The sequence below is a fragment of the Gigantopelta aegis genome, chromosome 6 (genome assembly GCF_016097555.1).
Source record: "Gigantopelta aegis isolate Gae_Host chromosome 6, Gae_host_genome, whole genome shotgun sequence".
Classification (NCBI taxonomy): domain Eukaryota; kingdom Metazoa; phylum Mollusca; class Gastropoda; order Neomphalida; family Peltospiridae; genus Gigantopelta; species Gigantopelta aegis.
Genome location: NC_054704.1, coordinates 75,686,994 through 75,975,351, shown reverse-complemented (window position 1 = coordinate 75,975,351; position 288,358 = coordinate 75,686,994). Strand labels below are relative to the sequence as shown.

At 37.8% G+C, this 288,358-nt stretch overlaps 6 protein-coding genes and 1 long non-coding RNA gene across 10 annotated transcripts; 3 read left to right on the top strand and 4 right to left on the bottom strand.

Moving 5' to 3' along the window:
- Positions 1-69,113: 69,113 nt before the first annotated feature.
- On the bottom strand, positions 69,114-98,166 carry LOC121376014. The gene is made up of 5 exons (XM_041503774.1): positions 98,055-98,166; positions 97,132-97,176; positions 94,810-95,613; positions 76,653-76,756; positions 69,114-73,331 (listed from the first exon to the last, which is right to left on the bottom strand). Exons 3-5 carry the CDS (start codon positions 95,039-95,041, stop codon positions 72,699-72,701), a joined length of 969 nt encoding a protein of 322 aa, XP_041359708.1. The 5' UTR covers positions 95,042-95,613; positions 97,132-97,176; positions 98,055-98,166; the 3' UTR covers positions 69,114-72,698.
- A 24-nt stretch (positions 98,167-98,190) lies between these two features.
- Positions 98,191-216,128, top strand: LOC121376012 (calcium uptake protein 3, mitochondrial-like). Of its 4 annotated transcripts, XM_041503771.1 has the most exons (13): positions 98,191-98,429; positions 110,172-110,316; positions 125,476-125,586; positions 141,010-141,057; positions 183,703-183,785; positions 195,370-195,450; positions 203,244-203,288; positions 207,686-207,777; positions 208,825-209,002; positions 214,208-214,316; positions 214,469-214,626; positions 215,741-215,831; positions 215,875-216,128. In XM_041503771.1, exons 1-12 carry the CDS (start codon positions 98,211-98,213, stop codon positions 215,813-215,815), a joined length of 1,344 nt encoding a protein of 447 aa, XP_041359705.1. In that variant the 5' UTR covers positions 98,191-98,210; the 3' UTR covers positions 215,816-215,831; positions 215,875-216,128. The 4 variants fall into 4 exon arrangements, with proteins under 4 accessions (XP_041359705.1, XP_041359704.1, XP_041359707.1 ...); XM_041503770.1 differs by having other exon boundaries at positions 215,741-215,890; XM_041503773.1 differs by lacking the exon at positions 195,370-195,450 and having other exon boundaries at positions 215,741-215,890.
- LOC121376013 lies at positions 190,788-195,363 on the bottom strand. Its single transcript, XR_005958384.1, has 2 exons — positions 194,196-195,363; positions 190,788-193,671 (listed from the first exon to the last, which is right to left on the bottom strand). It is a non-coding gene; the product is annotated as an uncharacterized LOC121376013 (long non-coding RNA).
- A 2,030-nt stretch (positions 216,129-218,158) lies between the features above and the next one.
- LOC121374728 (trypsin-3-like) lies at positions 218,159-232,233 on the bottom strand. Its single transcript, XM_041501836.1, has 7 exons — positions 232,056-232,233; positions 229,413-229,599; positions 227,979-228,069; positions 227,054-227,234; positions 225,927-226,066; positions 220,169-220,309; positions 218,159-218,236 (listed from the first exon to the last, which is right to left on the bottom strand). The coding sequence occupies exons 1-7, from the start codon at positions 232,231-232,233 to the stop codon at positions 218,159-218,161; spliced, it is 996 nt and encodes a 331-aa protein (XP_041357770.1).
- A 1,550-nt stretch (positions 232,234-233,783) lies between these two features.
- On the top strand, positions 233,784-238,268 carry LOC121375637. Its single transcript, XM_041503186.1, has 3 exons — positions 233,784-234,022; positions 236,146-236,274; positions 237,969-238,268. Exons 1-3 carry the CDS (start codon positions 233,965-233,967, stop codon positions 238,163-238,165), a joined length of 384 nt encoding a protein of 127 aa, XP_041359120.1. The 5' UTR covers positions 233,784-233,964; the 3' UTR covers positions 238,166-238,268.
- Positions 238,269-245,730: 7,462 nt separating this feature from the next.
- On the bottom strand, positions 245,731-275,089 carry LOC121374927 (nuclear factor related to kappa-B-binding protein-like). Its single transcript, XM_041502068.1, has 25 exons — positions 274,951-275,089; positions 272,426-272,536; positions 271,713-271,917; positions 271,391-271,468; positions 270,674-270,729; positions 269,052-269,119; positions 267,976-268,103; positions 267,121-267,236; positions 266,441-266,511; positions 265,961-266,089; positions 265,099-265,211; positions 264,060-264,150; positions 262,974-263,193; positions 261,609-261,693; positions 260,350-260,476; positions 259,678-259,864; positions 258,935-258,995; positions 258,283-258,457; positions 257,552-257,658; positions 256,603-256,726; positions 254,627-254,706; positions 252,408-253,257; positions 250,661-250,861; positions 249,245-249,373; positions 245,731-248,247 (listed from the first exon to the last, which is right to left on the bottom strand). The coding sequence occupies exons 3-25, from the start codon at positions 271,824-271,826 to the stop codon at positions 247,772-247,774; spliced, it is 3,786 nt and encodes a 1,261-aa protein (XP_041358002.1). The 5' UTR covers positions 271,827-271,917; positions 272,426-272,536; positions 274,951-275,089; the 3' UTR covers positions 245,731-247,771.
- Positions 275,090-278,279: 3,190 nt separating this feature from the next.
- LOC121374923 (eukaryotic translation initiation factor 3 subunit F-like) lies at positions 278,280-287,049 on the top strand. The gene is made up of 8 exons (XM_041502064.1): positions 278,280-278,431; positions 280,616-280,686; positions 282,296-282,375; positions 282,985-283,122; positions 284,043-284,134; positions 284,648-284,784; positions 285,534-285,647; positions 286,431-287,049. Exons 1-8 carry the CDS (start codon positions 278,323-278,325, stop codon positions 286,512-286,514), a joined length of 825 nt encoding a protein of 274 aa, XP_041357998.1. The 5' UTR covers positions 278,280-278,322; the 3' UTR covers positions 286,515-287,049.
- The last annotated feature ends 1,309 nt before the right edge of the window (positions 287,050-288,358 follow it).

Here is a 288,358-nt window from a genome sequence, read left to right as displayed (position 1 = left end):
CATATCTGTTGGTTTATCAGAGAAAACACCTGATAGCACCACTGGCTATGGTCGAGGATTTCTCGTTTTGATTTTCTGATAATTTTTTCAGGATTGCTTCCACCTCGTTAACTTATCTCGCACATGGCAAATTCGTGTTCATTACTGGTCCCTTCGAAATGTAACTTGTCCTACACACCTTTTTTTCTTCGTTCTGTTTTTGATACACCAAAGTACTTAAGCATACGTCTTTATCTGTGGTTCTTCAAGCATAGATTGTGGCCGCAAATAGCTGTGTACCCTGCGTTTTATACGGGACAGTCTGAGAGTGCAAAGAGATAGATAAATCTCTCAGTAGTGGGCGATATGTGAAAACGCTTCCCGGCAGTTACCACCAACTAGCAGAAATATTTATGATACTGTACATGTTTTTTCTATCCTATTTTCCAGTCGTTAGCCCGATTATCAGCCTTAAGCTGCTGACTTTCCCCGCTATCTGACCTGCTTGCTTTACGTCTACGCCGAAGAACCTCTAATCACCGTTTACGATAATCTAATAGCTACGGAAATACGTACTGATACGTCTCTCACCACACTCGTACCTCCTGACTGCCGCTAACGTGATCCAAACTTAGAAACACGCCAGGTGTGGATAAAACTCTTTTCATTCACTACGCGTATGATGGAGTACATTTTTAACTTCCAAGGACGCTGAGGGTCTATCTTGATCAAGAACATCTTAAACTACCAAAATCGCACTGAATCCTATATCCATCTAGAACATTTTGAACTCTCAAGAACACAAATAATCAGTTTTAATTAATCAAGGACATCTTAAACTGACAGGAACATATAAAATAAATCTTGACAAAATCTGTTTTAAAATATATTTATGATGATGTATTACACTACTAAAATATATAGGTCGAATAATTTACGAAGTCTGTTTTTTTCTTAAACGCAGGTGTATACATAGTGTAAATGCATGTAGTGTCATGCATGTAAGTAAAAAAAGAAACCCAGGCTTTGTAAATTCGTCTTATAACTTCTATTTTGACTGAGAGCCTGGTAAATTGTCTTGAATCTGCATCTACCTCCATCAAGAACATCTTTGATATTTGTTTTAACGTCTGATATCGTCGTTGTTTTCTAGACTGGCCTTTGGGTGTATTTTGTATAGAGATACAATTGTCTTTTAGATGTAAACGAAGTTTAGACAAATCAAATCATGGAATGCCATGTGTTCAGGAGTCTTTCTTCATGTATGCGTCATCACATTAATTATAGCAAACATATTGCAACTAAGAAAATGTGCAATTCAAAGAGGGCAGCGGTTACGTGACCTCAAAGCATCTTGAGTAATACTATGGCGCCCAGTATCAATACGAATCTTTCTCTTTTTTTCCTATTTATATGCGCCCCACCACTTCGTTCAAATTATCTTTTCATTTTCCATTTTAAAAAATGAACTACATGTACCTTAAAATTAAACGGTGCCGACATTATAACAACTCTTATATTTAAAAGTCTGGATGTCTTAAAAATTAACTTTTCAATTTTCATTTTTAACACAACAGTCTGACTACATATCAATAGCTGCACTTTCCTCAATGAACCTCGCGGCACTATCTGAACACGCTTCTTGCGTTAATATTTCAACCTATCTGCGGCGTTTTAAGAATGGAACGACCCGGTGCCGTGTCTGTGCGTGCCGACTCTCTGCGTCCTATCGACGTTACAGCCGTGGTGCACCTGTTCCATGTCGTCATCCACTGAACACGGCAGACAGGCTTTCTGGGCCAATCGTCTCGACGAGGCCAGTGAAACGCGCTTTCCTTATCTTTCCGTATAATACACGACAACCCTGTTATCTTCAAGATGTCTGCCCATGTCGGGGTTGGGTTTTTTTTAATCCCTAGACCACTCAACGGAACAACTACACCAAAACCAATCTGAATTTATTTATTTCTATTTGTCACTGATAATCGCCAGAATTACAGGAAAATGATGCTTGTTTAGATGGATAAAGATAGTTGGTGTTCAAGTTGAGGAATAAATGTAGGCGCGTATTGCAGTGTATGTGTGTGTGTGGGGGGGGGGGGGGGGGAGCATGTGTATGTATATACACGTGTATGAATGTATGTGCTATTAGGCAGGTTACGGTTTCCAACGAGTATGAACATGAATACCGTATTTCCTCTAATAACCGCCCGGGTGCTTATTCATTTCAAAACGGTCGCAGACCCGGCGCTTATTGGAGACCAGGCTCCGTATTCATAAACGTACTTAAGTCAATGTATGATACTTATTTATGTGCTTTAGGTATGTATTTAGGTATCATACATTGACTTAAGTACGTTTATGAATACGGAGCCTGCCCTTTATTTTGTCAAACAATTTTTTTAATTTAAAGCTAAAACCTACAAACTTACAATTTTATTTATTTTTAAACTTTTAATTTCGAACTGTAACTAAATTTTAAACATTAACAAAACAATAAATAAATTAATGTTATTTGTCTACGTAAAGTGCCTAAAATGATGCCAGGGAATAATCAGTTTTCGACTGTCTTACCAGGTGTCCCATTTTCAAATTCCTCCCGTATTAAAGTTACTCCCCGGTAATTTGAACCTAGTTTCAGATTACCGGGGGCTGTTTGAACCTAGTTTCAGATTACCGGGGGTTGTTTGAACCTAGGTTCAGATTACCCCACGGGGTAGTTTGAACCTAGTTTCAAGCTACCCCCCCCCCCCTTAGATTCAAACGACCCCCGGGGGTAGCCTGAAACTGGGGGGTAACTTGCTCATATATGGTAGTTTAAAATTACCCCAAGTTTCGGATTAACCCATTTAATATCTCAAACTAGACGGCGATTCACGAACGTGTTGTGAATTAGACTAATTTTACATAGTGATATTTCCTGGAGAGAAAAATGGTGAGTGACTGAATCATTGTTTAACGTCCGTGTATATACACAGACGACGTGATGTCGACGCAGGAAGGGGCTATACGTAAAATATAATAGGACAGACATATTATGTGTTCTATTATTTACGTATTGACTATTAACAGTTTATATCTGAACTTAGGTGGTAGTAGTATACAAGAAATAGAGATTATTACACGATCTGGTGTGTCATACTGATTTTACGAAACGAGTGACAGATTTCTTTGTATGAAATCTGTCATGAGTTTCGTAAAATCAGTATGACACACCCGTTCGTGTAATAATTTCTTTATTATCCATATAAAAATATACCCTATTTGTGAAAATTTACTGGTTGTTGGGTGGGGGTAATTTGAAACTACGGGGGTACTTTGAACCTAGGTTTAAATTACCCGGGGGGTAACCTGAACCGGGGGGTAATTTGAACCTATTACACCAGCGCTTATTGGATTCCGGCGCTTATTGGAGGAAATACAGTATATAGAAACAATAATTTTAGCACTCTATACACGTAAAGATTACAAGTTGGTCCAAACGTGTAAAACGTAATTTACAAACTGTATATAACTGTATAATAACTTTAGTTGGTGTTTACATGGTAAATGTAATATGGAAAGTGTACGTTTTTGTCTGATGTTTGTCTTAGAATATTTCAAGAATGGCGTAATTCGAACTGAGCGAGAAATCAACTTGTTTTTGTAATTAGATTCTGTTCCGAGTCAGGCCCCCGATCATATCGGAGGTCGAACTCGGGACAGGCGTGTTCGAAACCCCAGTGGTATATGAGCACGTAAAACTAGTTACCTACCTACTTACCTACCTTGTAATTATAATTAAACTCGTAATAATTTTAATTACGCAAAACATTAAAATATAGTACTCTACACCAATCACACATTTTCGACTTGTATCACAGCCAAGTTCATTACAATTCGTGCACGTGTACGTATCGCTATACAAGTACACGTACATGTACACGTACACGTACACGTACACGTACACGTAAAAAGTATGAATTGCAATTTCGCTGATATTATTAGTAACTTGTAGCTTACGTCAGGTAGACAGTATTTTGACATGTTTAAACAATAATATACTCAACAACCGATACCGCGGATAAACTTCGGTGCCCGCTATTACGTTATCAATGGGACCATCCCGGTAACGTATTTACCGCCAGTTTGGTAGTGACAGCCGTATCTACTGCTTATCTACTGCGCTGTCGGAATCGTCCGCCTGTCTCCACGCCGACATGCCCACCCGTGACGGCGCGTTACGGCTGACGTAACGTCGTCCTTGTACCATCGCTGTCATGTGATAACTACAGCACTCCCACGTCAGCTGACGTCATAAGTGTTTTCTCCAGCAGGCACGTCCAGAAACAAGGTGAAATGTAGCCAGGGCCCCGTTCCCATGAAGCGATTTCGTCGTAAATACCTAATATCGCGACCGTAACGTTTTCCTGTGATCGCCAATCCTGTGGTTCATATATGAATATTTAATGTTTGAAAGTTATTGTTATTGTTCTCAGAACAAGTATATTTATTTAACTGTACATAGTGTTTTGTTTTAGTTCGCATGCAACGCATAATGTGAGTCATATTTTATGGTAATGTAATTCGATCTTTACAATATAAAACAAAAAATAATTTAAAAAAAAAAGGTCATGCCCTTTAATATAAGAACCATCATAAATGTATTGTAGATAAAGTCTTATTAATTTTAATGTAGCAAAATAGTATTTCGTTATATTGAAATGTTATTTAATTATACTGAAATGGTTTAACGTTATATTATTTCCTCATATCGAAGTGTTATTTCCTTATGTCGAAATAATATTCCGTTATATCGAAATATCCCAAATATTATCGAAATATTATTCTGTCGAAATTGTATTTCATTATATCAAAATATTATTTAGTTATATCGAACTAAAGTAATGATTTTGTTATAACGAAATAATATTAGGTTGTCATTAATAACTTAGTAACTGAATAGAATCGATTTTGCTTCAAGCGGAAGCTCTTTGTTGAGTTACATAACTGCTAATATGTGTTTAACGACAACACTATTGGATATTAGATATCAAACATCTGATATTATGATATATTGTTTTCAGAGGAAACCCATCACACACACACACACACACACACACACACACACACACACACACACACACACACACACACACACACCCCGCTGAAGCAAATGGTCCGCTTTCAGAACTAAAACATACGGTTTATACATATGAAGTTTCTGGTGTTGCAAAAACAAAATAGAAAAAGGTCCACTTGCTTCATATTCGAACCCCTTTCCCCCCCCCCCCCCCCCCCCCCCCCCCAGGTCCAGATCACGCTGCGCCCCTGAATGTTGTTGTTTTTTCTCATTAGCGGTGAGGAATCGTTTACATATGCAGTTTTCCACAGACAGGACAGCATATACTACGACCTTTAACATAAATCAATCAAGGGGCACTGGCTGAAATTGCGGGAATACTAGCGAGAGGCTTCGATCCCATAACTCAAGCACCTCAGCTCTTGTTCTATTTCCTCTAGTGTTATTATGCTCTCGCAATTTTCAAATACTTCCATTGGTGTGAATTTAAAACTTTAAGATATGTTTTATTATACAAGTGGCCGCCGATCTGCTGTAGGCTCAAACGGGTTGTAGTATTTCCAGCGTGTAACGACAACGCTAGGTGCATCGGCCTTGGTGGCGTTGTGGTTGAGCCATCGGACTACAGGCTGACAGGTACAGGGTTCGCAGCCCAGTACCGGCTCCAACCCAGAGCGAGTTCTTAAGGGCTCAGTAGGTAGGTGTAAGACCACTACACCCTCTTCTCTCTCATTAACCAACTAACAACTAACCCACTGTCCTAGACAGACAGCCCAGATAGCTGAGGTGTGTGCCGAGGACAGTGTGCTTGAACCTTAATTGGATATAAGCACGAAAATAAGTTGAAATGAAATAAATGAAAACGCTAGGTGCTGATGTGTGATTGATCTAGGATCGATCCCCGTCGGTGGGTCCACTGGGTTATTTCTCGTTCCAGTCAGTGCTCCAGAACTGGTGTAACAAGGAAGGAAATCTTTTCTTTTACGACGCACTCAGCACATTTTATTTACGATTATAATATGGCGTCGGACATATGGTTAAGAACCACACAGATATTGAGAGAGGAAGCCCGCTGTCGCCACTTCATTGGCTACTCTTTTCGATTAGAAGCAAGAGATATTGTATATGCACCATCCCACAGAGAGGACAGCACATATCATGGCCTTTGATATACCAGTCGTGGTGCACAGGCTGGAAGAAAAAAATAGCCCAACGGGCCCAACGACGGGAATCGATTCAAGATCGTTCGCGCATTACGCGAGTGCTGTACCACTGAGATACATCCCGCCCCTATGGTGTAACAAAGACCGTGCTATGTATTTATCATGTCTGTGTGATTCAACATATAAAAGATCCCTTGCTGCTAATCGGAAAGAGTAGCTCTTTGTGTGGCGGCAGCGGGTTTCCTAGATCTTATTATATGTGTGGGCGGGACGTAGTCCGGTGGTAAAGCGCTCGCATGATGCGTCGCTCAATAAAACATTTTCCCCCCTTCCTCTAGTGTCTGTGTGTGGTCTACAGACATAATGCTTCGTATCACACAAACAAAGTAATCTTAGGTAGCAGACAAAAAGGTGCTGTATCGAAATAAGTCTATAAGAACGAAAACTCAAGGAAAAACAATGGTTCCCATTACACGTGACCTCCAGAAAGAAGTCTGATTGGCCGCCGGGGAAAGGTAACGTTCGTTGATCTATTCCAGCATTTCAACTCTTAGAATACCACACCGGTATGCCACACAAGTATAATGAGATTTTCTGCGGGTGAGTCAAGGATGGATATCGGGAGGGGGTGGTGGTAATTATTCTAAATGAGTGTAAATAATTTAACACAAACTTTTCCATAAACACTGGATACTGGTGGAGTGCAATCATCTGGAGCCGACTAGAAAATATCTATTTCGTGACAGAAGTGTGGTGGAATCTTTTAAAATCCACACAGAATTAATTTTTAAGTTATTAAAATATACTTACCTTGATTTCTGTATTGTACTGTAGTTTTCCCCCACAACTCTTTAAACTGTGGTTTTAATATAATTATATAATTTGTGTTTATAATGTAAATAATCATATTCATATACATGTACTTGCCTTTTTTACACATACTAGCCAATGCGATGGGAGGAGTGGGGGGGGGGGGGGGGGGGGGGGGGGGGGTATTAGGGTGTCGTTAAACATTCATTCATTCATTATTGCTCCTGATTTTGTATATAAAATATTAGTTATAAATCTGAACGGAATTAATATAGCGTATTTGTAAACATAGCACTTTTATATATGTAATTTTAAAGACATCATTATATTCAGTAATAGATGAACTTTACAATACTACTTACTACATGCATATTGATCACTTTTTAATAATAAATATTAAACGTTTATGCAAGTTGGTAAAAACAAATCCAAAAGAAATATTTTATTTAAGGACACACTCAATATATTTATAATTACGGTTACATGGTGTCGAACATAATATGATTAAGGACCACAAAGATAATTATAATTACAGAGGAAACCCATTGAACACATGTCCTCATATGCCGTAGAATACGGCCTGAGTGTAATAAATTCTTGTCTTGTCTTGTCTTGTCTTGTCGCAACTCCATCGGCTCCTCTTTTCAATTAGCAGCAAGTTATAATTTATATGCACCATCTCACAGTGCAGAACTGACTGGAACGATCATAGTGGTAAAATAGTGAAATGAGAAAAGGTAAAGGAAACTAACATTAGGAATTACAAAGTGACTGATCTTCAAATACGAAATCAGATTTTTGCTGTCCAGGTAAAAAATTTAAAAGTAATAAGTTACATATTGGCTTGAGTCATGCTTAATGTCATTGGTCAGTGGTCATTGGTCAGAAGTGTTAGGTAAAATTTAATAATCATATTCATATACTTGCCTCTGTTTCACACCTGATAGCCGATGTGTTTGTTGTTGTTTTTTGTGCTGGGGTATCGTTAAACTTTCGTTCATTCATTCATTCATAAGGATATGTTATTAATCAACAATATGTACATGTACGGACATGTTTGCTGATGAGGTAAAGCGCTCGCTTGATGCGCGGTCGGTTTGGGATCGATCCCCGTCGGTGGGCCCATTGGGCTATTTTTCGTTCCAGCCAGTTCACCACGACTGGTATATCAAAGGCCGTGGTATGTGCTTTCCTGTCTGTGGGATTGTGCATATAACTTTTCCATTGCTACTACTGGAAAAATGTAGACGGTTTCCTCTCTATGAATATATACTGAACAAAAAAAGAAACTTCCAATTTGTACATATAGTATTTGTTGTGTTAAAGAATTCATTGTGTAATGAAATTATATAGGTAGTATTAGCCTTGAGCTGTATTATCAGGATTCATGAATTTTATCAATTATTTTTGCACTGTTAATCGTCGACAACGTGAAATTCAATTTGTACATGCATGCATGGTTCGACATGTCCCGTGTAGTATTCGGTCAATTTATTTGACTTGTCTTACTGACATTGTTGTCAAGTGAACGAAAACGCTTCAAAATTTGTAAAAAAAATAACGTTTTTTACACTGTAGCATTTTTAGTATGCCAAGAATACCCAATAATTTACGCGAACGGGCGATTGGCATGCTTGATGCTGGCATGTCGACAGAAGACGTTGCAAGGCATGTTGGGAGTTCTACTCGAGCGATACGAAATCTTCGGGTAAGATTTCGAACGACAGGAAGCTCCAACGACTTGCCACCTCGTGGACGTCCGCGTGTTACAACACGTGGTCAAGACCGCTATATCATGAACACGCATTTGCGCAATCGATTCCAAACTGCCACTGCTACTGCTGCTAACACACCTGGGCTTCACAATAACCGAATCAGTGGGCAAACTGTTCGTAATCGTCTGCGGGAGAACGGTTTACATGCACGACGTCCTTACGTCGGATGCGTTTTAACGCAACGTCATCGTCTAAATCGTCTTAATTGGGCACGTGTACACACTCGTTGGATACGGCGACGCTGGAATACCATTCTTTTTTTGGATGAATCCCGATTTTCTTTACAACGTGGTGATGGCAGGGTGCGCGTCTACCGTTGGAGAAATGAACGCTATGCTGACTGTTGTGTTCTTGAACGAGATCGTTTCGGGGGTGGGGGTTCTGTCATGGTCTGGGTAGCCATTGCCCATGGTTATCGTTCACCACTAGTGGTCATTAATGGCAATTTAAATGCTTAACGTTACCGCGATGACATTCTCGCTCATCACGTCATTCCTCTGTTCCATAACAACGCCAACATCTCGATTTTTCAGCATGATAATGCCACCTCTCATACAGCTAGAGACACTGTAAATTTTCTTAGGACAAATAACATTGATTTCATTGATGACTGGCCCACTAAAAGTCCTGATCTCAACCCCATCGAGCATGCCTGGGATAGTCTGGACAGACGATTGAGGCGTCGTCCCAACCCACCTGCTAACGTCAGCGAACTTCGTCAAGCGCTCATTCAGGAATGGAACAATATTCCACAGGCAGAAATCAACACTTTAGTCAATTCTATGCGCCTGCGATGCACTGCAGTGGACAATTCAAGAGGTGGTCATACCAGTTATTAAGTGGGTATTTGTATTTTTAACCCCTACCACACTTGGTCAAAATTTCTCCCAGTTTCTCTTAACCTATGGCCATGATTTTTACACCAAACGATGCATCATGGAACACTCTTTAAACCCATATATAACAATTATTCCCCCGGTTTGTTTTCATCAAGTTATGTTCAAGCACAGTTAGCGGAAGTTTCTTATTTTGTTCAGTATATGTCAAAATTATCAAATGTTTGACAACCAATAGCCAGTGATTAAAAATCAATATGTTCTAGTGGTGCCATTAAACAAAAAAAAACCTCTTTGTTCGCTGATGATGTCATTTGACGAAATTAACTAATTATGTTTTAACACATTCGGTATGCATAAAAAACGTTTGTGACATATTCACTGGTGATGTCAGTGAAGAAATAAACACTTATGTTTTAATACATTCGGTATGAATAAGTTTGTAACGACATGTTTGCTGGTGATGTCAGTAACGAAATAAACACTTATGTTTTAATACATTCGGAATGCATAAGTTTGTGACGACAGGTTTGCTGGCGATGTCAGTGACGAAATAAACTCTCATATTTTAATACATTCGGTATGTATAGATAAGTTTGTGACGACATGTCTGCTGATGATGTCAGTGACGAAATAAACACTCATGTTTTAATACATTCGGTATGTATAGATACGTTTGTGACGACATGTCTGCTGATGATGTCAGTGACGAAATAAACACTCATGTTTTAATACATTCGGTATGCATAGATAAGTTTGTGACGACATGTCTGCTGGTGATGTCAGTGACAAAATAAACACTCATGTTATAATACATTCGGTATGCATAGATAAGTGATGTCAGTGAAGAAATAAACACTTATGTTTTAATACATTCGGTATGAATAAGTTTGTGACGACAGGTTTGCTGGCGATGTCAGTGACGAAATAAACTCTCATATTTTAATACATTCGGTATGTATAGATAAGTTTGTGACGACATGTCTGCTGGTGATGTCAGTGACAAAATAAACACTCATGTTATAATACATTCGGTATGCATAGATAAGTTTGTGACGACATGTCTGCTGGTGATGTCAGTGACAAAATAAACACTCATGTTATAATACATTCGGTATGCATAGATAAGTGATGTCAGTGAAGAAATAAACACTTATGTTTTAATACATTCGGTATGAATAAGTTTGTGACGACAGGTTTGCTGGCGATGTCAGTGACGAAATAAACTCTCATATTTTAATACATTCGGTATGTATAGATAAGTTTGTGACGACATGTCTGCTGGTGATGTCAGTGACAAAATAAACACTCATGTTATAATACATTCGGTATGCATAGATAAGTTTGTGACGACATGTCTGCTGATGATGTCAGTGACGAAATAAACACTCATGTTTTAATACACGTTAAGCAGACCCCGCCTCCAGATATGGCGCCTGAATGACATGTTTCTAACCTGTGTCTAGTTGTTCAAAGATCGCTCAAGACGGTGCGAACAAGGTGGTCTCGTGATGAGAAGAAGATGTAGTCTGAGTTACCCCCCCCCCCCCACACACACACACACACGTGGCGATCACCAGGTGCGAACCATCACCACAGCCCATCGTGTACGCAAAGTGCACGTAGTGAAAGTAAAACTCTAAATGTTAGTGAGTGAGGACAAAAACAACAGTATAGACGTATATATATATTTTTTGTTTTGTTTTTGTTTTTGTTATTTCTTTGTCATTGTAGGGGGGATTTATTTATTTACTTTTTTCCTCTTTTTTTGGCTTTGTTTGTGTTTTATCTTTTCCTTTCAGATTATATTTTTAGCAATGGCTGCCTGTTTCTCTGAAGTTATAAATAAAGGTAACATTTATAATGATTTTTTTTTTTTTTTTTTTTTTTTTTTTGAGGCGAATCCCGTGTCTTTATAAGACTCGAGATGATATTTTTCTTCGTCTCTTGACAAAAATAGTGAAGTCCTGCTGGCTGGGCACATCGTTAACATAAAAATGCTTTCAGAACAAATCCACGTGTTTGCCTTTTATAGACTCCCGCTAGCTGCTGTGTAAATGCCACGAGACTGCCGTCACGGGAATACGTGGTCGACGATGACGTTGACGTCAGAGGGTACGATTAGCATCGATTATGAGCCACGCGGCACGTCTATAGCCCTCCCCATCAGGGAACGTCATTCTCTTACTATGGTATTTACTACAAGTTATTTTTTTTTTTTTTTGTTTAAACATTTTAATTTTCTTTTTACGTTAAATCAAACTGAAATTATTTACTTAAAAACAAACAATGTACATGGAGGCCGGGAAGGTCTATAGTCGCTCAAGGGTTGTGACGTCATCGATCTATGCTGACTCTCCTGTTTGGAATGAATAATGATGCAATCCATGAGGGTTGGTGTACAAATACCTTTAATGTAGCTAGCCAGTTATGTTGATGGGGTTGGGCTGTTTTTCGCGCGTGTTGCGGTCGTTTGATTGTGTACTATTTTCATAGCACCAGCACGCGCGCGACAGACGAGAATCAGAAGAGAGCTCTTCTGAATGGGGAAGATCACAAACAACTGACGCAAGAGTGCAGTAAAGGGAGACCACCCTGGTTTGATGGTTTCCTTCCATGGTAGAACATCACTAACATTTACACCCCCACCATCAACCCTTCACTTCTAACGCGTACAAAAACAGACAAACGCACACATACAGATAAATAACACGGCGTTCCTGTTCAGTTCAACCAAATGAACTGGCGACAAATGACTCGTCCGTGATATCAGCGAACGTATTTAATATTCAGGTAATTCGTCTTCCCTGAGAATCACTCGCTAAAACAGAACGTACAAATCGGACATAAGGAAGGTGTGTAAGTATTCGGCATGGACTGCAGAACAGAGGGCCGCGTGGTCCACAACCCCTACACACACAAACGTTATCTGTAATTCTGCGTACGAAACAGGCGGCGGGGGGGGGGGGGGGGGAGAGCAACATCCCCCACCCTAGTCCTGGAGATAAATTTCAAATTCGAGCAAAAATGATACAGATATTCGGGCAAAATGTGCTAATTTGAGACCTTTTTACCATGTATTTTCATCATTCTACACTCACAATTAGTTGTGTTCCATGTAATCTTATATTGTTGTTTGGTAGTAATTGTAATATGAATAAATGTTGTTACGCAGATTCGGACATTTTGGTTTAATTGGAGGAAAAGACAGCCTGCCCCTACTAAATTGGGAGCCCGTACGCCTATGGCTCAAAATGCTGGAAATACCGTATTTGAATACCTAAAATTCTTCTTTCTTTTTTTCTTTTTTTTTCTTTTCTTTTCTATATTTATTTCTCTTCTTTCTTTTTTTTCTTTTTTTTTTCTTTTTTTGGGGGGAGGGACTTGTTTACCTAACTAAACACACTTGAGTGTATGAGGTGGTTGTTGTTTATTTTCATTCTAACAAGAACTACAAACCAATGTCATTAGTCTATAGCCAGCATACCAATACCACTGTGCTAATTATCGTTAAAAACAAACCGTCAAACTCTGTACGTGTATTCCTCGACACACCAAACACTCTTTTGTTGAATGGCGACGTGATTCGATCGCTTTGAAAGCCGTTAATTAACTTTACGTGGTCGTTTACACAATTTATTCCGCTTTGATTACACTCGGCGTTAACCGTTCATAACACACAGTCGGTGTTTTATTCCTAACGTGTTTCTGTCTCGTTCGAGTGCCTTGTTCAAGTCTATGGTCTGGTGAGTCTGTCGCGTGAATCGAATCCACGTCTTTGTTCTCTCATCCAGAAATTCTGAACGCCCCGGAGAGCCAATCGAACGCAACTCTACATAACTAACGTCCTCCCACTTAACGGCTCTTACAAAATCACATTCCAGACATTAATGTATACAATGCTAAATATTTAAAGGTGGTATTTAATTTGTGTAATTGTTGATTTCCTTCCTCCTCCCTCCCCTCCCCCTCCCTTCCCATTTTTAACAGGAATCATTAGTACTATATTTGCGGGTTGGGATTCCAGAATGTTGGCAGTGATTTGATACTGTGGCCACGCACAAAGTCGTTTCAGTTCATAATTCAAGTAGTTTGCAAGATGATGACTTCAAGAGTATTAAAATAGCGTCTGTCAGACACCTAATACAACCGAGGGGCTAGGCGTAGCCCAGTGGTAAAGTCCTCGCTTGATGCGCGGTCGGTTTGGGATCGATCCCTGTCAGTGGGCCCATTGCGCTATTTCTCACTCCAGCTAGTTCACCACGACTGGTACATCAAAGGCCGTTATATTTGCTATCCTGTCTATGGGATGGTGCATATAAAAGATCCCTTGCTGCTAATCGAAAAGAGTAGCCAAAGAAGTGGCGACAGCGAGTTTCCTCCCTCCATATCTGTGTGGTCCTTAACCATAATTATGTCCGACGCCATATAACCGTAAATAAAATGTGTTGAGTGCGTCGTTAAATAAAAAAGTTCCTTCTTTTTTGTTCAAGGATAAACGTTATGGCCTTCACAACTACAACATGACACGAACACAAAGGGTTTCCGAATTAAATACAAACGAATATTAATTTTTAAAAACAACACAACCATACACTAGGGATTCACCAATTTGTTTTGATAAAAATAACACAAACGTATACGATAGGGTTTCTCCAATTAGTTAAAAGGTAATACAACATATACATTATTAAAAATATAGCATATATGTACACACCAGTGGCTCCTAAGTTAAAAACAATACACAAAGATACATAATAATTACTATTATTAGAGGTTAAATGCATGTACATGACACACACATAACGCAATAGGGGTTCACCGGCCTCAGTGGCGTCGTGGTTGAGGCTGGTAGGTACAGGGTTCGCAGCCCGGTACCGGCTCCCATCTAGATACGATAACGTAGCGCTGACATCGACACAGTCTTCTGTTCACTGGGCTATTTCTCGTTCCAGCCAGTGCACCACGACTGGTATATCAAAGGCCGTGGTATATGCTATCTTGTCTGTGGGATGGTGCATATAAAAGACCCCTTGCTACTAATGGAAAAATCTCTAAAATTATATGTCAAAATTACCAAATGTTTGACATATAGCCGATGATTAATAAATCAATGTGTTCTAGTGGTGTCGTTAAACAAAACAAACTTTCGTTCTCGTCACACTACCAGGCGAGGTGGTGTGCGATTTGAGAAATGGAACACGTTCACGATCACGTACGGTTATTGCCTGTTCGAAACATGTCCTCTGCACCAGAACACAGTTTCGAATACACGCTTAGGATTCTTGGGGGAAGTCGGTGCATTTCCCGAATAAATTAGGCTCTTTCGGCAATGTTATTTACAGTCGTTTCGGAGTTACATATATTATCCTACCTCGGATTATGATGCGGAGTAATATGCCGTGAATCGTGACATTTCTGCACCTAACGGTGTCAATACACGCTGAGAATGAAACGCAACCAGCCGTGTTCCTCAAAAGCAGACCGACCTCTTGCCATGTAAATCTAGAATGAATAATGCTAAAACAGTATATAAAGCATATTATATTAAGGTTTAAATCAACACCAATGACAGCATTTAGAAAGTGTGAGAACAAGATGTAGACCAGTGGTAGAACGCTTGACTGAGGTGCGATACGTTGTATTGAGTTTGTGCTTTTTTCACCTTCCTACGACTGGTACGTCATAGGCCGTGGTTTGGGACTGTCTGTCTGTGTGTCTATCCTGTCTGTCTGTCTCCGTCTCTACCTGCCTGTTTCTCTGTCTGTCTGTTTGTGAGACTCTCTGTCTGTCATGGTTTCTCTGTTTCTGCCTGACTTTATTTGTTACACCATTCTATCCACACCTCAGTTATCATCTCTGTCTGTTTCTCTGTATGTCTGTCTCTCTGTCTCTGTCTCTCTCTGTGTCTCTCTCTCATTCCATCTATATCTCAATCATCATATCTGTCTGAATATATATGTGTTTGTCTGCCTCTCTGTCTGCTCTCTCTCTCTCTCTCTCTCTCTCTCTCTCTCTCTCTCTCTCTCTCTCTCTCTCTCTCTCTCTCTCTCTCTCTCTCTCTCTCTCTCTCTCTCTTATTCTATCTTAAAGACACCAAATAGCATTACTTCAAAGATAAACCGAGATGTTACACAAATATTGTTTGGCAATTGTTTATTTTATGCCATGTCGTAACATACGTATTTATTTGGAAGAATTCGATAAATTATAACAGGGATTCATTGCAATTTAAAGAAAGAAATACGTTTGAAGGGATGAAAGAGAGCTTTATTCTAAACTAAAACCTATTAGCTCCAACTACAAAAAGCGCGCCCATAAACAACATAATGTTACAGCATCATACCATGATAAAGATACTGATTACCAGCGCATCAATTATTATTGGTTGCTGTATCAACCGCGCACAAAACATACATAATATTATTGCATAATGTTATACGTGGTTCTTTGTTAACAATTATTTAACCTTAAATAATCCCTATCAATGTCATTTTGTCTTCGACCTTACGAGAGGGCAAAAAGTCTGTTTGTCCCTCTATCAATAAACCATCCCACTGTGATGCCAAGCCCCTTACTAGATGCCATATCATTAGAAGCCTTGGGTGAGGAAGCAGATGCATCATGCCACCAACTGTTACTGAAGTACATAAATGCTGCCTTTAAATGACGTAACGAAACTATCGCTAAACTATTTTCGCGATTTTTTTTTTTTAATGTGACCGAGTGAGAATCAGTGAATCGTAAGCCGATTCTTTCGAAAAAACGTCTGAACCGATGTGTGGTCGCGACGAGCGATCGCAGTTACGGTCGGCCGCTAGACTACTTTTTGTGCCTAAATGAATGGAACATGATAGAAGATGATGGTACCAGTCAAATTGTTCCCGATAGCTCGTCCTCCCTAACACGGCACATTAATGTGTGATTCGTAGAACTGACGAAGAGTTCCGAATGTGGGCGGGATGATGCACCTTCTCGGTACACTTCAGGCAGCCGAGGTGTTTGACATCTAAACCGATCTGTCCGCGAGAGATCCCGTAATTATCTTTTCGTGTGGGGATTTTCTGCATCCACGCGCAGATTATGCTCCGTAGCAAATTACACACCTACAGACTGTTGCAGATTTAGCTGGTGCCGCTGTAATTACACGTGGATTTCATGCAATAGCGTGAGCGGTTTTGGGCCACATGCAATTACAAAGACGCATCTGGCCATCATGTTGTGAGACAGTAATCACTTGTGGGGGTTATGTGCAAAATCTGCATGTCACAGACTGACCAATGCCGTGTCTTGTTACAGTTATACTACGCGACCACCTGGCAGGGGGTGTCCACCACGACCCCCCTTCACCTCTCCATGGGACGAGAGTCCGGCGACACGCGTCCGTCTCTCCAACCTGTATTATTTGGCGACACAGGTTAAGCTAGAAAGTAGGCTCGTTGGAGGAAAAACCTTTCTCTCTTTGTGAGGACCTTTAATCCTTCGTTGGCTTTGATCTTTCACATGCTCATTGAGCTGGGCTGCGAAATGAAGCAGGTATTAATGAACAGTAATTTATCACAATTCGTCCAGTATCTCTATTTTATCGCCTCTTTCTGCGCGTGCCCGTTTTATATTGTTTGGCCGTTTCCCTCCGTGTCGCCTCGGTGTCGCCTCTTTTAAACACAAACCCTGTCGGCCCATTATTCCTCTCATTGTGTGGAGGCGGGTCGACAAATGAAGACAGAGCGCGGGTAGCTGAAATGAAAATAATGTCTAATTTACCATTATATGTTCTTTCTACTTCCGAGATTAAACACACATGGCGGGTTTTCAGTTGCTAATTTGGAAAAGGGACACTTAAATGATTTTAACTGTCGAGTCCAAATGTACACGTACCTTACACAAACAACCTACTGGATGATAGAACAATGGACAGCCTTTAATCTGCAGTGTGTCCTGCTGGTAATTTTAACGACCGCCATCTGTGGCCCGTACTTTTGAAAATTCTTAAAGTCTTTTACTCAAGGTTTACAAGAGGCGGGAAGTAGCTCAGTCAGTGGAGCGCTCGGCAGAGGTGCTTGGATCGAACCGCCTTAGTAGACCCATTCTCTTATCGCGGTTTTTCTCTCGTCTCAACCAGTGCTTCACGACTGGTATATCAAAGGTCGTGCTATGTGTTGTCTTGTCTGTGGGAAATGAATGTAATTATCTAATGGTGCTAATGGTGAAACGTAGTGAGTTTCCTTTAACACAAAGGAAAAGAAGGAAGGAAATGTTTTATTTAACGGTGCATTCAACACATTTTATTTACGGTTATATGGCGTCGGACATATGGTTAAGGGCCACACAGATATTGAGAGAGGAAACCCGTTGTCGCCACTTCATGGGCTACTCTTTTCGATTAGCTGATGCTGATAATGCTGATATATGTTGGATTCGCATTCCAGTACTGACTCTAACCCAGAGTGAGTTTTAAAAGAACTCTCCTGAGTTTTAAAGAGACTGTTCTGAGTTTTAAAGGGACTCTCCTGATATTTAAAGGGACACTCCCGAGTTTTAAAGGGACTCTCCTGAGTTTTAAAGGGACTCTCTTGAATTCGCTGCTATTATTACAAGATGTTTGCGACTACCAGAGCCTTTTCAAAGATCAAAGTTGCATATTAGGTTTAATGATATAACATGTTCTTGTTTAGATTATCAGTGCATGTATAGCCTACATGGTGTTTCTAATCATTCTAATATGTGTAGTAGTTTCAAACCAAATCCAAATCCAAACAATTTTGTTTGTTTGTTTGTTATGTTTAACGACACCACTAGAGATTTATTAATCATCGGTTATTGGATGTCAAACATACGGTCATTTTTGACACAGTCATAGAGAGGAAACCCGCTACATTTTTCATTAGTAGCAAGGGATCTTTTATATGCACCATCCTACAAACATGATAGCACATACCACGGCCTTTGATATGCCAGTCATGGTGCACTGGATGGAACGAGAAATAGTCCAATGGGCCCACCGACGAGGATCGATCCTAGACAGGACCGCGCAGCAAGTGTGCGCTTTACCACTGGGCTATGTCCCGCCCTCAATTTTGATATACCTATATCCAATCGAGATTGAGGAATGCGCCACCCCCCCCCCCCCCCAACTCACTCGGACATGTCCTGCAAAACGTGTTAATGCATGCAAATATCTTATACGATTATTTTGCTGATTGAATGTGCTACATATTTTCTATGATTTAAAAAATAATTCATATTTATAGCTGTTCAACAAATTAAAAACTGTGTATATATATATATATATATATATATATATATATATATATATATATATATATATATAAAGGATCATATAGATTGGATGCGGCGCGTGCTTGCGGTCCGACTTTTGCATCTGTTGCGTTTGCGGCTTGCGGTTTGGGCATATAAACCATATACGGTTATTTCATTGCGGTTGACCGCATATGTTTTGCATCGCTATTTCGATTTTTTTTTTTGATTTTTTTTTTTTAAGCCTGACCGCACACACACGCTCCGCATCCTGTCAATATGAGTTTTAAATGTGATGAATTCTGCCATGGACCCATTTCAAAGTTCTCATTATTTTTAATAAAGAAAAGTTAAAATTTAAAATGTGTTTTGTTTTACGACACTACTAGAACGCATTGATTTATTAAGCATCGGCTATTGGATGTCAAACATTTGGTAATTTTGGCATATACTCTTAGAGAGGAAACCCGCTACATTTTAATAAAGAATATTTCTCTTAGTTTTAACTACCACCAGTCTTCCAAATGTCTTCCATACCATTTTTTTTTTTTATCTCAGATCTGCTGCTAATTAGGAATATTTCGGTTATTGCCAGTATGCTATTATTAACCACACTCACCCACTCCCCTGTGGGTCCACCCTGGCAGACCGTTCTGCTTCTCACCTTTTCTTATCTCTTCTCTTTAAAATTATTTTTGTGCTTATATCCAATTAAGGTTCAAGCACGCTATCCTGGGCACACACCTCAGCTATCTGGTCTGTCTGTTCAGGACACTGGGTTAGTTGTTAGTTGTTAGTTGTTAGTGAGAGAGAAGAGGGTGTGGTGGTCTTACACCTACCCATTGATTCGTTAAAACTCGCTCTGGGTGGGAGCCGGTGCCGGGCTGCGAACCCTGTACCTACCAACCTTATGTCCGATGGCCTAACCACGACACCACCGAGGCCGGTACTGCTTCTCACCTGCTGTGTTGGAATGTGATGTTATTATTTGTTCTTCCGACTGTGTACTAATTGCCGGGAGGGATGGGGGAAACAGGCCTCTCCCCGATATTTGTAAAGCCGCACTGGGCGATAAATCGCACACCCCGCTCCGTTTAACACACTTACCGAGACTTTTCTAATTATCACCGCCAAAATGATATGTAGTTGATAATTACAGAACTGATACAGAGAAAACACTCGAACGCAGACGAGAATATGTTGGCGGATAAAACACTGAAATGAAAATTTGTGAATCAAACAAAGGACACACGACAGGGGCAGGGGTCATCCCCGGGGTCATTTGTTCCCAACAGACGGACACAATGGACAAGGGACTGACCAATAGGTGTTTGTGGTATTTGTATAAATGTTTGAACGAATCGCGCGCCCAGAGGAAACAGTAGCGAGAGTTTCGTATTCAGTAAAATAAATACCTGTTACTAGTGTTAGCATTTAGTATATTTAGTAATTTGAGCATTTAATATATTATATTTTAATATTAACATTTATTATATTTATAAATATCAACATTATTAACATTTAGTATCCTCAAGATATAATTATAATAATTTTAATCTCAACATTTAGTATATTATAAAATTAAAATATTGTGCATTATATATTTATAAATCTCAGTATGTGTTTTCATTTTATTTTTTTATAAATCTCAATATGTGTTCATTTTTTTATATATTTTAAGTATATTTTATTAATATCAACATTTTGTATATTTATTAATCTCAAAATTTAGTATGCTTCTCAATCTCAACATTAGGTATATTTATTAATCTCAAAATTCAGTTAACATTTTAATATTATCATTTACAAATGATGGAATTATTATACATGTATATGACTATTTACTTATCAGTTTAGTAGAGTATTGAAATCCACTGCAAACAAAATACATCTGTTTATGTCCAAAAAAAAAATCCTTTATGGAATGTATACACATAAACGTATGCTATGATTAATTTCGACAAGTGTGTATTTAATATAAACATGTTAATTTTTACATCCATAACATTTTGTATGTAGCCAACTTTGGACCTGCCGTTCATAATTATAAAAGTTTCGAAATCAGTCATTAAATAACGGTTTGTAAATCAATTTATTACATTCGTGAAGGTAAATAAAACGACTTTCTAATTAAATATAGCCTACAACAAAAAGAAAAACAGCAAAATTTAATGTCTTTTCCTTTAATTTATGTTAAATTATTCAGCTCAAATTTCATTAGCTTTTGTGTCTATTAAACCAATTATTATTAATGTCTTAGGCCTATTTTGACAGTGTAATTTGCACAGTACTTTTAATAGTTTGATCACGAAAAACAAAAATAAATATAAATGTTGGCGTACCTTTTGTTATTCGATATAATAATTGAAATACATAGAACAAAGTTACCCACTTCAAACTATGCCATAGGCATTCAGTATTCATTGGGGGCTGATCGTAGCCCAGTGGTAAAGCGCTCTCTTGGTGCGCGTTCGGTTTGGGGGTAATTCCCGTCGGTGGGCCCATTTGGCTATTTTTCGTTCCAGCCTGTGCGCCACGACTGGTATGTCATAGGCTGTGGGATGGTGTATATAAAAGATCCTTTGCTACTACTAAAAAAAAAATCCCCTCTCCCACCCACCTCTACCCTTTTCCTATCCAGAACAGGCGTGCGCTACAACAGCTTGTTCTGACCTAATGAAAACATGAAGCGTGTTTCCTCTCTGAGACTATATGTCACAATTACCAAATGTTTGACATCCAACAGCCGATGATTAAAGGTTAAATCAATGGTTTCTAATGGTGTCGTTAAACAAAACATCTAATTTTTAGTTCTTCCAGAATGTCTGTCCAAAACTAGGTTTAATGGTTAGTAAGAGAGAAGTAGGCACTGGCGTAGGAAGTTGGCGGGGGGGGGGGGGGGGGGGGGCAGTTTTCAGATTTTTTGCTTTATATTTGCTTTATAATAGTGTAAAAGTGTGTAAATGTAAAAGTGTGCCCCCGATGGACTTGATATAAATATGCTGGGGCTTGTGCCTGTTTGTATGTGAACATCAAGGAAATAGATATTCATTAGGTATTAAGGAAGGAAGGAAATGTTTTATTTAACGACGCACTCAACACATTTTATTTACGGTTATATAGCGTCAGACATATGATTAAGGACCACACAGATATTGAGAGAGAAAACCCGCTGTCGCCACTTCAGGGGCTACTCTTTTCGATTAGCAGCAAGGGATCTTTTATATGCACCATCCTACAGACAAGGTAGTACATACCACAGCTTTTGATATACCAGTTGTGGTTGGAACGAGAAATAGCCCAATGGGTCCACCGACGGGGATCGATCCCATACCGACCGCGCATCAAGCGAACACTTTACCACTGGGCTACGTCCCGCCCCCTAGACGCATGGTGTTAATGATTCAAATCCTTCTTAAGTTCATGTTACGATTCTAACCGATTGTATAATCGAAAGCTGATCGGTTGGTGGACACCGATTATAACCGATAATCGATTATGACATTCCAACTGATTCCCAACACCATTTGAGATGGAGCCAGTACCGGAATTCGAACGATTCCAATCGACACCATATAATCAATTGAGGTTCCCCTGCGTGTGCTGTAACCTCACCGTGGTGCAGGGGTGTAACATTCTCTTTGAGAATGGCCAATACAGCACAAAATTGAAGTTTTGAGTAATATTCAGTATCCGTAAAATTCTGTGATATTTGTGTTTTTGCACAGTTCTTTACACTGTTTTTGAATTTTTATATTGATGTTGATCATCACTTTATTTATTTGCATTACCATAGTTTGACACCCAATAGCCGATGTATTTTTCGTGCTGGGGTGTCGTTAAACATTCATTCATTCATTCATTCATTCATTCAATTGAGGTTCAAACACGTCCAGCCTGGACACAACCTCTGACCTGGCTAGTGACTACAAGGGAAGGGAACTCTATTTACGTGCCCATATCCCGAAGGTTCAGGCACGCCCACCGCGGACTTAGCCTGTGGCATTGCCAGTGACCAATTCCGGGGCAGGAGGGCGAGCCTAATACATTCCAATCTTATGGGTATGGGAACTCTTATTACGTGCCCCATATCTAAAAATAGGTTCAGGCACGCCCATCTCGGATCCGATCTCTGACATCGCCAGGGACCGGCTCCGGGACAGGAGGGGTGGGGAAAAGGGTAAAGGTATTTAAGTGGTGAATTTAGAATAAGCAGTAAGTGCTTTAATTAAATAAGCCAAAACCATAAAATAATAGTGTGTTAAATTTATAATATAAATAGCGCCATTTAGCGTAAGGTTATTATATTATTTACTTCTTTACTTGGCGCACAGAAACATTTTGAGCGGGCTTTTCTAAATATTTATTTTAATATAAATATATATATACTATTATAACTAATCTAACTTTAAGCTTATGCCCGTGGCTTAAAATGACAACACTACATGGAGGTGGGTGTTTACTCGTAATGCGTAAATACCCGTTTGTAAGAAAAGTGCCAGACATAACGCGCGCCTGTGTCGCCAATTAATGCAGGGACCACCAGCCGAAACACGGCGAAAATTAACACTTCAGGCAGACACTAATAAAAGAGAACAAGACTTGTATATCACCTAAATATTGACACTGCTTCGCGATTCAATTTCTTACCTGAAGCCGTCAGCCAGGTCAATAAGTGACGGAGCGAATCTCCCACAAGTGCAGGTAATTAATGAGTTACCTGGTTATAGATACACATCAAAGGCGCCGTGCTATTCAGTCGGGGGAAATACCGCCGTGATTTCAATTGCGTGTTTTGTCGCCGCCGACACAAACAAGGAAACACGCCCGTTTGACGTTCCGCTGGAACCGCCGCACATAATGTTTACATATATATCCTGATAAATTGTACATTAGCGCCGACAGGGTAAACATTGCTTTTAATACTGCAAAGAGCCGGGATTAAACGACATCGCTCTGTTTTCTCTTCTTATTTAGATATTAGTTTGGGAGGTGATTGTAGTAAGGCACCTGTTGTATGTGTGTGTGTGTGTGGTATGTCTAGCTTTGGGTGTAAATAATGGGGCGGGACGTAGCCCAGAGGTAAAGCGCTCTCCTGATTCGCGGTCGGTGTAGGACCAATTCCCATCAGTGGGACCTTTGTGCTATTTCTCGTTCCAAAACAGTGCACCACAACTGGTATATTATGGTCTGTGCGGTGTCCTCCCATTTTGCCTACAACCCAGTTTGCCTACACTCCGTATGAAAAGATGATATCCCCAGTTAAAAGTGGAACATTCCATGTATGGTCCCTATGTATAAAAATAACATGATAAAATAATATGACAAACACATATTTTATATAATAAAAAAGATTAACATTACACAACAAAAACGATTAAACAATTAAAATGACCTCACAAATATAATAATCCTTACGTTTATATAAACATTTAACTTTAATCCTGTATCAAAGGATCATGGACGCCATTTAACTTTGATCACATATTAAAGTATGGGATCATAGGACTAATACTAATCACCACAAAGAGCATGAAATCACCTTTGCACAACTAAGCCCCAATTACATTACTTATGTTCATTGTAATCTTAATTGTTTATATAATACAATGTTTTTATATTGGTTTGAGACACAAAATAATAGGGATTGTCCCATTATTAACTGGGGATGTCACTTTTTCATACTGTAGGCAAACTGAGTGTAGACATACTGGGTTGGAGACAAAATGGGTGTAGGCAAAGTGGGTTGTAGGCAGATTGGGAGGGAACCGTGTGTGCTATCCTGTCTGTGGGATGGTGCATATAAAAGATCCCTTGCGACTACTGAAAACAAAATGTGTAGCGAGTTTCTTCTCTAAGACTATATGTTAAAATTAAAATGTTTGACATCTCCAATAGCCGATGGTTAACAAGTCAATGTGCTCTAGTGGGGTCGTTACACAAAACAAACTTTTTAGGGGTGTAACAAAATGCCTCGTGTATAATCACACAATTTTCGTGGATGTGGGTGAGGGTTAGGTATGTTCCTATGATCGATCATAATCGAAATTGATCGGCTTGGCTTTACCAATGTGTTGATCGATTATAATAATCTATAATCGATAGTTGTTTTTTGTTGGCTTTTATTTGTTTGGGAGGATTGGGGGGGAGGGGGCTTTCAGTAGTTTTAAAACATGGGTGTATTAGTTGAAGTGGGTTGTAGGAAAGGTTTAGTCATGCACGGATGTATTATCCTGTGAATGTTAGAATGGTTGATGCCGCGAGACTCTGCCGAGCGACATTCATCATTCGCTCTGAGACAGTCAGGTCAGTTCAGATCAGAGTGTTTAAAGGAGAGGACAATTAAGGCATTTGGCCTGGTATGCATATTCAACGATATATAATGCACATTATTGCTTAATATCAACACGTATAATCGTATAGTTAATTAATAAAACGGTTAAATGTGACGGCTATTATATATAACGGGTGCAGCCATTTTGTACTAAGACACCACAGCATCGTAGAGGTCTAAAATTAACGAGCTACTCTCGATTCACTAATATCAAAACCTATATTAGCTCGGCCATTTACCTTTCGACCGACTGTTCATAATTGCGCCAAATTCCCTCAATCAAAATTGCGCACCCTTTTCTCTTTGGCATTTAACTGCTCCATTCAAATTCCATAGCATCACCACCACCCCCACCCGCCTGCTATCGATTTGATCGGGCTGCTGGTGCTCCCTTGCACCTGCCAGTGCAGGCATTCCCTCCTCTCCCCCCCCCCCCCCCACCTTTCCTGTCATGGACGGAGGAGCCGGCCAAGGCCGGCTCTTGTGCCCACGACAGGCGTGCACTACAACAGCTTGTTCTGAATGTGCACGTAAAACCCTATGACATGACATGACATTTTGTACCATCTCAGTGAGTACGCCCTCTGGCGAGCTAATGGTTACGTAATACTTAACGCGTAACGTCAGGAATGAGCCTTAGAACTAGAGAAAGACCATCTAGCTGGTTTTTGCGGGATGATAAATAGTCATACATTGCAATGTTCTGTAATAATAGACATCCCAGTAAGCCAGCAATAAGTATATCCAGCACTACATTTATTATTTTTCAATACAAAATAAAATACCATTGTCAAAGTGGCTACACAACAAGTCGAAACAATTAACAATGTTTTGCCCATGCATTAACCTACGTACTGAAATGATACACGGAGTGTTTTCTTAGTTAATTGGTATATACTGTTAGTTGCTTCTACCTGTGATTCCTGATTGGCAGGTGTGTATTTGATTGGTAACCAGACGAGCCAATTAATTGACACGGTCTAGACACAAAAATACATACCGGTATTGTGGAATATTACCTGTCGCCCCTAAAATTGTAATGGACATGGTGTATCACTGTAAATAGTTTTGTAAAACTATTGATTAAGTAGACTTTTCCATCTAAAACCACAGAACTGACCAATTACGTAGTCCCAAAGATCTACGGGGAATCGGGCAGGTCCTGGTCATCACTTCGCGCCGGGATGGCTTGTACAGGCAAGGGATCCTCTACAAAGAGATGGACAATCACACCGTCCACAGGATCATCAAGATCATCGCCGGCGCCCACTACCTCCCACTGGCCCAACGCCTCTGGGCGCACGACTTCAGGAAGTTGGTGCCCCATTTCAACAACAGCTACACCATCTCCTCCCCGTAGACGCCAACCTTAACTAGGACAGGTAACCTCCTTTTTGGGCTTAGTTGGACTTTAAATACTTTTCGATCGAGCTTCAAAATTCTTATGTTTATTTTTTTATAAATAGTCTAACGCATTTTACTTTGGCGCCCGTTCAATTGCTCAAATCACCTTAAAACCTTTTCGGCCGAGCAGTCAAACTTATTTTTGGGTTTAAATTCTTAGTCCGGACATGATGTTAGGTGCAGTTATTTTCCGTAGACCTAGGTTTTTCTAGTTAGATCCGAAGGAATCGAAATTCAGCCAGTCAGAACACGGCCCATTTTCGGTGTCTACTAGTCGGTCCGCGCAGTCGCTGGACGCTACTAAATACTTATTCCAAATTCCGACCATTTCAAACTCAATCCCCCCCCCCCCCACCCCTTGTCCTGGACTTAGTCACTGGCAAAGGCCAGAGATTAAGCCCAGGACAGGCGTGCGTGAAACCTTCGTGGTATATATGCACGTTAAACCGTTTACCGTACCTTACCAAAGAAAACAAAATTATCACTTGGGTATCGTGGGTTGTCGTTTTTGTTCCAACGTAGCATATCAATAGGCCCAATAGTGTACATTTTTCCTTTGGATTATTAAACAGAGAAAAATACTATAACCCCATTTTGTTCCGTTAATGCAACTTGAAATATAATTAGTTAAATAGTTTATTATATATATATTATTACGTCATTTATGCTGTTTTACAAGTCAGGTTGATCAAAGAGAAGCGCCTTGTCGAAAATTACTGCTTTTGTTTACACTGTACATACAGGAGATGGTCAGGAGCTGACGTCACTTCGTCCCAAGCTATCCCACCGGACGTCACAAAAACGAAATAAAATGGCTGCCCCCAATTAGCAGGAATAATCATGTTTTTTTTATTAACTCTAAAATTACGCGTTTTTCATTTGCTAAAGTGTCAGTATGTGTTGGTGGTCCGGGTATGCATCTTTCCAACACATAAGGCTCTTGTTTGAGTTGACCCTACCTTTAACGTGCACATTCAGAACAAGCTGTTGTAGCGCACGCCTGTCTTGGGCACAGGACAGGAAAGGGTGGGATGGGGTGGAGAGGGGGACCGCCTGCACTGGCAGTTGCAAGGGAGCACCAGCAGCCCGACCGGGGTCAATAACAGGCGGAGGGTGGTATTGGGTGCTATGGATTAACGCCAAAATGAAAAGGGTGCGCAGTTTTTGTGTGAAGGAAATTAGACGCAATTTTGAACGGTCCGCCGAAAAATAAGGGAGGTATCTATATATGAGACAGTAACCAGCTATTTTATTTATCCTGCATTCTTACATAATACAAAAACAAATTAAAACTGAATGAATCGTTTTATTCCAAAAATGTACTGTTTTCCAGAGTGCTAAGTCCACACGTATTGAATGCCTTGTCGCCTACAATATCTATACACCAAAACATCATATCATTGCAATATATATACTCTTCAAAAACAGTAGGGGAATATTAATGTTGATATCAACTATTAGACCGAACATACGTTTTGACCAAAGACATCCTAGTAAAGAACGTCCAGGTCTGTTTATCAACACACCGAAACACATTCCATAGTTTGCACATGCATCACGCAGTTGCCCCGTACACGTGCGTGGGGTGTCATTCTCGATTTTGACAATTTCCAGGAAGGTCGATTAATCACTGTGGAACATTATTTCTGTCAATCTTTTTCATTCTGTTGATCATACAGATGTTATTGTTTTGTTTTTAATCATTTTTTTATTGTTTGAATTTGCGATTTACTGATTAAAAAACCCGTCAACTTTCAACTTTCACCTCTGACCCCAATCGTCCTTCAAGATCTTTGGTGGTCATAAAACCTACTGTAATACTGAACTACCGGTTGTAATGTTTGCCCAATTAATTCACTATTATCATATAACCATTCCCCACAACTAATATACCTTACAATTTTGGCAATTGTTAATTCTTATTAGAGTTCCTCTACTTTTTTTGAAGAGTAATATATAGTGTTTGTAGGATAAATGTGACAAACGGAGGACGTATGTGTGAATCATATTTCATTACCATATTGACATTGTCGTTTACGATAGGGAACATAAGCGTACGAGACGGGGGGCGGAGGGGGCCAGGGAGTAAAACCTCAAATTCGGACAAAAAGAATAGATTTTCGTGCAAAATGTGTTAACCTGAGACCTTTTTACCATTTATTTCGATAATTCTACCCGCAAAATTAGTTGTAGTCCATGTTAAAATGCGTAGTGGTTAATTTTCAACTTTATATAGTTGTTTGGAAGTAATACTAATATAAATTAATGTTGAATTTTCGTTTAATTCAGGCAAAAACCAACCTGCCCCCACCCCCTACAAAAATCAGAGCCTATGATAGGGAATAGATCAGTAACCTCTTTTTGTTTGACATAATGATAGGGAATAGGTCAGTACACCTATGATAGGGAATAGGTCAGTACACCTATGATGGGGAATAGGTCAGTACACATATGATAGGGAATATGTCAGTACACCTATAATAGGGAATAGGTCAGTAACCTCTTTTTGTTTGCCCCTGCGTGTGCTGTAATCTCACCGTGGTGCAGGGGTGTAACATTCTCTTTGAGAATGGCCAATACAGCACAAATGGAAGTTTAGAGTAAAATTCGGTGTCCGTAAAATTCTGTGATATTTGTATTTGTATTTTTGGCACAGTTCTTTACACTGTTTTTGTTTAAACATTGAATTTTTATATTGATGTTGATCATCACTTTATTTATTTGAATTATCATAGTTTGACACCCAATAGCCGATGTATTTTTCGTGCTGGGGTGTCATTAAACATTCATTCATTCTTTTTGTTTGACATAATGAAAGGGAATAGGTTAGTACACCAATGATAGGGAATAGGTCAGTACACCTATAATAGGGAATAGGTCAGTACACCTATGATAGGGAATAGGTCAGTACGCCTATAATAGGGAATAGGTCAGTACACCTATAATAGGGAATGTCAGTACACCTATAATAGGGAATAGGTCAGTACACCTATGATAGGGTATAGGTCAGTACACCTATGATAGGGAATAGGTCAGTACACCTATGATAGGGAATATGTCAGTACACCTATAATAGGGAATGTCAGTACACCTATAATAGGGAATAGGTCAGTACACCTATGATAGGGAATAGGTCAGTACACCTATAATAGGGAATGTCAGTACACCTATGATAGGGAATAGGTCAGTACGCCTATAATAGGGAATAGGTCGGTACACCTATAATAGGGAATATCGGTACACCTATAATAGGGAATGTCAGTACACCTATGATAGGGAATAGGCCAGTACACCTATGCTAGGGAATAAGGTCAGTAATCTCTTTTTGTTTGACATAAAAATAATTTTGAGCTACTACCCCACCGCTGCAATAAGCACAACGAATTTTCCAAACTATGTACAAAGTTTGTTTTGTTTAATGATACCACTAGAGCACATTGATTTATTAATCATCGGCTATGGAACGTGAAACATATGGTCATTTTGACAGTCATAGAGAGGAAACCCTCTACATTTTCCCATTAGTAGCGAGGGATATTTTATATGCACCATCCCACAGACACGATAACACATACCACGACCTTTGATATACCAGTATTGGTGCACTGGTTGGAACGAGATATAGCCCAATGTGGCCACTGACGGAGATCGATCCTAGACCGACCGTGCATCAGGCGTGCGCATTACCACTGGGCTACGTCCCCCCCCCCCCCCCCATGCATGTATAAGCAAAACGTTGTATGTAATGTGTAACTCAAAGACAAAAAGGCTGCAATAGTCGACCATATTTTATACACTGCCTAATAACTAGAATCTAACTGGTATAAGGTACATGTTTACTGAATAATTACAAATAATTCGGTAAACATATTGTTGAAATGGGCCAAAAATCTTCAAAAGTCTGTGATAACTTTAACATAAAAATTAACTGAATTTAAACTGTATACTTTTAAATAAATGTTTAAAAAACCTAATATTTGCGTTTCTTTTAATTTTTTGTATTTTTGTATTTTCTTATTTCTTGTTCGGTGTATGTAACATATTCGTTCTGTGTCATGAGACCTCCACTAAGCCGCCCAACCTTTACCGCCCACGTCATTTCAACCCACGATGACGGCGTTACGGCGTCACTGTCCCCCCCCCCCCCCCCCCCCACCCCACCCGCATACCTCCGCAAGTGTGAACACCGTCCAGTTCAACAGCATTGTGGTGGGCGTCAGACTAACTGGCAGCTAGCTGACTGGGGACAAAGGGACGGAGAAATGGTTTTATTTGGGGTGTTTCCGATCGCGGGGTATCGAGGGGAGTGATGCGGAGGTAGTCAAAAGTCAGACAATGGTAGATGATGGTCCATTGTGGTTCTTGACGGGCTTCACTGGACACTTTGGGTTTGAGAGGGGATTACACTTGAGCTGACAGACAGGACGGTGATGAGGTCCACTTGAGGCTGCATACCAACATTTACTTTTTAAAAGAAAGAGTTAAATTGTATACGAATGTATTATCTTTAAAATGGAGCCGTTTTTGATAATTGAAACCAGAGATTACTTAGATTTGATTGTTTAGGCGGTTTCGGCTGTAGGGAGAGTTAGGTATGTCCGGGGGGCTGCTTCCCACTCTCCTTGGCCGGCCACTAAGGTTACCAATACGAATGCTGCACCTCCCTTCAACCACTAAATAATTCCTGTGATGGGAACCCCAGCCTTTCCTACCAACCTCCCCTTCCTCCTCCAGTAGGGCTAATATTAAAATTATATTGTTTTAAGTTAGAATGCGCCTAAATTACTAAATAAGGAATAGATATAAAATATTATGTTAGGACCGCGCACTAAAATTGGTAAAGGCCCTATATATATTTTTGGCTGTAAAGTTCAAAATTGTCCTATATATTTCTGTCCCGGACCAGATAACTGGCTATCCAGAGATCGGGCCCGGAACAGACATGCTTGAAACCCTAGTGGTATATAAGCATGTAAATAAATATTTGAATGGAATGTTTAGATTATCTAGTTCTGTACATCCGGAATGTTTCTGGTCATCCTGGTGTTTCTGATATCACGAAATGTAGTTTTTATATTTTTCAAAACGTACCTTCAAAACGCAGAGAAGTAACGGTTATGGAGACGAACTTTCGTATATTTTTATGGATCACAGTGTCTTTATCCAAATGTGTTACTGATTTATAGAATAAACAAACTTAGTGTCCATTTTCACGGGTTGGATCTAGGGTATGTGACTTTAAACGTGTGGTCCAAGCCTTATTTTAATTATAGACTTCTACAGAAAAAATATCCCTGTTCGATGTGTTCAGATACTCGACCACAAATGGAAACAAATATTAAAACATTTTGACGTTAATAGACCCTAGACATTGATCAGAATTTCGGTGGTCAACATTTTATTTCATTACACAGGGTGCATAGCAAAGATGCATCATTGGTGTGAAGTTACAACACAGTGAGGCTCAAATGTGCGTAATATTCACAGAAGAAACTCTGGGTTCGGACTGGTACTGGGGTGCCGCTGCAAACCCAGCACGTACTAGATTTAAAACCAATGCCTTAACCAGTATGCTATAGTGAACTAGTATATCAAAAATCGTGATATGTACAGTCCTGTGGGAAAGTGCATATAAAAGATCCCTTGCTACTAATGGGGAAATGTAACGGGTTTCGGTTCTAAGACTATATGTCAAAATTACTGAATGTTTGACATCCAATAGCCGATGATTAATAAATCAATGTGCTCTAGTGGTGTTGTTAAACAAGAGAAACTAGAACTTGAAATACACAGCCGACAACCATTTGACAAATCACGAAAAATAGTCCAATATTTCATTCTGTACTAAGAGGCGAAACGCTTACGTCATATTAAATTTTGAGTTGAAGTATTGTTTCGCTACCCCTCTCTCTGAACTGAGATTATTAACCTCACAAATGATGAATTATTCACTAACTACTCGTGAACTCGACGCATAGCCAGCAGTTCCGGCGCCTGCTCAATAAAAGTCCGGATCAACGGGCTCTCGTACTCCCCTCGCGCGCGGAAACTTCTGGGTCCGGACAAGACTTCGATAACTAAACTAGCGATCGTCTTTCAACAGTATACGGTTTCGTGTACCTAACGCTGGGGTCACAATAGCTTCGTCCATTAAAAACAGAAAGCACCTCCCGTCTGGTTGTGATCCCGACTCGGCTAGTACGGTGGTTAAATAACCTGTATTAAGTAACACCCAGTCAGTTATTATATACAGGTCAGTTATTATATAGGTGGTCACTTTATTCAGGGGCGGGGTCTGGCTCATTCGGTGGGAGCGCTCGATGTGGTGCATGGGTCCTAGGGGTGAACCACCTCTGACTGATTCTGTTTTTCCCCGTTTCAGCGAATGTTATGTTAAAGGCTGTGATGTGTTCTGGCCTAGCCGTGGGAAGTACAACATTATGAGAGGAAAAAACACCCCTTGCTGCCAATGGAAAAAAGTAGCGGGTTTTGTCAAAGACTATGTTTAACATCCAGTAGCCGATAGTTAATTAATCAGTTGTGTTCTGTTGGTGTCGTTAAGCAAAACAAACTTTAACATAATAAGATATTCTGCTTTGTTTTAGTTGACAAAAAATAATTTCTATTTAGAATATGGTTCAATAACCATTTTGAAATAATGACTAAAAGACAAAACGGAATCGCTTCAAAGTTGTATGGTATTTATGAATGATACTCGACCAATATATGTATTTAGAGCATACCATTGATATAAGAACTTTTAATCACTCTAACTCTATTTTTCAAAACAGCTATTAAGTTTAATTTAAAATCTGAGTCACTTTAAAGGGACATACCCCAGTTTTTAAACACTAAGGCATATTTCTTTTACTATTATAGCCGTTTTTGATGACTGAAATCATACTTTACTTCAATTTTATGGTTTAGATTATCAGTTTCCGTACATTCGAAGTGTGTTTGGTCATCATGGTGTTTTTAATATCACAAAATTAATTTCTCATATTTTTAAAAACGCACTTGCGTCTGAGAAGTAACAGTTATGGAGTCGAGTTTTAGTCTATTTTTAGAGGGTATTTCACCATTTCAAAGTCACTGACTCATGTTTCACTCACTTGTAATTTTATCCAAATGTGTTACAGGTTTGTAGATGAACTAAACTTAGTGTTAATTTTCACGGATTGAAACTAGGGTCTGTCCAATTAAAAAAAAAATCACTATAAAATCGAAACATTGACTTAGTCCCTTCAGATTATATGGGGCCTAGAATACAAGAGATGAAATATATCCATCCTCTACGTTAACGTTTCCATCTAGGAGCCAGATGGCAGCTACTTGAATTGTTTATATAGATAGTATGAAATGTTTTAGTCGCCAAATGAAAAACAATGGTTGCATATGCGACTAAATCGGCCGCAATGTAGAGGGCTGATATCTATTATTTTCAGTTACAAAAAGGTGTCCCCATAATTTAACATGGTATAGGACATAAAATAATGATCTTAGAGAAATGTATCGTATGGAAGGAAGGAAGGAAATGTTTTATTTTACGACACACTCAACACATTTCATTTACGGTTATATGGCGTCAGACATATATTTAAGGACCACACAGATATTGAGAGAAAAAAGCCACTGTCGCCACTTTATGGGCTACTCTTTTCGATTAGCAGCAAGGGATCTTTTATATGCACCATCCCACAGACAGGATAGTACATACCACAGAATTTGATATACCAGTTGTGGTGCACTGGCTGAAACGAGAAATAGCCCAATGTGCCCACCGACGGGGATCGATCCCAAACCGACCGCGCATCGAGCGAGCGCTTTACCATTGGGCTACGTCTCGCCCTGTATCTTATGGAGTTTTGACTCTTGTATAGTGTGAAGAATTGTGTAGTCTCGTTAGTTGTGTGGTTCTGCTAGTTGTTTAACCACGGCGGTTAACTGTTGTGGTTCTGGCCACTTGTTTTCCGTGTTTGTGTAGTAATTTGAAGTTGACTTTCAACTATCGCCAAGTCCCGCCAAATTGCAACACATTTGGAGCTATTGACTTTCTCACATATCGGAGCATGTACGTTTGTAGTGTTGAGTGGTGTGAACAAATTGAACTTCGTGTTATAGCCTCGCTGTGATGCCGTTCCAGACATTGTTGTGGTGTACGGGACGGAGGGATTCGGTCATATTCATCACGTAGCTAGAACAACGTATTGGAGAATTTCTGTCACACAGTAACCAGTGATTTGGTAGAACAACACAAACCATGGGCGTTGCAAGGGAGGTGAGCGACAGTGCCACCCATCTCTGAAGCTTATGCATCTCCACATTTGAAAGGAGGCTTAATAATATAAAGACATTACTGGTTCCGCCAGTTGCCCTTTTTTGGACAGAACTTTCTAGCGAAGTCAGTTATCCAGGGCTTCTAGATTTTTTAAAATAAAATCCACTAGCCATGGGATCATTGATTTTGAATATTTACTAGCTACAATTAAAAAGTCACTTGCCCTACTTTACTAATACAATTTTACTAATAGTAATAATGTCGCCAATAGAGAGGGAGATAGAGCTTAAAACATTAAGATTTGGGGATGGGGTGGGGGCTGTATATTAATATTTACAAAATATACTTAAATGCAGCATTAGACAACTTGTTTTCACTAGCCGTCGGGCATGGCAATGGTAGTTATTTACTAGCCCAACATTAAATATCACTAGCCATGGGAGTAGGGTTACCATAATCTAGAAGCCCTCTTATCTGATGGAAGCATGCCGAGAATTACCCACAACCACACCCAAATCCACACACCGGTTGTTGGTGTCTTCCGACGTCCAGTGTTGTCCATTACCGTAATTAACCGTAATTAAAATGTGTTGAGTGTGTTGTTAAAAAAAACCCATGTCTTCCTTTCAGTCTTTATTCCGACGTCTATATAAAACTGTACTAAGCATGCTTGCAATTGTTGATGTAGATATGAACGTGTGCTTACAAACAAAATCCTCCAAACAAAAAACAAAAAACCTAAGCCGCGCTTGTCTTTTTGTTTTCGTATCCATAAAACAGCTGCGCACAAATCTGAATAAACAAAACTCCATTGAACTGATTGGGTTTTTTTCTCTCGTTAAAACCAGTGCACCACAACTGGTCAAAGGTCGTGGTATGTGCTGTCCTGTCTGTGGGAAAGTGCATATAAAAGATGCGTTACTGCTAATGGGAAAATGTAGCGGGTTTTCTCTCATAACTACGAGTCGGAATTATCAAATGTTTGACGTCCAATAGCCGATGATTAATTAATCAATGTGCTCTAGTGGTGGTGTTAAACAAAACAAACTTCTTCTTCTTCCATAAAACATCTGTGCATAAATCTGAACTACAAAACAGTTATGTCACTGAAAGTCATGTAACTTCACAACTCTGAGTTAAAAGGACGTGGCCATTTCGTTTAACGTGAGGCGCCTAAAACAGTCTAGCGGGCGTTTTTTTTTCTGCTCGGTCTGGCTGAACGCAGCCCAGATGATCGATTACTTATTGTGCCGTCTTTTGGTCTGGTCCAGCCTTGTTATTTTAACTTTGACATAGTAAGAAAAAAAAAAAAAACACAGAAACAAAGGGGGGAAAATCCCCAAACAAACAGCCTTGTTCAATTATGTGACTTTAGTTTTCGCATGATAAGCCTACTTAACTAAATGTACTAGTTTCAGGTAGTACCAAACTTTTGATAGAGCAGTTAACACCACAAGTCCTGTGATTGGTGATAAATGTGAGTGTGTTGTTTGTAAAACAAAAATTAGTTTCATCTGGTCAAAAAATGTATGTAATTTTATTTCATCTAGTACCACTGTGTCAAGTGGCCATATGCTTGAAACATGTATGATGTACCTGTAAAAAGAAGTACTCAAATTTTATGCGGAACTAGGATAATCATAGACGCTACCCATTATCTCAGAAATGAGTTGCTTCACCCACAAATGTTTCTGATCCACTTTAAGGGTGAGGGATGGTAGTATTTATATCTGTTGTGTATATGTCTATTGATACAATGCAGGTAGGTGTTTTAGCCGCATATGTTACTATTGTCGTCTATGGGATCTGAGGGGCGGGAAGCAGCCCAGTGGTAAAGCGCTTGCTTGATGCGCGGTCGGTTTAGTATCGATCCCTGCCGGTGGCCCCATTGGGCTATTTCTTGTTCCAGCCAGTACTCCACAACTGGTGTAACAAAGGCCATGGTATGTACTATCATGTCTGTGGGATGGTGCATATAAAATATCCATTGCTACTAATCGAAAAGAGTAGCCCATGAAGTGGCGACAGCGGGTTTCCTCTCTCAATATCTGTGTGGTCCTTAGCCATATGTCCGACGCCATATTATAACCGTAAATAAAATGTGTTGAGTGCGTCGATAAATAAAACATTTCCTATGGGATTTGATTTGGTAGTATGCACCCTTCAACGTGGTGCAACTTTATTCATTTCACTTTTGTTTTTAACCATGTTTGTTCATTTTTGCTTTAGTGTTATCATGGTGCAATCTGTAGTTTCGTGCTTATATTCAAGCACGTAGTCATGGGCACTCATGTCAGCTATATTGGCTGTTTGTCAGGACATGTGTCAAATCTTTAGTCAGAGTGTAATCAATGTGGACCGGTGGCCTTGCATCTCCATTTTGAGTCATGCACTTCCTTCGGGCTCGAGCCAGTACTGGACATTAGCTCATCGGTAAAGCGCTCACCTAATGCGTGGTCGGTCTGGGATCGATCCCCGTCGGTGGACCCACTGGGCTATGTCTCGTTTCACCCAATGCACCATGATTGGTATATTAAAGACCGTGGTATGTGCTATCATATCTGTGGAATGGTGTATATAAAAATCCAATGCTACTAACGAAGAAATGTAGCGGGTTTCCTCTCTAAGACTATATATAAAAATTACCAAATATTGGACATCCAATAACCGATGATTAATAAATCAATGTGGTGTCTATAAAATAACACAAACTGTAACTTTGGACAGGCATTCCAAATCGCTGAAGTGTGTGCCAAGAACAGCGTTGTTTGAACGTTATTTGGATACAACTACAAAAATAATTTCAAAATGAAAAAAAAATGCGCCGTCGTGATCGACGATGCAGTTTGTCGTATTCTGTGACTACGGGGTGACGGTGCCGCTGAACCCTTCCGCTGGTTTTCCCATGTCCAGCGCGGGAGACTAGGCGCGCCTAACAGAAACAAATATTGTCGTCTGCTTCTTAGCGTTTCATCTTGATGTTGTTACTGCCGATAGGCCGTGATTCTGAAACGAAACCAGCCCCACTTGATGGACGCAAAAAGTAGCCGTCAACATCAAGGTTTGTTTGTTAAATGTAGAAATCACCTTGACGTGTATTCAGAGTTAACCTCGTGTTTACCTGAAACATTTGTGACTACCTTCCCCAAATACTCGTGCACACAAACGCCGCTACTTCAAAGCGAAGCATGTTTCCTTGCAACCAAGTCTAACGGGTTGGGACAATGTTAGTTCGACTGAAGACAAAGTGATTCAATTGGGAGTGTGTAAACGGACAAACTTGGGAACTTAATGCAACCATTGAACTTGTAAACTGTTTTCAAATAAGACTTGGATATATTTTTAGTGTCTGCAAGTCGGTCACGTCTTGTGTACAGACGGCCGCAACATGTAGTCAGGAATGTGACCTACACATGGCGATGGGGTCTACACCACGAGATACTCAAGAGTAAATGTTTTGAAACACCCACAAAGCTTTAATCACATGATCTACCCTTTTTACTTGAGACCTCGGAGCAGTTAACAGGAAGTAGCAATGTGTCATGGCGCGTGTGACAGTATAAGCGTACGAGACAGGGGGACAGGGAGGACAACTGCCCCCTAGTGCTGGAGCAAAACCTCAAATACGGGCAAAAATTATACAATTATTCAGGGGGAAATGTGCTAACTTGAGATATTTTTGTCATGTATTCCCATCATTCTACCCTTAGAATTAGTTGTAATTCATGTAAAAATGCGTAGTTATTCGTTTGCAACCCTATATAGCTGTTTGGTAGTAATGGTAATATAAATAAATGTTGTTATCTAGATTTGGGCATTTTCATTTAATTCGGGCAAAAGTCAGCCCCCCCCCCCCCCCCCCCCCCCCCCCCCCCCCCCCCCCCTCCTACAAAAATGTGAGCCCGTACGCCTATGTGTGACAGTAGCAAATATTCTTCTTGGAGATTTTACTTTGTGTCGCCACAGTCTAGACCCCCATCCTTGCATAAATTTCTGCACATGCGCCTGATGACCTAGACACCACGATTGCCCTTAATTGTGTAATTGATAACATGTATAAAATAAGTTTTTGTGTTACCTTTTAATGATAAAATTACGGTTGTTTTATTTTTTTTCGTTTGTTAAATTTTCAGTATGTTTTGGTGGTCTGGGTATGCCTCTTTTCAACACATAAGACTCAAATTTGATCTGATAGTCCTTTCAATGACTATGATGAAACTTGTTATTAAAACATGTTTTATTGTCAAGTGTTTCTGGTCATCCTGGTGTTTCTAATACCACGAAATGCATTTTTCATATTTTAAAAAACGCATTTTACGTCTTAGAAGTAACGATTATGGAGATGCGCTCTAGTCTCAACGTTTTAACGTCACGGACTCTTGTTTAACTCTATTGTAACTGTATTCAAATGTATTACAAGGTCTGCGACTTTTAAAAACTTTCAAAAGTAGCCATTTTTGTTTTACTGCTGGTCGTTCGTTGACTGATCCTCCCTCGTTGACTGGTCGTCTCGTTCAAGCTAGTTTTGTTCTCTACAAATTAAAGTCTATTAGCGCCAATGAAAGACCATCCAATGACTGGCAATAACTCGACTGGCCCCGGGCGCTTTGTCGGCGTGCGAGCGGTACACTGTAGTTACCCCGTGTGTTGTCGTTACCCTACTCGTAAGTTAACACCTTGCTCGCTTAATTTAGCACATTTCAAAGAGATCTCGCTCTTTGTGTCGTTCCCCGTATTTGTGGCTTTTTCAATAGAAATCCCTTTAGATGCTTTGTTTGAGGGGGTAGCGCCGCCTGCCCCGCGCGTCGGGGGTGGTGGTGTGTGGGACACCGTCTCGTCCGCCACCGAGTCACGGCTTAATGATGGTGGATTTCCCGCACCCGTAGAGCCGCCCCATTATCGCTGTTTGTTAATGTCTCGCTAAGGGAGATAATTCGGTTAAAATACTGTTTTAATTGCCTCCTCTTGACTCTACTGTGGTTCTAGGGTACGGGGACCCACCAAGACGGTCAGCGGGAAGGGTACTCATTAACCCTGGCGGCGAGGAGCGGTTGTGTGAGTTTGTCGTGTGTGTGGCCGGGTACTCCTTGCCAGTGTTAAGACTACACTGTCACTGTGTACACACTAGTCGACTGTTGCTCATATTACATTCCAGTCTTAGAAAGAAAATGAAAAGAATGTTAAAGAAACACTTCAGCATATTTTAAACTAAGGCCATATCGAGAGAGAGAGAGGTAGAGAGAGAGAGAGAGAGAGAGAGAGAGAGAGAGAGAGAGAGAGAGAGAGAGAGAGAGAGAGAGAGAGAGAGAGAGAGACACATACACACACACACACACACACAGATACGGAGATGAGAGGAAAGGAGAGGAAACTCGATGCAGTAGGCTACTCACAAAGAAAAATTAGAAAGGGATGTTTTTTGGCATTTCCCCATATTCCAGAGAAGGCGATCGACCCTACAACCTGTCGCACCTTGGGCGAAAGCTCTTCTATTCCGCTACATGGTCTCATCCCTCCCAGTCCAACACTGTCTTCATGCACTTTCAAAATCATCTCCAGACGGAATGCAGTTTCCAGTTTTGAACGGCTATAAACAAACTGATTGACTGACTGACTGATTGGCCGACTAACTGACTAACCGACTTACTGGTTGATTAGGTGACTGACTGACTGGTTGACTGGCTAGCTGACCGACTAATTGACTGACTAGCTGACTGGTTGACTAGCTGACTGACTGACTGACTGACTGACTGGATGGTTATCTGACTGACCCACTAGCTGACTGGTTGACAGACTGACTGACTGGTTTACTATCTAGCTGACTGACTGACTGACTGACTAGCTGACTGGTTGGCTAGCTGACTGACTGGTTGGCTGACTGACTGACTGGCTGGTTATCTGACTGACCCACTAGCTGACTGGTTTACTAGCTAGCTGACTGACTGACTGACTGACTGACTAGCTGACTGGTTGACTAGCGGACTGACTGGGTGATTAGCTGACTGACTCACTGGCTGGCTGGCTGACTGACTAGCTGACTGATTTACCAGTTGGCTGACTGGCTGGTGGGCTGGTTATCTGACTTACTGACTGACTGACTTGCTCATTTATAAACTAGTTGTTTGGCATTCTGGCTGGCTGACTGGCTATTTTGCTTGCTGGTTAACTGGCTAGCATACTGGTTGGCTGGTTGGCTGGCTGACTGACTGATTGATTGGCTGGCTGGTTGGCTGACTGATTGATTGGCTGACTGACTGACTTACTGGCTATTTTGCTGACTGGGTAAATTATTGTTTCCCATTCTTTCGACGCACGTCATTTGTATGGGTGGTATGAAGTAGTAACAGAGTTTTAAGATTCCTCGGAATGTTTCTGAATACCCTGTCTAGCTTAAAGCGAGAGCCACAACAAACGTTTTAATCGGCAGGGACAGTTTGTGAAATGTTACATAGACGTGACATACACACTTGTATATCAGGTGTACATCAAAGTCACACTAGAGCCGTCTGCTTGGCCGTGTTTGAATTGGTCGTGTGATCTCGCTACATTCCGTGAGAACACGAGCTCCACCCGCCTCTCGCGCTTTCTCCAGAATGTAATAGAGTAACTGGGTGTCTTCTGGACAATAACGGAGTAACTAAGTGTCTTCTGGACTGTAACTGAGTAACTGGGTGTCTTCTGGACTGTAACTGAGTAACTAAGTGTCTTCTGGACTGTAACTGAGTAACTAAGTGTCTTCTGGACTGTAACTGAGTAACTGGGTGTCTTCTGGACTGTAACTGAGTAACTGGGTGTCTTCTAGACTATAACTGAGTAACTGTCTTCTAGACTGTAACTGAGTAACTAAGTGTCTTCTAGACTGTAACTGAGTAACTGTCTTCTAGACTGTAACTGAGTAACTGGGTGTCTTCTGGACTATAACTGAGTAACTAAGTGTCTTCTGGACTATAACTGAGTAACTGTCTTCTAGACTGTAACTGAGTAACTGGGTGTCTTCTGGACTATAACTGAGTAACTAAGTGTCTTCTGGACTATAACTGAGTAACTGTCTTCTAGACTGTAACTGAGTAACTGGGTGTCTTCTGGACTATAACTGAGTAACTGTCTTCTAGACTGTAACTGAGTAACTGGGTGTCTTCTGGACTATAACTGAGTAACTGTCTTCTAGACTGTAACTGAGTAACTGGGTGTCTTCTGGACTGTAACTGAGTAACTGGGTGTCTTCTGGACTATAACTGAGTAACTGTCTTCTAGACTGTAACTGAGTAACTAAGTGTCTTCTAGACTGTAACTGAGTAACTGGGTGTCTTCTGGACTGTAACTGAGTAACTAAGTGTCTTCTGGACTATAACTGAGTAACTGTCTTCTAGACTGTAACTGAGTAACTGGGTGTCTTCTAGACTATAACTGAGTAACTGTCTTCTAGACTGTAACTGAGTAACTAAGTGTCTTCTAGACTGTAACTGAGTAACTGGGTGTCTTCTGGACTATAACTGAGTAACTAAGTGTCTTCTGGACTGTAACTGGGTGTCTTCTAGACTATAACTGAGTAACTGTCTTCTAGACTGTAACTGAGTAACTAAGTGTCTTCTAGACTGTAACTGAGTAACTGGTGTCTTCTGGACTATAACTGAGTAACTAAGTGTCTTCTAGACTGTAACTGGGTGTCTTCTGGACTGAGTAACTAAGTGTCTTCTAGACTGTAACTGAGTAACTGGTGTCTTCTGGACTATAACTGAGTAACTAAGTGTCTTCTGGACTATAACTGAGTAACTGTCTTCTAGACTGTAACTGAGTAACTGGGTGTCTTCTGGACTATAACTGAGTAACTGTCTTCTAGACTGTAACTGAGTAACTGGGTGTCTTCTGGACTGTAACTGAGTAACTGGGTGTCTTCTGGACTATAACTGAGTAACTGTCTTCTAGACTGTAACTGAGTAACTGGGTGTCTTCTAGACTATAACTGAGTAACTGTCTTCTAGACTGTAACTGAGTAACTAAGTGTCTTCTAGACTGTAAATGAGTAACTGGGTGTCTTCTGGACTATAACTGAGTAACTAAGTGTCTTCTCTGGACTATAACTGAGTAACTAACTGTGTCTTCTGGACTAGTAACTGTCTTCTAGACTGTAACTGAGTATATACTATAACTGAGTAACTGTCTTCTAGACTAATACTATGTCTCTCTCTCTCTCTCTATAACTGAGTAACTAAGTGTCTTCTCTATAACTGAGTATATCTCTATGTCTCTCTCTCTCTCTCTCTCTCTCTCTCTCTCTCTCTCTCTCTCTCTCTCTCTCTCTCTCTCTCTCTCTCTCTCTCACATCTCACACACACACACACACACACACATATACACATACACAAACACACACACATACACAAACACACACATACATAAACACACACACACACATACACACACACACACACACACACACACACACACACACACACATATTCACACACAGACACACACACAGACACACACACACACACACAGACACACATATTCACACTCACACACACATACACACACACAGACACACACACATACACACACAGACAGACACACACACACAGACACACACACAGACACACACACACAAACACACACACACACACAAACACACAGACAAACATTCACACACACACATACAGACACACATATTCACACACACAGACACACATATTCACACACACACACACACACACATATTCATACACACACACAGACACACATATTCACACACACACATATTCACACATACACACACATACACACACACACATTCACACACATACACACACACACACAGACACACACACAGACACATTCACACACACACATACATACACACACACCCATACACAAACACACACACATACACACACATATTCACACACATACACACACACATACACACACATACACACACACACATACACACACATATTCACACACACACACACATACACACACATATTCACACACACACATACACACACACATACACACACATAGACACACACACACACACACATATTCACACACACACACACACACACACACACACACACACACACACATACAATACGGGCAAAACATACCTCAGTGGTAAAGCAATCGCCTGATGCGCGGTCAGTCTATGATCAATCACCATTGGTGGGCCCATTGGGCTATTTTTCGTTCCGGTAGTATATCAAAGCCCGTGGTATGTGCTATCCTGTTTATGGGAATGTGCATATAATTGAAAACTAGCGGCTTTCCTCTCTTGTCAAAATTACCAAATGTTTGACATGCAATACCCGGTGATTAATAAATCAATGTACTTTAATGGTGTCGTTAAACAAAACAAACTGTTCATGTAAAACTCGATGATATTTTCGTCCTTTCTGAAAATAGAATCGTAACACTGAGCGATATCACGTGACCTAATAGGTTACGGTGACTAGAGTACTTCTTATTTCGAGAGCTCACTGGCTAAAGATTAATTATTGATCTAATGCTAATAAGATGAGTAGTGCATTGTTTCTTCTTTCTTTTTCTTTTTTTAAATGAACGCGTAACGAATCACCACAAACGATTGTTTTGTATGTAGCAGATCAGCATGAAATATAATACTAAAAAAAAAAAAAAAAAAAAAAAAAAAAAAAAAAAAAAAAAAAAAAAAATCAAACTCTTAAATATATCACGTCGAGATAAAGATCTCCCCTTGTGCAATGATCCGCGTCGGAACTGTTTACACACAACAATAGGACCCAACGGAAAATAGCGGAGATTAATGCGCATCAAAAAGAATAAACCGAAACGCGTGTCTCGTCATGTTTACACACAACACCACTGTAGTACGAACAATAGTAACGGAGCGATAAACAAAACCGCTGTACTCTATGATAAACAATACCTCTGTACGATAAACAGTACTACTGTATGAAACTATAAACCGTGTGGAGATACCTGACTGTATTGCACCCATAGGCAGGCAACTGACACGAGAGCCGACAGACTGGGGTGGAGGTGGGGGGGGGGGGGGGGGGGGGAGGAGGTAGTGGGTCGACGAACGGGTTTTGAATATTGGAATAAATCTCGTCTGCCCCGTGTCAATGTGGCGTAATAAAACATGCGACAGTGTGGTGTCTATTCGCGTCGCATGTTTGTATGTCACGACAATAATAGCATCCGAGCAGACAATAAGATTTTCATTCAAATTACATTGTCCCCCAGTGGTAAAGCGCTCGCCTGATGCGCGGTCGGTTTAGGATCGATCCCCGTCAGTGGGCCAATTGGGCTATTTTTCGTTCCAAGGCGTGCACCACGGTTGGTATATCAAAGGCCGTGTTAGATGTTATCTTGTCTGTGGGATGGTACATATAAAAGATCCCTTGTTACTAATGGAAAAATCAAGCGGGTTTCCTCTTTAGGACTATATGTCAGAATTACCAAATGTTTGACATCCAGTAGCCGATGATTGATAAATCAATGTGCTCTTGTGGAGTCGTCCTCTTACAATATCGGGGTATGTGCTGCCCTGTATGTGGGAAAAGTACATATACTTCATGACAGCGCGGCAACTGAACATGCTCATTTTCGTCAAACAAAGTTACAAGTGATTTTCTAAATAATATATATTATAAGATTTTGAAAATTGATAGGCTTGGCTTTACTTATGCGATGATCTATTATAAAAATCCATAATCGATTGTCCTGGATGAAGGAGCCGGCGTAAGTCCATGACAGACGTGCGCTACAATAGCTTGCTCTGAATGTGCACGTTAAGTCCTATAACCTTACCTGACCTGTCGCTGAAAATGTGAAAATGTTGGTTGATTCTTTCATTGTGTACATAAGAAGAAAGATATTAAAGAGACATTCCTGAGTTTGCTGCATTGTAAGATGTTTCCGACTAATAAAATAGTTCTACGATTAAACTTACATATGATATATATTTTCTTGTTTAGAATATCAGTATCTGTATGTTCAAGGTGTTTCTGGTCGTCTTAATATTTGTAAGAAGCCCAAACTGGAGTTTGTCTTCAAATAATTTCGTACGTACGAAAAAAAAGCTTTTAGGAACTTAAATGAAAATTAACCTAGTACAAATATTAGAAAGATCAGAAACATGTTTAATACACAGCCACTAATATTTTATGCAGAAAAATATATTTGATATGTAATTACAATCGTTAAAAAGTCTCTTTTAGTCGATAACATCTCAAAAAGTGCAGCAAACTCAGGATTGTCCCTTTAAACAGTTATCAAAAGTTTAAACTATTGATTTGTAGCGTCTATCGTGATGAATACGACAAAAGGTGTATGGTTTTTATCTAATTAAAATCCTTCTTATGTCCATATAATTCTAACCGATTGTGTAATCAAAAGTTGATCGTTTGGTGCGAAACGATTACAACCAATGATCAATGTCCAAATTTCAACCGATTTTGAACACTATGAGATACATTTGGTAACTCTCGAAAGTGTTGAACTTATAGTATGGCGCACATAAAAAAAAAATGTTTAACGACACCACTAGATCACATTGATTTATTAATCATCGGCTATTGGATGTCAACAGTTGGTAATTGTGACATATAATCTTAGAGAGGAAACCCGTAAAAAAATTTCCATTAGTAGCAAGGGATCTGCCACCATCCCACAGACAGGATAGCACATACCACGGCTTTTGTTACACCAGTTGTGGAGCACTAGCTGAAACGAGAAATATCCCAGTGGGTCCACCGGCGGGGATCGATCAAAGACTAACCGCGCATCAAGCGAACGTTTTACCACTGTACCCGACGCGCGTCAAATGCTAACATAAAGAGACATACCTATCCTGGGCTCAGCCTCTGGCCTTGCCAGACACCCGGTCCTAAACAGGAATGTAGGCTAATATTCGCCATTGTTCAAAGTTTGTATTGTACTGATGAACAATGAACAAAGGATAAGTGAAAAACATATAATATACATTATTAGATTTTAGTAGTCATTCGCATGCTACGCCAAATATAATCCTACAATAAAAAATAAAAAAAGTTTGTATTCACCAGATTTAATGTTGCCTCTTTCATTGTATTTTGGACCTGTCATAATTATATCAGAATTAATCGAAAGATTTATACCGTCGGCACCTTTGATATACCCGCGTGACATAAACGGAACAAGTTCTATTTGACTTCTGCTTTCAAAGTCGCACGCGCCGCGCATTAATACAAGCGCGACAACACGAAAACAACGACAAAAGCTACAAGTGATTTTCTATCCCGTCAAGTCGTTTGGTACACTTCGAGGGTATTCATACTTATTCCTGCTTAATACTTAGACCTACGCCTCAATTGTAGTTATTTTAATATTAATGGTCGTGTGTCTTTTCACCCCAGTAGGTAATCCGTCTGTGTGCGTGCGCCTATTGTAACGGAGTGTGCACTACATTACAATCATTTAATTCTTTCTGATTGAGCGGCACGGGTTCAACTTGTTTGCGCCTGGTAAAAAAAAAAAAAATTCTTTTCGAATAGCTAAGTAAGACTTTTGGACTACAACGCACTCTTTGCGATCATACCTGCCGTGAGTCATAATGCAGATCAAAACTCCGCACCAGCCTACACTAAAAAAAACTAAAAATGTATTTTAATTAATTCACTTTTACTTCAGGTAAAACTGAAACGAAATAAAGAAAGAAAGAGGTTCAAACAGAAAGAATAGAAAAGAAAAAGTCTTTGGGGGGGGGGGGGGGGGGGGGGGGGAAAGTCTATGTTTATATGCAGTTTGTGAGAACATTTTATAAATAAAACTCCACCATAATTTAGAATATCGTCTGCTTATGAAGTTTGCAATAATATTTTTTTTGATTGGTCTGTCCTACATTTTCTTTGGTACGAATATATTACGTGGTAAAGCGCTCGCTTGATGCGCGGTCGGTTTGGGATCGATCCCTGTCGGGTGAGCCCATTGGACTATTTCTCATTCCAGCCAGTGCACCACGACTGGTATATCAAAGGCCGTGGTATATGCTATCCTGTCTGTGGGATGGTGCATATAAAAGATCCCTTGCTACTAATGAAAAAATGTAGCGGGTTTCCTCTCTAAGACTGTCAAAATTATCATATGTTCGACATCCAATAGCTGATGATTAATAAATCAATGTGCTCTAGTGGTGTGACCGTGTCGTTAAACAAAACAAACAATCAAACGAAATCAATACACTGATGCAAGTTTTAAGCGGTGTCGTATCCATACTAGCCTACATGGGTAGATTGGTAACTAGTCGGGTGGATGCGTGTAAGCTGGACTAAACTCATGAATAGTCTTGATATACTGGAATATTAAAATCAAGTGTCCGTAACATACATCTCTGCTTGTGTCTATCAGAACTACACGTTGGTTAGAATGATTCTGGATACAACGTCACTTCCGGCTTAAGGGAGAAAACTATGTAAACGTTTAGCTCAAAACTGTGCTAGTAGTAGTAGCATGACATGTTCCGACTGAATTGAATCACGTTGGAATGATGCACACCTATATAGAGAATATTACATGAGTGGCCGGTGGATACCATTTATCTTACAAAGAGTTGGGGGGGGGGGGGGGTAAATACGTATGTAACGAGCGAGTTGTAAGACAAAACGGACACGAATGTAGTATTATATTTATTATGCATCCTCAAAACCCATGTTTAAAATACATTTAAAAGTATTTTCAAAATAAAACCTTTCGGCACTTGCGGGCCAGTCAGTACTTTCGTACATGCGTAATTTTCAGGTTAACTTAGACGTCACAGAACAATCAATTTCGGTCGTCCTTATGTTATTGGATGGTTTGACTGTAGTGACCGGGTCACGACCTTGTTACAGCCAATCACAAGCCTCAGACGTTATTTATCTACATCAGGTCATCTCTTTCACCTGCGTGTAAGAATGTATACTCATATGCAACGTATTATATAGGATTTAATAATTGAGAAATATTAACAGAATCATTGTCAATTGTTTTGTTTAACAACACCATTAGAGCACATTGATTTATTAATAATCAGCTATTGGATGTCAAACAATTTGTAATTCAGACATAGTTTTTTGGATCATTACTAGGAAAGGATCTTTTATATGCATCATCACACAGACAGGCTAGCGCATATCACGACCTTTCATAAACCAGTCGTGGTGTACTGGCTGGAACTAGACATATAGCCCGACGGTGATTGATCCCAGGCCGATTGCGCATCATCAGGCGAGAGCTTTACCACTGGGCTAACTAACACGAGTTCGATTCAGTCGGGACATGTTCTAAGATGCACCCGTGTACCTACTTATGAGACGGCGTTGTCCTACCCACGTGTTTATTGTGCTAACTCTTCACACGAATCTCTTGAACCGAGACAGTTTTTCCACCTAGAAGATGACTGATTTCGGTAATTGTTCCTATCCAGAAAAGCCTTTACCGCGTAGAGCCGGACAATGGCCTCTTTGCCGTCACGTGGAGCGTGCGCGGCGTGATATCGAAGCGTGCCGCAACTTGCAGTGTATGCCTGGCAGCGTCTGCTCGCGCACACAAAGCGCAGACGGCAGTTGTTAACACGGTTCTCGGTAGAGGACCACCGTCGAATGTAAGAAAATCGTCTTTGCAACATAATATGTTTGTGACCGGTAATGATTAATTAATTTAATTTGCACGGCTCGTTGATTTGCCTCAATGTCGGAGTAAAAGTCCTATGATTAGCGATCCCTGCTCGAGAGGATTGTCTGTACAAAAGTTAAAACAGGGGGCGCTATTTAGTTCTGCACCCCGTCGCCACTCGCGAGACTGTCTTCTAAACAACCTGGTATTACCGATGTCGCTGTATCGAATTTCAAAGAAAACCTTCGTACGGCTGACTGTGAAGACTTCGGTATATGGCAACTTAATATCAAAAAAAAAGTAACATGGTCTATTTCACGGAAAATGTATAGATAAATTAATGGATGCATTAATCAATTAAAAAATGAATGACAAGTTTCAAATTTGTTTTGTTTAAAGTTAAAAAGTTTGTTTTGTTTAACGACACCACTAAAGCACATTAAAGGGACATGTCCTAGTTTTTAAACACTACATTATATTTTTGACTATTATAGCCGTTTTTGATAACCGAAATCATACTCTACTTACATTATATGGTTTAGATTATCAATTTCCGTACATTCGAAGTGTATTTGGTCATCCTGGTGTTTTTAATATCACAAAATGCATTTCTCATATTTTAATAAACGCACGTGCGTCTGAGAAGTAACAGTTATGTAGTCGAATTTTAGTCTGTTTTCAGAGGGTATTTCACCATTTTAAAGTCACAGGCTCATGTTCCACTCACTTGTGACTTTATCCAAATGTGTTTCTGGTTTATAGATTAACTAAACGTAGTGTTGAAACTAGGGTGTGTCCCTTTAATTTATTAATTATCGGCTATTGGATGTCAAACATTTGGTAATTCTGACACGTAGTCATTAGAGGAAACCCGCTACATTTTTTGTTTTTAATGCAGCAAGAAAACAGACCGGAAAACACATACCACGGCCTTTGACCAGTTGTGGTTCACTGGTTGGAACGGGAAAAACAAATTAGTTGAATGGATCCACAGAGGTGGTTCGATTCTGCGACGCAAGCACCTTAAGTGAGCGCTCAAACGACTGCTCTAAATCTCGCCCCAAATGAATGAATGAATGAATGAATGAATGAATGAATGAATGAATGAATGAATGAATGAATGAATGAATGAATGATAAATACACAAAACAAACAAATAAATAAATAAATAAATCTGTGAATAAATAAATAAATATTTCTATTCTCGCATTTTACTTTAAAGATGAATCGTCCACTGTTTTTTGTTCGGTTCCATCTCTTGTAATACGCTACCTTACCACGGAGTTTTACAATGATATCACAAGTGGCGTGTGACTGCGAGCCAGTCTAATCGCGTTATCAGTCTATTGAAGAAGATCGGCAGATTTCGGATTCCTCAGCATCATGCCGCAGACGTTTGAAGAGCTTGCGCTGACAAAACAAATCATTGCAAATAGCTTAGTTATGACGATGTAGCGTGAGACCCCAAAGTCACACGAGAAACATACAGAAAAAGAAAAAACTTTAATGATAACCGTTCAGAGTAAAGTAAAGTTTGTTTTATTTAACGACGCCACTAGAGCACATTCATTTTTTATCTTATCATCGGCTATTGGACGTCAAACATATGGTCATTCTGACACTGCTTTTTAGAGAAAACCCGCTGTCGCTACATAGGCTACTCTTTTACGACAGGCAACAAGGGATCTTTGGATCTTTTATTTGCGCTTCCCACAGGCAGGATAGCACAAACCATGGCCTTTGTTGAACCAGTTATGGACCACTGGTCGGTGCAAGTGGTTTACACCTACCTATTGAGCCTTGCGGAGCACTCACTCAGGGTTTAGAGTCGGTATCTGGATTAAAAATCCCATGCCTCGACTGGGATCCGAACCCAGTACCTACCAGCCTGTAGACCGATAGCCTAACGACGACGCCACCGAGGAGCGTCACGGGGTGTATATCTGTATATCTGTAGTAAGCAGCTCCCCTTCCTGTATGGATGGTGGGACATATTGTTCTTAATTGTTCCAAAAAGTGCCCCACGACTGTTATATCAAAGGCCGTGGTATATACTGTCCTGTCTATGGGGAAAGTGCATATTACAATCCTTAAATTTGCTTTCTTACATACCCGTTGGTGAGAACATCATGCGTTATTTTTTATTTTACACACAAACGTGTGTTAACAATTTCAAGACATACGACTGACTGCTCCTAGGTGATGACCAGGTCACCAATGCATACGTCCAATAAAAACAACCCAGCACGATGGAAATCGATTACACTTTGACGTATAGTTAACTTGGCAATCATGTGTCTGTGACGCCTAAGTCAGGTACAAGTGCAACGGCTGAAAATAACTTTTAGTCCGAAAAGATGTGAAATTTTTTCTTAAAACCTGGGATTTTTTTTAGCATATGTAAGAAATATACATTCATGTCCGTCAGACACCATTTCGCTTTCGCTCGTTAGATACATTTAAAAACAAGTCGTTGTGAGATAATTGGTATCTAACGGCCACTCATGTATTATTCTCTAATTATGTAATAAGAGCGATTATTCTCGATATGCCTAGCAGATTCCTCCTTAACCCCTCCATCCGTCCCAAGCAGTGTCCCGAACGGCGTATATCTATTTAAGGTTGCGGTAGTTCTATGTGCTGTCCAGTGTATGGAGAAATGCATATTAAAAAATCCATATGACTGCAGCGGGTTTCCTTCCTAACAGTACAGACCATATAGCCATAGTTCAAACTATCTGCAGTCGTTTGAGTGCTCGCTTGAGGTGTTTTCAATCGCATGGTCGAACTACCTTAATGAATCCATTAAACTATTCAACAAAGAAAATATCAACAACAACAATATACATACAGTGTGGTGATTATATCTATTCGTATGTATATATTTTGCCATTTATATGTATGTATATAAAACTGTATATACCATATGAAATTTAAAGATATTGTGAGACAGTGAGCTCAGGGTACCCCAACCCTAACACTGCCATTTTATATTCTGGGGACAATAATAATAAAATATATATATATATATATATATATATATATATATATATATATATATATATATATTGAGTTTTTTTCGTTCCAACCAATGCACTACAACTGGTCAAAGGCCGTGGTATGTGCTTTCCTGTCTGTGGGTAAGTGCATATAAAAGATTCCTTACCGCATTAGGAAAAATGTAGCGGATTTCCTATGATGACTGTGAGGCAGAATTACCAAATGTTTGACATGCAATAGCCGATGATTAATTAGTCAATGAGCTCTAGTGGTCTTTAACTATTTTAATATGCTGGTGGGTATTTTTTATGCTGGGGTGTCCTTAAACATTCATTCATTCATTTGTGGTCTTACTAAATTCAAACTCTTCGATCTGCATTATAGAGGCTTAATGCACGGATGAAATACATGTATATATTTGCTACAGTGACATGTAGATTTTTACAACTAAATCCTTGGCACGTCAAATACAGAGTATAATTAGTTTTATGCGGGTATTACACTCGTTTGTATGGAATGCCGTAGTATTTTCAAACACTTCGATCCAGTGTTACGACAAAGTTGTAAAGGAAGTAATTTAGGTCACACTCGCGCAATTACGGAAGTAGATTGAAGTGTTTAATAATGGAACATTTAATGGCAACATTTTAACACACGCATAAATCTGACGATACGACATCCTTGATGCACTAATCATTATTCTTGGCGGACAAAGGAGTCGGTAATTGTCCATCAAAATCTAAATTTAAATGTGTATATGGTTGGATGGATTAGGAACTAGATGTAACCCGAATCTCGAATGACAGACGGTTGAAATGAGTTAACGTAATCAAACAAAATTTCCAAACAACTATAGTCCTTCCCATGGGGAACGCTTTTTCATGCTGTGGAATTTATTTATTTATTTATTTATTTCTGAGCCGATTGTTTTCTTAATTGCACACAAAATTAGTAATTTATTATTATTATTTCCAAAACTCTTTTACTTTTCTTCTTACGTCAAACCAAACTGAAATTATATATGTTTGTCATGGACGTGTAGCTCGCTCGCTCTCTCTCTCTCTCTCTCTCTCTCTCTCTCTCTCTCTCTCTCTCTCTCTCTCTCTCTCTCTCTCTCTCTCTCTCTCTCTCTCTCTCTCTCTATATATATATATATATATATATATATATATATATATATTTATCTGTGTTTGTGTGTGTTTTGGGGTGGGGGTTCTTTGTTTAAAACGTTAATAATATTTTAAAGTGAAATACACTCAAAACGAACAGTAGTACTGGAAATAGCAATGACATAGTTATTATTTGTAACAGCTTTAAAACGTTTACACTCGCAATATTGGAATTAAAAATCCCCAGATGTAACTGAGAAAAAAAAAATCTCTATAAATTAAAACTATTATTTACAGCAATACAGGCAAAATAATTCAACACATACAAATATAAAAGCACATACGAAGTATGAAAATCTAGGCTTAAATATTTCTCTGATTGACTGGAAAAATTACATGTTCTTGTTCTACACAATACCCTTTATATATATAATTATTTCAGATTCTGGCATTTGCGGCCGTTGATTGATAAATGTAATTAAATTCATTTTGAAATAATCGGTGGATATATCACTCAGCCATTTGAAGATCAAAGGTATCGAGGTCCTTTGCCTGTGAAGTTGTTGAAAACTGACTTCATATTTAACAACAAAACAGCATTTTATTAATTAGCGAAGACACAGTATGTAATATGAACAATCGCGTCGAGCCAATCCGACATACTTGTTGACATATGAACTGACTTGTCAATTAATTATTCTTGGTTCTAAAGCAAAACGTGCTAAAATTCCATAATTATGGAATTAAAAAAAAAAAGATAAATTGTTTATTACTTACACATTGCTATTCATCGTTGACGTTTGAATACCCCAGTGTGAATCTTATGAGTAATTGATCATGAACTGTTTAATGTATGCGGGGTAATACATAATTATTTGTTTAATAGCCTGTACGTGGTATGTGATTGTTCTCTGTGAAGAATAACACGGACAGACGGACGGACAGATAGATAGTTTATTAAACTTTCCCCTCATTACAACATAATAACATTTAGTATATAAATTATAAAATTGTAATGAGTCACTCTATACTGAGTTATGAGAGACTGTGCGTACTTAGTCTCTGTGTTGTCTGTAGGGGGCGGGGCGTAACTCAGGGTACACCACTCGCCTAATGTGCGATCGATCTGCGATCGATTCCCGTCAGTGGGCCCATTTGGGCTATTTCTCGTTCCAGCCAGTGCACCACATCTGGTGTAACAAAAGTCGTGGTATTTACTATCCTGTCTGTGGGATGGTGCATATAAAAGATTCCTTGCTGCTAATCGAAAAGAGTAGCCCATGAAGTGGCGACAGCGGGTTTCCTCTCTCAATATCTGTGTGATTTTTAACCATATATCCGACGCCATATAACCGTAAATTAAATGTGTTGAGTGTGTCGTTAAATAAAACATTCCCTTCCTTCCTGTGTTGTCTGTAGTTGCCCTTTTGGAGTAAAGTGTAATTCGTGTGTATAGACTAGTGATCTGTAACTGGGGTTCTTTGTGCGGAGTAATACATCAGTTGTGTCTCTACAGTAGCAACTGTAGCAAATAACCAAGGCAATCGGCAATGCCGTGGAGATTGCCGCGGTGTTTTCATTTTTCTGTGGCATTTATTTTGCCGTGAAATTTTCAATTTTCTATGTTACTTTTCTTAATTAATTTATTTACTTTGTGTAATACATACGGAATAGGGCCTAAAATACGAATAGACTACACTATTTGTGAGGTAGGCCGATGACAGGACCTCGTGCACAAATATTGCATTCTCTGAGTAGTTTACTTCACATTAACCGCAAGGGAAAAATGCCGATGAAGCTGTTTCCACCAGTGACGTAGCGTGGGTGGGGCCACCGGGGCCGTTGCCTCGGGCGCAAAATTCTGGACTGGTGGAAGGGACTCGGGGAGTGCTAACGGTCCACTGGTTAGGGGGTGCAACCCAGGCTACACTACTGGTTTCCACGGCATATTTTTTGTCGTGGCCATTTTCTTAATTGCAGGGTTGCAGTTTACGTCATGTTTAGTTAGTCTGTTTGTGAAATAAACTACGTTGGTCTGTAGCTGTTTTTTGTTTCGTTTTGTTTTGTGTTTTATTTTTGTTTTTGTTTGTTTTGTTGTTGGGTTGTTTTTGTCTCTTTGTGTGCTTTACATGACATTCACTGGTTATCCGTGTCCCTGTCTTGGTCACATCCACCGGGTAATCGTGCCCAAGCCAGTCGTGCTTGAACCGTCAGTCAGTGGATGTAAGCACAAGTCAGATGGACGATTGATTGATTGGTTGACTGTTATCCGAGTAGTTTGTCCAGGGCAGGGGTTAATAGTTAGTGGTTAGTGTGAGAGAAATATTTTATTTAACGACGCACTCAACACATTGTATTTACGGTTATATGATGTCAGACATATGGTTAAGGACCACACAGATATTGAGAGAGGAAACCCGCTGTCGCCACATCATGGGCTACTCTTTTTCGATTAGCAGCAATGGATCTTTTATATGCACCACCCCACAGACAGAGTAGTACATACCACGGCCTTTGATATACCAGTCGTGGTGCACTGGCTGGAACGAGAAATAGCCCAATGGGCCCACCGACGGAGATCGATCCCACACCGACCGCGCATCGAGCGAACGCTGTACCACGGGGGTACGTCCTGCCCCAGTGTGAGAGAAGTCATTAAAACTCGAGGTATATCTTGTGCCCAACCCTTTGTATATGTATGTGTGTGTGTGTGTGCGTGTGTGCGTGCGTGCGTGCGTGCGTGTGTGTGTGGGTGTGTGCGTGCGTGTGTGTCACACATTTAATATTGTAAAAATAAAAACAACACCAACAAAAAAAATCAGCGATCACTGGTGTCGTAAAATAATCCTCCTATCACTGGTGTCGCAAAACGAGAAAGAAAAAAACCCCGAGCCCGGCAGTGAGCCCCACTTTACGGCAATGTCTGCGAAGGTTTCTTTTTATTCCAAGTTAATCTGTTTGAATTAGCGTCCCGTAGAATCTGTCGATCCACTACGAAGGTGATCGGCGTCGTTTGCACGTCAGCGCGCTCGCCTTTGAAATTAGAAGAACGTAAACTTTCCCACAATGAGGCTGTTTAACCTGCGGCCCCGTGTTTAGTGCTAAAACATCGAGTGGTGGCTCGAAACGGACCCTGCTAAAATAACTAAAGGCTTCTGTACACACGGCGCTCTGTTTGTTTCGTTAATGTTTTGATACATATACAGCGAACCGGGTTTCGTGGGGAAGCGACGACGTAATTTGGCGGTCTTGTTTTTTTCTTTCTTGTTAGTAGTGTTGGGAATAGTTGGAATTTCAGCATGTATCATAGGGTGTAATTGGTTTGCTGCCATCGATCAACTTTCGATTGTACAATCTGTTAGATTAAACTTTTTTATGTTCATTTACACATTTCGCTTATTTTACATCTCATACTTGTTCAATATGTGTTTTCTTGAAGAAACACACACACACCCACACACAAAAGCCCAACCCAGTGTTTCTGCCAGAAAGAAATTTTTGGGTATGGCGGCTATAAAATTGAATGCAATCTCAGTCAACAGGGAGCATGGCGGTGGGGAGGCTGTCCTAGAAAGAAAATGTGTTAAGTTTAGGGTTACAGTTAAGAAAATCATACAGTAATGATAAGAGTAATTATTTTTGTCAAAAGGCTGACTTGAACCACAATAACGGGTATGCCTGTCTTTTTTAATTGCAATTTTGTTATGATACTGTCTGTAACTGTATGGCAATGGAATTGGTCTGTTTCACACGAGGAAGACAAACAAAACCAAAAGAACAGAACGTTAGGGGGTCGCTTACAGATGCATTACGTTTTCATGGATTACACTATTTGTTGGATACTAGTTTTACACAGACTTTTTTATATGATAAATAAAAAAGGAAGGATATGTTTTATTTAACGACGCACTCAACACATTTTATTTACGGTTATATGGCGTCGGACATATGGTTAAGGACCACAGAGATATTGAAAATATTATAAATAAAACAGTTTTCAAATCTTCTTCCTGTTAAAAATTTCGCTCTCTCAAAGTTTAGAGAGAAATAACCTTGCCCTGTAATTTGGACCTCGTATGACCTGTATTCATCTACGTTCTGTCGACTCGGTTATTTTAAATTTACTTCGAAAATAGTATATTTCACAACTAGGTAAATCCCCACAAAATTAAACAAATTAAAAATAATACGGTGTGCAGAGTTAATATTTGAAACAAAAAACGACAATAATGTGATATTTTATGTGTTATGAAATTCCGTGACAGAGAAAACTAATCGGTAATTGGAATTGGTAAGTATAAGCAACGGGGTCCAATTATTTTTGTTATAATAACTAACGCAACGTCGTCTTGACGTAAACTTTGTCTAGACGCTAGATAGCACATTTCTGTTAATAATTAAGATTTAAAACCACACAGGTGGGATGTTAATTTATGGATGGTTGCAGAACACTTAAATAATTTTTTGGCATCGTAAGAAAAACCCCACTGCCTCAAAGTGGTCATTTTTTGGCATACAGCCCTTAAAGCCGTAACATCGCCTTTCCACGTTATAACATCATTTCCTAATGTAAAAAGCAAACGCGTGTTATTTTGTTATTAAAGAGGCGGGATTTAGCTCAGTGGGTAGAGCGCTCGTCTGTCGTATATATATATATATATATATATATATATATATATATATGTGTGTGTGTGTGTGTGTGTGTGTGTGTGTGTGTGTGTGTGTGTGTGTGTGTGTGTGTGTGTGTGTGTGTGTGTGTTCATATACCACCATATTTTATTTTATATGTATGTATATTATGCATGCTTAAAGGCCAGTAGGCCTATTGCAATAAACTATATATATATATATATATATATATATATATATATATATATATATATATATATATATATATACATAAAGATCTCTTTCTGATATTTTAGAGAAATATTTATACTGAGATACTACAAAACATTGATTATAGAAGGAAGGAAATGGTTTGTTTCATGACGCACTCAACACATTTATTTTACGGTTATATGGCGTCAGACATATGGTTAACTTAATAAGGACCACACAGATATTGAGAGAGGAAACCTGCTGTCGCTACTTCATGGGCTACTCTTTTCGATTAGCAGCAAGGGATCTTTTATATGCACCATCCCACAGACATTATAGCACATGCCATGGCCTTTGATATACCAGTCGTGGTGCACTGGCTGGAACGAGACATAGCCCAATGGACCCACCGACGAGGATCGATCCTAGACCGACCGCGCATCAGGCGAACGCTGGGCAACAAAATATTAATCTTTTCAGCTGAAAATTATATTTTCATTTCTTTTGCTGTTCAGTAAATAAGACTTTGTGTACTAGTAGATGAGTTTAGGGCCATTACCAAATAACATAATTTATAATGAATGAAGTAGGGGAAACCCCCATAACATGTGGCCTTCTGTATTAATATCAACTTGTCCCACCCGCAATATATGTGTTGTCCTTAACCATATGTCCGACGCCATATAACCGTAAAACAAATTGTTGAGTGTGTCGCTAAATAAACCATTTCCTTCATTTTTTCCATGTGACCGTCCGTCTGTCAGGTTTATATATATATATATACATGAAGCATTAAAATCAAATCTTGTTACGAGAATCAAGAGAAGAGCGAGGTAACGGGACGGGGTGCTGAAATATGTACTCATTTTAATTTTGAAGTACCCTTTTTCGTTTGTGCTCCGATTTTGTCCCCACTTTCTCCATTGTATTTTTAGGTTAGGGACTGCCCTGGTCTGGACTTCTGTTTGAATTTATTCTTTTTCTTCCGTGTTTTCAGACTTCCTTCCGCGTGACCAGGCCAGAGCGAGTGTTGATATGTTGCCTAAATCAACAGTAGCCGTAAGGTAGCCACACAGTTCTAGGCGAGAACAACATAAACAACTTTTAACCAAACTTGGCTCAGAGGACAGTGTCTGTCCAGGTAGCTGTATACCAGACAGCCTCTCACCGGGTCAATGTTCGAAGTGCGCCTAACCTTTAATAGCACAGTTAATGCTAGCAGTCCTGCCATTAGTGATAAGTGTAACAGTGTTTGTGGTCATAAAATTAGTGTTTCATAACCTGTCCAGTAAATTCCTGAAATTTAATTTGAACTAGTGGCAGTTTATCAGCTACTATAGTGCTTGAAACGTGCAGGATTCTATTTTGACCATTTTTAAGCGGAACTAGGGTAGTGAAAATTGCTTCTCATTATGTCTGAAACCAGCAGCTTAACTCTCTTTTTTCTGGGTGTAGGACGTAGCCCAGTAGTGAAGCGCACGCCAGGTGCGCAGTCGGTCTAGGATTGATCCTCGTCGGTGGGTCCAATGGCCCATTTCTCGTTCCAGCCAGTGCACCACTACTGGTATATCAAAGGCCGTGGTATGTGCTATCCTGTCTATGGGATAGTGCATATAAAAGATCCCTTGTTACTAATGGAAAAAAACAAAAAAATACTTTAAAGTCTTTTTTTCTGCTTTATCTTAAATTTTGCTGTTGTTTGTTTGTTTTTGTTTAACGACAGTACTAGAGCACATTGATATATCGGCGATTGGATGTCAAACATCTGTTTATTTTGACCAATAGTCTTAGAGAGAAAACCCGCTAGATTTTTTCATTACCAGTAAGGGATTTTTTTTTATAAGCACCATTCCATACACAGGATCACACATACCACGGCCTTGGATATACCAGTAGTGGTGCACTGGGAACGAGATAGCCCACTGGGAACGAGATAGCCCAAAGGGCCCACTGACGGGGGTCGATTCTAGACCGACCGCACATGAGGCGGACGCTTTACCACTGCGCAGGGTTGCAGTATTTATATTCCTGATATATATGTTGATTGAAACGCTTGTGTACCAGTTTTAGCTACATATGTTACTATTGTCCTCAGTGTGATTTGATTTGGTGGTATGAACCCTCCGGGAACTAATTCTCCTCGAGTTGTATCCACTAAAATTTCTTAAGTAGGAATTTAATACGCCCCGTTGTGTTGTTTACTTGGAATATAATCGTACTGCATATATATGCCGTGGAATACAGGCTGAGTATAAAGTGTAACTTAGGTTAAAGTTGTTAAGAAATAGCATAATGCTGTCAAAAAGTTACGCCCAGTTAAATATAAATATTTTAATAATAATGTAATAATAATAAAAGTCAGCGACTTCTATGATTTGTTTGTTTGTTTTGTTTATTTATGTGTTTGTTTGTTTTTTCAAATACGTCTGTTTATTTGTTTCTTTCGTTCTTTTGGGGTTGTTTTTTTTCAAATATGTCTATGTCGTTCATCCGAGAACTGTTCAAGATATGGCTACTAAGACTAGGCTTCTGTTATGTTGGAAAGGTTAGTATATATACTGAACAAAATAAGAAACTCCTGCTAACTTTGCTTGAACATAACTTGATGAAAACAAACCGGGGGAATAATTGTTATATATGCGTTTAAAGAGTGTTCCATGATGCATGGTTTGGTGTAAAAATCATGGCCATAAGTTAACAGAAACTGGGAGAAATTTTGACCATGTGTGGTAGGGGTTAAAACACCAAACACCCACTTAATAACGGGTATGACCACCTCTTGAATTGACCACTGCAGTGCACCGCAGGCGCATAGAATTGACTAAAGTGTTGATTTCTGCCTGTGGAATATTGTTCCATTCCTGAATGAGCGCTTGACGAAGTTCGTTGACGTTAGCGGGTGGGTTGGGACGACGCCTCAATCGTCTGTCCAGACTATCCCAGACATGCTCGATGGGGTTGAGATCAGGACTTTTAGCGGGCCAGTCATCAATGAAATCAATGTTATTTGTCCTAAGAAAATTTACAGTGTCTCTAGCTGTATGAGAGGTGGCATTATCATGCTGAAAAATCGAGATGTTGGCGTTGTTATGGAACTGAGGAATGACGTGATGAGCGAGAATGTCATCGCGGTAACGTTGAGCATTTAAATTGCCATCAATGACGACTAGTGGTGAACGATAACCATGGGCAATGGCTGCCCATACCATGACACAACCCCCACCCACGAAACGATCTCGTTCAAGAACACAACAGTCAGCATAGCGTTCATTTCTCCTACGGTAGACGCGCACCCTGCCATCACCACGTTGTAAAGAAAATCTGGATTCATCCGAAAAAAGAACGGTATTCCATCGTCGCCGTATCCAACGAGTGTGTACACGTGCCCAATTAAGACGATTTAGACGATGACGTTGCGTTAAAACGCATCCGACGTAAGGACGTTGTGCATGTAAATCGTTCTCCCGCAGACGATTACGAACAGTTTGCCCACTGATTCGGTTATTATGAAGCCCAGGTGTGTTAGCAGCAGTAGCAGTGGCAGTTTGGAATCTATTGCGCAAATGCGTGTTCATGATATTGCGGTCTTGACCACGCGTTGTAACACGCGGACGTCCACGACGTGACAAGTCGTTGGTGCTTCCTGTCGTTCGAAATATTACGCGAAGATTTCGTATCGCTCGACTAGAACTCCCAACATGCCTTGCAACGTCTTCTGTCGACATGCCAGCATCAAGCATGCCAATCGCCCGTTCGCGTAAATTATTGGGTATTCTAGGCATACTAAAAATGCCACAATGTAAAAAACGTTAATTTATTTTTTTACAAATTTTGAAACGTTTTTGTTCACTTGACAACAATGTCAGTAAGACAAGTAAAACAAATTGACCGAATACTACACGGGAAATGTCGAACCATGCATGCACGTGCAAATTTAATTTCACGTTGTCGACGATTAACAGTGCAAAAATAATCGATGAAATTCATGAATCCTGATAATACAGCTCAAGACTAATACTACCTATATAATTTCATTACACAATGAATTCTTTAACACAACAAATACTATATGTACAAATCGGAAGTTTCTTTTTTTGTTCAGTATATATATATTAATAATAGCAGCAATTTAGTATAATAATAATATAATAAATAATAAATACAGCAGTCTTGCACATTGATGTACACTGAAGGTCTTCAGATATTCTGTTAAACTGTTTTACAGGGTTTGTCCCGGGTCAAGTCCCTGGCTATCCAGAGGCCGGGCCCGGGATGGACACGCCTGAAAGTGTTGGCGCTATAATATCGTAAAATTATCGTTGTGACGTCATAGCTTACGACAATTTTTAAGATATCGTAGCGCTAAGATGCCTAGTTTCTATATCAAACGCGTATCAATTTGTTTTTAGATGTGTGTTTCACCTGAGTTATATTCAAAGCAGGAAGAAAAGTCATAAGGAAATTACATAAGGAATACCATCATGTTACAAACAAGAACTACATGTGTAATATTATATGTGTATACTAAGTCCTCCAACTTCCAAAAACAACATGCCACAGTTACCACGATGACCCACACCCCAACCCACCCCGGACGAAGACGTTGGGGAATAGAAATAAAGAAATGTTTTATTTAACGACGCACTCAACACATTTTATTTACGGTTATATGGCGTCAAACATATGGTTAAGGACCACACAGATATTGAAAGAGGAAACCCGCTATCGCCATTTCATGGGCTACTCTTTTTCGATTAGCAGCAAGGATCTTTTATATGCACCATCCCACAGACGGTGGTACATACCACGGCCTTCGATATACCAGTCGTGGTGCACTGGCTGGAACGAAAAACAGCCCAATGGACCCACCGACGGGGATCGATCTCAGACCGACCGCGCATCGAGCGAGCGCTTTACCACTGGGTTACGTCCCGCCCCTTGAGGAATAGCTATATTCAATTGCAAAAGTAGGGCGGGACATAGCCCAGTAGTAAAGCGCTCGGTCGATGCGCGGTCGGTCTGGGATCGATCCCCGTCGGTGTGTGGTCCTTAACCATATGTCTGACATCATATAACCGTAAATAAAATGTGTTGAGTGCGTCGTTAAATAAAACATTTCCTTCCTTCCTTCCAATAGCAGAAGTTGAAAGATCTCTCGATAGATTGGCAGAACGGAAGGTTATATGTCGTAATGTTTTGGTGGTATTGGCTGGAACATCAGACTCAATCAAATGTACTAAGACATTTTGACTATGAGTGTTGCTAAAGGCATCTGTAGAAGAAAATTGAACTGCTGTTCAAACTATGGCTCGAAATGTAATGCTATTGATGTATTATGTTGTTGGTTTACATATTTTATGTGGTTAATTCAATAAATACATTAATCATACTGATGTTTTTAGTTTATGATTCTTTCTTACCCAAATCTGTAACTTTCTTTCCATGATTGTTTTCCTATGACTTTCTTTCCTATTCAAATCTGTACTTTCTTCCCTAAGTTCCTTTCCAGGACCCCGCTAGTAATAGAAACCCAGACAATGATCGGGTATTTAGAGTATTTTTGAAAAAACAAATGAAACTTAATGCTTACGTTAAATAGTTACGTATTTGAATAGTTATACATTATTCATACTGATTTTTGAGTTTATGACTGTTTTCCCACGTCTTTCCTACCCAAGTAGATAACTTTTTTTCCTTCATTCCTATTCAAAACTCGATTACTAATAGCGACTCGGGCAATGCTCGAGTATTTACAGTATTCTTGAAAGAAAAAAAGTCTAACTTAATGCTTACGTCATATATTTACGTCAATCGTATATATACGTATACGCATAAGCATCATCTTCAGTCATAGATTCACGTTCACGTAGACTCATTTTTTCTCTCGACATTTTGGGCCTAAATTACTGATGATCATCAAGGCAAGGGTGGTAGGATTTAACTCAGTCGGTAGAGCGCACTGGTATATAAAAGGCGGTGAATACGTGTTGTCCTGTCTATGGGGAAGTGCATATAAGAGATCCTTTGCTACTAATGGAATATTTTTTGCTAAGACCACAATTTAAAAATGAACAAATATTTGACATCCAGTAGCTGATGATTAATAAATCAATGTGTTCTAGTTGTGTTGTTAAACAAACCAAACAAACAGAGTAATGGTTATCATCAAAAGTGTTCTTCCTTCCTGCAAATACGGAACTAAGCTGTGACCTATATACAAGACCAGATCACTGTTTGCAGTGACAAAAGAAAACAACCAAGGTCAACCGAAGAACTAATTCCAACTTGAAAGTTTCTATTTCGAGTGACGAGAAATGTCTGCCAAGTCGTATCAAGATTTGGCGGGCATTTCAAGGTCGTATTTGACATGACATTCCCGCAGACGATCTTCTCTCTAGTGTCTTTCTATTGAAGTGCCATACCACACGCCTATCAAAGACAGCGGTGTGCTCCACTCCATGATATAAACGACAACCTTTGATGATGCCCTTGTATGAAGACAAGCCTTTGAAGCCCTTGTATAAGAGAAGGCCAAATGGCAAGGGGGTTTCTCTCCCGCCTGTTACCGGCTACGGTCGGACTGCTGGTACTCCCTTACACCTGTCAGTGCAGTCGGTTCCTCCTTCACCAACCCCAACCCTTTCCTGTCCTGGACTGGACGGAAGAACCGGCTGAGGCCGGTACTTGTGCCCAGGACAGGCGTGCGCTACAACAGCTTGCATTGAATGTGCACGTTAAACAATTTTCCATTCCAAGGGGGTTTCATATCTAGTAGGGTTCACACTGAAACGTATTTAGATTTGACTAATTTTCAGATATGTAGAGTATGTCCTTGAACATTATTTTTTAAAAAGTGACTAATTTAAACAAAATTGAATTAGCCATATACTGTATGTTCTTTGTATCAACCAACAGCAGTTGGCTAATTTGGCTATGGACTAGATGTTCTTGTTTACATGTGCGCGAATTGCATGTTGTAGTATATTGCGAGGTTAAGAAACGTCTGTTATTTTTATTAAACAACTCTAATAAAGAAACGTTCAATGTATTTGATAACAAATTAAATTTATTCGGGGTCAATATTTCTTCATTTCATCACTGACCCACGCCATCTGTTGGCGCCCATCACGATTATTACCTGCGTAACCTTGGGTATGGTTTTGGTTTTGTAACTCTTTCACCGTGCAATGTGCTGATGTGTGACCTTTTTGCACTCAACACCGAGTATCGCCAAACAACAGGAGCATCGCATACAAAAAAAGGAGAAGTATAGGACACAACAGTGATGAGTTGGTAAATGGTTACCGAGTACTTGTATAGTACCCTAGTAAATTTGAATGACAAAATTATTAACACTTTCAAAATCGTATCTCTGTACAAAGCAAAGCCAAAATGAAGTTTAAACCCTATTGTGACTGCTCCCTATAATCCTAGAACTACCTTCAGTCAGCCGTTTTTCGCAAAACGTTTGCAAACTGTTTTGAATGGTTGTTGAAGATGTCATTCGGTTTAATGTGTTGAGTAAAAAACAGTCTATGTGTTTGTGAAAGGCGGACATATTTAGCCCCACCGGTGGCACCCGACACAGTATAGCCAATAGTAAAGTTATCGCTCGTTAGATACGTTTTGAAACAACTCGTTCTTAGATAGTATCTAGTGGCCACTCATGTAGTATAATTTGTCTCTAAACAGCATTGAAGTGAGTATCTTACAAAATGATCGGGGTGGGAGTGGGACCGGGAACGAGGGATGAACACGTGGCAGCTGGATTAATGGGACTTAACGTGAAACAATATCTTGATTATGAACACCTACCACATTCTCGTGACTGCGGGTCGTCATCAGGCTGACGTGCACAGGGGCGGCTACACGATGTTTCTAGGAGGTGTTGCAACGACAAAAAATGCACCAAAGTACACAAATATACATGATATAAAGGCAATGTTCTCTCAGAAACACACCCAGCCGACCAATATGTTACATCATTAAATTAAATTCATAAAGTTAAATTTTGTTTTATTTAACGACACCACTAGAGCACATTGGTTTATTAATCATCGGCTATTGGATGTCAAACATTTGGTAATTTTGACTCGTAGTCTACCGCGATACATTTCCCCCATTACCAGCAAGTAGATATACCAGTTGTGAGGCACTGGTTGGGACGGGAAAAACATAATCAGAGAATGGGGCCAACGAGGTTAGATCCTGCTACCAAAGCACCTCATGCAAGCGGGTCCCTGCGCGTGCTGTAACCTCACCGTGGTGCAGGGGTGTAACATTCTCTTTGAGAATGGCCAATACAGCACAAATCCCCTTGTTTTCCTCGGGATACAATTAAAATTTTGAATAAAAGTCCGTATCTATCTGTGATATTTGTATTTTTACACAGTTCTTTACACTGTGTTTTTATTTAAATCTTGAATTTTTATATTGATGGTAATATATTGATCATCACTTTATTTGTTTGCATTACCATAGTTTGACACCCAATAGCCGATGTATTTTTCGTGCTGGGGTGTCGTTAAACATTCATTCATTCATTCATTCTTTTACTCTTGCAAGCGCCCTTACCGACTGAATTAGAGCCCGCCTTCTCAATAAATTCATACTTCAGCCATTAGATTTTACGGAGCACTTTAACTTTAAATTCACTAAAATGGGGGTGGGCACCCCAGCACCCCATCTGGATCTGCGCCTGACCACCAATCCGTCGTCGATCTGCGCCGTGTCCGTCAACACTGGACGACGTGAGCATACCGGTACGTCAATCAGCTCTCCCCGCTGAACCGGGCCTCAAACTCGTCACGTTGCAGTCAGAACGGCCACAATAGGTGTAAAATTCATCACGTGCTGCCCCAGTTCCACGGCATTGATAACCGTGTAACGTCGGCGGTTAATTAGTTCATTACCTACTAACTAGTACTAGGGTTACGGTTATCGCACATCAAGTTATTACGTCATACGGGTTTGGCAGATCCAGAGTGTGATCACCCCTCTCGCTAGCTTGAATCACCTCTGAGCCCTCACCTACAACATATTAATAAGCGGAGGGCTAGTTAGTGACTTGAGCTACCTTTTCGCGGACTTTAAAGTGCCTAGCCTACAAATAACGCGTGTGTGTTTGTTGGGGGGTCAGTACCCCTCGCCCCCCCCCCCCCTCAAAAAAAAAAGAAGAAGAAAAAAGAAACCAACAACAAACAGAAGTGATCAGAACGACAAAACCGTTTTCCGCGATCAAGTCCGTATCTCTGTACAATGCAGTCCAATGAACTGTTGGCAAAATAATGGTTGATTTCACGAATCTCTATCTAGTGCCTCGTCTATAGGAGGACAGCCACTCCCGAGGAGATCCTTTACTGTACAATACATCCTTGCAGCGCCATAAAGAGGACTGCCACTCCCTGACTGGTGTACTAAATCAAAACTTGCACAGAATATAGCTAATTGGTATAAATATAGTTTTGATGACATGCACTCATGAATCATTGTCAAAATGAATACAATAATACATGATCTTCTTCAACAAGACAAAAAGGGAAATTAAATGGGAAACTTTTTCGTATTTTTTTTTTGAGAGGTTAAAAAAAAGAAGTAATTCATTAACCCTCGTAAAATTATTTGTATTTGTCATTCGCGACAAATGAAAGTATTTCATTCTGGACATAAACTTCATAAACGGTAATTCGTTTATTATTCTTTACACAAATCCTCTCTGTGTTTAGGGAAGATGACTGGTTTATTTTAAAGAGCTGATATCAAACTATCACCGATATCAGGTAAACCGAGATGTACACACAAACAACTGTCACTGGGTTACGTGCAACACGTTTGAAGTGGTATCAGTAATTTTACTAATCTAATTTTACGAGGAATTTATCTCATTTACTGACTGACAAAACGCAGAGACAGATGTTTAAATGCGCAATAAAGATTTAAAGTCATTTTTCGGAAATGGTAAATCTCACAGCATGTTGTAGTTTCGCATAGAGCACCTTGTTATTTATGTAACTGATTTATCGTAGACATCGTGTTTTAGATAAACACTGATGACACAAGTAATTTTATTGGCCAACAAATCACTGACGTCATGTTTTTAGATGAGCATTGATGACTCAAGTCATTCCATTGGCCAACAAATCACTGACGTCATGTTTTTAGATGAACATTGCTGACTCGTCATTCCATTGGCCTACAAATCATTGACGTCATGTTTTAAATGAACAATGACGACACAAGTCATTATATTGGTTGAAAAAGTGCCGACATTATGAGTTACTTGCATAATGAAAGTCCCAAGCAACAGTTGTTGTATTAATAATCGCGATATAACGTTTCAGACTCAGTGACATCAAATGACCCTACACACAAATGATAGATAATCAGTTTTAGATAAACAATGACGTCATGCACACCTTAGCATATATATCGGGACCGTACCTAGCTAAAATAAGGGAAGGGGCATTAAATAAAAATAATTTGGGCACATTAATATACTCACTTCTCCATATAGAAAGGAGAAAATTAAACTAAATGTGCACATTTTCAGGGTGGTGATGGTTGGTGGTGGGTTTTTTTTGGGGGGAACTACCCCCTTTTACCCACCCACTTCATGCTAGGTACTGTTTCGTATATCAGATTATATATGAAAAACAAAGAACAAGGGTGTACATTTGTTTACATTTATTTTCACACGTATCACAATTCCTTACTGACAGAAGACTAACGTAATTTTACGACTTCCTTCTGCGAGAAGCAACAATGCAGAATTAAAGGCACGTTTTCCACCCCTACTCCCACCCCACCCCCTACCATTACCGCCATGACGAAACCACAGCCGGACTTCTCTCTCGCCATTGCCAACGTGGCCATCTGTGAACTGTCCCACCCTATCTACAATATACCACCCTACCCACCTCGCCATATCCAACCCTACCTTCCTTATATAATATCCACCCCAATCACCCCAACATACCCTACACCATCTCCATAATTATAAATTTTACAACATGCTCCTCATTTCATTTTTGAGATATGTGGATAAAAAATACTCTCCTCCCCATCCTCGTTATCATACCTTTAAAGCTACGTTGAATGCACATTAACGCCAACTCTACAGTTGTCAAATGAATGCACTAATACATCCCTCTCTCCCCCCACCCCCACCCCGTTACAGGCCAGCCGTAACAAGATCCTGTATTACAGTCATGTGATTGGATTTTTCATATATTCATTGTTACTTCAAATGCAGTCTGCTTCTGGCTAAATGTAACAAATCCGGTTTCTGTATACACACACACAGAATGTTATGCATAAACATGATATACTGATGGAAAGAAATAAGGAAACAGAAAATCGTAGACAAATTTAAGTTATTGCTAGCGTAATAATGTCTGTATTTCACACAAAGTTATAAAGTGGGGATTGAATGTCAGTAATATCGAACTACCAGTAACACTGTCAACTCCTGACACCATGGATTGAGGGTTTTGGTTGTTTGCAGTCTTTTTTGTGTGTGTCTTTTTTTCTTCTTTTTTTTGTTCGTAATAATATTTGCGTGATCCCGTATTTCTTTCTATCAGTATATCAACCGGTCTAAAATATGAATCATGTTATGTGTGAACTGTTTTAGTGGGTATACAGCAAACACTTCTGGACATTTCTCCAAATTGTTTTTAATGATGACTTTATGTACATCAATCCGTTGCATTAATTGCACACAGCAGCTTTTATGAATGTAACATCGCTGAATCGCCTCTTAAGAGGATTCGAACCACGCACGTCCAGAGCTTTACTGATCGAGCTAATATATAGAACAAATCCCACTGCTGGTACCAAAAACTAAATTATTTCACACTGTTTTCTTTTCACTGTTTATGTAAGTATGTGCCAATTATGAACCATGAAATGACTACAAAACCTGAACGATTTACAATGTAGGCAAATGTTTTTTTTGCACAGTAATATCATGACTATGAGTATACGTGTGAACGCCAGTACAGCCGCTACCGCCGCTGTTGCTGCTGATGATGCTGATAATGATGTACCTAGATATCAAATACTGTTGTAGTTCATGTCCATCTGCCATTCTGTCACACACATTGCTTTCTTCACGCACCCTGCTTTCTTCAAACACATTCAGTCAAATGTGTAGTTCTTCATGCATTCATTCTCTTTTTATTTTACTTAATAATCCAGTTTAGGTCCAAGCTCGTTAACCTGGGCACATACCTCAGCCATCTGGGTTGTATATCCAAGCCAACTGTTAGTGCAATCAACCATTTGACACGTCCGTACATCATCTAAAGGTTGAAGCACATCTATCTTGGGTACATCCTTCGAATTTCTCAGCGAGTGTGTCCAAGACAGGACTGTTCATGCATTTTTTACTGTTTTATTTGCTCACCCACGTATATCCTTTCACTCATTCACGCACGCAGACATCTACGCAGGCTTGCAATTCGGTCACACTTTCACATCTTTCACGCGGGAATTTTACACGTCACATACATTTTTTCTGTCTTTTCATTCCATTCATCAATTTCTCCATCACATTCTTCCATTTCTCGATCACACTCCTTAGTCACTTTGCTCTTGTGACAAGGCTATCTATATTGTTTTTTTAAGTTAAATTATACATGTACACACATATATAAGTTACAATGAACGCATGACGGCTCGAAGTGCGCAAATGGACGTCTGCATCCTATTGCACGGTCCAACAAGGAGGAAAACAAACCAGAAGTGAGCGTCGTAGACAAGAAGTCATAGAAAGCAGGCGATATAAAGTGTTTTCTCGATCTTCAGTAAGAACTAAATGTATTTATAATAAGAGGGAAACGACAATACAGTTAGTTTTATGACTGTTGGACCTAAGTCCGATTTCTGAATGTTTAGTTCTTACCAGATTAAAACTGGCTGTTCTTTCAGAATGGCTTCGAAAAAGCAACATATTTCTCACTTCCCTTCAGCTCGCACTAGCCAAATTTTATTACAGATAGAAAGTGCTTTCTTATTTCAAATAGTAAAGAATTTATGTTTCAAATATAGATAATATATTAATGATACACTTAGAATTATCCTTTATGTAGTTACGTGGGACAAATCTCAAATACAAAGAATTAATCTTAATTTACTATTGACCATAAAGTTAGATACTTAAGAGTAAGTGATTAATAATAACAAGTTGTCAGAAACCAGATTTTAGAAGAGTTTTGAGAAGGAATTCAAATATTCTTTTTGTAATCAAACGTTTCTAAAATGGTTTCTTTTGGGACAAAATGTGCAATCCTTCATCTTAGCTCTGTCGTACTTAGCACACCACGTTAAAATAATTAGAACATGCAATTAAAATCATAAATCATAAATTAAATAGAAAACTAGCATTCACTTCCGGTTTGTTTAGTTCTCACTTGTCCCATTGTGATTTAGTGGAATCACAAACGTAACATTCCAGAAAATAATCCATAAATAAACGTAACAAACGTCTCAGTGTGTCCAATACAAAAATACTCTCGGTCAGAATCTAATAGTAAAGACATATACATGTCCGATGATGAGTGAAATACACAATGCAGATATATATACTGTTTGACGTCACAAATGACATCGGCATGACGCCATGTATGTATTAACACACGCACCAGTTTGTAGTTTTCACAACAGTTTAACAGCAGACCATTAAACTAGGCGACCAGGCTGTTTATATATACAAGTATATTATTAACGTCAAACCACCCAGGTTGCCAAACCATGTATTTGCGTAACGCAGGCAGTGGGTGTCTTTTGTGTAGATTAAAATTTCTACATGGCAAATCATCGCCTAAGCGTTTTCTAATACGATACACAACATGTCCGTTTTATAATGTGGTCACCTCAGTCACCTCTTGTCATAAATGAACCACAATGGCCGCTGTGTCACGTAATTCACATCCAATCCATTTTGTTCCAAAAAGGGACGGTGTATTTGTGCGACTAACACACATCAGACTCGGTTACAAAATGATATAAAGTAGTTGTGAATATCCACATCGAACTGAGGGATCCACAATAGTTTGATATTCGGCATATCAGAATATTGGCATCATCCATCTCGCTTCCTCTTACCCGTAACCCTTCTCTGTTCCCGAGGAAGAATCGACATCCATCACAAAGCCTGAACCTGAACACCCGTACCATACTCGGGCCATTTTTTTTGTAATGGGCAATTAGTGTACTATGCACATGTTAGTCACTGGAGTTTTGAAGTCTGCGCTACGCACCTGGCGCTCCGCGTTCTAGTATGAAGGGTAAAGTTCTCCCTCGACTCCCTCCAGACTGATGCCCCCGATGCCCTCTCTGTCTGTTGACCGCCTGCGACTGTTGCTTATGTCTCAACTTATGAATCTGGTGCAACCTAATTTTCCTTAACTTCCTTTTACGTTTGGCCTTTTCACATTTTCTCTTATACTTAGTTGGATTGTCTAACATTTGTCTTAATATTTCGCAGTCGTATTTGCACCTCGTCCTGTATTTTTCAGGGTTTCTTTCCAACTTTCCAGACAGAAGGCGCTTACACCACCGCCTGCGCCGTTTTCTCGTCTGCTCGCGCTTCACTTTATCCGGATCTACTTTCGGCCTGTTTGTGGGCGAAGAGTCTGAATCAATCACATTGAACTCGCCAGATATGCATTCCTTTGACGATTGCACAGAGTCGTTTTTGTAGTCTAGTGGTGTAAACTGGGACATTTTCTGCGATTTGCGGGCCTCTATCCCTTTCCTTGCCTTGCCCGACCTGTCGATCCCGATGTAGAACTTAGTCTTCCTCTCCCTGTGGGAGCGGTGATGGTAGACGTTGTACGAGTGGTGGTAGTTCTCTTTGAAATAACAGTCCTCCGAGATCTTATCCTGTAACAAAAAAAGTAAATAATAATATTGTTTCATTTCTGAATCGCAGACTCAAAACGAAAAACAACAAACAAACAAACACAAAACACACACACACACACGCGACACACCCTTAAATGAAACACACCGCCACCACCACCACCAACAACAACAACAACCAATACAAATATATATATATATATATATATATATATATATATATATATATATATATATATATATATATATCAACCAATTGTGGACAGCAAAGGTGCTAAACCAGACGACTTCCAATAATGAGGAACTTTAACACGGTGATGCATGGGAAGCAAAGAAATTGTTTGGCTTTGTTTATGAATACCACTAGAGCATATTGATGAAATAATCATCGGTTACTGGATGTCAAACATTTGATAATTCCTCATTAGCAGCAGGGGATCTTTTGTATGGTCTTTCCCACAGAGAGGGATCGAACCTACTACCCAAACACCAGTGCAAATATATTCAAATTAGTGTATATAACAGCATGGATTCTAGATGCTTCAAAACTAAACTTGCTACCCCTACCCTTCCTTCCCCCACCCTTTGCTTACTTCAAGTGATGCTGTCTGGAACCAATATGACTCTCCATACCATCTAGACATAACTTCGCAAACATCAAACAACAGGTTATGAAGTAGTACGACTTCAAAGGATCCAGGCAATGAGTTTGTATCGAAAACACGGTGGTGTTTAGTTTCAAGGGAAAAAAACTTATCGTGCTTAGGGCAGTTGTTGGAAAAACTGAACTGGGATAATACCGATAGCTCTTGACGTATTGAAAAACGTGAATTGGCCTCATTTACAAAGCCTGTTTTTGTTTTTGTTTTTGTTTTGTTTTGTTTTGGTGTGATTTCTTTTTTGTGTTTTTTTTGTTGTTGTTTTTTTATAGTGTTTTTTTTTTTTCTCTCTCTTCTTTCTTTGACGGGGAGGGGGGTTCTTATATTCGTTTAACTACATATATTTACAATGCTAAAACAGGCGTCGTAAATTAGGCCGTTGAGTTAGTATTGAAAACGCAGTGATGTTTAGTCTCAGGATAACAACAACACCAGTAACAACAACAAATGATGATGTTTCGGACAATGGTTGAAAGAAGTGAATTGCGCTTAAGGTCTTAAAAAACAAACAAAAAACAACAACAAAAAACCCCCAAAAACGTGGATTATAAAACAATATGAAGTGGTTCAGTACAAATATACTGTTGATAGTGTCTGCGTGGATTGCGATGATACGAGTAGCGCTTGGGGTACTTTGTGAACATTAAATACTCAACTTGACATTAAACTACAAACCACAAAACGGGAATGTCTTGTACGTAAAACCTACAACCAAGGGCAATATACACGACCTCAATACATAACCTCAGATCGTTTGCTTTCTTCGGGCTATTGCATGACGAAGCAAACCTACATGCTCAAGTTTTTACAGAATTGTATGATAAGAAGGAATAGGTAACACTATATCCATCCAATTACTTCACTCACTTGACACAAGCATAATGCATGCCAACGCACACCGTTAATATTTTGTATCTATTAACCTGAGGAGTGTTTTTATAGATATATCTACTTCACATAACGTCAGACTCTTAACATAATTACCTGAACAATTTTTAGATCATAGGGAAGAATTTTTTTTTTTTTTTTTTTTGTATAACCAAAAATAAATTCTTTAAAAACTGTTTATTACTGGTCTCAAAAGCTAAACAAAAAGTGAGTTAGACAGTCGTGCTAAGAGGATGATGATAAGTTATATCACTGGTATTTTAAGATATTATGTCGAATAATTGCTTTTTTCTATGTTTTTGTCTATTAGCCGAAGAATGTACTTCACACACACACACACACACACACACACACACACACACACACACACACACATTTTACACATAATTACACACACACACACAAATTTTATATATATATATATATATACACACACATTTTATATATAATTACACACACACACAAATTATATATATATATATATATATATATATATATATATATATATATATATATATGTGTGTGTGTGTGTGTGTGTGTGTGTGTGTGTGTGTGTGTGTCATTTTCTTTTTCTATTTCTGTATGTGTGACTGAACTTTTACTTCTATTAGCCAGACAAGTTATTTCACAAAACCTATATCAATGGATTATTACATATATTAGTCGGACAATTATTTACTTTACACATGCTATATCATTGCTATTTCACGCTAGTTTACTTCACACACGCCACATCACCGATATAATTATTATCACGTTACTTTACTTCAGACGGGCTATAATACCAATATATATCATGTCAGTTAGACAGTTTAGGCCTACTTCACACACGCTATACCAACCATCGGAGCAGTTACAAGTTCTCTCGGTGGTAGCCGGTATATGGGTGCGAACCCAGTGCCTACCAGCCTTTAATACCGACGACTTAACGACTACACCACCGACGCCGATGAGAGATATCATCACGGGTTTGACGTGCATTCTTGGGCGTGTGCTCTTAACACTTTGTATCAAAAATGCCGTGGGACCATCTCGGAAAGATAACATTTCGTCTACAATCTGATTTAAGCAGGTTACGAATGTGAACTATGTAATAGGTGGAGAAACCCGTACGTGTGTTGTGAAATGTCATAATTAACCAATCACAGACTGGATGCTAATCATATAACAGGGAAGGCGTTTCACTACACCCTGAGGGGTGAGAATATTTTCAAAATAAGCAAAACTTGCGATTTAACAGTCAGAAAAAAAACAAAAAAACAACCGCAAATCACAGCTTATCAAACGATTGATGTTTATGCGAGATAAAAGAGACATGCACCGAAGGTGTCAGTTATCAATTATCATATACATCGTCATTTATTATTTATTTAACCATATTGCGGTGAGTATTTCCAATTAAGGTTCAAGTACGCCCTACGGGGCACAACGCTTGAGGAATATGTGCCGTCATTCCAGGACAGTAGGTTAATGGTCAATTGTTACTAGTGAAAAAGAAGTTGGTGTAAAAGTGTCCTATTGAGTTGTTAAAACTCGCTCTGGGCGATTTAAACTGACAAAAACAACAGATGGTTAACACCATAGAAGTCTTTATGAAATACTGTTTGCTACTTGTAACAACTAGCTACGGAAATAAGGGTCAAACTGCGACTCGGAAAATTTGTTCTTTCAACAACAAAAAAGGGGGCAAAAAAAGGAAGAAATTAAACAGGCGACAGACGATTTCTTCGGTTTTAGTTTAAACAAATAAGTAAGTAAATAAAATACATATTGCAGTGGTATAAAATGTACTTACACTTGCGTACAACTCAGAATTGCTATCCATACAGACGTAGAGGTTAGAGTGAGCTCCCTTGATTACCACCGAGAGGTTCGCGCCCGAGATCTGTTCGAGTATGGCTGAAATAAAACAATACACAATGATGTCATACGGAATGCACAGTGATGTCATAGAGAATGTAATACCGATACACATTGATGTCATACGGAATGTAATACAAAACAGTGATGTCAAATAGAATGTAGTACAAAACAATACGCAATGATATATGGAATGCAATTCAGAACAATGGCACAGTGATGTATGAAATACACAATACTGCCATTACGAAACGTTGTACTGATAAATACACAATGCTGTCATAAGGAATGAAGTACAAAACAATATTCAGTGATGTTCTACACAAAGTAGTACTAAACAGAACAGTATAGTGTTATGTAGTACTGGACACTAAACGAGGATGTCATGCGGAATATAGTGCAAATACACAGTGAGAACATGCAAGATGTACATTCACAACATATACACAATGGTTATACACAATGTAGTACATAGAGGATGCTAAGTGAATTACCGGATATTATCAAATATATGTTCTGAGTAAAATAAGTTTCACTTGTCGTGAGCTATAATGGGTGACAATGGAAATTATTTCACGAGGAACAAAAAGACCAGTATCCAGAGGGAACAAGTCAAATGCATGATTTCTCACTGGTTACCATAAGATAGTCGTGGGTGTAGTTGTTATTGTGGTTATATTTTAACTGTAGTTGCGGCTGTAATCGAAGGAATATTATCTCGTTCCCCATCTTCCTCTACTATGACAACAGGACATCCGTCTCCATTTTTTGTGTTTCGAGTGAAATAATTTTAACCTGACTTAAAATATTTGTTTTAACAGATCGTTCTTGCTTTGAGAACAAACTTTCGACATACGGTACTAGTATTTACCCGAACCCCATGACACCACCACCCCATCCACCGCCACAACCGTAGTCATTAACGATAAGGTATTTACTTGAACCACGTGACATCACCTGCCCCATCCACCCACCATGATTAAGACGGACTAAGAAGCGACACAAAATACGTTTGTTTGGGTGGACGTCAAACTTTCACAAGGGAAATTAGTACTCTTAAAAACTGTAAAACGCAAATACGAATATTTTAAAAGAAAGGGAGGAAAAACTGTCAAGGGCGGACAACTGGTTAATGATTGAACTAATTAACTTGTTTTCAAAATGACGCGAGCTCAAATAGCTACCATGACGTAGTTTAGAAAGTGTCTTCTCTCTATCTCTATATATAGTGTGTGGGTGGTGGTTACTTCCAATTAGTCAAATCTAGAAGGGTAAAAAGAAGACAGTTTAGTTTTTTAATTTACATTTGATAGCGTATGCAAACTGAAATCTCCTTTGAGAGATCTACGAAATCCAAAACTGTTGGGGTTTGCCTCCTCGGATTAGCAAGCAAATGAAAAGTTGTTAAAACAAGTGTTCGTACATATAATGAATGTAGGTCGGGCAGCGAACCGAGAACTGTGCTCGTCTCCAAAATCTACAACACGACACGGAACGTTTTGTAAAGAAAGAGACCAGCAAAACGCGATCTTCGCATAGGTTTTTGAATAGTGTGTTTAGTCATAACTCACCGACAAAATAAAAAATATATGTATACCAATACATTTGAAGCTGATTTTTTTTTTTAACTTTCATTTTTTGTGTTTCTATTCAATTTAAGAAAAATCGCTACTCTGAGCAAAATGTTCCCATCGATGTTTGTAGTATGTCAAAATGTGTGGTATGTGATGTCCTGTCTATAGTGTATCACGTCTTGGATAATTGTGGCAGCAGGTTTGATTTCTCACAATAACTGATTAAATTGTGTCATGAACAAAACAGCTAGGTTAACCACGTAATTAATTAAACATTATGATTACCAAGAAACAAAACTATATCATCATGTCACTAGCAGAAGCAGCAGGAGCATTATGACTGGTACCCATATATTTACTAGCATATACAAATTACATACAATATCTGTTTAAGGAAATGACTGTTTTTGAAGTCCTAGATGTCTTTTATACAGATTTGAATATGCATTCACTATTTTTAACTGAACGGTAATTTAGAGTACATCCGAAATAAAAGAAGATCCCAATCACTAACAACAGAATTTCTCACGCAAGAAGACTAACTTGAAGCACGTCGATCTATAACAGAGTGATCTATATAGCAGTCTATTAAATTGATATTCAGAATATGTCACAATACACGTGTATGTAACCGAATTAACTGGTAATACTAGCGCGTTCTGCGACAGCGAGCACCGATAACGTTCGCGAACTATTTTGACTAGCCCCCGATGTGGTCATTTGGTTTAACATGAAGTGCATAAACCAGTCTGGGTAACGTTTTTCTGCTCGGTCTGGCTGAACTCGGTCCTGATCTAACGATAAACTTGATAACATCTTTATCGTTCTTCACTGCAATATGCGTGCTGAAATGCTAAGTATTTTACAGAACACAAAGCCAACACATATCCCCCTAAAGACCTAACACAACACACATACACACGGAAACATTAATATCCAATAAACACACGACACGCATACACACAGAGATGATATCCAGTAAACACACAACACACATACACATGGAGATGATATCCAATAAACACACAACACACATACACATGGATATGATATCTAATAAACACACAACACACATACACATGGAGATGATATCCAATAAACACACAACACACATACACACGGAGATGATATCCAATAAACACACAACACACATACACACGGAGATGATATCCAATAAACACACAACACATACGAGATGATATCCAATAAACACACAACACACATACACACGGAGATGATATCCAATAAACAGACAACACACACACGGAAATGGTATCCAATAAACACACAACACATATACACACGGAGATGATATCCAATAAACACACACAACACACACACGGAAATGATATTCAATAAACACACAACACACATACACACGGATATGATATTCAATAAACACACATACACACGGAGATGATATCCAATAAACACACAACACACATACACACGGAGATGATATCCAATAAACACACACAACACACACACGGAAATGATATCCAATAAACACACAACACACATTCACACGGAGATGATATTCAATAAACACACAACACACATACACACGGAGATGATATCCAATAAACACACAACACACATACACACGGAGATGATATCCAATAAACACACACAACACACACACGGAGATGATATCCAATAAACACACAACACACATACACACGGAGATTATATCCAATAAACACACAACACACAACACATGGAGATGATATCCAATACGGCCATTACACCGCGGATACGGTCAAAAAAAGTGCACCGAGGATTACTTCAATGTCTTGTTATTCGTAGGCATATAATAAAATTATTTTAATAGCTCAAACATACACATGCACCTACCCGTCTGACGCCTACTTACACTCGTCCATTCGTGCAGTGGATCATTCTCACCGACCGACCGACCGACATACATACATACATACATTTCTACATACGTACCCATGCTATCCCACCCACCCACCCATCTACATATATTTGTACAGACATACATACATAGATATATTTCTACATACATGTACACACATACCCACCCAATTACCCACCAACATCCATACATATGATACACATCCATTCATCCATCCATCCATCCGTACATACGCACGCACGCACGTACACACACACACACACACACACACATACCCACATACATACATACATACATACATACTTACACTGTTTTCAAAATTGATAAATCTACTTTGCTAGGAAAGTCAGGCCCATTTTTAGGCTTTTTTTAAAATAGTTCTTTGGTTGTTCTTTTTAACTCCTTTTGCTCTATATTAAACTTCACTTTTGTTTTGTTTGTTCGTTTGTTTTTGTTTATTTTGTGTTGCTTTGCTTTATAGCTTAACTTATTTATTTATTTATTTATTTGTTTATTTTATTTTATTTTATTTATTTCTATGCTGGAAATGTTTAAGTTGTTCTGAAAAGTCATAATTACCTGATACATTGTATAACCTTCGACATAGTGTAGCCATCAAACCTACTTATTGTTAGTATCAATGTAATCAAAAGTAAATTATCTCCTATTATTGCGACACACGTCAGTAAACAACCTAGTAATACCCACAAATAGCTAGTAACCATGTAGTCATTAATATTTACGGTTTTACGAGTCCCTTGTCATAACGTCAGGTTCTATTATAGAAACAATACGGAAACAAACCTATAGCAACTACACACATACTAAGACGCTCGTAGTCTGTGATGTCCGGTGGTAGCGGACGCAGCCTTTTAATAGTGATTACTGGCATACTGTTACAGTGTTAGAATCCTATAGTTGAGACACACGGCACAGGCGGACGGACGGACAAACGGACAGATATATATATATATATTGGAGGAAGAATTGATAATTCATCAATGTTCAATGGATTCTAGAGCAGAAACCAACAGGTGGGTGGAAACCCTATAATAAATCTTTGTCAATTCTTATATATTACTTAGTAGTTTGATACACTGTGCTGCATTATCTATGTTAATTTTAGCTAGATCCATAAATACAGGCTCTTGTTAGCTCACTGCCCACAACAAATTGTAATATCTACTGGTCTACAAGAGTTAACGGATATATTTGAATGAAGTGCCAAAACCGTCAAGTAAAGGAAAGACTACGGCTAATTGGTGTCTAACATATTTGGCTGGTCGAGTCTGAGAACACTTTAAGACTGAATATCCATTAAGAGCGATCGATCCTACGACCCATCGTATATCAGGCAAGCGTTCTACAACTGAGGTAAATCCACCAAAGCGTTATATGCTGCCTAATATGTGGGTGTGGGTAATCTTTGGTATGATTCCATCTGACAGAAAAATAGACGGCCTTGGACTTCGCCAGACATTTGCCAACTATTTTTACTACTTCCCAAAGTTGTCATTCGTTTTAGTGTGTGGCGTAAAAACCAGTCTAGCATTAGCGACAAAACGGCTGACAACGTTCACGCTGAGGGGTTTTTTTTGGTACTAATTTGGAAACTACTAGTAGCTTGATTGTCTCCTGAAGTGGTCATTTGGCTTTTAATGTGTAGCATAAAATCCAACCAAGAAGCGTTAGCGGTATACGGTTAGCTGAACTTATCCCTAGGTTATTTCATTTCAACTTATTTTCGTGCTTGTATCCAATTAAAGTTCAACCACGCTGTTCTGGGCACACACCTCAGCTATCTGGGCTGTCTGCCCAGGACAGTGGGTTAGTTGTTAGTTGGTTAGTGATAAAGAAGAGGGTGTAGCGGTGTAGCGGCCTTACACCTACCCACTGAGCCCTAAAGAACTCGCTCTGGGTTAGAGCCGGTACCGGGCTGCGAACCTTGTACCTACCAGCCTGTAGTCCGATGGCTTAATAACGACGCCACCGAGGCCGGTTAACGTGAACAGCGCTCTAGATAACCTTCTTTGTTTTCACAAGTATCTGGATCAATCAAGACTACAACTTTAATATATAATGTTTCGGGAGAGAAAAATAGGTGCATGCGGTGGTGCTGCAAGGTTGCGACTTGGTGTCTGTACCATACTATAAACACAGAGAAAAGCTGCCAACACTTAATAAAAGTTAAGATGACAAGACCAGCTGTAGTGGAGGAATAATTTCACCAAACTAAACACGGTCTTCTAGTCTTCGCCGCTTTTCATAATTCATCTCTCAACTCGGCGGTCCAACCTATCGGCGAACGATCAGCGATGGCGCGCAGTGTTTGTATTTATAAACGACTTCAGACAGTTATAATAAACAATGCGAAACACATGCTGGGAGGTTTGCGATGTTCGGGACACTCAACCTAGACTTAACATTTTTTTTCACGAATATATATCAGATCTTCTACAGCAGGAAAAAAAACAGGAACCTAAGCCAATATGAGCGGCTGAACAAGGCAATAAATTAGCGCCAAAGTAGCGCCAATGCTGGACGAATCTCAAGACTCAACGACTGCGTTTGGTGTGGAGTACATCTAAGTGCCGCAAAGTGTTGGGAATCGGCTTCTGTACGTGAATAAATATTGCACCCCATAGTATGTGTGTGCATTATGAACTATTCAGTTAGTTTTAGAAGTTAGATGCGTGAAAAAGGAACCGATGATTTAATGAATGAATGTTTAACGACACCCCAGCACGAAAAATACATCGGCTATTGGGTGTCAAACTATGGTAATGCAAATAAATAAAGTGATGATCAACATCAATATAAAAATTCAAGACTTAAACAAAAACAGTGTAAAGAACTGTGCAAAAACACAAATATAACATAATTTTACGGATACTGAATTTTACTCAAAACTTCCATTTTGTGCTGTATTGGCCATTCTTAAAAAGAATGTTACACCCCTGCACCACGGTAAGGTTACAGCACACGCAGGGGCCGATGATTTGGCGTGTAACTCCAAAATTAAATAATTTTAAAACTTAAATGAAAATATATTATTAACTTTTTAACACTTAACAAATTCCATTAAAAAAAAAATTAAAAAGAGAAGGAAAACAGACCATGTTAATTTTTTAAAAGTTTCATAACAAATTACCATCAAACTGTAGCCTATAGATTAAATCTCATTTTAAGTTCACCCTCGTCAACATGCCCCAGTTAGATGGATTTCAAAATAAATGGTGCCTATTAAAAATTAAATTTGAGCTTCAACAAACGCAAGAATGATGTAACATACAAACAAATACAAATGCAACAAAAACAAACAAGCCATCACAGGCAAAAATTATTATACGAATCAAAAAACTATAATTGCCATAATTTTTCAATGGGTCCATAAAAGTTACATCACATGCGTAGTGTACGGTTGATGTGTACGTGTTGGAGTGCGTGTGCGTGTATAAAATTGGCCACCATATAGGCCTATACACCATATAAGTAGCCAGAAATGGAGGGAGGTGAATCCCCTGTCGAGACCAATGGTTGCCTGTTGCCAAAAATAGCCTACACTTCAACCGAGAACGACGCGTCTTTTATCAGACTGAAACGAATCTACGTTATATACCCACTCGTTATCAATACAAACTGAAAGTCTGTTTGCGATTCTGCGTACCTCGACAAGATTAGATAAACCTGTTTTAAATATCTATCTCAACAGTATGGTATGTCAGCTGTGGGCCGAACTCTCTTCACATAAATACACAGTAATTGTCCTCCTTTAAATAAACTACAGAAAACTCAAATTCCTAATTCTTAATTTGCAATTGCTCTTCTACAATTCGACCGTCGATTTTTTTATTTATAGAGGGATGTTTGTATTGTGTGTCGTGGCTGCCCTGTATTAAACTTAACCTTCAAGGTTTGGGTATCTGATTTATCGCATCTATCAAAACGCTGGCTAGTAGTGTGGATGTTTTCAAATTGCTTTGGTAATTACGTCTATTAAGAGTTTCATTCTAGCATTTCATAATGCTCTTCCTACCGGATTTTACTAGCTAGTAAAATTTACACACGTAAATATGGGAAACAAGTTACAACCTAAAGGTCAAAGGTCGTCCACGTATACAACATCGTTTGTTTTATTAACTAGGTTTTCCCCCCAACAGTCGTTCATCGTTATTAACCGTGAATTACATTTCCTAATGGCCGTGTACGTAACAGTATATTAACAGGTTGGTTTATCAATGGTATGAAGTAGGTTTCCTCATGGTCATTGTATATCAATCGTTTCTTTCATGATGTATATTAAATATATTTTTAAAAACATAGGTGTGGATTCTGGATACGGGGGAGGGGAGGGGGCGTACGGACTCTCATATTTGTAGAGACAGGCTGACTTTTATCCTAATTAAACAAATATGTCCGAATCTGGATAACAGATCTGGATCTGTCTCTGCCCCCACCCCACTCCCGCATCGTACAATTATGCGGGGAGGGGGTGGGGGTGGGGGGTAGGGGTTGACTTAATTTCAATAATCATCATTTTCAGGTAAAGCAACATAAAATATGCCCGCCAGTACCCCAGCACCCCCAGCCCATTTTTAGATCTTAGATACGCCCTGAAATGTTATCTGTACTGTAGTCATGTAGTCAACTTGGCAAACAGCAGTTGTATGTACACTTACAGATTACTTACATCCACATTTGACGACACTACTAACGTCATATACCTGTTTAACGACACCTTTTATTGTGAATGTAGTGAGACAGTTTTAAAAACTGAAGAATGTGGTGAATTTGGCGAAATTCGGGATGATTATTAAACATTGTATTGACAAAACGTATTTTATTAAAGTAGTGCGAACGCGTATATAACAGGCCCGTAGGAACGACATTTGGTGTACGGTGGGGGGTGGGGGGTGGGGGGTGAGCACAGTCTCTAGTCGGGGGCAAAAGCCAGATTTTAATCTTTATTTATATAGAGATGGGGGAAAAAACCCGTACATTTTCGTCCTTCAGTGAAGAGGGTCACAAGCCCCCCCCCCCCCCCCCTAACCACCACCCACCCCCTACTGGCCTGTATAAGTTCATATCTTGTATTTAAACTAGGCATATCTTGTGCAGTATGTAAACCTAGATGATACAATTCTAAAATATATAATACATATACAACGTTTATTTGTAAGTTGAATAAGAGTTGTCATAATATATTAGATTGTGTAAAAACATTAAAGCGCCCAGACAGCATTCTGTTTTGCTAGTGTGGCAAGTGTGAATAGCACACTGGGTGGCGTTTGCCCCTCACTGGGTTGATCTTATCTAGTCAGTAGATCCGTTTTGCTAAATGCCAGCTTGTACATAGAGATTGGATATATATTTTTAAACATGTTAAAACTTAGGTGTTTACCAGACAGTTTGTATCAGAAATTTAATCTTAATGTGCAACCGTTTTGCAAATAGTTGGCCTGTAAATTTATACATGTATGTATCTAAATTTCGACATGATAAATGTTATACCGGAAGGTATTAAAATATATTTCGTTCCGTCCGTCTGTCTCTATCCTCTATCTTTCGGGGGGGGGGGGGGGGGGGGGGGGGGGGGGGGGGGGTCTCTCTCCCTCCTTCTCTCTCTCTCTCTCTCTCTCTCTCTCTCTCTCTCTCTCTCTCTCTCTCTCTCTCTCTCTCTTAAAATCTGTTTGTCTTTGGATCGAGTGTTTTTTGTTTTGTTTTGTTTTGTTTCGTTTTTTATTTTATGGCATCGTAAACAATTATAGCGTAGCGTATCACGTTTAAACAAATACTGCGGCCTAATCTCGAGGTGTAAGGTAAGAATACAAGCAGAAGACCGTGACAAGTCGGAACACGAGCCAGTCACAGCTCGCCACCTGTAGCTCCAACATAATTTACACACAGCAAGTGGTCTTTTATGCGAATATTCCTACAAACAAGATATCACAGACTGAGCTGTGAGAATACGGGTACAGTAAAACTGTATATTTTTCACTTATACAAAATAGGTACTTGTAAACTAAGGCCTACAAATATGTGTGTTTCCGGGAACACGACCCTACTTAGTCCAAGTACTCTGACCGTAAGTGGAGCGGGACGTAGCCCACTGGTAAAGCGCTCGCTTGAAACGCGGTCGGTCTGGGATCGATCCCCGTCGGTGGGCCCATTGGGCTATTTCTCATTCTAGCCAGTGCACCACGACTGGTACATGGGCGTACATAGGATTTTGAAAAGGGGGGTTCCAATACATAGGATTTTGAAAAGGGGGGTTCCAAAATAGATTGCAGAGATATTGGGCATATATTTCTATGTTGAGTAAATATAATAATGTCAGATATCAATGTCAGATATATTAAATTATAAAAAAAGCGATTTCAGGGGGGGTTCGGTCGAACCCCCCCCCCCCCCCCATGTGGTATATATATGTGCTGTCCTGCCTGTGGGATGGTGCATATAAAAGATCCCTTGCTACTAATGGAGAGAAAAAAAAGGTTTGACATCCACTAGCCGATGATTAATAAATCAATGTGTTCTAGTGGTGTCGTTAAACAAAACAAACTTTGACATGGTCATAACTGTCAAATGTCCGTCTTGCTCTTTTACGATCAGAGTACTTGGGCTAGACCTTACCTAGAAAAAAGAGCCAAACAATGTCAGTTTTTATTTTTAAATTAATATGTACATGTAGATGAAAATAGTACATATACATTTTATCTGGACCCGTAGGGGTGAATGTAGTTTTAAAAAATAATAATTAAAAAAAAAAAAATAATAAAAAGCTAACCTATCCTTCTAATTATAATTTTTTCCCCCGATTCTAAGAATTATTGCCCTTTCCCCACACCTTGTTATAACTTATTTAACTTGGTAACTTGGTTAGAAACTGCAGTGATAGGCTGCCACTTTCTTGTTGGGGACTGCTTCACCGTGGAGCTCCGAATGTAAATCCTCTACTTCAATGGACCCTCTAGATTACTTCCTCGGGTTTAGCTTCTTAAAGGGGACACCAAAGGCTGAACATTGTACAAACGACCCATTTTTTTCTATTCTAATACCTTATAGTCATTTGTTAAATTAGGCACTGAGGTGTCGTTAAACAAACAATCATACATTTAACACATTGTGATCGAGACTTGACATTTACCCACCAATCACTGCACGGTCGAGCAGAGTAAGTAAAAGTACGGCAATAAAACAAATCTATTATGGCTATCTGTATGCGTCCTTTGTTAAAAAGTTAACTGATAATAATCGCCTCTGACACTACACGACTGTTCGCCCATACTCGGAGGATTTAGTGTAAAATAGATGTCATGACAGCTTTCGTGCAAATCTCGGTGGATAATCTCATAGGGCACACACCATCAAGTATCATTGTGTTATTTGGTCGACCACGACAACTGGCCTTTTGCAAGATGATACGCCGAACCACACTGGCCCCCGTTCGAGTCGCGCTATCGATGCATCTGAGTCCTGTCAAAGCTTTTCACCAAAGTAGTCAGTCGTTTGTCTCATCCAAATAAAAACTAGCTAGTGGCAAAGGAGAGGAATATTATGTTTTGCAACACCTCAACACATTTAAAACTAACGCTGTTCAATGTCTAACAGATGGTTAATTGACACAGTATTTAGATGGCGGGTTTTCAATGGATTTAACTCAATCTTACTTAACAATCTCGCGGGTTGGACAATGATTTATCCAGCACCAGTACACCAGTAAAATTATACTTTCTTACACACCTGTGTGGGAGGACATGTGTGGGATTCAGCGCTGTGGGGGATCAATTAAAAGCAGATCTCGACAGGGGAAATATTGAGGAGTGATTAATTGTTACCAATGCTTAGATTATGGTAGGCCATTTTAAGACATTACCATATTGATACCATATTACATGCTAGGTGGAGCTAAAACGTACTCTCCTTCAACTAGTCCCAGTGGAGTGATGGGGAGCGAGAGTGGTAGCTCCCCTTAGGCGAAAGGGTATTTAAAAGACATCTAACTGAATGCTCCAGTGACCATGGTGATGATCTACATATCAAATCCATTGAAATCAACACTACGGGTACCGATTTCCATCAAAAAGCTAATTCTGCAAGCGAGATAGATTAATATATGCGATAAGTTTGGGAAATAAATATATATTACGTGGCACTCAAATTCTGAATCTGTTCCGTCTAGATTATATTTCACTCATCTACTGACTATTCTGTACAAATAATAACCATAATTTATTGAAACTAAGGCGTCACGCGTGGTATCTGGCACCCTTCAGACTGAATATAGAGGTATGTAGGAAAGCAATCGTGCTCTCGCCCCTCAAAACCTAATCTGTAATAGTTTGGTCAGACCGTTGTATTAAGCGACAGTTTTGATATAACCTAAAAACAACTGACAGTAAACCAAATTGTTTTCAAAACAGGTGCACGAAAGTCCATATCAGAACCCACATCTAAACCTGTCAACATCCAGCTGTAGCTCGTAATGTCGAAACTCTGGATCCATCAAATGGAAAGCAGTTACCTTTCTGTCCGTTTGTCTACCCCCCCCCCCCCCCCCCCCCTCCCTCTCTCTCTCTCTCTCTCTCGCTCTCTCTCTCTCTCTCTCTCTCTCTCTCTCTCTCTCTCTGTGTGTGTGTATCTCTGTCTGTCTGTCTGTCTCTGTCTCTCTCTCTGTCTCTCTCTGCCCTCTCTCTCTCTCTCTCTCTCTCTCTCTCTCTCTCTCTCTCTCTCTCTCTCTCTCTCTCTCTCTCTCTCTCTTCCTCTCTCTCTCTCACTCTCAATCTCTCTCTCTCTCTCTCTACACATTCTTTTCCTTTCATGAAATGATGGAACTCTACTACCTTTTTCTAACTTTTGAACTTTTAAATTAGATTTGGTAATCACTTTATTCATGTTCTTATTTTTGAGACCCAAAAGCCGGTGTGTTATTTATGCTGGGGTGTCGTTAAATATTCATTCATTCATATTAAAGCTGTTGCGTGAGTATATAATCGCTTACTTCACCTATCTTCAAAAGCAAATACCAACATTTAATACTTATACTATCTACTTTCCTCAGATTGCATGTAACGACGGTGATTTTTATCGTTTCACGTATCGGTATCGGTAAAACATGCTATTGGTAAATTCGTTGGAAATGGGGGCGGGACGTAGCCCAGTGGTAAAGCGCTCGCCTGATGCGCGGTCGGTCTGGGATCGATCCCCGTCGGTGGGCCCATCGGGCTATTTCTCGTTCCAGACAGTGCACCACGACTGGTATATCAACGGTCGTGGTATGTGCTATCCTGTCTATGGTATGGTGCATATAAACGATCCCTTGCTATTAATGGAAAAATGTAGCGGGTTTCCTCTCTATGACTGTGTCAAAATGAGTATATATTTGACATCCAATAGCCGATGATTAATAAATCAATGTGCTCTAGTGGTCTCGTTAAACAAAACAAACTTCGTATCGGTATCGGTAAAATATGCTATTGGTAAACTCGTTGGAAATGAGTGGTGTCGCTGAACAAATCAAATCAAACTTCTAAATGTTGAAAATGATTGTAGGTATAGTAATTGATGTAGTCGTTTTTCCTCATAATAACCCCCCCCCCCCCCCCCACCCCCCCAACAAAACAAATCTTTAAAAGAAAAAACCCCAGGACATCCGAAAATCATGTGATGAATGAAACACATATTATACAGTAATTATTGAAACGAAACCCTGAGTTCACTTGAAATCATGTGACTCGGGGTTTACAAAAAGGATAAATTTCCACGCCAGGTCCGGCCACCCCTTTCGGTTGTGGACTTCCAAAAGGTTCTACAACTTAATACATTTTATAATAATGGTCTGCCCAGTAATCTAACGACCTGCCACAAGGTTAACCAAAACACAACAATTTTAAAACATTTATTCAACACAAAGACAAAGAGCTCTTAACAAAATACTGTGGACATTTGACAAGTTATACAATAATATTACCCTGAGATTTCCGACAAATATACTTATTTGAAAGTTCCATACCAAATAAAACACCGGTCTACATGAAAAACTTATAATATCGGTAATTTAGGCTACAACTCCTATTACAAATAAATTAGTCCCTATTATTAACTATCAATTTGATTTGAAAGATGATTTACATCAAAATCCCAAAACTACAATTCTTCCATGTTACAATTAATTTCCGCAACAGCCCCTATTACAAATGTGAATATCCCACATAGAAATTCAACAATTGGTTTGAAAGCCGAATTATCACGGAGTTCACTACACCTCCCAAACCTCAAACAAACATATCGGAAAACAAATAATTAAAATTTATCTGCATGTTTAGAAATAATATTTCCAAGAAAAATAAATGACGTGCACCCTCATGCACAACCAACAAAATGACAACAATTCTTTTACTAACAATGTACAACGATTAACCCCATAGCCAGTAATAAAGCATATGGAAACGGAGAGAGAGAGAGAAAGAAACTCTAAAATCTAGGCTTTAACACCCCCTAAAACATTAATTTACCCAAACCATAATAACTTACGTGTTGACCCTATGAAAACACATCAGAAAGTAAAGTTCCATACCAAATAAACAATCATATAAAAATTATTTCCCATAACAATTACGCCTAAAATTCACCAAAATATTCTCTTATTACTACAATAGTGTATCCACTTAACAAAAAAAAAAAAAAAAATTAAAAGAAAATACAAATAAATATATATATTTTACTTCCTGTTAAATTACCGTAAAACCTTTAAATATTACCCTACTTAAAATTTTATCTTAATAACAATGAATTCCATGTTTTTATCCCAGCAGTATTATTCAGTTAGTAAATAGTGATTAGTATAGTTAATACAGAAGAAATAGAGAATATAACAAAATAAAATTACAACTAAAAAAAGAAAATAGGACAGAAAAGTTAAATGGATAAAAACATGGTTCATTACATTATAATGCTATTTGTTGTACTGTTGTAGACATCCACACCTCCACACAACACAGCACATAATTACAGTCAAAACATCTTGGCAATAGTGTTTTCTATATATTGCCAATTAAAATAGAAATAACATAAAATAAATTTGCCACAAATACTATACTAGCTAAATATGAATTTTGAAAAGACAAAAACTATGTTAAAAACGTTTTAAGAAAACAAGAAATAAATGTTAACTGTCTCTTCCTGAATTTATTTAAGTGATAATTCTTCAAGAACACTAAAAACGTAACCACTTTCTTGGCTTTAAACAATGCTATCCTTTAGTATTTATTAATGCATCTATTCTGGGCGTAGAATCATGGGAGTACATGGGGGGGGGGGGGGGGTCCCGATGGGTTCGACCGAACAACCCCCCCCCCCCCCCCCCAAATCGCTTTTTTTATCATTTAATATATCTGACATTGATATCTGACATTATTATATTTACTCAACATAGAAATATATGCCCCAATATCTCTGCAATCTATTTTGGAACACCCCTTTTCAAAATCCTATGTATTGGAACCCCCCTTTTCAAAATCCTATGTACGCCCATGAGAATAATGATGACCCATTTTGGGCGGCAAAGAATCAATGTCACCCATTTCTGGACACTAAAATAATTCAATTCCTTTATGGGCACTGAACAATTAACCCAGAAATGGTGATCCCTTTATGGGACCCTTTTAATGTATCATTTAACTGTGTCCCTGTTCAATGTACATGTCTTCCAATTTTGCACATTTGTGTTTGTCTTTTGAATTCTCTTGATTTACAATAACGACTAGAGTGGACTTTTCACCAAATGTTAATGCGTGGCTCTGCCCCTGAAATAAAGTCCGAGATCCCCTCTCAGTCCCTTCTTTAATAGTCTTCTCACAAAAGCTTTGCATACGATTGATGTTTTTCTCGAGGAATACACACTCTGTATACTCACACAGATCACGATATAAGTCCTTCGATTGTCAGGACCATGTGGGTAGTGTTGGGGTTTTTTGTGTGTGTGTGTTTTGTGAATACTAAATAGTGGGCATTTCTTTTTTGTTCATATATTATTAAATAGGGGACCGTTTAAAAAGCCTGGTTCCACGGACAATAGTGACATGTGTTAGACCCGTGTTGTCCGTGCCCATAAATAATTGTTTGTATCTTACAACTGCCTGTCAATACAGAGAGCGTGTCCGCGCTAAAGGCAATCAGTGTTTGTGATCGGCCCCTGATAGTTGGACCGCCAGCAGCCCGTGGCGAATTCCGCTTTATGTTCAGACGTTATAGGACAATAAACGAGCGGAGAGCAGACGTGTGTGCTTCTCCCAATACCGGGAACGAGAGACAATAAAACCCTCCACCAAATATATATATATATATGTATGTATGTATGTATGTATGTATGTATATATCTATCTATGTGTTTATGTGTGTCAGCCGCTTGGTGGCCGAGTACTGTCAGGTCGAGACTTGTACGTAACTCTATATTTTAAATAAATAAATAACTTTAATTAACGAGACACACGATACTGTAGATTGTTCGATATATCGAGTGATTAAAAAAAAAAAAAAAAAAAAAAAGAAGAAAGAAAAGTCCCACTTTTTGAAGTTGAATAGCGGAAAAAATATAAAACGCTGAATTTTAAAAACAAAGAAGAAGTTTTTGCAGAAAACCGGATTATTATGTTGTGTATTGATGGTAAAATATTCCATGTTGATACGTGGTTTGCTGTCAGAATGGTGCGTGGTACAAAAAGGAAGGTCTAAAATGCTACACCATTGAATTACTAAATGTTTGACACCCAGAAGCCGATGATTCAAGTGGTGTCTTTAAACAAAACGAACTTTAACTTTTACTCAACATCTAATTTCTGTACTAAAAATGATGTCTTCTTCTGCCATACACAAACGTCTTTTTCTTTGATTTATAAGGCGCACTTTTTTATTTCTTTGAGATATGTTTTTTCCACAAACACTTTCATATTTCTTTTTTAAGTTCCTCGATTGCAACATTATCGACTATACCAGATAGAACTGTTTCTCTGAGAAAGTAAAAACTAACACTCTACTTCATCCTGAAAAAAGTTATTTCCAATCAAAATCAATTAAAATGAAATGTTCAGTCAATACACAATACAATAAACTGGTTTTGTGCAAAATTTCAATTGTCTGCATTGCATACCTTTCCCGCTATTTAACTTAGCAGATTTTATTTTTAATGACGTACCGATTTAACAGTAAATAGATAAACAATTACGGTAGTAAAACTGCATGCAGTGATCGTAAATGCCCAAATAACTCAGCCCCACACACGCTCTCGTTCTCTCTCTTCTCTCTCTCTCTCTCTCTCTCTCTCTCTCTCTCTCTCTCTCTCTCTCTCTCTCTCTCTCTCTCTCTCTCTCCGAATCGCATGGCCGTTATAGTTTACTTGACATACTGGGTGCAACAACCAACAATGTTATGTATAGAAACAGGTGCAAACAGGACAATAAATTAAGAGTAATTTCACTAAATTGATAATAAAATGTTACGCGTTGTTTCCTTTTGCCAAGTGTAAGATAGCATAGGCGTTGGTGATGGTTGTGTGTTATAAATAATGTAATTAAGAGGGGGGGGGGGGGGGGGAACGTAACTTATTTCCCACTCTTTTAGGCACTACGATAATATTCACAGTTTAGTGGTGTGAAAAAAAATAATTAATGCACCTAAGCTAAAGTTATATGTCTAAGTCCTGTACTACCTTCATCGTACAAGATCCGGGCACCCCCCCCCCCCCCCCACACACACACACACCAAAGATATTGATACAAACAACTGTACAGACGTTCGGAGTAACACGTAAACAACACGTAATCAGGCGCGGATCCTGGGGGAGGGTCGAGGGGGGGGGGGGTCTGGACCCCTTTTGCTCAAGACCAAAAAAAAAACAAAAAAAGTACTTAAAGTGCGTTCCCTGCAAACAGACAACTTACATTTAGGAAGTGTGTGTAGACTCCACCCTGGATCCGCGCCTAGTAACATAAGCTCAAATATCACAAAACCAGACAGTACATCTTTTTAAAAGTACTTTTCGTAGAAGTTTGCAACGTTTAAAACATAAATTTAAAAATCAAATTTTAGTCATTCAAGCCTAACTTCAAGCCATGATTGAACCATTAACCTTGAGATTATTTTTAAAATATAACTGTTTTTACGAATATGTAATGTTAAAGCAGTCCTGCAATTACTCAAAAAGGTTTCAATTCATTTAACATATCAATTCGCCTGTCGAAAGAGAAATATGAATCGTATCGACTGTCAGCATCCAGATGTCTGTCGTATGTTATGTCGATATTATGTTTCATAATATATATAACAGTGTACGTGCATTTTACAATACGTCAAGTATATATTCGGGGCTCAAATGTTGAAAATCATTTTAACGTAGCCAATTTCCAGGTAAGTTGAATATGTCCTTGAAAATTTGTAAAAAGTGGCTAAAGCATACACCAAAAAAATATCACCAAATGTTGTAGTCATTTTGTATGTATAAAACAAGTTAGCAGTAAGCTAATTTGGCACTGGGCATGGTGAGCCATGCATACATTATCAACGAAAAGACAAAACACATGCTGATTTGTATCTAACTAACAATGGTTAAAATGAATACAGTCAATATTCAGATGGTAACATACCGTACTCTGTCCTCTGGTGCACACCCCGAATTCCACCAAATTTGGCTCCGGGACAGATTTCCAAGAAATGACCTGTTCTCGTCTGCAGATAAATTCGGCGCGTCTTGTCTCCCCAATATGTGGGTTGTGTGCGTTGGATGGGGGGCTCTCCAAGAGGAATGTTTGTTGCTAGGGTCAGATTGATAAGGAAATTAATAATTAATAAATTCCTCAAAGAATGGCTTGAGTTCATTGCCGTGTGCTGTAACCACGGCTCGAGGGGGCGCTGGCGACGAGAGACCGCCAGGCGAAGCCCGCCAATCGTTGGATGTTGTATAGGAGTTTTCTGATGACTCGGGATGCTTCCAGTGGACACTGTTGTTGTTGCGGTGCTGCTGATGCACGGTGCAAAGCGGCTTGTTGAATGTTAACACGCTCATATATGCGTACGTCTCGACTGTTGAACATCTGCATTGGAAGACTAAAAGTGTAACTACTCCAGCAGGTTCACCCTTTGATCGTCAGGCGACACATATTTCTTTTCTTTTTTTCACCACTTTTTTTTTCTTCTTTTTTTATGGCAGATCAGTAAAACATCCACTTCCATCTGCAAATGGCACCATGGTTAATCCGAGAGAAAAAAAAATACACAAGAATTCCACAAGAGAGAACAATCCGGGTATATATATATACCAATATATATCCTTATCACTGATCCTTATTCACTTGCAGACCAGAACCGTCTCACTTCAGGGTTAGAATAATTACGTTCCCATTATTCGGCCGCACGAGGTAAACCAGTTTTGTACAATCCTCTCTTCAAATCTGAAAGACAAATATTTTACATTGTATTCTACTAATGTGAGTTTATGCAACGTAAGTTTACGTAAAGTTGACAGACATAAAAACAACTTTACGGCCAGCACGAAGAAGTAAATTAAGTGCACACAAAAGCGGCTCTGATTATCAAAGAGACTGGTGAAGCCAATGCCAGCCGCTTCACAAATTCAGACCATTCTTCATCAACCGATAGCGGCAATAAGCTTTAGTTCGTGTTAATTAAATACTCGCTAAACGAATTGGCTGTTGATTAATTTGATTATGGTACACCAACATGACTACGGTTCTTTATCAACAGGTGAGATACTGAAACCATAAACGTTTACTTCAATCAGAGAAGAAACACCTTTCCGTTTGAACTGGCAGTGTAAAGACTTGAAATTTTTAATACCTCTACAGACAAACTGGGGGGAAAAAAAGCGCCGTAGACTATCATACTTTATGATACGATTTCACACATTTGAAAAAGGGCAAATTAAAACTTGTGAAAGGATTCACAATACACACAGTTTACGATAAATGTCACAAACCTTCATTACCCCAAAATTTAATAAATATATATACATTTTTAATTAATTGCTAATTAAATGCAGATGGGTAATTAAGACCAAGAGTAATTTCAGCACACAAGTAGCTTTAACTGCATATTTGCTTCGGATTGTCTACCTATAAAATTACAAACGAAGGGTTCGCCTATTCGGTGCTAGAACCATTTCAAGAACGAGCAGGTTTCCATACAAAAGTGTATACAGTCCGGTACTGCACGCGCTAAGTTCAGCTTACATTATCTGTCTGCGGCTCCTCAAAGAAGAAAAGATGGCGCTTATTAGACTTGAAAAGAAGTTTGTTTTTGGCGTTTTTCCAATTATACGTTCAAATGTTTAGGCGCGAAAGGAACATCTCTAAATTCGTCTAAATTTATTGCTAATTAAATCCTAGTGCTAGAAGCAGGGCCGTAGAAACGATATGTGAAACAGAGGGGCACGCGTTGCAGTGGGGTGGCGGAATGGTGGCACAACACATGTTTAAAATGTAATATATTGAAAAAAGTAAATGTTTTGGACCTCACATGGTGGGACAGCTCCCCTCCTCCCTCCGCTTCACATGACCATGAGTAGTTAGATTTACTGTAGTGATAAGACAGTATATATATTTTTTTTCTTCTCCTACTACCACAAGGTTTTTTTGTGGGTTTTTTTTACCTCCAAATAGAATATGCATTTCTTTAGTTATCTAGTCATTTGCTTTGGTTAACACACACTGTACCCATAAATGCACACATTTTACTAACTTTTCTTCAATTATGCTTCGTGAAAGAAACCATGAACATTTAAAATCCAATATTAATGACAATCATAACGTATACTTAAATGTTCTATATTGTGTAATGTCTAATCCTATTACTATGTGTCCACTGATTAAACTGTAACGGTTTAAGGACGATACCGTTATGAAGGACGACTATAAGATACATACATATTATATTAGGCTACTTTAACTCACCTCAGATTTTACTCCCTCTGACCTCGCGATGCTTTTCTTCTTTTTCTACGACAGAAAAAGAATGAAAAAATTATGAAAACTACCTTCAGCTTTTTAAGTAAGACTTCAGCTTTTTAAGTAAGACTTCTGCTTTTAGTAGGCAACAGTAGGCTAAACTGTTAATGTTTCTTTATACGTCGCCAGACGGGGCTTCCCGTTCAGACCAAGTTACCGGTAGCCGGCTGAGTCAATTAGCACTGATATCTAATGAAAGGACTATCCAAACACATTAAGTTAGTGCGCGCCGCCCAGAAAACATCGTCTGTCTGAAAATCCCCAAGTTTTTACACCAAGACGCCGATTGCCAAGCGTTGTACTCTGACGATCCATTACGTCTGATATGCCCGAGTGATTTTAATAATGTGTGTTTTCTGTACTAACACAGAAGCAGTAGTAAAAGTTCTATGAGGTGATGTGGGGGGTGATACTTATGTGTGAAAAATATATATGTCACACACTTTCGACGTCTAAGTAAAAATGGTGGACTTTGCCATATCACTAATTGGTCAGCTGTCAGATAAATGACAGCCGAGGACGACTTCTATATAATACCGATCGCAATGCGGCTATCTGCTGAAAGATTCGTCGCTAGTAATACTTAGACATACTGTCATGTCAAATTAAAAGTGATCCATAGTTTACTTACACGTCACTAACACAATTGCATCCTGTATATTAAATATTAATTCGCTTAAGATATCGACTGTGGCATGTCTTGATAAAAATACCTTCTGTAAAAACCAAGTCAGCATTTTAAATATAAGCCCTTAGGTATACATTAAATGTACTATGTAAATAAGGAAATAGAAAAAGAAAGCAAACATAAGAAATATATACTAAATATTTAAATGAGTAAGATAACATAATAATTAATAAAATGTTACCGTTTTTTGTGTCCATCTTTGATATAACATGTTAGCGATCCACAGAATACCGGCAAACTAAAGCAATTTAAGACAACTTTCAGTGTATAGCCTATGACTGGGCAATCAAATTTCAGCCCTGCCAGCAGCGCTGATGCGCATGCGTGGCAGATCAACATGGCTACCCATTTTATTTATCGAGGATTTCGAGTTGCGAAACGTTTGCGATTTCTGTTGTTTGCAGACGAAAAAATTACTAAAGTTTCATTTTCTAGGAAGGCAGTTTATCTGCTTTTAGCAGGCACGGCATGGGGATGCAGCTATTATGGGTGGCTGCATTTTTTGCATAAATCCGAAGTTGGTCGGTTGATTCCGGTTATCTACGCCCAGGTCGAGGTGAGTCCCCGCTTCACCCGTTACGTGTGCATGCACTGACCTGTCATCCCACGCAAACACGTCTTATCACTTCTGTCAGGTTTCTTTACCCCCAACCCCCACATACGTGTGGCCTTGTATGTGTCATGTATGTATAAAAGTAAAATGACAGCTAAGTAGGCCATCGTGGCCGCTTCCTGAATCGAGTGAGGACATCCCCTTTGCAATGCATGGCACATCGACAGGTGTTTTGTTTACAATATAAAAAGTTAAATTAAAGAATGAAGTGACAGTTTCATTGGAACCAGCCCCCAAAATGATCATATCTAGAATGTGTCTTCCCATTTTGAACCAAGTATAGTATGTTGATGTTGCTTAAATGCAAAATGCCAGTGAAACAAACTGGTGCAAGTTATCCCCCCTTGGCTTTCTTTGACGTACCGGTATTACTAGGTATTATGTAACAGTGTGATTGCATTGTACGCTTACCATTTCATAAAAAATAGATATGCAGGGTATGTGTGTGGGTGGAATGATATGTGGTTATTGTGAATCTGTGGGGTTATGTAATTGAATGTTGGTGGGTTGTAATGATAATATAATTAAAAGTTTGAGAATCTTTTAGAATGGGTGTGACAACAGGTGTGATTGCTCATGTATATTGGAATCTGTGGTGATTCTAATTTGTGAATCAGTGACTGGTGGTTGTGAACTTGTGGTATGATTCTGTCTTAAATGTGAAGAACATAGATTGTCCAGTTAAATTTGGGCATCTATATATGTCTAGGTATAATTCAGTATGGGGATGGGTCAAAATTAAATATAATGATTATTATCCTCAAATTATCAACCTAACCATCATTTTCAGGGCTCACCCTATCCATGTCCAAATTAGCCAGTAGCTAATTTTCATACTAAGTGGCTACAACATTTAATAATTGTCTAATACAATTGTTTTTAAATTAACCACTTTTGAACATATTCATACTTACTGTCATAAGAAAATACTTTACATATATAAGAAAATTGGCTGAAACAAAATTCTTTCCAGTGTGATCTCTGGTTTTGAGATTTTAAAAAGTTTAACCAGTACATATAAATCTATTTACCTATGTTGTCTTAACTTGAAGTGTCATTTTTTAGTAAAGATTTATATGTTCATTTAAATTTCGAAGTAGGAGGTTGGTTATTCCAAGTTTGTGGAAGATATGTTAATAGTAATGTAGTCATAACATTTTATTGCAAAAATTAGTCTGGTTATTACTTAAAGTTATTGCAGATATTAGGAAATGAAATAACAAAATAATAAATTAGATTTATCTTTACTATTTACAAGCAGTAGTGAGTGTATATAGGCACTGAGGTTACAGATGTGTTATTTAAATTAAAAGTACTATATAAATTTGTGCAAGTTTCAGTCTAGAAAGAAAAGGGCACCCCAGCACATTTTAAGCTGGCTGTTCAATGTCTTCACATTTTTTAACACTTTCGAGAAAAGATACCACCTGTTGTCACAGATCTATGCTTTATGGCTCTTAAATGTGTTTTATCCCAGACATAATAATTACCACATTCTTTAGTATAACTGATAGAGCTATGGTTGGAAACTATCTGCATTGTGGAGCACACTATTACACATGGACCGTCATTCTGTTTGCATGTTTAATTTAATGCAGAGCATCAGTCGGTTACATGGTAAATCATTACATGTTCTGCATGTGACTTGTCAGTTTACCAAGTATCAAAGAACTTGACCGTAATGAGTTGGAATAAAATATTTTCACTTCAATATTATATTTTGTTTTGCTTAAAAGTTACCATGCAGAATTGGCTGTAAAAGTAAAGTTCAGTGCATGTTTGAGGTAACTGGATAGCTTATTAGGGGAGAGTTGCCGGGATTGGACCCCTTAAGGAAGAATGGTTGTGCAAGTTAGACAAATAGAGCAATCAGCAGGAAAGTAGTTCCTTTATTATTGTTGGGGCATACAATATGCATTGATGCAACATATTTTGTAGAAAGTTTAATTATTCCAGGTAAATATAAAAAAAAAATTTAAACCCAAAATGGTCCAATCGTGGATTCTACTACCACGATTGGACCACTTTGGAGTTTAAAAAAAAATCAAATGCCTTCAATTAAACCAGAACCCAGCACATGCATTGTCAAAAAACATTGCTAGAAAATCAAACTGGACAGTATGAAGAGTTCAAATAAAAATGTTAATGCTAAAACAAAAGTGGTCCGATCGTGGAATCTGCTACAGTAACTAAAATTGGGCATGAACCTCTTTTGGGTTTGCAAAATATCAGTTCCTTCTTTTGGATAATTAGACACAGTACGAACTATGGCTACTTGCAAAAAAGAAAGAAATAGCTTTATTAAAATATAATTCGCTCATGAATCAAAATAGAATCCTCGATTGGACCACCGATTCCTCGATTGTATCACGCAGAAAGGTCCTTTTTGGCGTTTGTTTTACTCATAAACATGCTTAAAATTTAATTTTTGATGCATAAATTAACTGGTATCATATTTGGCGGTTGGCACGATCACCAAAATACCAGGTAAAAACATTATGGTCCATTTGAGGAACTGGTCCAATCCCAGCAATTCAGTTGGTCCAATCGTGGTTTTACCATAGTTATAAATAGATGCTGACCTACATGTACACATGCGTAACATCTTGGCACTTGTTTTATCACTCACAATAACAAAACTTTATGTATCGTTATGACCTAATTTAACACTTCTAACTATGTTCATATTGCTCCATAGATGTTTTTTCCAAGAATAGTATTAGATGATACATGCATAAATGTTACTTTTATTGATAAATCCAAAAATATTACCTTTTTCGACTCGACTGGTTCAAGGCCAATAGCGGCGTGTGTACAGATTAATATATTGACTAGATGGCGCTACTGTCACAATTTGAATGAAAATACAGTTCTGGTCCAATTGAGGCACTGGTCCAATCCTGGCAACTCTCCCCATGTCCCCTACCGATCCATAGGTTTCATCTCTATCCTGTCTGTCCATCTGTTTGTCCATCCATCTGTCCCACATAGAGTTTTCTGGATGATATTTTTACAGTGCCTTGAGATATTGAGTTGACATTATGTGTATAGCTTTATCATGTATGGCTACAGATCAAATTTGACATTTATGGTGATTTATCCAATTTTGACAGAGTTATGGCCCTTGAACTTAGAAGATACAAAAGTTAGTTTTCCTGACTTTTTTGCAATGATATTCAGCATTTGTTTTGTATATAGCGTTATAACGTTCTGTTACAGATCAAGTTTGACTTTTGTGGCATTTTACCAAGTTTTCACAGAGTTGTGGCCCTTGAATTTAGGAGATATGAATGTTTGTTGGGCTCGGTAGGAGACATGCATTACTTTAACAGTACTCTGAGAATGTTTGTTTGAATATAATTCATGTCACCAACCAATCAGTTACCTCTAGAGATAAAAATCATCTTAGCTAATTTCCAGTTATCTGAGATTTTGAAATACTGTCCCCTGTATGACTTGTCACATTTTAAAGGGACACACCCTAGTTACGTTTATTTGTTAACCATTACGGCATTGTTTTTTGCTATTAAACCCCATTTTTCACAAATAAAATTGCATTTTACTTACATTTTATTATTTAGAATACACATTTCCATTCACCTGAAGTGCTTTTTGGTAATCCTGATGTTTGTAAAACCACGAAATGCATTTTTTGCATTTTTTCACAAAACGTGTTGTCGAGAAAAAACCGTTAAGCAAGAGAGGTCCAATCTATTTTTAATGTCACAGACTTTGGTATATCACGTGACCGTTATCATTTTGGTTCGGTTTGTTTTCTCGTGCACGGTTCGTGCAATAAACATCCAATTTGTTGTTGTTCATTTGTGAGATTTTTCTTCACAGTTCGTGAACATTTTCAGTAACAATAAAGTTCAGACAAGTAAGTGTCTCAATACAAAACGTTACAAACCCTTAAAACCAATAATTTTGCTAAGTCTTACGATATCTGGAGAGGGGATACAACCAGGACAGAACAGTTGGAACATGTCCAGGAGAGGTGAAACGAACGCACCCCAAGTCTGTGAAATTTGTCGTGACGTAGGCATTGTTGTGCTTCTACTGGTGACATCAGAATACTAACTTTCAAAATTATTTCAAGCAATTGGGACATGGGGATTCCCATGGTATTTATCGATATAAAACCTGCTTTTTCACTCCATTTGATAAAAACGTGATCTAAGTGTGTTGCAGGTTTGTAGATTAACTAAATTATAATTTATTTTCGCTGGATGGAACTAGGGTGTGCGGCTTTAAGTTAGTACACTTCCACTGACAGGGTTTTATTATTTATGTTTCTAGACTCCGATAATTGACTCATCATTCTCTAAAGGCTACGTCGTTTTTTATTCTGAAGTAAAAAAATTCCCAATCTGAATGTAAATAATTTCCATTTTTTATTATAATATCTAAAGACATATTTTGTAAAGAATACATAACGTTTTGACAATCACCGCTTCCCTCTACTATAACGTTTCATAATGCAAAATAGATATATTAATTTGAATAAACACATGTACACGTATAGCATTATTTTTCTGAATTGTAACTTGGCTTAATTAAATGTTTTTGAAATAAAACTGAAAATTTCCTTTTTAATTTTGTAAAAAGACATTAAAATTCCTAAAATGAAAGCCATGTGTGTCGAGTCAAATTTTAGAAATAAAACCCTGACTGAGCCACTATCTGCCCCTGGCCAGGGCTCGAACTTATTGGCATCACTGACGGCAGTTGCCACAGGCTTAGCTGAATTGCCATGTCAGGGGTTTTACTTATGGCATTTTGTTGTCACTGGATAAAAGTTATCGCTGTCCATTAAAGGGATAATTTTTTTTCTTCTTTTAACTTCCTGTTTATATGAAGGAAAGAAACATTTTATTTAACGATACACTTAACACATTTTTTTCATTTACGGTTATATGGCATCAGACATATGGTTATAGACCACACAGATATTGAGAGAAGAAACGCACTGTTACCACTCCATGGGCTACTCTTTTCGATAAGCAGCAAGGGATCTTTTATATGCACCATCCCACAGACAGGGTAGTACATACCACGGCCTTTGATATACCAGTCGTGGTGTACTGGTTGGAACGGGAAATAGCCCAATGGGCCCACCGACTGGGATTGATCCCACACCGACCGCACATCAAGCGAGCGCTGTACCACTGGGCTACATCCCGCCCCCTGTGTATATGTTGCAAAAGTTACTGATTTAAAATTGCAAATGGAGAGGTCACAGTATACATGCTTATAAATGTATAAGTAGCTCAGTGTTAGCACACTTGTAGGATTGATTGTCCTCCATGAACTTAAGTTTCTGCTTATCTAATTCAGAGCACCGGCCTCGGTGGTGCCGTGGTTAAACCATCTGACATAAGGCTGGTAGGTACAAGGTTCGCAGCCTGGTACCAGCTCCCACCCAGAGCAAGTTTTAACAACTTGATGGGTAGGTGTAAGACCACTACACCCTCTTCTGTCTCACTAACAACTAACCCACTGTTCTGGACAGACATCCCAGATAGTTGAGGTGTGTGCCCAAGACAGCATGCTTGAACCTTAATTGGATATAAGCACAAAAATAAGTTGAAATGAAATAAAATTAAATTCAGAGCTGAGCTATCACTGGCTTTCCATCATTTCCCATAAGACTGTTTAGGCAATTAAATCTGGCATAATTGATTTACTGTTTGTGTAAATTTTACTGAATGACCCGTTCTAGCAATGCATCTTAATTTGTTTTTAATTAAAGAAAAAAACAGATTATGCGAAAAAACTAAACAAATTAGGTCATGCATATTTTATGAGCACAACCGCTTTTTAAATTACGCCAATTTTGACTTTGAGTAAGTCTGAATTTTTTTTTTTGCCACCTTTGAATATTAAAATGTCTGCCATTTGTAAAGTACTGCACCTACCGACGGTGATTAGATATTCACACAGGTTTTATTCATTTTTAAAAATTATGCAAATTGACGATGTATATATGATTATCATGAAGCACTGCTCCTACCACACTGTCATGGTCTGTACAATTTACATATATTAATGGAAAGAAATTATATATTATGCTCAACTAAGTTTGAATCATTTTATTCCTAAGATGCGATACTCAAGATAACGAAACCCATGGATAATAATCACCACATACATGTATAATGCATTCTAAAATATCCATGGAATGCATTACTGACTAAAGGTTTGTGTGTGTTTATATATATATATATATATATATATCCATATTTATATACGTGTGTGTGTCTTATTACAAGTTGTGAATGAGAACTTGATCTTTGTCTGACAATGAAAGTAGGACAATTTCACTGTGAATGTTCGATAAGTTAAATATGCCAGTCATGTAGTCTTTATATAACTCTAGCTCATGCTGGCCCTGTCTTTACACAGTATACAGCTCCTACAAGCTTAGTTTTATCTGACTGTTGGACATTTAATATTGTCCCTTATAAATTGTTTTGAGAAATTCTATAGTCACAAGTTTTCTAAGTCGATATTCTTCTATTACCTATTATTGATTAGTCCCCTACCGGTCCAACCGGAGGGGGCTGTAGGTTTCATCTCTGTCTGCCTGTCCATCTGTCTGTCCGTATGTCCCACATATAGATTTCCGGATGGGTTTTTATTGAATGCTTTTTTACCTGCAATTTTGTGTATAGCTTTATCATGTACTGTTACAGATCAAATTTAACTTTCATGGTGATTTACCCATTTTTGATGGAGTTACGGCCCTTGAACTTAGGAGATATGAAAATTAGTTTTCCCAGACTTCTTTTCAGAAGGCCTTGAGATATTGAGCTAAAATTTTGTGTATAGCTTTATCATACACTGTTACAGTTCAAGTTTTACTTTCATGGCAATTTACCCAATTTTGACGGAGTTATGACCCTTGAACTTAGGAGATACAAAACATTGTTGGGGCCTGGTAGGGGACATGTATTGCTTTAGCATTACCCTCATAATGCTTGTTTTTAAAGAAAAATAGTACACGGTAATCATGATTTCAAGGTTAACTTCCTCAAATACATTGGAGATTTTTATTATTTTTGTGGACTAATTATGTCCTATTTAATCTTTTTCTCAGTTTGTATGTACACTGGTGCAATATATCCACAAATATAGTCTAACCTTGTCATTTAAGGGGAGCTAGCATTCTTGCTCCCCATCACTCCGAAGAAAATAGTTCAAGGAGAGTAAAGTTTAGCTCCCCTTAGCATGTGAATTTATATGGTATCAATATGGTAATATCTTACATGTAAATTATTTCCTATAATCTAAGTTTTTTCTAATCCAGTTTTTTTCATGGTAAGGTCTGTATAGTCAAGTAAGTTTTCAAGATCATTATATATACTCATTAGTGTACTCCAGCCAGTGCACCACAACTGGTATGTCAAAGGCTGTGGTATGTGCTATCCTGTCTGTGTGATGGTGTATATAAAAGATCCTTTGCTGCTAATGGAAAAATGTAGTGTGTTTCTTCTCAAAGACTGTCAAAATCACCAAATGTTTGACATCCATTACTTTTAGCCAGTGATTAATAAATCAACGTGCTCTTTTGGTGTCGTTAAGCAAAACAAACATTAGTGTAATGTATTAAAGATCTCAGTTTATAATTGTAATATTTGTATTTTAAAACATTATTGAGAGAAACTTAATTAAGGATGGAGTATTTTCTCAATACTTGCACAAAGAGAAAAATATACAAGTTCAATCCTTAAAATTAAATGATACCGGTTTGGCAAGTCTGCATTCCTAAGACTAAGAGCAGACTTTTTTACTTATGTTGGAAAATATTGTCTGGGTGGAACATGTCATGTGCAGGCATCGTAATGAGCATTGTGTCTGGTAATCCATTTACAGGTTACCACAAAATATAGCCTGGTTACCACACTATATGAAATTGTATCGGTGCACGCGAACATCGGTACGAAAAACTAAATCCGGAAGTAAATGAAAACGCAGATTGCCAAAATTGCTTTGCAATTGCACAAGTGCGCACGAACATCGGTGCAATTTTGTACAAGAAAATGAAACCTGGAAGTAAATTCATCTAGTGGACGCTGCTTAAATGCGGAATGACTATAATTACTTGTAATTGCACAAGTGCGCGCAAACATCGATGCAATTCCTTAAGAGAAAATGAAACGCTGAAGTCCAGCATGCATTGCCTGGTTTACGTTCGGAAACGAAACAACAGTTCATTGAAATTTTTGTCAAGAATGAAACACCATTCTCGACTTTTCTTATATGTGGTAACTTCCCAGTAACCTGAACAACCGTTCTCGACATATGTGTTTTAAGCTGAGACAACCATGTTGTATTCAGTGTTACATCATCAGAGTTAAGGCTGGTAGGTACTGGGTTCATGTCCACCAAAGGCATTGGAGATTTTTCATTCCGGTATTGGCTCCAACCAGGATTGAGTGCTCCGCTTGGGTCGATGGGAAGGTGTAAGGCATTATACATAGAGTTTCTCCCACTTCATGGGTGCGATTATCATTATGGGTGTGTCACATTGGGGATGATTACCCGACATACCCTTGGCATGGGTGATACTGAGATACCTTAACTGACAGCAAGTGTGGAGCATGGCCCTGTCATGCTGTGCCATGCCGGGATAAAAATACTGTGGCTTTTCCATTCATTTCATCATCCATATTATGTTTCTTATGAACCCGCCCCCCGCCCCCCCCCCAAAAAAAAGAGAAAAGAAATCTCACCCTGGGTTAATGTTTGTGTTTTTAATTTTTTGTTTGTTAATTAATGTTGTATTCAGTGACAACACTGCTGTCCAACAAGGCATTAAAATGTTTTTGGCATGTACTGCACTTTCTGTTAAGAAGTTTTTAGTTAATGTATTTTTAAAAAGTCTTATTTACTTTTCACTTAATTGCTTATAAAGTTATATTTATATAAATATGTATTATTAATTTTTATTTCTGTGACATAATTTTATTTCTAAATTTGGTGTCTAAATATAGTTGCAAGAAAATTGTGTGAGAAGACATGGTCTAATTTGATGGGTTCATCAAGATAAGCATGCAAAAACATAAATGCATTGTTAAGCCAAACATTTTGTCATAAACTGTATAGATGGAAAGAAAATCTAACATGCATTAAAAAAAATGAAAGCGAAAAGAAAAGAAAAGAAAAATCTGTGTCCAGACATTCAAAGCACTGCAGAATAAGCATTTATTTAACAATGACAAATAAAACATTCAGACTTGCATGTTCAAATTATTTAGTTAACAAATAACTTGACATTCATGGGTGTTAGTTCTTTCAACATATCAGCTGTAATGTTATTTCTTTGATAAATAAGTAAAATTAATCATAATTAATTGTACTTATCAAATCTTATGCAGAAATATATTAAAAAAAGAAGACGTTATCTTGCACAGGAAATGTTTCTTCACATTTGGAGGAAGTGTTTCGCCTGTTTGTTTTCCACCAGAACAAGCAGACACAGGGAGCATAAATTTATTTGTGCCAGAAGCAAATTTACTGAGCCCGCTAAATTAGCATTTTCTTCTTTTGAAGTTCTTTTATATCAGTTGCCTCACATTGAAAATGTTAACAACACAATTGTTTGCTACGTTACGTGTGCTGTCGGGTGAAACAATGAAAAATAAACGCGATATTGTAAAAAACAAACATTTGTCACTTTTTGACAGTGCCGTGTTTATTAAAGACTGTGGTAATTAAGAGAAACCATGCAGTGTGTAGTTTGCCTGTAATGCTATCACACCTGTCTCACAAACTCGTCACCAACCTACTAGTGCAGGCATCGAAATGAGCATAGTTCCTGGTAACCTGTGGATAGGTTACAGCAAATATCGGGCTGAATACCTATAGGCTGGGATACATTTAGGAAGATTACAATTTCCATTATTTATCATTCCTTCATAAAGGTGCTGATACTTTGTCACTGTTTCTGCCAGAAAGAAATTTTGGGGTATGGCGCTATGGAATTGAATGCAACCACAGTCGAACAAGGGGTATGGAGGGCCTCCCCCAGAAAGAAAATGGGTTAAGTTGAGGATTAGGGTTAAGAAAATCATACAGTAATGATAAGAGTAATTAATTTTGTCAAAAGGTTAACTTAAAAAAAAATATCTGCCAAAAATTTTGGCATGGCGCCATACCCATTTTACCCTCTGGCAGAAACCCTGATAATTCTGTACTAAAACAGTTAAAATTTGTTTTGTTTAATGATACCACTAGAGAACATTGATCATTACATTAATTAATCAGAGGTTATTGAATATTTACCATGTGATAATTCTGACACATGATCCTTCGTTATATCAGTTATGGGGCACTGACTGGGAAGTGCAAAAACTCAGTGAATCCACTGATGGAATAGGATGCTATGACCAAGTGTTGAACCGACTGAACTAGTTCCCTTTCAAGGAAATTTTTATTTTAAAAATTTTTGATTAGCAACATTTTTAGTCAATGGAAAATTGATTAGCAACTACTGTTTAATGTTTTAAAATTGTGTAGCAATCCTCTGAGACTTGGGTAGCGAATCACGATGTGATACTGAACAAAATGTTCCCTCCCGATCCTTCTGTACAAGACAGAGTGGAGAACATTGACATAGTTGTGACCCAATTATAACAGGAGGGAATGTAACTCCTTGGTAAAGTTTTTGCCTGAGATGTGATGTCATAGGAGTAATTGTCCTTGGTGGACCGTTGGGTCCCTCCCAACCACTGATTTCAGTGTTCCAGCCTCCATGGTTGGTATATCAAAGGTTGTGGTATGTGCTGTGTGGGGAAAGTACATATAATAGACCCCTTGTATACATTCAGTAGGAGTGGCCCACATGTATAATATGATGGCAGTGAATTTCATTCTCTCTATCAACCAAATATTACTATAGACACCAGCTAACCACAGTTTTATAATGTGCTGAGGTGTCAGTAATCAAACATTCTGTTCCATTATTAATTTGACTAATTATGATGGCCATATGTGATGTAAAGGATGAATAATTAAGATGATAGGGTTTGGTTGTTTGCTATTTAAGGACGTATTGGATGCCAAAGTAACCAAAGTAATTTTATAAATTTCAAACCCTTTTGATCTGATACTGTGTTACTGGTTCCTGCTAATTTTTATCCACAACTGGATATTAATTTGGTATTATATAAAGAGTTTTAACATTTCAGATGTCAAATTTTAACAGTTAAAGCTATGTAATTGATTTGTATAAGATGTGTTCAGACTTCACCAGGAAAGGTGAGTGATCACCCCCACTCCCCTACTCCCCTCCTCCCTTCCACACTCACCTGGAAAGTTTTAGAAGAGTGGCAAATTGATCACCTTGTAATAAAATTTCAATGTTTTATTTGAAGCTTTATGCGATTGGTCACCTAGAACCATTTCAAGAGAGTAAAAGTTAAAATTTGTTTTGTTTAACGACACCACTAGAGCCCATTGATTTATTAATCATTGATATTGGATGTCAAACATTTGGTAATTTCAAAATATAGTCTTTGAGAGGAAAATCCACTGCACATTTTTCCACGGATTGTTCATATGCACCATCCAGCAAACAAGATAGCACATACCACAGCATTTCAGGAGAGTGATCTTACAGCTTGTCTTGATTTTGCTGATGGTGAAGACTGTGTGTGTGATGAGTATGATGTATATTTTCAGAATGAAAAAGAGAAGAAGAAAGTGGAACCACCGATGACATTCAGGGAGATGAGATTTCAGCAGTTTTCCTCTGTCGAATACGATGACGTCGTCTACATGACTCCTCAGGACTTCCTCGAATCAATTACAGAGGAATCGCCAAGACGTAGGTGTTTCACTCATTTCCTTCATTTGTCTCGTTCCAACCAGTACACCACATCTGATCAAAGGCCATGGTATTTGCTAAAACATACCGGGAATATATTGTTTCAAAAATGTCGGCTAACGACAATTGCTAATCAATTTGGCACATATCGTGTGGTAGTGGTTAGGACTGTAACGCCCAGTCAGAGAATGGGTCCATAGAGGAGGTTTGATCCTATGACCCTTGTACCTCAGGCGAGCACTTTAACGACAGTTTATAGATCCTGAATATGACACCATTCTATCTTGTGCATTTGTAGATAATGAATATATCCTACCTTAAGATATCACCTTTTATCATGGGTGACCTTACTCATGAAAGTAACCTGTGTTTAAATATGATATATATATTTAAGCAGGATGTCCAAAGTCAGTGGGTATATGAAGTAGCACCTCAACAATAATAATGTGAAACTGGAACTTTTCAGACCCTAGGTTTACTTGGGAGGGGTACAACTAAAAATGGTTGATTCTTGCTGAGGTGTGCATTTTTGGACACCTCAAAAGTAGAGCTGCTTTTATTTACAGTCACTTCATTGTTTGTTTTCCGATAAATTGATCATGAATATATTGTATGTTTGGGTTTTGTAAGAACACTTGTAGTTTTCATAAAACTGTAAATACACCCAAAAAAAACCTGGATCCACAACTGATAATGGTGAAGAATGGCAATTAGTATTCATGTTGACACCACTAGGTGTTTCGTTTTTGTTTATCGTTTGTGTTGCACCCATTTTCTACACATCCTACATGTGTAGTATGTGATAGTCGAACTGTCTGACTTGCTGTGTAAAATATAGTGCCAAACGTTCACACCAGTGTTCTGTACACGCCACCATTACCGAGCCTTTTAACTTAAATTACAAAGACATAAAAAAGTATATGATTAGATACAAAACCCGCAGTCGCAGACTCTGATGTTGGCTGTTCTCCAGTTCTTGATTAGTAGTTACACCTTACTTCTGGTCGCAGCAGCTTGCTGGCATGATATATTCAGGTTTACTGTCCTGCCTTCATGCTGGGGTGTTGGCAAACATCACTAGGCTTCTATCAGATCAGTGAAATGAAATATTAACGTTGTCATATTTCACTTTTACTTAAATCTTTAGATTTCCATTACCATCCACCCATACTCTTATGCAGTTTATATTTGTTTCATACATGCAAAATGTTTCAATCCACAAGAATATAATATTCTCAGTACATATGTACTGCATTTCAGCTTAATAATATTTTGTGTTCTACTGACTTGCATGGCAGTAATTATAATTACTTGTATCATTAATTGTAGTGATTTGCATCACAGTAATTATAAAGACTTTTATTGATAGTTATACTGACGTACATCACGATAATTATAATAACATTGCTTGGTACTATGACTTGAATCACAATAATCAGTCTTTCTGCCTGAAAGAAATTTTTGGGTATGGCATGTTGGAATTGAATGCAACCACAGTCAATAGTGGGTATGGGGGGGGGGGGGGGGGGGGGCTCCCCCAGAAAGAAAATGGGTTACGTTCAGGGTTAGGGTTAAGAAAATCATACAGTAACGATAAGAGTAATTAATTTTGTGAAAAGGTTAACTTAAAAAAATTAATTAATTTTGTGAAAAGGTTAACTTAAAAAATTTAAAATCTGCAAAACAATTTGGTTATGGTGCCCTACCCGTTTTTACCCTCTGGCAGAAACCCTGTATGGGTGCTTTTGTTGTAAGATGTTAAGCAGAGATGAACAAACGTTTGGATGTTAACCACTTGAGTGTTCTCAAGCTGCCCACTAGTGTCTGTGAGTGCATCTTTGATTTGACGTAAATCTTGACAGCCCATCTTTGATGCAACAACTGTCGAACATGTAACTTGCACAATGGCTGTGTACCAGAAGCTGCCGTCTTTTAATGAAAATTTTTGGGGTTTTTGTGTTTTTTTCCCCTTTCTTTTTCTTCTGCTGATACAAGTGCTGTTTTGCGTGTGTGTGTGTGGATCCGTGAGATGAAGACCTCACAAACACAATGAAGTGAGGCTGTGACGCAGCGTCAGGTAACCAGAGAAAGCTTTAAACAAGACAGCGTTTGCTCTTTCTGCTCGGCGGTGCAGTAGTTGTTATATTTTGTCAAGACGCGCAGACATCATGGTGGTAGACCACTGGTGGGTTTCTCCAGCGAAAGGTCAGTGTGCAGCCGGAACAAATTTAATGCCAGTGGTGGCCGAAACCTCCAAACTAAATTGTTCAAGATGAGTAAGATAGTGGAGCACCTGAGGAAACTGTTTCACACGCAGTTGTAACAGACAACAGGGAAAACCAATTTTAACTCGCTGTTCAGTTTGCGCTTGTAACATAGAGCAGAAATAATCGTACTCATCGGGTGTGTGTTATTGAAACAAATCACGTTGTCTGTTAATCAACAATTGCAGACAGTTAATGTCTTTACGGATAGGTTATTAATTCAAATGTACATATACTTAAGACACTTTCAGTTCATGAACATATAGCAGAAATAATCAAACCATGTGTTACCTTTTCTGACACCCAATAGCTGATGTGTATTCTTGTACTGGGGTGTTGTTCATTCATTCATTCATTCATTCATTGCCTATTAATCAGCAATTTTTGACTGTTAATGTCTTTTACAGATTGGTCATTCATTCAAATGTACATGTACTTAACACACTTTCAATGAACAAGTCTTCAATGAATTCTAGACAGCACTCTATTAACCACATGTATATTAACCTGGAAATTGGACACCTTGCATGTGTGTTGATAAACTGCTGCCTGTATTGGAATCAATTCCATTGGACGGTTTTTAAATTTCTCCCTGTTAAAAGAATGATCTGTACCCTGCCCTCACAGTTAATCATGAAATACACCCAGTTCTAGGAATTTATCATTCTAAATGTCTGTAAATCACTGTATTTGGTGATTAACTCCATTCACTCTGCATAAATGACCTACAAACTGTCAGTGTGTTGATGAACTACACCCAGTGTGTTGATGAACCCACATATTACTGCATATGTGTTGATAATCACACCCTACAAACCCTACAATTTAAGAAAATGTCCATAGCAAAAACCATTCTGTGGAAAAATTAAAATGAATATAGTCCACAGGGGAAAAAAGTGCATGGAGAATTAAAAATTCTACTTCAATCTCCACAACATTGCCGATTGCCATGGGCAATTAGGAAAATGTTCATGTAAAAAACATGCCGTGGCCACCCAAAAATTGAATATAGTCCACGGAAAAAAGTGCCGTGGTAAATTAAAAACTCCACTAAAATCTCCACAGCATTGCTGATTGCCGTGGGCAGTTGCAGGGGTTGCCCTGCTTTGGGGCAGGGACATAGGTCAGTGGTAAAGCACTCGCTTGATGCATGGTCTGTCTAGGATTGATTCCCGTCGGTGGACCCATTGGGTTATTTCTTGTTCCAGCCAGTGCACCACAACTGGTATCTCAAAGGTCGTGCTATGTGCTATCCTGTCTGTGGGATGGTGCATATAAAACATCCCTTGCTAGTAATCGAAAAATATAGCAGGTTTTCTTTCCAAGACTATATGTCAAAATCACCTAACTTTTGACATCCAATAGCCGATGATTAATAAATCAATGTGTTCTAGTGGTTTTGTTAAACAAAACAAAGTTTTAACTTTAGCCTTTGGAAATGATACTCCAGACGTCTGCCTGGCCAACAAGACAGACTGACTGACTTCCCTGCGTGGTAGCTGGTAATAAACCTACTACTGTGGTCTATTGCTTTATCTGTGAAAGTTAATTGTTCTTTGGGAGTTGTGCCAGCAGTTTATGTCTGTTTGATGTTTCCACAGGTGTTTATTTAGCATCTGACAGGTCTAGTTAACCTTAGATCCCCGACTTTGATCACACACAGTTCAAGTCTTACCCCAGCCTTTATTACTTCATCAAATGTCATTGAAGCAGTTCACAATGAAAGAATAAAAGAGAATCATCTTTTTTTCTTTACTTTTTCATTGTATGTTTTTTTAAAGAGTTGTATTGTTTCTTGGCTAACCGTATGACGTGTCTACTGACAGCCGACTGTAGATTTATTGGTAGATATGCCAGCTTCCATTCAGCTTCAAATAACTATGTGTTTATGTCTGCACTCAACTGCTGGTGCAAGAACATTTCCCAACTAAATGTGGGAAACAAATTTTACAAATAAAATTGTGTTCTTATGTAGCCTATTTTGAGTGTGTCGTTAAATAAAACATTTCGTCCTATGTGGTGTCAATGGGTATCTAACAGATGCTCTCTTTATTGGTCTCTATGTCTTGATTGACCATGTTAATCTAAATAGTTACACATTTAGTACTTAGGTTTTTCTGCAAGAAATAATGTAAGTGAACAAACGCACCAATAACAATGTCAGATATCAGGGTCAACTTGGGGTATTAAAAAACGTTTATCCAGCTATCTGTCTGGGCTTGGACCTTGGGAATCAGTGACCATTGACATAATATTAATTTTCGGTTGTCTCTATGAAGTGCGAAGTTGGCTTGCTTTTCATTCAGTTTTGGCAATGCTGGTTATTCAGGAAGGTGCCTTTCTGATGAATATTCTGGTTTTCAGAATAGACAGGTTCTTGTTTCCAGAATAGACAGAAATTTTTCTAATTTCCCAAGCTATTTCTCGTTCCAATCAGTACACCATGACTGATAAATATAAAAGGCCGTGGTATGTGCTATCCTATCTGTGGGATGATGCATATAACTGACTATATGTCAGAATTACGAAATGATTGGCATACAATAGCTGATGATTAATAAATCAATGATCTCTAGTGGTGTCATTAAAGCAAAAAAGACTTAACTTTTCAAAAGAATTTGACTATATTCAGGTTCCAGTTTTGGCATGTCTGCAGAATATTACAGTTAAAACTCACCTAATCGTGATTTATTAATTGCAAACTGCAAATACAAGTACACTTTTAATAAACTTGTGTGTTATCGCTATCAACAGTTATTGTCAGCAGACTTAACACAACATATGGCGCCATGTTTTTTTTAATACTTTGTATCACAAACCAGTAAAATAACTGCCTACCTGTCAGTTATAATGAAGAGTAATACATTTTTCATGTAACGTAGATAGCAAGTATTGCCAAATAATATCAAGGAATGGCATTCAATATAAGAAAATTAAAGCTGATGGTCTGTTCTAATTGGTTTTAACATAAGATAAACACAGTTGAACCTGCCTTTGCAAATACCTCAATATGCCAGCCAAACATCTATGATGGCCATTTTCACCCCTCCCCAATGCATTTTACTCTATATTTTCAACATAAAGCAGATTTTCAGTCACCATGGGCCTAATTCATCAAGCTCTCTTAGGCTCTGCTAGACAACAAAGCATCCTCTTTGCAAGTCTTTTAGCACTGCACTGCGAGATCGCAAAGTTGCGAGAGTTTAGTGAATTAGGCACCATGTCAGCGAATATGTACACCTTTTTGAGTATCATTAAGTGTCATGTCAATCACTTTTGTAGTAGCTTATATTTGATGCATAAATAAACACAGTAGGTGTTGTTCTGTGCAATTGTTCAGTGAATTGGTATCAATTAGCTTTAATATAAATATGATAGCAGTTTGCTATCCACCAGAAAGAGGCACAGAAGGGTCATAGGCAATGAGGATATTAGCATGTGAAGTGTGGAAGATTTGGAAGATACTACTATACATAGAAAAATTGTCAACGGTCTGTTGAAGGCACTAAGATTTGCTGAGGATTTGTCAGTGATGTTTCAAAGAGTCAAATGGGTGGTTAGAATTATTCAGGCAGGTTCATTTGAGTGATGACTGAGATTACATATAAGTCAGATTGCAATTGAGGACTGGAAGACAATGTTGCCAACAGTGTTGTGAAGTTGTGCTCCCATTGAAAAAACCGAGAGGAGTTATTAATTAGCTCCCTTAGCTTAATTATTTGGTGCCATTTAAGATATTACGATATTGATACTATATAAATTTACATACTAAGGGAAGTTAAACTTACTTTTACTAGAACTAGTCTAGGGAGTGATGAGGATCAAGAGTCATGGCTCCCCTTAAGCAACGAAGTCTGAATATGGTACATTAATAGATTTCTAGTAAAATATTAAAATATTAGATTTTGAGTGATAATTTCCTGACCTGTATAAGAAGGCCACCTGTCTATGACAACCATGTGTAGCCTGGCACATGGAGTAGCAGCCTTATAGACAGGTTCAACTGTGTTCCCTAGACTGCAGCTTTTACATGTGTGTGTGTGTATACATACAAAGGTTTAAACATGCAGCGTGTTTGCCTGAGACAGACGAAAGACAACTTTGTGTGTGTTGTGCCATGCTGTGTAGAAGAAAATTATCTCCATTCTTACAGTTATTAAATCAAAGACTTAAAGCCAAGGAATCCACATCAGCCTGACAATGACACTTGCAGAAGTTGTTTATCTTAGATACAAGAATTGTGGAAACAAGATGGTTGTTATGCCCCGTGCTGATAGCCCACGATGGATTCTTTGATGCAAACATTTTCCTAGTAAAGCAATCTGCTATCGTGTTTGAAGAATTCAACACACAAGGTGTTAGCTGCTATTTTCATTCTCTCCCGAGAGCAGGCAAGAAATGCAGAGAATTGCATGTCATGTTGTTGTAGACATTGATAGAAAAGTAGATAGAATAGAAACACATCATTTGGGAACTCATTGATATGAAAGTATATAGAACAGGAATTCCTCATGTGGAAACTCGCTGATACAAAAATAAACAGATATAGCGATATCGCAATAGGGAAACCTCTTGATTTAGAAGTAGATCAGTGTAAGAAAACATCGTTTGGTATCTCGTTAAAATATAAGTAGATGAATGAAAATGCATCAGTTTGCAACTCATTCATAGAAAAGTAGAAACCGGTAAAAAAAAATGTGTTGTCAGTATAAATAGTGTTAATCATTGCAGTCAGTATACAACAGTATAAATCTTCATTATTAAATGACGATATAAAACAGTATTAATCTTAAAGTGGTATATTATTAATAAATAGAAAATAGTGTGTTGTACATCATATCCTGAAGACTGGTTGAACGACAGTATAAAACAGGTATAAAACAGTATAAAATAATGGTATTAAACTATTAATGAAAAATCGGTACATTATTAATAAATACAAAATAATTTGTTGTACATCATATGAGGACTGATTCAACAACAGTATAAAACAGTATTAATCTGAAATCAGTACATTATTAATAAATATAAAATAATGTGTTGTACATCATATGAGGACTGGTTGAACAACAGTATAAAACAGTGTTAATCTGAAATCGTTACAATTAATTTATGATCACTTTGAAGTGGTATTAATCCGTTAAACTGTATTACCTGGCAGTCAGTATAAATGAATGAACTAATGTTTAATAATACATCAGCATGAACTCAATATGAGCTATTGGGTGTCAGAGATGAATCGGTGAATAAATAGAATAGATAAGTATAACATTTCATTAGATAGATATAAACATAGTGTAAAGAGCTGTGTACAGATGTCACAAGTTAGTACTTTACAAATTTAACACAAAAACCAGAATCTTAATTATTAAAAAAACGCCTCCCAAAAATCAAGAAACAAACAAACAAAAGTCAATATAAAAACAGTATTAATGTACAATCATTATGAAGCAGTATTTATCTTTAAAGGTAGTATTAATAACTTGAAAAAACATTTTTATTTAACTTGATATCAACCTGTTACTAGTACAATTACATGGTGAAAACCCCCAGGTCCCAGTTGTTCAATACATAGTAAAAGTAACACTGGGTTAGTCTGATATTTTCTGTTTAATTATTTTTGCACAAATATAGAATACACTTTAGATTTGCTTGTTCTAAATCAAGTTTCAACATTATTATTTGTATTGATTCAGTCCAGGGTTTAGAAAATGTCTCTATTAACCACTGGTTAAGCACACTAACCTTTGAACAACTGCTCCCAGGACTTAAATTATGAATTATAATATGTAATTTTAACTTTCTTTGTGGTTATTATACTCTTTATATAACTGCTTATGAGTAAGTGGAATCATTACAGTGCTTAATCTTTTGTTTCATTAGGAAAACTGACAGTATTAGAATTATCAGTTATAGGTTATATATACACTACTAGAACTTTTTATTATCTCATGATTGCATGATCTGATTTTCAGTGTACCGTATGTAACACCCAGCCTCTACCTACTCCTCCACCTCTCCTTTTGTAATCTTTGTAATGGGACAAAAGATGATATGCTTACATCTATCTATAAATGAAACACAGCTAGTTAGGTGTGGCCCACTTACCGACACAAAGACCCGTAAGTGTACTGCGGTGTGAAAGTTTTAAAACTATTAACACCATTACTGATGATGGGCTGCTGTATTTAAGAGCTTGTCTGAAAGGCTCAGCTAGAGTCTCAGAGATCCGCTGACCGGAACAATACCCGTAAGGTGACAAATTTAGACACTATGCAATCAGTCCCTTACAAGTGTGGACCAACTTCGGGGCAGTATTTGCCAACTTGCTTCAAGCCTGGGCATGTCGTTGGGTGTTTATCGCTTGTCGACTGACACAGTTTGAACACACACACACATACACATAGAACAAGCCAGTATATGCATTGAGATGGAATGTATATCTTGCCTACTGCACAATACCGAACCGAGAGGTGTCGTGCCCTGAGGCAGGACAGTTGTAAGAAAGAAAGGAAAGTGATAATGAATTTCACGGAGATGTCGGAAACTGCCACACACAACACGATGATCTGTCATAGGTCTAAGTGAAGCTGTTATTACCTCTTGTCTTTCTATAAAATGTGACAGCCAGCTGAGGTTTATACACATTAACTAGCTAAGTTTATGTGTGTGAAAAATGGCCTGGTGAACAATCCTGTGTGTATAATATGTCTATATAGATGTGTCAGAAATAAAATTGAATTACCTTTTCATATCATACGAAATTGAAAAAAACTTTCTTTAGATGCAATTGTTAATACTGTGTATTTGATATGCTAAAGAGATTGGCACATTTTATTTTTTTAAGTTAACCTTTTGACAAAATTAATGACTCTTATCATTACTGTATGATCTTCTTAACCCTAATCCTAAACTTAACCCATTTTCATTCTTGGGGAGCCCCCTACCCCCACCTCACCATACATCCTGTTGACTGCATTTGCATTCAGTTCCATAGCGCCATACCCAGAAATGTCTTTCTGGCAGAAACGCTGTAAGTGTAGGTCACTTTAATCTCTTGTTTGAATGACAGCTTGTTAGGCACCTACAGAAGGTGCATTCCCTTATTGCAGTGTATAGCCCAGTGGTTAGTTAACTTGTTACGTTCCTGGATTGTTTTAAAATGAACTGGTAGAATGTGTGTTAAATGATGGTATTGTATGCCAAGTGTCTGATGAGCTCATGTGACGAAAAGTCTGGAGAGGTCTCTTCTAATGGTAAATAAACCAAACACCCAGTGATCCCGGGATGGCTTTTCACTTTTTACAGCCCTCTTTGAATTATCAATGACTGCTGTTTTGTTCCTTTGAAGAACCTGTAAAGTAATTGCCATGTTGTGATTTGAAGCCAGTCCAAATCGTGTCATGTGCTGGGAGAGTCCACCAGAAGGTGGTCCAGTCATAACAGTGAGCGTTGGCCGGGCACCAACGTGGTAATATTGGTGGCAGGTAGGTGTAAAGGTTGTAATGCAAAACAGAGCAACCTTTGAGAGAAGAAAGTGAAAACACTCGCAGCGGAGCACCGAGTCACTCGTGATGCTGCTGTGTGCAGTGGCAAGTCTTTGATGCAGGTGCGACTGTCTGGCTGGCTGTCTGGCTGGATGTGTCTGTCTGTCAGCTTGTCTGTCTGTATGTCTCTCTCTTTTGTCTGTTATCCTGTCTGTCAGTCTCTTTTGTCTTTCTGTCAGCCTGTGTCTGTCCTGTGTGTCTGTCCTGTCTGATCTGTCTGTCTGTCTGTCTGTCTGTCTCTCTGTCTGTCTGTATGATATGATCTGATCTGATCTGTCTTGTCTTTTCTGTGTCTATCTCATTTGTTTCATCTCTGTTCGTTTATCAGTCTGTCTACCTGTTTGTCAGTCTATCTTTGATTTCCTATGTCAAAAATAGAAAAACTTATTGACAGTTCAACCATGATACATGATTCAAGTGAAAATCAGCACCTTGATGTTTTAAGTTATGTAAAAATAGACCTGAAAAAACAACATTGAGCACATGCACAGCTGATTGTTCAGAAAGTGTCCACAATATTATTTCAGTTTAAACTTACATAAACCATAAATCTAAAGTGTTCGGTTTTTATAACAAGAAATTGGGCCTGAAAGAAGTGTTATCATGACTGTCGGTATTTAAGTACTAATAAAGAGTTTTGAAGTTAAGGTGAGATGAACATCACTCCTGAAATGGTAAGTACTATAGGCAAGCATTCATACCAAGTTTCAGTTAAAATGCATTAAAAAAAGTATTGCAAGGTGATCAGTTTGTGGCTCTCCAAAAACGTTTTTGGTGAGTGTGGAAGGGAGCAGGAGTGATTACTTGCCTTTCTTGGCGAAGACTGAGCATAATATAATACAAACCACTACTGCAGTAATAAGTCTAATTGAAGCAAGCAGTTAAAGAGGATTAATGCAAGTGGATTTCAGAAGGTTATTTAAGATGATAAATTTAACTGATGCAATGAACATTTGAAGTTTTATTACAAATAAAATCAGTGGGTTGTATATTATATGTTATACATACTACATACATACATACATGCATACATGCATACATGCATACATACATACATACTATATACATACATACAATATACATACATACATACATGCACGTAAGCGGGATCGACCGCATAGATTGTAGGCCCCATGCATGTGGTTGAGTTAAAGAGCATCCTTTTTATGGATGCCTCGTTAGCTCAGAGCACATCGTGGTTAGTCTTGCAATTTGTGGGCGATTCGGTGCCACAGATTCGAGTCCCAGCAACGGCAATTTGTGAGGCCAAAAAGGATTTAATTATCCCCTGTGCCAGTGCATTAATATCTATGTATGTAATAGTCAACCTCAACATACATACAATAATAGATATTGATACATCAATACATACATACATGCATAAAATTCCATTGGAAATTAAATGCTTTGATGATATCATAGTTTGTTCATTGGATTTGACTCCAAACGTGCAATACTAGCAGTTGTAATGTTCATTACAGTAGTTTTTACTTCTACAACTTCTGTGTGTGTGTATTGTATTTAGAATCGTCAAGTGACCCGAGTAGTGAAACGAAACAGGCGTAAAGCAAGATGTGTAAATGTTGCCTTGTGAGGTATTTTTACAAGACGTAGTTGTAGTTAAAACTGACCGACCTTCCACGAGGATTAGGTGCTGAAATACCTTGGAGTTAAGGCGGGGGATTTTCACGGCTTGTCCTATGTTTAACATCCCTAATGAGATTATTGAGCATTGCTTTGTTGTGCAATACATCGACATCATCATGTCTCCACACTTCTTAAAATAACTACTAGAGGGAGACCAGGCTCTCTGCACTGAATTATCCTAGGTTGTACAGTGGTCATGTCACCAAGTTTACGTCTGATAGGTACTGGGTTCATATCCCAGAACTGGCTGGCTGTACAATACATCGACACCGTCATCGTCATGTCCCCACACTTCTTAAAATAACTACAAGAGGGAGACCAGGCTCTCTGCACTCAAACTAACCTAGGTTGTACGATGGTCGTGTCAGCACCAGACCTGTCAACCCTCCCGGATTCCGCGGGAGTCTCCCGGTATTTGATCAAATATCCTTGTCTCCTGTGTGGGAGACAATTTCTCCTTTTAAATGACATTTTTGTAAGCATAAAAAAAAAATTCAATCCTCGTTTGTCAAAATGTCGACTACTTTCGGTTTCTGAGAATGTAACAGGCCGAATTGTCCCGACTGTTTAACCTTTGCCGAAGTGAGAATTGTGGGATAGCCTATTTATATTGTTCAAAAAGCACATGGAGTTTATAAAATGACGTGTTATTATAATGTTTGTTGTCATCGTAATGGCTACGAAGCATGTTGCCGCTAATTCAACAGGCTGTGTATTGACATTCAGTGTTGCCATATAAAAATAACTATCCAATTTAGTTCTAATAACACCTCTGAATTGTAAAATGTCTTCCCACTGGATTACATAATGCAACTATGACGAATATGAACTGCCAGACTCCGAGTTGACAGCGATACACACGATGCATTATGATGTTAAAATCACATGTCACAGCAAGACAACGAAAAGACCAATTAGCTGTATAAACATACTTGTGTCAGTTAATTTTGTATGTTTGTGCAGTAAAATGTTGGTTATAAGGGTACACTTCAAGAAATTATTTTTGTACAATTAAGAAATGTTGTGTTGACATAAAGTTACTCACGGAAATGGGTATAATTCCGGTATATTTCACACGATGTCCGTAATGAGGTTATAATGATTTTAAATAAGTACCATGCCACCGTTCCTCATTATAGTAAAAACTGAATATTAATTTATACAATTTATATAAATTTGTCTTTGGTACTTACATGTAGGTACACTAACCACAAAATGTATGATAATGTAACGCAACCTGTAAGGCTATAAGTGTAATACCGTAAATGTACTAATTAATTTTTTAATATCTTGTTCATGTTCTTAACATTTTTGGATAACATATTTTTTTTTTTTTCAAATATGTATTAAATCATCATAATATTTAAACTTAATTTTTTATTTTTTTTTTAATTAATTATTATTTTTTATTTTTTTTCAAATGCCAAGATCTAAGGTTAACAAGTATATATGACATTATATAGTATTCATATAACGTATTGTAATAATGTTTTTTTTTTTAATCTTGCGATTTTGGGTTAAATTGTGTGAATTTAAAAAATATCCTGTTTTTTGACAAAATCTCCTGCTTTTTCAACACACACCTCCTGCTTTCTCTTGACTAAAGGTTGACAGGTCTGGTCAGCACGTTTATTTATTGCTGATAGGTACTGGGTTCATATCCCAGAACTGGCAGGCTGTGCAATACATCGACATTGTCATGTCCCCACACTTCTTAAAATAACTACAAGAGGGGGACCAGGCTCTTTGCACTGAAACTATCCTAGGTTGTACAGTGGTCATGTCATCACGTTTATTCCTGATAGGTACTGGGTTCATATCCCAGCACTAGCTGGCTCCAGTGAGGGAACGGCTAGAAGGAAAGGAAAGGAATGTTGTTTAAGGTCACCTGAGCCTATTTTAAGCTACTGCCTTGGTGTTTATAATAATATATTGTGACATTTCGGTTTGCAGGTTTTAACATGAAGATTTCATGTTCGTATTACAAGCCAAGTTACAAATTATTTGCTTATTACTCTGAATGGTTTGTGAGTCTCCGACATCTCCCTCTTTAATTAGTACAAAAAGTTAGTTTATTTTGCTTAATGACACCACTAGAGCACATTGATATTATTAATTATTGGATGTTATGCATTTGGTAATTCTGACACATATGTCTTCAGAGGAAACCACCTACATTTTCCTATTGGCAGCATGAGTTCATCTGTATGCAACTTTCCCATAGACAGGACTGCACATACCACTATGTTTGATACACTTGTTGTGTGGCACTGGTTGGGTTTACATAGGGGGTTCTATGCTATGACCCAAGCATCTCAGACAATCACTCTTCCAACTGAACTAGATTCTGCCCTTAGTACAGTATAATTGTCAGAATACAAGTACTTTCATTGGCATAACCTATATTAGTTTGGAGGTCAGAGCCATTACTGATTACTTCATGTTAGTTTCTAATTTCTGACTTAGTAGAGTTAACGCACCTTGACAACTAATGCAGAACTGCGTTGGCTTTAAGTCCATTAGTTTCTATTTGCAGGTTGCATGGAGCATATGGTGGCCTTGATGAGATATTAAACGTTATTTGTTATTATTGATTAAGTATGAAATAAATACTTAGTGGCTACTAGAAATAGTAAAAAGTAATGTTTTGTGAAACATGTATGTAATGTTGCTTGTTTGACATTGTTTACAGAATTTTAGCAGTATGTTTGGCAGCATGAGGAGATAATTGATAAAAAAAAGAGTATTATGTACAGTTCATGTCCAAAAGGTTAAGCATACCATTTGTCCATATTATACCTGTTTGGTAGTATTACAACATAGATCGCGGATTGTAAACGAAATGTCAAATACCATTTAATTGTTATTGTAAATGTCATTGGTTAGTATTGCATTCATTTTTATAAAGTAATGGAAACTCTTTTCTCTTATTTCAGGATAGTCACTCAAGTTAATTTTTTGGGGTTTTTTAAAAACATTTTTAGTTGAGGGTACTTGACTCTACCCCCTCAAACCCCCCCCCCCCCCCCCCCCCCCCCCCCCCCAAAAAAAAAAAACCTTTTGCTTGCCAGTCTAGACCTCCCTACATATATTCCTGCCCATATGCCTGCACTGATAGTTGGACAAATAAAAAGGGTTCACGGATAGTTTACCCACTCAAAGTCAATTGTGTGATAATTTAAAAGAGTAGATACTGGTATTGCATTTCTCTATTTTGAGTAGCCCAGTGGTAAAGCGTTTGCTTGATGCCCAATCGGTTTAGGATGGATCCCTATCGGATGATCCATTGGGGTATTTCTCATTCCAGCCAGTGCATCACGACTGGTATATCAAAGGCCATGGTATATGCTATTCTGTCTGTGGTATGGTGCATACAAAAGATCCCTTGCTACTAATGGAAAAATGTAGCAGGTTTCTTATCAGAAACTATATGTCAAAATTACCAAATGTTTGACATCCAACAGCCGATGATTAATAAATCAATTTGCTCTATGGTGTCTTTAAACAAAAATAACTTTAATTTTATCTAGTTTGATTGTTTTTATGACAAAAAATTATATATTATGCCTAACATGCATTGAAGTTATCTAATTACGGTTACTTTCATAAATACACTTTGGTTCTAGTACTGAAAACATGATTTAATGTTCTGACGTCTCTTAATTGTACTTGACATATAATTTTCTTCTCTTTTTTTTCAGCACGGATTGGTCGTATGAAGTTGACCATGAGTGACCTTGAATACAGCCTTCGTAAAACACCGTCTCGATCTCGGGGTTCTACTCGTCTGTTCAGAAATCTTCACAACAATGGTGAGGAAACAACACAATTTATTTTCAGCCAGTGCTCCACGACTGGTATAACAAAGGCCATGGTATGTACTATCCTGTCTGTGAGATGGTGCATATAAAAGATCCCGGGGGAGGGACGTAGCCGAGTAGTAAGGTGCTCACTTGATGCACTGTCTGTGTGAGATCGATCCCCATCGGTGGACCCATTGGGTTATTTCTCGTTCCAGCCAGTGCACCATGACTGGTATATCAAAGATTGTGGTATGTACTACCCTGTCTGTGGTATAGTGCATATAAAAGATCCCTTGCTGCTAATTGAAAAGAGTAGCCCATGAAGTGGTGACAGCAGGTTTCCTCTCTCAATATCTGTGTGGTCCTTAACCATATGTCCGACGCCATATTACTGTAAATAAAATGTGTTAAGTGCGTTGTTAAATAAAACATTTCCTTCCTTCAACACAATTTACAGTTTAGTTGATTTATTCTCTAGTTTCTGTTATAATCAGTTTGCACCAACCATTTCCACTTCAACTTATTTTTGTGCTTATATCTAATTAAGGTTGAAGCATGCTGTCCTGGGCACACACCTCAGCTATCTGTCCAGGACAGTAGGTTAGTTGTTAGTTAGATGTTAGTGAGAGAACAGGGTGTAGAACATTGAGTCGATAAAACTCGCCCTGGTTGGGAGCTGGTACCGGGCTGCGAGCCCTGTATCTACCAGCCTTATGTCCGATGGCTTAACCACAACACCATCGAGGCCAGTTTGCATCAACCGATCATTGTTCAGTTACACAATTGGTTAGAATTATATGAACGTAAGAACTTGTCTATAGTTGTGTTAATTGAGAAAGACCCTGCATATCACTAATTTTACCCTTAACAACTACTTACTTTTTTTCTTCTTTATGTACATGTACATGTATGTACACATGAAAACAAACATTAACCCAACATATTAACATCAATTCCATTATTTAAACTGGAGAAACAATTACTGTTAATACACAATTGATTATGGATTTTTACAATCCATCTTCACATCGGTAGAGCCCAACTGATTGATTGTTTAATTATAATCAATGATTGCAACATCACTAATCTGTAATCTGTTTGTCTTGATCAAGTTAAAATATGAGTTTGTTAAATCTATATGTACATCTCTAACTGATAAACTTCAGTTGAGTTTGTTAAATCTATATAGATATGTAAAACTATTAAATCTATGTAAATATGTAAAACTATAACTGATAAATTTCACTTGAGTTTGTTAAATCTATGTAGATATGTAAAACTATAACTGATAAATTTCACTTGAGTTTGTTAAATCTATGTAGATATGTAAAACTGTTAAATCTATCTAAATATGTAAAACTATAACTGATAAACTTCACTTGAGTTTGTTAAATCTATATAAATATGTAAAACTGTTAAATCTATATAAATATTTAAAACTATAACTGGTAAACTTCACTTAAGTTTGTTAAATTGTTATTGATATTTAAAAGCATAACTGGTCAATTTCTCTTCAGTTTATGAAATCTACATAGACATTAAGAATAACAGGCTAAGGACGTAGGTTATCAGTTTATCATGTAATGGTGATAATGGGGTTTCCTTGAGACTTGCCAAGTGGAATTCCCCATTCGTCATGAACAGGATAAAGCTGATAACTTATGTTATGAGCCTTTAATTATTATTTTTCCTGTAATGCATACAAAAAATCATGAAGAAATCATATTTATTCCTATGTTTTCCTACGCAAATGTTGTATGATCACACACACGCAAGCCTTTTTGCAGTACTTAAAATGGCAAACAAGATTTGCCTGATTCATTCCTAATAAGATGTTAATGTTTTAATAAAACTGTATATGGTTCATGACTTTCTTTCATTGGTCACTATAATCGGTCATTACAAACTGGTTGCAGGACAAATGTAAATATATCGGTGGTAAACTTGACTTCACTTTGTGTGGCGATGTTTGACCTGTACTGGACTGTGTGCTTGAATCAAGACCACAGTTGGTAAATATACAAATACACATTCCTGGTGTGTAATCCTAGGTGACTTGTTTCCCCCCAGTTTCTATGTATTCAGATAAGGCGGAAACATAAACCTGCGTGTAGACGGTGCTAATTAACTGGCCAGTGATAATCAAAGGTCCCGAGCAGAGACTCGTTAGCTCTAATGACCCGTTGAGTCAATATTGGTCTTCGGACAGCCTGTCATAAATGTGCTAATTGATATAATGGACGGCCAGAGATTTTCAGCTGATTGTTGTAAGAAATTAAATCTATTTGAGTAAACATGTTGCTGATTAAACAACTCTCAGTCCCATTAAAGTGAAGCCCGGTGTTACGTAATGTGTACTCTACTGTAACCAGCCAAGCAAACATGTTGCTTTAGCACAGTCACGTTGTTGGTGCTGTGTGATAGGGTCGGGTAACGACATCACAAGCATGTTGTTACACCCACCTCTCCAGTCTCTGTTCTATAGTCAGTAGACAAGACTGTTTGAACATTACACAGAAACAAACCCATTAGAGCAATGATGTAAATTTAGTTGCTGCACAATGCAAGATTATTTTCTGCATCAGCTGCTTCTTGGCAAGTTTGGTGGGTTTTCCAGACCGTTGGTTCTGATTAGATTTGTTATTTGCCGAGATTTGATAGGAAAATGTCTAGATGAATATGGTTGATTGAATTACTGCTGTGCATTGTATTTATTCCTTCTCGTATTGCTCTCAGCTACATCCACGGTTCTACCTCTATAGTGATTGGAGCTGGCTGGGGTCTGACCGGCACCTCAGAGTTTCATTGCACCTGACAGGTGTGATCACTAGTTTTACAGGCATAATAGAAAGAAAGAAAGAAGAAAGAAAGAAGTGTTTTATTTAACGACGCACTCAACACATTTTATTTACGGTTATATGGCGTCAGACATATGGTTAAGGACCACACAGATTGTTTTTAGAGGAAACCCGCTGTTGCCACATAGGCTACTCTTTTACGACAGGCAGCAAGGGATCTTTTATTTGCGCTTCCCACAGGCAGGATAGCACAAACCATGGCCTTTGTTGAACCAGTTATGGATCACTGGTCGGTGCAAGTGGTTTACACCTACCCATTGAGCCTTGCGGAGCACTCACTCAGGGTTTGGAGTCGATATCTGGATTAAAAATCCCATGCCTCAACTGGGATCCGAACCCAGTACCTACCAGCCTGTAGACCGATGGCCTAACCACTACGCCACCAAGGCCGGTTTACAGGCATAATAATGCAGTCATAATAATGCAGTCATTTGCAATCGATTTCACATATAGTCTGTTTCACATTATCCTATGTTTGTTTGTATCAAAATGATACGGTTTGCATCTATAAATTAATGACAACCATTTTATATCATCAGTGCAGGCAGTGCAGTGCAGTCCCGCCCTGGAGGTGGTCACTGGCGAAGTCAGAGGCTAGATCCGGGGCGGGCGTGCCTGAACCCTTGTGGATAGGGGCACGTAAATATAGTTGCCCATTGCCCAGTGCAGGCTTTCTGCCAGAAAATAATTTGAGTCTACGCTATGAAAACAAAGTGGATCTTAAGTGCCTCTACTAAGTAGTTAAGGACTTTAAATCTGTTGAAATTGAACACTGCATTTCTTGTACTTTTTTAAACAAATTTTAAACAACAGTTCTCTTACTATAGGCCTATAATATTTTTTAAAATTGTAAAAATGTATCCATTAATTTCCTACATTTTAGGGTACATAATTTTACCCTTCGTACCCATGATAGAAACATTACAATGCATGCCTGTTATTTGTGTACTAGTAATAGGTCATCGTAACGCCCATCTGTCTGTCTGTCTGTCTGTCTGTCTGTCTGTCTGTCCGTCCGTCTGTCCCACATGTGTTTTCTGGATGGTTTTTTGCAGAAGACTTTGAGATATTGAGCTGAAATTTTGTGTACAGTTTCATCATTTACTGTTACAGATCAGGTTTGACTTTTATGACGATATACCCATTTTTGAAGGAATTATGGCCCTTGAACTTAGGAATGTGAATTTTTTTTTTTCGGGCGCTTTTTTTCAGAAGACCTTTAAATATTGAGCTGAAATTTTGTTTATAGGTTTATCACATACTCTCACAGATGAAATTTAACTTTCATGGGGATTTACCCATTTCTAATGGAGTTATGGCCCTTGAACTAAGGAGATGTGAAAATTTGTTTTCCAGATTTTTGCAATGCCTGGAGATATCAAGATGAAATTTTGTATATAGCTTTATCATTTGTATATAGCTTTGCACATCAAGTTGAAGATTTGTGGTGATTTACCCACTTTTCAGAGTTATGGCTCTTGAATTTAGGAGATAAGAAAAATTGTTGGGCCCAGTAGGGCACATGTTTTGCTTTAGCAGTACTCTCAAAATGCTTGTTATCAGATGTAACAAGTAAAAACATGGTTGGATATAATTTTTATGATCAGCACTTTAGCACTTATTCATCTGATTGAGGGCGTCACTGGATTAAACCATCTCGGTGGACCCATTCAACTGATTGGTTTTTTTCTCGTTCCAACCATTGCATCACAACTGGTATATTAAAGGCTGTGGTATGTGCTATCCTGTCTGTGGGATGATGCATATAAAAGATCCCTTGCTACTGATAGAAAAATGTAGCGGGTTTCCTCTCTAAGACTACATGTCACCATTACCAAATGTTTGACATCCAATAGCCTATGATTAATAAATCAATGTGCTCTAGTGGTGTCATTAAACAAAACAAAATTTTGACTTTAACAATTATTCAACTGCCAATAAAAAAAATTGTGATGAGCGAGTGTTGTTTTTGCTAAATTATAATAGAAAAAAAACACGAAATAAAAACCAACAAACAACAAATAAACCAAACATTAACAAAAAAACCCACACAGTTTTGAGACTTATTTTAATGTTTATTTAAAAATAATGTCTCAGAATAAATTCACACAGTGCTGTACAGTGAGGTCAGAAGTTGTTGTTTTTCCTAAATCACATTCAGTCAAATTAAACAACAATTGTAGGTTATCGGGTTGATTTCACTAAAGACATGTAAACCTATTAAAGATTTATCTTTTTTTTGTTGTCTATTCTCAACTACTCGACTTGTAACACCTGTTGTATAGCACTCTGTAGAAAAATCCGGTGCCATACAAACAGTGATAGGTCTACGAGAAAGTGGAACATTAAAACCAACTGAACAGGGGCAGAGTGAGCCAACACAGAGCACTCAGACTGGGAAGATGTGTGGCTTAGCTGGGCTGTCATAATAAAGTGTCAGCAGTGAGCTGCCGATGGGCTTTGATGTGGAGATCCAGCTAGCACCCGTGGAACAAGTAATCAGCCTTGGTGGGATGAAGTGAGAAACAAGACAGTTGTACTGTCTGTACCTGATGCTCCACGGTGCTCCGTGTGTCGGCTACTTTCAGCCATCTCACAGGCACACTCATGTCTTCTTTTATACTATAGAGAATTTATATAAGGCTCCTGTTATATGCAGGGGATTTATTAATCTAAAGATAGGCTCCTAAGATATGCAGGGGATTTATTAATCTAAAGATAGGCTCCTAAGATATGCAGGGGATTTATTAATCTAAAGACAGACTCCTGTTATATACAGGGGATTTGTTAATCTAAAGGCAGGCTCCTAAGATATACAGTGGATTTGTTAATCTGAAGACAGACTCCTATTATATGCAGGGGATTTTGTTAATCTAAAGATAGGCTTCTATTATATGCAGGGGATTTGTTAATCTAAAGATGAGACTCCTAAAACGTGTATATGCAGGGGATGTATTAATCTAAAGACAGGTTACTAAGATATACAGTTGATTTGTTAATCTAAAGACAGGCTCCTATTATATTCAGGGGATTTGTTAATCTAAAGATAAGGCTCCTATTATATTCAGGGGATTTGTTAATATAAAGACAGGCTTCTGTTATATGCAGGGGAATTGTTAATCTAAAGACAGATTTGTTAATCTATTATACACTAGTGATATGTAAATCTAAATACTCATATTGTATGCTGGATTAAAAACTTTTTTTGGTTGTAAATCCAGGTACAGACTCATGGGATTTTTTTTTATCTAGTGCATGACACTTGTTGTGAAGAGGTAGGAAGGAGGAAGAAAGTAGCTTCCATGTTTAAAATGTGGTTTTATATTATAGTGTCACGAATAGCTAGAGAATGTTTAAAATGTGGTTTTGTGTTTTGGAAGATATTCTCAATATTTAGCCGCAGATTGTCTACCTGAAGACCTGTATTCGTTACGTTGACACTGGAGTTAGCGGAGATAAAAAACACACACACTGTTTTTTACAACTTTAAAAACATTCAATATGTGGACGACCAGTTTTGTGTTTGTTTTGTTTAATGAATAACCTCTGCACAAACTGGGTGCACGACAAATCTGTGCTTTAATTCCCTAAACTGGAAAAGCAAACGTTATAATCCAAACCTGGAAATACGGAAGGTTAAGTCACTAGAGTATGACTAGGTATTCGGCTGTTAATCAGATTGTTCATTATAACAATGATCAGTTCGTTAAAAACGAAGTACAGGGAAACCCCCTCTAAACTGGACACCCACAGGACCAAGAAAAAGTATGGTTTAAGGGGTATCTTGGTTTAGAGAGCTTCTGATGATTTAAAATGGGACAGCTATAGTGAAATATATCTGGTTTTGAGAGAATTCCAGTTTTGCAGGGTTTCACTGTATTTTTGAAGTTGCACATCTAATAATTTTTTAAATTCTTTGTTCCTTTCTTGTGAATATTTTGTTAATCAAAATCTTTTGAAATTAAAAAAAAGAGAAAAGTTTTGTTATATCCAACTGCATCAGCACTAGTTTACTCAAACCTTTCCTGGGGTTTTTTTCATGTGCAGACAGTCTGAATTGTGATAAAGATTCCATAATCGGGTTTTTTTTAGGTTTTTTTTAATTTAACTTACTACAAAGTCTTTATGATCAATACACAGGTATAAGTAATTAATAGTTAACATTCTTACTGTACTATGTAAAATTCTTTGCATTTAGAATAGAATGTTTGTTTGTCTATATAGTTGTCTTTTACCCAACTGATAAAAGTTGTGAAATGTTTGGATAGATTGTCATTTATCTAATAGGTTGAAATTGTTTAATATCATGATAGCAGAACGAGATGACCACATGTCCAGGTCAGGGGTCAGCACTTGACCTCTGTCCCCAGGTGAATTGATTTGCCTGACAGATGGCGCTGTTATATTTGGGTGAGGTCAGCAGAGAGTCGAAGACAATCAATTGTAGAATGATCATCAGTTGTGAGGTATTTTTGTTTGAGGACATCTGAAATTAAATTGAACTCATCAGTGGCTGGCCACTGCACACAATAGATTACAGGCCATGTGGTTACGACCAGGTGCAAGACATTCGAACATTATGTTATACAGTTCGTCATATGTTCGTGTTCCATACACCTTTATACTTGTGCTAAGTAATAGAATATGTTGTTTTGGGGTTTCTTTTGTTCTGTTAATTTTACCAAAAAAAACCTTAATATTTTGTTTGATATTCTATCTTCTTGTTCTGTATACCTTTATACTTGTATTAAGCATTAATATATTTTATAAAACTATATTTTGTTTTATATTCTGTTGTTTCATGTACTTTTATAAGTGTGTTTTGCCATATAATACATTTATAATCCTTTGTGGAGGTATAACCACCATGTTCTGTTAAATGTATAAAACTTAATATTTTGTTTTATATTCTTTGAAATATTTCAGTCTTTGTAGCAGTTGTAAAAGAAAAGAAAGGAATGTGTTTTTAATTATACCTCTGCTCATTTTAAACTATCACTCTTTTGTATATAATATGTGGTTATTTGGCCAAGAAAGAAAAAACACTTTTTACAGCCACTCAAGCTGTTCCAACTGAAAAGCAGCAAGGCATCTTTTATATGCACATTTGCATAGACAGGACAGTTCATACCATAGCCTTCCAAGTTCATCAAGGCTAGCTGATCCTATGACCCATCACCTGGACTGGTTTTTGCACTGAACGTGATATGAATGTGATGTGAAAGAAGACCATGGTACCAGTCAGAAATTTCTCATAAGCTCCTCGGCCTCTTGAACATGCCATTTGGAACATGCTATTCAGTATTGCACTGCTGTTGACTGTGCAAGTTTCAGAGATCACTCACCTGACGTGCTTAGAATTAAACATCCTTTACAGGTTCTAATAGACCAAATCAATTCCTATTGCCGATAATGTTAATGTTTACTAATAAAACTGATATAAGCGGCGTATCAACACACCCAGGAAGTACAGCAATAAAAAGTGTGGCACCTAACATCTAATTTACCTGCAAAACAATTGGGGTCACATACCATTTAAGAGATTTAATTAATGTTTTTAATAGCAACCGTCATTTTTGCTGAAAAATGCAGGTCCATTTTTGGGGGACCCCGCATTAGTTTCAACCTCTGGTATATACTGCATAACAACTGTATAACAAATAAAAGTGTATTTATTTATTGTCAATGGATAATAATATTTGCACAAATAATCAATGTCACATATTACTACCAATCACACCCACAGCTGCTTTTACTCCGTAAATGTTTGACAGTGCACATCGAACTTTGACACGGAACTCTCTTCTTTGGTACTATGCAACCTACAGACCCATTGAATGGGTATATCATTGTTTGTGTTGTGTTTGTTGGGAAAGTGCATATAAACGATCCCTTGCTACTAATGAAATATGTAGCAGATTTCATTTGAAGACTATGTGTCAGAATTACCATGATTGATTAATCAATGTTGTTGAAAAAATGCAAAGTTTAACTTTAGTTTTCCAAAAGTATATCAATAATGTTTTACAAAAAACACTTTTTTATAGTATATTTCTACTGTGTTATTGTTGTTAACTACTAATAGTACCTGATTGCAATGCTATAAACGGCATGTACATAATAGGGTACATCTGTGCTGCTTTATCAAACTGTGTCTATTCAACTACTAACTGTGTCTGTTTATGGGTGTATATCTTTGCTACATTGTTAAACTGAATGAATTAAACTACTTTTGGTATGTACATCCTTGAAGAATTGTCATAATGAATGGATTTGACTAATTTCTGTGTTTATATCCCACCAGCATTGTCAGAGTAAATTTAATTGAACTAGATTCTGTAAATCTGCGTGCTGGCGTTACTTCCAATTGAAAACATCCATTGACTGTTGTAAATAAAACCGGTTTTGGTACTAGATCAAGCAGTGATATGATCATGTGTGTGTTTTGAAAAATAATCACACTTTCGGTTGGTTATTACCTTCTTTTTTTTTCTTTTTTTTTTCTTCTTTTCTTTTTTAGCATTCTGGTGCTTGTTAGGTACTTTCTATAAGAAATACATAACTACTGGCAGAGAAGCTAATGTTCTTTTCACTTGGGGGTGTAGAATAATGAAGAAGTATTGTGTCATTTGTGAAAGATTCACTAAAGCTGCCTAACGCGCTGTGAATGATGTTGCCGTGAAAGAGATCATAGAACCGTGTCGAAGCAGGGGAAGGTGGTTTTTTTCATTCATCATTAATGAGACCGCCACCCATGATGCGTAACGCAGTCGCCGACACACACAAATAATAACCGCATACAAAACACAGTCATATTATGGTATTTGTAAACCTACGACAAATGATTTTGCTGAAGTAATATTTTGAAAATAGTTACTTTTATAGCTGCTTGACGGCTTTCAAATAAATGATATTTTTTTTCCGGGTTTTTTTTCTTTCTTTCTTTCTTTCTTTCTTCATTAGATGTTTCTGTGGTTCATTATTTGAGTTTTTGTACTCTGTGACAGGAGAGAGTGTTGTACCACCCACCGTGATTACACAAGAAATATTCACACTTTCTAATTTGTGAATTCAACATTATCACCTCTCCCAGACTATAGAGGCAGTGCAGGTCTGTACTGAATAATAGACCAGTTTAGCATGCTTCAACCTCAGTATGGTAAGACAGTAGACATTTTTCACACAGTAATAGGTCAATGCAAACTGCCCCCACCACCCTATACGCCACCCAAATATTAGCAAATTTGCTAATTTGGTATGAAAATTTATTGCCAAATACAAGTTTCAGCTAGTCAAATAAATAGTGAAACCCCTCAAAATCGGACCCTCTGTAAACTGGAATTTCTTCAAAACCGGATGTTTTTTATGGTCCTTTTTTAAACCTCAGTACAAAACAAAACCTCTCTAAACCGAATAGCTCTTACAACTATACTTTTTACTTGCTTGATGCGCAGTCAGTTTGGGATCGATCCCTGTCAGTGGGCCCATTGTGTTATTTCTCACTCCAACCAGTGCACCATGGTATGTGCTATCCTGTCTAATGGATGGTGCATATAAAAGTTCCCTTGCTGCTAATCGAAACGAGTAGCCCATGAAGTGGCGACAGCGGGTTTCCTCCCTCAATATCTGTGTGGTCCTTAACCATATGTCTGATGCCATATAACCGTAAATAAAATGTGTTTAGTGCATCGTTAAATAAAACATTTACTTCCTTCCTGGTCCCGTGAAGGGTTGGGGGGGGGGGGGGGTATTTCAGTCGGTTGAGTGCTCGCCATCAGTGCAGGATCGAAACACTTCAGTGGATCCATTCAATTGATTGGGTTTTTTTTCGTTCCAACTGATCAATGGCCGTGGTATGTGCTTTCCTGTCTATGGGAAAGTGCACATAAAAGATCCCTTGCTGCTAATGGAAAAATGTAGCGGGTTTCCTCTGATGACTACGAGTCAGAATTACCAAAATGTTTGACATCCAATAGCCGATGATCGATAAATCAGTGCTGTAGTGGTGTCGTTAAACAAAACAAACTTGGTATGTACTACCCTGTCTGTGTGATGGTGCATATAAAAGATCTCTTGCTGCTAATCGAAAAGAGTAGCCCATGAAGTTGAATCTGGTTTTAAAGGACTAGCCTAAGTTTTCAGCCTTAGCAACACTTCCATTAAAAAATTTTTTTAAATCCTGCGAACAAAATAAACACACATCTTGCTTTTTCCTGGGTCTTTTTAAAATGCTATCTTACTTCAACATGTAAATTTAAGAAAAAAAACATTATACAAATAAATTTATACATTGGGATGACCTTTGGCCAAATTATTTAAAATTTTGTTTTGCCATTGAAAAAAAAAAATTGATATTGAGATAAAAGAATTAATTATGATGTCCAGAAATGCATTGGTTATAGACATAGTCATATTCTTAAAAAAAAAAATTATATATGGATATACAGTATATAAGTAAATTGTAAGTTTAATAATGTAAAAATATTTTATTTGACGAAAAACTTTAATTGCATGATAGTACGACAACATAAATCCTGTATTTGACTCTTTCCAAATGTCTGTGGGATGTTGCATATAAAAGATATCTTGCTGCTAATCGAAAAGAGTAGCCCATGAAGTGGTGACAGCGCGTTTCCTCTCTATATATCTGTGTGCTCTTTAACCATATTCCCAACGCCATGTAACCTTAAATGAAATGTGTTGAGTGCATCGTTAAATATAACATTTCCTTCCTTCCTTCCAGTCCTTGAAGTCGAGGTGGGGGGGGGGGAGGGGGGTTGGACATAGCTCAGTGGTACAGTGCTCACCTGCTGCATGATCGATCTAGGATCAATTTTTGTCGGTGGGCCCTTTGGGCTATTTCTCATTCCATCCAGTTCTCCACAACTGGTGTAACAATGGCCATGGTATGTACTATCCTGTCTGTAGGATGGTGCATATAAAAGATCCATTGCTGCTAATCGAACAGAGTAGCCCATGACATGGCAACAGTGGGTTTCCTCTCAATATATTTGTGGTCCTTAACCATATGTCCGATGCCACAAAACCGTAAATACAATGTGTTGGGAGTGCGTTGTTAAATAACACATTTCCTTCCTTCCTTGAAGCCGGTTTAGACAGACTGCTGTGTGTATATATATTTGTAAATGCGCCAAATTTCCTTCATTCAAAACGCGCACCCATTCTCTTTGACTAAATTCCGACCGCTCCTTCCAAATTCAAAAACCCATAGCACCCATACACCCACCCCACCTGCTACCGGCCCGGCCGGACTGCTGGTGCTCCCTTGCACCTTTTAGTGCAGGTGGTCCTTCCTTCCACCACCCCCACCTTTCCTGTCCTGGACGGAGGAGCCGACCAAGGCCAGCACCTGTGCCCAGGACAGACATGCGCTACAACAGCTTGCTCTGAATGTGCACGTTAAACCCTCTGACCTGACCTTACATTACACTACAATACACCAGTGTCCTTCGTGTCTGCGAGCAGTATATTTATGGCAGCAATATATCCACCAAGTACAACATGATCTTCAAGACATATTCAGACTTGTTTTTTTGTTCGACTTCACTTTAAATATAAATCATGGTGGAATGGAGCTTTGGAAAATGTTTTATGTTTTTGTTGAACACATGATACTGTCTTGACGGGAATTTGAGGAGTAAAGATCATTTGAATACCTTTTTTTTTTACTGTAGTACTTAGTATTAGTTTTCTTAAGTAAATCCAACAGTTAAGTCCAAATGTATTGAAGCAAACAACAGTTAAGTTCAGTATATTGTAGTGAACTGAACATTGCACATTTATCAGTGAAGAAAACCAGACAGTTCACATTTATTGAATTCAAGCTTATTTTTAAATACTAACATAAAGTTCAAATATAGTTAACAATATTCACAGTAAATTCAAATTGTTTTATTAATATTAATAGTAAGTTCGTATTTATTGAATAGTATTAATAGCAAATTCAAATTTATTCAACAGTATTAGCATAAGTTCAAACTTAAAATATTAACATTAAATTTAAATTTAATGAATAGTGACAGTAAATTACAATTAATTGATTAATATTAACAGTAACTTGAGTACATAATTATTGAAGACTATTAATAGTAAGTTAAAATTTATTTTATTTAACAGTATTAGCATTACATTCAAAGTAAAATATTAACATTAAGTTCAAATGTAATGAAGAATATTGACAAAAAGATCAAGTACTCATAGTTATTGGAAGGAAATGTTTTATTTAATGACGCACTCAACACATTTTATTTACGGTTATATGGCATCAAACATGGTTAAGAACCACAAAGATACTGAGAGAGGAAACCCACTGTCGCCACTTATTGGGCTACTCTTTTCGATTAGCAGCAAGAGATCTTTTATATGCACCATCTTACAGACAGGGTAGTACATACCACAGCCTTTGATATACTAGTTGTGGTGCACTGGCTGAAACAAGAAATAACCCAATGGGCCCACCGACGGGGATCGATCCCAGACCAACCGTGCATTCAGTTGTTTGTCTAAAAATAAGTCTTGGCAAGTTTCACAAACAGCCCCCACCCCCTCAAACCCCTCCCCCCCCCAAAAAAAAAACCCAAAAAAAACCCAAGATCTCAACAACCGTATAACTTAATTCTTTATAACTTAATTTAATTCATCTACACATTGATTTACAACATTAGGTACACAACACAATAAACCTCATATGTGTCTTGCAGTGACTGGGTGAAGTGCTACCTGTCTGTTCCCAAACTGGATTCAAAATGATTTATCTCAGCTGCAAACCCAGGTCAGGTCAGGTCAGCTTAGAGAGTTTTACATGCACATTCAGAGCATGCTGTTGTAGCACACGCCTGTCATGGGCACAGGTGTTGGTCTTGTCCAGCTCCCAGTCCAGGACAGGAAAGGTGTTGGTGTAAATGGGAGAGGGGACCATCTGCACTGGTAGGTGCAAGATAGCACCAGCAGCCCATAGTATTAAGCTAAAAAGAATGGTGTTATATCTACCTTATATAGGCAAAAACAAATAATATCACTGCATTAACCATGCTAGATATAATACAGTAAAAAAAAACAAATGTATGATGTAAAATAAAACATGTAATTTGTGTATTGTGTGTATGGTGTATGTCTTAATAAACCATAATTACATGGAATGTTTCTCATGTGCATGATAAAGACATTTTTCAGCTAAATCTCTATAGCGTGTATATACATATATATATATATATATATATATATATATATATATATATATATATATATATATATATATACACACACATGTAGTGACATCACTCTTGAACAAGGACCACCTCCCTGTCTTAAAACACATTTGCTGGGAAATTTAGAGGATGTGCCCAAGACGGATGTGCTTGAACCTTCAGTGGATGTAAACCGTGTCAAATGGTTGCTTGATTGGTTGCTTTATTGATCAAGGACTATGCATAGCCTATATATTAAGTATAACTTTCTTTCCGCCCCGAACCCAGTCACTGGTGAAGTCGGAGTCTGGGCCCGGGATGGGCGTTCCTGAACCCTAATTGGATATGGGCACACATAAATAGAGTTCCTATCCTATCCTAACTTTCTTTTCATAAACACTATGTACATCACAGTAACAACACAAATAAAATAAAAGATTTAGCAAAGGAAACAAAAGGCTGAAAAGCTAGTTTGTAAATAATTTGAAAAGCCTGTATTTTGTTGTTTGATGTTGTTGCTGAGTTAGGCCATTTGTTTATAATATAGGGTATGTAGAATCTATTGTCCTATAGACGAGGTAACTGGTAGTGATTCATGCAGGCAATTACAACTTTGCTAATAATACTCTTTCAATGCTGCCTAAAGCAGAGATATGGTTTTCACTTTAGAAAATGGTTTTGTCATTCAGATTCAGTGTAAAAGATTTTTTACATATATTTTGGACAGTCAGCTATACTCTTCGACACTATTAATAGGTTTGCACCAAGAAATTATGGCCCATAATTGGTTATGGTTGGATGAAATTTGTGGCCATGTGATTGGCTCTATTGATCGACTCAATAATAAGTACATTGTACTTCAGTTAAGTGTTTCATTTGGAACACTAAAAAGACTGTTGATATTGTATGATACATACATGTTTGCTTAGTTTTCTTAAGTTGGTTATGTTGCAATGGAACCATATTTCAGTGTTGAAAAAATAGCAAAACCTGGTGTAGATGTTTACTAACAGTTCCGTCAAATATTGGTATAAGATTGTTCAATATAACTAAGACTGCACAAGATATAAACCTATCGGCTCAGTATAGATGTGTAGTCGTCATTCCATGGTTTATTCAGGTGTCATGTCACTACATTAATTTTGATCTCTCATTGAAAGAAGACTTTTGTTGACAACTCATTTGAAATTTAAACATACTTTTTAATTTAATTAACATAATTTTATAAAATATTGTAATATTATGTTCTGGTACTCTGTACCTCTGTGTCCTCATTTGATACAACGTTATTCAGACTTCAGTATCCCTTTATATTTTACATGTTAGTATTTTAATTTCACTTGTAATATTCATTTTTCTTTTTCCAGGCATCATTTCTTACACTGAATACCTGTTTTTGCTGTGTGTCCTGACAAGTAAGTTTATCTTTTATTATATTGACTTCCTTCTCATCAATTCTTACAGATGCTGTGGTACGTTCTGTTCTGCCTTTTGCTACTAATACTAACAGCAGGCAGTATCTTCGATGAAATTAGTTTCTGATATAATGTCTTTACATGCATTGCAATTACTAGAATGGAACTTTATTTGAATTCCAATCACATAAAATGATACAAAAGCATATAAGTAATGCATGTGTGCAATATGTGATATATACTAGTAATAGCTCTACATAGTTAACTATATGGATTAGCTTGGTATGTAAATGCTATTAAAACATATCTCAGAAACATATAGTAACATAACGGTATTAACATCCATGCTTCAAAACAGCTCATGGTATATAACAATGTATGAAATGTTCATGCTGTGATGTCATATTGTCAAATCATGATGACATCATTTTCATTGTGGTTCCAGTTATATTTCAAGTTAGTTACACAATATACCAGGGACCTAATTCACTAAACTCTCGCAACTTTGAGATCTCACAGTGCAATGCTAAAAGACTTGCAAAGAGGATACTTTGTTGTCTAGCAGAGCCTAAGAGAGCTTTGTGAATTAGGCCCCTGAATTTTAGTATAGGTGAAGACTTGGGGGTTTTGGGGGGTTTTCTGAGGAAATACTTATACATCTATATTTGATCTCTGCAATGTTTTGTAGATTTTTTTTACTCATCTTATTTTCAACTCTGAATGAATGGATGGATGGATGCACGCACTCATGAATTAGTCAATATAATAATGAGTAAAATTCAGTAAGTGAATAAAACTTAATTGATGAGTGAATGAATGAATGTTTAGCAATGCACTACATCATTGCTTATTGGGTCCACAAAATAGTGAACTTGTTTATCTGTACAAATTATTTTGGTGGGTCTGCGTTTTGCCCAACTGCAGCAGGCCTCCGAGTGTATGGCTGTGCTACTGTTAGAGTGGTTCCAGACAAGCTGCAAAAGTCATTCACATGTATTAAGCCAATTTGAAAGAAAATGTTTGATAACCCCGCCAGTGATAAAACGCAAATCCAGGCTGGCAATTAGCTGTGACCTCATTCACTGTGGTCGCTGAGGGTTAACGTGCTTATTTCTTAGGAGAGGAATTCAAATTAAATCTTTGCTTATCACTTGCAGAGTCCCTGTTTTGACTCTGAGCTGATTAGATCCATCACCATGAGACTACTTGAGTCCTCCAACAACACGTGGAGCTTGTGTTAAAGAACTAACCTGTAAACCTTCTGACTCCATACATACACCAGTTTTTCAGCTACTAGTATTCAATACGGAGATGCCAAATATTCACAGTCTTTAGCTTTATCTTTAGGTTTATCTTGCCAGTTCAAGTTTGTGTGGACAATGACCATGTTTGTAACATTTGGAACAACCTATTCCTGAGTCTTAGACTGAAGTCTCTGGCAAAGCCAGAGGTTGTGTCCATGACATATCTCTGACAGAAACAATAAATGAATGAGTGTTTAATGACACCCCAGCACAAAAATACAAATCGGCCACTGGGTGTCAAACAATGGTCAGACAGAAGCATGCCAAAAATGACTTTCATCCACATCCACTATTATTGAATCGCCATCTTCGGTGATGTAACAGGTTAACTTCAGATCTTGTTATCAGCTCCCACGCAGAGTGCATATCAGTGGCAACTACAATAACTTCTCTTTCACTAACCACTAACAGCCAACCATTAATCTGGACAGCCCAGAAACATACAGTGTGGCAACATGTCTGCATGACATCACCTAATTGAATATAAGCATGTGTTAATAATGTTAAAGTGGAAAATGACAGTTTGCTTCTCTACAACTTTAAAAAAATATATACAAAAAATTTAACTCTTTAACATTTTGATGTCAAGTTTGACAGTGTTTTTTTTTTTGAAGTGGTGATTTTTAGTTGCTTACTTGTTTGTTTAAATAAGATCTGGGATGTGGCCTGTTCATCAGTGTGTTTGTGGAACATACCATCAGTGACAGGTTCATGCACCTCTGGATGATGGGTTTGTCAGAAGGCTTCCATGTTGTGTACATGTATTTACCTTTAAGATATACTGATGGAGAAAAAAAAAGGAAAGGAAACACGTGTTTGAGAGTATATTTAATTCACTGCCAAAGTAGTTGTAAACACTGAAATTAAATGCACAGATGTAATGTGGAATTGACTGCCAGTAACACATTTTAATTGTTAATACTGTGGATGAGGGTTTTGGCAGTCAGTGTTAGCTGTTGGGGCAGGTTTTAGCTCAGTTGGTTGAACGCTTCCCTGATATGCTTGTGTCATAGGATCAAAGCAAATTGGTGGATTCATTCAACTGATTGGGGTTTTTTCTCGTTCCAACCAGTGCACCACAGCTGGTCAAAGGTTGTGGTATGTGCTTTTCTGTCAGTGGGAAATTTACATATCCTTGATCAAATACTGGGAATCTCCTGCAGAATCCGGGAGGGTTGACAGGTCTGCATATAAAAGACCTCTTGCTGCTAATGGAAACATGTAGCAGGTTTTCTCTCTATGACTATCATAAACTATATGTAAGAATCACCAAATGTTTGACATCCAATAGCCGATGATTAATTAATCAATGTGCTCTAGTGGTGCCATTAAAAGTGTTATATGGATAAAGTTAAATTGGTCAGTGGATGAAGACTAACATTAGAAGTGTTATATGGATAAAGTTAAATTGGTCAGTGGATGCAGACTTACATTACAAGTGTTATATGGATAAAGTTTAACTCGGTCAGTGGATGAAGACTAACATTAAAAGTGTTATATGGATAAAGTTTAACTCGGTCAGTGGATGAAGACTAACATTAAAAGTGTTATATGGATAAAGTTTAACTCGGTCAGTGGATGAAGACTAACATTAAAAGTGTTATATGGATAAAGTTAAATTGGTCAGTGGATGCAGACTTACATTACAAGTGTTATATGGATAAAGTTTAACTCGGTCAGTGGATGAAGACTAACATTAAAAGTGTTATATGGATAAAGTTTAACTCGGTCAGTGGATGAAGACTAACATTAAAAGTGTTATATGGATAAAGTTAAATTGGTCAGTGGATGCAGACTTACATTATAAGTGTTATATGGATAAAGTTTAACTCGGGTCAGTGGATGAAGACTAACATTAAAAGTGTTATATAGATAAAGTTAAACTCGGGTCAGTGGATGAAAACTAACATTAAAAGTGTTATATGGATAAAGTTAAACTCGGGTCAGTGGATGAAGACTAACATTAGAAGTGTTATATGGATAAAGTTAAACTCGGGTCAGTGGATGAAGACTAACATTAAAAGTGTTATATAGATAAAGTTTAACTCGGGTCAGTGGATGCAGACTTACATTATAAGTGTTATATGGATAAAGTTTAACTCGGTCAGTGGATGAAGACTAACATTAAAAGTGTTATATGGATAAAGTTAAACTCGGGTCAGTGGATGAAAACTAACATTAAAAGTGTTATATGGATAAAGTTAAACTCAGGTCAGTGGATGAAGACTAACATTATATGGAAGTGTTATATGGATAAAGTTAAACTCGGGTCAGTGGATGAAGACTAACGTTAAAAGTGTTATATAGATAAAGTTAAACTCGGGTCAGTGGATGAAGACTAACGTTAAAAGTGTTATATGGATAAAGTTAAACTCGATCAGTGGATGAAAACTAACATTAAAAGTGTTATATAGATAAAGTTTAACTCGATCAGTGGATGAAAACTAACATTAAAAGTGTTATATGGATAAAGTTTAACTCGGGTCAGTGGATGCAGACTTACATTACAAGTGTTATATGGATAAAGTTAAACTCGGGTCAGTGGATGAAGACTAACATTAGAAGTGTTATATGGATAAAGTTAAACTCGGGTCAGTGGATGAAGACTAACGTTAAAAGTGTTATATAGATAAAGTTAAACTCGGGTCAGTGGATGAAGACTAACGTTAAAAGTGTTATATGGATAAAGTTAAACTCGGGTCAGTGGATGAAGACTAACGTTAAAAGTGTTATATGGATAAAGTTTAACTCGGTCAGTGGATGAAAACTAACATTAAAAGTGTTATATGGATGAAGTTAAACTCGGGTCAGTGGATGAAAACTAACATTAAAAGTGTTATATGGATAAAGTTTAACTCGGGTCAGTGGATGCAGACTTACATTACAAGTGTTATATGGATAAAGTTAAACTCGGGTCAGTGGATGAAGACTAACATTAGAAGTGTTATATGGATAAAGTTAAACTCGGGTCAGTGGATGAAGACTAACGTTAAAAGTGTTATATAGATAAAGTTAAACTCGGGTCAGTGGATGAAGACTAACGTTAAAAGTGTTATATGGATAAAGTTAAACTCGGTCAGTGGATGAAAACTAACATTAAAAGTGTTATATGGATGAAGTTAAACTCGGGTCAGTGGATGAAGACTAACATTAGAAGTGTTATATGGATAAAGTTAAACTCGGGTCAGTGGATGAAGACTAACGTTAAAAGTGTTATATGGATAAAGTTAAACTCGGGTCAGTGGATGAAGACTAACATTAGAAGTGTTATATGAATAAAGTTAAACTCGGGTCAGTGGATGAAGACTAACGTTAAAAGTGTTATATAGATAAAGTTAAACTCGGGTCAGTGGATGAAGACTAACGTTAAAAGTTATATGGAAAAGTGTTATAAAACTAACATTAAAAGGTTATAATGAGTTAAACTCGGGTCAGTGGATGAAGACTAACATTATATAGAAGTGTTATATGGATAAAGTTAAACTCGGGTCAGTGGATGAAAACTAACATTAAAAGTGTTATATGGATAAAGTTAAACTCGGGTCAGTGGATGAAGACTAACATTAAAAGTGTTATATGGATAAAGTTAAACTCGGGTCAGTGGATGAAAACTAACATTAAAAGTGTTATATAGATAAAGTTAAACTCGGGTCAGTGGATGAAAACTAACATTAAAAGTGTTATATAGATAAAGTTAAACTCAGGTCAGTGGATGAAGACTAACATTAGAAGTGTTATATAGATAAAGTTAAACTCGGGTCAGTGGATGAAGACTAACATTAAAAGTGTTATATAGATAAAGTTAAACTCGGGTCAGTGGATGAAGACTAACATTAAAAGTGTTATATAGATAAAGTTAAACTCGGGTCAGTGGATGAAGACTAACATTAAAAGTGTTATATGGATAAAGTTAAACTCGGGTCAGTGGATGAAGACTAACATTAAAAGTGTTATATAGATAAAGTTAAACTCGGGTCAGTGGATGAAGACTAACATTAAAAGTGTTATATAGATAAAGTTAAACTCGGGTCAGTGGATGAAGACTAACATTAAAAGTGTTATATGGATAAAGTTAAACTCGGGTCAGTGGATGAAGACTAACATTAAAAGTGTTATATGGATAAAGTTAAACTCGGGTCAGTGGATGAAGACTAACATTAAAAGTGTTATATGGATAAAGTTATAACTCGGGTCAGTGGATGAAGACTAACATTAAAAGTGTTATATGGATAAAGTTAAACTCGGGTCAGTGGATGAAGACTAACATTAAAAGTGTTATATGGATAAAGTTAAACTCGGGTCAGTGGATGAAGACTAACGTTAAAAGTGTTATATGGATAAAGTTAAACTCGGGTCAGTGGATGAAGACTAACGTTAAAAGTGTTATATGGATAAAGTTTAACTCGGTCAGTGGATGAAAACTAACATTAAAAGTGTTATATGGATAAAGTTAAACTCGGGTCAGTGGATGAAGACTAACATTAAAAGTGTTATATGGATAAAGTTAAACTCGGGTCTGGATGAAGACTAACATTAAAAGTGTTATATGGATAAAGTTAAACTCGGTCAGTGGATGAAAACTAACATTAAAAGTGTTATATGGATGAAGTTAAACTCGGGTCAGTGGATGAAGACTAACATTAGAAGTGTTATATGGATAAAGTTAAACTCGGGTCAGTGGATGAAGACTAACGTTAAAAGTGTTATATGGATAAAGTTAAACTCGGGTCAGTGGATGAAAACTAACATTAAAAGTGTTATATAGATAAAGTTAAACTCGATCAGTGGATGAAAACTAACATTAAAAGTGTTATATAGATAAAGTTAAACTCGGGTCAGTGGATGAAAACTAACATTAAAAGTGTTATATAGATAAAGTTAAACTCAGGTCAGTGGATGAAGACTAACATTAGAAGTGTTATATAGATAAAGTTAAACTCGGGTCAGTGGATGAAGACTAACATTAAAAGTGTTATATAGATAAAGTTAAACTCGGGTCAGTGGATGAAGACTAACATTAAAAGTGTTATATAGATAAAGTTAAACTCGGGTCAGTGGATGAAGACTAACATTAAAAGTGTTATATGGATAAAGTTTAACTCGATCAGTGGATGAAAACTAACATTAAAAGTGTTATATAGATAAAGTTAAACTCGGGTCAGTGGATGAAAACTAACATTAAAAGTGTTATATAGATAAAGTTAAACTCAGGTCAGTGGATGAAGACTAACATTAAAAGTGTTATATGGATAAAGTTAAACTCGGGTCAGTGGATGAAGACTAACATTAAAAGTGTTATATAGATAAAGTTAAACTCGGGTCAGTGGATGCAGACTTACATTACAAGTGTTATATGGATAAAGTTTAACTCGGGTCAGTGGATGAAAACTAACATTAAAAGTGTTATATGGATAAAGTTAAACTCGGGTCAGTGGATGAAGACTAACATTAGAAGTGTTATATGAATAAAGTTAAACTCGGGTCAGTGGATGAAGACTAACGTTAAAAGTGTTATATGGATAAAGTTAAACTCGGGTCAGTGGATGAAGACTAACGTTAAAAGTGTTATATGGATAAAGTTTAACTCGGTCAGTGGATGAAAACTAACATTAAAAGTGTTATATGGATAAAGTTTAACTCGGGTCAGTGGATGAAGACTTACATTACAAGTGTTATATGGATGAAGTTAAACTCGGGTCAGTGGATGAAGACTAACGTTAAAAGTGTTATATGGATAAAGTTAAACTCAGGTCAGTGGATGAAGACTAACATTAAAAGTGTTATATGGATAAAGTTAAATTGGTCAGTGGATGCAGACTAACATTAAAAGTGTTATATGGATAAAGTTTAACTCGGGTCAGTGGATGAAGACTAACATTAAAAGTGTTATATGGATAAAGTTAAATTGGTCAGTGGATGCAGACTAACATTAAAAGTGTTATATGGATAAAGTTAAACTCGGTCAATGAATGAAGATCGGTGCATGTACTATGTGGGCAAGATTAACTCCTATTTTAATGACATACTAGTAATCAAAGAGAGCTGCATTTGTCATGTGGTATGGTTAGGCTGTTCAGCACTAGTCTTGAGAACCAGATTTCAATCATTTGGTTTCACTTTATGCATAACATGTTGTATCAGGGAATGTGGTTTATACTGTTGCTAGCTGACTTGGTGTATCTGTGAGAGTAGATCAGTGAGATGAGATCTGTGGAGTTATTATCGCTGATACAGGAAATAGATGATCTGAGGTGTGGATGGAATACAACAGCAAACAGTGTCTGAGTTATTCCACGCAGGCTTGTTTTGTCTGTCTTCTCTTGACCTGGACATTGTCGGTGCAGTCTGATGATGCTTCTGGTTTTACCTTACACACAAGCACGATAACAATCTCCCAGACTGGGAAAGAATTTCCAATAACCATTCTCCATTCTCAGATGTTTCTTGTTCCACTGTGCTGATAACATGGGTTGTATCGACTATGTTCTGGGAGTGAGTGAGAGAGAGACACACACAGAGAGAGAGAGAGGAGAGAGAGAGGAGAGAGAGAGGAGAGAGAGAGACACACAGAAAGACAGAGAGAGAGAGGGAGGGAGGGAGTTGCTATGAAGACTGTGACCCATAAATTTGTCTTGATTTAACCCAGAGAGACAGAGAGAGAGGAGTTGATATGAGGGCTGTGGCCCATGAATTTGTCTCGATTTAACTGGAAAGAGAGACAGACAGAGAAACAGACAGAGAGAGAAAGACAGACAGAGAGAGATTAGTTGTTACGAGGGTTGTGACCCATGAATTTGTCTTGATTTAACCCGTTCATAAAGTCGTAAGTTCCCAATGTGTTCATGCGACAGTCATTTGCATTTGAATGTCCTGCAGGCAGTTGTTAAATGAAGCTTTGCACACTTACAGGCATCACTGCCATGTGAATAACAGTATCACATGACACGGGAGGCAGGTCGAGTTCCATGGGGCTGAAAGAGGTACATCTTCTCAGACACTGCAGGTCACACTGGGTTAAACTGGCTCTATGACATCACATATTAAAAAGCCTCTAATTTTACCCACTGCTAATATTACCCTGAGAGGTACATATTTTACCCACTCCTATTAAAGGTAATCAGGTTGGAATCTGGTTTTAAAGGACTAGCCTAAGTTTTCAGCCTGAGCAACTCTTCCATTAATTTTTTTTTTTTAAATCCTGCAAACAAAATAAACACACATCTTGCTTTTTCCTGGGTCTTTTTAAAATGCTATCTTACTTCAACATGTTTTTGTTTTGCCATTGAATTTTTTTTGTTGTTGACAAAAATTGATATTGAGATAAAACAAATAATTATGATGTCCAGAAATGCATTAGTTATAGACATAGTCATATTCTTAAAAAAAAAATATATATCTATATACATGTATATAAGTAAATTGTAAGTTTAATAATGTAAAAATATTTTATTTCACGAAAAACTTTAATTGCATGATAGTACGACAACATAAATCCTGTATTTGACTCTTTCCTAATGTCTGTGGGATGTTGCATATAAAAGATCCCTTGCTGCTAATCGAAAAGAGTAGCCCATGAAGTGGCGGCAGCGGGTTTCCTCTCTCAGTATATGTGTGGTCCTTAACCATATGTATGACGCCATATAACCGTAAACAAAATGTGTTGAGTGCGTTGTTAAATAAAACATTTCTTTTTTCTTTCTTTCCTAATGTAGCCTGTTACATGTCTAATACTGGCTTGTACAATAAAACATTAAACTCTGGACTAAATCTGTAACTGACTGTGTTGTCAGCTATTTATGTACCTTGTACTTCACTGCCTTGTAAGCTTGTCGAAGCTTCAAGAAGGTATATTATTTGTCTATGTCTGTGTCTATCGTTGTATGGTTGTAATTTAGTGGTTGAGTCTTACTTGAGTTGAAATGTGTTATATAATCAGTCCCCCTCATTGGACCCATTTGTTTTTGCCTATTCTATCCAGCCAGCTGTTCATCCATATATTAGATGGAACAAATGTACCTAATTAGACAAACCAAGAAAAATCATGTGTAATGTATATTAGTCAAATATCAAATAAAATATGGCAGAGAGCATAAATGCACTATAAATGAATTGATGAATGTTTGACATAAAAATACACAATGGGTGTCAGAAAAGGTAAAATGTTGGTGAAAGTTTAAAGTATAAAAGTTAAAATTTCAGTTTGTTTAACAACACTACAGCTCATTGATTTATTAATCGTCAGTTTTTGGATGTTAGTAATTTAATAATTCCAGAGGAAACATGCTACATTTTTCCATTAGTAGCAATAGATTTTTACTATGCAGTTTCTTACAGATGGGACGACACATACCAATCTTGTGGATATACCAGTTATTGGGCACTGGTTGGGACAGGAAAAAATCCAGTTAGAATGGATCTACTGAGAGGGTTCATCAAACAGTACAAATGCAGAATATGTTGGTGAAGCATCAGACATACACAGAGCAAATTTGTAATATTATAATGGAAGAAGGCAATGCTTTATTTAACGACACACTCAACATATTTTATTTACGGTTATATGGCATTGGACATATGGTTAAGGACCACACAGATATTGATAGAGAAAACCCGCTGCCACCACTTCATGGGCTACTCTTTTCAGTTAGCAGCAAGGGATCTTTTATATGCACCATCCTGCAGACAGGATAGCACATACCACAGCCTTTGTTATGTCAGTTGTGGTGCATTGGCTGGAACGAGAAATAGCCCAATGAGTCCACCGACCGGAATCGATCCCAGGCCAACCACACATCAAGCGAGTTGTGTACCACTGAGCAACGTCCAACCCCCTATTATTATGATGAATCATCAAGCAGTATAAAGGAAAGGCAACGAATACTGATTTAATGACATCTTAGCACATTCGACACTCATGGCCATTTGATGTCTAAGAAAATTAGGGGAAACTTAATGTGCCGTATAGGTTAAGAACTCCTGAATAGCAATAATGGATCTTTTATACAGGATATCACATACCACAGCCTTTGATGTACTGTCAGTGGGTCACTAGCTGGGATTGATCCAATAACCTATCACGTCTCCTTTCCCCTGCCCCGCCCCCCCCCCCCCCCCCCCTTCCCCCATTCAAACAGTACACAGCCATATCAAACAATACAGTCAGTGAAACACTATACACTACATGTACATCGGTGGTTCATCAAATTACAAATGTCATGCTCTCAAATGGTTCGTTTTTATGTTTGGGTGTTGGTTTTAGTCTAATTGCCTAAGTCTTGTATTGAAATGCAAAAGTATTAACATGTTCAGAGCCACCCTTATTTATGACTGGTGAACTCCCAGAATTATGAATAAAAGTTTTGGGGGGGTTTTAATGAGTGTACTGAAGCACATAGATTTGTTGATTTATCAGCTATTGGGTGTCAAACATTTGGTAAATCTGACATCTATAGTCTTGGAGAAAAACCTCTCCATTTTTCCATTAGCGAAAAAGGAATCTTTTACATGCCTTTTCCCACAGGCCGGACGGCACATACCATAGCATTTAATATACCAGTTGTGGGGAACTGGTTGGGATGGGGGAAAAAACTAATCGGTCCACCAAGGGATTTTGATCCAGCAACCAAAGCACCTCAAGAGAGCCCTCTACTAACCGAGTTAGATCCAGACCCCATCTTGTTAATAAACCGAATAGCAAAAGTAAATATTTCACTCAACTATATATGTACATCTCGACCTGGTAGCTAATAAACTATGGTACCAGCTAATTTAAAGGTAGAGACCTCCAGCTGGTTAAAACTACTAATGCCTGTCACCTAGTCTTAACTAAAAGCAACTGTCTGTTAATATAAATTACAATAGATGGCCACCAGCTAGTCTAAGCTACAAGTAGGAGTGTAGACCACCAACTAGTCTAAGCTACAAGTAGGAGTGTAGACCACCAGCTAGTCGAAAGCTACAAGTAAGAGTGTAGACCACCAACTAGTCGAAAGCTACAAGTAGGAGTGTAGACCACCAACTAGTCTAAGCTACAAGTAGGAGTGTAGACCACCAACTAGCCGAAAGCTACAAATAGGAGTGTAGACCACCAGCTAGTCTAAGCTACAAGTAGGAGTGTAGACCACCAACTAGTCGAGAGCTACAAGTAGGAGTGTAGACCACCAGTTAGTCTAAGCTACAAGTAGGAGTGTAGACCACCAGCTAGTCAAAAGCTACAAGTAGGAGTGTAGACCACCAGCTAGTCTAAGCTACAAGTAAGAGTGTAGACCACCAACTAGTCGAAAGCTACAAGTAGGAGTGTAGACCACCAGCTAGTCTAAAGCTACAAGTAAGAGTGTAGACTACCAGTTAGTCTAAGCTACAAGTATGCGTGTAGATCACCAACTAGTCTTTAAGTTACAAGTAGGAGTGTAGACCACCAGCTAGTCTAAAGCTACACGTAGGAGTGTAGACCAACAGCTAGTCTAAAGCTACACGTAGGAGTGCAGACCAACAGCTAGTCTAAAGCTACACGTAGGAGTGTAGACCAACAGCTAATCTAACCACCAGCTAGTCTAAAGCTACAAGTAGGAGTGTAGACCACCAACTAGTCTAAGCTACAAGTAGGAGTGTAGACCATCATCTAGTCTAAGCTACAAGTAGGAGTGTAGACCACCAACTAGTCTAAGCTACAAGTAGGAGTGTAGACTATCAGCTAGTCTAAGCTACAAGTAGGTGTAGACCACCATCTAGTCTAAAGCTACAAGTAGGAGTCTAGACCACCAGCTACTCTAAAGCTACAAGTAGGAGTGTAGATCACCAGCTAGTCTTAAGCTACAAGTAAGAGTGTAGACCACAAGCTAGTCTTAAGCTACACGTAGGAGTGTAGACCACCAGCTACTCTAAAGCTACAAGTAGGAGTGTAGACCACCAGCTAGTCTTAAGCTACACGTAGGAGTGTAGACCACAAGCTAGTCTTAAGCTACAAGTAGGAGTGTAGACCACCAGCTAGTCTGAGCTACAAGTGATGTATATTATCTACAAATGGAGCAGTTCGTTTTAATGTACAAGGAGCTATATATTTATAGATTTGTTTTAAAAATACATATTGTAACCTAACCTGGGGGTCAAAACAGATATTTATAGACTTCAAAAGAAACTTTACTTGCATTTTGGTTATTTTTGTTGCAAAATAGATATTTATAGACTTCAAAAGAATTTTTTTTTTTTTGATTTTATATTATTACTGGAATCTTTTGATGTAATATCATTACTGGAATGCTGGATCTATAAAATTCCATTGTTTTGCATGTTTGCCCAGTTTGTTACATTTTTTATCTATAGTCAGTGGACCCATTCTCTGATTGTTGTTTTTTTCTTCCGTTCCAACCAGTGTACCACAACCGGTATATCAAAGTTGGTGGTATGTGTTATCCTTTTCTTTGGGGGGGGGGGGGGGGGGGGGATTTAGCTCAGTGGATTGAGTGCTTGCTTGTGGTGCTTGTGTCGCAGGATCAAACCACCTCGGTGGATCCATTCAGCTGATGGGTTTTTCTCATTCCAGCCAGTGCACCATAACTGGACAAAGGCTATGATATGTGCTTTCCTGTCTGTGGGAAAAATGTAGTAGGTTTCCTCTTTTGATTACGAGTCAGAATTACCAAATGTTTAATAGCCAATGATTAATTAATCTATGTGCTCCAGTGGTGTCGTTAAAACAAAACAAACTTCCTTTTCTTCTAATGAAAACATGTAGCAGATTTCCTCTCTAAGACTATATCATAAACTATATGTCAGAATTACATCCAATAGCCGATGTTGTTAATAGTGTTGTTAAACAAAACATACAATTTTATTGGAATTCTATTTTGAAACTACTAATTAAGCAAGATGTGTTACATGCTTGGGCAAGAACTATTAAATTTGTTTGAGAAAAGCAATTAAACAGTTTCCACCTCATATCACTTGGAAACTTCTTGAACAATTTCCCATGGTACATCATAGCTCTTAAATTTATATTTTCATTATTAAAACTATTATATTGATGTTGTTTGTTCAGGTAATTGGCAGATCATAGACAATAGCTTTTAAAATTTCTGGATAGTACTTCTTTGTATACAACCAAGTACTGTAAGTTAAAGTTTGTTTTGTTTAACAACACCTCTAGAGCACATTGATTTATTAAGCATCAGCTATTGGGTTTCAACATAGTCTTAAGGAGGAAACCCACTACACTTTTTCATTACTAGCAAGGGGTCTTTTATATACACCATCGCGTGTATGGGATAGCACATACCACAGCCTTTGATTGATATACAAGTCATGGTGCACTGGCTAGAACAAGAAATAGCTTACTGGGCCCAATGAAGGGATTGGTCCTTGATTGACTGGGCATCAAGTGATTGCTTTACCACTGGGGTACGTCCTGCCCTGTCGATGGGCAAATAAAGTGATTGACCATAATGTATCTTTGAAGACTAACTATTGAAATTGTTTTCTGTGGTACTACTTCAGCCCACAAAATTTGTGCTGGCAATCAGCAGTTCCATAAAGAGTGGTTCAAAACTGATCTGCAACGGCATTGTGACCACTATCAGGTACTTAGTTTAGTTATCTGTACTAAATTGCCATCACAAAATTATCTGAATCAGGGCTGCTAATATAGACAGGTAGTTGGAATCAGCCAGTAAAGTGGTTCTTTTTCGTAGACAATTGTTAGTTTTGAGGTTATTTTAATCGAGAGCTATATGTAAATGAGGGAACACAAAGCACATGTTATTAGATGGGAGATGGTTTTGTCTGGTCCGACTGGAACTCAAGTTATTGTGTTAAGTTTGTTCTTTATTGAAGTTAATTTGTGAATGCTCCCGCATGGGTCTGGCATTAAATGAAAAGGAAGAGAAACTGGGTGCATTGTAGCCTTGTAGAGGCTCAACGTCCTAGGCTGGACGTACTTCAGAGTGAGCCGGTGTGTCACCTTGTTGTCCTCAGACCCAGGGTAATTTCGCTGGACAATTAAAACCATGGACGCAGGGGCCAGTGTGAGCGGTGAGTGTAGGCCAGGTGGGTTGTCATCGCTCCACAGTAGGATGAGTGTTTTAATGCAATAAATTTGATGAACAGTTCTGTAGGTTTCATACACCTAAATTAATTCCCATTGTTGATAATGTTAACAGTTTCTGATAAAATGGATGTGTAGAATCACATTGCATCTACTTGCAAGGAAAAGTTGGGATAGGGATTTGCATGGTATTTAAAAGATTTTAAAAACAAATTTTAGTAGCTATTTTGATTTTTGAAGAAAACTGTACTTCTCTTCTTTTCTTTTTATTCTTCTTTTTTTTCTTCTTGTTTTTTTATTTATAATTGTACCCTAGCTGTACTGGTTTCAACCCCGGGTGTATATTACTTAACAATTGTATACTTTATAAAAGTATATAAATTTATTGGGAATAAATAATAGAATTGGCTCAAATCAGGGTCACATACCGGTATAACCAGTCAGAGCTGCAACTGCTACTGTTACTTCACAAAGTGCACTTCAGACTTTAACACGAAACTCTTGATTCGTTATAACATATCCTATGTTCTGTCTGTATGTTATCATGTATAAAGTGTTAGACTATGTCCATAAGACCATGTGTGCTGATTGTTAGTTTTAGGAAAGTATGTTCAAAACTGATGTTTTAACTATCTTTTTAAATTAATTATCATTTATAATTTCAAACTGGTTGCACTTTCACTCTACAGGCTGTAGTTTCTGCAAGTTTGAATCCTCATAATTAAAGTATCTCATAACCATTGAAGTAATTCAAACTGTTGTCACAGCAGTGTCGATACATAAATATTTTAACGACATGACAAATGCCCATTGGTCTCTGCCTTGTACACAGACATGGTTTTGAATAATAATGAATTTTTATTATGTTTCGTTAATAACGTCGGCCATTTGTACAGTTAGTCTGTGATTCAATACACATATAAATTTGACAATGTGTGTCGGACCAGGTTAGACAAATACCCACGATACAAAGCCACTGGGCGATGACCACAGCTTTGATTCCACTAAGCCAACACACGCTCCCGTCAATCCCATCACAAGTTTCTCTCCGTCCCGTGACAAACCCCCACGCTCGGGCCGAGACAGGTGGTCGCGTGTGTCCATCTGTCCGCTAGGACTTTCACGCGGGCCTACCTTTGTTGTAGAAGTGTGGCCTTTCTATACGATTGCTCAGGAGGGGCTGTTTTCTTCTGCAGACATTGTCATCTTAATTAGGTGGAATTTCTCCCCTATTCATGGGAGGATCACAGCGCGAGAGCACGCTGGCATTCCTAAGTCAGGTGTTTCTTTATCTTAGCCTGGAGAAGAAAAGCGACAAACATTTTCAAATACTGTACGTCAATCAGTGGAGCCCGTGATTTAAGAAAGGGGAAGACTGATAGGGATTCATCCATGTTTCTGTATTATTAGATTTATCCACTAATTCGCATATGAGGGGAAAGGAGAAGCTGTGATTTATGAGCCGTCATGTCCTCGCCTCACAGCGTGTTATTACTGGTTCAAAGTTTTACATTCCACTTAAATTTTATTAGCACAGTTTGAACTGCAAAATGAGGGTACCCTCTCCTGTATGTTATTATTTGTAAAATTATTTTACATTAGGCCTTTTCTTTTTTCCTTTTTTTTTTTCTTTTTTTCATTAGGGTTAATATTTATTAGTAAGATCTTTTTTTCTTGAACTTCAGACTGAGGCTTCTTTCTATAAACTGTTGGGTTTTTTTGTGTGTTTTTTTTTGTGGGGGGGGTTCTTTTGTCTTAAAAACCAATATTGTTGTACTGGCTCTGTGCTTTTAAAACCTTTATATGTATTCTGTGTGCAGAGGGAGATATACAGATACAGCCAGACAGACAGACAGACAGACAGACAGACAGACAGACAGACAGACAGACAGACAGACAGACAGACAGACAGACAGACAGACAGACAGACAGACAGACAGACAGTAAAGTAAAGTTTGTTTTGTTTTACACCACATGAGCACATTGATTTAATAATCATCAAACATTTGGTAATTTTGACATATAGTCTTAGAGACTAAACCCGCTACATTTTTCTAATAGTAGCAAGGGATCTTTTATATGCACCATCCCACAGACAGGATAGCACATACCAATGCCTTTGATATACCATTTGTGGTTCACTGGCTGAAAGGAGAAATAGCCCAATGGGCCCACCGATGGGGATCAAGCCCAGATTGACCATGCCTCAAGCGAGCAATTTACCACTGGGCAGACACAGACAGACAGAGACAGACACAGATAGGAGACTTGATGAAACAAGAAAATGAATATAAGAGGAGAAACTACATGGTACATCATCATCTGGCAGACTCTGCTTGTGTCTGACTGGCAGTCTTCAATGAGTCGTGTTGTTCCAAGTGTGTCTGATAGAATGAAAATCTGTTCAACATTTGCAGCATTATCTGATGGGAGAAAAAGCAGGCCATAGGAAGAACAATTGATGAATGTATCAGTGAAAACAAATATGGTCACATGGCTCTTGTACAAATATATCAAAGGTAACTAGCCATTTGGTTTTTATTGGAGGCTGCACTCTACTGGTCGGCAGTGTGAGATGTCAACCAGGTACTCTGGTCTGTCGGCTGACTGACATCCATCAAGAAACAAGAAAAGGAACGTTTGTTTAAGGACACCTCAGCACATTTTAAAACTTCAGCTTTTTGGCGTCGACACTTTGCGACATGATCCAACAAGATAGTGTTGGGAAGAGGTTGGAATTTCATCTTCGATCATCGGTTTTAATCAGTTGGCACCAACCAATCAACTTTTGATAACACAATCGGTTAGAATTATATTGACTTTAAAAGGATTTGAATTATAAGGACCACCCACCTCTTGTCGTGTTCACCGTACAAATGGCTAGTGTTATCTTTAATAACCATTTAATTTTTTCTTTTCTTCAGGTACGCATGAAAACAAATCCAAACCTCTTCATATTTTCATATTTACATGAATAATATCATCTAAACAGAAAGAACTATTACAGTTAATATTTTATCAGACAATCGATAATGGGTTTTTTATAATCGATCATCACATCGGTAGAATCAAATTGATCAATTTTCGATTATGCTTATCATTGGAACAACACTACAACAAGAAACACCATGTTCTAATACATACAGTCATGGTATTGATCACGTTCTATGGAACAGGATGTAGCTCATGCAGCAATAGAAAAGTGGCCTCGGATGCCATGGGTCGTAAGATCAATCACCCTGCATGCAAGGGATCACAAAAATAGTTACAGAAATGCATGGTGCCTAAACCAAAGCATGTTGCTATTATTAAAGTCTGCTACTGACTGTCCACATGTGTTGTTAAATGCTTTTTCTGTGACATTTTTATTAATTTCTAAAGTTTGTTTGTTGTTGCTAATCATTAGTTTTCTGATGATATTAAATGCTGATGGTGTTTGGTGATAATATTTCATTCTGTTGGAGAATGATATTTGATATTTTGTTTTTAAATCACTGATGTCTTTCATTGCTCATGTTCATTGGTGGTTTTACAAACTTTTTAAAGCTCTTGTTCAAATATCTGACTTCTGCTCTGTCTGTTACCCTTTGTCTTTGTTTATGTCTGCCGGTCTGTGAGGCTGTCTGTCCATCACATGGTCTACACCTGGGTGTATATAACTGTTGGTACACCGAATAAACTATCAAGTACGGCACACGTCTTTACCCAGTGCCTCATCCCTGACACCAATTCAAGTGACATTTGCCATGTTATGGGAACTTGGCATGGAATCAGGAGAAAATAATTGCCGGACTATTATTTCTTGAGGTACATCATAATAATGCCAATACGATAAGCATTGTTCAGCTTTGAAGTCTGATGACGTCTGAAGGCCAACATATGTTTTCCTTTATGGAATATCTGTTCATGATAGTTCAGTTAGTTGGTTGGTTGGTTATTTTTTTCATCTCCCAAGGGGATCATCATGGTAGTTTCCAGAGCAGTGTCATGTGGTGTGACAAACCATTAAGACTTCTTGCTAGAATGGATATTTAATTAAGTTCCTGTTAGACATCAATAGCGAGCACAAATTATTTTTAATTATGGATTAGTAAATTTCTATAGCGCTTAAACCTTTATGAAAGACATGTTAATGAGACATGTTAATGTACAGCTAGTAAAGCTTTTAGAAAGGTCAGAGGGTGGTTGTTAATTACAATGGAGTTAGCTGGTAACCATTTAATATGCAGCCTACCCATGCATGGCACTTGCAATAGGGTTGTATACAGTACTATGTCTTAGTTCACTGTGATTTAGTTAAGAAAAAATGTACGGCACAGAATAATATTACTGATGGTGATAGGCTGTTGGTTGAAACTTCCATTAATCCTAAAACATTTTTATAACTTTTTAATTGGGGTCTGACATATGGTTATTGTTGTACTCATTTTTAGAGAAGAAACCCACTGCCACCACATGTTACTTCAGACTAGCAGGAAGGGGACACCATTTATACTTTAATATACTAGTCGTGGAGCACTAGTTGGAAAGAGAAAGAAGTGAATGGGTCCATGGCAGTCAATAAATCATACTAGTTAAAGCACTTGAGATGCATGCTCTAACCACTGAACCAAGGAGCTCTTATTGAGAGATGAGAACACACTCCTAGTGGACTGCATAGTTTTCATTAAAAGATGACAAAATACTCCTAGTATTAGCACTTGTACTCTAACCACTGGACTGCATAGCTTTGATTAAAAGATGACAACACACTCCTAGTGTTAGCACTTGTACTTTAACCACTGGAACCGGCCTCGGTGGCGTAGTGGTTAGGCCATCGATCTACAGGCTGGTAGGTACTGGGTTCGGATCCCAGTCGAGGCATGGGATTTTTAATCCAGATACCGACTCCAAACCCTGAGTGAGTGCTCCGCAAGACTCAATGGGTAGGTGTAAACCACTTGCACCGACCAGTGATCCATAACTGGTTCAACAAAGGCCATGGTTTGTGCTATCCTGCCTGTGAGAAGTGCAAATAAAAGATCCCTTACTGCTAATCGGAAAGAGTAGCCCATGTAGTGGCGACAGCGGGTTTCCTCTCAAAATCTGTGTGGTCCTTAACCATGTCTGATGCCATATAACCATAACTAAAATGTGTTGAGTGCGTCGTTAAATAAAACTTTTCTTTCTTTCTTTCTAACCACTGGACTACATAGCTTTGATTACAAAATGACAACATATTCCTAGTGTTAGCACTTGTACTCTAACCACTGGACTACATAGCTTTGATTACAAGATGACAACATACTCCTAGTGTTAGCACTTGTACTCTAACCACTGGACTACATAGCTTTGATTACAAGATGACAACATACTCCTAGTGTTAGCACCTGAACTCTAACCACTGGACTACATGGCTCTGATTATTAATGATCGACCATCTAAATATCCATATTCATATTCTAGATTAAAGGATAAACAGTAGCCTCCTAATATACTTTCACCACTGGTCTAAACCAGATCATATTAAAGGATAAAGAAAACACTCCTAGTAGTGGCACCTTCACCTTGTGATTTTATCATTTGCAGATCACTATGTTTTTTTCCTTGCCAGTATGTGGCCAAAACTGGTGCGCAAATGTTGGGGACTAAACTACCTTTAGGAACTGTATGTACTATGGTAAATAGCCAAATTAGCACACACTTGTTTACTAACACAGTTTGGTTTGTGCCCAGCCTTCAACTTACCTTGATAATATTGAATTTACTACCCAAAGGGCACTGCTGTCGGCTGGAATACAAACCAGTGGTTTAATGAGTACATGTTTAGCTGATCTTGTACTAAACCAGATTTTACAACCTATATCTCACTGGCCAATGTTTTCATTCATTTATATTTATTTTAGGGCTTTTTCAATTAAGGTTCAAGCTCACTTTCCTGGGCACACACCACAGCTATCTCGGCTGTCTGTCCAGGATGTGAGTTAGTTATTAGTGAGAGAGAACCGGCCTCAGTGGTGTCGTGGTTAAGCCATCGGACATATATGGCTGGTAGATACAGGGTTCGTAGCCAGGTACCGGCTCCCACCCATAGCCACTCAATAGATAGGTAGGTGTAAGACCACTACACCCTCTTCTCTCTCGCTAACCACTAACAACTAACCACTAACTCACTGTCCTGGACAGACAACCCAGATAGCTGAGGTGTGCACCCAGGACAGCGTGCTTGAACCTTAATTGGATATAAACAAGAAAATAAGTTGAAAGAAGAAAGTGAGAGAGAAGTTGGTGTAATGGTCTTGCATCTACTCACTGATTTCATTAAAACTAGATCTGATGTGAACGCAGTACTTATCAGTCTTATGACAGGCTTATCAACAGCTAATGTGCATGTAAGAAAATTCCTTTGCTGCTGAGGACAAATTTAGCAGATTTCCTCAGAAGCAGCAAGGAATTTTCTTACATGCACATTCTCATGTAACAGGGCAGCTTGCATGCACCATAGCCGTTGATAAACCTGTCATAAGACAGGTAGGTGTCAGAATTATCAAAGGCGTGACATATATTCATTAGCTGGTGATTTAATTGATCAGTTTAGTGCGGGATTTAGCTCAGTTGGTTGAGTGCTCGCTTGAGGTGCTTGTGTCACAGGATCAAACAACCTCGATGGATCCATTCAGCTAATTGATTCTTTTTCTCTCGTTCCAACTATTCACCACAACTGGACAAAATGTCATGGTATGTGCCTTCCTGTCTGTGAGAAAGTACATATAAAAGATCCGTTGCAACTTTAGGAAAAATGTAGCAGGTTTCCTCTGATGACTACGTGTCAGAATTGCCAAATGTTTGACATCCAATAGCCAATGATTAATTAATCAATTTGATCCAGTGGAAGGAACGAAGAAAATGTTTTATTCAACGATGCACTCGACACATTTTATTTATATTTATATGGCGTCAGGCATATGGTTAAGGACCATACATATATCGAGAGAGGAAACCCGCTGTCGCCACTTCATAGGCTACTCTTTTCGATTAGCAGCAAGGGATCTTTTATATGCGCCATCCCACAGACGGGGTAGTACATACCACAGCATTTGATATACCAGTGATTCAATGGTGTCGTTAAACAAAGCAAACTTTAATTGATCAGTGTACCCTACTGGTGTCATCAATCAAAAGAAATTCTACATTCCATTACCTGCTGCCTGCTGCTTTCGACAGACAGTCCACATAGCTGACGTGTGTCCCCAGGACAGCATGTGTGAATCTTGATTAGATAAAAGCACAAAAATTAAAAAGGAAAACCTTTACCCTGGGGTACACAACTGTAAAGATCACAATCCAACACACGTCATGTGCCATGCCCTTTTGTGATAATAGACGTACATCTCTAGTTAAAGTGTAAATTTTTATATCTTTTTATTTAAAGTCGGTGTTTTGCACGTATATAAAGGTTATATATGATTTTGCAAATACAGTCCTCGAAATTCGCAACGGCATTTAGCAGTGCTATAAAAAAAAAAAAAAGCTGTTCCAAAACTGATCTGTAATGGCATTTTTATTATTCTTGGGTATTTACTTTGTTATTATCTGTAATATATTGATGTTGAAAGATGATCTGAATGTCAAGTGCTGAAATATAGTGTGTAACGTTTAATTATTTCCTCAATTGTTGTAGCATTATAACAGTGACAAAATAAAATGACATTTGGTTATTTTAATTTCTTATTCACTTTTGTTGGGGGTTTTGGGGTTTTTGCTTGTTTGTTTTGGGTTTTTTATGTTGGTTTTTTTTTTCGTGTGTGTTTTTGCTTGTTTGGTTGGGGTTTTTTTTTTTGTTGTTCATTTTGGGGGGTTTTGATGGGGTTTTTTTTTTTTTTCTTTTTTTTTTTTGGGGGGGGGGGGTCATGTGCACTGGCTATCAGAATCAACCAAAGTAATTGTTTGCTGGCCCCAGTCAGAAAAAAACTGAGGTAACCTCCAAGCAACCTGAAGGACTGTTTGGCTCATATTTTCAGGTGTGCATTCCTCACCTTACCTGAACATGCATATTTTGCTTTGGTTGCAATCTGCTGCACTGTCTCTCTTTGATCTGCATTATCACATGAATATTATGTTTAATTTTAAAACATGCATGTTTTAAAGACTTAACCCTGATAACACCAGATGCATTAAGCCAAAGCATGTTTGATACAGCTTACAGTCTGGCCAGAAATTGGGGGAGTCTTGTTACAAACGCAATTTCTTAAATTGTTTTTATCAGGATGTTCTATTTTAGTTGAGTACTGGATAACCGATATTCAAACAAGTGCATCATGATGCTTGGAGAACATCAACTTCTGGTTGTCAGATAGTATCACAAGACTTAAAAAAAAAAAAAAAAAAAAAAAAATGATGAGGCTACTTTAATTCTTTATGAAGTTAGAGGTGGGAAATGTATGAACTGGGGGCAGGTTGTAGCTCAGTGGTAAAGCGCTGACTTTACGGTTGGTTTGGATCGATCCCCGTTGGTGGACTCATTGGGCTTTTTCTTGTTCCAGCCAGTGCACCACAGCTGGTATATCAAAGGTTGTGGTTTGTGATATCCTGTCTATGGGATTGTGCATATCAAAGATCCCTTGCTACTAATGGAAAGATATACCTGGTTTCTTCTTTAAGACAATAAGTGAAAATTACCAAATGTTTGACATCCAATAGCCGATGATTAATAAATCAATGTGCTCTAGTGGTGTCGTTAAAAAAATTTAAAATGATATGAACTGTGCATTCATTCGGAGAAGGCAGGCTGCATGTAGTACTATACCAAATAACTTCCGGCTGGGTCAAAGTTCGAGGTGCACCGAACTTTTGATAGAGAAGTGAACACCACAAGTCCTGTGATCGGTTATAAATGTGAGTGTGTTGGTTGTAAAAAATAATAGTTTCATCTGGGTAAAATAAATGTGCAATTTTATTTCATCTAGTACCAATGTGTCAAGTAGCCTTGTGCTTGAAACATGTATGGGGTACCTGTAAAAAAAAGTACTCGAATTTTGTGCGAAACTAGGGTAGTCATAGACGCTACCTGTTATCTCAGAAACGAGCAGCTTGACCCCCATTTTTTTCTGATTCACTTTAAGTGTAAGGGGTGGTAGTATTTATATCCGTGGCGTTTATGTCGGTTGATACGTTGCAGGTAGGCGTTTTAGCCGCATATGTTACTATTGTCATCTATGGGATTTGATTTGGTAGTATACACCCTGCAGTTCTTTTGGCAGCTACACTAGCTACTACCACTGCTTACTGTAGAAGCTTGCAATTATACACCTCATTGCATTCAGTATATAATAATGTGCTACCACCTGCTTTTCTCAAGCAGCTTGCTACTTTAAAAGATAATGAACACCTGATACTAATGTTCTTCACTCCGCCCTCTTTCCATTCTTCTGTCTTTTCTGTCCAGTCTAAGGCACAAATTCCATTTGTCCACAATGCATATAATGTCATAATGCATAGAGTGGTCAGATATGCAGACATATAGGCACACATACAGAATCTACTCAACCTATTTGCAAAGAAAATTATTTGTTGCAAAAAATACATTACGGATTACTTATTCATGGATTATTAACAAATGGAATTTGCACCTAATAGCATCTTTGATCTACTTGATTCACTGTTGAGGTCTGCCTTTCAGACCTTGTCTGATATATGTCTAACTCAGTTGTAGAGTACTTGCTTCAGGTGCAGTGGATTGCAGGATGAATTGACTTCATTGGACCCCATTCTTTTCTCCTATCCCAACCAATGTTTTGTGACGGGTATGTCAAAGGCCATGTATCTACTGTTCTGTATGTGGGAAATAGATGTAACCAGGTGGTATTTTAGTGATTTTAAGCTATTGCACTGCACTGCACTGTACACACACACATGCACTGAGTTTTAATTAGTGGGTTTATACTTTGGGTCAGTGATGGTAGCTTGTAATGGTGTTTGACTATTGACCACTGACCTGTGACTCTGACCAGGACTCGGCTATTGGCTAATTCAGCTAAGCCAACAGGTGACTAATTATCTTTTTTAAAATCTTACCTGATTAAAAGACAAGCTTTTTTTTTCATGCTCTGAAACTTCACCATCTTTGAAATCCTGAATTAATAATACAGATCAAGACTTTCGATCTCTTTGTCACCCTTATGCCCACAGCATAAGAACCCTATACATCAAATTGCTTCCGTCATTTGTTGACGAATGTGATTGTAACATAGATGTTAAAATCTCTTGGTACTGGGAAGAGTAGGTGATGTAATTGCTGCATGTCTCATCACTTTGTCTCGACCACGTGTTTAAATAACTGTGTTAGACACCAAATAGCCACAGTTTAAAATGTGCTGATGAGATGTTAAGCAGTCTTTCCATTTTCCATACTTTGGTTTTCCAATATTTTATATCTTATGGCAACCTACTATTCTTCGTAATACTACAAATACTGTAGTGTCATGAGGTAGATTATTAAGTAATAAAATAACAAGATGGTAGGAAAAGCGTGATACGTAAGAGTGATAAATGAAAGTGTCAGCCACTGAAAAGATTTGAACCTCTGTCATCAGCTTCTTCTTCTTTGTCGTATGCTCAGACAGGGACCCCAGTGGCTCAAACAAAAGCTGCTGTATTCTGTAGGTTCTCCAAGGAGCCAAAGAGTTTCTCCTCCAGGGGTTCATCTGAAGGCCTGTCGTCAGCTTAAGAGATAACTAAAAACAATAGTGACTGTAAGACTGCTGATCTCAGTGGTGTAATAACCTATGTGGTTTGGATTTAGCCTAAATTAATAAATTTCATTTTATCCAATACCGAGGTGAGTCATTTGAAGACCATCACTAGTTTAATGTGAGAATCAAATCGGTGGCTGGTACATGTATTAGTAAGCATCAAAGACCTGGTGCCTGGGGATTAATCTGAATGTGGAATTCCTGGTATTTTATAATTGCTTTAATTAGGATCAGTTCCGAAAGCTTTTTCATCCAGTGTGAATATGTGCTAAAGATAAAGAGGAGTATTCGTTAATCTAGATGTGGTGCTGTTCGCCAGGTCTATCATGATAAGGGACATTAGTGGAGAATTACACACTCTTTTATCATAATGGAAAGATGTTATTTACACCTTGATGCCAGCAATAAACATCCAGGTAGCCAGACTATCATGGTGAAAACTAATCGCATTACATAGGGGTAACATGGTTTTGGTTGAGACTTTTGAGTTTGTGCTTTGTAATACAATATTAATTCTTGTTTCAGGATGAAATTAATCACTGTAAAGTACTGCAATCTTGTTTGTTATTGCCGGATTGTAAGATTTAATTTGTCTGAATAATGTGTTATTGTATTGGCACCATTCTGTTTCATTGGCGATAACTGCCATTTTAATGAGTGCAGTTTATTGTTATGTTGTGTGTATATTAACTTTTAAAATCTTGCCACTGAAATTAGAGTAATAATCACAGAAATAAATACAGTTTATTTGAACTATATTAATACTTTCATTGATCTTAATGAAATTAGCACAATTTCTTATTTTAGTAATGGTGTACAATAAAATAAAAAATTCTCAGGTAACATAAGCATCAGAAGATACTGATGCCAGCAGTGGGGTGGGGGGGGGGTGGGTGGGGGGGGGGGCAGTTATGCCTAGATTTACCTTTCAATTGAAAATTGGGGGAGGGGCAAGACATTGTTTCATATCAGGGGGTGGAGAACAGTTAATGTAATGATTCACCTTTCATCTGGAAAATTGGGGAAGGGCAAGACATATTTTCATAATTGGGCTGGGGGGTGCAGTGCAAGTGCCTATGACCAAATCGTGTCATTGAAATTAGCACATCGCTGTATTCGTGACTGCACATTCGTTACGCCGCGTCTCGTTTTTCAGTGCGTGACCATCGAACAGGGTAGTTTCGTAATTCTGGTGAACTTTTCGTAGGGAATCGTGATTTCATTCATGAACTTGCCGTGGGTTTCATGTGCTGCCAATATCATGCAACAGCTGTGAACGCCCATCCACTGAGTGCTCGTGCATGCTGGGCCACGTGACCCCCGGAAGATGAGTGGGAAGATTTCTCTCAAAGTTGTTTTAGCAAGTTTAAAGCACATGTCTGTTTACGTGTATCGGAACAAGTCGGGGTGAGCGGCGGCGGGACCCCGGTGTTGTCCAAACGGCTAGTTGGAGTCAGGTGTTGGCCACTTGGTACATGCTCCCCTTTTCCATGCACTCGGTGAACATGTCTGACGTATATACTTTTCTTCATCGGTTTTCAAGTTATTTGCAAGCCTTTGAGTAAAAAGTGTTCAATGTAATAGTCTTGGAAATATTGGACAAGCAACAGATTATGCTGCTGTTTGGCCAAATCGCCAAATTCAGATGGTTCAGTCTGTCAAATTGTTTTCATAATAAATTCACAACAAAGCTAATTTAGGAATTTGCGTGTGCTTACGGTAATTGTAAAAATGTTCTTGCATTTTGATTTTGATAAGACAAATTTTATTTGGCAACACATTTGCAAATAAAATCTGTTAAATCATTAACATGGCTTCACAGAAGAAGTATAGTCATATATAGACTATTCATGAAGTGGTCTTGCAAAGTTTGGGATTGACCACAGATTAGTCTAAGAAGTCTTGCAAAGTTCTCTATTGACTACAGATCAATTCATGAAGTGGTCTTGCAGAGAGTTCTCTATTGACTACAGATCAGTTCAGGAAGTGGCCTTGCAGAGAGTTCTCTATTGACTACAGATCAGTTCATGAAGTGGTCTTGCAGAGAGTTCTCTATTGACTACAGATCAGTTCATGAAGTGGCCTTGCAGAGAGTTCTCTATTGACTACAGATCAGTTCATGAAATGGTCTTGCAGAGAGTTCTCTATTGACTACAGATCAGTTCATGAAGTGGCCTTGCAGAGAGTTCTCTATTGACTACAGATCAGTTCATGAAGTGGCCATGCAGAGAGTTCTCTATTGACTACAGATCAGTTCATGAAGTGATCTTGCAGAAAGTACTCTATTAACTACAGATCAGTTCATGAAATGGTCTTGCAGAGTTCTGGATTGACTACAGATCAGTTCATGAAGTGGCCTTGCAGAGAGTTCTGGATTGACTACAGATTAGTTCATTAAGTGGTCTTGCAGAGACTTCTGGATTGACTACGGATTGGTAGATGAAGTGGTCTTGTATTTTTAGATTGACTTGGGTATAGCAATTTGTTTTTACTTGCCACAAGTGATTATTTACAGTACTCAGCTAAATCTACACCAGTAAATAGGTGAAAATGCAGCACTCATTTTAAATGGCTAGTTTTCTGTCATTATTCACTACAGCCTTGATGGATGCTGTGTTGATCTCATGTGGTTGTTTGGACACCTAGATAAGCCATCATTGTTGTTTGGACACCTGAAATTGCTGTACTAAAATAATTTAGGTTTACTCTCGAAATGTTTAGTTTTCTTTTGTAAAATTATTTTGCTTATGCTTTTTTGGTGTGTGCGTGCGTGCGTGTGTGAGTATGTGCGTGTGTGTATGTGTATGTGTGTGTGGTTTTGTTGTTGCCCATCTCAACCTTTTTTACTTTATTTTGCATGTTTCATCTTGTGCAGATTTTGTTTGGTTATGCTCTGAACTCACCAGAAATATTGTACTCATTCAATTAATGTGACATTAGTATTTGAAATTACCGAAGTCTTGATGAAATAACTAGCTACTGGTTCCTCTAGTGATGTTTATGGAAATGGTAAGCCATGCCTATTACACAAGCTTTTAGTATTTTATCCAACTAATATCACATCCCACACATTTCTCTCGTAACACCAGTTTGTGATAAGAGAGCGGAACGTAGTCCAGTGGTAAAGCACTCAATGCAGTTGGTCTAGGATCAATCCCTGTCAGTGAGTCCATTGAACTATTTCTCATTCCAGCCAGTGCACTTGGTATATCAGTCATCATGGTATGTGCTATCCTGTCTGGGATGGTGCATATAAAAAATCCTTGCTACTAATGAAAAAATGTAGCAGGTTTCCTTTTTAAGACTATAAGTAAAAATCACCAAATGTTTGATATCCAATAGCCGATGATCAATAAATCAGTGTGCTCTAGTGGTGTTGTTAAACAAGACAAACTTTAAAATATTTCTCTATAAGAATCTGGTCTGCTCATTCACTGGTTTCATGTATGATCATCTTGCATATTTGTCAATATATATATAGACCAAAACACTTATTTTGTCTACCACAATAGTAAAGTACAAGTAATATTCAGTAATGTGACATATTACAATCCATTGTCCTAACAAATACCCCCTCTCCCCCCCCCCCCCACACAAACACACACCCTCCTTCCTCTACCCCACCTATTTTTAACAGTGAATGATATGCCACTGATTAAAGTAACATTAAAATAATCACAGAAAATTAAAAACCTGGTCACCTGGGTTAGTGACTTTTAGAAATATTTTGTTGGCCCTGGGCATATTCTTTAAATACTTGCTATCATCTGATATCATCTTATTCGCTTTGCTTGATCTTTAACGTAGCCTCCTTTATGGCTATATGTAAATGTGTTTCTGTAATATATATTGTTAAAAAGCCTTGCAGAAATTCTGAATTATGATTTGTAAAAATAGTATTTATTATGTAAAATCTAAGCATGTTCCGTTTTATTTCTTAAATAATTTTGATCATAGTGTTGATTTTACAAATCATTGTTCAAGTACCATAACTGTTTGGCTCAACCATTGTCCTGCAGTAATCACTGACCCAACCAGTGTCCTGCAGTAATCACTGACCCAACTAGTGTCCTCGTCATTGGATATGGCTCAGTGATAGTCAGAGGTGGAACGTAGTCCAGTGGTAAAGCGCTCGCTTGATGGGTGGTCGGTTTGGGATCGATCCCCGTCAGTGGGCCCATTGGGCTATTTCTCACTCCAGCCAGTGCACCACGACTGATACATCAAAGGCCGTGGTATGTGCTATCCTGTCTATGGGATGGTGCATATAAAAGATCCCTTGCTGCTAATCGAAAAGAGTAGCCCATGAAGTGGCGACAGCAGGTTTCTTCTCTCAATATCTGTGTGGTCCTTAACCATATGTCCATATATCCGTAAGTAAAATGTGTTGAGTGTGTCATTAAATAAACCATTTCCTTCCTTCCTTCCAGTGATAGTCATGGGTTTGATTCCTTTCTGACAATATATTTTCACATAATAGTCAATACTTCACAACTGGATTCAAAGGTTATGGTGTGTGTTGTCCTACCAGTACCAGTAGGGAAGTGCATGTATTGAAAAAAAAAAACTGACATTGTTCTAATAAATAAAAATATTTAAATGATGTGCGGTGGCTGTATCATGTTCCTGTGAAGTAATATTTGAAGCTGTGATCACTTTGTGACCTTATACTTCAGTTCAGGTGACTCTGGGTACTTGTAACAAGCTCACAATGGTGGTTGCTGTTAGTCCATCTGTTGGCAGCAGTGTTGAGAGTCTTCCTCTGGGGTTTACCTGAACATGACACCCCGACAGATGGGCAGAACATGGAAGCAGTGATTGGGTGGCCTCCAGTCCGTTTTCAAGGAGTCTTGTTTTGCTGCACTAATTGGCCTGTCCCTCCACTGGAATGCTGTAAATGACTGATAGGCTGTGTAATTAACAGAACCCTCTTCCCATTGTTCCTCACCGTCAGCTGGCATGACGGCAGCTCTTCTTTCCACTGACTCACTGACAGTTTGTTCAGATCTGGGGGGTGGTTCGTGGACATTAGTGGAGACTGTCAGACTTTTGCTGGATGCATGGAATGATGGCGGATAACAGATGGTGTGTGTGATCGGTGCGGAGGTCCCTGGTGGATGAGGCAACAAGAAATGCTGGTGTTATCTTGCAGATCATTGATTAGTGTTATTGTTGGACACAGACAAACTGTTGACTCCCCATGTCATCCTTTACACAGAGATGAGGCTTTGATGAGGATTTCTATTGGATTAGAATTACAGGCTAACTTGCCATAATGGGAACTTAACAATGGTGTAGAATCTGGGAGGTCAAATTGGAAATGTGAAAAGAGATTTTCACTCCTCAGTTGTGTAATGGATAATAAGTTCAAAGGTCACTCTTGTGGGGTCAGGCTTTCTTTGCATCTTGAAGGCTGTTACAGTGTTCCCAGCTTGCAAGTCTTATTGTCATCGATTCTAAATAAAAATTGTCTGCTGTGTGGTGGTGTTGTATTTCACAGATTTATTTTGTCAGTTGGTTTGATTGCTGCTATAGTTTGATTAATCACTGTTTAGCAGAAAATGCTTTGACAGTAAGAAAATCTCCTGCAGGAAAAGTATAATGCATGAATGAATGAATCTTTAACAACACCACAGCACAAACTTTATGAAATTAAACCCGATCACAATGAAGGTCACCTTTATTAAACAACCACCTGTCTTAGAAGGCCACTTGAATATACTATATTTAAAAAAGATTTATGCTTTTTGGGGGTTTTTTAAAGATTTGTTTTAAAATGTTTAGAAGCTACTTTTATATTCTCTCATATCATCTGAAATAGTGACCTGTATAAAACAACCACCTGCTGTTAGAAACTACCTTCATCTTTCAGGTAATTTATGTGACCCGTTTTAAACAACCATCTGTTTTCTATCTTCTTTAATATATACTACTCAAAAGAATTTAAGGGTCAAAAATTTATAACCAAATAAGTTTCAGAGTGTATTAGATTGATGATGTAAACTACACCAACATTTTTATTTATTGTTCCATATTTACAAAAAACCACAAATAAACGTCACTGTATACAAGAAAGTCACATGACATGCTGTAAAAGTTGAAGGTTGTCAAACATGGATTTTACACATTAGAACATTCGTTTAATAGTGTGTGAATCCACCCCTGGCGCGAATACACTCGACACATCGTTGCCTCATGCTGTTGATCAGACGTCTGAAGAACTCTTGGGGAATGGCCTGCCACTCTGCCATAAGAAGTTGACCCAGATCATGAAGGTTGGCCGGAGGGGCATGGTTATCCTGAACTCTCCTGCCTAATTCGTCCCAGGCGTGCTCTATTGGGGCCAAGTCAGGCGAATATGCTGGCCAATCCATCCTGGCGATACCTTGTTGTCTGAGGAAGTCCGTTACCACCCTGGCGCGGTGGGGTCTGGCTGGCATTGTCATCCTGCAGAACTGCCCCGCCGCCAATCTGCTGAAGGCCTGGGAGAACCAACGGCCAGATAATCTCATTCAGATAGCGGATTCCATTCAGATTGCCATCCACCACATAGAGGGGGGTCCTGTGGTGGATAGAGATGCCGCCCCAAACCGTGACGTTGTCTAACGTTAACGTCAGCGAAGCGCTCCCCAGGACGTCTGTAGACACGAACCCGACCGTCGTTGAACTGGAGACTAAACCTGGACTCATCAGTGAACATCACTCGACCCCACTGGACACGTTGCCACCGCAGATGAAGCGTGCACCAGTGACGTCTGGCCGTTCTGTGACATGGTAGGAGTGGTGATCGAACAGCCTGGCGACGGCAGAGTAGATTATTGGCTCTCAGACGATTGCGTATGGTTTGATCAGACACTCGAGTTCCAGTCGCAGTCCGCAGATTGTCACGTAATCGGCGTGCAGTGGTTGTGCATTGACGTAGAGCCATATTGGTGATGTAGCGGTCCTCTCTATTTGTAGTTCTTCGGGATCTTCCCGAACGTGGACGATTTCGAACAGAATTCGTTGCTTGGTACCGTTGTGCACAGTCGGCCAACGACATTCTGACTGACACCAAGTCTCAGAGCAACATTTCTTTGCGTATTGCCATCCTGAAGCCAAGCAATAGCCCTTCCTCGATCTTCGATAGTCAGTTGAAGTCGAATTTGGAGTGTGCACCGTACACGAACGCAAGCTCCAATTATACGGAAATTCAGCATTGGGAACATGGAATACATGTGCAAAGCGTGCAAATGAAGCGCTTTGTGAAAAAGCAAGTTATGGGCACTTAGCAGACCTTTCGCTTTCTCCCTAATTTACGTGAAATGTAAGCATGTTTTCGCCATTAGAACTAGTAGACAGTGTCAATGACAGTGGATTTTAATTCATTTATGGGTTGCTTAGACCCACTTTCGTCAAAATGGAACAATACCATGCGTGACATGGTCTAGCTAATATAATTGACATTCAGAAAATAATGTCGAAAATATCGTCTGACCCTTAAATTCTTTTGAGTAGTATATGTGTGTGTGTGTGTGTGTGTGTGTGTGTGTGTGTGTATATATATATATATATATATATATATATAACATATTTGACCCATATTATTCAATCACCTGTCTGAACCGACCACTTTATAAAGACTTCCAAGTGACTGCTCAACAGAGACTGGACTACAGTTGTATATTTAATTAATGTTGCGTAATTTACTTGTCATTCTCGGGTCTAAATATTGTCTTAATTGACATAGTGATAAAGTACTGGACTTTAATAATAATTAAGTAGTTATAAATACTTTTTGGAGATGTGTTAATTTGCTTCCAAGCTGTCCACCTTTATCTGTGTCTCATATATAACAATGCTGTAAAGAAAGATTTTGAAGACACGTTTAATTGACATGAAAGGTCAGTGTATGATTGTGTAATTTGCCGTGTCTGGTCGGCATGTGTAAAAGGTCAGTACACTAAGAATTGGCCCTGTGTGTATGACCCACCTGTGGAGAGGTTGGAAGATGTCTGACCCAGTTATTCATCCCCATCCAACTGATAGTGTTTTGTCAGTTACCTACAAACAACACCTCTGAACCATTGTCAGTTGTGGAAGTGTCACTACAGAGGTTAAGAGTCCGTGCTTGGGGGTTAGTGTGTTGACGGGCAAGTGGTGAGGCTAGAGCTTTTGACCTTTCAGAGCAGGGACCATGTGGCCAGGAAACAATTATATTTTGTCTGTGTCATCAAATCCATTGAAATGCTTTAGTTTAAAAAAACAAACATTTTTAATAATAATAAAAAAAGAAAGAAAAAAAACCCCATCTGATTTGCAGCATGAGCCAGTTTATTTTAAAACTCCCACTACTGAATGGTATGGGGATGGTATATAATTAGCAAAACATAACATTGTGTGTAGCTTGTAGTACTGGGCCCAATTCCATGAAGCAATCTTAGCACTAAGATTACCTTAGGCACATGCACATAGCTACCCTATGCACTTAAGTTGATCTTAGGGCTAAGATCGCTTCGTGGAACAAGGCCCAGGTCTGAATAATTCTTATTAATCTAATAGGACTTAACTTTAAACATTCCTATTGGAAAATACACACGGCATGTTTCTCATTGACAGGTTAATGGTATGTGGTTAGCTGGCTTGAAACAATCAGTGAAAAAGGAACACTGTATATTCAGGACTCGAAACTCATCATAAAATATGGTGGCCCAAAAAATAATAATGGATGTTGGCAAATTAAGGTCAGCGAATCATGAACCACGAGCATGATTTTAATGTGGAATAAATATATGCAATACAAATATTAACAGTGACTCATATGTTATCGCTCTAAAGAAGATCGCGACTAACACCATTATTTTTTAATATTTCAGTCTCCCAAATTGGACATTGGTCACATTTGGTGACCTGGCCATAGGCCGTTCCGAGCTCTGATATTGTCCCCGATATTGCATGTACATTTATTATGAAGAAAGCCTAGTAAACTGGCTAACTTGTGTCCAATCCATTGGGTTTTTAAATGCAATAAAATAGGTTAAAACTATTTGAATCAATACAAAGGTTTCTTTCTAGGGAGACATTCTTTGTCACCCACCATCCACTACTGCCGCACCCGTGATAATTTACCAGGACAATGCAGTATAAATTAGTTAAATTTGATGGCGCTAAAGATTCCAGAAGACTTGATATCTTTTTGTAAGTGGTCAGCAAGTGGTCAGAAAAGAATCTTGATTGAAGCTGACTCAAAAAGTCTATTGGTGCACCAACAACTTGATCATCTGGAATAATTGCTGCTTTATTAGCAGCGACTGCTGGAGTGGAAAATCTTTGACCAACAGATGGCAGCAGGGTGCTGACCTTTTCCTCAGAGGTCATCGTGTTCAGTGAGGTTATCTTTTGATCAGCCTGATTTTCATTTTCACCTGATTGTGGATTAACTAACGGCAGTGGTGTACAAGTAACACATGCTCTAGCTTACTACACAAACAACACTGGTATGGGGGGAACAAAGGGAAATAGGTTGTTTAAATGATCATCAACTTCTAAGCTCTGCTCTTCCAGGCTTGTCAGAATAAGCAGACAAGCAGACGGCAATGCAAGTTCCATTGAATATCATAACATCTGCACTGTTTACCTTTTTACAGATTATAGCAAGTTATTATTTTTATTATTATTATTTAAAATAAGAATGAAGATTTGTGTGGAGTTGGTTTTTTAATAAGTAAAACTAACACTAATTCTTCTGAATCATTTGGATTAAATAAGGAAATATTTTAAATTGAGATAAAAAAAAACCCACATAATAAATAATTTTAAATTATATATTTTTCTTTTATTTATTTGTTGGTTTTACTATTATTATTATTATTACTACTACTACTACTACTACTACTACTACTACTACTACTACAGAGTTTAGTTTTTTTGTGGGGGTTTTCATAGCTACTTGATTACCAGTGTGTTTACAAATTACATTATTTATTTCAAAATGGTATCATAATAGATTTAATGTGTATGTGTGTACATTTTTTTACCTGCATTTTATTTTTATGTTAGACAGAAATACACTATTATTGATACGTACTTATAATTAAATTGCCAGCATTCTTTGCATGTTGTAATAAAATAGATTTAATGTGTACTTGTATTTGCATGCATCTTACATGTTTAGTAAAAATACACTTTTATAGAAATGTTTACCAGTGCATTGCCTGCCTACATTCTCAGTATGTAGTACCATAATGGATTTAAAGTGTGCATAAACCTTACAAGTTTCGTAAGAAATACACTATTAAATAGAAATGTGTGCTAGTAAATTGCCTGTATTCTCTGTATGCATGGTAATATAATATATTTAATGTGTAACTTGTTTTTACCTGCATCTTATAATTTTAACAAGAATTACCTGCATTCTCTGTATGTGTGTAACTTGTTTTTACAAGTTTAGCAAGAAATACACTGTTATACAAATGTCAAAATCATCTGCATTCTCTGTATATGTGTAACTTGTTATTACCTGCATCTTACAAGTTAAGCAGAAAATACATTCTTATACAAATATATAAATCACCTACATTTTCTATGTGTATTGCCAGCGAGACTTGTTACATCATGCTTGGTTATCATGCTGTTGTAGATGATACTTCATACTTGTTTTGTCACCTGCAGTGTCTGCAGTATGGTGCACACTGATGGGGGGGGGGGGGGGGGGGGTTGGGTGTTGGTGTTGTATTTCAAGTGGAACAGCTTCATACCTGTTGTCACATGGTCTTTGTTTATGATCGCAGGTATAACATTTGTTGAATGAACCTATTGTATCTGGTTGCTGTTTACCAGATTTAACTACAGGACCGGTTTTATTTTTATCTTACCATCAGTTACATCTAAGCTTTTGTAGTACTAGTAGTGCAAAAAATGGAATAAAAGATAAAACAAAAGGGAATTAATTTTTATTTAATTTCTTTACAAAATAAAAGCTTTGTGTTTCAAAGTGAATGATCACCAGCATAAACTTAATTTTAGACATGCTAATCTCCTGCCTAGGACAAAGGTAATGCATGACTACAAAAATGTATTTATACATATGTATACTATTATTTTATTATTTGAGGATTTTTTTTATTTATTAAATTAAGTGATTCTAATCAATATTTTGCTAATATATGTAAGGAATTATTCCAACTATTGAGTTCAGTCTATATAAAACAATTTGTGTTTTGAGCTTTACTACTCGACACATGCCATGACAAATTTCATGATCCTCTTTTCACTGAAGAAGAGGAGTGAGAAACAGCTTGCCCTTGCCCATAAAATGTTTATCTTATCCAGGCTGGCTGTTTTTTACTCACCTACATATTTGAAAACAAGGCCTGGAAATAATATTTGTTTAATAGGTGAGCAAAAGCTTTTTTGCCATTAAACATAAGTAGTTTATTTTTAATGCTGATTTTAGTTGGATTTTTTCTGCCAGCTACAAGAATTATATTACCCTGCCTACAAAGTTAGTTTCTGTTTCCTCCAAATGGTACAAATTACTAAGTTATTATGGCCATATAACAAGCTATATTTTATACATATGTAATAAATAAACGTTGTTCTGAATAATGTTGACTGGTTAAGAGTGCTTCCCTGCAGTAAACCTTTGTTATTTGGAAGGAAGAAATATTTTATTTAATGACACACTTAATTATGATTATATGATGTCGGACATAGAGTTAAGAACTACACAGATGAGAGATAAAACCTGCTGCCATCATGCAATATGAGCTACTTTTTCCAATTAACAACAAGAGATCATTTATATGCAGCATCCCACAGTCAGGCTTTTCACAAACCAGTTGTGGAGCGCTGTCTTGATTGATAAATAGCCCAATGGGCCGGCCCATTGACAGGGCTCAGTCCTAGATGAACTGTGCATCAGGTGAGGGCTTTACCACTGGGTTATCTCCCCATCCCTTCCTGGTTGTTTGTTAACATTTGCCCACAGTTCACACTAGACACTTCGTATCCAGCGACAACAAAGAGGTGTGAAATTGAATTTAATAAACCACTTGACTGGTTAAAGGGATTCTCGCGGGTTTCAATTAAGGCGAGAGGAAAATGTAAGGAAATGCTACATTGCATATTGGAACATGTCGATCCACACAATTAGATTGTAAATACAAGAAATGACATGTAAGTATAGACTTGTATATACCAATATATCCGATTTGTCTAGTATATCCCCACACTCCAGGCTCAGTATAGTACATTTGGGTACTTGATACATACATACTTTATTATATGGCTGTAAACATACCGCCCATAAAATTGTATAATGTTATACATGTACAATACACATTACAGACAGACAAATTCATTATTTACGTCTCACGTTCTGTACAGATTAAAATAAAAACAAGAGTTCAACAGTCATAATACAATAATACAGCAATAAAAGTACACAAGCCACTCCTATGGAGTTATGAGAGACTTTACATTGTATGGAAAATGGTTTAAAATATTCAATATAAAATATAATAATGATATCAGTATAATAAATGTATGTATAATACTCCACGATAGTAAACATGGATGTTGCAATTGCAGGCTTTGAATATTGTGGTATTGCATAACAAGTAGGAAATACTCTGCTTACCTTAAGCATATGCAGACTTCTGGTACTGTAATATATAACTGTCATTATTCACATTGTCGGAAATCGGATCGGAGGGTAATATATTCCAGGTGCTATATCGTCTCCTTCCAGAACAGTTACAGTTATACCTTGATACAAGTTTCTTGTCCCTGATATTGTATCATCCAAACATTAATTCACTAAACAATGATTGCCAAGAATGTCATCATGCAATTGAATTTCATTTCAGACAAATATTTTTAAAATTTTGGAATATAAATAGTAGGGTAATACCTTTATTAAAGTTGTAGTGATTTTAAAACATTTAATAGTTGAGTTGTATAACTCGAGTTTTGTTAACTTTTCTCAAACTGGCGAATTAATAAGATCTATAAATAGATCTGATGGAAAGACCAGTTGCATCAGTGCCAAGTTTAATCTTAGACAGTAAGTCACAGGTAAATAAGGTCAGGTATATCCTACAAGTGAAATTCATTGGGTCTTGTTCAGGGACATGAAGATAAGCGTTAAAAAAACCTTACTTTTGTAACACATTGTAAGAGTGGAGAAATAGGATAGGAGCAAAAGAATGTTCATTCATGAACGTAGGTGTATGCTGACACCACAGATATTGGGAACATGTCATGACTTGTAATGGAACAAGGATCTTCGTTGTTCTAAGTTCTCAATTTCTTCTCATTACCTAGACCGTAATACAATGTGCTTTGTGCATTTCACGTAGACAGTTACCCATTAACTATTTCATTAAAAATTGCAGACACATTTTCTTAATTCCAATTTTCACCATTTTGATTTATTCTCCATGCTAGTGATATATTGTCATCTCTGTCAAGTTAGTCACCTTATTCACAAAGTTTATTAGCATAATTAAATTAAGATTAATGAACCAATTTGATTTAATTTCATAGAAATTAGAGGAGCTAAATCAAAACAACTCGATATGATTTACAATTGGTGTTATATCTGATGATTATCAACTGACCGGTCTATATTTCAGTGTAATACTGCTCGTCCATTTGTGTAAAACACCTATATTAAGACAAAAAAATCAACAAGTTGGTACGACTGCATTATACTTTAAAATACAAGCTACATTCAGTGGGATGACTGTAACACATCATTTTGTATTGAAAATTTTCTGTTACTTATACTGACAACGATACATCAGTTAAATAGTGTTTTATTTCACTTTGAATGCCACAATTGTTTTTTTGTTTTTTAAGTAAGCACATTTAACCAAATTACTAAAAAAAAATTGTTTGTCTTAGTTTATATTAGAACAAGATTGATTTTACAGTTTCATTAATTGCATTATGATCCCAAGAACCACAGTACGATAACTCTTAAGACTAAAACCCAGTCATCTTAGCAGGATTCCTATTTGTAGCTGGTTTGGCTGATTATGCAAAATGTGTGTAAAGTGGTATATAGATACATATTAAAAAAAACCTAATAAAAACAACTACAAATGAATTTATTCCTGTTACCTGAAAATATTTACATCATTTATTCTTCATTGCTGTTGTCATTTACAATGCTCACAACAGTTTCCTGTGTTTGTATGACTGTTACATGCCCACCTACTGCATTCCAGCAGTTGTAAAACACATCACTTACACTTTGTTTCCACGAGTCATTCATTCATTGATAATCACATACGCATACCTCTCTTATATGCGGCATGGAAATGGCAAGCTTCATTAAGGAAGGAGGCCATAAAATGTGTCATTACTCAATGTTTATGGCATAGTTTGGGCTCTTGTATCTCCACAGCACACAGCACACCTAGATATGTGGGGCAGGACAGCAATGTTAGTTGCTGCTTTAATAGAAATTGATTTTTATGCTCTTGTTATATCATCTGGTTTCAGTGACATTCCTGTTCTGTTTAGGCTCTAACTAGCAGTGACTGCAAGGTCACTTCGAGGGAGTCATGTCAGACATGCTCCCGTCTCCAGTTCGTACATTCATTCATTTATACATTCATGCATCCATTCATTCATTCATTTATTTATACATTCCTTCACCCATTCATTCCTATCGGTATATTAAAGGCCATGTTGTCCTCTTGTCTGGCTAAGTGCATTTGAAAGATCCCTTGCTGCTTATGGAAAAATGCAGTAGGTTTTCTCTGAGACTCTATGACGGTCCAAGGCAGGCCATCAGTCTACAGGCTGGTAGGTACTGGGTTCGGATCCCAGTCGAGGCATGGGATTTTTAATCCAGATACCGACTCCAAACCCTGAGGTAGTGCTCCGCAAGGCTCAATGGGTAGGTGTAAACCACTTGCACTGACCAGTGATCCATAACTGGTTCAACAAAGGCCATGGTTTGTGCTATCCTGACTGTGGGAAGCACAAATAAAAGATCCCTTGCTGCCAATCGGAAGAGTAGCCCATGTAGTGGCGACAGCGGGTTTCCTCTCAAAATCTGTGTGGTCCTGAACCATATGTCTGACGCCATATAACCATAAATAAAATGTGTTGAGTGTGTCGTTAAATAAAACACTTCTTTCTTTCTTTCTATGACGGTCCAAATTACAAAATGTTTGATATCCAATTGCCGATGATTAATGAGTCATTGTGCTCTAGTGGTGTTGTTAAACAAAACAGTCTTTAACTTTGTTACCATCTCCTTTTCATACATTCATTTATTCATTCATTCATTCATTCATTATCAAAGGTCGGGTTGGGATGTAGCCCAGTGGTAAAGCACTCACTTGATGCACGATCAGTGTGGGATTGGTACTCATCAGTGGGCCCATTGGGTTATTTCTTGTGACAACCAGTGCACTATGACTGGTATATCAAAGGCCATGGTATGTGCTATCCTGTCTGTAGGATGGTGCATATAAAAGATCCCTTGCTATTAATACAAAAATGTCGCAGGTTTCCTCTCTATGACTGTCAAAATGACCATATGTTTGACATCCAATAGCCGATGATTAATAAATCAATGTGCTCTAGTGGTGTCATTAAACAAAACAAACTTTTATCAAAGGTGGTAATATGTGCTGTCCTCTCTGTGGGAAAGTGCATATAAAAGATCCCTTGCTGCTAATGGAAAAATATTGATATCGGTGGTGTAGCCACTGGACTTGTAGGTACTGGGTTTGCCTCCTGTACTGGCTCCCACCCAGAACGACTTTATCGACTCATTGGGTATCTGTAAGGCCACTACACCAACTTGCCTGTCACTAAACACTAACAACTGACCACTAACCATCTGTACAAGCAGACTGTTCACATTGCTGAACCTGATTCAATATAAGCACAAAAATAACTATAATTGAAAGAATGAAAATAGAAAAATGACTATACGCCATCCTGAGGATGTTGGTTTTTAGACTATCGAAACGTCGAGTATTTTAAATATTTTAATGTAATTTAAAATTTTAAGGTGGTTTCAGTGGAAACATATTTTTATATATACTTTTTTAGAATTACAAAATGTTTGACATCCAATAGCTGATGGGGGTGGGATTTAGTTCAGTCTGTTGAGTGTTGGCTTGAGGTGCTTACGTCGCAGGATCGAACCACCTCGGTGGATCCACTCAATTGATTAGGTTTTTTCTTTTTCCAACCAGTCCACCACAACTGGTCAAAGGCCATGGTATGTGCTTTCCTGTCTGTCAGAAAGTACATACAAAAGATCCCTTGCTGCATTAGGAAAAATATAGCAGGTTTCCTCTGATGACTACATGTCTGAATTAATTACCAAATGTTTAACATCCGGTAGCTGATGATTAAATAATCAATGTGCTCTAGTGGTGTTGTTAAACAAAACAAACTTTTCCAATAGCTGATGATAAATAAGTCGGTGTGCTGCAGGAAGTTGTTAAACAAAACAAAAAAACTTAAACTTTTCATTCATTTGTACGGTTTTGTCTGTGGGAAAGTGCATATAAAAGATCCATTGTTGCTTTATTGGAAGGAGTAGCCTATGTGGTGGCAGTGGGTTTTATTTCTTTATTTCTGTCGACCAAGTGTCAGAATAGCCATATAATAAAGACACCATCTTCTATTCAGTGGTTGTTGTGGCCTTGATGTAGCTAACTGCCAGTCTGATATTTATATTTAGACATCTTGAGCAGTTGGTGTCTGGTCTGCATCTTCAAGACTGATAGACTGTTCAATAGTCTATCGTAGACAAGTATTTACCATGACTAATTGTAGTGTGTTAGGTACGGGTACTTGCTTCGGTTATGGACTTTTACTTGCTTCGCTTATTGACTTTTACTTATTTCAGTTATGGACTTTTACTTGCTTCGTTTGTGGACTTGAATTTGCCTCACATTTACTTACCAGTGCTACTATAAGTTCTGACCTTGCCAAATGATCCAGGGATAAAACCTAGCAGTTGCCAAGTTGCCTGAGGCACTCTTTATTGAATAAGGGAAATAATTAATTTTACAAAGATAAACCTATAAGGTGACCATCAGATTTAGACTTGAATCCATAATAAATCAGTTTGTTGTTTTGTAACTATAAACAAGCTCCATGAATTTTTTTGTTTAATATTTTTTCCAGGGGAGCATAACCCAACTCCACCACCCCCCCCCCCCCCCCCCCCCCCCCCCCCCCCCCCCCCCCCCCAAAAAAAAAATAAAAAAAAATATTCACTCACCACAGTCTAAACATCCACTGACAGTTATTGGCTAATACACGTGTTGAAAGTTAGTTAAATATATTAATGGCCAGTAACAATTTTTTCGGCTAGCCACCAACATTTTTAAGTAAAATTTGAACCCTAATGATACAGCAGGTAATGCCATCTACATCTAGTCTCTCTGACCTCATCAACCAACCTCAAGACTGATACATGTAAAATGTGATTGTGTGAGAAGGTAGAATTTTGCTTATACCATCAGTTTCTTAATACTTATTTGTCTAATATTTGTATAGATTACACAGATTTCCAATATTTATTGCATGTATTATTTGTTATTTTTAGAACCTCAATCAGGATTCAGTATTGCCTTCAATATGTTCGACACAGACGGAAACCAGATAGTCGATAAGAAAGAGTTCCTCGTGGTAAGTAGGCTCTGCAGTGTTAAGTCTGTTTTGATGTTTGCCAGGCAGATCTGTTTCTTTATGATGGAACTTTTAACCTTGACACATGTAACACTAATATCAATGGCATAATATTATGGCAACACTAATTTACCTTCATATTGACTAAATATAACATCTAATCGTACTTATTAATAATGTTACATTTGACGGAGAGTATAGATTTTCAGTTTTATTTTAAATTTGGACGTAATTATTGTGATAAGATTTACATGTATCAGTTTATTTTGGTCAGAAGATAAGGTCAGGGTTACTAATAATGAAAATGGAAATTTGATCTCCATATTTATAGTATTGTGAGATAGTTTAGTTTTATTTTGTTGGGAAGATTAAATGTTACTATAACATTAATGATTTTATATCCACTAGTTTTTAGTCATATTTTCTAATTAGTATTGTTCGTCACTTTATATTTTACTGAAGCATTGTGCGAAAAGGGTGCATATTTTATATCCACTCGTTTTTAGTCATGTTTTCTAATTAGTATTGTTCGTCACTTTATATTTTTACTGAAGCATTGTTGTGGGAAAAGGGTGCATTATTATTGATAATATTAATTATATAGTTTTTTAACTGAATGTCTTATTTTATTTGATTATTTGACAAGTTAGCAAAGTTTTGATATTTTATTGCAAAATTTAGTATTGGAACCCAATATATTGTTAGAATTTTGAGTGCTAATGTTATTATATTATTACAAATACCCATCTTTAAATTTTTGCATCATCTTTATTCATTTTAGCCTTTTTTTTATGGGTTTTTTTTCTTTTTCTTACAATATTCCATTGTAATTTGTACAGAAAATAAATTAAACATTGACTATACAGCCATCGCATTTCATGTCAGCATTTAGCAATGCTGATGTAAAAGCTGAAGTAATGTTTATTGACATCAGCATTTTATTTTGCTGATGCAACTTCAGTAAAAACATCAGTGACATATTTTATAGACATCTACCTGTATGTAAGATGTTCAGCTATTTTTTCTTATTATAGTGTCTATTATATAAAACATGTTCATGTCGTGTTCATTAAAAGAAACTTAATATTATTCTTATTCTTTCTGCCAAAACAAATTTGAGGGTACGTTAAAAAACAGATCATAAGTGCCCCATCTATAGTCCGTCCCACAGGGATCACATTTTTTTCATACTATGTAATTTACTACAAGTTATTTATTTCTGAGCCGATTGATTTGTAAATTGCACACACAAATTGTATTTCTTTGTTATTTCCAAAACACTTTTACTTTTCTTCTTACGTCAAACTACACTGAAATTATTTACAAAAAACACATTTTAATAGAATAATGGGACAGACTATAGGTGGTTATGGGTTTTGAACCTTTTGAAATCGGACATTGCATTTCATGTACGATTACAATTTTTAAACAGCAGTTCTCTTAGTATCATCTATCTAAAAATTATTAAAATATATTCATTAATTTTCAAGATTTCAGGATATGTAATTTTACCTTCTGTAGCCTCAGGTAGAAGCCCTGATTGTGAAGAAATACTAGTATACTTGTACATACTTAAAATACAGATTCTGAGGAAAAGGTATTTTAGCTGAAGCAAACAACTTTTACCTCCTTATTTGTTTTTGCACAGGCAATTTTTTGCATGTCCTGAATTAGGTCTAAATAGTAAATCCATTGTAACCAAATAACTAAAATTAACATTTGATTAATGTAAAAGGAAGTTACAAAGTATGAAACATTCAAGGTCATATTAAACATCTGAGCTTAGTGTAAAGAATAAAAAAAATTGTTATCGTTGTAACCTTGACATTGAAAAAAGGGAGATAACTTAGCAAATAAGTGGTAGTGAGCTAACAGTCATTTTAAAGAGCATTAGCTCATAAAACGAGGCAATTAATCTGTCTACTGAGTTCAAAAATATTGATTACTAACAACTCTCTTACTTCTTAACTATAATCGTTCCAGTCAGTGCACCACGACTGGTATATCAAATGCTGTGATATGTACAACTCTGTCTGTGGGATGGTGCATATAAAAGATCCCTTGCTGATAATCGAAAAGAGTAGCCCATGAAGTGGCAACAACAGGTTTCCTCTCTCAATATCTGTGTGGTCCTTAACCATATGTCTGATGCCATATAACCATAAATAAAATATGTTGAGTGCATCGTTAAATAAAACATTTCTTTCTTTCTTAACTATAATGGGTTTATTAAAAAAAAGAAATTAAACCCTAACAGGTTCTTTCCCATTTAACACAAGAAGAATTTACCTTAACCAATATGGGTCATGATCTTATCAATACGGGTTTTATCATGCAAGATTACATCACAGAGCAATTCTTAGAGATCAAATTGTGGAATGGAGCTTTGAACTAGTTTAATTTCATGTTTATATCCAATTTAGATTCAGCTATCTGGGCTGTCCAGGACAGAAGGGTTAATGCTTACAGTGGTTGGCGTATAGTCACAAGTTGGTGTAATGGCCTTAGACATTTTATCGAGTCTCGGTAGTGTTGTAAGTACAGGGTTCGCAGCCCGGTACCGGCTGCCACCCAGAATGCATTTTAAAGAATCAGTGGGTAGGTGTAAGACCATTACACCTTCATGTCTCTCACTAACAACTAATAACTAACCCACTGTCCTGAACAGACAACCCAGATAGCTGAGGTATGTTCCCAGGACAGTGTGCTTGAACCTTAATTGGATATAAGCACGGAAATAAGTTGAAATGAAATGAAATGAGCCATTAAAACCAACTATGGATGGGACCATGTACCAGGATACAAACAGCCTTAGGTACAATGGTTTTACCCTACAATATCAAGGTTGGTATTTAGTTCACATTTCAGTTTTGAAATTCCGATTTTTTGTTACCATTAAAGTTTTGTGTTGTAAATTACTTTTTCTTTGCTAATTAATAGTTACAAATTATTGTTTTCTTTTAAAAGTTATTGTTTCCTTTTACAATTTTTTTTTTCTTTTTTTTTTCTGTTGCGTGTTAATGAGGTTTTCAGGTATAAATTGTTATCTTCAGGTAAAAGGTAGGAATTGTAAATTATGGGTTTCTGTTACATGTTATTGTTTAATGTTATTGTTATCTCTCTTTTTTTCTCCTAAATTAAGATTTTAGTTGAAAGGTTTACCATTTGTCTTGTAATATGAATTGCAGTTTACTTTAACAATTTGACAGACTCTTATCACTCAGCAGTAGTGGGTGTAAGAATAAAGAATAACTAAATTAACGTATAATACATGTAATACTGTAAAGTGCACTTATAACGAACATGCTTAGAACGCATTACTGCTTAGAACGCATTACTGCTTAGAACGCATTACTGCATAGAACGAACTAATCGTAATATCCCGTTTTATCTTCCTATACTTAATAACCAACTTATGCAAACGTGTACAACAAACTACTGCTATAACGAACTAACTATCATGGTCCATTCCGTTTTGTTATAAGAGTACTTTACTGTATATATAATATGACACTGGTGTGTCAGTCATTCTAGTAACAGAACTTAAAATAAAAGTTTAATCTAGTAATATATACAAAATATGTATGTGATGAATTTATTATGGTTATGGAACCTGTAAGTGTCTCATTCCACCAATGACCGTAAAATCTTGTGTTACACACACACACACACACACACACACACACACACACACACATTGAATATTAATACTGTCTTTGGTTTTCAGTGTGATTTTTTTTGTTCCCCTCCAAAGTACCGGTATTTTGTTTTGTTGTTGTTTTTTCTAAAATCAGTCATGTGCGGCCCATTACTAAATGACATCCGGCAGTGCACAATGCCACCGGGGGATCAACTTAATCTGAATGTAATCAGAATCTGCCTGTGTTTTTTTAACGACTGCACACCCCCTGCAGTTGAACCTTTCAGTACCTGTTTTGATTAATTAAAAGTGTCACACTAACTGTACATTTGACAATAAATATTGGCCCCAAATTATACCTGCTGAAATTGGTGTCATTGCGGCTTGAACTGGTCCAGTTGTTCAGGCAGTGATTGTGCACTTCTCTTCAAAAGGAAGTCGCACTTGTTTTGTCATGTCTTGGATACTTTAGCACTTTAAAATGGTGCTTGTTGGTTTTTTATTGTCATTCACTGTGGACTGTGAATACTGATGAATATAACGCTGGAATTGTTTTGTCTTTCTCGAGTTATAATGCCTTGTGTTGAGGTAGCTTCATTGTGTTAGCAATAATAGCATGGTACTCATTATTCAGTCATAATGTGAGATCATTTTTTGTATCTTTCAATTAAATATTCAATTTGTAGCATATGCTGGCTTTTTTTAATGGTTTTTTAAACGGTTCGGGTTTAGTGTTACAGGGAGATAGTATATTTGAGGACATAGTTTACAGTTATGTGTCAACATGCAGGTGACTGCTTGTCTATTATTCTCCCGATATTCCATCTTTGTCCATCATATTTGTTTCTGGCTTACAACGTAGTTGTAAAGTTTTATCTGGCTCAAACACCTACGTGCATGTATTGTAAGGTATTGTTTATCCTGGTCATGTTCAAATGGGTTTTTTTGTAATTGTTATGTGTAAGTGGGCAGGACGTAGCCTAGAGGTGAAGTGTTTGCCTTGTGTGCAGTCAGTCTGGGATCGATTCCAGTCAGTGGGCCCATTGGGCTATTTCCCGTTCCAGCCAGTGCTCTAAGACTGGTATATATCAAAGGTATTCTTCTTGTGGAATGGTGCATATAAAAGATTTCTAGCTACTAATTGCAAGATGTAGCAGGTTTCCTCTCTAAGACTGTGTCAAAATTACCAAATGTTTGACATCCAATGAATCAGTGTGCACTAGTGGTGTCGTTAAATAAAAACATTAACTGTAACTCTTTTTTTTTTTTTTCTAATTCTATCAATTGGTGTTATTGTGGATATTGGTATTGCCATCAGATATGACGGTGCATACCACAACCTTGGATATACCAATTATTTTGTTAATATACTTTGCATGGTACATTATATAAAGAAGCTGTGTGGAGTTGGAGTAAAACATTGATAGACCATATCCAGTGAAAGTTGAAGTACACTAAAGAGGAGTAATTTAGTGCACTTGTTATATGGAATGGCTTAATCAAGTAGTTCTAAGTAGTATCTCAGTGACGCAATTGTTTGTGGTGGTTGAAGCAAGTGATACTGTGCCATAGCTCATTACATTTACTCAGCGAGGTTTTATGGAGTGCTTCATTGAGGTACAACAAGGTAGCCTAGTGAAATGCATGTAATTCACGGAGGTAGCTCAGTGACGTACTTCAAAAGAAAAGTTTGAAGTTTGTGTTATGTAACAACATCACTAGAACGCATTAATAAAATTAATTATTGGCTATTGGATGTCAGATATTTGGTCATTTCCATACATAGTCTTCAGAAAAAACCCCACTAGTTTTCCATTTAGAGCAGAAAGGGATCTTTTATATGCAATTTCTCACAAAGAAGACAGCATATTCATGATCTTAGTACAGTTCATGAGGCACTGATTGGGATGGAGGTGGTGTCGGGGTGGGGGGTGGGTGGGTGGAGGCAAGCATGTTTTCTCTCTATATATCTGTGTGTTAGCCATATGTCTGATGCCATATAACCATAAATAAAATGTGCTGAGTGTGTCGTTAAATAAAACAAATCCTTCCTTCCTTCCTACCTACTGAGCAAGATCTGGCCCTCTGAAGTACTACAAGGTAGCTTAATGAAATGTATATAGTGGCACTGGCTCAACAGTCTTCTTGGTTAGTATTGCTGAGAATTGTGGCTCCAAAAAAATGTCTCTATAGCATACATGTAGCTACATTGTTAACTACCATAATTATATAGAGTATCTCTGTGAAGTTGTTGGGGTAGTCTAGTCACAGATATATATATAATCACTCTATAAAAAGTGGTACTTTTTTCTTTTTTTCTTTTTCTTCTGTTTTCATCTTCTCTTTTTGCTCACATAGTCAATGCTTTGAACTTGGTAGGTGGCATTAACATTTGTGGATGCTCTATTGTGTTGGTTTTTCTCTGTTACTGGCGATCTGTATCGGCTGAAAATGTGAAATTAGTGAGGATTTCCAACAGTTCCCTGGTGTTGATGATGTCTTATCAGCGTTCAGTGGGCCACCTCCGTGTCCGCTGGGGACTCACCTGGTAACCCGATAGGTTTGAAATGCATAAAACACAATCTGCGCTTGATAGCATCTCCCCGGGTGTATGAGGAAGAGCATGGACCATTTAGTGTGTCGGGTCTTTCTCAGCAAATCCCCTCTGCCGGGTCACCGGGAACACTACACTTAAGATAAGCCTGTCAAGTATTTATATTCTGTCATCGATATTTTGCCCAAAACTCACCAATGCCCAGGCTGATCACCGGCTTTGTAATTGGCCAATCTTTATTGCTATCTGTTACCGGCCTGGAATGTCGTGTATGTATAAAAATGGATTTGCACTGTGTACAACTGGAGTTGTTGCAAGTTGCTTCTTTTTCTATTTTTTTTCTATTTTTTTTCGTCTTTTTTTTCTTTTTTTTTCTTTTTTAAAGGACTTTTTACCTCTAATAGAGTGTAAAGGAGATCAGTATCTTTGAGTAACCTTGACACCGTGTGCTTATAAACAAGACAGTTCATGAGACCAGTTTTGGTGTATACTGTGAGATATTTTTGCACCGATCACCTTATGTTGTGGGCAGAAGTCTCTAGTGAAGTCATACGGTTTAGCCCATGACAGGCATGCTTGATCGGTGTCAGATATTCAATAGCCCATCAGGTTCACCCACTAGCCCAAATTCCTGATTAAAAAAACCCCATTAAAACATGGATGTTAAAAAAGTAATTTTGTAGACTAATATTTTATTTTATGTACTTTATTGATTTTAATTATTATTTTACTTATTTTATTTAAATTATTAAAATATATTTTATTTTAATTTATTTAATTTTTTTTTTTTGGTGGTGGGGGGGGGGGGATATTTGCATGTGATATTTTTTTTTAAATGAAAATAATTTACCTGGTATGCTGATATTTCAAACAATATACTTTGTAGGTTAATAAAATTAGCCTATGTTGTGACACCTTAAATTAATAGACTGGTTCCATTACACGTACATTGTATTACTTGCACATATAATAAAGAATATTTAGGGTGCCAGTTAAGTGGAGGCACTTTGCACATAACATGGTTGCTTAGGTGGAAAATGTTTTCATTTAGTGTTTAGTGTTTAATAAAATTACACTGGTGGGAAGATTAATTTTAGAAATGGTGAAGAGTGGTGAAGCTCTGAGAGTTTGGTTTTCATTTTCTTAAGCACTAGCTAGTCCATAGGCTGTATAGTAGGTTAGTGCCTGCCACCAGCTCGACTTGGAAAAGCACTATCCTCTGGGCTTGAGCTAGCATATTTGTCAAACTGTTTATTGCAAGTTTAAAAGTAAATAATTTGTACTTTTGCGAAGCATTTAGATTTTCACGGAATAACCTCAATAACAAATGGTGCACAGTAGTGGATTATCGCATGGTCTTGTGTCGCACTATTCCTGTTTAGTAAACTGTTAATTGTGAACAGGTCCATGATATCCTTTATTTATTTTACAAACACTGACAGTAGAAAAGAAAAAACGTTTTTGAAAATTTTAGATTTCTCAAGAGATTTATTGTTTTTGTGGAGACTGGCGGAAAGGTCCATCTCACACATAAAGCCATGTGACATTTAACATGTTAATCTCACATACAAGTCATGTGTCATCTAACATGTTCATCTCACACAGTCATGTGACATCTAACTTGTTCATCTCACACATAAAGTCATGTGCCATCTAACATGTTCATCTCACACAAAGTGATGTGCCATCTAACATGTTCATCTCACACATAGTCATGTGACATCTAACATGTTCATCTCACACATAGTCATGTGACATCTAACATGTTCATCTCACACAGTCATGTGACATCTAACATGTTCATCTCACACATAAAGTCATGTGACATCTAACTTGTTCATCTCACACATAAAGTCATGTGCCATCTAACATGTTCATCTCACACAAAGTGATGTGCCATCTAACATGTTCATCTCACACATAGTCATGTGACATCTAATATGTTCATCTCACACAGTCATGTGATATCTAACATGTTCATCTCACACATAAAGCCATGAGACATATAACGTGTTCATCTCACACAGTCATGTGACATCTAACATGTTCATCTCACACAGTCATGTGACATCTAACATGTTCATCTCACACATAAAGCCATGAGACATAACGTGTTCATCTCACACATAATACATGTCCATCTTAGACATAACTTTAACCATTTCTGCAGATTACAGGGGTTTTTTTTACACAAATTAAAGGTGGAGGTTAAACTAATAACATTTTAACACAAAGGCTGTGCTATACTGTGAAATCACTTTTGTTTGTGGTCGTCTAAATCTTTGTGTATTTCATGGACTAGTGTCATCAACAAATTTAAGAACACAACCAACATATAATACATGGACACCTTTTCAATCCAATAATTTAAGTACCCAACAAAATGTGTTGTTTTAAAGGGGTTTAAAAAAAAATTAAAACTGAAAATTTAAGCCCGCAAAAATAAAGGATTTCACGGTAGTGTATGGACATGATGGTTCACTGCATGTAAGGGTTGGGTTTTAGGTGGGCTGGGTGGATGGTTTTAGAATTGCATGCTTTACGTCACATCCTGTAAGTTTGGTTTCATCCTGTTGCTCTTACATTGATGCACAGCCATTTGCAGTTTGGCTCTTAAGATTTTGTTTGCTTTTTTTTCATGTAATGTTTGTTTTGCCAACATGTTTTATTTCTATTCATGTTTGAATGTGTCCCCAGACAAAAACCAACCAACATCAAATAACCTGTATCCATTTTTGGCATGGACCATCAGGCATACTTCAGCCCATACTGCAGTAAGAATCAAAGCAAACAAATCTCAGCCTGGCTGCAGTATGAATTGGACAACCTCAGCAAGGCTGCAATATGAATCTTACAACCTCAGCCAGGCTGAAGTATAAATTGGACAACCTCAGCCTGGCTACAGGTTGAATCAGACAACCTTAGTTAGACTGGTTTATGAATCAGTCAGCCCCAGGCAGGCTGCAGTATGAATTGGACAACCTCAGTCAGGCTGCAGTATGAATCGGACAACCTCAGTCAGGCTGCAGTATGAATTAGACAATCTTGACCAGGCTGCAGTATGAATCGGACAACCTCAGTCAGGCTGCAGTATGAATCGGACAAACTCAGTCAGGCTGCAGTATGAATTAGACAATCTTGAATAGGCTGCAGTATGAATTGGACAATCTTGACCAGGCTGCAGTATGAATCGGACAACCTTAGTCAGGCTGCAGTATGAATCGGACAACCTTAGTCAGGCTACAGTTTGAATCAGACAACCTCAGTCAGGCTGCAGTATGAATTGGACAACCTTAGTCAGGCTGCAGTATGAATCGGATAACCTCCGTCAGGCTGCAGTATGAATTAGACAATCTTTAATAGGCTGCAGTATGAATCAGACAACCTTGGCCAGGTTAAAGTATGAATCAAACAACCTCGGCCTGGCAACAGTATGACTCGGACAACCTCAGATAGGCTGCGGTATGAATCAGACAACCTCAGGTAGGCTGCAGTATGAATCAGACAACCTCAGGTAGGCTGCAGTATGAATCGGGCAACCTCGGCCTGGCAACAGTATGAATCGGACAACCTCAGGTAGGCTGCAGTATGAATCAAACAACCTCGGCCTGGCAACAGTATGAATCAGACCTCAGTCAGGTTGCAGTATGAATCGGACAACCTCAGTCAGGCTGCAGTATGAATCGGACAACCTCAGTCAGGCTGCAGTATGAATCGGACAACCTCAGTCAGGCTGCAGTATGAATTAGACAATCTTGAATAGGCTGCAGTATGAATTGGACAATCTTGACCAGGCTGCAGTATGAATTGGACAACCTTAGTCAGGCTGCAGTATGAATTGGACAACCTTAGTCAGGCTGCAGTATGAATCGGATAACCTCCGTCAGGCTGCAGTATGAATTAGACAATCTTTAATAGGCTGCAGTATGAATCAGACAACCTTGGCCAGGTTAAAGTATGAATCAAACAACCTCGGCCTGGCAACAGTATGACTCGGACAACCTCAGATAGGCTGCAGTATGAATCAGACAACCTCAGGTAGGCTGCAGTATGAATCGGGCAACCTCAGGTAGGCTGCAGTATGAATCGGGCAACCTCGGCCTGGCAACAGTATGAATCGGACAACCTCAGGTAGGCTGCAGTATGAATCAAACAACCTCGGCCTGGCAACAGTATGAATCAGACCTCAGTCAGGTTGCAGTATGAATTGGACAACCTCAGTCAGGCTGCAGTATGAATTAGACAATCTTGAATAGGCTGCAGTATGAATCGGACAACCTTAGTCAGACTGCAGTATGAATCTGACAACCTCAGTCAGGCTGCAGTATGAATCGGACAATCTTAGTCAGGCTGCAGTATGAATCGGACAACCTCCGTCAGGCTGCAGTATGAATTGGACAATCTTGAATAGGGTTCAGTATGAATCAGACATCCGTGGCCAGGTTGAAGTATGAATCAAACAACCTCGGCCTGGCAACAGTATGAATCGGACAACCTCAGATAGGCTGTGGTATGAATCAGACAACCTCAGGTAGGCTGCAGTATGAATCGGACAACCTCGGCCTGGCAACAGTATGAATTAGACAACCTCAGGTAGGCTGCAGTATGAATCAAACAACCTCAGCCTGGCAACAGTATGAATTGGACAACCTCAGGTAGGCTGCAGTATGAATTGGACAACCTCAGGTAGGCTGCAGTATGAATCAGACAACCTTGGCCAGGCTGCAGTATGAATTGGACAACCTCGGTCAGGCTGAAATATGAATCTGACACCTTTGGCCAAGTTGCAATATGAATTGGACCATCTCATTCAGGCTGAAGTATGAATTGGATAACCTTGGCCAGGCTGTAGTATGAATGAGACGACCTCAGTTAGGCTGCAATATGAATCGGAGAACTTCAGTCATGATGCCGTATGAATCGGACAACCTCAGCCAGGCTGCACTACAAATCAGAATCCCTAATAGGCTGCAAACTGAATCATGCAACAAATATTAGCCAACCTACAGTATACACCATGGCTTGACTGTGTCCACTGTATAAACTGTTAAACAAACCTCAGCCAAGCTATGATGTAAACCATTAAACCCCATCCTGGCTGTGATACTAATCTTAAATTCAGCCAGTTACCGTAAAAGTGCCAGCCATCAGGCCTTCATCAGATGTACAGATTTGCTACAACTTGTACAAGTCATAAAAATTATAAATATTGTGATGGAAGCATGCATGGACATTTTGAAGATAGGTTCACGTTTAAATAGCAGAAATTCAATATAGTCTTGGATGGGTTTTATGGTTAAATAATATGGTCCAGCAGTTCTGTTACTGGGATGTTTTCGGTGGTTGAATCTTGATCAAGTTAACTTGTGATTCTCTCTGTTTAATTTCAGTTGTCAAGTTTCTTCATTCTACCCCGTAAGGAACGAAAGTTTGTACCACGCACCAGAGAAAAGTTAACGAAACTATTAAATGTATGTGGGTGTTGCCCCTTGACTGCAGTGCCCTCCCTTACTCACCCCCATTGACCTGTTAAAAGCATTAACAGTAGACTTCAAGTCAGCGTGTCGTGGTGATCAGTAGAATGATTTCGTATAATTGGAAAAATGTTAATGCTAGTAATTACGTCATTTAATTTTTTTTTTAATTGTATTGTCTGACAAAATAATACTGTAAATTTGACATAAAATATAAAACCGTTAAGAAATATCTTTTACTTTTTCTTCTCAATTTATATATTTATGGAAAAAAAAATTTTTTTTTAATTTAAAAGTAATACTGTTTAGTAATAAGCACAGTCAAAGTTTGTTATCTCGATGTTGACCAAACCAGTAAGGTCAAGATACTGGTGATTCAAGATAAATGTAATACAGTTGAATCCCGTTGACTCGAACCCTGTCGGTGCTCGAGAAAGTGTTCGACACATCGAGTAGTTCAGCCTAACCATTCGGTCAACATCGTGTAAGTGTATCTCGGGACTTTGTTATCGGTTTGAGCATTGCGGTGTATTCGACCCTTCCGAGTTCGACCCATCGAGATTCTACTGTAGTTGGTCTAAATTGTACCATGGGACTATTTCTTGATTTCAATATCCTGGGCTAACAGCATACATTGTAACAGAGATCGAGCTAACAACATTTGACTGTATATTAAAGCGAAATGAAAAGAGCTATTGCTAGTATCCGATGCGTGGCCTGAATGCATGCGCATGTATCTCTGCATGTTTTAACCACTTTGAAACACTGGTTCTGGGTGTGGTTTTCTGCAGCTTGTGCTAATTCACTTATTGCCTAACCCAGGGAGACATCAACACACCAGTAGTTCAGATACTTTTCTTTCAGTGCCAGTTCAATGTCCAGATTACAGAAAGTTTCCTTCCATGTTCACAACCATAATAAGATTGTATGTTTTGTGGTAGTCTGTTATATGAATACTTCTTGCTTCTTTATTATGGTTTTTTTTTTTTTTATTAATTTTTTTTTTTATTATTATTTTTTTATTATTATAATTTTATTTATTTATTATTTTTTGTGTATATTTTTAAAATTTAAATTAAGTTACAGGTATATTAATATTGAAAACACCCCCAGATATTGGGGTGTTTTAAACGAATAGTGTTGTTTTTTCTTTTCTTTTTAAATTCTAATATGTTGAACAATATTAATGTTGTTAGGCCTATATTAAGATAAAAACATCAGCTGTTATATTTCCCTTGGATTATGATCTGTAATTAGCATATAATTTGTCATGTGTCCATTGCTCTTAGTATACAGATAGTCTTGGTGTAACCAACCTATAGGATGCTAACTTCAATGGCTTGACAACCTATACGAGACTAGATACAGGTTGTCTTGACATAACCTGTAGGAGACTTGATTCAGAATGTTTTGTGTATAACCTATAGGAGACTATAAAGAAGATGTCTTGACATAACTTATAGGAAACAAGATCCAGAATGTTTTATGTATAATGTTAACCTATAGGAGACTAGATACAGAATGTTTTATGTGTAACCCATAGAAGACTAAATAATGTCTCAAATGTATAATGTTTAAGAGACTAAATACAGACTGTTTAAGTAGGAGACTAGATACAGAATGTTTAATGTATAACTTATAGGAGACTAGATACAGAATGTTTAATGTATAACCTATAGGAGACTACCGTATATCTTCGCCTGTAAGTCGATCTCGGCTATAAGTCGAGTCCCTAATTTCAAGCCCTGAAAACGTATTTTTTTATTGACCCGTTTATAAGTCGACCCATGAAAAACAACTTATAAATATTGAAATATTTCTTATTTTTAGCACATGAGAACAATAATGTACAATATCTGAACAAAAGAAAATTATTTTACAAACTTCGTTTTTCACGTTTTGTACATCGCAATAATATTCCAATCAAACTACATAGCATCAAAACGAAATATTCTCTTAGTAGAGAGTGAAAGCTGTTTGACTGTTACCGTATGGCACTGTACAGCATGGTTTTGTGTAAAGGCAACAACTTTATTTATAAACACTGACAACAGATCTCTACGATAAAACTGAAAGTACATGTATCATCAGTTAATCACATGTTCTTCCGCCATATTAATACATGTAAAGAGGATAACTTTGGAAAGTACACTGGTTTTTGTACCAAATGATATGTGTCCCTACTGCTCTAGTGAACTGCAGAGATCAGTCTATTTTAAGGGAAAGCTCAGTAATATTCATGAAGTTAATCACCAACAAAACATTGTTTGAACAACCATTAATGCCAGTGACATTTCAAAATAAACTCAGCCAACAGGTAGTTAGTATTGTTTACATTTTTGCTATTAGTGATGACTGTTATTTTAACTAAGTGGACTGTTGTCTTGGCATATGAGTGAGATCGCATGCCTTTTCAAATAACTAAAACCGTTACAATGCCCCCCAAAAAAGGTTATAAAAAAATTAATGTGTCAAATTAACATATTTGAGTATAAATACAGGACATACTTCAACAATATAACTTGTAAAATAATCCCCAAAACGGTAATATTTTTGGGTGAAATTCTTTTACCCTCTTATAAGTCGACCCCCCAAGTTATAAAATAATTTTTGGTTGAAAAAAATTTGACTTATAGGCGAAGATATACGGTATATACAGAATGTTTAATGTATAACCTATAGGAGACTAGATACAGAATGTTTAATGTATAACCTATAGGAGACTAGATACAGAACGTCTTGTGTATAATGTTAACCTATAGGAGACTAGATACAGAATGTTTAATGTATAACCTATAGGAGACTAGATACAGGACGTCTTGTGTATAATGTTAACCTATAGGAGACTAGATACAGAATGTTTAATGTATAACCTATAGGAGACTAGATAAAGAATGTTTAATGTATAACCTATAGGAGACTAGATAAAGAATGTTTAATGTATAACCTATAGGAGACTAAATACAGAATGTTCAATGTATAACCTATAAGAGACTAGATAAAGAATCTTTAATGTATAACCTATAGGAGACTAGATAAAGAATCTTTAATGTATAATCTATAGGAGACTAGATACAGAATGTTTAATGTATAACCTATAGGAGATTATATACAGAATGTTTAATGGATAACCTATAAGAGACTAGATAAAGAATGTTTAATGTATAACCTATAGGAGACTAGATAAAGAATGTTTAATGTATAACCTATAGGAGACTAGATACAGAATGTTTAATGTATAACCTATTGGAGACTAGATACAGAATGTTTAATGTATAACCTATTGGAGACTAAATAAAGAATGTTTAATGTATAACCTATTGGAGACTAGATAAAGAATGTTTAATGTATAACCTATTGGAGACTAGATACAGAATGTTTAATGTATAACCTATAGGAGACTAAATACAGAATGTTCAATGTATAACCTATAAGAGACTAGATAAAGAATGTTTAATGTATAACCTATAGGAGACTAGATACAGGACGTCTTGTGTATAATGTTAACCTATAGGAGACTAGATACAGAATGTTTAATGTATAACCTATAGGAGACTAGATACAGAACGTCTTGTGTATAATGTTAACCTATAGGAGACTAGATACAGAATGTTTAATGTATAACCTATAGGAGATTATATACAGAATGTTTAATGGATAACCTATAGGAGACTAGATAAAGAATGTTTAATGTATAACCTATTGGAGACTAAATACAGAATGTTTAATGTATAACCTATAGGAGACTAGATACATAATGTTTAATGTATAACCTATAGGAGACTAGATACAGAATGTTCAATGTATAACCTATAGGAGACTAGATACAGGACGTCTTGTGTATAATGTTAACCTATAAGAGACTAGATACAGAATGTTTAATGTATAACCTATAGGAGACTAGATACAGAACGTCTTGTGTATAATGTTAACCTATAGGAGACTAGATACAGAATGTTTAATGTATAACCTATAGGAGACTAGATACAGAACGTCTTGTGTATAATGTTAACCTATAGGAGACTAGATACAGAATGTTTAATGTATAACCTATAGGAGACTAGATACAGGACGTCTTGTGTATAATGTTAACCTATAGGAGACTAGATACAGAATGTTTAATGTATAACCTATAGGAGACTAGATAAAGAATGTTTAATGTATAACCTATAGGAGACTAGATAAAGAATGTTTAATGTATAACCTATAGGAGACTAAATACAGAATGTTCAATGTATAACCTATAAGAGACTAGATAAAGAATGTTTAATGTATAACCTATAGGAGACTAGATAAAGAATGTTTAATGTATAACCTATAGGAGACTAGATACAGAATGTTTAATGTATAACCTATAGGAGATTATATACAGAATGTTTAATGGATAACCTATAAGAGACTAGATAAAGAATGTTTAATGTATAACCTATAGGAGACTAGATAAAGAATGTTTAATGTATAACCTATAGGAGACTAGATACAGAATGTTTAATGTATAACCTATTGGAGACTAGATACAGAATGTTTAATGTATAACCTATTGGAGACTAAATAAAGAATGTTTAATGTATAACCTATTGGAGACTAGATAAAGAATGTTTAATGTATAACCTATTGGAGACTAGATACAGAATGTTTAATGTATAACCTATAGGAGACTAAATACAGAATGTTCAATGTATAACCTATAAGAGACTAGATAAAGAATGTTTAATGTATAACCTATAGGAGACTAGATACAGGACGTCTTGTGTATAATGTTAACCTATAGGAGACTAGATACAGAATGTTTAATGTATAACCTATAGGAGACTAGATACAGAACGTCTTGTGTATAATGTTAACCTATAGGAGACTAGATACAGAATGTTTAATGTATAACCTATAGGAGATTATATACAGAATGTTTAATGGATAACCTATAGGAGACTAGATAAAGAATGTTTAATGTATAACCTATTGGAGACTAAATACAGAATGTTTAATGTATAACCTATAGGAGACTAGATACATAATGTTTAATGTATAACCTATAGGAGACTAGATACAGAATGTTCAATGTATAACCTATAGGAGACTAGATACAGGACGTCTTGTGTATAATGTTAACCTATAGGAGACTAGATACAGAATGTTTAATGTATAACCTATAGGAGACTAGATACAGAACGTCTTGTGTATAATGTTAACCTATAGGAGACTAGATACAGAATGTTTAATGTATAACCTATTGGAGACTAAATAAAGAATGTTTAATGTATAACCTATTGGAGACTAGATAAAGAATGTTTAATGTATAACCTATTGGAGACTAGATACAGAATGTTTAATGTATAACCTATAGGAGACTAAATACAGAATGTTCAATGTATAACCTATAAGAGACTAGATAAAAAATGTTTAATGTATAACCTATAGGAGACTAGATACAGGACGTCTTGTGTATAATGTTAACCTATAGGAGACTAGATACAGAATGTTTAATGTATAACCTATAGGAGACTAGATACAGAACGTCTTGTGTATAATGTTAACCTATGGGAGACTTAATACAGAATGTTTAATGTATAACCTATAGGAGATTATATACAGAATGTTTAATGGATAACCTATAGGAGACTAGATAAAGAATGTTTAATGTATAACCTATTGGAGACTAAATACAGAATGTTTAATGTATAACCTATAGGAGACTAGATACAGAATGTTTAATGTATAACCTATAGGAGACTAGATACAGAATGTTTTATGTATAATCTATGTAAACCTATAGGAGACTAGATACAAATGTTGTATGTAAAACCAATAAGTGACTAGATACAGAATGTTGTATGTAAAACCTATAGGAGACTAGATACAGAATGTCATGAATATTGTACAGGAGACTATAATTTGCAAATGTCTTATAAAACCTATAGGAGGCTAGATACTAAATATTGCATGAATGTGTGAAACCAATTTGTCTCAGTAATGTTTTATCTGACCTACCGAAAACCCACATCCATCCTCATTGCCTTTGAGTACCTTTATTGCCCTCACTAGCAGCCTCTCAGCTTAGTGTCTTGTAGATAGCATAAACAGTACAATGTATTTGTTAAATATGTCACTATATCAGATATTTTAAATATGAAATAAATTTGAAATTGATTTACATAAATTTCCTGTACTTGTTATTATTATGTGGAATAGTAAAACATTATGGATAGCGTTTTTATTTACCACAAAATTTGATGCCTTGAATAAATTAAAAAATTATTTATTTCTTGTAGTTATTACATGTATGATAAAGTTGCAATGATCTTGAAAAATTTACATTTAGAGAACATTAAACATTTTGTTGGTTTATAATGAATAGGATCATATGAAGATCTGTTGCAAGTTATATTAATACAATTAGAACATAACTGTTCTGGTAATATGACTTTACATCTGTCGTAATCAAAGTATCAAATGAAAATTGAGTAAAATAAATTTAAAATGCCAGGTCAGTAGGAATGTAAATTATATAAACTTTGTAGGGGGTATTTTTAAGTAAATTGATATTTGAATGTGAATGTAATATATTGGTTATTCCATTCGAGACATGTTGTCAATGGATAATAACTGACTTTTTTTTTGTGATGAAATGCTGAATAAAATATGTCAACCTGTAGTCACATAATAAACTGGTTAGTAAGTCAAAGATCAACACATGTGTTGTAAATTGTGATAACACAATTAGCACTTGTTTGTTTCAGGAAAGCTTATTTTTACTGTGATAATTAAACGGGTAAAAATAAAACTTGCATAAAAAAAACTCCCATGACCTTTTACTGATGCTTTGCTACAGTTTTACAATTAAAAACAAAATCTTTTTTCTGTTTTATAATATCTTTGCCAATTATTCTTTCTGGCCTGTTAAAGCAATCGGAGAAGAAAGACTGCTTAATACTGCTGACTTGTATTTTCTACATCTGTTTCTTGAAGCATTGGATTATGACCATATCTTCCATACAGATGCATACAGGACCATCAAACATCACACATAGGAACAACTTGGGATGGCGGTGTGTTGCGTACTCTTACTAGGTCACTGTGACCTACTTTTCATGGTCTACTGCACATAACAGTAAATCTTTATCCAGACCATATCTTGCATACAGATGCTTACAGGACCATCAAACCTTACATGTAGGAACAACTTGGGATGGTGGTGTGTCACGTAGAATTACTAGATCACTGTGATACAAATAAATCAAATAATTTGTCTATATTCTGAACATCATATGGTTTTCCATCAAACTCTTGACGGGTGTATCATGTACCTCACCGGTACGGTACTCTTGTTAATTGCTATTTTCCACTTGATGGTCATCATCTCAACTTAAGCCGATAGTGTGATATGCAATAGCATTACTTGGGAGACATATAATATTTTGAGGCATTACAGGGCCCTTACAATGTCTGATGATTTCGGAATTGCAAATTGGAATCTAGCGCCATCATATGTAATGTGATGTATAGTTTACCAAGAGATGGTGCAATAGAAAATATATCAGTAATGTATTTCCCATCAAATCAAGCACCAATATGGATTCAGGAAAAAAGGGAAACATTGAATAATATGTTAGAATTATTAATTTTTTTAATTACCGTAATCAAGTCCATGAAACATAAAACAAAGACATGCATAAAATGATTTTAAAACTTTTTTTAAAGGCTTTTGTTTTTTTGCATGGAAATGTTAAAAAGTGGATATTTTCTAACGTGTTTGTGTTTTTCTTCCTAACCAATTTACCATCAACTTGCAGCTGGAGCGAGTTTTTAGCAAACAGACAGCTGAAGAAAATCAATTGGTAAGAGAGGTACTGGGCGTCATCACCAGAGTAGTTCTAATATTTGGCACACACTAATACTTGTCTAATACACTGCACTTTATGACGGGCCTCTAAGTTTTCTTTACTAATACCTGTTATTAGTATTATTATGCATGGTCACTTCAAACACATTCTTTTCAGTCAGCAAATGTCTGTTTTATTTTCATGTGATGTTTTTAAGTCATTATTTTTGTTCTATCTATATATTATTTGTTTAGCTAAAAGTTGTCTGTTTTATGTCAAGTAATCATTGTTCATATCAAACGAGTTATCTCCCTGTATTAGCTCTTCTTACAGGGTTGATAATAAAATTTACAAAACCATTCCTATACTTTAGCTCTCACTACACAGATGTCATCTGCCATTGAAACCCATGTTAAATTGCCCAACTTCAAATGAAGATTGCCAAAAGAACGGGTTCTCTTTGGCACTAACAACATACACCATTGTGAACATACATTATATAAGCATTTATTTTCACTCCAAAATTGTGAACATTTCCTTCTCAGTTTTTTGCTATATGATTGCATCTGGCTGTAATACCGGTCAGAACAGGTGGCTCATTAACCGATTCACTCCGGCTGTCTCTTACGCTACACACTCATGTCCCAGAAGGTCAATGCACAATATTACAAAATAGCATGGGCAAAATACAGCCAGAAGGCTTACCATTACACATACATATTGTTTTAATTCTTCACCATTTCCTAGAAGTTAATACGTGAACCATAACATACGCCCCTGTGTGTGCTGTAACCTCACCGTGGTGCAGGGGTGTAACATTCTCTTTGAGAATGGCCAATACAGCACAAATTGAAGTTTTTAGTAAAATTCAGTATCCGTAAAATTCTGTGATATTTGTGTTTTTGCACAGTTCTTTACACTGTTTTTGTTTAAGTCTTGAATTTTTATATTGATGTTGATCATCACTTTATTTATTTGCATTACCATAGTTTGACACCCAATAGCTGATGTATTTTTGGTGCTTGGGTGTCGTTAAACATTCATTCATTCATTCATTCATAACATACGTGTCACAATTAGGAACTATAGTGGACCATTATGAATGAACTCTCACCCGGAAGTGATCTGTGTAGTGAGACCTTAGTATTTAAATCCATTAAATGATTTTAATTCTCAAAATGGAGGACAATAATAATCCTGTATTTGTGAATTATAACAAACTTTCTGCTGTTGTACAATTTACTCGATTCTGATTGGATATTGTAAAAAAAAACCCACTTAATTTTATCCTTTGATAACCTCGGAAAATTACGGCCTTATGTCATAACATACTAAAAATGTCAAGGAAAGGACATTGTAAAGTGATTTATGTGTATTTCTAATGATAAGAATTATTTGTTGTTGTTTTTTAATTTTGTATAAAATCGCTTTGCTATACTACACAGTTTTATACAATTTATGACTGTTATACTTTGATAAATTTTCCCAAAAATTACAAACAAGTCTTATCGTGGTTTTATTTATTCAGAATTTTTAGCATCTGAAACAAAACGTTAACACTGAGAATCATTCAAGTCATAGACTTTGTATTGTAAAAAAATCTATACTACTTTGAATGTTATCAGTGGTCTCTGATTCCATATTATTAATTACTAGTTACAGAATTTATCATACTTTTCATTCGGTATTACTGATAGTTTAGTTATTGCATTTATTCATGTTTATATTTATAACACCTTTATTTTACCTTTTGTATTTGTTGGTGTTTTCCCCAAGATGCTTATTTTCATTTTTATCTGTGCTTAGTTGTACCCAGTAGATCTAACTTGTAATGTGTAGCTGATAATATTAGCAAAAACATATATATATATATATATATATATATATATATATATATATATATAGTGCTAGCACATTAATGTGTTATATAACATTTATAAAGTATATTGGATAGTCTTCTGGCTTTTGAAATTAAAGGTGCCAGTTCATTATGAATCTACAAGTGATTTTGACATTGATATTTTATTACATGTAGAGGATAACATCTGTACCTTAAACCCTGTACATAATTGTTTAGAAGAGTACATAGCATTAGATATTACAATTGTCCAAAAATCTGCTTGGACAAGCAAAATGTACTTTGGTAGTTGTCCAGTGGACAAGTGAAAATGTTTAGTAAAGATTAATTTTGAGTAGTCAAAAATATTGTCCTTGTACATGAATAAAACAAACCATTTATTTGGACAAGTAAATTATTGGCAGACTAGTCGATTACTAGAAGTATTTGTCCGGTGGACTTGTGAAAAATTCTGCTTATATCTATCACTGGTATATACCAGCCTCGGTGGCATCGTGGTTAGGCCATCGGTCTACAGGCTGGTAGGTATTGGGTTTGGATCCCAGTCGAGGCATGGGATTTTTAATCCAGATACCGACTCCAAACCCTGAGTGAGTTCTCCGCAAGACTCAATGGGTAGGTGTAAACCACTTGCACCGACCAGTGATCCATAACTGGTTCAACAAAGGCCATGGTTTGTGCTATCCTGCCTGTGGGAAGCGCAAATAAAAGATCCCTTGCTGCTAATTGGAAAGAGTAGCCCATGTAGTGGCGACAGCGGGTTACCTCTAAAAAATCTGCGTGGTCCTTAACCATATGTCTGACGCTATATAACCGTAAATAAAATGTGTTGAGTGCGTCGTTAAATAAAACATTTCTTTCTATCACTGGTATACATACCAGTTGAAGTGTGACATAAAAGTTCATATATCACACCAGTCAGCTGTTTTTGTAAAGTAACAGATAGAATTTACAACATTGGTTAGCAAACATATAACTTCCATTGATATTTTTCATGGTTGGTTTTTGTTTTCCTCTAAGATTTTAAGATAAATTTTAGAAGCTTTGGTAATTAGCTTCTTTACTAGTATTGTTAATTATAATTACTATATTTAGCATTTAGTTTATGTATTTATTGTTTGAGGTCACTTTTTAACATAAGATTAATCAGAATTTTAAATTTAATGTTAGCAAAATATTTACAGTATACTATTAATCTGGATGTAAAGATTATTGTCTAACTTTGACGAGATGTAGGTATTAGTTTCTGATGGTGGCAGTGACGACATCAACTTTGCATTTTTTTAACTATCAGCATTACGTTTTCCCATTTCACTTCGTTTTTTTAACTATCAGCATTAAGTTTTCCCATTTCACTTCATTTTTTTAACTATCAGCATTAAGTTTTCCCATTTCACTTCGTTTTTTTAACTATCAGCATTAAGTTTTCCCATTTCACTTCGTTTTTTTAACTATCAGCATTAAGTTTTCCCATTTCATTTCGTTTTTTTAACTATCAGCATTAAGTTTTCCCATTTCATTTCGTTTTTTTAACTATCAGCATTAAGTTTTCCCATTTCACTTTGTTTTTTTAACTATCAGCATTAAGTTTTCCCATTTCACTTCGTTTTTCACAAGCTTTAGCTTTTCAATGACGTAGCCCAGTGATAAAGTGCTCGCTTGATGCACGTTCGGTCTAGGATCGACTCCCGTCGCTGGGCCCATTGGGCTATTTCTTGTTCCAGCCAGTGCACCACGACTGGTTTATCAAAGGCCATGGTATGTGCAAATGTTTGACATCCAATAGCCAATGATTAATAAATCAATGTGCTCTAGTGGTGTCGTTAAACAAAACAAACTTTCAATCACTAAAACTTGGTTTATACATGTATGAATGTTCTTCTCAATTCATTAAAAAAAAAATCTAAGAAAAACATTTCTTTTAGAATAGATTAGTTAGGGATGATGATATATCACAAATTATTTATTGTGTTCATGGTAGGCAATACTTTTAATTCTGTGGAATTCTTGTATTAATATGTTAATGAGGATGTTCATATGAATTATATATACATAAGATTATGTATGGTTCTACCTAACATATGTTGTTATACATATTATGTTAATATACTGAATTTAGGGAGAGACCTTGATATAGGCATTTTGACTGTTGGCCAAATCCCAACCAACATTATAATTGGAAATAAATATTGTTTAAACCATATACTGAATTCCAGTAAAAATGCACTAGCCAGTTTTCAGTTGTTATATAGTGCTATGAAATAAAAAACCCACAATAACCTTAACTCATGAAAACAAATTTGGGGTTATTTAGTGCCTACCAGAATAAATCCAGTTATCCAAAATTGGTCAAATGTGGTGGTATATCTGCTCATGCTTCAACATCTACAAATCTGAATGGTGCATTTTCTCTGGAGTGCAGTATATATTCATGTTGAGTTTTTTTCTCATGTAATATGTTAATGTAGATGTTTCCATGGTATTTACTTGCATTATGTTAATAGGTGAATGATGATATTGTTGTACTTGTATTATGTTAATGTGGGTATTTTAGGAAGCAGCACCTCATATTCAGGATACAACATTGCTTGTTCACTTCTTTGGTCAGAAAGGCAAGGATGTTCTTAAGTATGAAGACTTCTACAGGTAAATAATCCAAAACTTGGAGGAATATTTTATAACATGTTTACTTCCATATACATCACCATCAGAAAGATAAACGCCAGGTGAAATCGTGCAAAGGATCAAGTAGTGCTCATTTCCAACATAATACTCTGTGTGTGTGTGTGTGCGCGTGCGTATGTGCGTATGTGCGTATGTGCGTGCGTGTGTGTGTATTTCACACCTAATATGATTTATAATGTGCACATCTTTGTAATTACACCATGCAATCTGTGGATGATAATAATAAACCTGTAATTTAGGTACCTGTAGTTAGAAAATAACAAGTGTTTTGACATGTTAATCATAACTCATTTAAGACGTCATATTACTTTTTACCTTAACCCCTAACAGTTATATAATAGCATATTATTGACCTCTGGACATGTATCTCATACTGTCATTATTTTTATATTTATCTAAAATCATTCAATATCCCTAAGCCTTGTTGTGGCTACTCAGTCTTTAGAGCTTTTTTGTATATAATCAAATTGAAGGCAATTTTAAAAGTACCATAATATGAAGAAACATCATCTAGCTCCAGTATTATTGATACCTTTGTTTGAATGAATGAAACACAATAGCCCACATATAAATATATATATATATATATATATATTTGTGCTGAGTGTCCTGTATTATTGCAGTTATAAAAAAGGACAATGAAGGAAAAGAAATTTTAACTCCTCGGCACATTATTTAAATGTTTGATGTTAAACACTTGTCTTATAGTAGAAATCCATAGCCACAATATGGTGGTGACTTGTCAAGTACCATCAGTAATGTATCACATACCATTTGTACAACACAGAAAACATATATCAATTGTACAGCATTGGGATATAACATACAGTTGTACAACACTGAAATCTATCAATTGCACAACACTGGTTGGAATTTGAAAACCCAGTTGGTTTTTACTTGAGTTCTTGAGTATTTCTCTTGAAAAGAACAGACAATAATCCTGAAATGAATACTTCAGATACTTTCTCAATAATTGTTAAAATTTGAATTCTCTTTTTCTTTCAAAAGATTTATGTCAAATCTTCAAAGTGAAGTGATAGAGCTGGAGTTTCTGGAGTTTTCACGTGGAATGCACACCATTTCGGAGGTGGACTTTGCCAGGATTCTACTGCGTTACACGTTGCTGGACTGCTCAGAGATTGAGGAGAGTCTCCAGAGAGTGAGAGATCGCATGCCAGAAGAAAAGGTAATGTGTGTTCATTGGCACTGGCAGTATGTGTACTTAATTGTCATTGGTAGAGTATGTTCTTCATTGTCATTGGTAGAGTATGTTCTTCATTGTCATTGGTAGAGTATGTTCATCATTGTCAATGGCAGTGTGTTTTCTTCTTTTCTATTGGCAGTATCTGTTCTTCTTTTCTATTGGCAGTATCTTTTCTTCTTTTCTATTGGCAGTATCTGTTCTTCTTTTCTATTGGCAGTATGTATGTGTTCTTCATTTCTGTTGCAGTGTATGTGATTCATGTCCATTGATAGTATGTGTTCTTCATTGTTATTAGTAGTGTGTGTGATTCATTGTAATAGTAGTATATTGATTCTTCTTTGTCATTAGTAGTGTGTGTTCTTCTTTTTAATTGGTAACATGTACTTCCTTGTCATTGGTAGTGTGTGTTCTTCATCGTGATTGGCAGTGTATGTGTTTCATGCCATTAGTAGTGTGTGTTCTTGTCATTGGTAGTGTGTGTTCTTCATCGTCATTGGCAGTGTATGTGTTTCATGCCATTAGTAGTGTGTGTTCATTGTCATTGGTAGTGTGTGTTCTTGTTATTGGTAGTGTGTGTTCTTCATTGTCATTGGTAGTGTGTGTTTTTCCTTGTCAGTGTGTGTTCTTCATTGTCATTGGTAGTGTGTGGTCTTTATTGTCATTGGTAGTGTGTGTTCTTCATTCTCATTGGTAGTGTGTGTTTTTCCTTGTCAGTGTGTGTTCTTCATTGTCATTGGTAGTATGTATTGTTCGTTGTTGTTGGTAGTGTGTGGTTTTCCTTGTTGTTGGTAGCATGTGTTTTTCCTTGTCATTGGTAGTGTGTGTTCTTCCTTGTCATTGGTAGAGTGTAATTTTCATTGGCATTAGTAGTATGTGTTCTTCATTGTAAATGGTTGTGTGTATGTTCTTCATTAGTATTGATTGTGTGTGTGTTCTTCATTGGCATTGTAGTCATGTCATGTCATAGGGTTTTACGTGCACATTCAGAACAAGCTGTTGTAGCGCACGCCTGTCGTGGGCACAAGAGCTGGCCTTGGCCGGCTCCTCCGTCCATGACAGGAAAGGTGGGGGGAGGGGAGAGGAGGGACCGCCTGTACTGGCAGGTGCAAGGGATCACCAGCAGCCCGATCAAATTGGTAGCAGGCGGGTGGGGGTGGGGGTGGTGCTATGGAATTTGAATGGAGCAGTTAAATGCCAAAGACAAAAGGGTGCACAATTTTGATTGAGGGAATTTGGCGCAATTTTGAACGGTCGGTCGAAAGGTAAATGGCCGAGCTAATATAGGTTTTGATATTAGTGAATCGAGAGTAGCTCGTTGACATTGTAGTCCAGCAGCCAGAGATGGGTACCTTGCAAAAATACCCCCAAAGCAGGTTATTGTTGATTTTGGTAGGGGAAGTAGTGTAGAATCTGAATCTGAATGATGCCCAGCTGGCATCTAAGAGCGTTTTGAATTTTTCAAGATGGCGTCCAAGATCGCGGCCGCCGTAACCCGAAAGACTAAATACGCAAGTTTAAGTTGGATTTTCTATTGTAATACATCTTTTTCAATGTTTTTGTAGTCAATTGGAGTCCTCAAATGATAGATATTGGCATAATTATGTCCAAAATTGCCGCCAATTTGAGCTCTATTGCATATAATTTATTGTAATAGCATTTTTTCTTCCTATGATGAGGTTATGCGCTTTAAATCATCTACGGCTCGACAAGCTGTAAAGCACAGCACCGGGCAAGGACTTTTCAATGCCACAAATGGATTGGTTCAGACAGTAATTGATAACTATGACGCCAATATAGTTCATCAATGAATGGTTTACAATCCACTCATGCATTGGCCATGTTATTGTGTCAGTCTCCACAGAGTGTCAACACCTGTAAGTCTGCGGCTGACCACCAACTACCTAGCATCAGCAAAAGTGAAATGAGCCAGCAAATTGCTATATGGTTACCTATCGAATAATACCATGGCCCTAAACATCCTGCTATGCCTGATTTGCCCCTGAATGTGTGATATCATCTTACGCCACCAGGCTGTTAGCTTGTCTAGAGTGAGGGAGTTGGATGTATAGTTTCTTAAATCAATTTTAAGCAGTATTAATGCCTGTGAATATGGTGGTTATCTCACAAAGGTAGCCCGTGATCAAAATCTCATGGTGAGACCAGCCACTGACACGAGATACAGACCCTTACTGGATCTCAAGCCTTCAGATCCATCAACAGTGAAAACAGCAATCGTTGAAGCTCAGTTGTTAAGTTCAAATTGTGGACAGCAGTTTGTAGTTATAACAGCAGGGGCCTAATTCACAAAGGTCTCTTAGGCTCTGTTAGACAACAAAGCAACCTCTTTGTAAGTCTTTTAGCATTGCACTGCGAGATCGCAAAGTTGCGAGAGTTTAGTGAATTAGCCCCAGATCAGCAGATTTACACGGTCCTAATTGATAACATATGGGCTACTCCAGAGGTGTTCAGCAATATTTACCCACGATTGGGAGGATTACACACAATCATGAGCTTTAGTGGCAGTGTTGGCAAGCTCATGATGGACAGTGGTCTGAGCGAAATTCTCAAACATGCCTTTGGTGGTGTAGACAAAATGTTATCTGGTAAGAAGTTTCCTCAAAATGTGAGAGCATTTAGGATGCTCACTGAGGAACTACTACGTAAACACATGGGTGATGTGGAAACTTATGAGGAGCTGGATGCAATGCTGACAGACATATCCAACAGACGTGACACAGCCAAGTTATGGGTAGACTGTTTTGTGCGTCCCACTATCATAATGGTGGTCTTCATTCGAGCTGAACGAGAATCGGACTGGCCACTTCACTTGTGGCTGTGGGTCAAATGGTCCCATACTTCTTTGCATCAGCACATGTAAACTATGCAAGGTATGGTCTGTTCTACCTCAGGTCAATGGAATCCCTTCCAACAGAAGTACAGTCACTGTTTCTGCAGGGTCAGCACACAATGAGACATGTTTGCGGTGCATCGAATTCAATCTGGTCTGATATGTTCATAGAATCAACATTTATGCGGTATGGACATAGTCACGGTGGCCTGACAGGAATTACTTTGAATGACAGTGCTACAAAGCGATGGGCTCTCAGCTTGCATTCCTGCAGCCAACTATGCGAGATGATTCGTCCGAGCACCCGACCCATCATAAGGAGGAATCCAAGGCACGTATCCAGGCTGACACCTCTGATAGAAGGAAGTTGCGAGAAAAGCTAGACCAGTGCATTGATCCATTAGACCCAGCTGGTCATTCCCCGACTCTGTTCAACATTGTATCAGGAAAACTGCCTGCTGCATCTGTGAATGTTCAGAATGCTCTACAAATTGGCAAGGACTGTATGCAAGCCTATGAGGACAAATTACCCCAGGGATTCTATGATAAAATAAGTAGCCCTGTGGTCACAATGGCTACAACCAGGAAACGGATTAACTTGGGAGCAACCACAACTGTTGACACAGAAGTCATCTTCAACAGAACACTTGGCATTATAGGCTCAGGAGACTTTGACCTGCATGATTTGTTCTCTCACGAGCTAGCACCAATTCCCACGTCACTATTCTTAGATGATGGCAGCATGCGACCCGCCTCTTCAAAATCAAAACTTAAGAATTATCTTCAAGTTGAAGAATCATCTCGCACAGGCGAAAAACCTGACTTGATAGTGCTTGATGGTTATGCAATACTGTGGACCATCAAGTGGCCAATATCTGGCACGCTCCTGAATCTGGTGAATGCCGTGGCGGCATATGTACATGCTAGACTGATGAACTGTGATGTACATCTCATCTTCGACAGATACTTAGACAACAGCACAAAAAGGGTGCACTCGTGGTCGAAGAGCATCCGTTACTGCTGACCACCGTCGTTATCTTATTTTGCAATCCCTGCTCCCACCACAGTCCGTGTCTCTTACTGTCACTGACAACAAAGTGCAGTTAATTGATGTCATATGTGACAACTTGCCAGCACACTTTCAGGAGCATCTCTGCAACAATAAAGGCTGTGACACTGTTAGCTCAATCTATGGTGTCGGGAAAGTAAAGGCAGTAAAGGTACTCCAAAAAGGTCACATGCCACCACCATTGGGTAATGACCAGATAGATATTGAGACCATAGTAAGTGGAGCTACTGACTTCATTGCAGCCTGTAAGTGCAGTGGAACCATGTCTCAGATACGGTTCAATATCTGGCAGTCTAAGACAGGACACAGCAAGGCCACATCTTTCAAGCTGCCATCTCTTCCACCTACTTCAGAAGCCTTTGGGCTCCATGTGAGACGGGACATCACCAGGCATGCATATGGAGGGCTGCATTAGATTCAGATCCACCTGCACTAGATGCCGCGGACTTTGGGTGGCTGGCTGACCATGACACTTAGACTTTCTTGCCTGTTGCATTGCCCGCTGCGACTATGCCTGGACCAGCTCCGGTCTTAAGTCTATTATGTTGCACATGCAGCACCAATGAGCCATGTTCTTGCCGAAAGTGTTCATGTCATCGTTCTGGAATGGCGTGCAACATTTTCTGCAAATGCTCCATCATGCCTACAGCAAACTGAAAATCCAATAAACAATAATACCCCAGCAGACAGTGATGACGAAGAAAATGAAGATGGTGATGATGAATAGAAATCAGAACAATTAAAATAAACTATATACATTAGAGCTCACATTGGCCAATACATATATGTTTGTTTATTTTGCGCTTCACTGTGGTGTCAATTTTGGACATAATTTTGTCAATATCTGTCATTTGAGGCACTATGTGGACTCCAATTGCTCTCTAACCTCTCTAGAGGGATTTATTGACTACAAAGACATTGACAAGGATGTATTACAATAGAAAATCCAACTTATACTTGCGTGTTTAGTCTTTCGGAATACGGCGGCCGCCATCTTGGACGCCATCTTGAAAAACTCAAAACGCTCAAAGATGCCAAATGGGCATCATTCAGATTCTGATTCTACACTACTTCCCCTACCAAAATCAACAATAACCTGCTTTAGGGGTATTTTTGCAAGATTAAGAAAAAAATGCCTACTTGGCTACTGGACTATTGGCAGAATGTTATTCTCTGTCCCAGAGATTCGTCCCATGTCAGCATGTTGGTATATCATGTATTTGGTAAGAGTTGTATGTACTGAAATCTAAACTTCTATATCTATTTTCAGGGAATCACATTCCAGGAGTTTAAACAGTTTTGTCAGTTTCTCAACAGCCTTGATGACTTCGCAATCGCCATGAAGATGTACACATTTGCACAGCAGCCGATATCACAAGGTACAAACTGCAGTCTCCTGTTTCCTTTTAATTTAAAATTGAAACAAGAACCACTTGCATTGTTTTCATTGGCCTAATATTAAAAGGAAAGTTCCGATTTACTGAAATTAGTGGTGTGCTTGGGCACTTCATTTTAGTGTTTTACTTTACAGAAGAGTTCCAGCGAGCTGTGAAGATGTGCACGGGTTACACGTTGGGCCGACACGTGGTCGATACAGTTTTCCAGATTTTCGATACTGATGGAGACGGCCATCTTAGTCACCCAGAGTTCATATCAATCATGAAGGATCGGCTGCACAGAGGGTCACGGGTGAGATTTTTTAAATTTTATTTATTGATTTTTTTTTAAATTCCACTGCCCCCTTTCCTTTCTTTCCTTTTGAATTCCATCTCATTTCTTCCCGATCCGGCAACTCCTCCAATCTTTCAACTTCTTTCGCTGTCCACCTCCACATCCCTGTGGGTCACGGGTAATTAGTTTTACTTTTCATTAGGAAGGATTTATTTTAAAAAAAAAGATCATATGCCCTGTTCTATTTTACTTTGTGAAGAATAGGCTACCCAGAGTATCATGAGTGACTATTTTTTTATTGCCTGCTACACGATTTGCAGGGAGATATTAAAACAGGCACCATCCATTCATGTGTCCAGTAGTGGTTTTGGAGCACCGTTCCAAAACATAACTTCACAAAACATTGTATGCACATCATTCTAGTGTGGTTTCCATTTCATTAGTGGAGGGGAAAGGGATATTGACAGCTACGTCTTCTTGTAGTTTAAATTAATAAGAATAGGTTAAAGAGACACCAGGTGAGTTAGTTTTAGTTAATTTCAGTTATGATTAATTTTAGTTTTTATTATGAAGGCTAAGCTATAAAGAGCATTATGGGTTTCAAATTTTTTTTTTGGGGGGGGGGGGTTGAGGGGTTGGGTATATGAAGGTTAGGCAGCATAGAGGGTCAAGGATTTTTCTTTCTTTTTTCTCAGACCTAGTTGTGAAGTTTCGACTTTAGGATTACGTTTAATTCTGTACACTTGTATTAGGTGCTGAATTTTCACACACAAAAAAAAGAAGTTTATTTTCATTCATTTCAACTTATTTTGTGCTTATATCCAATTAAGGTTCAAGCACACTGTCTTGGCACACACCTCAACTATCTGGGCTGTAGGACAGTGGGTTAGTTGGTTAGTGGTTAGTGATAGAGAAGAGGATGTAGTGGCCTTACATCTACCCACTGAGTCCTTAAGAACTCGCTCTGGGTTGGAGCCGGTACCAGGCTGTGAACCCTGTACCTACCAGCCTGTAGTCCGATGGCTTAACCACTGCGCCATTGGGGCCGGTAAGAAGTTTATAATGTAGTTTGAATAAATGAATTGCCAGTTATTTAGTTGTATATTATTAAAAAGGTGTGTTTTACTTCCAGTCTCATCTGATGCACACGCAAGGCAACTGGGATTCTTTCAAAACCTGCGTGAAGAATGAGATGAAACATAACTGACCGCATAACAAAACCCCATACCGGAAATTAAAGATGGTGCGTCACGGTGAACTAAACACCACTGATGAATGCCAACCTAACCAGCCATTACCTTTACTTCTTTATTTATGTCATTATAACACTGGTAAATATAGCATTGGGTGACAGTGAACAGATCTGAATCTCACGGCTAGACATGGGTCAGCAGAAATTTCGCCAAATTATCTACAGTGAAACCTTTCAAAACCGGACCCTGTGTAAACCAGAATTCCCCCAAAACGGAAATTTTTCACGGTCCTTTTTTAAAAATCGATACAGAACTTAACCTCTCTAAACAGGATACCTCTTAATACCGGACATTTTACTTGGTCCCAAGGGTGTCCGGTTTAGAGGGGTTTCACTGTATATAACTTCAAAAACTGCAGAAATCTAGTTATTTTCTAACAAAATATCATTTATTTTATGAAATTATTTTGCCAAATGAAAATAAAATTCGCCAATTGTTTTTGAAATTCCCAATTGGCGAATGACAAAGCTAGCTCTGGCAATCTAGTGATGTATGTCTACCGGACATGTTAGAACAAATTTGTTATAAATACCAATAATATGTTGCCTTTTGATGGCTGAAACAAGCATCATAATTTATTTATCTAAATACAGCGGTGGGTGAAAGTTGGCTGAATACTACCATGTGCATGTCTACATGATGTGATGGTTAGGACAAGAACGGTGTGGGCACATATATTACTTGGGAGAGCAGAATGATCAATCAACATAGTTATCCATGTGGTTATTGACCACAGTATATTGAAGGAAGGAAATGGTTTATTTAATGACACACTCGACACATTTTATTTACGGTTATATGGCGTCAGACATATGATTAAGGATCACACAGATATTGAGGGAGGAAACCCGCTGTCGCCACTTCATGGACTACTCTTTTTCGATTAGCAGCAAGGGATCTTTTATATACACCATCCCATAGACAGGATAGCACATACCACAGCCTTTGATGTACCAGTCGTGGTGCACTGGCTGGAGTGAGAAATAGCCCAATGGGCCCACTGACAGGGATCGATCCCAAACTGACTGCGCATCAAGCGAATGCTTTACCACTGGGCTGCGTCTCGCCCCCACAGTATATTGAGGGGTGACATTAGGTTTAAAATCATGGTTTTCAAACTTACACATTTTAGCATTTAAAACATTCAGGAGAAACTAAAAAGAAAACAATTTTATTTTTGTATTCAACTGGTTTAACTATCCACTGGTTCTATTACTTGTACGTCCTCCAGAATTAATTACATTTGAAAAAGTCCTTGAGGTTTGACACAAGCAATTGCTCTCGCTTATGTGTGCTCACACAAAACTATTTGCCTTGCTGATATTACTAATGTATTTACTAAACTTACAGTGAATTTGTACTCTGTTAGTAATTGCTCTCTTACATAATTTCAAGAGAGCAGTTTCTTGCTCGCCATCAATTTTCAAACCATAATCTCTGAAATTTTTGTTTAATGAACTACTGTAATATTCTTAACATATGGACATAGCCAATTCTGGTTATCAGACTTTGATATTTCCTGGCAATATCTGAAGCAAACATTGTGTTTTCCACATAATGTGTTAGATGAGCATGATAAATTGTTCCATGATTTTTAACATGTCACTGTCTTGTTCGACATTATAAATAAGTGACAACGACTGTACGTGATATATGACTTTTTTGAAAAGAAATTTACTACATGATCTCGAGCCTTTATTTTTGTGTTGAGATGAACATTGTGTGTTTATGTGAACTGTTTTTACATTTGTAGCTCCCCTAGTCTGAAATCCACTTTCCTGTTCTGTCAGCTTGTGGGAGTGTGAACTTGGGAGAGTGAGAACTAGAAAGATTGTTAACCTGAGAGATTGGGAATCAGGGAGATTGTGAGAACTTGGGTGAGAACAACCTGGGAGAGTGAGAACAACCTGGGAGTGTGTGAGAACAACCTGGGAGAGTGTGAGAACAACTTGGGAGAGTGTGAGAACAACCTGGGAGAGTGTGAGAACAACCTGGGAGTGTGTGAGAACAACCTGGAAGTGTGTGAGAACATCCTGGGAGAGTGTGTGAGAACAACCTGGGAGAGTGAACAACCTGGGAGTGTGAGAACAACCTGGAAGTGTGTGAGAACATCCTGGGAGAGTGTGTGAGAACAACCTGGGAGAGTGTGAACAACCTGGGAGAGTGTGAGAACATCCTGGGAGAGTGTGCGAACAACCTGGGAGAGTGTGCGAACAACCTGGGAGAGAGTGAGAACTTGGAAGAGTGAGAAGCTGGAAGAAGATAACTTGTAAGAGTGAGAACTGGGAGATTGGGAATCAGGGAGATGGTGAGAACTTGGGAGGGTGATAACAACCTGGGAGAGTAAAAACTTGGGAGAGTGGGAGAGTGAGAAGCTGGAAGAAGATAATTTATAAGAGTGAGAACTTGGGAATTTGCGAACCTGGGAGAGAGTGAAACTTGGAATTGTAAGAACTTGGGTGGTTGGGAATCAGGGCAGTGTTAGAACATGGGAAAGTGGGAATCAGGGCAGTGTTAGAACATGGGAAAGTGGGAATCGGTACAAATCAGGTAGAGTGAGTGTCTGAAAGAGTGAGAACCAAGTGAGTGAGGATGTCGCCAAACATAACACTGGAAAAACACACAATGCCACAATGATTAGTCTGCTTTGTGTTCTACAACAAGCAAAAAGACTTGTGTAATGTCTGTTTTTGCTTGTATAGGACCAGAATGCAAAGGAGGCACTTTAAAAAATTGGACTGTTTGTGTTGGGGAAATGACGTTTTATCGGGCAGAATATTCAAATAAGTGAAATGTAATATGTAAGTTATTTATTGTTAACTAGTGTGTAATTGTATGCTGGAGAGAAGTTGTTTACCGTAATAAAATTGTTAATATGTTTTGTGTGTTGTTTTTTAAATATATTATTTAATGTCTTTCTCCTCTCTTCCCCCCCCCCCCCCCCCCCCTTTTTCTTTCTTTTCTCTTTGTTTCCTGCTTGCTTGAATGACACATGAGGAATTTGAAATAAAACTGTCTAAAATTTGTAGCATAAACAGTAACAGTGTGATATCTCATTTGTAAAGTTTGTTTTATTTAACGATGCCACTAGAGCACATTGATTTTTTATCTTATCATCAGCTATTGGACGTCAAACATATGGTCATTCTGACACTGGTTTTAGAGGAAACCCGCTGTCGCCATATAGGCTACTCTTTTTACGACAGGCAGCAAGGGACCTTTTATTTGCTCTTCCCACAAGCAGGATAGCACAAACCATGGCCTTTGTTGAACCAGTTATGGATCACTGGTCGGTGCAAGTGGTTTACACCTACCCATTGAGCCTTGCGGAGCACTCACTCGGTGTTTGGAGTCGGTATCTGGATTAAAAATCCCATGCCTCGACTGGGATCCGAACCCAGTGCCTACCAGCCTGTAGACCGATGGCCTAAGATATCTCATATGTTGCTGAGGTTAAATCAAGTAGTTGAAGAATCTCAAACAGAAGATTCTATAAAGGTTCACCCACTGAGGATCATCATTCCCCAAGTTAGATATGTAGATGGTAACATCTATCCAAGGTGTATGCAGTGCAGAGCCAGTTTCAACATCTGCGGGGCCTGTAGCACAAATAACAGTGGGACCCACTTCCCGGGATATATATTTTGCAACCTCCTTTGGGGGAGGGGGAAAAAATGACCTGGGGAAAAATAAATGTACACATCACCGCAGAGCCCCCTGAAGCATGTGCTACAAGGGTAAACCGGCTCTGATGCAATGGCATTTCATTGACAATCGCCTTGCATAATGAAAGTATTTTGAAGTGTTTATGTATTGTCTTCCAGTCTAGCTGCATACTAGAGATACCAATCCAATACATTTTGTGCATGGAAATGATGAATGTTTCAGACACATTTAAGCACATTGTTCATTAAGATACTGTTATGTAATAAATATTGTACTTGTAACATTTTATTGAAATCTGCACCACAGCCTTCAACATTGTAGTAATGGAGCAATTTGAATGAGAAATGACCCCATAGGTTCATCAAAAGGGATTGATCCTTTAACCCATCGGGTAGCATTATATCAAATTGCGACCTTAAAGGGTCAAAGTTTGAAGTGCACCTAACTCACATTCAATATGACTGGATTGAAGTGAAGATAATTATACAGGACTATCTACAGACTAATGACAATTGTACAACAGAACTGAGTTACAGCATGACTAATGAATTAACACAACAAAGTCTGCTTAAAACCATTTATTGTGTCATTATTTCAGTTAACTTGTCAGACATGTCTTGTTAATCGAGGTTGTTTATGACTGCGTCAACCCACTCGGCCTCCTGGCTGACGTCCATGTAGATGCTGTGGAAGTCGTGGCACTGTGTGTCTGTCCACGAACTGACCCCACCCAGGACGTAGCCGGTCATCTCGAGACAAATCAGCGGTCCGCCACTGACACCCTATAAGAACAGCAAACACAAGGCTTGGTAGGACAGCAAGCAGTTATGACGTCATATGTTTTAATCATAGTACCGGTATTCTACTCATACCAAACGGTGATCCTCTCAAGACAAATCGGCAGACCGCCACTGACACCCTGTAAGAACAGCAGAGACGAGGCTTGGTAGTGCGGCAATTATAACATATTTTAATCAGACGTCTACTCGTTCTAAACAACTAAACCGTCATCATCTCAAGACAAATCAGCGGATCGCCACTGACACCCTGTAAGATTCTAAGAATGGCGAACACAAGCCTTGGTAGTACATGTACTGTAAGGAATTATGACATGTTTTAATCAGTCTTAGCCTATTAAACAACTAAACAATTATCATATTTAAGGGTCAAAAATTTATAACCAAATAAGTTTCAGAGTGTATTAGATTGATGATGTAAACTACACCAATTTTTTTATTTATTGTTCCATATTTACAAAACAAAAAAAAAACGTCACTGTATACAAGAAAGTCAACTGACATGCTGTCAAAGTTGAAGGTTGTCAAACATGGATTTTACACATTAGAACATTCGTTTAATAGTGTGTGAATCCACCCCTGGCGCGAATACACTCGACACATCGTTGCCTCATGCTGTTGATCAGACGTCTGAAGAACTCTTGGGGAATGGCCTGCCACTCTGCCATAAGAAGTTGACCCAGATCATGAAGGTTGGCCGGAGGGGCATGGTTATCCCGAACTCTCCTGCCTAATTCGTCCCAGGCGTGCTCTATTGGGGCCAAGTCAGGCGAATATGCTGGCCAATCCATCCTGGCGATACCTTGTTGTCTGAGAAAGTCCGTTACCACCCTGGCGCGGTGGCGTCTGGCATTGTCATCCTGCAAAACTGCCCCGCCGCCAATCTGCTGAAGGCCTGGGAGAACCAACGGCCGGATAATCTCATTCAGATAGCGGATTCCATTCAGATTGCCATCCATCACATAGAGGGGGGTCCTGTGGTGGATAGAGATGCCGCCCCACACCATGACGCTGCCACCACCGAACCGGTGACATTGTCTAACGTTAACGTCAGCGAAGCGCTCCCCAGGACGTCTGTAGACACGAACCCGACCGTCGCTGAACTGGAGACTAAACCTGGACTCATCAGTGAACATCACTCGACCCCACTGAACACATTGCCACCGCAGATGAAGCGTGCACCAGTGACGTCTGGCCGTTCTGTGACGTGGTAGGAGTGGTGGTCGAACAGCCTGGCGACGGCAGCGTAGATTATTGGCTCTCAGACGATTGCGTATGGTTTGATCAGACACTCGAGTTCCAGTCGCAGTCCGCAGATTGTCACGTAATCGGCGTGCAGTGGTTGTGCGTTGACGTAGAGCCATATTGGTGATGTAGCGGTCCTCTCTATTTGTAGTGCTTCGGGGTCTTCCCGAACGTGGACGATTTCGAACAGAATTCGTTGCTTGGTACCGTTGCCACAGTCGGCCAACGACACTCTGACTGACACCAAGTCTCAGAGCAACATTTCTTTGCGTATTGCCATCCTGAAGCCAAGCAATGGCCCTTCCTCGATCTTCGATAGTCAGTTGAAGTCGTACCATTGTCGAATTTGGAGTGTGCACCGTACACGAACGCAAGCTCCAATTATACGGAAATTCAGCATTGGGAACATGGAATACACGTGCAAAGCGTGCAAATGAAGCGCTTTGTGAAAAAGCAAGTTATGGGCACTTAGCAGACCTTTCGCTTTCGCCCTAATTTATGTGCAAATGTAAGCATGTTTTCGCCATTAGAACTAGTCGACAGTGTCAATGACAGTGGATTTTAATTCATTTATGGGTTGCTTAGACCCACTTTCGTCAAAATGGAACAATACCATGCGTGACATTATGGTCTAGCTAATATAATTGACATTCAGAAAATAATGTCGAAAATATCGTCTGACCCTTAAATTCTTTTGAGTAGTATATATCAACTTTGTATTGGCACCAAAGAGAAAGAAAAAAATATTATTTGGTTAACGACGCCTTAGCACATGTTACATTACGTCTATTTGGTGTTTAACATACGGTTATTTCAATATTTGGTCGATAGAAAGGAAGCCAGGTGCCACCATATAGGCTCGTCTTATTGCAAAAAAGCAGCTAGGGATCTTTTTATATGCACTTTTCCAATAGACAGGACTAAAAACCACATTTGATATACCAGTCATGGATCACTGGTTGAGAGGACATAAAATCACTCCACTAAAGGAGATGATTCCTACAACACATTGAGTCCAATAGATTTTTCAAAATACAGTGACATTTATTGTAAAGAATATGAAGACACAGCTTGGTATGGATTCCAAAGGGTGCCAAAAAAAAAAATTTGATGTTTTTAATTAATGTAAATACACATCCAATCTTTTTATTCTTGTATTGTTAGTAGGAGGAATATCAGGCTTAAAGGGACATTCCTGAGTTTGCTGCAATTTTTAAGATGTTATCGACTAACAGATACTTTTTAACGATTGTAATTACATATGAAATATATTTTTCTGCATAAAATATTAGTGGCTGTATATTAAACGTGTTTCTGATCGTTCTAATATTTGTACTAGGTTAAATTTCATTTTTATTTCCTAAAATGGGTTTTTTCGCACGTACGAAATTATTTGAAGACAAAATCCAGTTTGTGCTGCTTACAAATATTAAGACGACCAGAAACACATTGGATATACAGATACTGATATTCTAAACAAGAAAATATATTTAATATGTAAGTTTAATCGTAGAACTATTTTATTAGTCGGAAACATCTTACAATGCAGCAAACTCAGGAATGTCCCTTTAAGAAAATTGTGAGAATGATTGTACCATCCGTGCATTGCTTAAGCGAGTTTAATGGACACCATAATGGCAATGGGTTATGCAAAAAGATAATGGGTTACCTAAAATTATTTTTGTGGTTATGCTAAATGTTAATTCTCCGAGTCTTGGGATAGAATATATTGGTCCACTGTGTTTCTAAGGAAGACTGTCATATTGTATATTTTTGTATATTTTTGTTTTTTTAAAGTTGCATCACCTCATTTTAAATATATATATATATATATATATATATATATATATATATATATATATATATATATATATATATATATATATATATATATATATATATACTAATGCTTTTGTTTGCTGAAGGGGAGAATCTCTTGCTCTACCAGTGGCACCTGTCATGATGGCAGCTTACAGTTGTCAAGTTTCTGGTTTTCACAAAATCAAAACGCAAACAGGGTCAACACAGGTTAAAATAAACCAACAACTGGTGAATCTGATTGGTAATTGTAACCCGCTCCGGTGGGGTTTTTTTCCAGGTTGTTAAGGTGATTCGATAACCAGCCTGTACTTTAACACTACCCTGGTCAAAATATGTTGTTTGTTTTTCTCTCATTATTGTAGCCTAGTTGTTAAGCAAGTCGCCCTTTAAACAATGTTAAACTGTTTTAATATTTGATATATTGCGATGTGAAGAAGGAAGGAAGGAAATGTTTTATTTAACGATGCACTCAACACATTTTATTTACGGTTATATAGCGTCAGACATATGGTTAAGGACCACACAGATACTGAGAGAAGAAACCGATGGGCTACTCTTTTCGATTAGCAGCAAGGGATCTTTTATATGCACCATTTCATAGACAGGATAGCACATACCACGGCTTTGATGTACCAGTCGTGGTGCACTGGCTGGAGCGAGAAACAGTGCAATGGGCCCACTGACGGGAATTGATTCCAAACCGACCGCGCATCAAGTGAGCGCTGTACCACCGGGATACGCCTCGCCCCAGCGATGTGAAGAACCTATTCCATTGTATGGCACAATAGTATACCAAACAATGACGTAGTGTACACAATTGCGCACGGGAAAACGTTATTAAAACGCAAACACTTATTTAAATATTAAACTAAATGAAACTGAGTTATAATATTAGTTAAAGAGCATAATCACAATGGGTTTCAACATGTATTTTTAAAATAAAGGAAATTGTTTTTTAATTATTTTTTGTTAAAACCTAGTTAAACATGGACACATGTATACTCTTCAAAAGAAGAAACGCAAAACCACATTGTCGTAACATTTGGAGAATTGATTTAATTATTGAATGGTGAGTCCAATAATTACCAAATGTTGCAGGATTGTTCACAATTCACTCTAGTCCATTGTGAGTAAGTGATAGGACACACCACCAAGGTCAAGGTCATCTGGAGTCAATACCGGGTGTGGCCTCCGCGTGTGTTGACAACTGCCTAGCACCGCCTGCCCATTGAAGCAACCAGAGTACGGATGACGTCCCGGGAGATGATGGCCCACTCGGCCTGCAAGGCTGCTGCCAGCTCGGGCAGGGTCTGGGGCTGTGGTTGTCGCTGTCGGAGGCGTCGGTCCAACTCGTCCCATAGATGCTCAATTGGGTTCAAATCCGGTGATATCGATGGCCAAGGAAGGACATTAAGGTTGTTGTTCTGTAGGAAAGCCGTTGTGAGACGTGCTGTGTGAGGCCTGGCGTTGTCATGTTGGAACACTGCGTTGGCGTTGGCCATAACTGGAACGATGTGTGGCCGGAGGATCTGGTCAATGTAGCCCTGTGCATTCAGGTTGCCCTGCACGTGGACCAGGTCAGTTCTGCCAGTGTGTGAGATGGCTGCCCACACCATGACACTACCCCCGCCGAATCTGTCCACTTCCTGCACGCAGTTTGCCGCATAACGTTCACCACGACGCCTATACACGCGACATCTTCCATCATGACGTCGGAGCAGAAATCGGGACTCGTCACTGAACCACACCTGTCTCCATCGCATTTGAGGCCATTGTCGATGAATCTGGCACCACTGCAGTCGGAGTCGACGGTGTTGTGGTGTTAAGATGACACCTCGAACTGGACGTCTGGCACGAATTCCTACCTCACGTAGGCGGTTCCGTACGGTCTGGTCGGATATCCTGCGCAAACCTGGTATTGCTGCGGCTGTGAAGGTGGCAGTAGTCAATCGTTCCCGAAGGTGGCGTACCCGGATGTAGCGGTCCTGCCCGGGGGTAGTGACCCGTGGTCGACCGGATCTAGGGAGGTCACGTGTTGATCCATGTTGCTGGTAACGGTCCCACAGTCTGGAGATGGTGCTTGGGGACACATGGAATGCCCTGGCAACGGCCGTTCTGGATTCGCCTGCGTCTAGTCGGCCGATGGCATTGTTTCTCTGCGGTTCACTGAGACGTGGCATGTCCTGGATTGTCAACTGTCGGCCAGATACAGAGGCCATGCAAGCGAACACCCTGCACTTTTATACTGTCGGTGTTCATGTTGCACGTGCAGACAACGCACGTGCAGTGGTGACATGGTTTGCACGTGGCTGCGTTTTTGCGAATATTCACATTTTGGAACTTTATTGTACAGTAGCTGCGTTTTATCGAATGTAACCGTGGGAATGTGTTTGGGACATGCAATGACCTTATATTCACAAAGCATGAACCGGTAGGAAACATAAAATCGGAGTTATAACCCATTTGTACCCTTTTGCGTTTCTTTTTTTGAAGAGTATATAATGAATATGAAACGACGTTACAGTAGTGTACGCACTGCGCACGAGGAGACGTTTGGCTCGAACGTGCAGATGTGTCCGTGGTAGGTGTAGTTGCCCCAGGTGAGCCTGCACTCTGCTAGACTGTGTATTGACACCGTGGCCTCCTGCAAGACGTCCGACACGGAGAGGTCGTCACCTGTGTAACAGAGATAAAAGACGTCCACATTTCTTCTTCAAAACTGAGGATTTAGTGCTATCAGAAATGTTCCTGTCATTACGAAAAAATCCACAGTAATCAAAGATGTCATAAGATGGGATGGGGTGAGAAGGTGGCATGATGGGTCCTTGCCTCTCAAAGCGGAAGATTATGCTATCCGAACTATATGTGTGGATGGAAGGATAGATATTGATAAATATATTATAATGTATTATTAATATCAGAGATATATCTCATTATCAGAATGTAATAATCAGTATTCTGGTGAGAACAAAAGGTTATTAAAAAGTCATACCCTAGTTTTTAAACACTAAGGCATATTTTTTACTATTAGAGCCGTTTTTGATAACTGAAATCATACTTTACTTAGATTTTATTGTTTAGATTATCTATTTCCGTACATTCGAGGTGTTTTTGGTCATCCTAGTATTTTTAATATCACAAAATGCATTTCTCATATTTTAAAAAACGCACGTTCGTCTGATAACTAAAAGCTATGGAATCCAGTTTTAGTCTATTTTTAGAGGATATTTCACCATTTCAAAGTCACAGACTCATGTCACAGACTCATGCCCACATCTGGATAACAACATTTATTCATATTACTGCCAAACAGCTATATACAATAGTGTTACAACTAATATTGTGGGTAGAATGATGGAAATACAGGGTAAAAAGGTTTTAGGCAAGTTCATTTTGCCAGAGTATCTCTATCTTTTTTTCTTTCTTTTTTAGCGAATTTGGGGATTTGCGCCTCACCCCCGTTGTCCTGTCTCGTACTCCTATGCCTTCAGTAGCTACGATTAAACAATGTAGTAAGTCTTTAAAAGAGAGGTTAATTTGATGGGTGATTTCATTACTTATGACCGCAGCCCTACCCCCCCCCCCCCCTCCCCCACACACACACACATCGGTAAGACACTAAGTAATATATTAAGCATAGTAATAAACAATTAACGTTATCACCATTAAGTCTGCCCCATCCTAGAATCCTGCAGCGGCGGCCGGTGATGTTGTAAGGGCAGGTGTGGGGGAGGTCAATAGTTGCGGCATACCCGTTTAACAGGGCAGGGCGTGACAGTTTGAGCAGTGCAAGGTCGTTCGGCAGGAAGTAACCGTTACGGTGAGTCTCCGAGTAAAACGGGTGCTGAAACAGTACAACAAAATTACATCGGGTACTTTCAATGTTACGGATGAGACCCTTTCAATGTTACGGATGAGATACGCGTTTGTGGTATTGTTTTGTATGTCTGTCCATTCATTCGTAAAGTTTAAATTTGCTTGGTTTAACGGCACCACTAGAGCACACTGAATAATTAATCATCTTTAAAAGATGTCACATTTGGTAATTTGGATACGTAGTCTTCAGAAGAAAACACGACGGCAAGAGTGATCTCATGTTTACACCCATATATGTTCTCACTGTGGTGTAAGGGTGACAACGTGTCCATTGCATGGTTTTCCATAACATTGAGAGTGGGCTTCAAGTCTGACCTTTTTGTTCATGACTTCTTTCTTCCTATTTTTTTTCATCCTTTTTTCCTTTTTTATATTTTATTTTTCGTTTTAATTGCAGAAAGGTTATGCTACTACAGGTATAGAACACTTGCGTAGGAAGCAGGGGGATGGGGGCAAGGGGGCATATGCCCTACACTTTTCAGATATTTTGCTTTATCTTTACTTTATAATAGTGTAAAAGTGTTCAAATATAAGTCCCTCCCCCCCCCCCCCCCCCCCCACACACACACTTTTTGGCACCTTCCTACGCCACTGTAGAAGTATGGAATTTTAAAATAATATACCAATTATTAAGAAAAACCCCAGATATAAATTGACAATGTGTACACAAGATAATTCTGAATGTATATGAAATACGTATTATAAAACTTACCATTTTAATTTCACTGATTGAAAATATTTGCTCTGTTCCTTCAGATACAGATCGCTGATGGTCACCAAGAACCACTTGCAAGTCCTTTATGCTGGACACAAAACAATAGAACAAACATGCACACGCTCCAGTTAATTCTAAAACCATTAGCTATTTCAGAACGTTGTATCCAAAGAGAGCAGGTAATAATTATTTATTCTATCACAATATATTCCAAGAAAAGTGCAATTATTATTCTGCAATCATATATATTATCTTATTACAAACCTTTAAGAGCTACAGTTAGGATTTTTTTAGGTGCCTACATAACCGGCTTAATACTCTTTCTGTTTTATTTAAACCATTAATCCTTGTTTCCTATCTATATAGGATTTCTGTTTCGCATAAAATGCATATGGAGTTAAAGTTATGGTTTTTGTTTAACGACACCACTAGAGCACATTGACTATTGGATGTCAAACATTTGAGTAAACCCGCGGCCGCTACTCCCTGGACTCTCTCTCTCTCTCTCTCTCTCTCTCTCTCTCTCTCTCTCTCTCTCTCTCTCTCTCTCTCTCTCTCTCTCTCTCTCTCTCTCTCTCTCGATTAGCAACAAGGAATCTTTTATATGCACCACCGCAGACTGAATATAGTACATGCCACAATCTTTGTTACAGTAGTTGTGTAGCTCTGCCTTGAATGCGAAATAGCCCAGTCAAAAAAAATTTGGTGTTTTTTTTTATAGGACGGGGTGGAAGAGGAGGGGGGCAAGCGACACCACTAAGTAAGGCGCTGATTATCCAATTATATTTAAGTAATCTTTTATTATTGTTATTTAAAGTGACTAATGCAACTGTCCAGTTGGCCAACTTTTTGCTGGCAGTTGGTAGTCTGAACCCGACATTAGAAACACATACTTAAATAGTTTGTTTTGTACTCGTGTATTGCACGTGGCAGTATCTACCTCAGTCGGTAGAGCGCTCGTCTGCGGTGCATGCATCGTAGGATCGAACCACCTCAATGGACCCATTCTCTGATTGGGTTTTCCCCGTCCTAACCAGTGCACGACGACTGGTATATCAAAGGCCGTGGTATGTGCTGTCCTATCTGTAGGAAAGTGCATATAAAAGATCCTTTGCTGCTAAAGGAAAAATGTAGCGGGTTTCATCTAAGACTCTGAATAACAAAATTACCAAATGTGCAAGAAACCGATGATTTATAAATCAATGTGCTCTAGCGGCGTCGTTAGACAAAACCCACTTTAATGTTTCGTATATTGCAGTGGCATGGGGGGGGGGGGGAGGGGGCACGGGGACCATGCACCTCATCAAACGTTTTTCTAAACTGTATTAGATTTTATAAAATCATAAATACATAGTATGGATTACCCCCTTCCAATATGGATTACCCCCTCAATATAAAATCCTGGCTATGCCAGTGGTATGGTGTACCCACTTGGTGTCTGTGTAGCAGTGGGCCGCCGAGATGACCCAGAGGGAGTCGATGAGGGAGCCTCCACACACGTGGTGGCCGTCAGTCAGTTGGATGGCCGCCATGAACGGGTAGGTGAACGGAATGGTCGGCTGCCCACCCACAAGTCGTTCATCGGGCGATTTTACTTTCAGTATTTCCGGCAAACATTCTTTAAAAGACATTTAAAAACATGTCTACAGTTAAGTTAATGACACACTGGCCAGCAGATTTTGTTTAATTTACGGTCGGTAGATGTGCAATATAGAGCAATGACGACATTTGATTGAGACTAGTAGAGAAAAAAAATTTAAAAGAAAGGAAGTTACGTTTATGACACCTCAACACATTTTAATCTACTGTTGGTAGATATGTAATATATGGTAATTGCGATAATTAATACAGGTGACACAGAGAGAGAGAGAGAGAGAGAGAGAGAGAGAGAGAGAGAGAGAGAGAGAGAGAGAGAGAGAGAGAGAGAGAGAGACAGACAGACTTACTTGGACTTCTGCCGCCATATTATAACCTACTCTTACCGAGTAGCAGCAAGGGATATTTTATATGTTTAGCGACATCTCAGCATTAAATATTTAACGAAAAAAAAAGAAGACCCCCCCCCCCCCAGAAGTCTAAAAACGAAAGAAAGAAGATTAAATTATTTTAAAAACATTTAAAGTGATATTAGTTATATCCTGTAAAGAATGTCGTCTGCTAATGGAATTTTTAAAAATATTTTCTTGATGTGTTTATCTTACTAGACTCTACATTCGATTGTTTCTTTATTTGCCTGTCCCCACACGTTGAAGATCTATTTTGTGAGAATGTATGATTTTAAACAATCGAAAAAACAAAAAAACAAAACGTAACTTCAAACTCCGTGGGCAGACAACCTATATCATTACTGATTTTATTTAAAACTTGACCAATGTGTTTACAATATGCACATAAAGATAGAACACCTTTGCTAATGGAAGAAGTAGCGAAATAAATATCGTTTACATTAGAATTAACACTTTCAAATAAAGTCAGCTATTTAACTCCAAAAATATCTAATATAAAGAAATTTAGTACATTTATCAAAGTATTTATATATTATACGGAAATTACGTACATTTCTAAAATTGATTAGTGATGTGTTTAAAAACATCAATCTGTTGTAAAAAAAAAAAAATGTAACAACGATGGTGAGTGAGGGAACAAATTTGTGTTCTGTTCTGTTATTAACTGGAATTATATTTTTAAAATTTAAATTAAATTAAAAACATCACCTGTCGCGGACACGGCAAGTATGAATATTAGAATATAAACCGACATCTTCGTTGGTAGCTTGGACATTTTCATTTTGACTATTACTTTTGTATAAAGACGTGGCATATATTGTAAAATATGACACAGTTTGCAGACTAGTTTATACGTGAAGTGCTGAGAAACCAACAGTCGGTAGTTGACACGTTTACAACTGAAAATGATTTACGGTAAGCAACAAATGCTACCTCCGTAGCATCATATTGACGTAGTGGGTGACGTACTGTGGTGTGTTGTGGGTGACGTACTGTGGTGTGTTGTGGGTGACGCACTGTGGTGTGTTGTGAGTGACGCTCTGTGGTGTGCAGTGGGTGACGCATAGGAGTGTGCTCTGGGTGACGCTCTGTGGTGTGCAGTCGGTGACGCATAGGAGTGTGCTCTGGGTGACGCATCAAGGTGTGTTCTGGGTGACGCACTGTGGTGTGCAGTGGGTGACGCTCAAAGTGTTTGACGAGGGTGACAAACTAATATGTGGAAGGGGTGACTCAATATTATGTTGGGTATAGCGTGAAGGATGAGGTAAAAACAGTAGGGTGTGGAATGATGGGGAATCTACTAGGGTATGGAATAGATAATGCAATGAATAAAGTCTGGGGTGGGAATGATATTGGGCAAGGGGAACGCACTACCGTACTGAGTGGATGGCGTAAGAGTGGTGGAAGGAAGGAATGGTTTATTTAACGACGCACTCAACACATTTTATTTACGGTTATATGGCGTCAGACATATGGTTAAGGACCACACAGATATTGACGGAGGAAACTCGCTGTTGCCACTTCATGGGCTACTCTTTTCGAGTAGCAGCAAGGGATATTTTATATGCACCATCCCAAAGACAGGATAGCACATACCACGGCCTTTGATGTACCAGTCGTGGTGCACTGGCTGGAGCGAAAAATAGCCCAAAGGGCCCACTGACGGGGATCGATCCCAAACCGACTGCGCATCAAGCGAGCGCTTTACCACTGGAGTGGAACTGACATAATAACGCACATAGGCTTATAGGCTCCTATTTGTGTAGGAGGTTGGGTGAGGGTGGGGTGCAGACCGATTTTCCTCCGAATTCAACAAAAATTCCCGAATCCGGATAACATTTATTTGTGTTAGTAATACTGCTTAATCACTATGCATTTTACAAATAATATTGCGGGATTGAATGATGGAAATATATGGTGAAAAGGTTTCAGGCCAGCTCCTTTTACCCGAATTTCTCTATGGTTTTTGTCCGAATTTGATAATTTGCTCCAGCATTGATGTGTGTGTGTGTGTGTGTGTGTGTGTGTGTGTGTGTCGGGGGGGGGGGGGGTCTCCCCCTTCCCCTACCTCGTATGCGCTTTAGTGTGAATGAGAGTGACAAAGGATGTAAAGCGAAGGTGACATTTGTTTTTGTATTCCCGATCTGGCAGCTCATATCTGACATATCCACATCCCTCTCCTGTTGTTGCTTCAACCGCAACAGAAACTTGTCTCTTGTGGCCATTAGTACAACACCTGCTGTCATTTTCCACCAGTATTTGCTGTGAGCTTAGTCTCTTTATCACTCGAAGGTGACACATTAGGGTATAAATATCTATATTATATCATCTTATAATGATGATGTACGATATGGGTCACGATACATTACTAGGGTATTAGGTGAGGGTGGCACTATATACACGAGTTAGGTGATAGTGCCATCAGTAGTGTTAGGTGGCGAGGCTTGTGTGTGGTGTGATGGGCTGCGCTCTTGTACCCTACCAAAAAAAATAATTAAAGTGCCATTTTTACTTTAAAAGAAAAACACAATCAATACATAAATTTATAATAATGTATTTACAGTTACATATATTGTATAGGAAATACATTTAAATTCCATGCGCACAGATATAATGAGAGATAAAACCCGCAGCCGCACTCTAAGCATGGCTGCACTTTTTCATTAGCAGCAGGGAATCTTTTATATGTATTATCTCACAGAGAGAATAGCACATACCACGGTCTTTGTTACATCTGTTCAGGAGAAAAATTCCAGTGGTCTCTCCAACGTGGATCAAAGTACCATTTGTGTCTACCTTGAGGAGATGCTATATGTCACGGTGTCTGACTGCGTTATTACCACACACACACGCACGCACACACACCATGTTATTTTGATCTAGGTACAGCCAGGGACAAGAAATTTCTAACTTCAGCAATAAGGGTAACCTCTAAAGATTCGAGGCAATGTTGTAGCCAGGATTTTATATTGGATGGGGCACCACATGGGGAGTGTCGGCGTTGTTATGGGGCAACGGGAAAATATAAAAGGTGGTTATGGCCCCCAAGGCACAACTCGCCCCACCCCCTGTCTACGTCAGTATCAAGAAGTTTCAAATCATGTAAAATAATTTATACACAACTTTCAACATAAAATAAGGGGAGGGACGTAGCACAGTTGTAAAGCGTTCGCTTGATGCACGGTCGGTTTAGGATCGATCCCCGTCGGTGGGTCCATTGAGCTATTTCTCGTTCCAGCCAGTGCACCACGACCGGTATATCCTGTCTGAGGGGTGGTGCATGTAATAGATCCCTTTCTAGTAATGGAAACAAAATGAAGCGGGTTTCCTCTTAGAGACTACATGTTAGAATTACCAAATCTTTGACATCCAATAGCCGACGATTGTGCTTTAGTGGTGTCGCAATCTGATTAAAATCAGCTCCATTGGTCTGTACTATAGCCTGTGGAAATTAAAGACCCATTGGAGCTGATTTTAATCAGATTAGTGGTGTCGTTAACGAAAACAAACTTCTTTCTTTTCAACATAAAATAATTCAACTTGAGCACATTTTATTTCTGCTTCATTTAAAAAGTAAACTTGAACGTGAGAGAACATATTTATAAATACACGTGAGAGACTAACATTAACAGCAACCTGTCCTGGACGGAGGCACCGGTGGAAGTCGACGCCTGCGCCCACGACAGGCGTGCGCTGCAAAAGCTTGCTCTGAATGTGCACGTAAAACCCTATCACCTGACCTGACCTCACTAACAGCTGCTGTCATTTGCTCTACAATTGTAACCAGTGCCACCTGCCGGCCAGGTGAGAACACTAACAATTGACAGGTATCTTCCTAGGTTGCCGATTAATGTCTGTAAACAGGACAGGAGTGTGAACCAGTTGAGTGACTCGGGACGCGGAAGAGGCTGTGTGTGACAAATATGGTGTCGTCATCGTTGAACAATGTAAAGCGTTGATGTAGTAGAGGTGTAAAGATGTTGATCAACGGCCACCTGGTGGCTGTCGTATTCATCAGTCTGATCGTTGGGAAAGGTTCGTTAATTTATAAAATAGTATCAGTTAGTTTATCTACTTGCGTAGCCAGAATTTTATATTACTTAGCCCGAGTACTCAAACAGAACTAGGTCCGTCTAGCTGTCTTACAGAGGTGAGTACTCGGGCTGTATATTATGGTGATATTACACAATGTATATATTATGTATGTATGTATGTATGGTTTTTAGTAGTTTTTTTAGAAAGTTTAATTGGGCCGGTTGCTACCACTATATATTCCACCAGAATTAATTTTAATAAAAAAAAAACTCTATACAGAGTTTTAAAATATACTTACCTTGATATTTGTATTGTATTGTATACTTTCCCCACAGCTCTTTATGCTGTGGTTTTGCATAATAGTAATAATAATATTTCCATATACAAGCTTACCTTTTCTGACACCAAATAGCTGATGTGTATTTTTGTGCTGGAGCGAAGGAAATGTTTTTATTTAATGACGCACTCAACACATTTTATTTACGGTATGACATATGGTTATGGACCACACAGATATTGAGAGAGGAAACCCACTGTTGCCACTAAATGGGCTACTCTTTTCGATTAGCAGCAAGGGATCTTTTATATGCACCTTCCCACAGACAGGATAGTACATACCACAGCCTTTGTTACACCAGTTGTGGAGTGATGGCTGGAATGAGAAATAGCCCAATGGGTCTACCGATGGGAATCAATCTTAAATCGATAGCGCATCAGGCGAGCGCTGTACCACTGAGCTAGGTCCCACCCCATGCTGGAATGACTGTTCATTCATTCATGCTATCATTAATTACTCCATGCAGTTCAAGGCGATATTTCTATGATCATTCTGTCAGAATACATTATGTGAAAAAATACATCAATATCGAGAGGGTCATGTGACTATTAGTTTTAGGGAGTACTCAACCTTGACAACTACCATGCCAAAATAAAATCATCATAGGTCGACCACAAACATTTTCAGTTAGCCACCCTTATGCCTGAGTACCACGGTTCACCTCATGTTGCTGTTATAGGATACCACTCATAAAGTTGTCATTTCAACTTATTTTCGTCCTTATATCCAATTAAGGTTCAAGCATGCTATCTTGGGTACACTCCTGAGCTACCTGGGCTGTCTATCCAGGACAGTGGGTTAGTTGTTAGTGGTGAGTGAGAGAAAAGAGGGAGTAGTTGTCTTACACCTACCCAGCTGAGTCATTAAAACTCCCTCTGGATTGGATCAGGTAGCGGGCTACGAACCCTGTACCTACCAGCCTTATGTCCGATGACTTAACCATGACACCACCAATGCCAGTCTAAGGAACTTCAAAACAATGGGTTCTTTAAATATTACAGAGGTCAACTTCTTTGTAATCATCAAAGAAAGATTTCAAAAGGCATATCAGAATTAAGAAGTTTAAATTTTTTTAATGAGAAATTATTTTTCTAAACTGGTCTATATAATTACATATGATTGTAGATCTATTGGCACCTGTGCCCAGGACAGGTGTGCGCTACAACAACTTGTTCTGAATGTGCACATAAAACCCTATGACATGATATGACAAGATCTACCACCAATTTAGCCATTTGGCTCATATCGATGAAACAAGAATTTGCTGTACATTTTCTGACCAAAACATGAAGGATAACACCCTCTAAATCCACCTCAGGTGTAGAATTTGGTGTTGGACTCGGGTATAGAATTTGCTGTTGGACTCAGATATAGAATTTGGTGTTGCACTCGGGTGTAGAATTTGGTGTTGGACTCAGATGTAGAATTTGGTGTTGGACTCGGGTGTAGAATTTGGTGTTGGACTCGGGTGTAGAATTTGGTGTTGGACTCGGGTGTAGAATTTGGTGTTGGACTCAGGTATAGAATTTGGGGTTGTACTCGGGTGTAGAATTTGGTGTTGGACTCAGGTATAGAATTTGGGGTTGTACTCGGGTGTAGAATTTGGTGTTGGACTCAGTTGTGGAATTTGGTGGTGGACCCAGGTGTGGAATTTGGTGTTGGACTCGGATGCGGAATTTGGTGTTGGACTGAATTGTGGAATTTGGTGTTCGGACTCAGGTGTGAAATTTGGTGCTTATTTTACACACAATTTGGAATTTTTATGATTTATACCATTTTATTTTAGGTTATGCAGTACGGTGTTTCAGCTGTAACAGTATTGATGACTACAGGTGTGGTGACAATTTCCGCCTGACGAATGTCGAAGGTATCGAGTGTCCTGGCACGTGCAGCAAGAAGAGAGGCGAGAGATGGGGTAAGATGTTGTCATGACAACACGTCACTGCTTTATTCTCCAGTGCTTAAATATAATTATAGCATGTAATTATGTCTAATGTACTTGCAAGTCTGTAGAACTGGAGCCTGGTGTGTGTATGTGTATGTGTGCATATGTGCTATGCAGTCCTTCACGTTTGAAAATACCAGGTGAATGATAAATCAATCTCCTCATAAGCTCCATGTGAGTGATCTACACATGTTCTTTGGGATAAATCTGGAGTAAAGTTGGACATATTGACAAAAGAAGTTTTGAATAGCACACATTGAATAATCACTGAATCAGTACAATGATATTCAAACACGGAGGCTGGCTGGGGTTAAAGCTGCTTCTTTTCATAGAGCCAATGGGAGGCTGGCTGTTACCGTATTTTATAGTCCGTCCCATCCTCCTACAAAAATGTAGTTTTTTAAAAATAATTTCAGTTTGGTTTGACATAAGGAGAAAAGTAAAAGTGTTATGGAATTAAAAAAACCACCTATTTTTGTGTGCAATTTAGAAAACAGTCTGCTCAGAAATAAATAACTTGTAGTATATTCCATAGTATGAAAAAATTTGAACCACAAAATATGCAGATGCAGAAATTTGAAAGAGGGTTCACAAAATTCTAAAAAGGGCAATTTGAGTTTTTCGAAAGTAAATTAGTAGAGCTCCTAAAGGGAGCAATATCTGTAAGTTTAGTGTTGTGGATGATGAATTTAAATAAGCATTCTGAGATACTGCTAAAGCAATACATGTCCACTACCGGACCCAACAAATTTGCTTATCTTCTAAGTTCCAGGGTCATGATTCTGTGAATAAATTGCCATGACAAAGCATAACACACAATTCCTAAGTTCAAGGGCCATGACTCTGTCAAAAATGGGTAAATCGTCATGAAAGTCAAACTTGACTTGTAAGAGTATATGATAAAGATAAACACAACATTTTAACTGATTATCCCAAGGCATTGTGGAAAAAAATATCCAGACAGCCAGCCAGGATGGAGATGAAACCTATAGTTGCCTCCAGTTGGATCGGTATGGGACTAAAAATAAAATAAAAACACCATTAAAAAAGGTACTTCTGGATCTGCCAGTGGTGATGGATTGCAGGATCAACCACCCTCGGTGGATTCAGGTCCCCCCACCCCACCCTCATTGCAACCTGTGCTCCACAACTGATATATCAAGGGCCGTTGTATGTAGTCTGGTCTGTAAGAAAGCCATGTAAAAGATACCTTGCTGGTTTATCAGTAAGAGTAGCCTTTTATGGAGAACACAGATTTCCTCCTTTTCTCTATTAACCAGGCCTGGTGCTTTTAGAGTCTAGACTGGAGACTCCAACAGAGTCTGAGACACTAATGTCATGACAACGCCATACAAATTATAATATGTGTGTGACATCAATAAAGATCGAGTCCGCGGACTCTAAACATTTTATAAGCACGGAACCTGATGTTGAAATAACCATGTTAGACACCAAACCAGGTGCAGATTCAGGGTGGGTGGGTGATCAAGGGGGTCTGGATAAAAATAAATGTTTTCAACTTATTTTAAACTTTATTCACCACTAAAATACAACTTCTGTTGCATGTGGACTCCCCTGCAAAAAATCCTGGATCTGCACCTGTAAACAGCTGTATTTTAAAATGTGCTGGGGTGTTGTTTAACATTTTTCTTTCCTTTCTTCAGAGGGCCAGGTGAGAATTGTGGAGGTGATTCGAGGATGTTTGGTGCAGACAACAGAGAAATGTTACAATGAAAACCAGGGTGGGATCAACTTCAAAGTGTGTACGTGCAACACAGACTTCTGTAACCATGGCAACCATACACAATCTCTGCTGGCGTTGATCATGTGTGTGCTCATTCTGGCATATAACCACCTCTAAAACAGTAACAACATATTGTATGTCAATACTCAGTGGAATTGTCATTATTAGTAAACTGTGATTGTCTTAACCTTCCATGAAAATAAAACTTCTGTGATCTGTACATATATGAAATAATGGATATTTGAAACTGTTTTGGGTCACTTAGATTAGAAATGGAAAGGAGAGAAAAAAGAAAGAAAAACTTCATCTGCATAAAGAAAGCACTCGCCCGATGCCGGGGCATGGTGTAGCCCAGTGGTAAAGTGCCCCCTCGATGCGTGGTCAGTCTAGGATCGATCCCCATCAGTGGACCCATTGGGCTATTTCTCGTTCCAGCCAGTGCACCATGGCTGATGTATCAAAAGCCATGGTATGTACTACCCTGTGTGGGATAGTGTATATAAAAAATCCCTTGCTGCTAATCGATAAGAGTAGACCATGAAGTGGCGACAGCAGGTTTCCTCTCTCAATATCTGTGTGGTCCATAACCATATATCTGACACCATATAACCGTAAATAAAATGTGTTGAGTGTGTCATTAAATAAAACATTTCCTTCTTTCCTTCGCCCAATGCCTGATTAACAGGATCGAACAGTCAGTGGGCCCAGTGAGCCATTTCTTATCTCATTCCAGCCAGTGCTCCACTACTGGAGTTACAAAGTATGTGTATGTATTATGCTGTCTTTGGGATGGTGCTTATAAAAGATCTCTTGCTGCTAATCCAAAGAGTAACTCATTGAGTTACAGCAAGTTTTCTTCTGTAATTATCTGTGTGGTCCTTAACCATGTCGGACAGTTCGATGTCATATAAATGTTAATTAAAAATGTGTGTGGAGTGCATTTTGTTTTTGCAGAAAAGGGAGTTGGGTGGGTTACAACAAAGATTTTTCAAAGTTGAGACATGGAGACTGATGTAATACAGAGAGAGGGAGGGAGGGAGGGAGGGAGGGAGGGAGAATGTTTTATATATATATTTAATGGAAATTTATGTTCATTTGCGGTAGATTAATCAGGACTCTCCCTGAAAAGAATTTTGTTTCAGCTAGTTTTCACATGTAGAGTATTTCCATATTAAAAAGTGGCCAATTTAAAGAAAAGTTTATTAGCCCAATATTAAATGTTGTAGCCACTTCTTAAAATAAAAATTGGCAAATGGCTCATTTAGCAGTGGACAGGGTGAGCTCTGTTGTTAATTGTATTGGGTTTTTAATTGTTATTGATTGTCCTTAGAAACATGGTCAAATAGTAATCTAGGTTACTTTTATTTATAATCCTTGGTAGACCTGGGGTTGAGAACAGATTTATTAACTTGCCTGTGGGAATATGTCTTTAAGATTTGCAATCATTGATTTACCATTGGTCTGTCATCTTGTATAAACCTGAATTACATTTTCAAATTGTAGGGAGAGGCCTTGATATAGGAATTTTGCCTGTTGGCCAATCCCCAACCAGCATTATAATTGGGAATAAATATTATTTAAACTACACAGACAGAACAGCACATACCATGGTCTTTGATATACCAGGAGCAAGAAATGGCCCAATGGGTCTGCCGACGGAGATCAATCCTAGACTGTCTAGCAAGCGCTTTACTACTGGGCTATGTCTCGTCCCCTGACATGGCTACACTACATGTCATACTGATGTCATAGCCTACAATGGTTTTACGATATGCTAGCGCCAAGATTGCTTTAAAAATGTGGGCCCCCATTTATTAATAAATCATAGAACTGGTTGCATTGTGTTTAGAAGATAATTTATAATTTAAACAACCATTATTTATCCTGCAGTACTTCATAGCCATCTTTTCGTGATGTTTTATCAGATGTGTTCTTATTTTTTCACATTTGTATCCAATTAAAACATGTCTTGCAAGAGTGAGTTTTGTCTTGTATCATGACAAAAGAAATGTTTGTTTCCCATAAAAGTAATTGGAAGTTGGGTGGGTGGGTAGGTCAGTCAGTTGAGTTCTTGCATCACAGGATTGAACCACCTCGGTGGATCCATTCAACTGATTGGATTTTTTGTTGTTCCAACCAGGACATCACAACTGGTCAAAGGCTATGGTATATGCTTTCCTGTCAGAGGGAACTTTTGCATATAAAAGATCCCATGTTGCTAATGGGAAAATATAGTGGGTTTCCTCCAATGACCTGTCGGAATTGCCAAATGTTTGACATCCAGTAGCAGATGATTAATTAATCATTGTGCTCTAGTGGTGTCATTAAACAAAACAAACTTTTTTCATTTGGGGAGGCCATATTAATATTCTAAATAGTTACTGGTAAACTGAGGCATAATTATATTGGAGTGGTGGGGGCATAACCTTTCCAGATCTAGATTATGTTTATAGCAAACTAATTTACAACCAATTGGCCTCTGTCTAGATGGGCTATGGGGGGTCCAGATACATCCCCCCACTACTAAACTTCTTTGATATTTTCTTATACACTTGTGTCTGGTGACTTGGAAAAACATATTAACAGGAAATAAATTGGGTCTCAAGGTACCTCCCATGACCTTTTGTGACCATGCCCATTTTCTTCTGGCTAGCCAGAATTTTCAGGGTAGGTCAAACTAAATTGCTTATAACTTCACTTTAAATGGACCAATTTTCACAAACCTGGTGTCAAAATGTTGGTATTGCATTGCCCTATCATGTGTTATATTCCACTGATGGATGACATCATTGATGATGCCATCAGAGGTCAAAAGGACACGTCCCTTTGGCAAAAGTGAAAATCTAGCATCCCATTTACTAAAGTGTCAAAAATATGCAAATATAAACTGCTAATGAGGTAAAAGATGTTATAGATCTCCACCTTTGAAACATCCGAAAATAAAAACAGGCTATCATTGTATTGTTAGTCCATTCTTTCATTGGTGAGATGTTACAAATTAATGGTTAAAACTAAAATAACCTAAATTGAGTGAAATACAAAATTCCTGTTTTCGACAACCATGCCAGTCCACTCTTACTAACAAATTACTGCCCATTTCTTAATAATTAATATAGAATTATCCAGGTTTTTTATGGCATAAGTACCAATTCATCAATTTGGGATTTTGTTGACCATGCTTTCCATATTTCCAATCAGATTTGGATAGTTCAACAAATATCAGTGGTTCAAAATGATGACAGTTTGACTCAGAAACCTTTTATCTATGTTTTGAGTATTTTCATTAGAGACGTATAATGGAACGGAGTAAAAGATGAAAGTTTGATGTGGACCAGGAGAAGAGAATTTGTATTGTTCACACAAAAGAGACTAAATCGGAAGACTTTACATTCATCAAGAACACAAAAGATCTGCTGGAACGTTTCAATCATATCCTGGCCGTAAAGAAGTGAAGACTGTCGCAGCCACTAGAATCACCATGATATCGTATGGATGTTGTTTGTGTAAAAATTCAAAAAAATGTGTGCAGACAATCATGGGTATCATCGTGCATGCTACACACAATTTACAGCAAATCTTCAACATCTGAAAGAGGCAACACAAGAGCAGCCATCAACAAGCTACACAAGGGAGACAAGAAGATCATCCATTGACAAAGACAAGACTCTTTTTAAATCCTGACTGTATTTTCTGCTGTAAAGAGGGAAGAAAGAAACTAACAGTTAGGGTAGTGTGGACAACTGAGTATACGAAAGACTGAATGAGGAGGTGGTGAAACTGTTGTTAATTCAGCCGAGAAAAGGGGGACTTTGAACTCCTTGGGCGTATTTCTGGTTTTGATCAATTTGCATGTGAAGCCAAGATCCATCCATCATGTCATAGAAATTATATTAGTTGTCCTGATAAGTGGAGATCGAAAGATGAAGAAAATGTCGAGCAACAAGCTGCCATGGAAAAGGCACACAGGGAATCATTTGAAAAGGTGTGTCAGGTGATCAATGACGACATTGTTCTTGACCCAGATTTGTCAGACTGAGTGACTTACATGCTATTTACATTTCTCATCTCAATGAAACACCCTTTCCAAATCCTAGCTATCATGGTGAAAAGCTTACGATAAAAGATGCAAGAATTACCAAGGGCTTCTAGGTTTCTGTCCTATCCGGGATGATGGTCGATTTAGTACTTACTTAGTGTTCAATCTAAAAATGGACATCACAGAGGCCATCAGGTCGAGCTATAATCTTGTTCAGAAGGACAGAATCCAAGAGGTTGCTGAAAAGATTTCATGATATTGATGAAATGCCTTGGCCACTCACTGTGAATGATCTGAATCTTACCTCTTCAGTTCTATCACAAGTTCTGAAGAAATTCCTTATGCAAGTTCTTTCAGGGGGAAAAGCACCATCAAGGAGGTCCATTCGCTTAATTAATTCCTTGGGACAGGATATATGCCATGTTGTTAATGGAAGCTACCCAAACATGTTATTCTAGGCATGGTACTGAGACATATGTTCCGCAGTGCTGAGTTGATTTTCATGCTGAACCGCCTCAGACATTGTGAGAGAACTACTCATTTCTGCTTGAACTTGAGACAGCACTAGCAATTGCTATTGAAAACACTTCAAGTCTACTGCCACTTAGCATTATCCGAAACCCATCATGTTCATTTGTTTTCCACTCTAAGACTTTGATCATTTTGACAAGTTTGTCAGTGACCTATGTGGTTCAGGATCTGTCCATTGATCCAATGGGATCATGCTTCAAGAGATCCTATTAGGAACGGGTGAAAACATTGGGGTATACAGCCAGAATTGAACAATCTTCCAAGGACTGGTCAAAGGTCATTGCAATTGCTTCCAGATACTGAACTTTCAGAATGTTATATGGGGAAACATTAAAGTCCAGGATATGAACTCACCCGTAAGTTAGTGGACGAGGGCCAAGAATCCCATATGAATGCCATGAAGAACCTGCTGTGGATACTGATCCGTCTTCACAATGCACAGACAACTCAGGTGGTGCCCGATGGGGAAAATGTGTGTCGTTGACTGGTGATGTGCCAGAGACTGATAACAGTAGAGTACTACCCAATTATCCCACATCCTACCACGGACATCAGAGCAGTGCAGGAATGCTTACAGTACTCAGAAGAGGCATCAAGAGAAGTTGGGCAACACTATGTCATCACCACGTTTGACCTTGGGGTGTGTATGAAGGCATACCCTTTTGTATGGAGCAATTCAAAATGCTATGAGGACCACATAGTTATGATCGGTACATTCCATCTTGCCTGTGGCTACCTCAAAATGCTGGGGAAAAAGATGGATGGGACTAGTCTATCTGATGTTTTCATAGGAGCTGGCCCGATTTCCTCTGGTTCCCTGAGTGGGGTTGTCTGCAAAAAAATATTCACGATCTCTTCATTACCACAAAGTTATGGTCGAAGAGCTAGACAGACTGATACTGGCCAAATATTTGAAGGAAAGAGAAGATATGCCTTTCCAACAGTTGCTAAAATCCTCAAAGTATCTCACTGACAACCTCATCAAACACCCTGACAAGTTAACTGAAGTGGCTGTGCTGAATGATCAGAACATTTGCACATGTATTAAGGAATACATAAAGTTCCATGATGGTATCCAATCAGGGAATCATGGAAAAACAGCAGTGCTCTGGACGACATAAATTGATCATGTGTAGCAAACGTTGTCTCTACTTCAGGCTGTGAAAATGAATAATTTCACAGTCTATGCTGAATATCTATGCCTCATGCCAGACCTCTTCTTTAGCTATGCCCCGTACCTGATATTGTTATCAATGTTCATTGCCAACATTGAAGGGTCACAACCTGGTGCTGCAGATCTACTGAAAAAGAGGAGCCATTGGTGTTGCTGTGTCCTTTGTACGGGGTCAAGCGCTGATGCAGGATTTCTGAAAGGCGGGCGGTTCCAAATTATTTAAAGCTAAAAGTCTCTGGAATATTTTTATTTAAGCATTTAGAACAGTTAATATAATCCCGTATCCAGGGCTTCTAGAATTGTATAAAGATTCACTAGCCATGGGATCAGTGATTTTAAAAATGTACTAGCCATGATTAGAAATCCACTAGCCCTACTTTAATTAAATACAACTTTACTAATAGTAATAATCTGATATGTCACCTAAAGAGAGAGATTGAGCTTACAAATCAATAGATTGGGATATTCACATTTACGAAATATGTAAATGCACCATTTGACAAGGTTTTGTTTCCACTAGCCGTCGGGCTAGTTATAGTAATGATTTACTAGCCCAACACTGAATATCACTAGCCATGGGAGTAGGGCTACCATAATATAGAAGCCCTGACGTATCCCTTTAAAGGTTATGGACGGTTTTCAAAAGTGGGTGGTCCTGCCGTGGATAAGACTATTGAGGAGACATTCATGAAGCAAGCCAATCAAAATAACTTGATGAAAGATCGCACCAATGAAGGAATGGGCTAACATTACCACGATAGCTCGTTTTTATTTTTCCAATTTGAAGATCTATAACATCTTTTACCTCATTGGCAGTTTATATTTGCTATTTTTAACACTTTAGTAAACTGGATGCTAGATTTTCACTTTTGCCAAAGGGACGTGCCTTTTTCTTTTTTTTTACCTCCGGTGACATCATCGATGATGTCACCCATCAGTGGACTATATCAGATGATAGGGCAATACAATACCAACATTTTGACACCAGGTTTGTGAAAATTGGTCCATTTGAAGTGAAGGTATAAGCAATTTAGTTTGGCCTACCCCGAAAATTCTGGCTAGCCAGACAAAAATGGGCGTGGTCACAAAAGGTCATGGGAGGTACCTTGAGACCCAATTTATTTCCTGTTAACATGCTTTTTTCCCCCCCAAGTCACCAGACGCAAGGGTATAAGAAAATATCAAGGAAGTTTAGTAGTGGGGGGATGAATGTGGACCCCCCCATAGCCTATGGACTAAGACACTTGATAGAAAGAAGGTAAACCTGATCTCAACACAAAGGCTACTTCGTACTGATAAAGCAGCAATGGATCTTTTATATACACTTACCATATAGAGAACACTATTACCTATATGGTTAAAAATATCTTGGTACATATCAAAGTGATACACTTCGATTTCATCGACTGGCGCACTACAACCTTAAAGGAACATCAACCAAACGAGTTGAGTGATATAAATTAAGATCGATTATGGGTAATAAATAGGATATTTAACTTGCTAGCATTTTGTATCATGTTTATGTAATTTTATTGTCACGAGCTTTAGCAAGTAACAATAAAAATTATTTTACGAGGGACATAAACATGATGCAAAATAGACGCTTGTTTAATATCCTATAAATACCACAGCTTTTGATGTACTAGTCATGGGACACTTTTCAGGATTGGGGGAGGGGGGAAATCCCCGAAAATAAAGGGCTACTGATCCACTGACCCACCACATCTCAGGGAAAGTGCTCTACCACTGAGCTACATCACACCATAGTATTCCAGAGACTCATCAAGGTAAAAAAAAATCATTAAAAATTATCAAATGATATAGATATTTGAACTGGAAACAGTTTTAATAAAATGGACAAATGAACCACGGGGTACAGCTTGCTATCACCAGTGATTTAATTTATGGTGGTTAATTAAAAGAGATAAGAAAACACTGTAATAAATATCACACTTTACTTCCAACTGAAACATTCAGTGGGCTGGGCTGCCTTTTATATACATGGCTGCAATGTAACAGTTCTCAATAAATACAACATGTTTGCAGTCATAACAATCTGTAAAATTATTGTTAATTTGTGTAGCCTCGTACTCTTCTACTGGACACAGAATACACATTATCATCTGCAGTAGTTATATTTGCAATCTGATGGACTAACTGTTTAATCGTTCCTAGAGATTCATCACATCAACATGTTCAGACAACATACTGTCATCTCACATCTCACTCATTAACCTGACATCTCACTCATCAAGTCAACCTGACATCTCACTCAAGTCAACCTGACATGTCACTCAAGTCAACCTGACATCTCACTCATCAACATGACATCTCACTCATCAAGCTAACCTGTCATCTCACTCATCAAGTCAACTTGACATCTCACTCATCAATCTGACATCACACTCATCAAGTTAACATGTCATCTCACTCATCAAATCAACTTGACTTTTCACTCATCGAGTCAACCTATCATCTCAGCCATCAACCTGACATCTCACTCATCAATCTGACATCACACTCATCAAAGTAACCTGACATCTCACTCATCAAATCAACTTGACATCTCACTCATCTATCTGTCATCTCACTCATCAAGTTATCCTGTCATCTCACTCATCAAGTCAACCCGTCATCTCACTCATCAATCTGTTATCTCACTCATCAATTTGACAACTCGCTCATCAACCTGACATCTCACTAATCAACCCAACATCTCTTTCATCAACCTGACATCTCACTCAGTAACAGTTAACCTGACATCTAACTCGTCAACTTGACACCTTGCTTCTCAACAGTCAACCTAACATTTCTCTCTTAAATTTGCTTTCTATAGTCCGTCCCATCATTCTATTAAAATGTGTTTTGTAAATAATTTCAGTTTGGTTTGACATAAGAAGAAATGAAAAAGTGTTTTGGAAATAACAAAGAAATACAATTTGTGTGTGTAATTTACAAATCAATCGACTTGGAAATAAACAAAATTAGTAGTAAATTACATAGTATGGGAAACAAATGTGATCACTGTGGGACGGACTATAGTTGACTTGCCTTCCCACAAACTTGACAAAAATCTCACATTAACTTGCAGTGTTATTCCATTCCATTGAGAAGTTACCTCAGCTAGTGTATCATATCACACCACACCAGTATAGCAATTAGCATGGTAAACTGTCAACTCGCACATCAACACCAGTTGTCAACATAGCCAACATAGCCAGCTTAGTCATCTCGCAAATGAACACGTTCAGTCAATTCACATACTGACATCAACATAGCAAGTTGTCATCTCACCTTGTTTCTGAGTCATGTCAATGTCATACATCAACTTGTCAAGTTCAGTCAACTGACTTACCCACGTCAATATTAGCCACATGTCAAGTTTAGTAGTCACAAACCGATGTAACATGTTTTATGCATCCTATCTGTCAATATGTTGAGCTGTTGTCATGTAGCATTTGCTTTTTTTTTCATCTCGCATCATTTGACAGTACTGCTAACGAGATCATCAGCAAGTTATTGTGTACTGTCATTCATTCATTCATTCACCACACACAATATCAACAGCAGCAGCAGCAGCGTCACATCATCAAACAGAAATAACAACATTGCACCCGAACCATACTGCAACTTGTATTACCCCATTTGAATAATAACCTGCATCCACCGATTCCAACTGAGTGGGATGCTTCAAATTCAATGCCCTGTATCATCACCATACAGCATCAACAACTGAGTCGGCTCATTTCGAAAGACTTAACAATGTGCTTCTGGTCGCGATTCGTAACATCTTGCCATGTCATAATCTAACAATCACTGACTGCTGTTATCACGGAGACAATTTACCGTAAGTTGCACTTATTCCTGTGACGAGACGAGATGAGGCGAGAGAAACTTCGCATACAAAAACAGCCGAATTTCCCCTGGTTGATTCCACTTAATTTAATATATATTCCTAACGTACTGTGTTCACGAAGCGAACCTAGCTATTTCCCTCGGAGGAAGTTTTACTAGTGTTTTCTGCACTGCTAGTGTTCAGTACTGGCGGCACTGCTGTCTGTATGACACCCGACGTGACGACCGGGCTGAAACTCGCACTCGTCACATTCTGCAGGATTTTGCCCACAGTCTGAATCATGCCAAAGTTCTGCTGCTGGAGAGTCTGTCCTGTTCCGACCGTGGCCAGCTTCATGCCGGGAGGCGGGCTGATGATCCTCGCGTACACGGGCTGAGCCTTGCCCTTGGGCGAGCCACGGCCACTCGATTTGGAGGTGGCCGCTTGTAGCACCTGGCCTGCGGGCACCATGTTGCCATGGCCCTGCAGTGCAGGCTGGGATATGAGAATGGTCGCCTGACCGGGTTTCAGTCCGGCCTGCTGAGATAGAACAGTCCTCACAACCTGAATATTCTGTGTACCTTTTCCTCCCGGGTTACTCAGCAGAATAGGAGTTCGGTAATCTGTGAAAAAACATTAACAAGTTAGTATATGTATCCAAATGAAGTTCGGTAATTTGGAGAGGATGACTTCTTGGTTCTGAATGATAAATTAAATGTTTCATTGTGCAATTCTTTGGTTGTTTTTTCATAAATAAAAGTTTAATGGCACACTTTTTAAACCCCACCTCTCACCGAGCCAAACTTGCAATTTTACGTATGTACATGGTAGAAGTCAGTTACTGCATAAACTTACTCAAGGCAGCATCATAAACTTATTAGAAGTATGCATCGATGCATCATTTTGAATGACAACAGATAGACTTGTTAACACATGGACTATATGCTGTTGATCAAAACATTGAAAGTGTGCATTAACCATGCATACTACTCATTAGTTACTTATGACGTTACCATCAGTAAGTTTATGCAATAACTGGCTTGTACCATGCCCCGAAGTCACATTTCAAGTTTATGCAATAACTTTAAAGTGTCAAATTATAATCTTCTTAACAATCTGAAATGTTGCCACATGGATTAACAAATTTTAATTGATTTGGTCAAATGAATACATCATGATTCAATAAGGCTTATGAATAACCATAACAATATAAAAAGAACATCATCAAAATGGACTGAAGATCAGAGCCCTGTTCCTGTTAGTATGCACTTACGGTTATCTTAGTGCTAAGATCGCTTTGTCTCTGAACCACAAATTAACTGCTGCGCAATTAACATTAAAACTGAATGTGTATATCTTTAACTTAAGTTAAAATCATTTCACCATGTTCCTAACTGGTTCATGTTCACATATTACATTCCATACCCAAGGCAACCGATCACAAGTATATGACACCAGGTTGGTAATAACTACACCTCTTTTTATTGAATAATTCCAATCAATGTTTACAACCGTGTTTAAAATAGAAGTTAAACTGAAGTAATGTGTAACAAGACAAAAGTAATAATGAGCCAGCAATTAAACATGTGTAAAAACATATACCAATACAATAATACTGACCTTGTGACACAGCAGGTGAGGTACCGTCAGCTGGTTTGCCAGTGTGTGGAGCTTGCTGTACAATAAACTGAGGAACCAAACCTGTAGTTGCCATGGTTACACCTTTCGGCTGCCCAACACCAGGTATTCCTAGACAATATGTAAAAACAAGTGTTAACCTAGCTTTTTGTGACGTTAGCGTATTAAAACTGGTTTGTTCAGACTTGCACTTCTAACTCAAGCAGCCCTTGTTAAAAAGAATAACTTGATTTATCATATAATATCTTACATTTTCAGTGCAATCAAAGTATGTGATATTTTTCAGATCACATACTTTAAGAATTTGATAACTTTGCAAATTAGATGTAAATTAGTCGAAGTCTCGGTACTAATTTTATTGACCTTTAAGCAAACGTACTTGGGTGACACTCCATGATTGACATATGCATTCATAGTCATCAAATAAAAACATTTCAATGGCAATTTGACACTAAAAGCTGTCCAGCATTCAGAAAACAAAAAACGTTAGGCATAAGTTTATTTTGATGTAAGGACATCCAAAATGACGTCATTCAAGTTTGACATCATTTCCATTCAAAAATACACCGCGCCACATATTCTTACATCATTTGAATATCTAGTAATGGTGGACTGGAATTAAAGTTGCGTGAACAGTTTACAAAAACACTTTGTATTAAGCTTGAGATTATATGATAAAGAGATTATTACCCTTATGTATTTCGGTATCGTCAATATCATATATTAGGAATAAAAATAATGTATTATGCTCGCATAATACAATTTGTATTCCTAATATATAATACTGACGATACTGAAAAACACTCTGGTAATAACCTCTATTTATAAATTTTTACACTTCTAAGTATTACCTCATTGCACAATTTTGTGTTCTACACCACTAGGCCAGTATTTTTTTATTATTCGGTGGCCGACGTAAATTTTGCTCAAATAAAATATATAAAAAAGTCGTATTTTTCACTTTTATTTTTTAGCCGCTGACTTCTACAAATAGCTCTAAAGAAAAAAAAAGTTACCATTCTAGTCTATTGTGGCACATTTCGTAAGGTAACAGTGAGAGAAAAAAAAAAATCTCCCCTGATACACCCCAAACAGGTGGTTTTTTCCTTCCTCCTACCTTTGTGCACAAAAGTTCTTGTGTGTAAACCTAAAAATTAAAAAATACTGGCCCTATGTGTTACTGTCTTACACTGTAGTGTGTACAACTTTGTGGTTTTAGTTCTACTGTGTGTTGCTTATTGTAGTGTGTACAACTTTTAACACAGGTGCAAGTGGTTTGAGTGTTACAATGTTACTGGGTCTCAGTGTTACATTGGTCTTGGTGTTACAATGTTGTTCAGTCTCAGTGTTATATTGTTACCATAACTCAGTGTAACAATGTTATGGTGAGACTATTACCTGGTCTGAGTGTGATGCTGCCTGGTGTGAGCTGAGTGACCACGATTCCCCCGTGCTGAGTGGCGGACACCACTTTGGGCTGCTGGACGGTCTGGTACGACTGACCCACCGACACCGTCGAGCCCATCTTCCTCTGGTTGAGAACAGCCTCCAGCGGTATCCCCGTGGTCCCCACTAGTCCGGCATTAACTGTGTTGCTAGCTGTAAACACATGCAACATTTCTTTATTCTGACAATAATAAGTAAAATCACAAATAACTCAAAACATCCCAGCAAAACAAATGATTAAAAACACACTCAATTAAGAATCTGAAATTACTTGGAGCCAGAAGTAAAATTATTAAGAACCCAACCAAACAAAGCACTGATGCAGTAAAAATAAATGTCAAAGAAGGTATCATAATACCTAAGAAAAACCTTAACCATAAAGTTTTCAGAAAATAATCTTGGTACAACAAAAGGTATTGAAGGAATTAGTTAAATAAATTTTATATGATTAGGACTAAAATAACACTAAGTAGTATTTTTGATGGTAATCATTATGGAATTGAGTTGAGGATAGGGGAGTGGACTTTATTTCGAATTTTAAGTTAATGACTTAAGAAGTGAGCAATCCCTTGCATTTTGGTTTTAAGAGTTGAGAGGGTAAACATAACCTTGAATTTGGGTGTAGCTAGTTAACAATACTTTTATCTTGATGGTGGTTATTTTAGGATTACAACTTTCAGGCATTTATCAGACCCTCTCCCACACAACTGCTCTTTTCTTTTTGAAAATGACCTTGTATTTTGATGGTGGTGGTCCTGGATTTGGGAGGGTGAACCGTACCTTGTATTTTGATGGTGGTGGTCCTGAGTTGGGAGGGTGAACCTTACCTTGTATTCTGATGGTGAATGTTACCTTGTATTTTGATGGTGGTGGTCCTGAGGTTGGGAGGGTGAACCGTACCTTGTATTTTGATGGTGGTGGTCCTGAGTTGGGAGGGTGAACCTTACCTTGTATTCTGATGGTGAATGTTACCTTGTATTCTGATGGTGAATGTTACCTTGTATTTTGATGGTGGTGGTCCTGAGGTTGGGAGGGTGAACCGTACCTTGTATTTTGATGGTGGTGGTCCTGAGGTTGGGAGGGTGAACCGTACCTTGTATTCTGATGGTGAATGTTACCTTGTATTCTGATGGTGAATGTTACCTTGTACTTTGATGGTGGTGGTCCTGAGGTTGGGAGGGTGAATGTTACCTTGTATTTTGATGGTGGTGGTCCTGAGGTTGGGAGGGTGAATGTTACCTTGTATTTTGATGGTGAATGTTACCTTGTATTTTGATGGTGGTGGTCCTGAGGTTGGGAGGGTGAACGTTACCTTGTATTTTGATAGTGGTGGTCCCGAGTTGGGAGGGTGAACCTTACCTTGTATTCTGATGGTGAATGTTACCTTGTATTTTGATGGTGGTGGTCCTGAGGTTGGGAGGGTGAACGTTACCTTGTATGTTGATGGTGGTGGTCCTGAGGTTGGGAGGGTGAACGTTACCTTGTATTTTGATGGTGGTGGTTATGGGGTTGTAAGGGTGAACAATCCCATGTATTTTCAGGACAAACGTTACCATGTATTTTGATGGTGGTGGTTATGGGGTTGGGAGGGTGAATAATCCCATGTATTTTCAGGACAAACGTTACCTTGTATTTTGATGGTGGTGGTTATGGGGTTGGGAGGGCGAATAATCCCATGTATTTTCAGGACAAACGTTACCTTGTATTTTGATGGTGGTGGTCCTGGGGTTGGCCATCTGTACGCGCTGGTTCTGTGTGGTGAGGAGGTTGCCCACCATGTGTGGCGTCGTCGACACTTGCTGTATAAGTCTCGCCACCGTGATGGAATCGCTCTCCTTCGTCCTTGGGTGTGACGACAGCGATGTCACCAGTCCCGCCTGGGCCGTCAGAGCCTGAACGGAGGTCAAGGACGGCGACCCGGGACTGGACACGCTTGTCACCACATTGCCAGCAGCGTTCATGACGCTGCGCACAGTGTGTTTCTGTAACACAGCCTCGGCTTTAGTCCCAATGCCGTGAAGACCCGTGGCATTGCCCAACACGGCCGAGATTGCACTGCTGTGTCGGATGACGTTCTTCGTCCCAAGCAGGCCCATGTTGAGAGCCTGAGCGCGCGTGATCAACGTCTCCGTCTTGCCCTGAGCTAGTGAAGTCACAATTGCACTGGGTAAACCGGACGCTGTCACCATCGTACTGGACACCGATTTCGGCAGACCAGCTGCCTGGGAGGAGGTCGTCTGGCTTTTTATCAGCTGGGTCGTGGTTTTCAGGGCAGAGTGGGTGACTGGGTCGCCGCCCGTGCTGCCGGCAGCAGATATGCCTGTCAGGCCCAGGGCAGCACCAACAGTCTTGGGGGAGGTAGTTGATTTTGCAGGACTCATTTGCGGCGCCCGCAGAGAGGCAGAGAAGGCTGCATGCGTCAGATTCTTGGTGGTGGGAGTGGCACCAAGAGCAGAGGCCGTCAGGTCATCAACAATGATGTTTTCATTACTTGAGAGAACTGACGACGTTGTCACCGACTTGTTTAGAGCTTGCGAACTTTCTTTACTCTGTTTAAAAATACAAAATATAATGAGTATTTGTGAAAAACAGTAAACAGATGCATAGACAAACATACACACACACACACACACACACACACACACACACACACACACACAAACTGAACAATAAAATAATATTAAACAAACTCAATCTGGTTTGGTGCTAATTAACTGAAGCTTATAAAATTACCACCGAAATGTTAGTGAACTAGGACATATAGTCTTTAACCTTTAGGATACTGCAGGCGAGATGCTGCTCAACATCGTACAAGTTGAAATACCATATACTGAATGCTTAACATTGACTAATTCATATTTCCTGCTGGTTTGTACAAGGCAATAATAGCGTATGAAACAGCTTTGACAGAAACTATGGCTGAGAAATTTTTAGTTGAAAAATTGATTTTTGGCAAGTATTTTCAGCAACATTTTTTAAGCATTACTTTTATTTTGAGGAACTGATTGCTGATTGTTACCACTAATTTCATAATAAATTTCACCAATTTTACCATAATGAAAATCATGAAATATTGGCAGGGTTCACCAAATTGCCACATGCGATATAATGTTACATATGTTGAATATATGTCATTACCAATTTGTCAAAAAGGCAATTCGAAGACTGTGTTTTGTTTATATGTCGATAGCTATTAAAATAAAAAATTCTGTTTAGCTAAATGTTACTTGAATTTCACTACAGATTGTCTGGCCAAATTTTGCATTTAGCTTAAAACCTATATTGGGATATGAATAGTATGTTTGTTTAAAAAAAAACTGTAATCAGGGAATAATGGCCATAAATACTAAACATCTGGCTACAAACGTGTAAGTCTGAGTGTATCAATTTTTCCTGCAATGTGAAACTAAAATGAACTGCTTTAAACTCTCATTAAAATTAAAAAAACATATTTATAAACTTTGTAAAAATATGTGAGTAAAAGTAAATAAATGTAACATGCAGCCATCGAGAAAATATGAACTGTATCTCATCTTCAGCAAGAAAAAAAGGATACAAAATTAGCAAATACACATAGATTAGAAGTCATTTACAAACTTATTTTTTATGTTTTAAAAATGTCAGTTTTCTACTCATGCATGTGTTTAGCGATTTAGTCAAACTCAAGAAGAATTATCTGTAGTTAACCTCATTTATTTCCAAAGTGTTACTAGTAGTTACCATGTTAAGCAAAAAAGGTTATCACAATCCATCTAAAAATGTATCATAAAATTTAACATTTTATGAACATTAAAATATTAGTCAAAGATTTGTTATTAGGAAGACTAAAATTGTATTACAATTTTATGTTGAACAGCAATTCATTTTATGAATATGTTAGACCACTAGAAGATAATTTGTGCAAACATGAATAATTACATGAGATATCTTTGGGGTTTTCGGTTTCTGTAACGACTTCTTGGCTTTCACAGCTGCACCCTGTGCTTGATGAATGCGTTCTGAAAAAAATTACACGAGAAAACATTAGCATCATTGATGAGGTGAACACACTTTTCAACAGTTATTACAAAAACAAACAAATCAAATTATATCACAAAGGGGTTTTGATTTCATATGTCAGCCATTATTAAGTCTGTACAAGGATGTAATCACTGGGTTGGAAAGTAACTTCAGTGTTAAATCAACAGCTATTACACATCAGAAACAGGGTACTTATGATCACTGAACTATTTCTTTTAGTGAAAAAAACCTGCATCATGACATACACTGCTAGAAACAGGAAAGCACATACCCCAACTTTTGAAGGTGGTACTAAACCAAATAACTTCCGGCTGGGTCAAGTTCGAGGTGCACCCAACTTTTGATAGAGAAGTGAACACCAGAAGTCCTGTGATTGGTTATAAATGTGAGTGTGTTGGATGTAAAAAATAATAGTTTCATCTGGGTAAAAAAAATATGTAATTTTATTTCATCTAGTACCAATGTGTCAAGTAGCCTTGTGCTTGAAACATGTATGGGGTACCTGTAAAAAAAAAAAGTACTCAAATTTTGTGCGGAACTAGGGTAGTCATAGACGCTACTCGTTATTTCAGAAACAAGCAGCTTGACCTCCAATTTTTTCTGATTTACTTTAAGTGTGAGGGGTGGTAGTATTATATCTGTGGTGTTTATGTTGATTGATACACTGCAGGTAGGAGTTTTAGCCACATATGTTACTATTGTCGTCTGTGGGATTTGATTTGGTAGTATACACCCTGAAAGGAATCTGCACAAAAGTTTGTTTTGTTTTTGTTTAATTATCAGTTATTGGATGTCAAACATTTGGTAATTTTGACATAGTCTTAGAGAGGAAAAATTTTACAAAGTTTGTTTTGTTTAACGACACCACTAGAGCACATTGATTAATTAATCATCGGCTATTGGATGTCAAACACTTGGTATTTCCGACTCAGTCATCAGAGGAAACCCACTACATTTTTCCTAATAGCAAAAGATCTTTTATATGCACTTTCCCACAGACATGAAAACATATACCACGGCCTCTGACCAGTTGTGGTGCACTGGTTGGAATGAGAAAAACCCAATCAGTTGAATGGATCCATCAAGGTGCTTCGATCCTGTGACACAAGCACCTAAAGCGAGCACTCAAATGACTGAGTTAAATGTCAATTTTCCATTAGTAGCAAGGGATCTTTTATATGTACCATCCCACAGGATAGCACATATAACAGCCTTTGATATACCAGTCGTGGTTCACTGGCTCGAACAAGAAACAGCCCAATGAAAGAAATGTTTTATATAACGATGCACTCAACACATTTTATTTACGGTTATATGGCGTCAGACATATGGTTAAGGACCACACAGATTTTGAGAGGAAACCCGCTGTCGCCACTACATGGACTACTCTTCCGATTAGCAGCAAGGGATCTTTTATTTGCGCTTCCCACAGGCAGGATAGCACAAACCATGGCCTTTGTTGAACCAGTTATGGATCACTGGTCGGTGCAAGTGGTTTACACCTACCCATTGAGCCTTGCGGAGCACTCACTCAGGGTTTGGAGTCGGTATCTTGATTAAAAATCCCATGCCATGCCCAGTACCTACCAGCCTGTAGACCGATGGCCTACCACGCCGCCACCAAGGCCGGTAAATAGCCCAATGAGTCCACCAACGGGGATCAATCCCAAACCGATCGTGCATCAAGCGAGCGCTTTATCACTGGGCTACATCCCATCCCTTGCACAAAAGATGTTACCTGGTAACTATATCAAATTACAGTCAAGTCATTTTATGTCATGAAGATAAAGGTAGGAATCATCAAAGAAACAAAACCCTCACTATTGCTTTGTAATAAGCAATATGTGCCTGTTTTCAGTATAATGTGTACTCACCGAATTCTTCGATTGTTCTGCTCCTGTGTAGGTAAATCCAGAGTTTGCGATTCACCTCATACTTCACACAGGGATCCTTCTCCGAATGTAACCGATCAAGGGCACCACTTACCACAGTGTTTATCTGAGAAACAAGGATGTCAGTTCATTAGTTCAAACAATCACAGCCTATTGGAGCTTGTAGATTTTTAATATTTGAACAAAAGCAAAACAGTAATTGTCTTCTATAATCAAGTTACAAAGCCATCAGGTTGACTAATTTACCAATCACTGTGTTCATTGTCAAGATATGATGACTAGATAAATCTCTATATTTTTGGTCAGTGACCAAAAATATAGGTCACGTGACATGAGCCCGACTCGACTCGAGTACATCAGACTAGATTTTCAATAAACATACTCTTCAAATCATTTGTTTTAGTACAGTAAATGCAAATAATTTTAGTTTTGCGATAACAATACAGAACTAGTATATTTGTTTATGAATTGGAGTTTAGAAACACTTTTTGAATGTGACAGAATGTAGCTAGCGTCTTACAAAGAATGACGTAATGTATCTTGTATGACGTCATACAAAAGCCTTGCTAGGTTGACGATACTCGATTTGCGTACACAAAAATGGAATAAATAATGATTTTCTAACTATTCCTGTAGGATTGCAGGATAAAAGAAATAACTGGTTATTGTCATAAGATATCAGCTTTATCCTTCTCATGTCGAATGCAGATCGGCAGAGCCTCACTGCATTCGCCATTGTAACCTTCGCAGGATAAAGCTGATATCTTAAGACAGTAACCAGTTATTCCCTACATATACTCAAAACAAAAATGTTTAGCAAATTATCCTATTGCAATGTACATTCCATGGTTCAGCATACATTATTAAAATAACCTAGTTCTTTAGTACCTACAAACTATTAGATGTTTTTACATATTTATAATCTACAAACCTGTGTGTCTGTGACATTGGGAGCCAGAAACTGAGAATCTTTGAGCAGTTCACAGATATCTCCACGAGTCCCCTCGCCATTCGGCAAGCGGGCAGCAGCATCACGCACTGACAACAGAAAGGAGAGTTGTTAATAATCAAATATTTGTGATCTATGTTATTTCATTGTCAATAACAGGCATTGAATTTAGGATTCCATGCTTCCTCGTATCCCAGATATTGGGTCAGAAGCATAAGACATAGAATCCCAAAATATCAGATTACATCATTCTTACAATTCCAGCTGAATACTAATAATTCTTTTTTAATTCAATGCCTGCAAAAATATGTGCCATTAGTGGTCTTTTTTATGTTGTAACCTGGTGATCAAATCAATTTATGTTACCCGGTACTGTTTACCAAAAACCATACAAATTATATTTGAAGCCAAAATGTACAGTGGAAGGTACCAAAATGTACAGTGGAAGGTACCAAAAAGTATGTGTGTGTGTGTGTGGGGGGGGGGGAGGGGCACACTTTTATATTTACACACTTTTACACTATTATAAAGCAAACTATCTGAAACGTGGAGGGCACATGCCCCACCCTCACTTCCTATGCCAGTGTTGTAAAACAAAACACTCCAAATTCTAGATGTCAGGGGCGCATTTTGTATGTCTGGTATTTTACCAAATTTCTCCACTCTATTCTCCAACTACCAAGAGTATTTAGCTGAAACTGTAAGCGGCATACCTAGAGTGAGTATCGTGACAAACGGAGGTCGTTCAGACACCAGCAGTGTGTGTTCCCTTGCTTTAGTCATAGCATTGTCCTTGCTGTACACTCCTTTAACAGGCCCCACCACAGACTCGTAGCCGTGCAGTCTATAGATAAACGCTTTGTGGGGACTGTCAAATCTTTTCTTCTCCTAAAATACAAACACAATAAAATACTGTCAAATCTTTTCTTCTAAAATATAAACACAAGATAACATTACTTAAACAAATAAGATACTAATTTATAGTTAATCAAAATTTACATTAAGCTAAAGATGATCATTGGTTATTTAAACTCTGCATACTGCCAGAAGGATTTGCTACCGTGTCGAAGCCCTTATTTTAATCAAGATTTAAATCAAAATCTCCACATTGTCAATTATAAATAAATTCAATGAAATCCATCTAAAATATTTTAATAATTTTGCCACTCACCAGGCTTTGGGAAGATTTGTTTTCTCTTTACAGTAGCAAGCGAATTGTTAACACAGAGTCTTTCCATTGTGTTATGATTTTCAGTCAATGGGGCATTATTAATGTCTACATAAATTGAGAAACAAAAGAAAAAAGCAGGAAGACTGGATGAAAACTGTTTTGAACGAATCAACATGTGTGTTTAAATTACAGACCTGTTCCTGAAAAGTGACTTTTTCTTCATGACTCGTTGGTCGTACAACAAAGGCTGTTTTTCTGAAAAAGATATTACAACAAAAAACATTACAAGTTTTTCTCTCAATTCTATGTAAAAAAAAAACTAAATAACTAATGTAGTATACTCTATTATTGACTTTAATACTATATGACTAGTAGACAACTGTAACTATCATTTGTGTTGGATTTTTTCTTTTCTTTACGTAATCATTATTAGTGGGCATTTTTAATGCAATAATTTGTAAAATAACCGATGAATCATAATAATTTTTACCTTGACATTTTTTCAGACTAACACTAAAAGATTGAATCAAACAAAGTAATAAATATGTCATTCAGTAATCTGAATCAAAATGATGCAGCAATTAAATCTTATTATAAATTTAGCAAATATCAGGGATGATAATCATATTTCAAAAACATTCTCTTTTGGACTGTAGATTCTTCATGGTCTGACAACCATAACTGACTATTTCCAGTAATTATTTTCAGATTAATGAGTTTTTCTAAAAAATCCAAAATTTTATTTATTTATTAAAATTATATATCTTTCCATCCACCATATTACACGTATGTGATCCAAAATTAACTACATTTAAAAACAAAAGGTGAAATAGTGGCATAACAAACAGACTCAGTTTTGATTCTTAGCCCTCGATATACAGACTCGCCCTCAACAATCAACTGCTGATGAAAGAAATGTGACTGCGAGACAACGTACGACTTGAGTGGAAGTGGTGAAGCCTGAGCGGTGTCGCGGTCGACCATGCCGTCGTCTTTGTGCTGCAGCCAGTGCTGACTGAGTCGCGCCAGCTCCATGTTGTTATCACGACCCTCCCCGATCCACTTCCAGTGCTGAGCGCGCTCCTTGTAGTCAAGAAACGGAATGAAGTTTTCAACCGTTAAACCTGAAATATAAAATGTACATCAGCGTTTGACCAACATGCCGAAACCTATACACAGCAGCAAGGGATCATTTACATGTGCAGCACTTTTCCTTAAACAGGATAATACGTACCATAAAATGAATACGTACCAGCAGTTAGGCACTGGTTGGGGTGAAACACAAAACAAACCCATCAGAGTCAGCTGATCCTACAACACACTGCACCTTGGGCTACTACATTACCATTGAACTACAACCCTGTCCCCACTCCCTCAAGATGAAAATGGTGAAAAATGCATGGAATCTACCTGTAAATCTTAATGAATACTAGTACTTGGTGACAGTCAATGCTGAACTGTTTTTAACAGCTGGTTACGCCAACATCAATGTATAATTGATTTTAATAAAAAAAAGTTAGGCCAACATCAGGTTTAATTGTTTTTATCAGTAAAACATATCATAGTGGATGGATGGATGAATGAATGAATGGAAATGAACGAGAATTACCCAACACATCTCCCGACAGGAACTTGAGCGCGGACTGCACAGACTCCACCCAGTTGGGCTGCAGTAAGAACCAGGTGTTCAACGAACTCGATGGGGACTCCTGCCACTCTCGAACTCGCTCCTCCAACTACAAATAGGTTACAGCCATCATAAATAACAATCACACACCTCACATTATCAAAGTACAGTGGTTACAGCCATCATAAATAACAATCACACACCTCACATTATCAAAGTACAGTGGTTATATTCATCATAATAAAACAAATAAAAAATCACTTTTTTTTTTGAGGTATGATGGTAATAATCATAAAAAATTACATTAACCAACTATGTCGGGGCACTGTAATATAGAACTTTATATTCAGATAAAAGTCTGCAAATTGAGATAAAAATAGAAAGTATCTCTATAACTGTAATTGGACACTGTATAAAGAGGAGATATGAAATACCTTCACTGCACCGACATGCAGATCTACATATTGAGATAAACATAGGAAATTAGACGCTGCGTATAAAAGAGATTAAATACTTTCACTGGTCTATATACTAAGATAAATATACAAAACATAATTATGAACACAATGTGTTGAAACAAAGATATGAAATACCTTCGCTGTCCAGACTCACTAATATACATAGTAAGATACAGATACAAAACATAATTATAAACACAATGTGTTAAAACAAAGATATGAAATACCTTCGCTGTCCTGACTCACTAGTCTACATAGTAAGATACAGATACAAAACATAATTATAAACACAATGTGTTAAAACAAGAGATATGAAATACCTTCGCTGTGCTGACTCACTAGTCTACATAGTAAGATACAGATACAAAACATAATTATAAACACTGTGTATTAAAACAAGAGATATGAAATACCTTCGCTGTGCTGACTCACTAGTCTACATAGTAAGATACAGATACAAAACACAATTATAAACACAATGTATTAAAACAAGAGATATGAAATACCTTCGCTGTGCTGACTCACTGGTCTACATAGTAAGATACAGATACAAAACACAATTATAAACACTGTGTATTAAAACAAGAGATATGAAATACCTTCGCTGTCCTGACTCACTAGTCTACATAGTAAGATACAGATACAAAACATAATTATAAACACAATGTGTTAAAACAAAGATATGAAATACCTTCGCTGTCCTGACTCACTAGTCTACATAGTAAGATACAGATACAAAACATAATTATAAACACAATGTGTTAAAACAAAGATATGAAATACCTTCGCTGTGCTGACTCGCTGGTCGGGGCATTCACAAATTAGATCACGCAACAAGCTGAAGAAACTACTGAGCTTGGACCCTGTCCTGAAATAGTCCCGACAAGAAGGAAGTAATATCAGCTACACATAGGCATAGAGATACGTTGGGTACACCCCATCGGAATTGAACATACCTACTCATGTAAAGGAACATCGAGCATCCACCACACTGTATTGATTCAAATATGTAAATATATTTAGTCAGGTAGCGTGATGTTAGGCACCCATTCGCCCACCCCTCACTATTACACTGTATTAAGTCTAATACATTAACTCTGGGGTGGAGAGAAGTTAGTTACCTTCCAACCCCCACTCACACCCCGTATCACACTTTATAGAGGCTATTTCATGGTGTTTTTTCAAATATGATTTTCACAAATTGCTAAGCAATGAGTGAAAATATGGTTTTCACACATCACAAGCTGACATACAAAATAAAAATTGTATTCGAAAAAACACCATGAAATGGTCTATTTATCATATACATCTTTCCTAGTTTTTGACAATATCTTTCACCTTTTTTTTTTGTTAATGTCTTTTGCTGATCCTATTGAAAACACGTAATGCCATGATATGTTTCTTCCGGTTGAACTTTTGTGGAAAATTTATTTGAGTATTGTATTTGTAAAAGAAATACAAATAAAAAGTATCTTCTTTTTGTTAATAATTACTTAATGATACTGCTGTGCAAACATACCTGGCAAAATGATGCTCCCAAAAACCCCACAAATGCAAAATGAACCGACCGGCAAGTTTAAAAACTTACACTCAATGACAGGACATTGTGTCATCATTATTTAGCTTCATATTCAATCAGTTTTAGCCAACTCTCAACCGCACTTCCAATTATCACATTGTATTCAATCAAACTCATGTAGCGGTAAATCTGCCACCTCCACTATTATCATTTTATTGATACTCAGGTAGCAGTAAATCAATTATCTCCCTATTCCACCCACACCTCTATTATCACATCAAACAAACTTACTTAGCCAACTCTCAACCGCACTTCCAATTATCACATTGTATTCAATCAAACTCATGTAGCGGTAAATCTGCCACCTCCACTATTATCATTTTATTGATACTCAGGTAGCAGTAAATCAATTATCTCCCTATTCCACCCACACCTCTATTATCACATCAAACAAACTTACTTAGCCAACTCTCAACCGCACTTCCAATTATCACATTGTATTCAATCAAACTCATGTAGCAGTAAATCTGCCACCTCCACTATTATCATTTTATTGATACTCAGGTAGAAGTAAATCAATTATCTCCCTATTCCACCCACACCTCTATTATCACATCAAACAAACTTACTCAGGCAGGGGGAAGTCAGGCACACCTCCCTCATCACGCTGCAGTAAATCAGATGGGACTTCTAGATCTTCATCCCCGCCGTCGATCATGGGAGACCCGAGTCTCTCCTTGCAACTGGAATCCGGTAACTCTGTCTTCAGCTTGTTCTTCAACTTCCGGTCTTCCCGGTCTCTCACCTTTAGCTTCTTCTTCGCAACCGGAGATATCTGAGCAGATGAACCTACACAAACACAACAGCTTACTCTTAGATCTCACAACAATACTGTATTTCATATATGTGTGTTTTACATCTAACATCTAGATAAATAAATATCTCACTTCAACACAAGTCAAATATGCCAGTGTACTATACATCTCTCATTCATAACAGTGAATATCACACCTCTATACAAGTCAATATCTTACATCTATATATACAAGTCAATATCTCACATCTAACGTTACCCTACTTCGGACATTACAGTTCCCATTACAAAATATAAACACAAACATATATCAAAGAATGCAATTGAATCCCTTTTCAGAAATCATTTTGTTCATATGATATATTCAAATCATGAATCTATTGAAAGCAAGTGTTTTTCAACAAGAAAGTATACTAATATCCGAAATGCTGATCTTCAAAGAGAAAGTACTTCGAAATATGTTATTTATATTGCTAGTTAAATAAATAGAGAATAACTACTTAATGACATCGGATATCTGCTTTATCCTGTGAAGGCAAGAATGGTAAATTCTCCGAGGCTCTGCCAAGTGGAATTTCTCATTCGACCAACGTCATTTACTAGTTATTATCTTTATCCTGCAGACCATAGAGATTATGGGGAAAAGCTATCATTGCTGTTATTCCAGCCACATTGTACGATGGTCAAAGGAGCAATTTTGTAATGTATCTATGCGTGTGACATCATATAAGTGACGTCAAAAGTCATAATCTGATAGTGTACGTTTATGACTTTGCTTTAATCAGTTATCATAATCTGTCAATAGAAACAGTGGTTGCAGGATAAATACCCTTCAATAACTATTCTATTTATTATTTCTGCAGTTCTCTTTAATACAACAACAAAGGTAAAGTAAAACTACCTGAAGGCGATTTAGATATCTTCCTGTTGGCTTGACATCGGTTCAGGATGTCCTGTAGTGTTACAGACTGTGTGTCGAGCTCCAGGAGATCCTAAAATAACAACAGTTAGTACCTCTGCAGTCAGTCTTGCTCATAACTCAGGGAGTAGATGACGTTATTAAAGAGCAATTTTCTCATTATGAAATAAACTGTCACACTGATCTAGGTCACAATAGCCTAGATAAGGAGGTATGTTAGACCAGTCTCGAACATTACAGCACGTCTAACATATAGTGTCTAACATATAGTGTCTAACATTATATAGTGTGTAGACGATATAGCTTTAATTAGGAAGGAAATGTTTTATTTAACGATGCACTCAACACATTTTATAGACGGTTATATGGCATCGGAAGCTTTAATTAGTGTCTAGAAGATACAGCTTTGACAAGTGTCTAAAAAAATATAGCCTTAATTAGTGTCTACAATAGCTTTATCTAGTGTCTAGAAAATATTCAACAATTAACTATAATATTATATAGAGACATTTATTAACTAGTAACATGTGCTCGCTTATTTTCATTTTGGAAACATTTTAAATATTAATTCTAACAGAAAACAATGTATTACTTTCAAAACTGCTGATTATAATATAAACTGTCCAGCCTATCTTTAGGCTCTATAAAAATGGTAGAATATCGGTCACCAGTGGACACCACAGAGATGAATTCTGACGCCATATAACCGTAAATAAAATGTCTTGAGTGTGTTGTTAAATAAACCATTTCCTTCCACAGATATGAAAATGACATTGAAAACAAAATTTGGAAACATTTTCACATGGTCTTAAAATGTAAATATTTTACATCAAAGAACAAGGTCAGGAACAGTTTCAGATCATAATAAAATTTGAAATTTACTACAAAATCCAACAATGCGGAGTCCTTAGTGCATTTTATACTTTTTTGTTCAAGTGTTTGATATGAACATTATAGCTCTAACTGTATTAGTTGTTTGTTGTGTAATGACGCACAACCAAACACAATAAACATGTCTTACAGCACTTTCTGCTTTCTTCTTCTTGTGCTTGAGTAACATCATGTGGTAATCTTCTTCAGTTATCTCCACGGGGCTGATTGGTCGCTGTCGCTTGACGTGTGTCAGATTTGAGCCTAGTTAATAGAAACCAAGACAAACATTACATAGAGTATGGTAATATATATATATATATACACACACACAACACAAACTGTACTACTAGCCACATCGGCTGTCAGAAATATATATAATATAAACTATTAGTCTTATGAACTATTAGTAATATATACAATACAAACTACACTACTAGTCACATTTGTTAATTCTGACATTTTGCCATTTTCCCCAAGGGATCTTTTAAATGTACTTTTCCATAGGCAGCTCTTTACACTGTTTTATTTTAATGTTTTCAATTTTTACATCGATTTTGATCATCAAATTATTTGGACACCCAATAGCTGATGTAGTTTTCATTCATTCATTCATTTCATTCCATTCATTCATTTCATTCTGGTTGGGTTGGGTTTTCCTCGTTCCAACCAGTGCACCACAACTGGACAAAGGCTTTCCTGTCTGTGAGAAAGTGCATATGAAAGATCCCTTGCTGCATTAGGAAAAACATAGCGAGTTTCCTCTGATGACTACGAGTCAGAATAACCATATGTTTGACATCCAATAGCCGATGATTAATTAATCAATGTGCTCCAGTGGTGTCGTTAAACAAAATAAACTTTGGGTTGGTAAAAAAAACAAATGGATTCACCAAGGAGATTTGATCCTATGATCCACCCACTTCAGGTGAGCACTCTCCCTACTCGGGTAAATCCTGTCCCTGATCACGACTAGATTCAGTAGATTACTACTCTGCTGCTCTACAACCTACCTGCGATATCTCCATTCACAGCTACTGGTTTTGAAGCAAATGTTGCCAACACGCTAGGTACTGTTGGCTCGGGGGACGGGATCGGACCAAGAGACTTAAACAACTGACGTCGGCTTCTCTGGACTGGGCCTGCAATAGTGATCACAAATCATGTCAAAAGTATATAAAATTTGACATTAAAACTTTAAAAGACTAAATACACACCAATTAAAAACAATATCCATCAACTAATGCAGAGCACACCGCAATGTATTTTGAAAAACATTTAATACATTTAACACGCTCATACAGTCACTGTGTACTGGCTGGGGTGACGGGGGGAAACCTAGTCATGTATTACTTCCTGTAACTGTGTACTGGCTGGGGTGATGGGGGGGAAACCTAGTCATGTATTACTTCCTGTAACTGTGTACTAGTGGAGGGGTTTGTGGGAGTGGGGTAATCATGGTAATGAATCACTGTTTAGTAACTGTCACTCACTGACTGACTCCTCCTCTTCCTCCGAGGACGTCTCCTCCACCCCGCACTCTTCACGGATGTCTTTCAGTAACCTGCACATTAAGAGAAAATCACTTGTCAATGTATACTCAATTCACTCATTTAACTGTTCATATTACTACAAATACACAATTCATTCACTTGCTCAATCAGTCGCTCATATTGCCAGACAATTTTAATACTCAATTCAATCAGTGACCCAAATGTGTGTTAATATAAATGCACAATTCACAAATGTATCAATTGAGCAAATTGCTCAACTTGTAAGGCTTAATTCACTCAGTTTCTTAGTTACTTGCTCACATAATTACAACATAAAATTCACTTAGATGCTCACTTATTGGCGTATATAGTTACAAATACACAATTCACATTTCTAACAGAAATATTAAAATTCACTCAGTTACTAGCTCTTTTAATTACAAATGTGCAATGTATGCAATTTCTTAGTTAATTATTTGTATTATTAAAATATACATAATTCACTGTTACCAATTACTTCCTTATGTAGTTATAAACCTACAATTCATTCAAGTTCTGTCACTTGCTATTATAGTTACAAATACACAATTCACTCAGTTGCTCAGTTTCTTTCTTGTAGTTGATCACATAGTTACAAAATCAAAACTAAATTATCATGTCACTTTCTGACTTACTCTTACCGGATGTATTTCTTCTTTACTTTCTGTTCCATCGATTTATTTTTCGGAGGTGTGGGAACGTGATGAATTTTAATGGATTCATCAGGTGCCAAATGATTTACCTCTTCTAGTACTTGCTGAAGCAAAAAGAGATTTAAAAATTAATAAAACCAGAGTTTATTCAAAAGAAGAAAACACAATAACTATAAAGTAAAGTAATAAACTGATCAGCACACTGAAAATACAACTGAATTACACTATGCTTTACATTAAGAATTGTTTGAATACTATATATTTAATCTGCTTAAATATAATGCTTTGCAATTTAATTATTGGAGTTTCATTTTTAGAGCAAATTTATTTAATGTTTACATGCAGTTTGTTTGTTTGTTTTGTTTAAGGACACCACTGGAGCACATTGATTAATTAATGACAGGCTATTGGATGTCAAACATTTGGTAATTCTGACCCGCTACATTTTTTCTTATGCAGCAAGGGACCTTTTATATGCACTTTCCCACAGACAGGAAAACACATACCACGGCCTTTGTCCAGTTGTGGTGCACTGGTTGGAACGAGAAAAACCCAACCAGCTGAATGGACCTACAATGCAAGCACCTCAAGCGAACACTCAAGCGACACAGCTAAATCTAGCCCCAGTTTACATAGAGATGCAAGGCAACACAATTACTGGTTCACACATCTATAACACTTTTTTTTCTTGCAACAAATTTTTCCTTTTACAAAGGCAGTATTAAAATGTAATCAACTTATAAATTTAAAAATTAAAAATTAAACAATCTACAATCCATATATTCATTATTACAGTTTACAAAATGCTGTCCTTTATAGTATTTTTTAATATTACATTTGCACCTGTTTAGCAAGTATGATATCCTTGAGGAGGTCAGAATAGTATCGTTGTTGGCGAAACTTGTATTCACGATATTTGTAACTTCTGCACAAACTTGAGTACTTGGCAATGTCTGGCGAGAGGTAGCCATCTGAAATAGTAGAATATTTATACAATACGATAGCCTTTCAGTCATGTTTACTTGCTGCAAATGTCACATTTAACAAAATTGCCATAGGCAGGCTCAAAACTGCCCTTGGTGGACTGTTTCACCCATGGCAATTCTTTTAAAAATTTCCGTGGGAGAAATCTTCTTAAGTTCGAGCCATGTGAAGTGTTTATTTTATATTACATTCAAGTAGTATACCTCTAACAGTCTTTACCAGGAAAGGTGAGTGATCACTCTCACTCTCCTCCACACTCGCCTGAAATAATTTTTAGGAGATCAACAAATTTAGCTCCTTGCAATAACATTTTCAATACATTTTGTTTCAAATTTAATGTGATCACTTGCTTAGCATGATTTCAGGTGAGTGATCTTCAGTTAGCCGTGATTCTGTTCATGGTGAAGAAAGTCTACCAAAAAATGAATAGGATATTGACAGAAGGAAGGAAATGTTTTATTTAGTGACGCACTCAACACATTATATTTATGGTTATATGGCATCTGACGTATGGTTATGGACCACAGATATTGAGAGAGGAAACCCTTTGTCGGCACTTCATAGACTACTCTTTTTCAATTAGCAGCAAAAGATCTTTCATATGCACCACCCCACAGACAGGATAGCACACACCACGGCCTTTGGTATACCTTGTGGTGCAGTGGCCAGAACGAGAAATAGCCCAATGGGCCCACCGATGGGGATCGATCCTAAAGGATATTTGATGGAGTAAGAGGACTGTTTTAGTTTCGATGACCAGAGATGAATACAAATACAAGTCACTCAAACAACAAAACAATAATGACAGTTCAAACCTATAAATGAAATACACTGGGTGATCAAACACAGTGATTAAAATCAAACTGCATCACAAAATCCAAAATTTGTATTTATTATGTAGGTTTCTTGAAAATAAATTGGAGTGTAAAACTCACCTCTCATTTTAGCCTGGAACTGAGTGAGTGGATTTCCAAACTTAAAATCTTCACCGGAAAACAATCTCCTGTAAAAATGAACACCAGACATGTTGATTGGTGAAAGAAAATTAATATCAATCACTATTAACGTAACTATTTCATTTGTTTCCTGACATGAATTACAGCTTACTGTTAAACACATTAATTTTTTGTTTTAATTTTTTTTTTTTTTTTTTTAATAGACAAGTTAAAGCCGCACGCCCTAGTTCCATCCAGCGAAAATAAATTATAATTTGGTTAATCTACAAACCTGCAACACACTTAGATCACGTTTTTATCAAATGGAGTGAAAAAACAGGTTTTATATCGATAAATACCATGGGAATCCCCATGTCCCAATTGCTTGAAATAATTTTGAAAGTTAGTATTCTGATGTCACCGGTAGATGTCACTCGAAGCACAACAATGCCTACGTCATGACAAATTTCACGGAGTGCGCACAGACTTGGGGTGCGTTCCTTTCACCTCTATTGGACATGTTCCAACTGTTCTGTCCTGGTTGTATCCCCTCTCCAGATATCGTAAGACTTAGCAAAATTATTGGTTTTAAGGGTTTGTAACATTTTGTATTGAGATACTTACTTGTCTGAACTTTATTGTTACTGAAAATGTTCACGAACTGTGAAGAAAAATCTCACAAATGAACAACAAGCAAACAACAACAAATCGGATGTTGATTGCACGAACCGTGCACGAGAAAACAAACCGAACCAAAATGATAACGGTCACGTGGTATACCAACGTCTGTGACGTTTACACAGGAAGATTCCCTCTAAAAATAGATTGGACCTCGCTTGCTTAACGTTTTTTTCTCGAGTGCACGCGGCTTTTTAAGAAATATTAAAAATGCATTTTATGGTTTTATAAACATCAGGATTATAAGGATTACCAAAAAACACTTCAGGTGAATGGAAATGTGTATTCTAAATAATAAAATGTAAGTAAAGTGCAATTTTATTTGTGAAAAAATGGGTTTAATAGCGAAAAACAACGCCGTAATGGTTAACAACTAGCCGTAACTAGGGTGTGTCCCTTTAACATGATCCATAAGAACAAACATATTCACCCAAGCACAAACACGTTACCACCCACACCTGCTCCAACATATATACACATCAAAAATGAAAAGTGACGAGTGTTTCTCCTCTCGCTTTTCATATAATTTTGCACTATTATTTGTTGCTATTGTGCATATTCAAATTATTGTTTAGATATGCGAAACTGCTTTTGTCTAAAATTTCTCACCTAGAATTAAGAGAGCAATGTACTTCTAAATGCAAACCAACACCACACACAAATAGCAGACCTAGCAGGTTAAAGGAAGGCATCACTGGCTCCCCCGGAGACAAGTTCAAGGAGTGTATTTAGCTCCCCATAGCATGTGAATATTTTTTTAAGTACTACAAAAGGATTCAATTTATCAAAGGATATAACATCTTAAATGACTCACCATAATATAAATTAATGAACCAATTAATCACTCCCCTCAACAACAACAAAATTCATGGTTAAGTCCTAAATAGCACCCTCACGAAAACATACACGCAAGTTCAAAAATGACACATGCACACAAATCTTACCTCACAGTCTCTTTCTTTTCTTCTGCATCATTCTCAGTAAACTTGGGAAGAAGTTTCTTAAAAACAGATTTTAATTACTGTTACACAAAAATTGGTTCTAACAATATTATACAACTTATGGACAAAAGGAAATGAACAGCAAACCTACCGAGTGTTAAGTGACAACATCCTGAATTTTCGTTAAAGAAATGTATATATATATACCGGGGTTTTTCAAAGTACCAAACAGTAATTAAGAGTTAAAACTTTTGTCCAATCATTGATCAAGGTAATCCGATATTACAATGTTTTGCCATTTACTGCCATCTCTTCAACACTTATTTAAAGTTTTAAAAAACCCACCTTAATTATCAACCATTTTTTACTTTCCACGAATTTTGATGACCCAACAAAAAATTTCATAACTTCTAGGCCCAGAAAATAACATCTGCAAATTCCAGAATTTCCAGGACCCATATGAACCATGTATGTAGTGGGGTGGTAAGAACAGTTAGTAAATCACTTTTCAAATGTGGGTCGGTGGGTGGGTGCATATTCTGGTTATGACAGCTTTAAAATTGGGTAGGGGTGGGTGGTAAGAACAGTTAGTAAATCACTTTTCAAATGTGGGTCGGTGGGTGGGTGCATATTCTGGTTATGACAGCTTTAAAATTGGGTGGGGGTGGGTGGGAACACTTTTGACACCTATGAATTAGTCTTGAACTACACATAACATACCATTAACTCTTCTTTTTGAGCATCAGTGATTACTGTCTCCCATGTGTTCTGTGATAACACCTCACTAAAAATGTGACCCTGAAAAAGATTTTGAAATACTTCAGAGGATTCTGCAAAGCAATATTTAAACCAGATGTAGGAAAAACACTGTGCTGTTACTACATACACCATTTCATCACATACAGAACAACACATACCACATCTTTTAATGAACCAAGCAGAGATCATAGGAACAGGAACACATAGTTGGTTGAGACAAAAGGTGACCATTTTATAAAGATCTGTACATTTGCAATACTCTTAAAATATATATTAACCGAACCTGTTCTATTAATAACTCGGGCAGCTGGACTTCCTCATTACCCAAAAGACACCGCTCTGTGCGCTGTGAAGCCGCACGAAAACCTGGCCACACATCACTGTTTGGGTCCATCATGCATTACTTGTATGTCGCAGTCCAGATCACTTGTCTTCTACATCATGGCACGAAGTTGGGTCGGTGAAGATGATCCTGTCATACCAACACTCTGGAATGCAGAAAATATTTATACACTTTGGCTTTTTTTCTGAAACTTGTACAAAAGATAGTTTTGTTCACATAACACATTTCTTCTTCTTCTTTTTTTGTGGATTCAGTTTAAGACATCATTTACAGAGTAATGCAAAACTAAATGGGTTAACAAATTATTTTGGTATTGGGGGGAGGGGGGGTGGTGGGTGGTGGTGGGAGTGACCCATATATGGGTTTTTTAAAATTTCAATTGTTTGCCATTATTTTAAGCCCATTAAAGAATTGCGATGTTTAGTAAATCTATGTTTTTCATACATTTGTTTTAATTAAATGTACAAAACAGCTAACAATGTTTGCTGGGTCCAGTTTTAAATAATAAAAAACAATACTTTTAAAACACAATCATCTTTTTTCAGTCTGTAAAAAGTCTGCATCAAAATAATCTATGTATATGAAATATATGTTCGCAATGTTCTTTAAAAAGTCTACAAAATTTTGGTGTCAAACAAAAAACCACTGCTTACCAGACAGCTAATATATGGCATCCATAACAAATTTTAGCTCAACATCATTTGCATTTTGACAGTCTGCCGATTCAGGCTCACTTTTATAACAGATATCAGGTATCGTAGCAGCTTTAAAAAGAGAAAGAAAAGAAAGTGCTAAAATTAGGTATTTTCTTCATCAATAAATGTCTATATTTTACCACAGCATACATAATCCTTTAACATGTACCATAAGCACTAAAGTACATGTATAAAATATAAATATCTCATTTATTTATTGTTTAAATTTATTAATTTTTTTAATTGCCCCAGATCAATGTGACAATGTCAAGGATGAGGTGCCTTGAATCATTGACTTACAAAGTGTTTGTAATGTAGTCATGTACATACATATCCATACACTCATACATATACATACATAAACATATTTTCACAGATATACAGATATATTTTTAGTGACTTAAATGTACCAAATTATTTTATTACTCGTGCTTGAGCAAGTTTTGATCGGAGGAGAAAAGAAAGAAAGAAAGTTTCAAGAAAGAAAGAAAAATTAAGAATGAATAAATGAAAATAGATCTCATTTATTATAACTAGGTACCGGCAGCCAAAATTTTTATAGCTGAATATTTACATTAAAGCATTTTTTATGTAACACAATCACAAACCAAGCAAATTTTTAAGATCAGCATACACAAACTATAAATATTACAGTAATGTTAATTAATGCATAAATTAACAAAATATATGAATGTGATTATCATTAGCCTTTTTTTTCTCTTTTGTTAGCAAACAATTTACATACGATTCGACATAATTATTTGGACAATGTTTGATTTTTAAATATGTAATCATGCTTCATTGTCCACTGTTGATTTTGGCATGTCTGAGAGACTAGATATTTACCTACCCGTATATAATTAAACAGTATTTTTAACAGCCTCCATTTTGTTCCATACCAGTATCCATTTGTCTGTTTGATACACTGTACACACAATAAAAGTTATATTTTATTTGAGCAATAAAAACGTTAATTTTATTATTATCATATCGGCAATCTCAGGCTGAAAAACCACTTATTTAGCACCAAATTTATCATGTGATCAGAACAGTGATTGTCTTTTGTGTCCACTGACTAACATCTTATATTTCGTCCTTAATTGCAGATTTAATTGGTCATAACTAATGAGTTTTACTTGCTGCCATTTGTTTATTCAGCAATTCTTAATAAAATATTTAAACTTTTCATTTTGTTAGGGACATCACTGCTTATAAAAACAAGGGAAATGGTAGTGTTCATCATTAAATTGACTTATCTTGGGTGCCGAATAATATTTATATGGTCTTTATAAAAACAAAACTACTTATCAGTTAGCAGTAGCAGTATCCATGCAATTGATTCATTTGAAGATAGAAATAAAATGAACAGACAAATTTGTGTTTGACTGGTTCACCAAAACGAATGGTCAAGTCCAACAATATGTACATTTCAACTACATAAAAGATGACATAGCTTATAACAAGTACATTGAACGAACATTTTTGTACCAGAGTCTGAGGGGGGAAAATAAGGGGTAGAATTTAAAATCATTAACAAAGTTGACTAAAACACAAAGATACATACGTGTATATGGTAATCAACTGGGTTTTTTTTTCGCTTTCTGTTTTTTTGGAAAAGCAAGAGGGGTGGGATCACAGCCACCACTCTTTAATTTTCAAACAGTGAGAACACCCTCAGAGAAAACCTACAGGTTTCACTCTGGCATCTTGGGCTATTGCCTGTGCAAGTTGACAGATATCATTATGATACCTTTTATCATAATGCCAAGAGTAAGTTTACAATTTGTTTTAGATATATACAACATGGAGTGGATAAGAAGGGCATGGTCACTGTCATCCTGGTGGCAAACCAGGCAAGCCATTACACATTTGCAGCATTTTTCTTGCTATCGACAACTTCTGATTTTCGGGGTATTGTGGCAAGTAAGGCGGGCAACAATGGCATTTGCTGTCATTGCCATGATAAAAGTTAAAAAAAGTAAATATGCTGAGTGATCAAATAACCTGGATTTATCCTGCATTAGGACTCTGAGGGAACGGTTATAATTTTAGAAATAAAACCCTGACTTCTAACCGTTCCCTCCGAGTCTTTAGAACCACGTAGATGTTGGTATGGTGGGCAGTCTATTCATAAGTATATTAATTATACATGCATACATACACACAATAAACATGCCTATACACAAACGTCCCAATCAAAGGAAAGCAGCCTAGCCTTATCAACAGTTACTGTCAGTGAGAGGGGGCAAGTTATTAAGTGGATGGCACCCGTCTTCACGATGGGTTTTGCAGGAAATAAACGTTGTTTTAGCTCCAAAAATGCTTTTAAACCTAAGATGATGTAATCTGCATTTCTACTAATGTAATATTATACTGACAAGCGGCATAAATGTTCTAGTAACTCAACAAGTCAACCGTCACGACCGTGGAAATGAGTGTAACTGGTCACCTCAACTGTAAATAAATAGATAATTGTCACTTACACAAATATTCATTTGCATGTGATATGGAGATAAATGTTTAACTTTATTTGTAACAGTGACAAATAAAGTTCAAAATCCTTTTAATTGGTATATTTTCTTGAAAAGAAACCGTACGTCCTTAAACTTTTGCAGAAGAAAGCATTCCGGAAATAAAAACTTACATTTTAGATGCGCCGCATCAAATAGCATTTCAAATTTTACTGGATAATATAATACAAACTAAATAATTAAAACATGTTTCTGTAATTTAAAATATTTAAAAATGTATTTCCATTTAGGAATCAGTTTCGATACAACTTCATTTAATAATAAGTATTTCTACAGTTTTTATAGTTCAAACAAATTGATTTTCTTCTGAGTTTTACTGTTTTTAAGGTTTCTTCAATCGACTAGATTTTCATTAGTGATAATGTTAACATTTTATAATAGAAGAAAAAATTGTTTTCTTTAACGACACCACTAGATGACATTGATTTATCACATATGCTATTATTTGGTAATTTTGACATATACTTTTAGAGAGGAAACGCGCTATATTTTCTATTAGTAGTAAGGCATCTTTTATATGCACCATCCCATATACATGATAACACATACCACGGCCTTTCATATACCAGTCATGGTGCACTGGCTGGAACGAGAAATAGCCACATGAGTCCACAGACGTGGATCGATCCTAGACTGATCGCGCACCAAGCGTGCGCTATACCACTGGGCTACGTCCCATTCCCCATTTTATAAGACAATCCGTCGGGTCAGTGATGACATAGCAAAGACAGTGAACTTTATTCTAATTAACTGCAGGGTTACAGTGTAGAGAAGAAAAATCTTATAAATAAAAAAACATTGCATTGTAACATGACGCGAATGACATGCTATTTCAGTTCTTATTGACACCAATAACAGGGATGTTTTTAAATAAAGCATAATATAATGTACTGAAATTGTTGAAAAGTCCCTGACATAAAATTATATTAGTGTTATTTATACTATACTATACTATACTATACTATACTATACTATACTATACTATACTATACTATACTATACTATACTATACTATACTATACTATACTATACTATATCATTTCCCAGATGTAAACATTTTTTTTAATAATTAGGACGTTCGATCGTATCGCTTTAAAACTTAAAGGGACATTCCTTAGTTTACTGCAATTTTTAAGATGTTGTCGACTAACAGAGACTTTTTGACGACTGTAATTGCATATCAAATATAGTTTTCTGCATAAAATATTGTTTCTGATCGTTCTAATATTTGTACTTGGTTAAATTTCATTTTATTTCCTAAAAAAGATTTTTTCGTACGTATGAAATTATGTGAAGACAAAATCCAGTTTGGGCTTCTTACAAATATTAAGATAACCAGAAACACATTGAATATACAGACACTGATATTCCAATCAAGAAAATATATTTAATATGTAAGTTTAATCGTAGAAATATTTTATTAGTCGGAAACATCTTACAATGCAGCAAACTCGGGAATGTCCCTTTAATTGACTATAGAGGGTTTCTATATGTACTGAAGCACGATTATATATTATTAAAAATAATAACAACAACAAATAAAAAAGGAAGGAAGGAAGGAAAACACACATGGCCAATTATTATAAACCAAGAAATAAATATTGAACAACATACAACGGCATAGCACGTTTTATTAGCCTATTATTGTTATTGGGAGCCAACCATATTGGGGAAAGGGAAAGAGAGCATCTACACGTTCTGAGTCGTGTTATGGGGCAACACGCAATTATAAACTAAAGGTGGTTGGGGAAGAGGTGGTGGATGGGTGGCTTATTCCCCTAATGCACACCCCCCCCCCCCCCCCACACACACACACCTCACCTCACCTCACCATGGATACGCCAAAGAAAACAAGTTTATTAATTGCATACATTGTCAGTAAATAAATGGGAAAATGTATGTATACATGTATTGCTTATGCATGCATGTGTTGATTAATAGTCAAACTACATCTCCTAAAGAGAAAATTATATCACTGGCTATTAAATCAACCTTTTAAAGTACAAAATCACCCTAGAAGATACCTGTCTACCACATAACGATACCCCGACATATCTGGGAATCACATTTAACAAGCGCCTTACATGGGTACCTCACATTGAGAACACACAAAAAAAGCACTTCTCAAATTAAGAATCCTGAAGAAACTTGCAGGGATCACCTGGGAAGCAGACATCAAAACCCTTAAACAAGAATACAATGGTAATGTACGCCCTGTTATGGAATATAGATTACCCACCTTTGCAAATGCAGCCAAAACAGACACAACATCTAGAACAAATCCAGAATATGTGTCTTCGTGTCATCACTGGAGGAATGCGAAGCACACCAATAACTGCCATGGAATCAATGTCTGGTCTGCACAGCCTACATGAGAGAAAAAAAGAAAAGGTATTTATACCGGCAGAGAAATACAAGAGACTAGAAACACACCCAATGAACCAGAAAATACAAGATCTAATTATCAACAGACTCAAGCGCAGCTTTCAATTGAAAATCAAGACATCATCTCCAGAAACCCAGAAGAATGCGAAATCCTAACTCCACAGACTAGAGATGAAGAGGAAAACCAAGACATCACTGTGCCTGAACATCCCTGGCATTGAAACAAAAGCGCACCAATCAGTTGTGGCACAGAACGCATTGATACTTGAACACCTAAGTACTCACTATCCAACAGAGCACTGGATTCATGTCTACTCAGACGGATCATCACAAGGTGCAGTCCGAAATGGAGGGGCTGGTGCATACATCCAATATCCGGACGGAACAACTAAATCACTATCAGCCCCAACAGGCCAGCTGTCAACAAACTACAGATCTGAGCAACAAGCAGCCACTCTAGCAATGTCTCTTCTCATAAAACAAGCCATATCAAACACTAACTTCCTCATCGACTGCAAATCAGTACTTCAATCAGTCCCAGGATAATGCCACCATCGGCTGTTCGGTGTCAAACTATGGTAAATGCAAAAATTAAGTGATAAACAACATCACTATAAAAATTCAAGAAATCCCAAACATGCTGACGCCAAAGTCCTGGTAAGAATTACCCTGGGTAAAGGGGGCTGGATTTATTTGTCGGATGAGTTCTCGCTTGAGGTGCTTGCGTCGCAGGATCGAACTACTGATTGGGTTTTTTTTTTCGTTCCAACCAGTGCGGATTAAATGTTAAAATAATATGCTAGACACCAAATAACCGTTATTTAAAATGTCCTGAGGAATTGTTAAACAAACGGCCCTTCCCTTTCATATCCTTCTTCACCTTCACCGCTTATGCGATGCTCCAAGCAAAAGGAAGAAATTCGTACTAATCAACCAACAATGGCCACCAATCTCGTGTGCCGGGTTCATCCAGTTGTTTTATTTAGCATTGTTGACTCGTATGAGAGACGAAATGAAGATGCGAAAAGAGTTATTGGAACACTACTTGGTATTGTTTATTTTTATTGTGCTAAATGAATTTTATTTTTTACCCAGACATCCGTACCTATGCCATATGTCTCAGATCCTGAGATCCTGAATCACTCGCGTAAGCGGCGTATCGCCGTATCGTGGCGCATGTTGAAACTACTGAACAATACAATTTAGTTAAAATGGAGCATATTGGCTATTGAAAGTCAGACAGCAAGACCTCCTTAGCCTCGTCCCACAATAAATTAAAAAAAATATTTGTTAGGGTTAATTTAGGGACAGTTTAATACATAGTTCATAAAAATAAACTCGAATGTAAATGCACATTGAGTTTGTAGGTCCTGCGCCATTTTCCATTAGCAAATACAGAGCCGTTCCGAGCAATTTTGCTCGGAATGGAATTGTGGTCGAAATAGCGGCTGACACCACCTTTTCCCACCCTAATCGTGTAGTGTGATCTTTTTCGGGCATATGCAGACTAAGAAATACTTACTTTGAAACTATCTTCACTTTGAATTAAAGGAAAAACGACCGACTGTATGACTTGGGTTTAAAACGCGGTGCATTATTGGAGGAAAATGAAACTCGGAAAAATCTTGTATGTGGAAAAGGATCGGTGAAGTCATTTCTCGTTCCATAATGAATAAAACAAAAACCATAAAACTAAAAATTAATTAAAGTTAATAAAATAACTTAAAAAGTGAAAATAAATTAAAGTTAATAAAATAAAATAAAGTCCGATATAATACTTTTCCCCAATTAGGCCCTTCGACCCAATAGTTTCCCAAAAAAGATTCCCAAAGTTGCTCTTATCGTGGACACTTGAACTCATAATTTTTTTTACAAATTTAGCTAATTGTATATTTAAAAAAAAAAAAACTGACATCGAAAAAGTTTCGTTTTGGTTTTCCGATCGATTACGAACACGTGACGAACAACTCTGACCTGCATATGCAAATTATGTGTATCCTGTTTTGATACAGTCTGTTGCATCGTATTTTTTTTGTAATAATGCCTACATTGTCCGATATAATACATTTTTGGTAGAAGAATACAACTTTTTGTTTTAATCCATCCATTTGCGTTAACACATATTTGGGATCTATCGCAACACGTCCAATTTGCTATTTACTTAGTCCGAACAGACGTAGAAAGTAAAGTATTGACTTAATGTGCATCCTGCTGTGCTATTTTAAGCAGACGATCTTATTCTGTAAAAAGGTGTTTCGTACTTTTTTTCAGATATTTTTTTTTTATTATTATTATTTTTTTTAATCATGTTTGGTATGGTTTTTGTAATTAAACCCCCCCCAAAAATCCGTTACAACAGTAGTTGTAAATTAAGTGAAAAAACACAACTAATTTAAATGTGCTACTCACTCCCTTTGAAGTAATGGCCGTACCCGATGTCGAGTTTGAACACGATTACAATGTAATAGTTCTGCTGCGTATTATAGATATTGAAACTTAATAAAATTGATCCGGTCAAAAATTTACATTTACCGACCAGCGGTATGTTACTTCTTTAGTATTTACGATTGAATAATAGGGTCATTCGAGAACTACGCAACATGCACTAAGAAGAGTGGGAATTATGAGATGTGTGACAAAACTTTTTTTCTTGGGGGGGGGGGGGGGGGTGGTTATTGTGCAACGTAATGTTAATTAATAAAGTAAAATACAACGGATTAATTTGTAATTATCAAGCCAAAAATTTCCTATATAAATTTTACCTCAAAGCTTAAGGGGTTCTTCAAAATGTCATGAACAGGTATTGTTATTGTTTGGGTTTATTAAATATTACAGACAGTTAATAAATGTGAACTATATATGATGGGACTTTTTATGCGCCTGTCTTTGAGAGGCCGTGTTATGGTGTGGCTTTGTCTGTCTGTCCGTCTTAAACTTTTAGTTTCTGGAGCATATCTTTCTTATTAATTCATATAAGATCATTAGACCTTGCATGCATGTACAACTTGAGATGGTGGTGTGTCGCGTAGCAATGTGAACTACTTTTCACACATTATTACACATTAAAGAAATCTTCCGTAACAAATCATATGGGATCATCAAAATTACAACATGGGATAGTGTGTGTCACCTCGGGTACCAAAACTAGATCACCACAACACACTTTTCAGGTTTCAGGTATGAGTGTTTTCATATATTGAATTTAAACAAGTGGTAAAATAATATTTTTCAGGTATTTGTGACAAGGGTGTCGTAGAGGTGACTAATTGTTTCGCCGTTCCACACAATGAATCTGAAGATGAGGTAATGTATTCTTATCAACTTGCTTTTGTTTCTTGCTTTTTTGAAAGAAAATGTGAGCTTTTTTAATAATCTGTTTAATTCTTAGCAAATATGGATAGAAATTTATTAATTGCAGCCCACTGACAACCATTGCTCATTACAGCTGAATCAAGTATTTCGGTGTGATAAGCTAATTCTATACAACTGAATGAAACATGATAGCTGTTCACTGTAATTGAGTTTTTAGGGATAGGATCTAGCTTGTCATATACAGTATTAGCATGAATTAAAAAACAAATTACCAAAAAATAGCACTTTTAGAATATGGTAGCCTGATGTCCATGGATAGTGTTTTTTACCATTGGATTAATAAATAGTTGCACTAAGCCTGACTAGCTAGTGAAGGAAGGAAATGTTTTATTTAACGACGCACTCAACACATTTTATTTACGGTTATATGGTGTCAGACATATGGTTAAGGACCGCACAGATATTGAAAGAGGAAACCTGCTGTTGCCACTTCATGGGCTACTCTTTTAGATTAGCAGCAAGGGATCTTTTATATGCACCATCCCACAGACAGGATAGTACATACCACTGCCTTTGTTACACCAGTCGTGGAGCACTGGTTGGAATGAGAAATAGCCCAATGAGTCCATCAACGGGGATCGATCCAACTAGCTAGTGAAAATCCAAATATCCCAACCAAAATGTGGTAGTTTTCTTATTGGGGATAGTTGATGGCATTTTCACAAACAACATTACAAATTACATTAATTGCTATATAGCGATCATAAGCGTTTTGGTCATATTTGGGTTTTGTTTTTATTTTCTGTTGTTATTAGTACAAATGTACAGTTTATATAGATGTATGGCTAGATGGTAGTAGATTTTTAACTGGCTAGTGAATTTTGAAAATCAATGATTCTATGTGTAGTGGAATTTTAGAAAATATTAAAAGCCCTACAAAAATATGGTGAAATAAAATGACAAGAAAAATCTGTACACCAAAATTATAAAGATCCCTCCCGACTTCCATTTATTTAGACCATTGACAGAATGTGTGGTAAATTAATTGGACTTTTCTCTGTTGTGGAGCTTTCATCCTAGATTATTAGTGGATGAAATGCACAGTAGAGGAATTGTCTACCTCCCACAAAAGCACATTGATTAATTAATCATCGGCTATTGGATGTCAAACAATTGGTAATTCTGACTCGGTAGTCATCAGAGGAAACCCGCTACATGTTTCCTAATGCAGCAAGGGATCTTTTATATGCACTTTCCCACAGACAGGAAAGCACATACCACAGCCTTTGACCAGTTGTGGTGCACTGGTTGGAACAAGAAAAAACCCAATCATTTGAATGGATCCACTGAGGTGGTTCGATCCTGCGATGCAAGCACCTCATGCGAGCACTCAACTGACCGAGCTAAATCCCACCCACTAGCTGCCACAAGGGCTGTGGGTTGTGGATTCCATATACAGACAGTTAAAGGCTTCTTGGTGGTGGCCAGCAGATTGACATGGACTGTTAACACAATTTTCTTGTGGAAATATCATATTCATTTTCTTCTAACTAACCTCTTGTAAATATATTTTTCACCATTATTTATGTTTTTAATGCAGGTGGCTGTTGACATTGAGTATGCCAAGAACATGTATGATTTATACAGGAAGGTCAATGGAAATGAAGTTATTGTTGGGTGGTAAGTCTATAAAGTTTTGAAGTGTGAGATACTAAGACTGAATAATGGAAGTTTAGCTACATGTGATGTATCTATAGACATTGAATGTTGGCAGTTTACTTTTCAAAGAAAATCTATAGGTGTATTAAATGTTTCTATAGTTGTTATTTGTTATGAATAACATTATCTTTTCTCTTTTTTTATATCACAGTTTAATGTAAAGATAAAGAAATTTGAGATATGCCAACTATGCAACTATGATAATGCATCTTTAATTCTAATACATTTAAAATTTGTCATTACAAAATTGCAATTTTTTATTGTAAATATGATATCGAGCGAGATTCCTGTTGAAAAATAGTATCTGAACCATGGGTGAAATTTAGTTTTTAAGCCCACAGAACTTCCTTACACCTCCATCCATCTGAAAATCAGTTTATTTTTTTTAATACATTTGAACCACCAATGTAGCATAGAACCGTAGTTTAAGTGGTTTACTATAAGGTACATGTAGGTCTAACTCATCAGTTACTTGAACTATATTCACGTAACCGAACTTCCGACTTTCGGTTACCTAACATTTTGAAATGTTGTCCCCTGATTGTGTGTTAATTTTACTTATTACTGCAGGTACTCGACGAGTCCAGATGTATCGAGCCACTCAGTATTGATTCACGAATATTACTCCCGGGAAGCTAATAATCCAATACACCTGACTGTTGATACCACAGTGAAGTCTGGGAAGCTCGGAATGAAAGCCTTTATAAGGTAAGCCCTATCGTTCCAGCCAGTTCACGATCACTGGTATATCAAAGACCATGGAATGTGCTATCCTCTCTGTGGGATGGTGCATCTAAAAGATCCCTTGCTACTACTGGAAAAATGTAACGGGTTTCCTCTCAAAGACTATACGTTTGACACTCAATAGCTGATGATTAATAAATCCATGTGCTCTAGTGGTGTTGTTAAACAAAAACAAACTTTAACTTTATTAGGTAAGTTGAAGAAAACAGTTTATACAACAAATTGTTTCAGAATGTAGCTATCGAGTATTCTACATCTTACATTATCTCAAAACTAGCTTCAAAAGAAATGAACTATTAACATCTCTTACAACTAAAAGTTGTTTACGACACTAAGTCACATTACACCATCATTTTGGGTTTGTCCACAATAAATATAAAATCTTACCATAATTTTTCTGCATATTCATATTTCATAAATTGTACAGTACTATACCATTTGTCAAATGTATTCACGGTTAGCTCTGGCACTTGCCAAATTAAAATAATTTCAAGTATTAATTGATATTTTGTTACAAAATAACTGGGTTTTTGTGAGTTTAATAGATAATATGGTGAAATTTTCTGCTTACCCAGAGCTAGCCGTGGTATCATAACAAAAATTTACTGTTATTGTATACAAAGCCAAGATGATGGTGTGGTCAGTCACTGTCGTCAACCTTAATGCTTGTATAGTTAACATAAACATTAAAGACAAAATAATCAGTCGGGTTATTTAAAGTTCTGCTATTTTGATGTCTAGGTCTTTATGGTACCTCAAATCTTGAGCAGTGTTTTGTTCAGAAAGAATTTTTTTTTTCTTTATATTAATGTTACTTGTGTTGTCTGTTAATACAAATTTAATATTGTTTATGAAATATAATAATTTGGTTATTTTTATTTTAGTGTTCCGATGGGAGTTCCGAACAAGTCAATTGGTACGATGTTCACACCGGTCAGTGTTGAGATTGTCAGCTATGAACCAGAAAAAGTCGGAGGTAAGAGTTATCTCCCATATGATAATTATTTTACAAAATACTGTTAAAGGGACATACCCTAGTTTTTAAACACTAAGATATATTTTTCACTGTTGGGGCCATTTTGGATAACTGAAATCATACTTTACTTAAATTCAAAGTGTTTTTGGTCATCCTGGTGTTTTTAATATTACAAAATATATTTCTCATATTTTTAAAAACGCATGTGCGTCTGAGAAGTAACAGTTATGGAGTCCAGTTTTAGTCTATTTGTAGAGGGTATTTCACCATTTTAGTCACAGAATCATGTTTCACTCTATTGTAACTTTATCCAGATGTGTTACAGGTTTGTAGATTAACTAAACTTGGTGTTAATTTTCACGGGTTGAAACTAGGGTGTGTCCTTTTAAGTTATGATAATTTAAGTTTACACTGGATCTTGTGTCATTGTGAAAAGAAAACATGATTTTTGTATAATTGTCACATTGTAATAACACCCAATTATTTCACAATTCTGCAATTCTTATTTGCTAGTTGATGTATTACAAAACGGCAAGTACAACCTGAAGAGAAGTGTTTCCATGGTGTCAGACCTGCGGCACATTGAAACGGCGTGTGTGAAATTGCAGGATATGTTGGAACAAGTTACATCATACGTGGATGAAGTTCTTGTAAGGAACAATATTTATTTCTCCCTTCAAATATACTTGGAAGACAATTATTATCAGACTGAATTTGGGGATTTATTTTTCGGATTTTGTCTGGATCATATGGATATGACAAAAATATTTTAGGATTCCCATCTCATTATCTTATGCTTCTGACCTAAAATCTGTGATTCATTGAGGCATGGAATTCTGCTAAATTCGCACCTGATTATGGTACATACGTCTTTTATAATACTCAGGGGTGGGAATTCTCCTCGGATCAGCTCTTTTCCTCTCATGGAACATTGCGTTTCCTCGCATTTTAGTCGTCCTTTCCTCCAAAATGTGTCGGATGGCACAGATTTTAACCTAGGATTTCAAGAATTTCCGGAACCCCTCCAGATTTTCTCTTTTTTAAAGTTCACCAATTCAAAGCCCCTGAATACTGTTCCTAGATTTACAGGTGTGAACTTTTGACATGTAATACAGTTACACTTTTATGCATTATTAATTTTCAGACTTCAGAGGGGTGATTAATTACTCCCTTAACTTAAGATTATTGGGAAGCCATTTACATTTACAACATTACCATATTGATACCATTTAAATTCACATACTAAAAGCCCTGATGACTGCATTTCCTTTTGTTAACCGACGGATTGGGTACAAACTATCATCAGATAGCAAACAATAGCAATAGCAAACATTAATCTGTTAAAAAATCTGTTCCTATGGGCCTGTTATGACATAGCATGTTAATTGATCTGTTGCAGGCTGGGAAGGTACAAGCTGACAATGCCATCGGAAGGTTTTTATTGAGCCTCGTCACAAGCATACCACAGATTGACCATGACCAGTTTGAAGATATGCTCAACTCTAATATGAAGGTTAGTTTACTATATTTAGAAACCACTGGTTTCAGGCCTCTGGAAATTATAAGAATGATCATTTCGTTCGCGTGTTGCTCGAGCAAATCTCAATTTTGCGTAACCTATTTTTTTTTTTGGCGCAAAATTTTCAGCACCATTTACATGGATATAACAGGTTATGCAAAAACAAAATGAGCTACATGGATTACGCAGATTTTCAATTCTCAGAGACCTGGGTTTAATGTCTTTAGATGTACACTGAAAATACAGTAATGGTTAGTTTAGATGTACGCTGTAACTCTGGTATGAAGGTTGCATAATGTCTTCACATGTACACTTAAATCCAGTATTGTGTTTTGTTTAATGTCATCAGATATACATTAGGTATGCTTAATTAGTGAGAGCATAGTGATTGTGCTCTATTTCATTATGAAGGTTAGCTTTGAAAGTACGAGGTTCCATATTTTATGAAGGTTAGCTTAATTAATCTCTACAACGCTTTGAAAGTACGAGGTTCCACATTTTCTGTGCATGTAGAAAAAAAGAGATTTTATGGGTTGCAAAAATTAACTTTAAGACTAAAAAATCTCTAGAACAGAAGGAAGTGAATGTTTTATTTAAAGATACACTCAACACATTTTATTTACGATTATACGTATAGTTGATTATTTCTTCAGATTACAAGTTGGTTTATCAGAGTTAAAGGTCAGGATAGAAATGATCAGTAATAGATATTTATATGAGTTAAAAATCATCTAATGGTAGAACTATTTGTGATAAAATAAACATTTTGTTTTGCAGGATCTGCTTATGGTTGTTTACCTGGCCAATCTGACGAGATCACAGCTGGCACTGAATGAAAAACTCAGCCTCCTAACGCAGTAGTGTAATGTGTGACATACAGACTGAAATAAATACTGTTATTCAAATCTTCACTAGTGTTTTCACGAGTACTTGACACAGAAACCAACAACATGGAGTTACAATTCAACCAGCTAGCTTCAGGAAAAATGTGAAAATTGAGATTTAGTGGTCAAGCTGTCTTACTTACATAAAACAGTCACTGAAATGTTCTCCTTTTTTTTCTTTTCTTTTTTTAAACTATACCAGTAACTGGCTCAGATGTTTAACTGTATCCTTCAAACCAATTCAGGGCCAGCTCTGGATGAGCAAAATGTTTCACCTAATTATCCTAAAAAAGCAACAAAATACCAATAATGTTTTTGCCAAATTAAAATAAAATTAGCCAGTCATTTCTAAACTTTGCAATTGGCAAATTTGGCGAGTGTGGAGCTAGCCCTAGCTACTTTATATTGAAACCACAGACCTTTCTATAAAATGGATTGGCAAACAGGCTTTAGGTTTTGTCACAAGTTGCTAGGTTTTTTTTAAAGAACAATAAACACATTTTAAAACAAAATTCTTGTTGTGTCTGTACAATGTTGTAATTTACTTTGAACTTTAAGTACATAAGAAACTCCAAGAATTACCAAAGCAGAGCATGGGAATGAAGGAATGTTTAATGACACCCCCAGCTCGGAAAAATACATTGGCTATTAGGTGTCAATTACACTAAATGCAAAACCGAAGTGATGAACAATATCAAAATTCAAGACACTTTGAGGTAAATTAAAACACAGTGTAAAGAACTATGCAAAAAAAAAGACCCAATATCATGGATAAATCGAAACAAAATTTAGTTTTGGAAAAATTGCAACAAAACCGTATGGAATCAAGAGAGCATGGGAATGATGCACGACTTGTGTAGCAGGAAGTTTTGATAAAGTCATGGAATTGGATGTAGATTTGTATTATCTTTAAGTACAGTTCACGAGATTACCAAATAATATTGTAAACGGAGGAAAGGGTGAATCTTGTCGTATAGACGACAATGTAAGAATTGGACTGGATTGCATTGCATTATAAAAAAAATAATGTACATACCACAACCTTAGTTACATTAGTGGTGGAGCAGCTGGAATGAAGAGTAGCCAAATGGGCTTGCCGATGGGGATCAATTGCCTATCCAGCAAGCACTAAATCAATGGGCTACATCTCAACCATACATTTTAAATGAAAAATCCCACAAGAAGGGTTATAAATATGCATACCAAATGGCAAGATGGCACACTATGCTAAAACAAACTTTTAACCTTTTTAATATGTTCAATGTATGAACTGCAGATGAAATTTCAGGAAATGGAAATGGTTTATTTAACAATGCACTCAACACATTTTATTTACGGTTACATGTATATGGCATTGGACATATGGTTAAGGACCACACAGATATTGAGAGAGGAAATCCGCTGTTGCCATTTCATGAGCTAAACTTTTCGATTAGCATCAAGGGATCTTTTATATGCACCATCCTATAAGACAGTATAGCACATACCACGGCCTCTGATGTACATTTACCGGCCTCAGTGGCGTCATGGCAGGCCATCGGTCTACAGGCTGGTAGGTACTGGGTTCGGATCCCAGTCGAGGCATGGGATTTTTAATCGAGATACCGACTCCTAACCCTGAGTGAGTGCTCCGCAAGGCTCAATGGGTAGGTGTGAACCACTTGCACCGACCAGTGATCCATAACTGGTTCAACAAAGGCCATAGTTTGTGCTATCCTGCCTGTGGGAAGTGCAAATAAAAGATCCCTTGCTGCCTGTCGTAAAAAGAGTAGCCTATGTGGCGACAGCGGGTTTCCTCTAAAAACAGTGTCAGAATGACCA

Excerpts from the sequence above, each read along its gene's own strand:
- LOC121376014 (XM_041503774.1), bottom strand. The coding sequence starts at position 95,041 with ATGAACTCAAGCCATTCTTTGAGGAATTTATTAATTATTAATTTCCTT. Across the intron at positions 76,757-94,809 it reads GCACCAGAGGACAGAGTACG|CCATACTCGAACAGATCTCG; the intron begins GTATGTTACCAT and ends GTTTTATTTCAG. Across the intron at positions 73,332-76,652 it reads ATTCTGAGTTGTACGCAAGT|GATAAGATCTCGGAGGACTG; the intron begins GTAAGTACATTT and ends TTTTTGTTACAG.
- LOC121376012 (XM_041503771.1), top strand. The coding sequence starts at position 98,211 with ATGGCTACCCATTTTATTTATCGAGGATTTCGAGTTGCGAAACGTTTG. Across the intron at positions 141,058-183,702 it reads TTTGCTGTGTGTCCTGACAA|AACCTCAATCAGGATTCAGT; the intron begins GTAAGTTTATCT and ends TGTTATTTTTAG. Across the intron at positions 209,003-214,207 it reads ATCGCATGCCAGAAGAAAAG|GGAATCACATTCCAGGAGTT; the intron begins GTAATGTGTGTT and ends ATCTATTTTCAG.
- LOC121374728 (XM_041501836.1), bottom strand. The coding sequence starts at position 232,233 with ATGACAGCAGGTGTTGTACTAATGGCCACAAGAGACAAGTTTCTGTTG. Across the intron at positions 229,600-232,055 it reads CACACTAAAGCGCATACGAG|AATGTTTGCCGGAAATACTG; the intron begins GTAGGGGAAGGG and ends TGTCTTTTAAAG. Across the intron at positions 218,237-220,168 it reads AGGCCGAGTGGGTTGACGCA|CTTCTCACTCTCCCACTCTC; the intron begins GTCATAAACAAC and ends ATCTTCTTCCAG.
- LOC121375637 (XM_041503186.1), top strand. The coding sequence starts at position 233,965 with ATGTTGATCAACGGCCACCTGGTGGCTGTCGTATTCATCAGTCTGATC. Across the intron at positions 234,023-236,145 it reads CAGTCTGATCGTTGGGAAAG|GTTATGCAGTACGGTGTTTC; the intron begins GTTCGTTAATTT and ends ATTTTATTTTAG. Across the intron at positions 236,275-237,968 it reads GAAGAGAGGCGAGAGATGGG|AGGGCCAGGTGAGAATTGTG; the intron begins GTAAGATGTTGT and ends TCCTTTCTTCAG.
- LOC121374927 (XM_041502068.1), bottom strand. The coding sequence starts at position 271,826 with ATGATGGACCCAAACAGTGATGTGTGGCCAGGTTTTCGTGCGGCTTCA. Across the intron at positions 265,212-265,960 it reads TGTGAATGGAGATATCGCAG|GCTCAAATCTGACACACGTC; the intron begins GTAGGTTGTAGA and ends TCTATTAACTAG. Across the intron at positions 248,248-249,244 it reads CTCACCTGCTGTGTCACAAG|ATTACCGAACTCCTATTCTG; the intron begins GTCAGTATTATT and ends GTTTTTTCACAG.
- LOC121374923 (XM_041502064.1), top strand. The coding sequence starts at position 278,323 with ATGGCCACCAATCTCGTGTGCCGGGTTCATCCAGTTGTTTTATTTAGC. Across the intron at positions 283,123-284,042 it reads GGAATGAAAGCCTTTATAAG|TGTTCCGATGGGAGTTCCGA; the intron begins GTAAGCCCTATC and ends TTTTTATTTTAG. Across the intron at positions 285,648-286,430 it reads TGCTCAACTCTAATATGAAG|GATCTGCTTATGGTTGTTTA; the intron begins GTTAGTTTACTA and ends TTTGTTTTGCAG.